The 254,865-nt window shown below is 38.1% G+C and overlaps 9 protein-coding genes across 18 annotated transcripts in view; 4 read left to right on the plus strand and 5 right to left on the minus strand.

The window, feature by feature from the left end:
• The window catches only part of TMEM156 (transmembrane protein 156), a 17,157-nt gene extending 4,434 nt beyond the window's left edge, over positions 1 to 12,723 (minus strand). Inside the window, exons 1-5 of the mRNA XM_062493789.1 lie at positions 12,624 to 12,723; positions 7,994 to 8,275; positions 6,467 to 6,715; positions 4,202 to 4,309; positions 969 to 1,073 (exon numbers count right to left, since the gene is read on the minus strand). Of these exons, the coding sequence (XP_062349773.1) occupies positions 969 to 1,073; positions 4,202 to 4,309; positions 6,467 to 6,715; positions 7,994 to 8,275; positions 12,624 to 12,723 (844 nt within the window). The remainder of the gene's footprint in view (positions 1 to 968; positions 1,074 to 4,201; positions 4,310 to 6,466; positions 6,716 to 7,993; positions 8,276 to 12,623) is intronic.
• A 19,009-nt stretch (positions 12,724 to 31,732) lies between these two features.
• KLHL5 (kelch like family member 5) lies at positions 31,733 to 66,053 on the plus strand. Of its 2 annotated transcripts, XM_062493456.1 has the most exons (11): positions 31,733 to 32,121; positions 37,491 to 37,673; positions 43,560 to 43,696; positions 44,474 to 44,670; positions 52,112 to 52,324; positions 57,041 to 57,227; positions 58,124 to 58,348; positions 58,646 to 58,808; positions 61,318 to 61,530; positions 63,765 to 63,936; positions 65,997 to 66,053. In XM_062493456.1, the coding sequence occupies exons 1-11, from the start codon at positions 31,748 to 31,750 to the stop codon at positions 66,051 to 66,053; spliced, it is 2,121 nt and encodes a 706-aa protein (XP_062349440.1). In that variant the 5' UTR covers positions 31,733 to 31,747. The 2 variants fall into 2 exon arrangements, with proteins under 2 accessions (XP_062349440.1, XP_062349441.1); XM_062493457.1 differs by lacking the exon at positions 37,491 to 37,673.
• Positions 66,054 to 67,819: 1,766 nt separating this feature from the next.
• Positions 67,820 to 107,281, plus strand: WDR19 (WD repeat domain 19). Of its 5 annotated transcripts, XM_062492709.1 has the most exons (37): positions 67,820 to 67,833; positions 69,339 to 69,430; positions 69,516 to 69,581; positions 71,079 to 71,204; positions 72,913 to 73,028; positions 73,591 to 73,706; positions 74,046 to 74,126; positions 74,479 to 74,591; positions 75,834 to 76,007; positions 77,180 to 77,250; positions 78,429 to 78,601; positions 78,699 to 78,813; positions 79,511 to 79,617; positions 80,023 to 80,145; positions 81,453 to 81,602; positions 82,175 to 82,322; positions 82,935 to 83,139; positions 83,694 to 83,853; positions 84,444 to 84,554; positions 86,167 to 86,276; positions 87,361 to 87,418; positions 87,648 to 87,788; positions 87,901 to 87,983; positions 89,203 to 89,286; positions 90,359 to 90,505; positions 90,926 to 91,050; positions 92,663 to 92,775; positions 93,628 to 93,696; positions 94,046 to 94,123; positions 98,499 to 98,595; positions 100,643 to 100,767; positions 101,424 to 101,505; positions 102,165 to 102,315; positions 103,616 to 103,739; positions 105,426 to 105,502; positions 106,181 to 106,298; positions 107,016 to 107,281. In XM_062492709.1, exons 1-36 carry the CDS (start codon positions 67,828 to 67,830, stop codon positions 106,290 to 106,292), a joined length of 4,029 nt encoding a protein of 1,342 aa, XP_062348693.1. In that variant the 5' UTR covers positions 67,820 to 67,827; the 3' UTR covers positions 106,293 to 106,298; positions 107,016 to 107,281. The 5 variants fall into 5 exon arrangements, 4 of the variants coding, with proteins under 4 accessions (XP_062348693.1, XP_062348694.1, XP_062348695.1 ...); XM_062492710.1 differs by lacking the exons at positions 67,820 to 67,833; positions 69,339 to 69,430; positions 69,516 to 69,581; ... (2 more) ...; positions 73,591 to 73,706; positions 74,046 to 74,126 and having other exon boundaries at positions 74,230 to 74,591; positions 87,642 to 87,788; XR_009933201.1 differs by lacking the exons at positions 67,820 to 67,833; positions 69,339 to 69,430; positions 69,516 to 69,581; ... (3 more) ...; positions 74,046 to 74,126; positions 105,426 to 105,502 and having other exon boundaries at positions 74,230 to 74,591; positions 87,642 to 87,788; positions 107,016 to 107,043.
• A 302-nt stretch (positions 107,282 to 107,583) lies between these two features.
• On the minus strand, positions 107,584 to 141,428 carry RFC1 (replication factor C subunit 1). Its single transcript, XM_062493458.1, has 25 exons — positions 141,371 to 141,428; positions 136,180 to 136,308; positions 135,151 to 135,226; positions 124,545 to 124,777; positions 123,746 to 123,820; positions 121,878 to 121,955; positions 121,470 to 121,554; positions 121,299 to 121,373; positions 121,141 to 121,256; positions 119,976 to 120,083; positions 119,280 to 119,459; positions 118,838 to 118,942; positions 117,450 to 117,846; positions 116,436 to 116,545; positions 114,923 to 115,037; positions 114,397 to 114,485; positions 113,247 to 113,384; positions 112,750 to 112,845; positions 112,495 to 112,593; positions 111,902 to 112,056; positions 111,669 to 111,786; positions 110,561 to 110,706; positions 109,873 to 110,086; positions 108,689 to 108,880; positions 107,584 to 108,133 (listed from the first exon to the last, which is right to left on the minus strand). The coding sequence occupies exons 1-25, from the start codon at positions 141,371 to 141,373 to the stop codon at positions 108,032 to 108,034; spliced, it is 3,234 nt and encodes a 1,077-aa protein (XP_062349442.1). The 5' UTR covers positions 141,374 to 141,428; the 3' UTR covers positions 107,584 to 108,031.
• A 4,504-nt stretch (positions 141,429 to 145,932) lies between these two features.
• KLB (klotho beta) lies at positions 145,933 to 160,036 on the plus strand. The gene is made up of 5 exons (XM_062493459.1): positions 145,933 to 146,670; positions 152,418 to 152,925; positions 155,211 to 155,479; positions 156,859 to 158,002; positions 159,675 to 160,036. Exons 1-5 carry the CDS (start codon positions 145,933 to 145,935, stop codon positions 160,034 to 160,036), a joined length of 3,021 nt encoding a protein of 1,006 aa, XP_062349443.1.
• A 1,469-nt stretch (positions 160,037 to 161,505) lies between these two features.
• Positions 161,506 to 166,584, minus strand: RPL9 (ribosomal protein L9). Its single transcript, XM_062493460.1, has 8 exons — positions 166,564 to 166,584; positions 166,204 to 166,250; positions 166,008 to 166,123; positions 165,110 to 165,205; positions 164,667 to 164,799; positions 163,180 to 163,260; positions 162,607 to 162,722; positions 161,506 to 161,613 (listed from the first exon to the last, which is right to left on the minus strand). The coding sequence occupies exons 2-7, from the start codon at positions 166,247 to 166,249 to the stop codon at positions 162,616 to 162,618; spliced, it is 579 nt and encodes a 192-aa protein (XP_062349444.1). The 5' UTR covers position 166,250; positions 166,564 to 166,584; the 3' UTR covers positions 161,506 to 161,613; positions 162,607 to 162,615.
• A 70-nt stretch (positions 166,585 to 166,654) lies between these two features.
• LIAS (lipoic acid synthetase) lies at positions 166,655 to 176,002 on the plus strand. Of its 3 annotated transcripts, none has more exons than XM_062492713.1 (11): positions 166,655 to 166,792; positions 167,853 to 168,025; positions 168,687 to 168,780; positions 169,537 to 169,617; positions 169,848 to 170,004; positions 170,827 to 170,884; positions 171,939 to 172,067; positions 172,416 to 172,561; positions 172,834 to 172,904; positions 173,658 to 173,769; positions 174,705 to 176,002. In XM_062492713.1, the coding sequence occupies exons 1-11, from the start codon at positions 166,715 to 166,717 to the stop codon at positions 174,755 to 174,757; spliced, it is 1,152 nt and encodes a 383-aa protein (XP_062348697.1). In that variant the 5' UTR covers positions 166,655 to 166,714; the 3' UTR covers positions 174,758 to 176,002. The 3 variants fall into 3 exon arrangements, with proteins under 3 accessions (XP_062348697.1, XP_062348698.1, XP_062348699.1); XM_062492714.1 differs by having other exon boundaries at positions 166,715 to 166,786; XM_062492715.1 differs by having other exon boundaries at positions 166,723 to 166,792; positions 167,893 to 168,025.
• Positions 176,003 to 180,879: 4,877 nt separating this feature from the next.
• Positions 180,880 to 193,958, minus strand: UGDH (UDP-glucose 6-dehydrogenase). Of its 3 annotated transcripts, none has more exons than XM_062493463.1 (11): positions 193,788 to 193,958; positions 191,414 to 191,515; positions 189,865 to 190,065; positions 189,581 to 189,778; positions 188,957 to 189,104; positions 187,598 to 187,692; positions 186,141 to 186,271; positions 185,337 to 185,470; positions 183,863 to 183,954; positions 183,667 to 183,777; positions 180,880 to 180,990 (listed from the first exon to the last, which is right to left on the minus strand). In XM_062493463.1, exons 1-11 carry the CDS (start codon positions 193,947 to 193,949, stop codon positions 180,880 to 180,882), a joined length of 1,485 nt encoding a protein of 494 aa, XP_062349447.1. In that variant the 5' UTR covers positions 193,950 to 193,958. The 3 variants fall into 3 exon arrangements, with proteins under 3 accessions (XP_062349447.1, XP_062349445.1, XP_062349446.1); XM_062493461.1 differs by having other exon boundaries at positions 188,963 to 189,104; positions 193,788 to 193,949; XM_062493462.1 differs by lacking the exon at positions 189,865 to 190,065 and having other exon boundaries at positions 193,788 to 193,949.
• A 9,878-nt stretch (positions 193,959 to 203,836) lies between these two features.
• On the minus strand, positions 203,837 to 225,242 carry SMIM14 (small integral membrane protein 14). The gene is made up of 4 exons (XM_062493465.1): positions 225,138 to 225,242; positions 213,041 to 213,089; positions 204,837 to 204,985; positions 203,837 to 204,269 (listed from the first exon to the last, which is right to left on the minus strand). The coding sequence occupies exons 1-4, from the start codon at positions 225,210 to 225,212 to the stop codon at positions 204,237 to 204,239; spliced, it is 306 nt and encodes a 101-aa protein (XP_062349449.1). The 5' UTR covers positions 225,213 to 225,242; the 3' UTR covers positions 203,837 to 204,236.
• Positions 225,243 to 254,865: the final 29,623 nt, after the last annotated feature.

A 254,865-nucleotide genomic window follows, 5' to 3' on the forward strand; every position in this document is an offset into this window, starting at 1 on the left:
CATGAAATACTGAGTTGTAGACATAAATTATTGAGTCTCCTCCTACTCCCGAAGAACTAACAAGACAAAAAGTGAAATACTTGAGCCTAGTCAAATTTAAAACCATTTTTTTTTCATTTGCTGGCTTTGTATTTTATTTCTTTTGAAGGGAGGTTGGTTTGCCATTCAGAACTATTATTCTATGTGTTCATGTTAATCTTTTTAAGATATAGCTCCCTTCGCAAAACTAGAATCCATGAAATTTATTAAAACATTTCATTCTTTGGGAAATGTCAGTAACACAGCAACAACTGGTAATTGGCACTCACACAGATATTTGTTGCCAAATCCAGTTTTCTAGAATCCACACTTTGAGTTTAGCCATTTAATTTATCAGCATTAAACAAACTACCCTCTCTGAAGACCACAATTGTTTACCTACATGAAACTCAAAATTGCATTTAGTGGGAATTTGACCCTAGAAATAGGCTATGAAGTGCTAGCAAAACCATTTTTTGAGTCCCGCTACAGCCATTCATACCACACTTTGGTAGTAAAATTCACTACCAAAGTGTGGAATGAATGGCTGTTGCCATTCTGAGTCACAAACACATAGAGCATACACACACGTGTGCATCTCTGTATACTTCTTGTACACACACAAAGCACTCAGCTGCCAAGCCTCAAAACTGGCACACAACACAACCAAAAATTTAAAAATTCAAAGTCATTAATGCAAAACACTGGGAAGCCTGGGAGATGCATTCCCACATGATATATGTCTCTTCTTATAGTTTTGTTGTCAGATTTATTTCTTTATAATAAAAAAAAGTGTTTCCTTAATATAAGCCAGATCAAATTGGTGTAGGACCAAGATAACTCTGAAACAAACCCGAAGCATCTCCTGACAGGAAATTCTTTAAAGGTCTTTCTTGACATCCTCATGTCTCAAGATTTGTTAACTTTTCTTTTGCTTTTATATTACTTACCAGGAAAAGGATGAATTTTAGTAGCAGATACAGTTCTTCTTGCATGCCTGGAACCCTTTCTTCTTTGAACAGTGGAAACTGTTGCTACTCTTTGTTTGTAATCTGCTTTAAACAGAATGTGTTAGCATCAGCCCTGATGAGAAGGAAAGCTTGTAAACCCCTTATTATTAAACTGTTGAACACCTTGGAAAATGTTCAAAAAATCAGGAAGGTGTTGGAATAAGGTGATGAGGAAAACCAAAGGCCAGCTGATTTGTATTTTCATGAATGAAATTTTCTAGAGATTTCATTCAGGTTTGTCCCTTTCAAATTATTCCTTGCTTTTCTCTACCCTGTGTACCTTGAACAAATTTTGGAAGGATATCAAGAAAAGTACATCTTTCAGTACAGGTTTGGACTCTCACTGCTGCCAGTGGAGCATCAAGGATGGACTGTACTGGCATCCAAGGAATCTGACAGATTCCTTGCTAGTGTCAGGTGTTTATCTTGGAAAGCAGAGTCTTAGAGCAAGCTCCACACCACTGACAAAGATAGAACTGGATCAGGCACCTCTGGCTGTTCCTCAGCACCCAGTTCATAAACTCTCAGTCTTTCCATCCTTCTGCTGCTCTCTAAATGCTGTGCTCTCAGTGGGTTTATTGCAGATGTTTGTTCAGTTGTTGTGGTTAGCCCTGTTCCGCACTGACTGCAGCTGAGGGCTCAGCCAGCTTCTGGTAACAGGCTCACTCCAATTCTGTGCAACAGAATTATTTTTTATCTTTTTCCTTTGAGAACACTAAAAATTCATTAAGTTAAAATTATTTAGGTCATGATTTTTTTTTTATGAATAGCCGGTGGAGACTGAACACTGAAGCCCCAAGCGTACATTGTAACAGTAAATGTCAAAGGAAGCTCTGGAATTTCCTAAGACAAGAGAGGAAGGAAAAAGACAAAATTATTAATTTAAAGTTTAGGGCCTTTGTCATGGATTGACTGTAACCTCCACCAAGTTTATTTGGATGTTTTATTTTATGCACTCATGAAAATAGCTTAATGATTCAGAGAGTCTCAGAGTCTACCTAGCAGAGTATCTTGCAAGTCTCAAGAGGAAATGAATAATTCCACATTTCTTAACAGCTTTCAGTGGTGCTCAAAAATGAAAAGAAAAACTACTAACTGAATTATGGCTAAAAAAATTCATAATAGCTGTTTTAGGAACATAATAGTGTTCTGCTCTGTTCTTTGAGCACCACTGAAAAGAATTACTGTACAAACCTGCAATGAAAGGTGACATCATAATATATACACATAAACCTTAAGTTTTATTTTTATGTGCTTATCTTTTTATCAGTAACATAATGATGTTGGCTATAATGTCACGTATTATAAATTTAACTGATAAACCCACTTTTCCTCAACTAGCAGAAAATGTATCCTTGAAGCTAGTAAGTAATTAGAAGCCTCAAAAGGGAATCTTTTCTTCCCTGTTTGTGTTCACGATGATTCTGAAAACTTAAATTTAATTAAAACGTAATGTTTAAGAATAAAGGTACTTAATCATTAATCATCACTACTTACAGTTCTACATTAAAAATAGAATGTTATGACTCAAAGCATTGAAAATCAGAGGCGTGACATTTATAAGTAGTTTTCAAATTACACATAAAAGTCCTTTAAATCAGAGCACTTAATAGTCTATTTATAAAGTCCTAATTTACCTTTGTGGGGTCTTATTTACATGAAATAAATCTCAGAAATTGGTTCTAGCAATAAGTAAAATATAATGTATTTTAAGCAACATAGTCTGGTAAGGAGTTGCTTTTATTGGGGTGGGGAGGGTACAAACTTGACATCTCAAGCTTATTCATTAGAATATATTTGACATTTTGCTTATTCATTAAAAATATATGCATAAAGTATTTACACGATGCAAAAAGTCACAGAAACATTTGGGGGGGGGGGGGCACTATTCTTCCTCCTGTTCAGTTATGATTAAAGTTAGACCTCTATTGCTCCTTCATTACAAAACTATCTGTGCACACAGTAAGGGTGATGGGGGGAATGGATATGGCTGATTATTTGCTTTACTACCCGTGTGACCAGAGTGTCCTTTCAGCACCTCTGAACTACAGGGGGAATGGACACCTCCCTGGGAGTAGCAATTAAATGCTGGTTGTTTGGAAGCATTCTGCCCACTCAGGGCTTACAAGAAAAATAGAAACTGCTAAGAGCACCTAAGAGTTATTTCCTCAGGTAACAGCTTAAGTAATAGTCTTTTCACAGTGATAGTAGGTATTGTGCTCCTAGTACCACCTCCCTCTGACTTGGAAAGAGAAACAATGACCAGCAGCTGACAAGTGGACAATTTTCTGCACTGCTTTTTTTGACTTTATCTTGCTTGCTCACAGGTCTCGAGCTCAGGGTACTCCCACAATTTTATTCTTTGTTTTATTCATTGTATATCGCTAGAGAAAATACTCTAAATCTGATTTCAGCCTGTATCCCAAGAGAAGAGCTGTCTTGGCTGAAGGAATATTGTAGAAACAATTGTTTCAGTCTCTGAACTAGTGGCAAATTCTCTCATAGCAAAATTCTAATCATTTATCACTTGGAACAGTCGATAGTGATGATTCAGAAATCACAGAAAGTTTTCTTTGCTGAAATAATAGCAAAGAGATGAAGTGTTACCTGGGCTTAATTCAGCTCTGGACTTAAGAAGGTGCACTTTGGTTGCCCTGCATGGGATTACACCACCAAAGAATTTGAATAGACAGTTTTTAGGACAGACAGATGAGTGTATATCTCCTCATATATGTCCTGTAATTTTTCCTGACTGTCACCTAAATAAATCATCCTCAGGAAGGAAAGGGTATTTCAATTCACTTATACTGGTCATTGGTATTTCTGCTTAAAACCTTCTACAAAGTTTGACGGTAATTGTTCCATCTACTGAAATCAGTGTGAAACCAGAAGTTTGTATCACTAAGCCACCAACCATCTACCAAAAACCCCACATTTAACTTGCAATCAACAAGCTTGGATTTGCATCCACAATTTTTGCATCCACTAAAGAGGTGAGAGGTGATACTATCATCTGAGTACTTTGGTCAGCCTCTAAGAAGCTTTTACCATTTGACAATCAAAATATCAGTGTCTGAGATACAGTAATAATCAACAGTTTTGTTACTATAAATTAATATATTTTTACTTGCATAGAAATTCAAATTCACGCAGATTAACTTTTCGTTACTTACAGTTCTGTTTATTTTCTTGGACTACTTTGTAGATGACAACTGAAACAGTAAATGCAAAAACTACTGGAATCATAGTGAGCCAAGTGATCTTCGTCATGCACATTGGATCTGTCCATAAAATGTACAAGAGGGAAAATAAATCAGCAAATTACTGGCAGCAGAGAAAAGCAGAACATTCAATTTTCATAGGTTTTTGGATTGCACCTATCCCCACAGATAAAAACAAAACAAAGCAAAGCAAAGCAAAGCAAAGCAAAGCAAAACAAAACAAGAGATTATGCCTTCTTCTTTCAGTCTTCTCTGTTTTCTGATGTTAGGTTTCCTGTCTAGAATTTAGCTTAATTTTTGCATGTATTTTTATCTATATCTATATCTATATCTGTATCTATATCTATACCTAATCTTATATCTATAATCTCCCCACAGCTGAAATAGATACAGATGACTAAGCGAATGAAAACTTTTCAACTCAGCCAATGAAAATGCTTCAAAGATTAACATTTATATTTAAGGTAGAACAAGGGTAATACATGTCCTCTCTGTCTGGATAGAGCATGGAAGGAATTGGTCCACTGTCCAACACTGGCCTGTACTGGCATTCTTAACCTCCTGGTCCACCTATATGCAAGAAGACAAGATTCTACATAAAGAAATTTTCTTATGAAAAGGTGTGGAAATGTCACCAAGAGGAGCCCTCTGGGGAATTCATTTAACTAAAGTTGTCTTGAGGAGAATCACATGGGACTGAATGCAGGAGGTAGGTTGCTCTTTTGGACAACAGCTGCTGCAGAAATGCACCCACATTCCACAGGGATTTAGTTCAATAACTAGTACAAGTCGGGACTACATACAACAAAGAAATGCTGTGGAGAACTTTCACTTCTGGTTGTTTAAATGGCCTTCCAAACTTCTTTGGCAGTTGCATGTTAATGCATACCTTAGAACTGTCAAATAACTGTTTTAAAAAACAGCTATGTTACCATAACTTCTGAAAAGAAAATAAATTACAGACTAGCCAAACACTGTTTCTCTTTCCCTGATTTAGAACAGCGTAAGTAGACTTACAGTATAAGTAGACTGACTTCCCTTGTGTCTTCTCCATCAAGAACTCATGAGGCAAATGCCAACAACCCCATGGGTCATTCCTCCTAATTTAGAACTAAAAATATCTTTTATACAAGAATCCAGGCTCCTTTTAAATAGAGCACTCTACCTCGTCTTGTAGTGGCTCATAATGATTTGACTATAAGCCTTGCTTAGTAAAAACCCTGAGAACTACTTTAGCTGTTTTGAAGTAAAGAGGAAAAAAACCCATATTTTTAATTTTTGTTGCTAATATGAAATTACTACTACCCAGGTAAATCAGTATTAGCAAAGGGTGATTAGCTCATAGTACTGACACAAGTTAGAAAGGCAAGTTACAAATTATGGTCCTCTCATGGCTAGACACACAATTAAAAAAATCCCAAACAAACAAAAACCCAAAACAATCCTAAGATGCCCTTTCTTCTCTAGGATTTTCACTGGATTTATTTAGCATATATTAATCTTACTCTAAAAAAAACATATTTTTTCCAGCAAAGGTACAGCATAAAATATATTTGCCATGCAAAACCAAATGAATGCAATAATTTCCAAATGGCAAGTATTGCATATAGACAGAATGGAAACCCTGACCATGGCCAGACAATCAGACAAAAAACTCTTGCAACACAAAGAGAAATATAAAAAGCTGAAGTTACTTCTCTGGGAAATCTGAGCTTCATTCAGCTGAAGATTTCTTTTAAGCCTACAACAGTGAGGCTATATAGTAGGCTGTTGCAGTACAGCATTAGAATGGTCAAACCTATCTCCTGGTTCTTTTACCACTGTAGTTAAAAAGGATTTTTAAATTTACCTCCAACACAATAGGGTTTTGCCATTATCAGGAAAGGGAAAATGATGTTTCCAGGTTTTGTCACATGCAGTGTGAGTCTGTTGCTGCTAAGCCAGAAACAATGTACAGATCTTTACTTTGATCTATTTCTTGTAGAAAAAAAGAAAAGGGCACAGCTAAACCTGCTTTAAATCAGTATAAAAATCATCAGTTGTCTACTATGGATTGTTTTCTCAATAAGGGATGTTCAAAACTGTATTCTCTTCTTGTGAAATATTTAAATGTTTTTGAACAGTTTCTGGAAGCAGAGAACTATCTAGTTGAGATTTTTTTGCAAGATTATGTTGTTTCTAGTTTGATTCCCATTCTGACTCTCCTTTGTAACTTACATTCCATATAAGACTTCAGTTGCAGTGAAATATTTATACAGTCATTTTGGTCTTCCATCATTGCCAAGAGACAAGAACGATTTAGTTGTTCGTCAGCTGCATTTCGTCTTCCAACCATAGAATGGTTGATGTGGATTTCCATCAGGTAGTTCGTATTATGCGCCACTTCTTTCTTAGAAACCGTTGTGAAATTAAAATATTTATAAAAATAAGTAACATTTTCTGTTTTCACTCCAAGCGAGCCTTTTGCTTTTGGAAATAAAAATTAAAACAAAGCTGTTATACAAGCAGTAGACCAAGAGACAACTCTCAAAAAGAACAGTGATTTCTCTGTCTCATTTGCAAAAAACATAAAGGTTTCTACCTCACAGATTATGAAAAGATGGATAAATGTATTCTGTGTAAAGTTACTTTCAAGAGATCTGAAGAGCAATGTTTATCTTATGTATCTTATATACATGTCCCCTACTAAGTATAACGCTTTTTTGCTTTACTATCACCTTTTTTGTTGTTGTTTATGTTGTTAGTTGCCAAAGGCAACAGGCAAAAATCAGGCTATGAGTAGGATAGAACCCAGGCAGAAGCCATGTGATGACAGAAATTTGAAGTGTGCACATTGTCTATCTGCTCTCAGTTGCAGGAAGTCCTTGCTTTGCTTCAAACCACACAAAATGTGAGACTTGTGCTATGTTTATAAGAAACAGGTGAGACATTGTCAAAAGTGTTAGTTGTACAGGTATAACTGAGAGCAGATGTTGTCTATATATAAATTTTTATTTTTCCTACTTGTTAAGAAAGCTATTTTGTAATGAGGAAAATATACAGTTGGAAAAGAACTGAATTTCTTATATTCAGGACTTGGCCTGTTGCCCCTCTTGCTGACAATGTTAGAAAGAGGTATCCTCTTCCCCAAAAAATTTCCAGATATTTGCAAGTGTATGTGGCACAGAGGGAATGTGCTGTTACTGCTCTGAAAAGATATGACTTGCTACCTCTCCTCTGTATTGCTGTGCCATTCCTTAGTCAGTGCTGCTTTCTATAAAACATGTAAGGCCATTTCTGATACTACACAGCTGTGGATGATGTAGACTACAAACACCAAAATGGTTCTTTCTTACACAGTTGCCATCATAATAGTTACCTACTGAATTAGTCCTTTAGATACTTGCTTACAACCTATCTGCATAATGCCAGCAATCTAAATGTAGAGGTCCACAGTGATATTTGAAAGCAAAATCAGCTTGAAAAAATTTCAGAAAGTACAACTCCTTAGACATAAATTAAGTACTTTAGAAAGTACTTGCTACCAACATGTTTCACTGACAGCCAGAATGAATGCCACTGAGAATTTGGCACAAAATCTGCATTTTCTAGCCATGCAAAGAAAAACTAGTACCCCGCATTGTACATAGATTTGCAAAGACCGTAGATAATCAGGAGCATATAATTTTCTTCTAAGTACCAAATAAAAACTTTTATTTTGCAATTAGCTACTTCAAAATTAAGCATTTCCCTTAAACTACTTACTGTTTTTAGATGTTGAACCTGATCCATGATGATCAACCTTCACATCCCTCTTGGATTCACATTCTTTCTCTTTAGGGTGGGTCTGTTGTTCCCTCCAGGACGACTGGCAAATAGATGGCTTATTTTGGGAATTGAAATTATTTACAATGACCTTCAGCAAAATAGTCTGGTTTTCTCTCCTTTGTTGCCCTGATCTTTTGTAAGAATTGTTAAAAGTACAAAGTGGAAAAGTGGTGTTACTTGATGAACAGGTATCCACACATGACACCATTACAGTATTAGCTGTAAAGAAAGAGTGCATATTAGCCAGACAATCATATAAGACACACGGGCACATATGCATAGAAGCATCATATAGTGGATATTCCAACCACCTTATGATGAAATGAACTTGCCTCTTTTTTTTTTTTTTTTTTTTCCCCTTGAGGGTTATGACAGGATGTTGAATGCATCCTATGTTAGAGAAAGCAAACACAGTCTTCCCACAACCTAGATACTGGATTTTATTTGCTGAATTGTATTAAAACTCTTGTAACACTAACTGGAATTTGTGATGACATCTAGTCACATTCCTGTTTCAAAGCTGCTCCAATATGACTGTTCTTCAAAAGAAGAGAAAGCTCATATATGCTTCTTCAAAAGAAGAGAAAACTTGTTTGGAGAGGGAACTCAGCCCTGAAACAGTGCAGCTGCAACAGTCCAATGCAATTATGTTGTAAAGTAGCTATAATCAAAATGAAAGCTTTCTTTCCAAATGACACTGAAACCACAGAGTGAAAATGCACAGAAATGCTGCTGAATCCTCCAGCCACACCCTTCACAATCCCTTATATTCAGTAAACAAACATGGATTTTACTTATGACCTTTGGGTTTGGCATTCATAGTCAAATTTCAGTATCAAAGTACTGTAGGTAGAGTACATTAATGTAGTTCTGGCAAGCAGCAAAAACCACACAGTTATAAATTAGTGTGATTTGTCTTCCACATTACAGTAGAGCTTTATCATGCAAATTTTTATTTGTGTTAACTTTGAACTACTTTTTCAGCATACAAAAAAATCAAGAATAAAAACAAATATTGTGACCCCCAACATGAAATATGTATTTATGAATAACCACTTCCCATAGCTGATGCAGCACTAACCTATAATTTTATAGCTGTGTTTCCAATCCTAGTAGTACCCTTGCATCTCTGTAAAGGGAAAATTTTGTATCTAACTCCCATTATGAGCAAGTGGAGCAATGTGATAATAAATCCTTACATATAGAGAGCAAAATACAGCCTTTAGGTGCTTCAGTGCTCAGCTGCACTCTAATGGCTTCAACAGGCCACCTGTGCTCACAGAGCAGCAGGATGACCTCAGAAAAGGTTCAGTAAGAGATTCCAGACAGGATAGAGAAATAAAATCCAAACTCCAATGTCAAAGTCAATTATCTTCCTTTTACTAACACTACATCAGAGCGTCATAAACTCCTTATAAAATATAATAAATCGAAATGTATAACACACAGGTAAGAAAAAGTTAATTTTTATATAAAAAGGAAAAATATCAGACAAAATTCAGGGCCCTATCTTTCCCTGAGGCAAGACAAAGAATTTTCCTGGAAATGCTTACAATCTGACCCACATAACAGGTCATGGAACAGGTTCTGAGATCAGATTCTTCCACCTGAAAGAGGCATTTTGTGTAGAACTTGTCTGTGGAGATGAGTAAGGAGCAAAAATTGAATGCTTACTCTGCTTTCATGGCACACCATGGCATCTGGGCAACCAGTCTAAAATCACTGCTACAGCTTTCAAGGGCAATTAATCATAATTCCCTAACATAATCCTTTTCACCAAAAAATCTGTATATGGACTTGAGAATCTGCTAACTGGACTGTGACAGACATCTATGTTCAGCACTGCAAAGTCCATTTTGCTTCACAAATGGCTAAAGAGATTCCAGAGCTGCCTGTGAGCCATGTTGTAGCTGCATAAAAGGTGTGTTATCTGAGTGGAAAAGGTGTGAATGTTGTTGAGTTAGGGAGGGTGCTTACCATCCTCTCGAAAGGTCTCTACTGAGAAAACTGATCAAATGACAATCTAGCATAAATAAACTTATTTTTTTCCATGTCACAGGACTGTGGCCTTTCTAAGGGATGATATAAATTGTTGAATGCTTGAAAAAGGGCCACAACAACACTACACTTTCCCAGTGGATTACATGGCAGACAGAGAGCCATACCATACTATTTTTTCCTTACTGCACGACTGGGAAGCACCCTAGCAAATGTAAATAGCATTCTCGAAATTTGGAAAGGCTTTTGTGAAATCTGAATACAGGCAGCCTGAATTGCAAAAAAGGATTGCTGAGATGAAACCATGCAAAGTAACTCTAGGAAACTGTTTTATATTCAAAGACCTGCAACCACATGCTTAATTTTAAGAAGTTCTGTGATTATTAAATTATGCCCCTATTTACAGGGTGTTTTTTCATATAAAATCCAAATCCATTAAAATGAAATTATTCTCAGGGAAGATCAGAATTTGTAAAAAACTTGCTTCCCATTAAGAAAATCACAAATATTTCACTTTGTATGGGCTTGACTCTTTTTCGTTTGATCTGCAGTATTCAGTTTTGAGTCAGAGCAGCAGCATATACGGTTGCATTTTTTATCACTTCTTTACAGAAGCCATAGTCACCACATAATATTGTAGAGATGCAAGACCTACAGTACAATCTGGAGAATACACAACTGATAGATTAAAGGAGATACACTCCATCAAGTAGCAGGACCCAGGGGATAGGGCTGGGATTGAAAGCATCAGACCCCGAAAAGATAACCTCCTACTCTAAATCAACGTAATTTAAAGGTTCAATGGCTTGTAACCGAGCAAGTTGGCTGCTTTACAAATCAAAAGGAAACATTGCACTTCTGGTAATGCTGAACTGCATTATTTTGGAAAAAAAAATAAAGGGGTTTTATTGTTGTTGTTTTTGGGTTTTGGAGGGTTTTTTTTCAAATTGATTTCCCCTTAAATTTTTGTTTAATGAGAAATTTCCATTTTTATTCCCTCTCCAGAATGAAAGTAAATGATGGAACTTCCCCTGGGATAAGATATCCAGGAATAAGAAGCTTTCTGCCATTCATTTAGGAACTCACAGAGGAAAAGCCAGTGATTATATTTCACATCTCAAAGATTTCCAACAACTTTGTCTGCTGAAGCCTCACGGTGCTACCAGCAATTTGAAACACTTACAAAAAATTCTGTACATTTTAGGTTTGTTACAAGATCTTAAATAAAAGTAGTTTTCAACAGAAGATTTTTGATCCAAAGACCCAAAATCCTTAGAAATTTTGAATAAATTGTTCAACATATTTACTTTCTAATGCAATTCAGACATCATTACACAGTTTGTTATACAGTAGTTTAGCTTTTGAAACATTTTGAAACTGCAGCAATAATTCTAATTTTCCAAATATAAATCTGTGCTGCTCCAGCTATAATTCTGTTCTGCACATATACTTCACAATCTTATTTTAGACATGCTGTGATTAAGACAGAATTGCAGTGATCACAGTATTGCAGCCTAAAGCATGGCAAACAAGGGCAATCTAGAAAAATTATCATGGAAAAATGTAATTATTCCTTGATGTCTGACACTAAGGTTAATGTTTCCTTCTGGTAATAGTCCTGTAATTTTTTTATTTGCATAATCTGTGCTACAAATACTTTGTTTACTTCTTCATGGAGGTAAAACATTAATTATTCCAACATCTTAAACTGAATTATAAATGTTATGATATTCAAACCTTATGACATCTTACCAGGTTTGTTCATTTATAAACTATAAAAAACATATGCATTTTGTTCTAATTACTGATATGTCCATTCTTTATAGTTAAAGAAAAAAATATACAAATATCCTAATGATGCCTGAGAATGCACTATTTGTCAAAGGGATGATTTTTATTACACTACTTATTTATTCAAAAGTTTTCTTAGGAATGGAAGTGATGAAACTATTTTAAAACTAATTTACTCATGGACTTTTAAAAAAGCACTGAATGAGTAACTTGCACGCATGCATAGTTTGCATTTATCCTAAATTCAGAATCAGCCTTTAGGACCACAAAGAAGTATTTGGCATTTATGCTACAAGATTTGCTTTACTCAGTTACATCTACTCTGCTCTACTTTTTGTCAGGTCATCCCTGTGTATCTCTTTCACATATAGCATCTCATTACCAGAGAGCAATTGTATGAAGTTTTACAGCATTTAAGTACAAAAACTTCTAAAAAGTTGGTTTTGGAGACATGAGCACCTGCTATAAAAAACATAAGCACTTACACTACTTTCTTCATGATGAAGGCAGTAAAACCCACAGTTTTTATTTCACAGTTGCATGGAAATAGTTATCAAAAATGTAGCAGCCTATGTAAATGAATTGCAAACTCATTTCAAATTACCACATGTAATTAACTTTGTTGGTTAAAAATCTAACAAAAAGAGTCTATATCCTTTGCAAATTCCACATGTGTGCATCATCCTAACCATTGCTTTTAGGAAAGCACGTGCCAACTTTTCAATTGCAGACTAAATTAAGATTAAATAAAATGTTATTTTAAAAGCTTATCACTCACCTTCATGGATTTTGAAAAAATCAGGTAAACACAAAATAAAGACGGTAATTATTCCTAGTGCTAATCTGAAGACTACTGGGTTTCTCAAAAGCAAGCACATGTCACTGAAGCACTCCCATCTAGCATAGTGATGGTAACTTCCTTCCTGGTTTAGCTTTTAACTTAGTGCAGACATTATGCAAAATAACATCTATTAATTTCCTTTTCTTATAATGACTTTCCTTTTTACTTCTCACTACATTAACTTGCAGAAAGCTACGTTCTGTTCTTACATGGGCATAGATGAGGATGATTCATTTAAATATGCTCAAGATAAAATTCACATACCACAATAAGAAGAAAAAAGCAACTATTTTATATGTTTGTAGTAGTTTTGTTTTAAGAATCCCTTAATAACCACCCTCATACACCTGCTAAACAGTAAATCAATTATCTTTCTGAAGGAATTTTGTTCTCATTTGGTCAAGCAGATTTTTAAAAATTGAGTCAGACTCTCATTATAAAAATGAGTCAGAACCACATGAGTCAGTTACAGGAATTTTATTGTTTTATTTATATACATTTGCATGGGGCTAGGTGGAAGATAATGTTATGTAATAGAGGATCTTTCAGGCTTTAATAGACTATCAATTTGATCATTACAATCTAAAGTTTTTGATATGTCAATCAGTGATATACTAAGTACAGTAAACTGAGGATGAGTTGTTCATATTATCATTGCTGCTGTGTTCATAAAAGATGACAGATGTGTTGCCAATCTGTCAAGTGTCTTCAGTTTGCATTTTACTGTATACCACAAGAAGACTGGATAGAGCCATTGCTATTTCTCTACATCATAGCCACATTTTTTCAGCTAAACTTTCCAGTTAAAAGTGAAGTATTTAATTTTGACAGCCACCATGATATTCTATAAATTTTTCTTATAGGTGAGACTGCAAAGAACATTTCTGAAATGTTCTGAATAAAAGTACTCTGAATAATGCATATATAAAAGCAAACATCTTGACTCAAATATAGAATAATGCAGCATAAAGAATTTCATTAATTCAGAAAGATGTCTTCTGAAGTATTTTTCCCAAAAGCCATTAAATATTGAGTACTACTCAAGTGAAGTAATACTGTTGAAATTAAAATAAGAAATGCCCTACAAACTCGAAATGTTCTTCTTGTCATTTTTTTATCTCATAAATACAGTAAAATAAATAAATACAGTAAAGAAAGTAAAGAAAAAGCAAATAAGTAAATAAATAAATAAATAAATAAAGTAAATAAGTAAATAAATACAGTATTCATTCTATAGAAAGAGTCCTAATGAATTTGTAGTGAATATAAATTTCTTAATGTGATATTTTAAATGTAGCACTTTCATGCAATGAAAGCAATGAATCCAAATAAAATGAACTCTGAATTTTTGACAGCATGTTATTATAGAAGCAATAGGATACAAAAAATCATAGGTATAAGTTGAAAAGGAAACCATTATACAATTTATATGTCATCCATTAGGAATTTAGATCTGCTTTGGTTTTGCTGATTTGCATTGTCCCTAAAGTATCTTCCATAGAAGTTAATTATATTTTCCTGTTTTCACTGTTGTATAGTGTTCACCCATCCTATCTCATCCTATTGAGAAAATACTGGAAAACAGCAAGAGGACTTTTTAAGTACTATGTGTATCTTCCTCTTTCTAATACAGACTATCACCACTGATGGTAGAATCTAAGGTTAGAATAGATATTGCACTATAGGATTCCACCCAAGCTCAGGCTGATATAGTATTAACCTGTGGAATATGCTGAGCATCAGATTCTACAGAAGGCAGCTTCCAAGAACTCTGCAGTAAGCCAATGGAGCATATCTATTTTAGGTGTATTGTGATGGCAGATTTTAGTTTTATTTCTGAGTTCAGAGTTCATACCCATGTATGATCTGCACATCCCTCAGGACCACAATAAGCTTTAGACACTGCTATCTTTGGGCAGTTGTGTGTGTGTTTGTGTGTTTCTGTGTGTGTGTTTGTGTGTTTCTGTGCTTCTGTATTTGTGTGTGTGTGTTTCTGTGTTTCTGTGCTTCTGTGTTTGTGTGTTTCTGTGTGTGTGTTTCTGTGCTTCTGTGTTTGTGTGTTTCTGTGTGTGTGTCTCTGTGCTTCTGTGTTTGTGTGTGTGTTTCTGTGTTTCTGTGCTTCTGTGTTTGTGTGTGTGTTTCTGTGTCTCTGTGCTTCTGTGTTTGTGTGTGTGTGTTTCTATGTTTCTGTGTGTGTGTTTCTGTGTTTCTGTGCTTCTGTGTTTGTGTGTGTGTGTTTCTGTGCTTCTGTGTTTGTGTGTTTCTGTGTGTGTGTTTCTGTGCTTCTGTGTTTGTGTGTGTGTGTTTCTGTGCTTCTGTGTTTGTGTGTTTCTGTGTGTGTGTTTCTGTGCTTCTGCATTTGTGTGTGTGTGTTTCTGTGTTTCTGTGCTTCTGTGTTTGTGTGTTTCTGTGTGTGTGTCTCTGCTTCTGTGTTTGTGTGTGTGTTTCTGTGTTTCTGTGTTTCTGTGCTTCTGTGTTTGTGTGTGTGTGTTTCTGTGTTTGTGTGTGTGTTTGTGTGTTTCTGTGTGTGTGTTTCTGTGCTTCTGTGTTTGTGTGTTTCTGTGTGTGTGTCTCTGTGCTTCTGTGTTTGTGTGTGTGTGTGTGTTTCTGTGTGTGTTTTTGTTTGTGTTTGTGTGTGTCCGTGTGTGTGTTTTTGTTTGTTTGTGTTTGTGTCTGTGTGTGTGTGTGCCTGTGTGTTTGTGTGTGTTTTTGTTTGTGTTTGTGTTTGTGTGTGTGTTTGTGTGTGAACTGGCTGAATCAGGTGCGTGTGTGGCCTGGCCACACAGCCACCTGGGAAACGTGAGCTTTCTTTCTTGGGGACAAGCTTCCCTCCACCTAGCTACTAATTTTTACACAGCTGGAACAACTGGCATCTTTGACACGCCCATCCTTCTTGTCAAGTTTAGTTAAAAGCGGCTCAGTCATTTAATGCCAGCCGGGATGAGAAGTGTCAGACATGCGAAGCACACAGCCATTCAGGCCATATTTCCGTGCAGAACGAGGCCCAGTCAGCGCTGTATATCTCATTACTACATCAAACCTGCACAGCCATGCCTCAGCAATGGCCTCCTGCACTCTTAAATCCGTTTGAGCAGTTGGAGGTGAATCTGACTGTCACACAGTCTATTAATTTGGAAAATTATTCAAGCTCTGGATGGCACCGCTCAGTGGTAAGGCATGGCGTGACGAGGGCAGGAAAGGCTGTGTGTGTTTGCACATAAAGTAGCTAGGACCGGCTTGGCCTCAGCATCGAGTACAGGGTCCTGAGAAGTGGTGAAAGGCTGTGGTGTGTATTACCACAAATTTATTTCTCTTAAACACGGCAGCAGGCAGCTACGGAAATGTTTGGCTTTATGCTTTTCGGAAGAAAGACAGACGCCCAGGGACAGGATGAAGCAGACACCGCCTCCTCTGCCGCTTCTCCTGCCCCGCCGGCAGGGGGCGCGCGGCGCGGGCGGCGCCACAGCCTGAGGGGAGCGGCCCCGCCCCGGCCCCGCCCCTCGCGGCCACGCGCCGCTCCCGCTCCGGGCAGGGGAGGGACCCGCGGGGAGAGGGCGTGTCCCCGCATGGCCCCGCCCCTCCCGGGCCGCCCGAGCGCAAGGAGGGGCCGGAGCGGGGCCGCGGGGACGCCACAGCAGCGGGCGGGAGCGCCCAGTGCCCGCGGCTCCCGGCGGAGCGGGAGCGCTGGCGGCCGCCGGGTGGGGCGGGAGGAGAGGGCACGGGAGGGGACGGGAGAGGGTGCGGGGGCCTTCCTTGCGATTTTTTTTCCTTTCTCCGCCCCCTCCCAGCCGCGCCCCCTTCCCGGACCGCGAGAGGTGAGAAGGGCGGTGGGGGCTCGGCAGCGAGGGGAGGGGGTCGCGGCTGCCGGGAGGGGGAGGAGAAAGCGAGAAGGAGGAGGGCGAGGGCCGGCGCCTACGAGGGGTGGGGGCGGGTTCTCCCTCACTGCCAGCGGCTCCCTCCTGCCGGCTGGCTGCGGAGACGGGCTGGGGCCCGGTGTTCGGTGCCCGGTGCCCAGGCTGAGCGGGGCCCGGCGGCAGCCGCGGCGCTCGGCGGAGCGGTGCCGGCGCTGGCCCGAGCGGGGCGGGGCGGGACACGGCGCGGGGTCCGGTGCCGCCGAGACGGGCAGCCGCCGTGGGCGGCTCGGTTCAAAGCCGTCAGAGCCGAGACCTGGTAGAAGTGCACTGACACAGCTCTTGAGTGTTTAACCCCCTGCCTCTCAACCTTCACCAGCACAGTATGAAATAGTGGAAAACAGATTTTAAAAAATATTTGAGACTGATCGAACAGATTAGAGCAGCGACTGACTGCCAGCTCACTACATGGGGAGCGGCGTTATTACGCAGGGAACCAAAAGAAGTGTAAGTGTTGAACATCAAAAAAGCTGCTGATTATATACATTACTGGTTTATGTTTTTCCTTAAAGCGTTTTTGTGGCTTAGAGCTTTGAGCTCTGACTGGTGAACTTCGTGAGCAGCGGGGCAGAGCATCGAAAGCCCAGCCGCCCGAGGCTCGTGGTCGGCTGTTTGGGCAGTAATGTCAGAGCAGTGAGGCGGGAAGGCTTAGCTTTGTTCCATTCTTCTACTTAAAAGTTGATTATGAAATTACATGAGCTAAACTCCAAATATAGTAATTTTTTGAAGAAAAAAATTTTTGCTCAGGTTTTCCACGAGCATGAACAGGAATAAAAATTTGAACTCATGGTAATATTGGTGTAGCTCTTCTGTCTAGACAAACTCTATGTACTGGATGAGTGGATCCTTTTTAGAAAACAGATCACATGATGTATTTTCGTGAGCAATTCATCAATTTCGCCAGAAATAATCTGTTCATTTCTTATCAAGGGCTTTTTGCCTGGGAATTTCCAGGGGCATATGTGGATTAATAATTAAATGATGATGATGATGATGATAATAATAATATTAATAAATAAACCACCTTGTTCCTGAACTTCATATGTGCATTCCTGAACTTCATAGGTGCATTCCTGATAGGGCAGATTGTATTCCCATTTTATCTCTCTCCCATTTTCTGCTGGCTGAACAATTCTAGGGAGCATAAAGCAGGATAAAACCAAGATAATAATAATAAATAATAACCCGAAACTGAATCAAATAGTGTTTCCTCTGCCACGTGTCAACTTAGTTGAACCATCCATCCCTCAGTCATCTCCTCTGCATGGGCAGGTCCACTACCAAAGGCAGCATGTTTACACCATGGCAGTAAACTAACACATTGTGTTTTACAGAAATGCAATAACTGCTAATTTAAAATAGAACAGAATTTGAGTGAAGATGAAGAAAATCTTCCGTTAGACCATTATGGTCAAACAGTAATTGCAAGCTGTTGCTAGCAATGACAATTTATATTGGTGGGCTTGTTCCAACTCTCTGGTCTTTTTTATCACGTGTGCTTTTAAAAAGATTATAGTTTGCTTATGCTTATATGTTGTAGTTTTATTGATATAATCCAATGTTTCATGATATGGTAAAGAAGATTACCTAATCAGACATAACATGACCCAATAATGGAAGTTCCTGCACCTCTTAAGAAATTATAGTATGATTTTACATTTCCCTTACAAAATTCTTATTGTTTCCTCTTTCCATAGCAATTAAATTGCTTTTCCTTACAGCAGTCTTACCAAGTAGAGAAGTGCAGAAGTTACAAACCTGACTATCCACTGCTTGCTTTTTGTCATAAGAACAGAGTCTTTAATTCAAAGTTACCAGCAAGGCAATGCTGATTGCCATAAATACGTGTATTATTTGTCTACATGGCCTTAAAAGACAGTCATGTGGGACAGATGAGGTTATGTGCTTCAGATGCAAGCATGAGGTGGTATTGCCCTTCAGAGACCTGCAAGGTTCTTGAAGCTAGCAAGAAAGATGAGACCATGAGAGGTTACATATTAGGTATCACATTTTGCATGCAACTATCATGGCTACTTTCTTTCACTTCGAAGTGCATGTAGTAATTTGTTTGGTGCCAAGCCAAAAGAGCGCACATACTCTTTCAGCAGGCTAGATTTTTTTGGGTAGAGTCTAACTTTGGTAAGAGAATTTTTAGTGGCCTGTAAATAGGTAAGGGTTGAGAACCACTGTAACAGGAAGTGTCAATTTTTATAGCGCTGCTCCATTTAGGGGAGTATGTTTAGTGGTGGTGCTTGGCTTTATTCACCAATGCCATCAGTGTTATTCTTTGGCACCAGTGTTCAGCTTAAGTGCTTCATGTGGCAGATCAGTTTTTCATTTCTTTTCTCTTCAAGGAAGAGAGTTGAAGATAAAGGTAACAGTGGACTAAGTTTAATTTTCTTTTTTTTTCTTTCAAGAGGTACTGTCTTTGTAAATCACTGTTTCTTGAGAGTTTACATATTCACCTTTCATATTAATTTCCCCTCTTTTTATGAGTCTTTGTTGATGGGTATGTAACTTGAAGTTGTGAAAGGACAGTTGTGGAGTGACACACTTTTAGAACTTCCTGTCAGTAAGTGTAAGAATCACAAAACTGAAAGAAGTTCTGTCTGAACAGAGTAGGGAATCTGCTTTTGAGATTATTCCTTTTTTATCTTCCTCTCCAGTGGGTTGTTCTTACTTGTTTGTACTGTTATTTTTCTGCCTCTAGATTTTTTTTCTCCTACCTCAGTTTTTTTTGGAAAGAGGAAGACAAATGTAACTGCATGATTCTTTGAACAACTAGAGATGATTCCAGTGTTATAGGTAAGTATTGTATTTACTCAGTTCTAACAGTAAGTTATGCTACTAGGAATGTGACTTTAGTCCACAAGGTTACATATGAAATGTCATAATTTTTTTTGTGTTATATAGCACATCTTGTAAAGGCTTCTTTCTGGCAAGTGTGCATAAGCAGTAATGACTTTGCTCTTGTGGGCTTCATATGCCAGTGTTTGGACCATTTTTATGTGATTTCAATACTTGTTCTCTTTATCAAAGCATGCTTTATAAAAGACTGTTATCATTACTGTAAAGTTCAATTTTGGTCTTTTCAAAATGCATGAGAAGCCTTCGAATCTTTTAATCATTATAGGAAAAACAGGAAAATGGATACTGAATCTGGTAAAGAAAATACTGCTGTATAGAAATTCTTATGAATAAAAGCCCACCAAATGCACAATCAAATCTCATCACTTAATACTGACTGGGTTTTGCTTTATTTCATTTTTTAGCAGGAAAGTATTAAGACTGTTCCAAGTGAAAGTAATTTTCAAAGGGAGTAGCTTTGACATTTGCACAAAGGAAAAGAATAAAAGAATGTCAAAAGCATGAATACATGCAAGAATCTAGCTTTATCCAAATTCGCTATAAAGTTAAATACTGCTGAAAAATAAGTGTAAAGGATGACAAAAGCAATCCAGTTAATTTAGAAATACTAGGTTTTACTAAAGTGAAAAAATTTGCTTTTTCAACTGTGAGATGGGAACATTGATCAATTCCTTTATAATTTACTCATGTGATACAAATACAGAAGCTAGGGGGTCTTTCTCCCTGTTTATGTCATGATCAGTCACATTGTTTGCTTCAGTCAATCCATATCCTTGTTGGTATCTTTCACTAAGTATGAGATCAACACTTTCTTGAGCTTTCAAAATTATTAGAACTGTGAAGATTCCTCAGAAATTACTTTGTGAACTGGCTTTGTTTTCACTATTTTGCAGTAGTTGAAAATGTGGTAGCTCCACCTACCAAAATAGCCAACCTCCTCTAGGCTGTCAGAATTTGTGCAGACTTGACCTACACCCTTTCTGCAGCAGTTGTGAAAGTTGAAAGGGATTTGAAACAAATGCCAAAATGTACTACAGAAGAAACTGAAAAGGTTGATCACTATGGGATATATCTTTAGTCCCATCTTACTGCAAGGTAGAATGACTAATTATCGAGCAGGGCTGCTGATTTTTTATCTTATGGACTTTGCCGGCATTTTTCCGGAGGACTAATTTCTGTAAAGTTGATTATTGATTTCAATCTGTTAAGAGGAATACTTTGCCAATTAATTACCTCTTCTGGCAGTTCTAAGTGCAACTGATGTTAAAAAAATCCTGATATCTTGCGTAACAATGGGATATACTTCAATGAAAAATTTTTGAGTGGTAGCTTGGATTCTTCCAAGACCATCCATCAGATTTTCAGAGTAAATGGAAGACTGTTCACAGAATCGTACAGGATATTTTTGTAAAACTGTGAAGTTTAAGGTGGAGTGAGTACTGGCTTAATTTCTTTGAAAATGCATGTGGATAGACTTGTCTCACTGCCTATGCTGATGCTTTTGTCAAATAGCAAATGCACATTGTATTGACTCTGTTGAAAAGAACTTAATAAAGGACAATGATGATATGATCTGTCTAGAGCAGATTTGAGTTGATTTGGGTGGAAGTAGTATCATTCATTACAAATAAAAAGGTTCACAGCATTTCTGGGACTTACTGTAGCTTTGATCTGAGAACCAATAGAACTTGTCAAAATGAGGCTAAAATATAGGCTTATAACAGATTAAATATTCACAGCACCTGGCTGTGTCATGTGATAATGTTCATGGTATAGAATAAGACAAGACTCAAGTCCATGGAGGTTTGCTAACCTGAACTGTAAAGAATACAAATAGTCATATGGCTGAATTAGAAAATTAGTTTAAAGTTTACAAGTAGTGTGTATGTGGTGAGGAGATGTAGGAGAAGATCATAGGAAGATGAGATTTTTATCAGTGGTTTTGGTGGTTGGATTGTTTGCAGGCAAGTTTTTACTTGGCAGAGTAATGTTTTATGCTGACTTTTGCACAAATAACCTATCAGCCTAACAGTTGCTGTGAAGCATTATATGTTGGTTGTTCATTAGATCCGTATGCATTTGTCCGGTAGATAGATAAAATGTGTTCTAATATGCTAAAAAGAAATACTTTTGAATATTAAATGATCACTTCATCATTGCCATAGATGAAATCAAAGCTTAAATCTTGCTCTTTTACATGCAGTGTGGGAAATTATATTTTTGAATGTAAATGTGATCACAAGCTTTTGCACTCAAACTATAGTGAGAGCATTAAGGAGGTAGGGCTTTTCATAATGTTATCATAACTTGATATGGCTTGGCAAGATCTTTAACAAGCACCATAGGATTTTAAATTTGAAAGTATTTTTCAAGGAAATAAAAGTAACTAACTAGAAATTGTGAGTTTATAGACATGTGGGTAGATCAAGTGATAAGTAATATAACTTCACTTTGTTCCTCCTCTCACTTCCTGATAGTTTTTGTAATTAAAAAATACAAACTTAAGTTGTACTACCTTTGCATAAGAAATTGTCTGATGGTTCAGCTCAAGAACAGTTGTACTTAAACCAAATTAAGTGATAGTTTCAGTGAATATTCGAACATTATTGCTGTTTGAAAACTTATAAGCTCAATGAATGAAAAATAATTATTACAAATACTGAAAGCTAAGTAAAAAATTTTTAGAACTTTGAACTAATGAAGAAGAGTGATGGACAAATGATTGCAGACCACCTAACTCTGAGGAGATCTACATGCAATAGTACAACACATATTGTATTTCTCTTAAGAAAGTGCTAGAGTTAATATAAGAGGATGGAAAAAACACATGCTAAGCAAACAATACTTTTTTTATCAATTATGCTTTCTCCTTCTGACAGTTTAGCAATCTGGATTCAAGATTTTTCTCTTTTTTTGAGCATATTACTTCAGTAATGGACCTCATGCCCCTGGGAGTGCCAATAGTATCCTGTGTTCTTCCTGGTGCTTTATTTATATTGTGGGTGTCTAGCTCTTGCTCTCTGTAAAACAGGAAGCATTTAGGGGTTTCTTTAAAACCAGGGAAAGGCAACTAAGATGGGATCAGTATGCTGTTTAGGATAGCTGAACAGTTAACTCTGCAAATACTTCAGTGATTTAAAGCTTTAATAAGTGGTCAGATTTCTGCCATTGTCACCTCTATCCTTAAGCTCATTTCAGTTTTAGACAACCATGGAAGGGTAAGAGCTCAGAGCTGTATTTGAACAACAAGTCAGCTTTTGTGTTGATTTCTGTTCTTTGTTTATAAATATTTGGCTTAGGGGATATGTAGCTACCCTGGCTAAAGCAGTTGTGCATACTCAAGCAAAAAAAAAGGCAGCTTTTGAGACTGTAAGTTCCCCAGGCAAGTTTGGTTTATGTCTTGTGGTTTAGTCAATTCTTCCCTAATAACTTTTCTGTCTACTTGCCAATTTTAGTTAAACTCTGACAGAATGGAGCCCTTGTTGGGTTTAAATTCCTGAAAGGTTTCGAAAATACGGGTAGTTAGGGAAGGCCAAATAAGTTATACTGTTTGACCTGCCAGCTGATGAGCCTGGTACTTGGTTGGGAGGGATATGAGTACATGTGGGATAAGGGAGACTACGTGAGGTGAAACATGTGGAAGAACTGTTGTTATTGTCAGAAGAGCTTGTAACATAAATCATAGTTGGGAATCTGAGGTTACTTTCACATGAAACTGTGGAGACAGAATAAAGAACCTAAGAAACCATCTTTCTGACTGTGGTTAGGAATACATGGTGACTTGATGTATCGCTTAACCTGAGATTTAATAGTATCCAAGTATAGAATTAAAAGATATTTTTCCTTATGTGCCTCAGATGAATACTATTTTAAGCAACATTGATCCAGGCAGTGGACTAGTTTTGTTTTAGAGTGAAGAGGGTAGTTAAATATACTGTGATTTGTTCTGCTATTTTTTTTTCCTGATAATATTTCCTTGTGTCAAATCGCTAGTAAAATCAATGGAAGCCGTTAGTTAGCATTTCCAATTTAATCATCTTACTTTTACAACTTTTTGAAGCTTATCCTAACATGGAAAATCTATCATCAAGTTACAGTGCTTGTAATAAAAGTATGTATTACAAGGCATTGTAATCTCTTCTCAAGTGGGGTCACCAAGAACAAGTTGCCCAGGACCAAGTCCAGACAGCTTTTGAATACCTCTAAGGATATAGACCTCACAACCTTTCTGGGCAACCTGTAGTCAGTCATCCTCACAGTGAAAAGACTTCCTCATGTTTAGATGTGTTTTAGTTGTTGCCTATTGATTCTTGTCCTTTCATTGGATACCCTGAAAGTGCCTTGGCTCCATTTTTTTTTTTAACCTTCCTTTCAGATATTTATGCAATGTTGATGAGACCCCCCCGTGAGTCTTCTCTTGGCTAAACAGTCCCAGCTCTCTCAGACTTCCATCAGACAGAAAAGGTCCACACCCTTCTTCATTTTAATGGACCTTCTCTTCACTCCCTCTCCAGTATGACCATATCTCATACTGCTGAATAGAGGGGCTGGGTCACTACCTTCACTTGCTGGCAGCATTCTGATGCAGGCCAGGGAGCCATTAGCCTTCTTTGCTGCAAGGGCACACTACTTTTCATGTGCCACTTGGTGACCAGCAACTCCTTTATGCAAGTTGCTTTCCTGCTATGGCCCACAGTTCCTGTGACCCACAGTGTGGGGCTGTTCCTTCCCAAGTGCAGGATTTTACACTTCCCTTTGTTGAATTCACCGAGTTCTGGAGGGTGATATTGCTGGTAAAGACAGAGGGCATTCAGTACTTCAGCCTTTTCCATATACCATGGATATGAATAATATGGTGATTTCCATATCACCAGGGCCCTGCCCCATTCAGCAGCAGGTCCATGTACAGAAGACATTCCCTAGACATTCTTTTGTTATCTGTGTACCTACACAAGTCTTTCATGTTACCTATGATACTTCTGAGATTCTACTCCAGGTGGGCAAATGGTATTGAAAGGACTTTTATTAGTTCTGTTCGACATCTACAATGTTATGCACAATTGGGTTCTAAAATTGTTGTAAGTCCAACATTGACTCTTAACATTGACTCTTAAACTAGAAGTTGTTTCTCATACTTATGAGACACTATGATTCTCATAAACATTAATCTTGATACTTACAAATTTTGATATGATTCTTATAAAGCATTCTGCCTTTTAGTGTGATGGTTGTTGGTATTATACTTTGATCATGTGTGTTGCCTTTCTCTGAACCCTGTTTTCTGCAACACTGCTTTTGAGCTGCAATGATCAATTGTGCACAAGGAATTCCAGATGAGATCACACCACTTGTTTTATAAATATGTTACCTCTTATGCAACTTCAAGTTTCAAATGGAGGGTGGACTTAACTGAAACCGCTTGTCCTGGTTTGAAAGACAGGTGTTTGCTAAGGAAAGCAGAAGCTTCCCTTTGGACTGAAAAAAAACCGTGATTCTTCCGATTATTATAATTTTGGAATTAAGAGAGCTCTCAGGCAAAGATATGGGGGTAGGAATAACAGTTCTTTACTAGTATATCTAACAAGACAAACAAGAACAACAACAGCTATGAAATTACCCACAAACAGAACAGTAACTCAGTCCCAGTGTTTTTTGGCTGCAGGCACCTTTTCCCTGAGCTGCAGTTCCCGGTGCTGGGGGCGGGCGGGTCCCGCAGAGCCGCAGGAGGGCTGGGGGTGATGGCAGCGCTGTCCCAGGGGGAGAGAGAGATGGAGAGAGAGCTCTCCGCTCACGGTGTCGGTCCCGGTGCTCAGTAGAGTGCTGGATGGTGGTAGTTCACAGCAAAGACAGCCGGGCAGGGTCCGATGGTGGTTTCCCGACGCTGGGATGGCGGAGATGGAGGAGAGGCAGTGATCGTCCTTCTCGTCCGAACTCCGCGGGGGAAATGGGCCGAGGCCCAGCCTTCCGCTTCCTCTTCTGGCTGTTTGAATCTCGCGGGGCTTACCTCTTCCCTCCCGTCCCCTCCCCCTTGTCACCAGGGCCCAGTCAACAGGTATCTTAGCATGACAATGGGGAAAATTCCACAGAGGGAAAAAAAAAAAAAAAAAAGGGAGAGAACTAACCCTCAACACCGCTAATTAAACAGAAGTCCTCACTGAGAGAGAAATTAGTCTCTTGAGGTGTTTTTTGGTGTTAAATAATTCATTTAGAATGCTCAAGTCTGTGTCTTGAAATGCTTTGCTTCAGTAGCTGTGGCATTGCATAGCTTGGCATTTAAATACAGTGTAAACTTTTTGCCCCTAGACCTCTATGATCAAGAACTTTCTCTTAGAAGTTTGTGTAGTCTGGCATGGAGTACTATGTTGCATTACCTAATCACTTGCAAATCTGCTTCTTCACTGGCTTTTTAATGTGTCATAACCTGGTGGGTTTTTATATGGTACTTAATGTAGAACTGTGGATACTTGTCATTTTTTACCAAATAAACATTCGCTCTGCTGTTGACAATGTTGGTAGGATTATCCTTTACCCATTTTTCTGTGAGTTTTTGAAGAAATCTGAATACTTCATAGTGAAATAACATTGCTGCTGTCTTGGAAAAATGTTAAAATATTGTCTCTATTTTGCCCAGCAGATCTGCCTACAAAAGGAAACTATCTCCTTGTTATTTTGTTTTGATTTGCCTCAACCTTTCAATCTGTCCTTTATGGTCTTTTTTAACTTTATTAGGCAATACCTTCCTAAACTGGTTCTAAAGAATGACATTACTTTCAGGAGGATACTTTTAAATATCTGCAGAACAGTGTTTTTTTTGCCACTCTTTCTTAACAGTGATATTTCTAAATGAGATGATTTGTGCTGTGTCATCTAAATTGATGACTACCTTGTTTCCATTAACACTGGCACTACCAGTATTCCTTGAGTGGTTGAACTGGAAATCTTTTGTTTGTTTTCACTTTGTGTGTTGCTACTTGACCCTTTTAATATAGAAAACTGGTTCTGTGTTTTAAGGGACTGACCCTTCACAGCATTGTCCATTTTGCATTATTACAAATGAGTTTTAACTTAAAAACAGCATCTGACCTGATGGATTGGAGTGCTTATTTTTTGAGAGCGAATAAGTTTACCGTGCTGTTTACTTTGGAATAACTCTATATTATCACTTTACTTGCAGATGGTGCAGTCCCTGATGATGGTTCAGTATTAATTGAATAAAGAAATGTTAGTTATTTAATCTTAAAGAAATACAAATGTCTTGAATCACAGCTTCTGTTCTGTGTGAACCAATATGATATTTAAGTTTGGATCTAATAGAGTAGTCTTGTATGACATGTAGAAATCTCTCTTGTTCCCCATCCCACCCTTAGTTGAATAAAATAAACAGTAAACCAGGCTGTTGTTTTGTACAGGTCTTTTCATGCTCTTATTAAGCTGACCGCTCCCTGGAGTTTCGAGGGAAACGTACAAAGCAAAGGGGCAGAGAGTTGTGATGAAGTACCAGTAATTTGGCTACAACTAATTTCTGCCAGTCAGAACAATTAATTTAAGTACATAAAGTCAGTAGCTGTAGGATGCTTTCCTCTCTTCCTCCTGAATGAACTGTGCCATAGCTGCTGATGTAAGGTGCTTTTCACATAACTGTGAACCAGAAGTGTTTGCATTTGTATAAAACTTTGGGATAGGAAGTTATTATTGTTTTATAGAATCATAAAGCATTAAAGTAGCAATCTTCCTGTAGTCTTTGTTGAGTTATAGAAATAACTTTGGGTCTGGAACACAGGAATAGGGAAGAAAAGAGAAAGTAAGTATTTAACACTTCTTCTAACATAAGCGCAGTTATAAGCAGAATTGCAGTCTGAAGTTTGTCTATAGCCTTTTTCTTTGAGCAGTTATTTTAATGCCTTAAATTAATATTTTCAAGTTTTGAAATCCCATTTTTAAAGGTATTAAATTTTGAATGCCTTTTAATACTCTAAGTCTGTATTTGATTAATTGATGAGCATATTATGGTAAGTGAACCTTTCTTATCTTTTCAAATACCCGTCTAGGATCACTAAACATTGACAGTATTACTTTTTCACATCTTAATGAGTCTACTTATGTCTAAAACTTATCTTTTTATATTTAAAGCTTTTGTTAAGCAGTGTTTTTTTAAAAAACAAAACTCTTGCAGTCACAACAAAGATTTTATGTAATTATTTTGACATTTACATTCTTAATTGGCACTTAAAAGGATCATTAATATCTAATCAGGGCTATCTGAGCTTTTATGGTCCCTTTTAAAGTTCATTTGACACACTAAATACCTTGAAAATATTATATCTGAATTGCCTTGAAGTTGAGTGGTGAAAGGTTTTGGAGACAAACTGTAGTAGTGACAGAAAAAATGTTACCATGAAAAGTAGTGTTGAAATTTAAATCTTAAAAGTGCCTCCAAAAAACTATTCCATATACATGTTTGTTTATTTGAAAACTTAACTGTTTTCTGTTGGCAAGAAAAAGGAAAAATCGCAATCAATGAAAGCACTAGGCCTTATTGTTTAAATAATAATATTTCCATTATTTCCCAGTGATACACTCTAAATATGAAGTGCACTTTCCCTCAAAATACACAGATAGAAATATCTTAAAACTAAAATTGTTTGAATTTATCTAGTTGTGCTGGATTGCAATCTTCCTTTAACACTTGGATGAGTAAATGTATAAAATATGAGAGAATATTAGTGTAGTAAAATTTTTGGTTAGTAGAAAGAAAAGGTTTTTATCTCTATGCAGATAAACCATCTGCAGATTTCGAAAAGGGCAGTTTCTAAAGCTGTCATACTATATTCTTGGTGTTACCTATTTACACAGTTGCAGATTTAACAGCATTTATTTAGATGTTTCTTTTTGTTCACAAGCCAGAATCTGGGAATCTGTCCTCCACTGCTAACTGCAGGGATTTATAGCTTTGTGAAGCTCTTCATATGAGAGAAATTATGTGCTTAAATGTTCAGGTGTTCCACTTGAGGAATATCAGTCTGTTAAATTAAAAATCAGAGTTTTCAAAATTGTTTTCAGAGTAAGCTTACACAACCTCATTAATATGAACAGAATTATATTCTCAATATACTGTATATATACTCAGAATTATATTCTCAATATACTGACAGTGTACTTATATTTGAAATGTTATTTTGATTCACCACAAAATAGAAACTGCATCAGTGCCCATGGTCAGAAAAAATATATATAAGCATTGTTGTCTTCTCAATAAACACAAACTTTTGCTTTAGTAGATGAAAAATATTTCAGAATCCTTACCATGTCTTTGTATACTGTGCTTGACTAAGATGGGTTTTAGCAGATTTCTCAGAAATGTGTTAGTGCTTTAGAAGGATTTGTGATGGGAGACCATAGAGGGTGGGCATTTGGATTTGTGAGCACCAATTACCAGATGAGGTGTCAACGATGAAGTCTGGGTGATCCTAGTCAGTGGCAGTCCTAACAGTCCATTGTTGGAGATCTCCTCAAAAGTCTGTTAACTCCTGGCTGGGGATCTGATAAAATATATGACATTATTCATAGTAACAAAGATTGTCCAGAACAAGAGACCCTCAGTTATTTCTGAGGAGTACTGTCAATTTAAACTGAAGAATTAACTGGCACTTGTCTTATCTTGTCATCTATAATGCAAACGTTCCTATGAAACAAAGAAATATTTTAGATATTAAGTCACTCTTAGAGCTGTAATTTTGAGACTGTGTAGAGGAGCAAGGGTTTCTTTAATCTAGTAAAATGAAAGAGAATAGAAAACAGTTTTGTGATTTGGTCTGTTAAAACTACAGCACATTTTGTTTCCTAGTCTCTGTTTGAGCCCATAGCTTCACAGCCAAAGAAAAGCAGCAATTGGGCTGGTTTTGCCAGTAAATCAATGAAAAGTGCTGAAAAAGCACTAGAATCACAAATCTGCCACTGTCTTAGTAGACTTGTACTGGGACAGCTTGAATTTTAAAAGAGTCTGTTATACAAGATTGAGAATCCAGGTCAGTCCTTATGTATAAGGACTTACCATACCAGCAGAAATAAAGGTATTTAAAGCTCACTTATTATAGTTCAATGGATAATTAAAATCTTACTGGTTTGATGATGATAACAAATACACCAGTTGCTTGTCCTATTTCTTCACCCTCAGTGAACACACAGCACCAATACAAAACAGAAGGAGATGATAAATAAAAAAAAGCCATTTTGGTTTTACTTCTTAAGCCTCATTCCAGTTTCACTCAACTTGCAGTTACACAAATGATGGTGTTTGAACACTACAGTTACGTATTTAATAATTAGCTATATATGTACAAGATGAGTGAGGTCTGCAAGTCATTTGGATTAAGTATCCATACAATTATCATGCTAATATATTAAAACATTCATCCTTTCTTAAATATTTCCCTGTCTTTCAGTGTTTAAATTAAATCCCCAGGAAAGAGCTTTATAGATTTACCTCCTTAATCATCTTGCATCCCACATATCTTCAGCTGTTTTCTGGATATGCTGTGAAGGTCTCACCATTTGGCTTCTGGTAGGCCAGATGCCAGCAAGGTACACAGTCTGAAATGCATCTCTGTGGAAACAGCTGGAATGCAGTTCCTGTAGAAATGGGCTTTTGCTAGTGTTTGTGATAAGCACTTAGGTAAATAACTGTGCTCTGAGCAGTGATGGGTGAGCTTTCCAGGTTACAGCTAGCCCTTTCAGCATTGTGTTTCCTTAGAAAATAACATTATATTCTCCTGGCCCTGAGTTTGAGACAGTGTTTGGGTTTGGGGTGGTAAAATTTGGCACTGTTTAACTTTTTGTGTGGACTGTGCATATAGCCTGTTTTAAAGAATACTGCAGGTATCCTAATTACAAGATTCCATATTTTGGAGTCCATCATGTTCATCTGAGAGAGAGTGGTTTTCACTTTTGATGAAAACTGTAGGGTAGTAAAGAAGCACTTCTTGTAAATTTGTTGCATATGTATCCTGGAGAGTTGAACAGACTGAGTTGTAAAGTTTAAAGACATGGACCTGTGTATCGAGGACTGATAAAGTCCAGTGCCTCTTTTTTGTTCTAAAATTGTTATTACAATTTGCATGAGACTGAAATTAATTTCAATGTTTTATACCTAACTAGCTTCATAGGTCAGAGAGAAAATAGGCTTGTTTTCATGGGAACTGTAAATTGGTTATCGTGTATTTTGTGCTTTAGGCTTTCTGTTTCTCATTTGAGTAAAAACTTTTGCTGAATATTTTAAGATATTAAGTAAAGTACCAATCCTAGAGGGAGTTCTGTCTCAAAAGTATGCATCTGTTTTTCACTGTTCCATCACAATACTTCTAGCATGATGTGGAACACCTAATAGTGTATGATTAGAAAGAAGCCTTTTGAGCAGGTATCTTATGTTGTTTATTTTGCAGGAGTTTGTCTGGTGTCTTGCAGTGACCGATTGGCTTTTTCTTACTTTTTGTTTTAGTGATGTATAAGTGAATGTAAACCATTAGTTCATTTCAGATAGAAATTCTCAGTTACTGCAGACCTAGATTTTAATCAAAGCACATAAAGGTGAAAGGCTTTATAGCCTCCACTACTAGTCCCTTGAGCCTTCTGAGGCTGTTCTTGTCCTTTTTATGTTAGTTCATGTCCTGTAATGGGAAAATAGAATTATTTACAGTTCAGTTTCTCCCCAGCATAATCAGTTATCTTTGGGTTGGTTTTAATTCTTCTCTTTAAATTAATTTTTTAACAGTGTAGAAGGAATTCAATTAGATTTTTGCAGTTTTTTCCCCTCTGTAGTAGAAAGAGTTAACAAAATAAGAAACATTGTAAGACACAGTATAGCAATTGCATTTGCTGTCATTTGTGGTTTAAGAAAAGGGGGTGGTATTTAGCTCTTGAAAGGGCTGTAATGAATATTGTTTCGTGTTTTTGAAACCTAATGGTCAGAGGCAGCAACAGAAACAGCTTCGGAGCTTTTAGGGTGAAGTGATTAGCATTTTTTCTGATGGAGGTGATTGTTTCACTTCCTCTTTTATGTCAGCGTTTTTCACTGTCCATTGCCTTTTGTTTATATTCAAATGGCATAACGTTAAAGAAGCCTTTCTCGTGTGATTGCTATGCTTTCCCCTCTCCTTCTGTAGAAAATCTGCTTGCCACAGACAGGCAGAACATGTGTTTCTCTTGTCTTGGTTGGGTGCACAAATCTTCTTTTATGTGTGCTGCTTCTTACCCTGTTGCCTAGACAATCACTGGCTTTCACCAAGAATGTCTGGTTCTGGTAAAGAGTTTGACGTGAAGCAGATTTTAAAAATCAGATGGAGGTGGTTTGGTCATCAGGCATCAGCCTCTAACTCTGCAACTGAAAACCATCAGGGAGACTTCTGGAATAGAGGACAAAATGTAACAACTGATGGCACAAAGTTTTTAGATTCGGGTAGCTTATCTTTAACATCAGTTGGTTGCAGAAGGTCCAGCCAACAGGATTTCCAGAATTCACCTCTTTGGCCAATGGCATCCACCTCAGAAATCCCTACATTTGAATTCTCAGAAGACTGTGGAGGTGCACGTTGCCTTGACAGACAAGAAACAGATGACAGAGCAAGTGAAGAAGAAAATGAATCGGACAGCTGCTCGCGCAGGTTAATTGTTACTTTCTTATTGTGAGAAACATGTTTTCATTTCATGTTTGTAGTTAGCATGCATATGTAGGCTAGCCTTTGTTCTGAACTAAAACGTTTCAGAAACCTAGCAGTTATTGTGCATCAGAAACAGAATATTAATTATAATCAGGTTCTGTGTGTTTACTAGGACCTTTTTAAAAGGCAGTCAGTGGGGATAAACAAAGCACAAGCATGGATGTGCTTGTGTTTTAAACAGCGTACTAGTACATGCTGCTATGAACAAGGTACTGCCTGTTACATGGTAATATTACAGAGTGCTTTCTACATTATTTTGAAGTGATACTGATTGTTTAGTTATGTCAGTTAGGAGAAGATTATGAAAATGTTAATTTCTTCTGATTCTGACCTCATGTTTCCATGTGCGTCTATAGAAGACGGAGAATGAACTGCAAAAAATACTTCCACTGTAAATCAAAGAAAAAAATTACATCTATTGAAAGTCAATCAATTTGTGCTTTAAAGTGATTGAAGCAACCCATTTGGTTGTATTAAACTGTGCATCTGGCATAAAAAGAAAGAATGTTTCTATTGTATCTGTAAAGATGTTTTGCTATTCTTTTCTTATGCATTGTTAACTAAAGATGAAACTGTAAAACTTGTTCTTGAATGAAAGTTGTTTACCAGTTGTTGTAAATTAGGCAAGTTAATAACCCATCTTGTAAAATATCAGTTAAATTATTCTATTTCATTTACTGCATAAGTCAGTCATTCTTCACTAAAAGTATTTTTCTTGTTTTGTAGTTCATGTAGTGCATAATAGCTTACCATTTCAGAAAATGTTGTGATGTTTGCTTTCTTGCTTTTAAGATAGCTTTGCACTGATGTGGCATTTCAGAAAGTGTGGCTACTTAAAAGGGTATACTGTTTAATAAGGGCTCTTAAGGACAGATCAATCTACTTATAGCAGTTCAGTGTTTTTCATTCCTCAGGAGAAGAATCAATGTAGCGGAAAGCCAAAGTAGTCCACAATATAAATACTGTTTATTGTATATATGACCTTTAAAGTTTCAAGGAAAGGAAGGAGAGTAAAATTGCTTAGAAGTGAACACAGTTTATTTGCTTTTATCACCACATGTGATAAGGTAAAATAAAATACTAGAATTATTGGGAAAGGAAATCTTTCATGCTGCTGCATCATAACAGCAGTCTCACCATGCTGCAACAACTATGTAGCTGTAAGTAACATACCTCTGAAGAGATCCCATTTTAAATGACATTCAGATATGAATTTTTAAATAGCTATATCATTGAATATGATACAGGTATAACATCACCTTCCATTTCAGCAACATATATTTGTGATGGGAAAGTTTTACTTGCAGCATTACCCCAGTTAGGATATTCTCTTCATAGCAAGGCAATCAGTAGGAAAAAAAACCATGTAATTTTAAAAGATAAATGTGTAGATTGAAAATATTACAAAATTTGGTCTTAATTACAAGAGAATTATGGCAAAACTAATTTGTTACTTTGTAAAATTTGAGAACTGTATATATTCATTTAGGAGTTATAAAAATCTTGTTTTGTTGGGGTTTTTTGTTTTTTTTTGCAGACAGTTGTATACTAGAGAAAATGAATGAAGGATTTGAACTTAGTTGGAAACATCTTTTAAATTATGTACTTAATAATGTATAGCATCTAGAGCTTTTTGTATTTCTGTTATGGTCTTCTAATTCATGCTAATGTTTACTTATATGCTTTAAAATAAATAATTTAGGTAAATTTTGAGTTGAATGTCAGTACAACTTAATATGTAACTAATGGCAATGTAGGAACTTGCTTTGTATTGTTATCTGTATCTCTGGCTTATGAAGAGACTACTAAAACCATGTTTTGTTCACTTTGTTTGTTAAGAATGTGAAAGCTCTTGGGCAGACTACATAATTCTGCCTAACACCTGGAGTTTTTCTGATATTAAGAACTTAATTAAATGCTTTTTCTTTGTAGCCTAAAATAGGCTTCTTGTTTGTTGACTCGAGGAAAACAACCCCATACCAACACTTTCATCTATGTAGTTTTCAAAAAGCTTTTTTTCCCATATGTGAACCCAGTTGCCTCCTTTAAAAATAAACTGTGTACATGAAAAAGTCCTTTTAAAAACCTTTTGTAGAAGCTACAAAGTTACCTTACTTCTATTCTCCTCTGTAATTTACTTCCCAGTTACAAGCCCTAATAACATGAGGTAACAGAATCAGCTCTACTGCTTTGTTTGTATCAAGTCCTTCCTCTTTGCCTTCTTACAGGCAGGAAAGCATTCAGATCAGGTCTTTGTCATTATGAAATAATTTAGATCATTATGTGATTCATTTAGAGGAGACCTGCTGTCAAATTAATTTGGTGTTAGTATAGAGCTCAAATCCAAGTTTGGTACCAGATCTTTGTCCAAGGTTGCATCTTGAGATGCAGACAGATCCTTCAGATTCAAGAATCAGAGCTAGTCAGATGTAATATTATTCACATCATACTGCTACTAGTCATTTGTAACCAGCATTAGCTCAAATAGCTGTTTACTGGGACAGCGAGTTTGAATTCTGCAGATTTTCATCTCCTAGATTTCCTCTTCTGCTGCTGTTTCTTAACTGTCCTGCATCCCTGAGGCAATGATCATCCTTTTGGATTTGTACACTTTTAAGAATTCACCAACAGCTGTGCAGACGCTTGTATAGAAAGTGTAAGCCTATTAGCATTAGATTTGTTTTTCTTAACTGTTTTTTTGTGGTGCCTTAGCAGCAATCTACAGACCTCAAAGGCATGGTGGAGAGATAAAGTTGAAAATACCTGAAGCATACCTGTGCAGAATGTTATATCTGGTTCATTTCATCTAGGCAGCATTAAAATACTGGAATTACTTTATTTTGTAGATTGAAGTAGGGAAATGTATTAAAATTTAATATAAAATATATATTTTTATTTGGACATTAAATACAAGCAGGATTCCAGAATTCATCAGCTGTGTGCTGACCTTGAACAGTTTAGTAAAATGTCTGTAATTGTTTAAAGACGAGGTCTGAATGTACTGGGTAGTAGTAGCTCTGTAGTATTGCTCTGCATGATCAGTCTTGGAGTTAGTGTGCTGCAACTTCCAATATAAGTCTGCCTCCCCATCCTGACTTTTTGTGCTACAGAATCCTTTGATATGCAGAGGCATCCACATTTTTTATATCTAGTCACAGGGTAACAGGCACAAATAGCTTTTGAAGTGTTATTGAATCTTTTTTTAATTCCTTTTTTTTTATTTTTTTTTTTTTTCCTTTTTTTTTTTTTCCCCAAATGCTGTTACTGTTAGACTGTCTCTTTCATGTTCTCTTTATGGACCACTGAACCTTAGTCTTTCTATTCTTCTCCTGCTCCTTCATTATGGAAAATGGTTTGTAAGTTACTAGCTAGAGAACAGGTATGGGATTGAACATCTTTAAATGCGGGGGAGAGCTAGGCTTGACTGTTGTGTCCTGAATACATGCCTTACTGTGGGTACTGAAAAATAGACACCACTGCCATTATTTTTCCTTACTGAATGAGAGTGATGACTGAGTTCTGCATGGGAAAAGTGTGCAGTTTTGAGGCTGGCAATAGGTCCAGTGAGGTTGTGATCCAGCAAGTACTGGTTTTGAAAGCTTTTTCCTTTGTTGTTTCTTCCATTAGATCTGCAAAACACTTTGTAAGGTTGTAATTTAAATAAAATCCTGATAGCATGTAATTTTTAAAAATTACTATTAATGAAGTTACTTTGAGGAGTATAGATTAAAATATAGTTCAAACAACCAACCAAACAAACCAGGAAAAAACACAACCTATTAACCCAATTGAGAATGTGCTAAATTGTGATACGGAGATACAGACTAATTTCCCAAGTATTTGTGTGTTGAGCAGCGACCTATTCTTTCCACTTCTGTTTTTGTCTTTCAGGGCTGCTGTTAAAGAATTGCTTTCACTGAGTACCTCTTGCTCATTCCCTTAAGAATGCCACCCAGCAGGCCAATGTAATGTTGTCGGTGGTTACATGGTTACATCTTTGTATGATCCCCTGATTTAGTTTCCAAAATGGCCACAAAGAATACTTGTTCCAGCCTGATTGAGGGCCGGTGGTGGAGCAGAACAAGTGACTGGTAGGGTACGGGGAGCAGGGATGAGCTTGACACATAAATGAATGGCTAACCACAGCTACAGAAAGAACATTTAATATAAATTCCCTCAAGGGAAATCAGTAGGAAGGTATCTCATTTCTACATCTATTATTAGATTTAGCTCTGAATGAAGTACCAAACTGCTTGGCTTTTTTAGCTACCTGGGTACATGCAAAAAAAAACCCCAAAACCAAAACATACAACAAAACCTAAGACCAAATCACAAAGTTCCCCTTTAAAGAAAATCTTCTGTTGGAAATTTAGACTTTGGTTTTGAGGAGCTCTGTCTTGAAATGAGCGTCCAACACCAAAGAGTGAGATAAATTTCATGGTGGATTTAGCCCCAAGCATGCTGCTCAGCTCGTGACATCTTTGTGGAAGCAGGGGTCGGGATGCAGATCTTGTGAAACCACATGCTTTTCAATGTTGTAGTAGATCCAGAGTACTTTAAAAGTTGCCTGCATTGTTGAAAACTAAGTAGTAGTCAGTTAACAGACTGTAAACAAGAGAAGGTGCTTTTCACAGTATACATAACTAAGATTAATTTCCTTTATCTCCTAGGCCCATGCATTCCTTTTACATTTTCTCTATTCCTATTTTTTCCCAATCTTTCGTGTTTGTGTTTGCAGATGGGAATATTTTTTTTTCCCCACCCACCCTTGCTTTTCACTTCAGTTGACTTCTGATGTGCTAGATCTCTTATCAGATACAAGGAGTGCAATAAGAGTGGTGGTGTATTAATGTGTTTCTTTGTGGTTTTTTCCCGTGCATACCCATGTATTTTACTAGCTGAGTTTTGTTCTAGTCTTTTTAGGCTAAGTGTGAAATGCAAGTGGCATAGAGGGGCTTAGTTCCTTATTGCCATCCTTCCCTTGCTTTTTTATTTCACAGGGTCTTGTTGGATGTTCTTCTTTAACCATCTGACATCACTACAGGTACAATTGCTGGGCCAATCTGTGTGTGTGTCGCAGTTGAAAAGTACAACATGAAATGATTGTGCTTTTTTCACAAGGGTCTAGCTTAAGATTTGGAAGAAGAAAGGAAATATGAATATAAAGAAAAATAAAACAGCAAGGGAATTTATATTTAAACAAATCATGCATATCAACTTTAAAATCACATGTGATTTTTATTTTATCTTTTGTAGATAAAATTTCACCTGAATATTGTGTGAACTAAAATTTCTGTTACTGTCTTCATCAGAACCTCTGACAGCAGTCACATCTTATCATCCTGTCAAACAATGGAGCCCTGTACCTCAGATGAATTTTTTCAAGCTCTCAGTCATGCTGAACAAACTTTTAAAAAGATGGAGAATTATCTGAGACACAATCAGCTATGTGATGTGGTGTTAGTTGCTGGTGATCGTAGGATTCCAGCTCACAGGTGAGTTTGTCATAATTTGAAATAGCTTCATGATTATTTACAAATGCACCTTCAAAGTGTGTCCCATGTTTTGTTAAAAAAGTGTCAGAATATTCTAAACAGTTTAGAATACTTTAAACTTGTGTTTGTTTTTTTAACGTTTATTTGGAAATGAGAACTTAATTTGTCTGTTGTATGCAATACAGAATAATAATTTAAAAATTATGTTCTTTATGTTTCCAAGTAAACTTATGATGTTTGCATAACAAAATTAAACCCCCAGAAGTCCCACACATATTATAAGATGTAGTGGTTTCTTTACCATAGAATGATGTACATTTCTTTTCCTTAGATTTAATTTTTCTTTGTACTGGTAATCACGTTACTGGAGTCGCAATTAACAATAAGGATGGTCTTCTGTCCACTTAAAGGTTTTTTGCTCCTGTAGTAAGAAGAGTCCTTTGATAGGAGACTTGTGAACACTGCCAGTATTAGATGTCTAAAGTAGTTCAAACTGTCATCTGTGTAATCAACCGATCCTATGTATGCCACTTAAAAGTAAGGGAAATACCAAAGATTGCAAAACACAGGCATGTGTCACTGAAGCACATTACTGTGTTTAATGCACAGAATTTGTAGTTTGAATAGGAACCTAGGTATAATTAAGCTGTGGCTTCCTATGTTGAGGTCTACAACAGAAATAGCATTCTGGTTTTCAATTGCTCATTCCTACTCCCACAGTGAAACTACAGCTCACTGCTGTAATAATAATAAAAAGATGGGAAGACATTGCTAGTTTGGAATTGGTACTTTCCTTAAAGAGCCAGATTTCTGCTTTTATTCGGATGTTATCCAGATTTGTGCTGACTCAGATGAGGGTATGACAGCATGGGGATGGGAACTGACTTGAGAATCAGGGAGGCTTTTAAACAATAGCTTGCTGTTGCTCTCAGACACTTTGTTTTATGAAATGTTCAAATTAGTTATTAAACTGCATTGTCCGTGTGAAGAGAATGAGCCAAATGAAAACAGGGGATACACACACCCCTAGTGGGCACATGCTCAAGTAATTTGGGGTCAAAAAACTTCAGAGTAGTGTAAACAGGAAAAAATAGTGATTATAAAAAGGAAATAATTTTACTTCCTTATGGAGCCAAGGTAACCCCTTTGCAATATATGTTTGGACTGTGGTTTATGTAATCGTTAAAAATGTGTAGAAAAAATGCAGAGGACAGCTGTGAATATCTTATAAGGACTGGAAGAGTCTCTTTGCCAGGAAATAAACAAATAAACAACATAAAACAGAATAAATAGTCCTTTAATGTGGTTCACACTTGTTTCTCATTTATTTAGGGAACTGACTTCACTTCTCCAGTTTCAGTTACTCTATCTGTTTCTGTAGTGCATGAGGCATATGCTACTACCTGTTTGCTCTGTACTTCTCTTCTGAGGAGAAACATCTTGCTGTCGTTGGTACATTGTGTGTTAAACATGCATGAAAGTTAAAGCCAAAGAAGCACACATTGTGCTTGTAGCAGGAGGTGGGAGGTTTATGATTGTTCTTTTTTCACTTTATAATGTTGGAGCAACTTACAAAGAAACTTTGCCTTTTGCATAGTAAGTTCTGTTTTGTTTTCACAGAGAAACATAGCAATAACTACAATCTTAATCTCAGTAGATCTGAAGTATCTCACTGAAAACATAATTTTTGCATAGCGGGAAAGATAAATATGTAAATCTTAAATTTCATTTGAAGTTTATAGAAATTCAAGAAGATGACTGCCTTTATGTACTTGTAGTAGCCAGTGTTATAAGAAAAAAAACTTCTGTAGTATTTTTTCCTGCCTCCATACAAATTCTGACTTCTTTAGTATTGACTGGATCAGTCAAGGCATTTCAGAACATCAGTGATTATTTTGTCTTTAGACTCAATAAGCAGCAGAATATTAAATATTAAATAGATCTTAGGTTAATGGCTTGGCACTCTAAGATGAGTAAGAAAATAGAAAGTTCTTACACTTACACTGGAAAGCTTTTTTTCCCATTGTTTTTTCATAAGAAAGATATGAGTTTTTCATAGTATGTGGTCACATAGAGCTGGTAAGAAAAAACATTTTTCATTATTAATAATAATCACACTCATATATAGAGAGAACTATTCAGATTTTCTGTTTTAAACCTGGTATTTTTAATAATTCCTGTACTTTTTAAATTATCAGTTTCTACTTTTATTGAGAGTTGTGAGGTGCATGATATATGTTTTTAGAGAAAAGAGACAAGAGTTTGGTGTCTGCCTTGGTAATAAGTACAGGTAATACTGTTAAATTCAGAGAGGTTTTGTATCTATTCAAAGAATTCAAGCTATGAGTCTACTACAAACAAAAGTATCACACATAGTCATGATTTTTCTGATTATGGCATTCTCTATTGTTCCGAAAGAGTTTACCTTCTTTTTCTGTGCTAAAATTATAGCTGAAAACCTATTTGCAAGGTCAAGAAGCAAGTAAGAAGAGGGAACCATTCTCCACTAGCAAAAAATTTATTATATTCCCACCCCTTCATCTTGCAGTTCCATTAAGAAATTTTGGATGCTTTGATTTAATTAATTTACTTATATTTTTTGTAGCAGGTGTTTGTGTCCACTGCAATTTCAGATGTCTGCCATTCATTATGTTCATATTTATTACATTCAGCTAACTGCTATATCCATAATAAAAGCTTATTTTGTTTGATAATAACCCACTGATTAGAACATTCTTGTAAGAAAGGGGAAATACGTGTAAATTCCTGTCCAGAGGGCATTTACAGCTGCTCCACATCCTTTAATCAGCAGACTGGGCAGAGCCATTGTCTGTCTTTCTGTGGACACTGAAAGATGGAAATGTGAAAGACATGGGGCTTAAGAAAAGAAGGAAATGGACCCTTGTGTACTCTGGGGTTTTGGAAGCTTGTTTGAAAGAGCTTGAACTCTTCTGTATCACCCTACAACTTCAGTGAATACTGATAGTGAGTTTCCAAGGATAGTTTTCAGCTGTTACACAGTCACAAACAAGGAGCTGTCTTGGAAGAGTCCCTTTTATCTTTCAGATCTTAAGCAGCTTCACTTCATTCTGTCAGGTGAGACAGGTTTGGAGATACTAAACCTGTAAATTGCCCCGTTTGGCAGCTGTCTACATTTTACATAGCAATTGCTTTGGTGACCTAGAAAACCATCTAGATGATGCAGCTTGTGGCAGTTCCAACAAGTATAGGTTTTAAAGTGTACCACATATTTTACTGGCTCCCAGTAGAAAACTCTTCAAAATAAGACAAGCTGTCATGGTAGATGCTTCTGATTTTGCATCAATACAAGCCACTGAAGTTAAAGACATCAGTAGCCTCGGAGCCTCCTGTAGAATAGCAAAATGTCTTGAAGCACCTAGATTTTGTCAGTATTTAGTGACATAATAGTTAATATCAAATCACATGTGTATAGCAGTAATGCATTTTTATTGTCTAGTGCGAAAAAGATAGGACGAGAAAAGGCCAGTTGGCTGAAAGTCTGCCTTTGTTTTTTTTAATTTTAGCTCAGTGTCACCTTGATGCATTGCCACTGTATATTTTAATCCCATTTCTTTCTTTGAAAGAACTTTTTTTTCCCTAAATTAGTTGAATTAAGAGAAAAGTGTAGATACCTCTTCTAAGGCTTTTCATTGTGAAATTATTACAAAACTGCTCACAGTATAATTTGTCCTTTTTCAAATTACCTATATTAAACTACTTCTGGACTTCACATCCTCTGTCAGCATATGCAAGTCACTGTCTGGAAAGTGAAGCATATATACCTCCTCATATATCTAAACACATTTGCAAAAATAGTAAATAGATTACATTTCTGTTAATTTCCTTTGGAGGACTCTTGAGTCTGGAAATTGCAGGGAGAAATTTTCTGATGGAAGACATTGGGACCCTCATGTTATTATTTGGCATTTCTTCAGGAGTTGTTGCTAAAATATGTACAGTCCAGTGTTCAAAATAATACTGCAGCTGTGTAGTCCAGTTGTGCTACTGCGGGAAGAAAAAAAAAGAAAAAAACAACCCTCAAATTGTGATATGACTAAGTATTAAGTTCTGTTTCCCATTGCGGAAGACCTATCTTTTTCAAGCTCTGTTCTGTGTAGAAGTTCTAAGTCAGAACTGCCAGATGTGAATACATTAAGTTGTTTGTTTTGCCTTTTTAAATTCTGAATTGGACCTGCAGAGATACTTGGGTTATTCCAACCACTTTCTCTTCCAGTAAGAACCCCCATTTTGTACACAGAAATCTGATTTTATCATCTCATTCTAGCATCAAAAGCAGTTGCAGAAATTCTGACTTGATACTTACATGAATGTACTCTTTAATTTACTCCATTTCTATAGATCTCTGGGAGGCATTATTTTCATTTAAATATAGATTTCATTAAACCTGAGGTTAAAATGCCTAGAAGTGATGCCTGGGTTCTACCTTGGCAGAAAGTTCTGTTTTTTCTTAGCCACAGAATAAATCTCATATTTCAATAACAGAATTTCATTTTTCTTTAAAAGAACAGAACTTCGCTTCTTTTGACAAAACTTCAATCATACAAAGTGTTAAAATACAATTAATCTTTTTCCCATGCACTCATAACTCTACTCTGTTGCCTCAGCAGCTAGAAAATAAGGATTACCCTTTTTTTCTGTAAGCCTATAATCCTGACCAAATGGTCAATGATCAGAATATTTGCAAGAAAAATGTATTATGAAATTAATTAGTCAAAATTTTATTACTTTGCAGTTAATTAACTAAGAGACAGCTCCTTGTATTTCATTACTTTGTATATGTACCTGTAAATCCTCCCCTAAGCACCGGTGCTCACCTTTTCAATTAGTTTTGTTCTGTTTTGTGGTTCCTGACCTCTGTCATTTTAACACACCAGTTATGATTCAGCACAGCATAAACTTCCTGAAGTATTAGATTAATTGAATGTATGTATATGGACTGTTTAATTATTTGCACTAAGCTGTGTTCTTGGGCTTGCTGTTTGTATAGATCACTACATATACTACGTGGTTTATATATAATTCCCTTTGGGCAAGGCTACAGCATAAAAATTGGTCCAAGCCATGAGGCCATTCCAGGAGGTCTCTTATTCCTCCTGAATAGTTATGGTAGGTTTCATATTCCTGCCTCATATAATTTTCTGTTTTATCCCAGTCTCTGAACACATACTGAGACATCAAAATTTTTCCACATTTTGCAGTGTGGCATTATTATTTGCATTGACTGTTTTATTCTCAGTAATCCAAAGAAATGCCCATTATGCACTAACATGTTTACTTGCACAGTAACATAAAATAGTCAGGATTGTTAAAAAAGGCTAAATACATACCCATGAAAGAGATTACTCTGTATCATCTCTACATTTACTGTGACAAGTTTTGTTACCAGTATTAGTAATTGGATGTATATTTTTGAACCAAGAGTAAAAGCATTTTAAAGCACTTTGAAAAGCACTGGTAAGACATTCTTTCACATTTAAAAACGTATCTAACATAATATAAATGAAAGTCAATTCAATTTTATTTTTATTTAATAATGTATATTTATATTCCATTTCAAATTTTTGTGGATTTGGGGGGCTTATGTCTGTGTTGGCCGTTGAAGGTCATTGAGCTTTGAAAGGGTACTTAGTTTAGATCAGTAGCAAATGTAGTTTTAGCATCTGTACTTCATTATTTATAGAGAGAAACTAGAACATGGAGCACTTTGTCAGTTTTTAAATGTTTTTCTCACTACAGTGTTTCTTCAAAGGGCAAAGTAATGAATCATAAATTAACAAAACATCAGGTTGACTAAGGGTTTTTTCTTCTCCGTTTCTCTCCTTTCCTCCTGCATGTCATACTCAGATTGGTTCTCTCCTCTGTTTCGGACTACTTTGCAGCAATGTTCACGAATGATGTAAGGGAAGCAAGACAGGAAGAAATCAAGATGGAAGGTGTGGAGCCAAAGGCATTGTGGGCTCTGGTTCAATATGCATATACAGGTAATTGAAGTGGAAATGGGAATTTAATCTAATGAATTGTCCTCATGTAAGCATTGTATTCCGTTACTAGATTTCAAATTATTCACATTATTTAACTACTTATAAATAAATAAAAATAAATCATAGAATATATCCTGAGCTGGAAGCAACCTACAAGGATTCTCAAAGTCTAACTCTCGACCCTGCTCAGAACACCCCAACAATCACACCATGTGTCCCGGAGTGTTTTCCAAGTGCTTCTTGAACTCTGTCAAGATTGGTGCTGTGACCCACTTTCCTGGGGAGCCTGTTCCAGTGCCCAGCCACCCTCTGAGGGAAGAATCTTTTCCTAATGTCCAACCTAACCCTCTGACACAGCTTCAGGCCATTCCCTCGGGTGCTGTCACCAGTCAGCAGAGAGAAGAGATCAGTGCCTGCCCCTCCCCTTCCCTGGTGAGAAAACTGTAGACAGCAATTAGGTCTCACTGTTGTTACCTGAGAGAACCTGATGGGATAAAGTTTCTCTGATAATGATACATTCAGTTAGTTAGCAAATTATGTGAATCTATTAAATGTATCATGACTGAGAAAAAAAAGGAATGTCATTAGGATTTCCTTTCTTTACATCATTAGAGATACTGATTTTGAAAACTGCTAGTTATCTAATGCTGAGGGTAATGTTTACTAAGACTTCTATTCTGTCATATAATCTGTAAATAATTCTGTTGCCTTGGAGTTTTAGGGAATTTGTAAGATTATAAGAGAAAATGAATGTGATTTTCTTTTTGATGTTCCTAGGTCGCCTTGAATTAAAAGAAGATAACATTGAGTGCCTGTTGTCTACAGCTTGCCTTCTTCAGCTCTCTCAGGTTGTAGAAGCATGCTGTAAATTCCTAATGAAGCAGCTTCACCCCTCCAATTGCCTTGGAATCCGATCTTTTGCTGATGCACAGGGTTGCACTGACTTGCACAAGGTGGCTCACAATTACACTATGGTATGTTGTTACATAAAGTATCATCTGCTTTAATTAGTGAGGGAAATACAGAATGTTTTCCTAAATATAGTACTAATGTTTTTCCCCCAGAAAGCCTTCAAAATACAGTATGTTTTCCTAAATATAGTACTAATGTTTTTCCCCCTAGAAAGCCTTGATCGTTTTCAAACAAGAATGCTCATATGGTCCCATGATAAAAAAGGACAAAATAACTGCAAAGCTGCTGGTTTAGAGTTGGAAGGACATACACAAGCATTAATGGTTCCCTGTAACAGAAATGGGATTGTGGGGTATGCATTTAATAAAATACTTCAAAAGCTTGTTCTTCTTTGTGGCAGTCAAAAGCTGCAGACTTCACAGTGGGCAAGCTGCCATCACCTATTCCAAAATTACACATTACTAAATGGAAGTGTAGAGTTCCTTTATTGTAATGAACTGGAGTAATCAGGTTCTAAATTATACTTGGAGTTTCTATATGGGCATTCAGCAGTATAGATTCTGCATTATCCTTAATAATTTATCAGTGGCATGTCAGGCATCAAAGAATTTAATCTTAGGCTTGGTAATATGTGGCTAAATACAAATTTGCTAATTATATTTTTTAACTAACTTACAGAAATTGAGACCTACCAACTTAAGTTAACTTCATCTGTTTAACAGTCATGCTTTTATTTTAATACAAAATATTCTTTTTTTTCTCCTCGCAAGTGTATTTTAATAACGTTATCAGAAGAAGGCAGGAGAACTATCTCTGAAGCAAGTCAATGTATCTGCTCTTTGTAATTTTGTGAGGCATTTTGCTCACTTGTTGATGAAATTTTGCCTAAGTAAGCTCTTGGGATCTGAATGAGGGCATGTAGATACTGCATAAGAGATGTTGGAATGAAGATAGTACTTAATTTGCTTGTGTGTCATGGCATTACCTTGCCATTAAGATACTGGCTTAGATCTAAGAGTTGTAATTTATGTCTTCTAATTAGTATTAGAAATCCGTGGCTCTTCCTCTTGCTGCCTTAGGTTTTGCTGGTTAAAACCGTAAAAAAAAATTAGTTCTTCTTGGTTTAAATTAATTTAGTTTAGTATGAATAGCAGCTTAAGAGAGTTGTTTTGGTTTTTGTTTTGTATACAAGACAATGTTCTTATATAGTGAATGGATCTCTCACATATTGAATATCATGAACACAAAATTTACTGAGGCAGATCAATAAATAACGTGCAGATTGTAGCTTACAGGTTTCTATCCTTGGTCTTCATTATTGCACAAAAAAAAATAAGGCAACTGCAGTTAGGTAGAATGGGCAATGAAACAGTAAAGTAAATGTGGCTTATCCCTTTGATGAGTATCAGAATTTATGTGGAGTGAGACCAGTGATAGGAAAAAATGTGTGAAAAGAGAAACTCCCTCTTTTGACCTACTTGTTCTTTTTCAGAATAAGCATGTAATTTGGTCTGGGCTATTGTCATGTCCTTTGTAAGTGAACTGCCAAGATCAGAGTAGTAAGAATTATTAGACTAATGCATCCTTAAAGGGGAATGTTTGCATTCCAGTCCTAGTATTCTGACTGGCAATTCATGACTTAGGGCAGATAGGGGCTGTGAACTTTCTAAAAGCTGTTCTTTTGTAGCACCTATCTTTCTTTTGTTCAGACCAGAGGAAAATAGTTCTGGCTGTTGTTTACTTCAGTGGCAAAATTGTTACTTTTAAGGCTTTGATGTGAATGAAATTCAAATGAGATGGATTTTAAAAAGCCATTTTCTAAGCTAATTAGTTGTGCTAGATGGATTTTTCTCAAGGCCTCTTTTAATGTTGTTTAGTTCCAACAGAGACATTAAATTTAATTTTAGTAATAATGAATAATAGAGAAGCAGCTTTGTTATTTTGAAATGAATGTTGCTATGGTAACCTCATAGAAATGTATAGTCCAATTGAATCTTCATTTAAAATAAATAAATCCCCAAGTAATTTCATTTGTTTAAAAGCTGTTTGAAAAAAGAAAATGTTCGACACTAGTACGTGCTAGGTACTTGATGCTCCTTCCATTAAGAAGTATTAGTGTAAGGGTTAAGTGCACCTGTAGTAGCTGGCAAAATTCTCTGTTAAAACAGGGAATGTTTTCTATGCTGCATTGGGCTGCATAGAACAGTGTAGGATTACACTGAATACAGTTTATGTTGTTGATTCTTTGAAAATACTTGTAGTAAAAGGTAGTAAATAGTATAAAATACTTAAATTTAAATTTACATGTTATTTTCTATGAGTCTTTCTTTGTCAGAAAAAAACCCTGATTGCCATTTAATATTTTTACAAGTAAAACAACTTCTCTGTTTTAAAGGTTTTTTTGACACGTAATAAGTTTGTAGTCATCTTTCCTGCTTCATTAAAATACCTTTTTACATTAATACTTGAAAATCAGGTGAACATTTGTTTAAATGGGAGGATGAATCAGTGAGTTATCCCATTAGGTCTGCCTCCGTTAATAGGGCTCTTCTGTCTGAGTAAAGTACATTAGTCATTGGAAAGCATCAACAATAGAAAAATTAATAAGAAGGATTTGAATTCTGCATTTCTTCATATTACAGATGTATATTATACTAAAAGGACTGAAGTATTGCATTACTTTATTGCTTACTGTGTTGACAATTGATAAGTTGCTTTGACAGAGGGGAACAGTTTATCAAAACTGGTTGATTATTTGTATTACAAACTTAAGCTTAAAAATTTCTCATAAATACATGAAGTGAAACATGAAATGAACTAATTAGTAGTGGATTTAATGCTGTATTAAGAGCAACTCTGATTTTTACACATCACAGTTCTAAAAGAGAGTTGTTAGAATCATGAAATGTGTCTGGGTAGAAGTGTCTTTTGAACAAAGGTTATCCTGTTTTGCTGTGGTTCATATATAGTATTTGGGGCATTCAATTATAAATTTAGGAATTTTGTTAGACAAACCAGTCTTGTATCTGTTTGCTTTAGTGAATTTGTAAATTCTTCTGCACATTTTTATTGCTGTCTTCAAAGTCAGAACAAACACTTTTACATCTTGTTTGTTTGAAACCGTTGATAGTGTACCTTGAATGAAAACCAATAGTTCCTTTTCCACAAAAAAGTAAACAGAAGGGAAGTTAATACTTTGAGATGAGGAAAAGCTAGCATGTGCTCTTTCCAGAATATTAAATACCTGGAGTGACTAGTGAGATGTTCTTGGGTGTCAGTAGCTCCTTCAGTAGACAGATTTTAACTTTCTGATTTGCAACTAAAAAAGAAAGAGCAGACATTTGAAACTTTGTGTGTGATAGTGCCTGAGTTACTCCCTGTGTAATCATTTTGTTACAGCTATGCATGCTTAAAGCTCATCAGAAGTCTTCAGAAAGCACATGAGCAATGATAGTACTACAAGATTCAGACAAAGTTAATTTTGGAATTCGTGTGATTTCTGAGCAAGCCAATGGATGTATAAAAAGAAAAACTTAAAAGAACGGAGTAATAGATTGGGCCCAAGCACAGAAACTAGGCAGTTTTGCAGAAGAGCTGTGGCACACTTTGACATGCTCTCTCCTGTAAGGCAATACTGGGCAACAAAAAATCATGGAGTTATGATTTGGAAGAAAGAATTAAAGAGGGAAAATTTGTCTTTTTTTTTTTTTTTCTTGCAACAGCCAGGACAGCTTTTTCTTTCGGTATTGGGGACCATGAAGAGAGAAGAAATTTAAATGCTTTTTGTCCACGAAGGGCCAGAAACAAAGATTGTGGTAGCGCCTAAAACAAGGATTTTACATTCTTGCACCTGAAATTGCAGTCCAAAATATCCTGCTCAGTAATCAACTGGCTTAGAAAATACTCATTCACTCTCTTTTCACCTGCGAAAACCCAAGATATTTTTGTCTTTCAAGTTCCCTCAGTCCTGCCTAGCACAATAGATCAGTACTGCCCTGTCAAGACTGAATTCCTGTTTTGGAATCCAGAAACGGTGCAATGAGGAGTCAAGCTATAATAGCTGTACTCCTAAACAAACCCTGCACGTAGTGCAAGTATTAGATTGGTTGATTTTTTTAACATATCTGTCAGATCTGACTAAAAGTAAAGTAGGTGGTATCTGACAGCTGTTTGACTATTAATAGTTTGCCAGGAAGCCAGATAGCTCAGTTCTTTATGAATTCATACTTTGTTGACCAGTGGACTGAAGAAGTCAGCAGACAGAATTACATTTCCTGTTTGCTCTCATTCAGATCCTGTGAGTCAAACACCTCTTGCTTTTTGATTGCCCAAGTTCAGAGTTGAAACAGAGCCCCAGGGTTACAGCAGCCTCAGTCCCTCTCTACCTGCAGGTGTGTGATGCTCTCCAGGATTTTCATCCTTCTGACACAGTGTGCAGGGAGACTAACCACCTCAGTGCATCCCACTGTAGGGATTAAGTATCATTTAGAAATACACATCCTAACATCTTATTTTTTAAGTGCTGCTAATAATTTTTTTGCACTATATTAAGTCCAAGGCAAGAGGTAGTGTGGTTAAGAGTATTAGTATTGCTGAAGATGCTGAAGAATGAATTTGGGGTTATGATGTGAATGAGCAGTACACAGAATTGAGCATGACGACTGCATATCCCTGTCTTAGTCAATACATAAGCCTCAGGCTACTTATTTGATAAAGTTTCCAAGCTCTTTGAGGAGCTAGTTTTGGGGTTGGGAAATTCTGTTTACTTTCAGGACCAGAAAGCAAGGGATTAAAACTGCAGATGGTTTGTTCTCTGAAATATCCTTTTCTTCCACAGAGAGTTTCCATAAGAAGAAGGAAAGAAAAGGCTAATGAGGAGGTTAAGAATGCTAGGAGATATACTGGCTCCTTCTTTTTTTTTTTTTCTTCAGAATCTCTGTCTGTAAAGGAAGAGGAATTTTCAGATTCTGATTATAAAAAAGCCCAGACATAGGACAGAGTGTCTGTATTCCCAGTGGAGTTCTTTGATACTCTGCTCAAAAGGAGTCTGCTTTAAAAAATAGAAAGGGAGCAAGAGGAAATTGAACTTGCTTCCATCAGAAAGCAATGGTCTGCAAGCAAAAAGAAGGAAAATCAGGCTTTTTACATTTAACAGCTGTTGAAGTGATGAAATCCAGCTGGAAAAAAGCTTTCCAAAGAGCATCCCTGACTGACTTAAGCAAGATCAGCTTGTTGTTGCCTCCAGAGACAAAAGAACTTTTCATGCAAGTGCTTTCCTCTTCCTGTTACCTGGATAGACAATTTGGAAAGTTTAAGGTAGCAAGTGTTGGTGTTTCTCTTTGTCAGAGCTCACTGCCTGTTTATTCAGCAAAACTAAAAGCACAGCTCCAGCTTGCATATTCTAGGAAAAAGAACCAACAAAAAAGCAGCCAGTAGAAAATAATGAACTCAGTGGAATATAAATTCCTGTGAACTGCATGTTTAAACTGTGGAAATAATTTTGATCACTTCTCAGATTCAATTTTACTGCCAGGCATTTAAAATTAGAGTGAAATAAATAGCAATGCATGTGTGGTGCTTCTGAATATTGGTATAGTCCTTTCACTGTTATTAATTCATATATTTATTCATTTTAACTTTTATTTTGTAATACAAATAGTTAAATGAAGTAAAGAGAAAAAGACAAGTATATCTCCCTTCTAATCTACTACAGCTTTCACTTGGAAGTACTTTTTATGTATAAACAATTGGATCTTGGTTGTAGGAAAGGATTAGAGATATTAAATATTTTCAGAAATCAAATGGAAAAGTTTTCTCTCTGAATTTTATCCACAAGTAGAATTATGTACTCTGGTAACATTTTCAGTTATTTTCCTGGTTTCTAGAGTTATCCATGGAGTGGAGTAACTTTGATTATTACCCTTATGTATCTTGTAGCCATCTTATATACATCTGGCTATCATGTAAGATGGACTGTTTACCTAATTATTTTTTTCCTCTTAGCTCAGCTTTTTTATTTTTTTAATACTCAGGGTCTTTGGAGTACTGAGGTATAGCTTTGAAAGCATTTGACCAAGCAATAAAAAAGAAGTATTAACTTTTTCGTTTTGTTGTCATGTTGTCCATTGTGTATATAAAGCCAAACTGTACTGTCATTTTTGTTACCATTTTAAATACAAAATTCAGACCTGTTTTGCAGTGCACCTCTTGCTTCTTCTTGTTTGTCCCCTTTTTGGACCTAAAAATCCTATTTTTTTCCATCATGTGCTTCTAATCTATAGGTTTTTTATTAGCATGCAATTCTTTCTTTCTAAATCATTAAACAAGGCACTAAGTAAAGCTAATGTTCATATTAGGCCCAGTTATACTTCAGTGTTTGTGGATCTAACACATTTTGTTCTCCAGGTGTTTTAGACGTGCACGTGGTGGCAGACCAAAACCAGCATCCCGTTAGCTGGCTATCTAGCAATCCACAGTGCATTTGATAAATTGACTGTAACATTGTTATCATCATGAAGTTACTCTCAGTTTTGAGTGTGAATTTAGCTGGAGTTCAAGCTACCAAATACAAGAATATGTTGTGATTTTACTTTTCTGCTTTTGTGTTGCTTTGCTTTGCTGCCTTGTAAAGATATATGGGGTGAGAGGATAGACATAACATCACCCACTTCTGTTACATTCAGGTTTTTCACAGTAAGTTCATGGTGCTGATTGTGTTTCTACATACTTCTGCTATTTCAGCCTAAACTGATCAGAATCCTTACAGAAGTCCTCATATTATGAAGTAATCAGATATCAGCGTAGGATGTGCTACATATTATGAATTTCTTATTTTGAAGTAAGGATTTGTTGCTGAAAACGACAGGATGAAAGAAGATTGAATCCTGTCAGAATAAATATTGTTAGTGTAGTAAGGCGTGTGTAATATTGTGGATTCTTTGTATGTTTTCCTCCCCAGTCAAATCAGATCAATTGTATAAAACCTACAAAATAGCAAAATAAATAAAAATAAATAAAATAATCAATTTTAAATCAACAATAAAATTGTTAGTGTTGTTTATTTCCTCTGAAAATTTACTGCCACATTTTCATCTAGCAGTAATGAAAACAGTTACATGTGCCCAGTTGTTGTAGTGTGTTATGCTCTTTACTTGACAATAGGAATAAACTGCATCTTTTTATCTGTACTTCAGAAAGTATTTCTTCAGTTTGCAGTGCCAAGATAGTAATACCCACAACCTATAGCTCATTTCTGTCTGTACACTTCCCTCAGTTGTTTTAGCACATCTGTCTGTGAGATTGAATGACTGAGTTGGGGAAATGATCAGGGATGAAAATAATTCAGTACATTAACTTCTTTGGTCTTCCTCCTGAGTCAGGACTCCAGTGGGACAGCTGAGAGATGATGTGAAGGGAGGGAAAAGAGGGGAGGATATGGCAAGTGTTCCACAAAATGTCTTTAAAGTATGATGTTGCCTCTATTAAAATACTTTTCTTTTTCAGGAAAACTTCATGGAAGTCATTAGAAATCAGGAATTTCTGTTATTGCCAGCCACTGAAATTGCTAAGCTTTTAGCAAGCGATGACATGAATATTCCTAATGAAGAAACGATACTGAATGCACTACTTACCTGGGTTCGACATGATTTGGAACAGAGAAGGAAAGATCTCAGTAAACTCCTGGCTTACATTAGACTGCCTCTGCTTGCTCCACAAGTAAATTGTTCAGTTCCTCTCTGGTTTATACCATGGTTACAGTGGGCATATTGTCTGCAGCATAAATATATTGATAGTGACTAATCATAAAATTTATAGTGGTCTGGGTTCTTAGCACTGCATGTAAGAACTTAGCATGTTGTATAAGCATTATAGTTTGTGTCTCTTTGTGAGCTACAGCACATTCTGATCCTAGGACACAAGAATGGGGGAAGCTTCTATAAAAAGATTATTTTCTTGCCTATAAAAATACTTATCAAGGATATCCTAGTCACTAGAAGCTGTGCCTTTTTAAAATTTCTTCTGTATGTAACTTGTGCAGTTTATTTGTCTCTTTATATTTTCCTCATGTCAAAATAGCTAGGAAATGCAATTTGAATTAATTGTTTGGAGTGATTTTTCTTCTATTAACTGTCAATAGGCCACCACTGGGTACTACTTGTTCTCCCCAGTCAATACTTTTTCTACTTATTGGACATCAACAGAAAATGTTGAGGAAGCTTTGGGCTCAGTTTGTTTAAATAGTTGTGAATTGCAGTTTTCCTAGTTCCATAGGAATGACTACTTTTGTTAGTCTCATACTAATTCCCTCGAAGGCAGGGAGGCCCTGCAGAGAGACCTCAACAGATGAGAGGACTGGGCAATCACCAACTGTACAGAGTTTAATAAGAAAAAGTGCCAGACTCTGCAAATAGCATGGAGTAACCCTGGATGTACAGACAGACTGGGGAATGAGATGCTGGAAAGCAGTGCCATGCAAAGGGACCTGGGGGTCCTGGTCCCTCACAAGTTGAACAAGAGCCAGCAGTGCCCTGGCAGCCAGGAGGGCCAACCCTGTCCTGGGGGACATTAGGGACAGCATGGCCAGCTGGGCAAGGGAGGAGATTGTCCTGCTCTGCTCTGCTCTGCACTGGGGCAGCCTCATCTTGAATTCTGTGTGCAGTTTTGTGCATCGCAGTGTCAGAAGGATCTAAAGCTGTTAGAGAGTGTCCAAAGGAGGGCAACAAAGATAGTGAAGGGCCTTGAGGGGAAGTCATATGAGGAGTGGCTGAGGGCACTTGGTGTGTTGAGCCTGGAGGAGACTTGAGGAGAGACCTCACTGCAGCTACAACTTCCTTGTGAGGGAAAGAGGAGGAGGGGCAGACACTGATCTCTTCATTGTGATGTCCATAGACAGGACCTGAAGGAATGGTGTGAAGTTGTTTCAGTGCAAATTTAGGTTGGGTATTAGAAAAACGTTCTTCACCCAGAGGGTGGCTGGGCACTGGAACAGCTCCCCAGGGAAGTGGTCACAGCACCAAGCCTGACAGAGTTCCAAAGTATTTGGACAACACTCTCTGGCACGTGGTGTGACCCTTGGGGATGTCCTGTGGGGTGCTGGGAGTTGGAGTCTATGATCCTTGTGGGTCCTTTCCAACTCTGCTTATTTTGAGATTTTGTCATTCACTACCTGAAAACAAGTTTGTAAACTAGGTATGATTGTTTTTATTTGTTTTTTCTGTTCTTCTCTTTCCTTGCTGGACCTTCTTCAGTAATATTTAATACTTACTATATAGTCAAAGGATTTTGCTTTATAATTTTCAGTTTGTTAAGTGAGAATTCTCTGTTCAATTAAGAAAATAGGATTTTTATGAAACCTGAATAATTTATTAACACAAGAAAAATGGAGTCCAGTTAATTCGTAGTGATAAATCACGCGCACTACATTCTATGTATTACTTCTAATCTGGTGTCCTCTTTCTGGATAGTAAGATTCTCTACCAAGCCTTTTAGTACTTATTTTCATACTGATTATTATATATTCAAAAGCAGGATTTTCTCAGCTGTGGCCTTGACTTTGTAATTTACTTTTTTTTAGAAACATAATTCAGTGTAAGGCAATTGACAAGGAGGAAATAATTCTTTTGTTGAACATTTAATTAATTGATAACTAAGTAACATGTGCTATATTCCTTGTACTTAATTGGCTGTAATTGAAACATCTGTAGAAACTGAAAGCACAAAATTTATCCCAGAAATATGTACTGAAATTAAATTATGCCCACTCAGTAACTGCCTAGGAAAATAGCAAGATTAAATAAAAAGCAAAATTATATTTTACTTATTATTTTATCTTTAATTTTTCATTTACTCTCCAAATATGTACTTATATTTATAAAACAAGATTCTTCTGTTACTTTTTTATTTATTACTTTCTTTAACAAATTAAATTGTTAGAGCTTTGATTTTAATATCAAAACATTTATTAGATGAGTAAATTTCTTTGAAGTGCCCAAAACAGTCTTAGTTTTCAGAATCATGTTTTTCTTCATGATCATGTGACATTAGGCTATCTGACAGCAAATATAATTAATAACTTTTTAGAAAATTGAACACCTTGCTGAAACAAAAACCATAGCAAGCAGAGATGCAGATATGCTTAAAAAAGTCTTCAGGAGATACTTTGAAACTAGCACTGGAAGCAAAACAGTTGTAAATAATTGTTAGTTTTATTGTTTGGTTTTATGCATCTCTTTGTAAACAGCATTCTGACATCTCTCTGGCTAATGCAAGCAGTGTTCCTAAATAGTTGTACATTTCTTTTTCCTAAAGATGTGTATTTGTCAGCCTCTTAAGCTGTAAGGTTGCAAATATTACCTCTCTGATAAATAATGAAAAAGATGATCTAGCAATTACTGAATTGCAAGATGTCTCAGATTCCTTTTAGACAGATATTCTTAGTACTGGAGTGTCTGCACTACCTTTGTCCTTGTCAAATTTGCAGTTACTATGATTTCACACAATCACATAATTTGTAAATGCTGTAAGAAATGCTTTTCATACAAGGACCTATGTAAATAAAAAACTTGTAAATAAAAAACTTTTAATAAGCCCATTCTAACTTCTTTGAGTGAGGAATAATTTCAGTATCATAACACACACTAATTATACATATATACACTAATTATAGTATAGTTTTAGTTTCAAGAGCTTGCAGACTAGGTTGCATTTCTTTTTAAATGAAATAGAGTTGCTTTCAGAGACTGTGATTCTGTGCTGTGATAAATTCTTTTCAGGTTGAGTGGGTTAGAAACTGTAGAAAATGTAGGTTGCATCTTGTTGCAGAACTCACATTCACACCTAGTGTTGCTTTAAATATTATATGCTGCTTGTCCATCAGAAAAATATATTCAGAGTCTGAATTGGTCATGTTGTATACCAGCCTTAGTATTCATGCATGCAGCTGTGACAGTGTCTGGTTTAGGAGAACAGCAATTAATTGATTACTTTTTAATGTATTTTTAAAATCTGTGCAATTCTATAGCATTGCACATTGGTAGTTAAAAGACAGCTTTTAGTTCATTATTTTATAATCATGAAGTGTCCCTGTGAAGTGATACAAATGGTCCTTTGGGTCAAAAGAAGAAACAATATAAGGTATGAAAGTCAAGAATGACATTAAGTTCCCTCTACTAATTTTGAAATTGCTATTTTAAATAGTGAGAACTTTAGCCACTTAGATAAATGCTGCAAAAGCCTCAGTTTTCTGGAAATCACTGATGAAGGGCTTTGAAATGGGTTTTTATTCTCTCCGTGATGTTTAATTATGTTTTCTGTCATATTTTGTGTTATTTTGCTTGATACTTAGGAGTTCAGGTTTAGCCATCTGTACTTACCTGTATCTCTTCTGGAGCCATGGTTATCACAGTTGCCACTTTGCAGCCCTAAGGCAGCTTTAAGCCGGGTATATTCACACCATATTGTGCACATCTATTTCACAGCAAGTTCCTTTAGTACTTCTGAGGACTGATGTCACAGCAGTTTTGTACCTGTTAGTGGTTAGCTGTCAACAGCTCAATAATGACATCTCATTCTGGTTTGTGAACTTGCATGTCTGATATTCACTGAGTGTTTGGATTTTGGCTTTTCAGAGGCCTTTTTTTCCCTCTCTTTTTCTGACAATGTCTAAATCCCAGTGGGGCTGTTAATTTCTTTTTTCTCTGTTATTCATGCCATGTTGTGCAGCTCAGAAAAATACCAGTTTCCAGACTTCTAATAATTCGAATGTGACTCTCAACCTAATAACTTTTTTTTCCTGCAGTTTGATAAATATGGAGTACAAACCACTCCAGAATCTTTGAACTTAAAAACTTCTGTTTGTAGTCTTCTGTTGAATTTTTTAAAATTCACATTTAGGATTTAAAAGCTGCCAAATTTGCTGCAAGCTTGATACAAAAATTTTAACAAAGGCTTTTATTAAGTGATACACTGTGATCTTAGTCACTGGCAGGGTGAGGAATAGAATATATATTAAAATATACAGTGTATGCTGAAAGGACTTTTATAGACGTCTGCATTGGGAATAAAAGCATGAGGCTGAACTGACACACCCAGAACCTGTTTCCATTTGCTTGAACATTCCTACACAGCACTGGAACTCAAGGAGATTTTATTTCCTTCCTTTGGACCATTAAGCTTGAATCATCCGTTAAGATCAGATGGCCTGCCTCTTAAAGTATTTATTTATTTATTTGATGGTTTCACTCAAAATGTGAATGTCCTGTTTGTTAGAAATTTATTTTTACCCCAGTCTTTTTTTACCTGACCTGTTTGAAAATACAGAGATTTTAAATCAGAGATTTTAAGTGTATGTATAAAATACTATCTTGGTAATCATGGTTTTATTCTTCATGTGGTTTATAGATACAGCTTGTTTGATTTTCTTTCTTTTCACAGTTTCTGGCAGATATGGAGAACAATGCACTCTTTAGGGATGACATTGAGTGTCAAAAACTCATTATGGAAGCAATGAAGTACCATCTGTTACCAGAGAGACGACCTATGTTGCAAAGCCCTCGCACCAAACCTAGAAAATCTACAGTGGGTGTTTTGTTTGCAGTTGGAGGAATGGATGCAACAAAAGGTATTGGCTTATGTAATGTTTAGCTGATGAACTAGTTTTGTTTCTTTTTTAAAGAAATGTTTGATAGATTTTTTTACAACCTGTTAAATCTAAAATTCAAGGATTCAGCAGTACAGAACATGAAACATCTATACTGTTTATTAGGTTTAAAAGGCCTATGTATCTTTGAGAATACTGTATGTATTCTGGAATCTAGAGTTCTGATTGGAAATTGCCATAGGAATACCTGATTTCTGAGTAGTGAATTGTGTTTAATTGAATACAAACTAATCTTTATTTACTTGAGGAGGCAGTAATTTGGAAAAGGAAGAAAAGGACTAAAGGTCACAAATGTGACCTGCACATGCTTTAAAAAAAAGCAAAAAAAAAATTTCTAATTGTTAAATAGTTCTGTCACAGCTACATGGCTTATTTGTTTCAGAAAAAGTTCCATACTTTTAAATGGTAATTGAAAGGGATCTGGTAAGTTAGGAAAGTTACAGCAGAGAAAGTGTTTTCTTTAAGTTGTTGTTTTAAAGCTGTTTCTCAGTAGTTCATGTCACATATCACCAGCTTTTTGGTCTAATACTACCAAAGAGTTGATTTCAATGTATGATTACATTCCACATGATTGTTTATATTCCTGATATTTCTATTTCTAAAGGCTTGATTCTGCAAAGCAGTTACAAAATGCTGTTTTTTATCTTGAAACGCACCAAGAAAGTTGTCCTTTGTAATGGTGCAGGTAATTGCTGAGGAAGTCAAAAAGGAGTATTTTTTTCCAACACAGACTTAAGAATATAGAGCAGGATATCATGGTGTCTTGTGGGATCAGCATATCGCTAAAATAAAAACTATCCTGATACTTCAGAACTTCTTTTTTTCTCTGTATATAACTTGCATGTATTGTCATTCAGGAGCTACAAGCATTGAAAAATATGAACTTCGTACCAACACATGGACTCCAGTTGCAAACATGAATGGACGAAGATTACAGTTCGGAGTTGCAGTCTTAGATGATAAACTGTTTGTTGTTGGTGGCAGAGATGGACTGAAAACATTGAATACTGTGGAGTGCTACAACCCGAGATCAAAAACTTGGAGTGTAATGCCACCGATGTCCACTCATCGTCATGGTCTTGGTATGTACAATTCTGTAAAGGCTGACTGCGTATTTTTTTAAAGGTTACCTGTTTTAGGATTGTTCCAAAAAAAATCAGAAATAAAGTTTGGGGGGTGGAAATTTTGTTTTAATGCTATCTGCTTATTCAATGTCCTTTCTCCTTCAGATTATATTGAAGATTGTATTTGATAGCATCAGCTACCAAAAGGAATTTGTTTATTTTCAAGTTTTGTGATGCACACTGAACTGTCACTAATAAATTCTGATCTTCAGTCCTCTTATCCAGAAGCAATTGTTTCTCATATCTGTATTTTAGGAGTAGCTGTATTGGAAGGTCCCATGTATGCTGTAGGAGGACATGATGGCTGGAGCTACCTGAATACAGTAGAAAGATGGGATCCACAGGCTCGTCAGTGGAACTTCGTAGCTAGTATGTCAACTCCCAGGAGCACCGTTGGTGTAGCAATATTAAATGGAAAGTATGTGAAGGAATTTCTGTTTTCAAATTTAAAATCTGATTATTTTAATGTAATTAAAGGACCATCCTGAATGGCTATTAATAATTTCTCTTGATAGATACCAGTTAGTAGCGTTAAAAGCCAAATTTTTTCAATCACAGAAAAGATACCGTGCTGAGTCAAGCAAGCCTTTCCACAGCATTACAGCTGTATGTCAAGTGTTCTAGTGCCCTCATCATCCTGGTGGCCATCAGCTGGACTTGTTCCAGTATGGCAAGATCTTTCTTATACCAAGAACCTGCTTCATTAGAGTGTGAAATTTGGCAGAAAATAATCCCCCATTGCATTCCAGCTGGTCCCCAGAGACCAGGGCTGGGTGCAGCTGGGCCTAATTTCTGTTTATAACCAGTTCAGCCCTGTAAGTCTGATTGCCTTCAATACTTTCACAATCACAGAACCACAAACAGTGTGGTTTTTTGATGCTAAGGAAATGAAGATTTGGAGCTACTGCTGATGAATGCACTTATGGTATCAGCACTAAATATACCAAGGTTAACCAATGATTAACCAAGCTAAGTTAGCAATTCAAGCTAAATTAACAAATTCAGTCTCTCTCTTCACTCTTAAATAGCTTAGTTTCACTGTGCCTACGCAGTTTGAGATGCAATTCTTACTAAAGAAATGCTCTTGCTTTGGGATTGGAGAGAGAAGCAAGCCATGTTTTGCCAGGATGACTACAGGAATAGCATAGCAGACAAAAGCTACTGATTTACTGAGCAGTACTGTGGTTGTGGCAGAATATTTATACTCTATATTGTCCACAAATTTTCACTTCCTGTTTATGTGCTATCTGATGCATGTCCCTTGAGCTACTTGAATTCTGTCAGGTAAAAAAAAGTTCTTCACACTAGTCACTGGTAAATTGGTACTGCTGAAAGGCACCTAGAAAGGATTCTGTAAAATCTAGAATAAGTCCAAGAATGAGTGGAAATGCTCACTGCCTCGAGGAAGGAGGGATGAATTTGACCAACAAGCAAGCAGAGTGCCTTGGCTGCCTTGGAACTGCAGTCTCAGATACCTAAGCTTGCTATATATTCAGCAGAGGGTCCCAGATGTGATGAAAAGCACGAGAATTAGAGCCTCACATTTCCCTATTATTATGGTACATTGCATAGACTCTTCATGTAGGCAACAACAAAGGATCACTACAGGGGACATTTTTAAAATGCATGCAGCATTTCAGATGCAGGAGCAGTAACTTCTGCACTTTCCTGTAACATAACTTGGTAAGTTCCAGTGATTGGATCAAAACCTTCATATAAAGAAATTATTATGTCTTTCTTCATGTCCAGAATGTGAAATCACTGCATAAATGATCAAAACTCTCTCATGGTTTGAGGGAAGGTAAAGTTGGGAGCTTCGTAAATGTTATCTTGCATAAAGGATTGATTTTAGTCATTAACTGTATGGAACTATGACAGAGTTTTACAGAAACCTTCAGTATATTACTTACCTTAAACAATCTGTATTGCTAAACAAAGAAACTTCCATGGAATTTTTTTTTAATGTATTAAAATTGTTACTGAGAAGGACTAGATCAACCATATTTGCAAGATGGTTTTATTTAAGTTCCTTGGTCAGTATATTTAAAAAATCAAACACTAGTATTACGCAAACTGAGGACTTCTTGAATAGTGCTTCATAGTGACTGCTGTAAATTGTTCACACTAGCATTATCTACAGTATCTAATGTTTGTTTGATTATTTAACCATTCTTAGGTTCTGAAATTATTTGAAGTGATTTCTCACTGGATTTTATTTCTGATGTGTTGCTTCCTTTTTAGAATGGCTTCTGTGTTCCTACTTTTCCAAATAATAGTGCTGGGTATGTCTGCTGCCATGCCTAGATTGCTCATAAATTCTGTTCATAAGCTCTTTATGAAGTCTGATTATTTGATTACTTTTAAAGGTTCATCAGTGAGTCCTCATAAACCCAAATATTTTCATTCATTTCAGTCAGCCCTTGTAAATAATTGAAATGCTTTGTACCGAATGCTAGAAACGTTTTTCTTGGGACTAAGCAAATTGGGCCACCTAGTGGGTGTGAGGGATTTAAGGTAGTGCAGTCAGTCATGAACTAAAACCCAGGTCCAGAAAAGTACTTGAATGCCTAAGATGAGGCAGGGTAGAAATGTTGGGTGCACAGATACGCTACTGAATTTGTCCTTCTGACCCTGCAAGTTACATATGTAATTTTGAAATTGTCAGCTATAGGCATAAGTTGGAGTATAAATGCTGTCTAAGATACTCAATTTTCTGTACATTGTTGTTTTTATGTGTTGATCATTACAGTAGGAAAATATTGGAGCAAAATCTTGCCTGAGTTTTCACAACTGAGCAGTCTACTGAAAGTTGAAAGTCTCCTTCTAAACTTCCCTTTTTAACAAACTTGGAATCCTTCCTGTTTCACTAGAAACTGTCTTATTCAGACAATATTTATTTTCTTCTATTTTTTTGTTTTGCTTTGTAGGCTTTATGCAGTTGGTGGTCGAGATGGAAGTTCTTGTCTTAAGTCAGTAGAATGTTTTGATCCTCATACAAACAAATGGACTCTCTGTGCTCAGATGTCAAAAAGAAGAGGTGGTGTAGGTGTAACCACCTGGAACGGGTTCTTGTATGCAATAGGTGGCCACGATGCTCCAGCATCCAACTTAACATCCAGGCTGTCAGACTGTGTAGAAAGGTAATATCCTGATGGAGGCATATCCTGCTATGGGATTCTAATAGTGCTAGTCTATTAAGTGGTTTATGGAAAGAGCTGTGAGTAGAATCCAAATAAAAGAGGTGTGTTATTTTTAGCATGAACAGAAGAAACTTACATCTAAAAATATGCTGTGTAGTCATACTGTGCTCATAATACTATGACTCAAAATGTTACCAGGAACAGATTATTTAATGAAAATTCTCCTTAATGCAATTCATCTAGATTATTTTAACAATCTCATTGAATGAACTATGATCGGTAACTGCAATAACTTGGAACTGAATGCTTTTAAAAATGGAGCAGTCTTCTTTCACACAAGAAGTCTGAATCTATTCATATAATAACTTTCAAAAGAGTTAACAGTAAGGTTTGTGGATCTTTATATATGAAATTCGTTCTTGTATCCCCTAATGACATTGGGAAACTGGCATGTAATTCAGTCATTCCTAGGTTGGTATATCTTTTTGTAAAGTGGTTGATGATTGTGACTGTATCACAAGTTGCAGAAGCACATGTGATCCAAAAAAATATTTTTAAAGATAGTAAATACTTCATAATTCACTGTATTCAAACTTCACAGGCACTTCAGGTATTTCTGAACTATGCTTTCCTTCTCTCCCTGCTCCCCTGCCGCCAGCTGTAAAACTTTTCTTTCTTTCCTGTTACTTCCCAACATTTACAGTAAGTTCTCATTGACCATATTCTTATTTTACTAGATTTATTAATGCCAGGACATATATTTTACCCCTAACCCCCCAAAAACCCCAAACAAACAACAAAACAACAACAAAAAACCACACCACAAAAATCCACCACAAGGGAGCTATAGTTTTCAAACTTTCTGAGTTCTAGTAGACCTGAAAATACAGTGTGGCTCATAGCCCTTAGCATGTGGAAGTTGCACTGAAAAGACCCCAGAAAGGTTTGCAGATAGGAAGCTACTTCTCAGCAAATACCAAATTTTTAGGGCAATACAGATCATCAGAAGCCCAAGAGAAGCAGTAAGTCTGTGTATTTTTCTACACCAGTATTCTCTGAAACAAAGTTACAGAACTCATGACTTCAATAAATAGGGATCATCTTGTAATGTGTTTTGTCCTTGCACTTTAAGTGACTTGAAGTTGAAGACCATCAAATAAATGGAACTAGTTTCTTTAAAAATTAAAGAATTAAGAAATATTAATTTTAAAAATTAGGCTTTTATAACCACACTAAGCTTCTGAATTGTATTTTGCAACAGAAATTGTTACTCTCAGATAAATACAATTGCTTATAAATGATAAAATAATTCTATATGTATCTTAGTAACCATCCTCTTCTATTTGCATATGTGCTTCAGGTAATGTTTTCATTTTACAGTTAGCTTGCATGCATTTGTGTAATTTGTTGACTAGAGGGCAGCAAATAAAATTGTTAGAACTCTTTGTATCTTCTTGCTCTTTATGCAAAAAAATTAAGACTAGTGTCTTTCAATTTGCTTTTAGCAAGTATGATCTTGGCCAAATAATTATTTTCTCTCTGCAGTTTTTAGAGCCCTTCAGAGCTCTGTAATTACATTAGTTCTGCTGTAAGCATCTGCAGTCTTTAAAAAGATTGTCTCTTTCAGTCAGATTAAAATACATTCCTTGCCATAAGCATAGCATGGAGTCTCCTATGTAGTTCTCAATTTGACTTTTAAAGAATGTTGATAATGTTCTAGAACCACACAATTTTTTCATTAAACCATCTGCTGTTCACTGTGATGATACTTCTGATTTCAGAAGTGTTGCGAATTGACTTAAGGGTTTTGCATTTCCCATATAATTTTCTCAAATGACTTTTGGGGGTCATATTTTTGAAATTGGTAATCTTAGTACTAAACCAAATTTTACAAGCCTGTGCTTTGATATACAGTACTTAAAGCAAGGACTTGCTCTGCTGTGGTGTAGCAGCAAAAGTTTGTGGCATGGTATATTTAGACATACAAAATGTGGTAAGAGCAGCTTTATATGTATGACACTTTGGAAAACATCAGGAAGTATGTATTTGGCTGGTAGTGACTGTGTTACCAGATGACTAAAGAAACAGTTTCAAAGGGAGCGGAATTGAGTGGGGGGAAGTCCTTTGATATTAACACCCAGATCTCTACTGCCTTGAGAGCATCAATTCCTGTAAATTTGTTTGTTGTTGAATTTTGGTAACACTTTTAGAGCATGTCACAAATTATCTTTTAGGTATGATCCCAAAACAGATATGTGGACTGCTGTGGCCTCTATGAGCATTAGCAGAGATGCAGTGGGAGTGTGTCTTCTTGGTGACAAGTTGTATGCTGTTGGAGGATATGATGGTCAAACATATCTTAATACCGTGGAGTCTTATGATCCCCAGACAAATGAATGGACACAGGTATAGTTTCTGATCAGACTATACACTACAATTAACATTGTTATTTCATATGTGCCTCCTTTTACAAGGAGAATTCAAATATTCCTTCTCTAAAAAGCACTTTCTTACTAGTCTGTTGTGAGTCCTTTTTCCCTTTGTGTACCATCTTGAGATGATTTATCTTGAATAGACAGTTGTTAATTTCCAATAAACTGCCCTCCTTTCTTTTGCAAGAGTATAGCTATTTTCTTTGACAATTTCAGCTACTTTTAATAAAATGTATTTCCATGTTCCCCAAACTGTCATAGAGAATTCTGTTTACATGACTGCCTGTTCTGAAGATAAATGATAAATACAGATTTGTTTTAGCTCTAATGTGTCTTTCAACATTAATTTTGTCAGGGTTGTCATTTTTTCATAAATAATCTCTTCCTGAGGTGAATGCAGTGTATGCAGGTTTCAGAAAGCCTTTATCCATTTCTCTTTTTGCAGCTTTAAAATAAAAATAATTCTTCAGTTCTTGCTCAGAAACCATTATTATTAGTTCAGAGCTTGGTGGCTTTTATATAGCTCCAGGAATGTGTCTCTGTGGGAAGAGCACACACAAGGACATACTGAGCTGACTGTCCTTTGGTATCTAATTGCATTTGAGATGCCCTAAAGCATCTACATCCACAAAAGGCTGGCAGATACAGCACAGAATCTATGGAACACCAAGGCCCTCCTGGAGTCCAGTTGCAGACCATGATGAATGTCCAAGTTTATGTGTAATAAAGTGAGACACCAGTTATCTAGGCAACTGAATTGCGAACCACCTGAATATTATTCTGGTAATAGCCCCAAATTCTTACTTAAAAAAGATAACTGAACTGCTGTTTATAAAAATCCCTGGAACACAAAGAACTCACCTCTCCATTTCCCTCAATTTCATACTGCTGCAAGCTCTTAAAACACAAGATATCAAAGAGGATCATCAGAGCTTGGGGCATTCACTAGTACTGGAAATAATAACCCATGGCATTGTTAGTCCTGCTAAAGAAAAAAAAAAAAGTGTACCAGAGGACAGAAACTGCTGTTCCCCAGAGGAGAGAAACTGCTTCTCACCATTGCATCTAAATTAATCTTGCATGTCTAGGTGGTGACCATCTGTATGTACCTTTGTATTCTTTGTATTCAGCCCTGACCCTCTATATCTCACTGAATGCCATGATCCCAGTATGTATGACAGTTTCAAAAGCTTCCCAGAGGGATTTGGAAATACTTTTGTACCTTCCTTCTGTTATGTCAGCAGTCTGCCACCTCTTCATCGTCACACAGCTCAGGAGAAGGCAGTGGAATGTTCTCAGGTGAAGGTTGTCAGAGCCACAGACAGCTCTGTAAAAGTCTATTGTTCCTGGGGAAAAAAAGAAATGGGAGAGTTGGCATAAACAGCCTGTTTTTTGTCTTCAGGCTAGTCTCTGTATCACTTAGTGTGCTATTCACATACACTGCAATACTATGAAAGTTAAAAGGGAAGCAAAGGGGAGTGTTAGAAACTATTGCCCTCTGTTCAAGTCGAGCAGAATCTCAGCAGAAAAGGGTCTTGCCAGAAGTAAATTCTGTTGGCAATTAAAGAATAAGGACTGGTAAATTTATTCTGATTTCAAGAACTTTTAACAGATTTTTATCAAATAATAAAATAAAAATGAGAGGTTGTCCCTATAATTTTAGGAATTTTCTGTTTCTGAGAAATGTATTATTTTACCACCCTTTACTCAGTTTTCTCACTGTCTAGCTTAGGTGTCCAGTTTGTACTATAACAAAGGTTTATTTTTTCCTGTAATACTGAATAATTGAAATTATCAATAAGAACTGCTTAATGTCCTTAGGGCTTGCTATTGTATTCAGAGTGCTTCACTGTGTTATATAAAATATCATTACCTTTTTTTTTGTATTTGTATCCAGTTTTAGACCAATTTGTTAGTCATGTTAACAGAGCATGGGTGATATTGTTCTGCTGCAGCCATATCATTAGGGGGAAAAATTACTTAAAGCTGACGGCATTTATGTCACTGATGGTTTGTTTGTTTGTTTGTTTACAGGTTGCACCACTGTGCTTAGGAAGAGCTGGAGCGTGTGTTGTGACTGTAAAACTCTGAACTATATTCTCTGGGGAGGTGACATTGTCCTGTGTAGACTCAGAGGATTACTTTTTCCTCAAGCTAGCTATGAGTGCACCAATAAACACCAGGTGCAGAATATCTACCACAGCAAGGTGTTTGGTCTGAAGCTGACATGATGCTCTTATGGACCAATATTAAGCACTTTTAAAACACTTATCTTTGTTATGCATATGTTACAAGAATTCTACTCGTATGAAAGTCAACTGCAACCTGCCAGTTGGCAGCAGAGGACTTCTGTTTAGGAAGCACTAAGAAAATGAGTGAACTCACTATAATAATCAAATGTTATGATTCCAGGGCCTTGATGTTCCCAAATGCAGAGCAATGATGCTATAAATGGATATGCTTTGATATAATTGGGTCTGTCTCTGGATGAAACAAGTTATAGGATTGGACCCCATAGGTTTAATTTGCCTGCAATAAACGCAAATGGATATCTGAATGACTACAAGGCAGGCTAACAAACCAATGCAAACTATTGTAAATGGCAGGTGTAATGCCTGCCTTGGAAATGAAGTTGTGAATTTGGTGAATCTTTTGCACTTTTTATCATCATTCCTAGTTTAGCAAACTTTTCATTTAACCAAAGCCTTATTTTAAATATTGTCTTATGCTAACAGAAACCTGCTGTTTAATAATTTCTGATATACATTTTTGACATCCAGAGTACTTTTTGGATTTTCGAAGTTGTTATGCAAGATGCAGAACATCATACCTTTTTCTCTGCTTTGGTTCTTGTATTTGCTTTGCTATTTGTATGAGTTATTGGAAGAATTCTAAAGTGTGATTAACGATTAACCAATTTAAGTTTAATATTTGCACTTTGGAAGTTTTGAAGCATTCCATTACATCTAGACTAATTACATTTTTTCAAACGAGGCTTTGCACTACTATGAGAAGTATAATTTTATAAGATGAAGAAATTGTCTGTCTTTCCTGTAGGGTTATTTAAAAACGTAAAGGGTCCAATCCTGCCAGATGCTCAGCTTGCCACCGTTTAAGCATGTTCAGCATCTTACAGGAGAGTGAGGTGTGCCTCGCAGGACTGTATCAAATTAGTTACCTTATTTAACAGTTACCTAATTTTTTCAGATACTTTATAATTTGCCTTTCTCGAGCCCTCTGCTGTTACACCGATTTGCTTTGAACGGTCTAAATGTTCTCGGGAGAAGCCTTTTTGTATTTGCTTTTACGTGCCTTGTCCCTTATGTTCTCCCATCAGCACCGCGCCTGGAAAACGGGAAGATGTGAACTCATTGAATGTTTTGGTTTTTTTTTTTCAAGAAAAGTTTGAAGTGCCCGATACCCAAAGTCCTTTGTACATTTGTAATTTTAAACGTGTGTTTTAACGCTCTCGGCGAGCTATTTATTGTTTTAAAAGAACTCGGTGACACTTTGTGATGAAGCTTTGCAGTTGGAATACAGCTGATCTCAAGAGGCTTTGCTGGTGGGTGTGTGCCTTTGTTTCGTCGGTTAGAGCCCGTTGAGCCTGCGGTCTAAAAAACCCTCCTTTTTCTCGGAGAATTGCCAGTGGCGCGCTCCGGAGGCCGCGGCCTCACGCAGAGCTCCTCCTGCCGGGGGCCGTGGGGCCGAGGGCTCGGGGCCGAGGGCTGGTCTCTGTGCCGGCCCGCCCCGCCCCGCCCCGCCCCGTTCCGCCCCGTTCCGGCCCGCTCCGTCTCCGCGGTAACCGCGGCGCCGTGGGCGGGCGGCGCATGCGCGGTGCCGGTGCTGGCAGCCCGCGGTGGCCGCGATGAAGGTGGGTCTGGGCGGCCGCGGGGTGCCGCGGCCCCGGGCGGGGGACGCGGGTCCCGGCTCCGGTCTCGGCCCGCGGAGCGGGCGGGCGGCGGCGCTTGCGGCCCGTGCAGGGGAGGGAGGCGCGACGGGAAGGGCCGGCAGCAAGCGGAGGGGGGCCTGGTGTGTTTGCCTGCGCTCCCGTGTTTGTTTACTTTGTCATGAGGAGACTTCTCGTAGACGGGAGCTTGAAGTTTATCTAGTTGCAGCGCCTCTGCGATGGGCAGGGACGTCTTCCACTAGGCCAGGTGGCTCAGGGCTCCATCCAGCCTGGCCTTGTACGCTTCCAAGGATGAGGTGTCCACAACTTCTACGGGAAATCTGTTCCGATGCCTCTCCACCGTCGCAGCAAATTCCTCTTAATAACTAATCTAAACCCGCTCTCTCAGTTTGAAGCCACTCCCCCTCGTTTTGTGGCTGCATGCCCTTATAATAGTCCCTATCTGTCTATCTTGTAGGTTTCCTTCAGGTACTGAGAGCTCACAGTTAGGTCACGCCAAAGCCTTTTTCATGCTGAGCAATCCCAGTTCTCTCAGCCTTCCCTCATAGATGGAGAGGTGCTTCATCCCTCAAATCATCTTGGTGGCCCTCCTCTGGTCTAAGATTTAATTAAATTATTTTTCAAAACCAAACAGCATCGTCCGATGCCATTTCTGTGGCATGTGGTGGTGGTATTTTTGCTGTTCTTGTGAGCAGAATGCAGATTCAGTGTGAAGAATGCCTCAGTTTACCTTGACCCAAAAGAAGGGATAAGAACCTGAGGCAGACTTGAGCAAGCCTGCCAGGCATTTGGTGGGCAGCAGATGTTGGTGTTTATCTTATGACATGTAGGGATATAAGTCACGATAGCAAGCTGTGAAGCAAATTTGTGGGCTTTATCTCACACTCAAGTTACAGAAAAATATCTGTGGGTGGTGTGAAACGAAAAGGATGTTCAGGAATTTTCTCTGTTGGAAGTCAGATTCTCTTTCTATAGTGTGTTGCTTTGAGATTTCAGCTTTTAAGGCACAGCAGTTCAGAGTTACAAAAAGGTTACTTGTCTCCAAAAGAGTGAAGAGCATTCTGTGTTTTACAAACTAAGGATGCTTACTGGACCCAGACTTTTCCATTAAATTTGGAGAACTATTAGCATTGTGGTCTTTGAACTAGAAGGGGAGAGTCTCGTGCAATTTTTTATTCAGGTAACTATATAAAAAATATTAGTTTTAATGGAGTTGCAGTTCTCTATGCAGACATCCAGAAGCAGAAACTTCAATTTTTTCCACTCAAACTGAAAGCACTTTTATATGGGATTTTAGTACTTTGGTGCATTGGAATCACACAGAAGCTGTGTTTGAATTGTTTGGGGGGGTGGGGGGGTGGGGCTTCTACCTCCACAGTACTTAGTTGCTAACATGCTAGGAAGTTGTAGTATAATTATATCTTATGATTTTAAGTTGTATAATTTCCTACCTTTTTTTTTCCCCCCAGCAAGTATTCAGTCTGTATGAAAAATCTTGGTCTGGTTCACCTGTGCAGTTTGCTTGGCAGAAAACTTTAGGAAATTTTCTTGCTGTAACAGGGTAAGACTGTAACTATTTATTGCATTTGTCCATCAAAATTATTGATAAAGAAGGGGAATTATTCTATATATTAATCTTTTTTTAGAGATGATCGTGCTGTGAAAATTTTTGATCGTCATGGTCAGAAGAGAAATGAAATCACCCTGCCAGGGTAGGTACTAAGATAGGTTTAAATTATATTCTTTAAATTATATTCTTTGTTGTTTTCTTTAAAAATGCTTCTCTTCTGGTGAGATACTTAGACAATGTGAGAAATTTGTAGTACAGTATATTGTCTCTGGTGAACATACCTGGCAGAGAAGACAAATTATGTAATTAAAATGCAAAAAAAAGACCTATTAAGAAGGATCATAATGAGGTTGTGTACTATATATCCTTGCATTCTTGTTACAGTTGATTTTCTAACAGTTTGTTATCCTGTCTTTGCTGAGGAAAGATACTCCTTTGGTACTTCTGTTTACATCAGTGGCATAAATGTACACATTGACATTGTTGTTTTATGTCAGAATGATACTTCTGAAGTGAGTCTTTTTGGTTCCAGCTTATCACACTTTAGTTCACATCAGAGAGTGATATGGGAGTTTACAAACTAGAATTTTTTTCAGATTAAATTTAAAAACTTGTGTACTTTGGAAGATAATATTAAACTTCTTAAGGGCAGCCAAGACCATAGGAGCAGGCTGGATATGAACCAGGGGAAACCTCCCTAGGGAAAATGGTGTGACATTGGGTCATCATATTGGTTTGCTCAATAAATACACTTATTGGGCACCATTAATACCTCATGTAGTTTCATTTGTGTACTGCTCATCTCTTCTCAGCATTGTAACTGTTCTTGGTCATCATGGAAAATTTTTATTTTATTTCTAACTACCAGATTAATTAAGATAAGCCCCTTAGTCAAGGCAGGACTCCCATGGCCTTTAAGGCTGAAACCTCTAGTCAAGAGTGTAACTTTAATTTCTAGATCATCACTTACATAGCTTTGTGTCATTGGTAGATATGAACCAGAATCACTTAGTTCCCCAAGAAGTCTAGAAATCCAGTTTTTGCAGTTCATGGTAGTTGCCACCTTGCATCAAACCAAGAAATGCAATTCTCATTGTCTTTACCAGACTCACTTGTATTCACTGACCATTACATCTTGCTGTTTGGGTTAGATGTCATTCAAAATATGGCCTGGCTGTGTCAATCTCTTTTGGATGGTATCCATGGCACAGCTCTTTCTGTGCAGTGTTTAGCACAATGTGTGATAAATGCACATTCTCTCTGGAAAAGTGTCCAAAGTGAGGAATGCTGTATGGAATCAGAAGTGTATTATCAGAAAAATAATCCCAACTCTGAATAGCCTCTTACAAACCAGAGCCTTACAGAGGACTTTCACTGTCTCTTGAAAAATCAAGGTGACAGTATTTCAAGTACTAGGACATAGGTAGCAGTGCTTTCTATGACCTTCTTCTCAGCCCCTGTCATCCATGAGATTAGAGTGGGGTTGCTATAAAACTAGTTTACAGATAAATCTGCAATCTGTCATAGGTTTGCAGGGAGGGGAAAGGAAGAATAGGGACTCAGTTGCATAGTTCTGGCTGTTTCTGTACACTTACGAACACATTTTAACGTTCTCAGTGATTTTATTTCTTTCCTGTAGTAACTGTGTTGCTATGGACTGGGATAAGGATGGAGATACTTTAGCAGTAATCACAGACAAATCTAGCACCATATTTCTGTGGGATGCAATCACAAACAAAACAAGCCAAGTAGACAGTGGAATGAGGTAAGAAATTTTTTTTAATGTGTGTTTAAAGACTTGGACCGCTGTGACTTGTTGATGTGGAGTCTATATTTCAAGATCATCTTTTTATTGGAGTCCTCATAATAGATATGCGAATTAAACTAATATGCTACAGTTCATTGCTTAATTATTTTTATATTATTGCTGGTTTTGAAGTGTTTGGTGTGGATGGGTATATCAGTGTGGATGGGATTACGGAATGTTTGTTTATTTTTTGAGTGTCAGCAGTGGCATAGTCTCTAGAGAGCTTCTCTTCAATGTTTTAACTTAGTGGTAGCAACATGGATGGGTGAATTTTTTGTGTATCTGCAGTTGCTACTCTTCTCCTAGGTCTTTCACACCAGCTAAAAGGAGCTTAAAAGTAAGGGAAGTGATATCAGTGGTGCTAAGATTTTTTTTCACCTTAGATTAATAAGGGGGTAAAATGCTATTCACAAAGTAGACTAGTTTAGGATGAAAGGAGATACCTAAGGTTCAAAGCCTTGCCTTTCTGAATTTGGCCACAGGCTTTAAACTCTTCTGGGGTCTGCAAAACCATCAAGCATTGGGTTAATAGGTAAGCTTGGTTTAATAGTTAAACTTTTGGCTTCTTTGAGTCTATTCCACTAAATTCTTGCATTCTACATAAACATTCTTCCTCTAGGAAAGAGGGTGGAAACAACTCTGTCCTATGTTTGTTAAGGTGTATGTTATACACATATTATATTGTGGGAATGAACAGACCATATTGTACCATTTTGATGTATGGACAAATACTATGGTGAGAAGAGTAACCTGCTCGTATGCAAGCAAAAAAGAACATAGAAGGTACTTAACAGAATGGGGTCTGCAGTTAATTGCAGTTCCTTCATGATTTTCTCTCTAATACTGGAGGTAAATTGCTTACTGGAGGCAGTCTTGCTAGAGCATTGTATATCAATGTATGTCCCTAATCCTTTTTTTGTCACAGTGTTATTGCTTAAGCAGAATAAGCACCAAGACATAAACAGTGTGATAATGAGGCTTTTCTGATATTCTTCCTTTTTTGAAATTAAGAAAGCACCCTTACATGCAAACCACATGTATTGGATGTCATTTCACATGTCAATATTTCAGATTTTTTTCAAATTTATATTGCATGTTTACAGTGAAATTTAAAAAGATGAGAGAGACTGCACTAATTAGAAAATCCTGGTTTAAATTTTTTTTTTGCTTGAGGGGCTCTTTGTTTTTTAACATGATGTATAGTATCTGTATAGCCTTAAATATACATCAAAATAGGCCTTGCTCTATCTGAAACTTCAAGTTAAAATAGATATTTCTAACTTTTTTTATTACATTGACTAGAACCAGACCTACTCACTTTTGAGTTGGCTAAATGCATGGGGTTATTTATTGAAGTACAAGAAAAATACAGTCACTACTGAATAGTTACCAGTGTTTCTGTCAAAGACTCTTGATGTTTGCAGACCCATTTTTGTTTGTAATTTCATGTTACATTATCTCATACCATTTTTTGTTAGTTTTACTATCTTCTGCATACTTAGATAATTCTGATATTGGTAGAGAACATTTGCTTAATTTAAAAGTTATCCTTGGTCTGTATGATTCATAGAAATAAAATACAAAAATTTATTATACAAAATGTTTTAATATGTGAACACATGAGAGGAATCTCTGCTATACAAAGTAAATTTTTTCTTTGTTTTAGGGATGCAATGTCTTTCTTGTTGTGGTCTCGAGTTGGAACTTTACTTGCTGTTGGAACAACAAAGGGAAACTTACTCATATATAACCGTCAGACTTCTCGCAAGATTTCTGTTCTTGGTATGGACTGGTTTGAAACTATTCTGGCACATGTGAAAGTGCAGTTTTGTTAATATACATAGTTTTCTTTCCAATTCTCTATATGAACATGCAGGTAAAAAATGTGCTCATACTCAACTTTCACCTTCTACTTTGGTGTACTCAGCAGAGTATTTTTAGAGTATATGAAGTTATATATATGCATACACAAATACCTAATACTGCCTTACTGACTCATGGGGCACTTGTGTTACCTTTCTTGCAAAGGATTTGTTTGGTTGTTCGTTTGCTAAGTTACTCTTCCTTACCTGCTTAGGGTACCTCTGGGCATAAAAGCTGAGGATGTAACACAATCCCCAGAAATGTGATGCAAAGAAATGGAAGAACAGGGGCTGTGCTATTTCATATAAAGTCAAAAGACTTCAATCTGAGAGCAGATTTTTTTATAAAAAGGCTCTTGCTCTGTCAGGTCATTTCACATTCTGACAATCTGTTTGAGTGGCTGAATGGTGTGTATTTCTATCACAGATTTTTTTTGTGGTTGTGTTTGATTTGTGTTGTATAGGCTTTTTTTCTTTTTCAGGTAAACACACTAAGAGAATTACTTGTGGCTGTTGGAGTATTGAAAACCTCCTTGCTTTAGGTGGTGAAGACAAAATGATTACTATAAGCAATCAGGAAGGGGATACTATAAGACAGGTAGTATTTATAATGCACATTTGATTTTAAGGTGTACATTAATTCTTCTGGTTCCCAGGAAAGTTGGGACCTATGGGAGCTTGTGCCTTTTGAATCTCAATGCTTTCAAGGACAGGGAGCTGTTTTTTTTTTTTGTATATTTTATGCTAATATGTCATTAAGACCCAAACTGAGGTAATGTTTTCTCCAATGATTTTCTTGATTTTGGTACTAAATGCAGTAGCAACTTTCCATGTGTGTCCTTATGCAAAATTATACATAGCAGGAATAATGCAATTATTTATCATCAATATGTGCTGCATTAACTGTTGGTTTCTCAATCTGCACTTTTCCTTGCAGACCTCAGTCAGCTCAGATCCCAGTGACATGCAGTTCTCAGTTATGAAGACAGATGAAAGAGTATCAACCAGGGAAAGCACAGTAAGGAATCACTACAAAATACTGTAGTTCAGGTGGGAATAATCTAAAGGATAACTCCATGTGACCTGCTGCCTATTCTTCTGAGGAAATGGGGCTGACTTCTGTAGGAGAAAGTCTTGAATTTGAGATGTGTGTTCTGCTGAGCTTGCATTTAGATATATGAATCACTGGCTTATGCAGGAGAATGTCCTGAAAATCTCTTCCACTGTTGATGATGATTCAGAATTCAGATCCATGGGATTCTTAAGGATTATTCAAATTCCTAAATCTCATATTTTAGTGAAGATATAGGGCCTTACTTTAAAGTTACGCCATTCTTGTCATGTTAATTTTCCTTTTCATTCATTGGCAGGTAAGTATAGTGGTTGGCAAGAAGACTCTCTTCCTTTTTAATTTGAACGATCCTGATAACCCAATTGATCTGAAATTTCAGAAGCCTTACGGCAGTATTGTAAGCTACAAATGGTGAGTAGAATTTCCTTAATTAATCTAGTATTGAGAAGCTGGGTATTTTCCAAGTAGTTCTGATAAATGCTGGAAACAAAATCATCTATCCCTTGCTCAGACTGGATTTTTCTTGCCTGTATTGTAGACTTTTCAGCAATTCTTTTCCGACCACAAGGCAGTCTGCATTTTTAAAATATTTTTCTTCTTGATGATTCAACAGCTGTAAAAACAGGACCTTCCAACAGAATCACTGTTGCTATGCTCAGCTTTAAACAAAAATACGTTACTGTTTTGACAAGGTTAAACTGAGGGATTTATGGATTGTTTCCTGTTTGGATGAGTAACTGATGAAAGAGCCAGGGATGGAGTTGCATCCTTCAGCTAGTTTGTTGATTTGCAAAGCTGTGCAGAGTTCTTGTAGCCTTCTTATTGTGCAATACCATTGGTAATTTTCCTATGAAGAAAGCCTAAGCTAGGAATTTCAGATCTGTACCAAAAAAGTAGCTGTACTATTTCTCTATCTTTGAGTCATTACAGCTTGTCTTTTAATGCCTGTTCAGTCAACATGGAATTAACATCCCTTTACACTACAGCACTAAGAAAACCTGAAGCTATATGCTTATCACCATGTGTAACAAGGTGTACTTGGGCTGTTTTCCCTTGCAGTGATTTTTTTCTTGCAGTTGAGTTAATGAGATAATATTTGACTTCATCTTTGCATGCTTTAGCTATTTGTGCCTTAGCCTCATTTTTTCTACTTGAAGGTATGAAAAGTAAACAGAATATTCACAAATTTGTTGCTTTGGTACTTCTACTGTGTTTGCAGTGCCCTTAAGGGCACAGTGACTGACATTTTGACGTGGCTTTGATGGGCCAGAACATACACCAGAACCTTGAAATGAAAGTTGCCATCTTCTGGTATATTTATTTCAATGAATATAACAAAAATCTTTCTCCTGGCATCGCTGCCATGTGTGCAGCTTGAAAATAAAGTGGCATTATAGAATACAGGAGAGAATAAAGATGATTTGCAAGGCATCTGGGCACAGACATGTTTCTGTCCTTTAAAGACCTTTGATAGTTTTCCCTTAACCTCTTTTATATTATATGGTTCAACATGATATATATGAATTCACATAATTTGTTTATTTTTTCTGTTACTGAGGGGCATTGACTGTACCCCCAGCAGTCTGGAAGAAAATGCTTTTTACGTATTGCATTAATAGGTCTCTTTTCTAACTCATTGCTTTTTTGTAACAGGTATGGTGATGGCTATATTATGATTGGCTTCTCACATGGGTGTTTTGTAGTAATTTCTACACACATTCGTGAAATAGGACAAGAAGTCTTTCAAGCTCATAATCATAAGGATAATCTAAGCAGCATTGCTATATCACAGTCATTAAACAAAGCTGCCTCATGTGGAGACAATTGGTAAGTGGTAGTTTTATATAGAGAGAATAGAATTCATCTCCCAGAGCTGGAGCTACTGGGCATTCACGCTACGCTTTCTAAGGCTTCAAGGCTCCCTAAGAAGTGAATTTAGAAAAGGTAAGATGAATTGTTCTGTGGAACTGCTGCTCTGCCTAGAGTTAGGAGAAGCTATTATTGACAAAAATCTCTGCAACTGTCATAATTAATTCTAAACAAAAAAGAAATAAACTTTGGTATATATTGTTGCTTTTTATTCGTTCTTTTTGTGTTATGTAACTTAGCTACAAAACAGTTCAAATTTCTTTATTGAGATTCATTGATTGAGCATAAACATCTGCTTAATCACAGGAGAAAAATTAATTTAAATATGTACTGAGAATGTTGATACCTGATGTTGATTTGTCTTGCCTGCACTCTAGACAAAAGATGACAAGTGTGAGCAATTAAGGAAATAAATAATTAAATACACTGGAATTTTTCCAAAATGTTTTGTGCATATGATAGAATAGCTCCTTTAGCTCCTCATGCTAATCCCTGATTCTGTGAGATCTGAATTCTTCAGCAAAAGAGGAATTGTGTCACAGTAGGATTCAAACTGTTCTCTCTGTCCTCAGTTCTGTGTAAGACCAACTACTGATTTATGACACTTGACATCAAGAGTGGTATGAGCAAAATATGGTGCAACTTCAATTACTTGAGCTGTTGTACAGTAAGGGTTATTTCTTTAAGGAGTAGTTTAACTTGCATTGAGTGACAGCATAAGTAAACTCTCAGTCTGTCCCTTTTATATGCAGTAGGATTGGAACTATTTTTTGCATCTGTGTTTCAAGCCCTGTGTGTCCATCAGTAATGTCTTTTAAAAGTGAAATGCTGTAACAGATCAAAAGGGAATAACAGTCTATGTTTCCCAGCCCTAAATTCTTTCAAATTGGGTTTGTGCCTTTTCCTCAAATTTTAGTTATCTGAGCAAGTATTTTTGTACTGTGATACAGTGATACACTGTTTACAGTGATAGATAATAATGTGTTGGTTTTTAGGAAACTGAAGATATTTTGTATTTGTGTTCTACTTTTTGCTCCATTAGGCTGTCTTGATTGGACTGGGTTTCTTCCAGTTGATGATGACTGATATTTAGATGGGTGGGAATGACTGACTCTTCATTTTTGTTTTAGCATCAAAATCCATGATCTGACAGATCTGAGAGAAATGTATGCCATAATAAACTTGGATGAAGAAAACAAAGGTATGTTAACTTTCTCTGTGGGGATAGAAATTTTTAAACATTAAATAAACTGGAGTTTTGACAGTATCTCTGTTGATGGAGTGAAAGTACTGCTGTTGGAAAAATTGTGTAAATATAGAATTTTCCAAAAATTCCTATTTTCCCAACTTGTATTTATTAGGTGACCTATAGCAAAATGGGAACATATTTTACCTATTCGAAGTATAGAGAAGTACAGCTCTCAGAATATTTAGTTAGTGTCATGTAATAGTGTTATATTCAGTTAGTGTTGTGTGGTTTTGAACCTGTATTACAGTATATTCAGATTATTACAGTAATACACTTAACTGGTTTCTGCTTCTTTCCATGAGGATTTTTTGGGGTTTTTTTTGTGCTTTTCAGCATGTCTTGCACTAACATTGATACTGGATCTGTTTTTGTCCTGATGTACAGGACTTCTGCCTGTGGCTTCCAGAATAGTGTTACAAAACCATTTTCTTGAGTAGTGAGTTTCCACCCTTATCTCCTTATGCAGTGCTTGTAATTGCTTCACTTACTGTCAAGTAGCTGGTTGCCTGCACCATTTTTATTTCTAAGAACCTTCCTTTTTTGATTTTTTTCTTTTTAAGAAACTTAAGATATTTTAACTTCCCTGTCTCCCTTGGAATATTGGTATTAGTTAGTCAGTTAGAGTATAGTTTTACTAATGGCATTTTCAGACACTGAGGAACAAACACCAGTTCTGTGCTTAGTGCTTACTGATTTGGCAGTAAGGGGAAAAAGATTGAATTCTGCTCAGCTGCTTCCAGTATTACTGATTACTGTGAATGTACTGTCTGAACTGTCAGTGTTGAAAACAGTAAGAGTGTTGATCAGTTTTGTAACGGATCTGTAATCTGGTCTAGTGGAAGGTGGGTTGCACCTAGATGGCCTTTAAGGTCTCTTCAGCTCAAACCATTCTGTGATTCTGTGAAGTCTTCACTCTCAGGAAAATGCTATATTATTAAATTATGTGTTTGATTTGAGTGATTCTAGTTGATCTTGGAATGGTATTATTTGGTTAGCTTTGAGTACATTAGTACATATATTCTGGATATGAATTCCTACCATTTTCACAGTTTAGAGCAAAATAATTGCCTGTTGGTTACAACAGTTAAAGAAAGAGCCATCATTTTTACAAAGACTTGTGAATATTTTAGGTGTAGATCAGATGGCTTGGACAGATGATGGACAGCTGTTGGCAGTATCTACACGAAAAGGATCCCTCCATGTTTTCTTGACAAAGCTTCCAATCCTTGGAGATGCTTGCAGTACACGGATTGCATACCTCACTTCTCTTCTTGAAGTCACCATAGCAAATCATGTGGAGAGCGTATGATAACCTCTTCCTTTAAAATTTCATGTAGGTGTAATTAAAGTAGCATTAAAAGGGGATGAAAATGGTATTATTTTGTTTTGTTTTCTTACAGGAGCTGCCAATCACAGTCTCTGTTGAAGTAGAGCCCAGTTTTGTCGCTATTGGTGTTTATCATTTGGCTGTAGGAATGAACAATCGGGCTTGGTTTTATGCACTTGGAGAGAATAGTAAGCATAAATTTAGTTCTCTTAAAACTAATGCAGCACTCAGTCTTATTTTATTAATTCAGTATTGTGTTTAGCAGTTCTGAACATTCCGTGTTGTACAATAAAAATAATTTTCACAGGCTGAAGCAGTTATGGCAAGGTGTTGTAAACAATAGAAATAAAACTTCTCATTTTGCGATATTGATCATGAAATGTAGATTATTGCTTGCTTGTTTTATCACATCATCTTGTTAATTAATGAAGGACTTCAGGCTTTTGAGACATTATATATCTGTGTCTTAAAGTACTCAGTTCAGCAAAGTACCTGGGAACTATGATCAGAGAGTTTAAATTTTCAGTTTGGTAGATCTTCATGTTGTTTTTATGGGGTAAGGAAAATTTGGTTATTCTCTGTCCAGATTTTATATGGTGGATTTCAAACTGTTGTGTTTTTCTAAGCATCCCCTTTTTTCCAGTGACGGTAAATTAAATAAAATTTAACAGTACTAGTCAGAGTTGCACAGGAAGAAGTTTATCTTGTAGTTTCTAACCAGTTCTCTGACTGCTAAGAAGAAAGCCTCTTTATGTGTGACTTGTCCTCTTTCTGCATAGTTGTGAGATTTTCATATCTGCTTACTCAGCTTCAAATTTAGATAAGTGAAGACCTGTACAAAATCAAAATATTTTTTACCTTGTCTTTTCTGTTTGAATCCTTTAGATGTAAAAAAGCTTAAAGATGTGGAGTACCTGGGGACAGTAGCAAGTATGCGCCTTAATTCCGATTATGCTGCTGCTCTTTTTGAGGGTAAAGTCCAATTGCATATGGTAAGAACTCTGACAGTTTGTATTGCTGAACTAATGAGTTGATGTAAGCTGAACAAGTTAATGTAATTTAAAAAATTAAATAAAATGCAATGATCTTCAGTTAATGGAGATAAAATTTCTTCGGAATAATTTTGCTGGCTAAGTAAAATGTAGAGCTGAGTTTCTGTAGACTTAGAAATACAACCTAGACTAGAACATGTAAAGAAAAAGGTTTTTGTGTCAGCTATTTAACAAATTTTATTTTAAATATCTCTGGTAATGTGACAGAAGCAGATGCTAGGATCTTAAGGGATGCACATGCAAGGGTTGTCTCACCTATTTTTCTGAGAGTTTGATACAAGCAACACTATGATACCCTGTTGTTAACAGTGGAGTTTTTCAGTTCATTCTGTTCTTTATATTTAGATAGAAAGTGAGGGTTTGGGTGCTCAGGAAGAACGAGAAACTCGACTTTTCCCAACTGATGACGACAAATACCAAATTTTATGCCATGCTTTAACTAGTGATTTCCTCATATATGGTACAGATGTAAGTATTATCTCTTTTTAAAGATCTTTTTAGATGGAATATATTTCTGTCTGCATTTTTTTGATTACTGCTCATGCTTTTAGCAAAACAAAAAGTGCATCTGTGAACTTTAGAGCAGATTATTTTCTATACAAGAACTTTGAGCAAATACAGTCAAAACTGTATCCAGCTTCCTTTACTGTTGCATTTATATGATGTGCATTGGCAGGAAGATTAAGTTTTGCTTTTACTAGTGTTTGTTGCAAAACTAGTTTGTTGCTTTAAATAGCAGTACTTAATTCTGTTGCAGTAGTGAGAAAGTTGGCAATCAAAATATCTTCCAGATATAAGAAAAAACAACACTTGCCTTGAAAATTTGTTGATTTAGGTGGTATGTGAAAAATGTGGACAAATGTATGCAAGTGTTGTAGCATAAATGAAAGCCTTGATTTGCTGCTGAAGCCTTTGTCCAAAAATAATTTTTTTTACATGTTTCAACAAGGGTAGGAATTAAGGAGGGCACTAAAGAAGGAAGTGGACATGCTTATGGATTTTTTCTGGTGATTTTTTTATGTATGAGGGTAGTTTTTTTCCTTTTAAAACAAACAGGACACTTTTTGGCACTGGGAATACAGGGCACGTTTTGCACTGTAATATCATACTGTTTGTGATATTGGCTGATGTATTGCCCTGCCAGAGGGAAGGCAGAACCACTATCTCTGATTTAAAATCTGGTTTAATAACTTGAGTGGTTTTGTAGCTGATGAGGCCTTTCCTACTTTGTCAGTACCTAAACTGATACTGGTAAATTTGAAGTACTAAATTTGCAACTGATGTATTTGATAGGTGCAAATTCTACTATCGATGTCAAAAGCCGCATTTTTTAAATATACCTTTAATCACAAATTAGTTTTATTGCTTTTTTTCCCTTAGGTACCTCTCTTCTTAAGAATGTATGGTTCTTCCTTGGAAACAAATTTTACAGCTTTATTTGAAGGTTGTGCTTCTCTCAGCAATGAGACAGGCATTTCATTTCTTTAAAGAACTGCACAGAAAACACTCATCTCCACAAAGCAGAGGAATATAAATATCAGATAAAAAATAAAACCTACCACCCAAAAAAGGAAGCCCTGAAACTTCCGAAATCCCTTTTTTGCCCCCCAAAATTTTTTCCTCTCTTACCCAATACATGATGTGAGAATGAAGCAAAAAAACCTACTTAGAAGTACTTCTTTTGAATACTCCATACTCTTAGATAGAAGACACTTTAATTACCTGCTGGCCACTTACTGATGTAATTATTAACATTTTCTATTATTTCTCTTTAGACTGGAGTTATTCATTATTTCTACATTGAAGACTGGCAATATGTGAATGAATATCGGCATCCTGTGAGTGTGAGAAAGGTTTTTCCAGATCCCAATGGAACCAGACTGGCTTTCATAGATGACAAAAGTGATGGCTTTGTCTATTGTCCAGTAAGTTAGTGTGGGATACCAGTACAATATATTTGCAAGCAGGCTCTTCAACTGTATAGTGTTTTCAATAGAAAATGAACATGTTGTCACACGAGCATGTATGCTGATAGAAGAAACTGGCAAGGAACCTTGAAGATAATTTAACGGTAATGTAAGGAAATAAAATCTGTCATACTAGATCAGGATAATTTCATTATCCTAAGTTCCTGATTGGTAATTTTCAAAAATGTATGTGTTTGTATATTTAAATATGGATAATTTAGCCAGTTTCACTGCCCCTCTCCATACCTTTTTTTTTTTTTAAGAATAGTAAATATCATTTATATAATGTGTATTTTCTCCATTTCAGATCTAAATTCTTGTCTTATTCAGAATCACTTCTTATAAAGAAATGTTTTCTTAAAACAATTTTCATATTTCTGCGCTACTTATTTTTAAAATTTTAATTTAAATTAAAATTTTAAGATGTTAATTTAAAATTTAAATTTAAATTTTTTAATCACAGCTGGGATTAATATTTTGTTTCTCACCTTAGTCACTTGGTAGTAATTTTACTTTTGCATTATATGTAGGTAAATGATAGAGTATATGAGATTCCAGACTTCTCACCAACCATTAAAGGAATCCTGTGGGAAAACTGGCCAATGGATAAAGGTGTTTTTGTTGCTTTTGATGATGATAAAGTATACACTTACGTTTTTCATAAGGACACCATTCAAGGTACCATATGCTCTTTAAAAAGGTTATTCTTAAAGATTGTACTGTTTTACTTAATAAGGTAAAGCATGTTCTGAATCTTAATTTGTCTTAGAAATAAATAGTACTACTGAAGATCTGAAGTGCAACTGATGAATAGAAAGCTAGTTACTTTGCAGGTTTCTCTGTAAGGCTTCAAGGCATTTTGGTCTCAACTCCATAAGCTTCTTGCTATTATAATATGTCATCTGAAAGTTACACATTGTGCTTCAATTGTATTTTGAAGCATTCATGAGAAGAATCTCACGGTCAGGGTGACAAAACTTGTCAGGGTCACAAAACTTGTATTCATTGAAAATGTTAAATTGCAAACATAGCCTTTTCTATATTTGCAAGACAGAAACATTGAGATTTACATACAAACATTTGGAAAAGGACCTTACTGGTTTAAAAGCATTATATTCTGTATATTCACTGAAAGATGTGTGCTTGTGTAGTTGCTGCTGACTGCCAGAATTACAGACCTTGAATTAATGCCCCGCAAATACACATGTTTTCAACTGCTTGCTATACTTTTTACCATGTAGGTATTTTTACAAGACGTCTTTTTTTTTTCTTCCTGATCTTTGAATCTAGGATCAAGGATTATTTTGGCAGGCAGCACGGAAGTCCCCTATTCCCATAAACCTTTGTTGTTATATAATGGAGAATTAACTTGTCAGACTCAGAGTGGGAAAACAAACAATGTCTATTTAAGTACTCACAGATTCCTTGGCAATTTGAAAGACTTTGGACCTGATATGCTGAGACAAATGCTTACTCAGCTTCTAATGTTGAAAAGGTACATCTGCATTTTAATTATATTGTGTAAATTGTTTTCTTCTGTGCTTACAGTTCAATGTAGCATATCCTGGTGATTTTAAAGTGTCCTGCTGAATACTGATAAATCAGATTGATGCATAAGTTCACATAGCTCTCCAGGCAGACCGAGCAAAGTAAATGACCCCAGTGGTGGCTTGCATTTTTTTCACTATTGAGTAAAAGCCTGAAGTAATTTTTTTCAAGACTTATTCAGAGTTTTATGACAGTGGCTTCTCCAAAACTGGCTGAAGGTGCTTCTGTCGTACTCTCCTCCTGCTGTTATGAAGCAATGCAAAATCAGTATAATGGAAAGAAAGCCAGAGTAGGGAAAGCAGATGGTTTAATGAAGAAGTGTGGTAGAAACAGAAGAGGGTACGCGTTTGTATTTTTCCTTTCTTCCTGATACATCTCTCTCTCTCCGTGGCTTAGAAGTAAATTTTTTTGTTTTCTCTTGATGGAGGGAAAAAATGTGAAGAGGGAATTTTGAGTATATTTAAAATTAGGATAGTAGTAAATCTGTTTTACCTTCTGTAGGTTTTCTGAAGCATGGGAGATTTGCACACATCTGAACGACCAGTCTTGTTGGAATGAGCTGGGCAAAGCTTGTTTACATCATATGGAGGTGGATTTTGCAATACGTGTTTATCGCACATCTGGTAATGCTGGGATGGTGATGTCACTAGAGCAAGTAAAGGTAAAATGTAAATAGGAAATATGGTCATTTAATTCCTCTTTAAGAATTGCAGAATTCTTGGGGTTTTTTTATATTGGGGAAGGAGTTGTTTTTGTTCAAACAGAAGTTGAGTTGCTTTCAAAGGATATAGAGGCTAAAGTGTCCAAACTACAGAATGTTTGCTTGGTTTTCTCTTGAAGTGGTTGCGGTGTCTGCTGGACTGCACAGTATTTCTTTCTGCATTTGCTTGAGAACAGTAGAATATATTCATGTCTTAGGTGTTGGGAGGCTCTTACTTCCATTTGTTATTTTTGAGAAAATATTGAAGACTGCTATTAAAAAAATCCAAAACAAAACCAGATTGCATTTATACATCTAAAAGTGAAATAGTACCTTAAAATTATACTTCTGCAGATTGCTAATTTTAGACACTGTCAGCTCTAGTGGCATGTGAGGGCTTTTTCTGGTTTGTAAAATCTGATACACATAATTGTAAAATGTAAGGATATTTTGGTTTACTATTTTTCTGTATTTTTCTTGCTAGCTTATGTTATTTATACAGTATTTATTTTCTTTTGGACTACTTCTGCACCTATTATGGCTTTCTGCAGGGAATAGAAGACCACAACCTTTTAGCAGGACATCTTGCAATGTTTACTAGTGATTTTAACCTGGCTCAGGATTTGTATTTGGCATCCTCCTGTCCTATTGCTGCTCTTGAGGTATTAATTTAAGATGTGTATATTTTCTGCTGGTTTTGTTTCCAGGTTAATGCTGGAATATTTTACCTTCTGATAATTTTGTCCTTTTGTGGTTTTGATCTTGCCATTTTGTGACTAGAATCATAGACTATCCTGAATTGGAAGGGAACCACAAGGACCATTGAGTCCAGCTCCAGGCCCTGCATAGGACAACCCCAAGAGTCACAGCATGTGCCTGAGAGCATTGTCCAAATGTTTCTGGAACTCTGTCAAGCTTGGTACTGTAACCACTTCCCTGGGGAGCTGTTCCAGTGCCCAGCCACCCTCTGGGTGAAGCACTTTTTCCTCAATGATGTAAAACTGCTCTGACACAGCTTCAGGACATTCCCTTGGGTCCTGTATCTGGGCACCACAGAGAAGAGATCAGTGTCTGCCCCTCCTCTTCCCCTCATGAGGAAGTAGCTGCTGTGAGGTCTCCCCTCAGTCTCTTCCAGGCTGAACAGACCAAGTGCTCTCAGCCACTCCTCATATGACTTCCCCTCAAGGCCCTTCACCATCTTTGTTGCCGTCCTTTGGACACTCTCTAACAGCTTTAGATCCCTTCTGACACTGCGATGCACAAAACTGCACACAGAATTCAAGATGAGGCTGCCCCAGTGCAGAGCAGAGCAGGACAATCTCCTCCCTTGCCCAGCTGGCCACGCTGTCCCTAATGTCCCCCAGGACAGGGTTGGCCCTCCTGGCTGCCAGGGCACTGCTGGCTCTTGTTCAACTTGTGATGGACCAGGACGCCCAGGTCCCTTTGCATGGCACTGCTTTCCAGCATCTCATTCCCTAGTCTCTCTGTACATCCAGGATTGTTCTGTCCCACATGGAGCCTGACACTTTTCCTTGTTAAACTTTGTACAGTTGGTGATTGCCCATCCCTCTGTTTTGGCAAGTTTTCTCTGTAGGGCCTCCCTGCCCTTGAGGGAATCAAGAGTTCCTTCCAATTTAGTAGTATCAGCAAACTTATTTATTATACCTTATTTGTGTCCAAGTAATTTATGAAGCTGTTGAAGAGCACAGGGCTGAGGATGGAGCCTTGTGGAACCCCACTAGTGACAGGTCACCTGTCTGATGTCACCCCATTCACTATAAAGCTTAGTGCCTGACTTGTGAACCAGTTGCTCACCCATGATGTGTTTATCCAGCTGTGGGCTGGACATTTTACACACTCTTAGAGACTGTATTCAAAGCTTTACTGAAATCCAAAATGATTATATCAGTTGACTATCCTTGATCAGCTAGGTAGGTTACCTTATAATAAAAGGAAATTAAGTCTGTCAAGCAGGACTTTGCTCTCATGAAGTTTTGTTGGCTGTGATCAATGACTGCATTGTCCTTCAAATGTTTTTTGATTACTCACAGAATAATCTTTTCCATAATTTTACCAGGCACTGAAGTCAGACTGACAGGCCTGTCATTTCCAGGGTCAACCTAACAGACCTTCCTTCAGGATGAACATCTCTCAAATTATCTGAATCTTTCTAGAATATTAAGTCAATATTTGTATTTAGAATAATTTAAAGTTCAGAATAGGAGTCCAGATTTGATACTCTCATCAGAAAATATTACTGTTCTTTGTTAATAGATGCGAAAAGACTTGCAGCACTGGGACAAAGCACTTCAGCTGGCTAAGCGTCTGGCCCCAGACCAAATCCCTTTCATATCAAAGGAATATGCAGTGCAGCTTGAATTCATGTAAGTTCTCCTGCAAGGCTCTTGCGTAAGAATATTAAACAAATGCTCATGCTCAATAGAAGAGCACAGATATTTCAGACAACTGCATTGCTGAGAGAGGATTCAGTGAGGTTTTGAAGCTATACTATGAGGGAGTTTTACAAGGAATCTTTCATGTGAGAGACATGTTAGTAAATCACAGTTCCTTTTGACTGATTGTGGTATATGTAAGTTCTTTGCCACTGGTAGGTCCGCTATACAATATCATCTACTAAATCCATACTTTGGTCCAGACAAGTGCTTGGAAAACAGAGAAAGTCCAAATCATTTAACACTTCTTATATTGGATGAAAGCAATTCCTTTTGACTCTTTAAATATCTATATGCCTTCATTTTCTTAAATCATTTAGGTAGAGGTGTGTCAAATTTCAAGGCTGCCAGTCACTGAAAGACAGAAGGTATTAACCGTTTGACATGATTTTAAAATCTATTTAATAGTTAATTCTTCCCAGATAAAACATGGCCTATTTAATATCTAAGTCAAGAAGAAAAACTTTCGTATTAGTTGTTTGTAAACAACTTGCTCCCCCTGGCAGTACATGTGGCACTGAGAGAAGAGGCAGTACACTGGTGGTCACAGAAAGAAGGGAATGGATGCAGTTGAAGCAATACAACCATCTGGAACTTGAGTTCTGAATATACTTCAGGAAAAAAAGTTGCCTTTGATTTTGTGTTGTAAAAATTCTAAATAATTTCAAAGGTTACCTTTATTTGTCTTCCAGAAAAATCTGGAATAGAGCTGAGACCACTGAGGTGTATTTTGCAGATAGATTCTTTGCCTTTTAAGGGCCATTTATTGGTCTCTGTCCAACAGAATTGAGAGATGGAATTGTGTCTTTGACTAAGAGCTTGATCAAGTCCATAGGAAGTGCCATGGCATTCCGTGTAACATTCTGTCTGCCTCTCACATACCTCACAACCTTCGATGCAGTTGTTTTGTCTAAATCAAGACAGATACATGCATATGCATGCATGAAGTGGTAGGAGGGCAAACATCTCTTCCTGTTAAAAATATTTGTCTGTATAACTTCCAGTTTTCTTTTAGGGGTGATTATGTTAATGCTCTGGCACATTATGAGAAGGGAATCACTGAAAACAGTAAGGTAATTCCTTTTTAATAATGATAGCATTATACTGTCACAATATACATTAAGTTGTCGTGTTTCTGACTCATTTGAATTCCAATTTTTTAATTCAGCTCTACATTAAATGGTATTAAGCCTGTAATATTTTGTTAGTTTGCTTCAATGCTTGATTACTGTCGCTTTTGTGACCTGGTGTTTCTAATGTGTAATCTATAGTTACTGCTTTTCATCTGATTGCCAGTACCAGGAACATGATGAAATTTGCCTTGCTGGCGTGGCTCAGATGTCCATTCGGATGGGAGATGTCCGTCGAGGGGTCAGCCAGGCCATTAAACATCCCAGTAGGTTACTAAAAAGAGACTGTGGAGCTATTCTGGAGAATATGAAGGTACTCAAGAGAGTTAATATAAGTTAAGGCTGAATATGTGATTTCACTAGGTTAGTAATTTATTTATGTTCCTAATTTAGAACTTATATTTTAATGGTTTCCAATACTGTAGCAATTTTCAGAAGCTGCTCAGCTGTATGAAAAGGGACAATATTATGACAAGGCAGCATCAGTGTACATCCGGTGCAAAAACTGGTAAGTACAGGTTTCAGGGAAATGTTATATTTCAGAGGATTTGCTGGGGTACTCTTTGGAAAAGATTGATTCTCTGAATAACACAAATGCCTTATTAACTGTGTTTTATTGGATTTATTGTTCCAAATTCAAGCTTCAAGATTTTCTTATAAATTTATGTTGTTTTAATATAGTCTTATTGTAAATGGGCAATATTTTTTTTTCTTTTTTTGTGTGTTAAGTTTCCTTCAGTTTCAAGTCCTTTGTGGGTGTGTGCACATGAATACATCCACACTGAATCTAGTGCACACTGAATATAGTAATTATATTTGTGTAGTTACTGTTTAATTAATTATATTTTTTAGTTTTATTACATGCATATCTGAGACTGAGTATTTGGACAATTGGAAATGATTCAAGATTAGCCAGTATTATAATTTTCTTTTTTTAAGTTAATTTGATTATTATGAGGTCTCCATTGGAAAAGTCCAGTTTTCTGAAGAGATTTAAGGGCTCAGTTCTGTCTTAATTATGTTTTATGGTGTCCTCACATTAGGAGCTGATAAGGCAGTTCAGTAAGACCTCTTCCATATGGGTGCTCTTAAGATTAGGTTGGAACATTGTGTGCATTTATTTGAAAACTTAATTTTGATTTCATCAAAGAATTATCAGAGGTATCAAAATGAGCCAGGAGAGCACTTGGTTAAGGGGACTAGCTTGCATCTAATGATAACTTGATTTGGGAAGTGGGAGGTACAAGTTTTGTTTACTCTTGCAGTGGGAGGTTCAGTTTTAAGAGTGCCCATCTTTTAGTCAGAGAGGTGAGATTTGAGGTCAACCTCTGTTGAATCTCTTATATCCTTTGTCTTGAAAGGCCCACTACTTAGTTTGTTGGTTTTATACATCTTCTAAGTTTACAGTTTTAATGCTGTGCTTCTTCTGTTGGTTAATACAAGAACACCTGAGGGAAAAATTGTTGGTCTGGCACTTCTTATGCTTGTACACCTGAGACTTACAAAAAGAGGAGACTGTCTTCAAGCCTGTATGCTTATAAAGCAGTCTGTAATTTCCAGTTCTTACAAAATGCAACTTTTTGAAAATACAGAAATTACTTCAAAGCTTATCCACTATGTTCAGTTTCTTCTATCAGGCTCCTTTTCAGTGTTGATATAAATATGAAAGTTTTACTGGAGAAAATCTGGAACCAGCTGTATTTATTAAATAGCTATTATCTTTCTAGGGCAAAGGTTGGTGAACTTCTTCCTCAGGTTTCATCTCCAAAGATTCACCTACAATATGCAAAGGCCAAGGAAGCAGATGGCAGGTACTTTTGAATGCTCTTTTTTAATCAATAAAACATGCTATTGCTGTTATTGTTATTATTATACATGAGTGTTTTTGTAAAATAAATTAAAACACATACTGAAACATTCATTCATGAGACTATAAAATAGTCTCATGAAAATGGATTCTAAAATATGTAAACTTGAGTTTACACTTAGTGTATTGAAGTTTTGAAGCATATTTTAAGGAGACATTAATCTGGTATCAAAGATGTGTTTCTAAGTAATTGTTTTCCTATCTAAACATTAATATCTTTCTAATAAAAGTCATCAAAAGTTTTAAAGTACTGAACGTCATTCCACTTAGCAGAGTATTCAAATTCCATTTGTTTCTAACAACTCCTTAGCTGTGATTTTAAAGGTCATTCAAAGGGAGAATAATCATGAAAGAATTTTTTTTCCTTCTCGAATCAAATTACTGGTACATCTCAATGGCTGCACTTACAGAATTTTGAATAATGCCAAGTTATTAGCTGAAGTGAAAGCCCCAGATAGATTATATTTAATCACAGAATGTAGTTCCTTCTAGTCCTTACCTGTGAGTAAATGTGCTTCAGAATAATGATACTTTAAAATGTGAACCAGCACCAGAGTTTAATGTTTGCATTGATGGTACTAGAAAATACTATGTCAGTTGCATAGTTAGAGAATAAGAAATTTCTTGTCTACAGAAGAGAAAAGTAGTCTTATTTTTTAAATTGTATGCCTAGCTATGATGTTTGGCTTTTATGGTTCTCTTGCTCCCAGGGGATTTCATATGGAAGAGATTAACTGTTTTTAATATATAGCAAAAGAGATGTTGGCAGAATAGGCAAAAAATAGTATTGTGGTAGACATTTTCTGTTGTCTCTGCTTTTCATTCTCCTAAGAGAAAATGAAATAGAAAAACCAAACAGAATGTAGTAAATGCAGAACCATGCAATTACATGCAACTGAAAGGAAGTTGCCACAAAGTAATATCACAGAAATAAAATACTTTGTTTCCTTCACACCATATTTATAAAGAGTTATTTGCAAAGTTAAAACACCTGATGTGGAACCATTATTTTGCAGATACACGGAAGCTGTGATAGCTTATGAACATGCAAAACAATGGGATAGTGTAATTCGACTATATTTGGATCACCTAAATAATCCTGAAAAGGCTGTTAATACTGTGAAAGAAACACAGTCTCTTGAAGGAGCAAAGATGGTGGCCAGGTAACAATCATGTTATGCACATTAAAAAGAAGTCTATATCTATTGGGAGTTTCTGAGGCTTGCTAACATATTGGGCGCTGGTTACTGGCTAGTGACTATAACTCAGTTAATTGATTTGAATTCTCTAAGATTTGGACAACTAAACAGGTACTGATTTTTGTTGGCGTTGTTACTGACTTCTGATTAAAATTATATTGACCCAAAGTAGTCAATTTAGACAGTAATAAAAAATTGCCATGCTGTATTATTTATACTAAGTTAATTTGAGGAACCTAGTTAAAACAGTCAAGATATAAAATGAATTAGAAGTGTGTTATATTTGTATGTATGTTATGTACTGTATTGCTAAAACATTTGGTGTATTCATTCATTGTATTCAAGCTAATTAGTACAAAGGTATTAATTTGTCATTCTGATTAGATTCTTTCTGCAGCTTGGTGACTATGGTTCTGCCATCCAGTTCCTGGTTATGTCCAAGTGTAATAATGAAGCTTTCACATTAGCTCAACAACACAATAAGATGGAGATTTATGCTGATATCATCAGTGAGTATTCCAGGCTCATAGTTTACTTGCATTATGTTTTTCTGTTCTTTTAGTTGATTTTAACTGATTTGAAATCATAAGACAATGGGTGTTAAGTTTTGTTTCCCATTTCCAGTCATCGTGGCCAGATTTGGCAATGTGTGTACTTCAGGCCTACAAACCAGACTTTGCTTTCAGCTTTTCTATCTGCTTGGTTTTCAAATCTTGCCTGTCCTACAGGTTTTTTGTTTATCCATAGAGATAAAACATTTGTCTAGACTATTTTCTTATGCCCATTGAGGAATCCCTTTCTTTGATCTTGATACGAAATGGAGTTTCACCATTACAGTTCTTGATTTTTGTTCCCTTTTCTCTTGTTTCCAGCCCTTTTCTGACATGTCACATTTTTCCCTTTTCTACTCTTTAAGACCCTTGGTGACCTCCTCTTGTCTCAGAGACGGAAAGGAAACCTTACTGAGAAGCTGTCTTTTATCTTAGGCAATCAAGCCAGTCAGAATCTACCTTGCCAATTTGCACTAAATTTTATAGTTTCCATTTGTATGAGGCAACTTTGGAGAGTGCCCTATCAGCTTCACATATTTATCTCCCAAATTCTCATATTTTCAATTAATCTCTTTGTTTAGACTTTGGTTTCTTATTATGAAGGTTTTAAAACTTGGCAGCCGTTAGCTTGGACATGTATGGTTGCAGATGGTTGTCAAGGTGGCCACAATTGTTCTACAGTTCCTTATGCTTTCTTACTTCTATCCAAAATAGGATGTCTCAAACTGAAATCTGAGTGGGTAGAAAAGAAATTTAAAACTAACTTTGGAGTAGTGGCTGTCTTTTTTTTACATGTGTTCAGCAGAATAGAGTCTTGGTTAGAAGACTTAAGTAGTTATCCCTGCTACCACATGGTTGCATTGGCTGTGATAGCCTTGCTTTGTACAAGTATGCTTCCATATTCTGAAACTGTCAAAGCAATTCAGGTGATAATCTCATAATCACTTGACCTGCTTTATTGTTGTAAAGACATGATGGAAAAAATCATTATCAGATCATAGCAATGCCTTTTCATTATGATCTTTTAGAAGAGAATGTAGTGACAGGGTGAGGGGGGATGGTTTTAAACTAAAGAAGTGTAGACTTAGGTAAGATATTAGGGAAAAAATTATTTATTGTGAGGGTGGTGAGGCAACTGGAAAAGGCTGCCCAGAGAAGTTTTGGATGTCCCATCCCGGAAGGATTCCAAGGCCAGGTTGGACGGAGCTCTGAGCAAGATGGTCTGTCTAGTGAAAGGTGTCCCTGCCCATGGCAGGGGGGTTGGAGCTAGATGATCTTTAAGATCCCTTCAAACCCAAATAATTCTATTATTCTATAATCCTGTGGAAAAGAGAAATCTCATTATGGTGCAAAACCTGTGGAAACAATTATTTCATTATGTTATTATGTCTGATATTTAGTCTGATTAAATAGGAAAAAAATGTCTAAGACATCATTTGGGTCTGTCTGGCTTTAGTTTTCTTTGAATGTCAGTAGGAAAGCAAAGTAGAATAGGAACATGTTCCTTCAGTAGGGTCTTTATCTTATTTCATAAGAATACTCTGCTGTCACTCAGATATGTCTGTTGCAGGTTCTGAAAGTACTACCAATGAAGATTATCAGAGCATTGCACTGTATTTTGAAGCAGAAAAGAAACATTTTCAGGCGGGGAAATTTTTCTTGCTGTGTGGTCAATATGGACGGGTCAGTACTTAAAGGATAAGCCAGTGAAAGTTAAATGTTTATAGAAATTGTTCAGAATACAGGAAAGTTCATGTTAGATTTTAAGGGCCTTAACTGGTGACATACTGATATTTTTTTAAAGAGTAAAAAATGAAAGCAAACTATTTATAATTACAGTTATCTAGACTGTGTTCTGTGAATGATACATTGCCATGCACATAGGTTTTTCATAGCAGTAGAAGCTTGAGGTGAATCAATGATATATATTGTCAGTGAATCTCTGAATGTCATGAACCACAGCCACAATTTTATATACATTTCTTTGTTTTGATCAGTGGAGACTTGGTTGCAGAGTAACTAATTAATTTATATGTTGTAGTGTGCCCTAACTGAAAGCTTTTTTTAAAAAAAGAAAATATGTTAATTGAAGTATGTTAATTGACACACTTTTGATCAGTTGCAAGTCTTTGAACTGATGCTTATTAAATGTTTGACTTTTGCATACTGAACACAAACAAAAAAAATATGACTGATTTTTGCAAATTATGGCCATTGCAGATGACAGCTCCTTCAACTGTGGCATGCAGGGCTTCATGACATTAAAAACATTGTGACATTAATTACATTAATCATTAATTTGTTCTCATCAATGTTGCTGTGGAGATCTTTCACAGTTAGTGAAGGTGTACACCAGAATTTGGCAGTCTCAATTGTTTCTTGAATGAGTATGTGTAAGAGCAGCTGCTACCTCGGTAGTTGAGATAAGCATTCAGTGTGCCATTTGTTAAAATGCAGAGAGAGAGAACTTGAAACTCATTTTTTCTAATTTTTATCAAGTGTCTCAATTTTAACTTCCCTTCTGTACCATTTTAGGCATTAAGGCACTTCTTGCAAAGTCCAAGCACAGAAGATGACTTGGCTATGGAAATGGCAATTGAAACAGTAAGCAACTTTGATTAAACAAAAAATGCTTCATCTTTTTAAGAAGTTTACCTTCAGTATTGTGACATTTTCCCAGCATCACTGAGTGGTTTTGGACAGATTGCAAATAGAAGGAAAACTGTATCAGTAAAGAGGATATCTAAACATGTCTAAAAATCCCTATTTAACACATTGGAAAATAAATATGAGCTGCTGCATCAGTCAAAGCTGTTGAACCAAAGAATAATCTGGATTGAACATACAGAACTAAATCTGTCTAGTTTCAGTGTATTATGGAAAGGCTCCTTATGAATAAGTTATTTTTCCCTTCTTTTTTCATATCGAAATTTCTTGTGTCTTTTTTTAATAGGTGGGACGGGCAAAAGATGAAGTCCTAACAAATCAGCTGATTGACTATCTTATGGGAGAGGGGGATGGCATGCCCCAGGTATTGTATTTTTATCACTGCTATTGTGTCGCATTTCTGTGCTACAAGATATTTTGAGCTTACTTTGTCCTAAAATTCTTAGTACGCACCGACTGTGCTTTAGCTTTTGTTAAGGAGCAAGACTTGTGTGTTCATTCCATTAGTCATTCACCCAGTGACTCCAGATTCAGAAATATAAGAAAGGAAGCAACTGTCTTTGATAAAATAATTTTTCTTCAGTTATCTTTATGAAAGCAGGTAGTGGGACAGAGGCAGTCCAAATTAATGCTCATAATGAGAGTAAGAGACAAAACTTAGCTGTTTGTTGTTGCCAGTTTGCCAGCTGGCTGTTGCCTTTCCCAAGTGGACAGTCAGCATGTGTATGTCTTGAAACAAGCTGCAGCACTGATCTCTTCCTGCGGGAGCAGAGTTGTTCTGACTTCTGCAGTGGAAGAAAGGAAGGTACAAAGTAGGAGATGCAGGTCAAAACCCCAAAATTGACCAGGCTACGAATAGTTCTTGTGTTCAACGTCAGTGTAAGGCATAAAATATTGTGGACAGATTTTCAAAATTAGCAGCTCCTTTTTGATTTCTGAATGGCTTTGATAATAATAGAGCTTGTTGTACATTCAGTTGTATTACAGCAGACCTGGAATGTGAGCTAATTGGTGAAAGCCAGACCTCAGGTGAGGGTCTTGCAGTCTGCAATCAATTACCTAGTCAAGGAATTTAGGGTCACATACAAAGTCATGGTAAATACAGTCAGGTGCAATCTGATATATATGGAAGAATAATTTATGCCTTTCTGAGGGCAGTAAAGTTTGGTAATTAGGGAGATGACAGGAGCTCGATGCACTAAGTTGATTTCACTCCAATATTACAGTTGTGGTTTGCAATTCTGTTAGGAAACTGGAAACTCTGCCTCTTTCATCTCTGTATCTGTTAAGGGCTTGATATTTTAGACTTTTAGAGACACTGAGCATTTGATGGACAAGCGAACTTTGCTTTTTTAAAAGGTAATAAAAAAAAGAACCAAACCCTTATCTCTTTATTATTTACCTCTTACTTTGATATAAAATGTGAACTTCAGTAAATTATGAGAGAAGCAAAACATAGCAAAACAAACAGAATTCAACTGCAAGAACCCAAAGGGAATTAAGCTGTTGGAGCCACTGGATGAAAAATCTATGCAGTATCAGTGTAAGCAAGATTTATTTCATATTTATGATGGAAGTTGGGTGGAGAGAAACTAGCATCCAGTCTCTTTTCTCAGAACAGCAGTCTAGCTGCCTGTTCAAAGAAGTCCATGGGACTGGGTAAGGGAAGTGAGCTACAGTATGATCTCCATAGTGAAGAGATTCTAAAGATTTTAGAAAAGACTTAGGAATTTTTAGATGCCATTGTTGCTGTATTTAACATTGTTTGGAACTTCAGTGTAGAGCTTTGTTTTCCATATTTAAAAGCTCTCTCTTGTTCTTCTGAATGCTTTAATCCAATCTACCATAGTCTCTCTCAGTGAGTAACAAAAATTTACTTTATCAAATCATATATATTTGCTTTAAAAACTACTTTAAAAAAAATTATTATCTTCATTATGCTATGGATACTGTTCTTGAACTTACCAAACAAAATATTATTGTTTTTTAGAAAATAGAAGCTTCTGTGTCGTGGCATGTTTGTAAAGCTGAAAGTAAAGTGAATTTAATAATAGCCATGCAGCAGAAACTTGCTCATCATTGATCTTCAAAGCAGATTATCACTGACAGCAGGCTGATTGCTTTACATCTTTCACAGTCAACAATTGTGTGGCATTTTAATGAAGTGCCATATTATCAAAATTATTATGCTCACCAAAATTTTGCTACACTATTGTCTGACTAATTACAAACTATTTCTTAGATTCATGATTATGTCAACTATTGTTTGTTAACTTCAGCATATAAAGATTGTTAATTTGTCATATGCACTCTTTCAGGGAACATTAACTAGCAAGGTTCTGCTGTTTTCTGTGTGCATATTTTCTGAGTATATATGTTTTAAAAAGAAAAAATAAACTAAAATTATGAATATCTAATATTAAACCAGACTGCAATAACAAATTTTCCAAAGACCTTAGGAAATGCATTGTATTAGAAAAACCTTTCCTTCTTTTTATGCTTTTTAACTTACCAACTTTAAAGGTAGGAGTATGAAAGGAAAACATGGACTAATTTTTCTTGAATTACTTTTACTTTTTTCTTTTTTTTTTCCTTTTTTGGGTTTATTTTGAGGGGTTTTTTGGTTTTGTTTTGGGTTTGTTTTTTTGTTTTTTTTTTTTTTTTTTGCAGGGGGAAGGGGGGTAAGTATTTAAAATGTATTATTTAAGTTCAGTATAATTAGGAACATGGCAAATACCATATATAACCACTGGTCTATGCTGAGACAAGATCCCTTCCTGCTACAGCAGGAGAAAGGGGAGAAGCAGCCTGGATGGGGAAGTAGTGATGCTTTCTGCTAATCATCAATAGAATGGCCATCTGTGGCCATTAGATGATGTCAGAAGTTGGGAAGAGTTATAATTATGTCATAACCCACCCACTATTTTCATTAATTTTTGGTTTACCCCACTAAGGGAATAGCAATTTTTTTACAGTGGATAAATAACATCTGTTAATATAAGTAGTTGGAGTCACTCTATTACCCAGATAACTGTTTCATTAGTCTTAAGTTACAATTCTTATTATGTTCAAACTTTTGATGATATGTTACTTAAAATTCTGCTCCATCATTACTTTAACAGTAATTACTTTTGGTCACTTAATATTTTTCCTTTTATTTCAAATTAAAAAGAAGTTTTTGTCTTCTCTCTTTCCGTATGTGATTCTTTCTCTCATTTATTTTTGTGATTTTTTTTGGGGGGATTTTTTTTTTGTAATTTTTTATTTGCTTCTCAAGTACAGGCTAATCTTTGCAGTCATCTTCTTTACAAGGAAATATCTTTACTATTTCTGTTCCTTGAATTTCTGCTTTTTTTGCTGTGTCTGAGGCTTACATACACAACCCACACAGTATTCCAGAGAGTAACACAACATTGATTAATGCAATTATTGCTGTAGTAATTTTTATATCATTTTAACATAGACCACACACTTTAAATGTTTGGATTTACTACTAATATTGCAGAATTGGTTGGTTTGGATTTTTTTGCTAAGCTCTCCATAAAGTTGCCAGTGACTTCTTTTTTTTTTTTTTTTATTTTATTACATTTAAGTTGGCACCATACCATTATATACAATATTTCTCTTAATTTAATCCAGATTTACTAGTTATAAGATTACCATGTACAGGCTGTATTTTTTATTGATCCCATTTTAGCAATCACTGCTAATGATATAAAATAGTGACACTCACCCAGGTTTCTTTCACTTAATATTTCCTTTTCACCATAAGCAAGGTCATTTTATTTTGCTTTTTATTTCTTCTACTTCTTTAATAGCAATAAATAGAACATGTTTAATATCTCCTTTTCCTATTATTTCTTTTCTGTTCCTTTATTTTCTGTTGTATTTTTAGGAATTACCTCTTGTGGATTTTCTCAAAACCAAACCAACTCTGATTTGTTATCAAAGACCAATTCTTCTTTCTCTCATTTTTTTTTTTTTTAACTGGTCTTCTAGACATTTGAGTGCACTTACAAAAATAGAGCTCATGTTTGTTTTCTACAATACTGCCATCTTTTTTTTTTAGTTTTGTTTTTAAATTACTTCACTAATTTGCCTGCTGTTAGATTGCCAGGTTTTGTTTGCTACATTTGCCATTTTTGAGTTATCTAACTATCAAAAGTACCTGGTGTAGCAAATTATAAATTTTATGCATCTTATTAGCTGGTTGTCCCCTATATTTCAATTTTTTATCTGTCTTGGATGTCCACCTTCTGGTCCTAGAGCAATACATTCATTAGGGGCCAGATTTTGTCATCTGCATCTACATTAAGCAATGTTTACATCTAGATCCATAACTCAATTTAAGCATTTCTGGCAGGACTTCTATTTCTAAAAGGAGTCCCTGGGTTCCTTTCTGACACCACAAATGCCCACACAGCTGGAGATGCTTGTTTTTCCCCTGTACTACTCTCCCTGTGCATAGTGGTCTGTGGCTTTCTGCATCCCTGCTGACAGGGCTTGGCCAGCACCTGCCAGGACTCCCTCGGGCCCTCGACGTGGGCGTTCTGTGCCTGGGCAGCAGCCAAACCCTGCAGGTGACTGTGGCATAGCTGAAGTGTGTTCACACAAAGAGCTCTTCACAAAGCAAGCTTGTCTGCTTTCTTTGGAGAATGTGGTGGTGGGATGAGCAAGTCAAGAAAGGGAATACAGCAGTATACATTTGGCCAGTATTACTTGCTCTTGTATTCATTCAGGATGCCAAGTACCTGTTCCGCTTGTACATGGCCCTAAAGCAGTACCGAGATGCTGCCAGAACTGCTGTAATAATTGCCAGGGAGGAGCAGTGTTCAGGTAAGTCTGTTTTCTCTGATGTAATGGCATCTCTCATGCTCCCTCCTTAGGTATCCTACTTAAGGTGTTGTTATTTGTGTAGGATTATACTTAGAGAAGACATTTATCGGTGCTTTTGATCATATTCAAGTTCAGTTTTGAATTTGAAAGTAGACTTGGGGAAAACCTCTGGACTCACACCTGTATATTAAATATTGGGAAAAAAAGAAACTTGTGGAAAGTATCTGTTCTTTATACAGCCAAGTAAATACAGTGACTAAGACAGCCTGTGACTTTACCTTCTATTACAGGTCATAGAATTGGCATTTCTACATATGGTTTCTGACTTGGTACTCAACCTTTAGTCTTAGCTCCTGACTTTCATCAGTGGAAAATGGGCAGAGGAGTTGATTTCTGTTGAAGGACCAGGCATTTGCTTACTTGAAGCTTGGTTTTCCTTTGTAATGGGTTGCTAAAGTTAGAAATAGAAAAAATAAGGAGAGGGCTAGAAGCAAAATAGTTGCCACCTCCATTATTCACTCTCCTCTGTAGCCACAGCAACAACCCTACCATAACAGTTTGCTTGTCATTTAAATTATGCAAAAGAAAAATCTATAAAGGAAAAGTAGCAGTCTTGGGAATAACCCAGGCAAATTAACATTTATGGGCTGCTCCTTGGCTGTTCCTCAGCTTTGGGCTAAGGAGTGGAAAAACCTCTGAAACCCTTGGCAAGCAAATCTCCCAATCCATCATAGTAGTGAATAATGTATTTGTGCTAATTATATAACCAGGAAATGCAACGGCTCAAGGGTTTAAATATTTACCAGCTTCTGTGAATCTGAAAACTTGTATCTAAAATGCAGTATCTCATCCTGAATTTCATATTACCTAGTAGTATAAATGTGTACTGCAGCAGTGTAATTAGAAACACAGTGTTTGTCTCATTAAAAGTACCAATCTTGTAGTAGTTTCTTTGGAGAGGCAGTTTTACATCAGCCCCCTCTTCCTTCAGCAGATTTCAGTGAGCTTGATTGTGAAATTTACACCAATATAGTTTCTTCTTTCCTTAAAAATCCATCTAATAATAATAATATTTAAGTTATACTGCTTAGTATTTTTCTTTGAGCATGCCGTCTTAAGTGCGGTTTTCCTTGAAGCTGTTTTTATGTAATCATGTAATTTTAAGTCTGTATTACTGAGAGTCAATAATACAATATAAAAGAAAAATGTTGTTTTCCAGCAACTAATTCTGAACTGATATTTAGCTGTCTCACACAAATTTCACAGTTTGATTCAATTGTAGTTTATAACATAACATTAGAAATTGCTCTGTAAAAACATCTGCTGATAGAAAAATATAGGGAGGCAAAGGAAAATGTTTGCTGGAATAACTAGAATTTCATTTAAATGCCTCCAGCTGCAAAGAGTATGACTTTCTCAGCTGCTAATAATGCAAAAAATCCCAAAACAACAAGCAAAACAAAACCAGAAAAAACAGCTAAGAATAGACTAATTGCAAAACACTACTTGATTTCAGCTTCATTGATAATTCAGTTAAATCCCGTGGTTTCAGGACAATCCTTGATAGCAACCTTGAAGCATATAACCTAGTGAAGTAACATTCAAGTTTTAACTATCCCTTAACAGGTTTTGGGTTTGTTTGGTTGCAGAGGCAAGGAGTTGCCAAAGCAAGTGATCAAATAAAAGTATGCTAAATTAACATTTTAAAAGTAGCTTTTGAATATCTGACTCTGAAGAACAAAAAAAACCCAAAACATTTTAAGTGTTCTAAAAACATCTTCCACTTTTAAAGTTCATTATATTAAATTGCCATCATATATTTTGCTACTGTTTAGATTATTTCTCCCAATGTAATTATTTTTTTTAACTTCCTGGCTGATATTGTTCAGGATACTGTGACAAGCAACTGCTTGTGGCTTTCCAAAGAAATTGGAATGGTTTCATTCAAAGGATCAACATAACTTCAGTTTTCCTGTATATCATTAGTAAAGATACTGTTATGAAAAATTAAATTTGCCTTTAATTGTTGTGGGTTTTTTTTCTTAAGGAAACTATCGAAATGCACGTGATGTTCTTTTCAGTATGTATGCAGAGTTAAAGACCCAGAAGATTAAAATTTCTTCTGAGATGTCTACAAACCTTATGATTCTACATAGCTATATTTTAGTGAAGGTAAGGAACTGAGAAATTGAATTTGTGTGTAAGTTGGACAGTGTCTGATTTATTGAACTGTATGGATGGATGCTCTGTGTACAAAAATTATATTGCCATATAGATTGTATCACAGAATCCAAGTGCATGCTATCATCAAGCTACAGGACAATCCATAGTTGTTTCTGCCTCTTTGAGTAGCATATTCTTTTTTAAATACTGACTAATTGAAGATGACATATGGCTTCCTGTTTTTCTTTTGCATTCATGCTTAAATACTCTGCTACTAGTACAACTGTTTTTTATTATTGTTGTATTTGAGGTTATTATCCATAAGTAGATAGTGCTTTCCTGTAAGTGAAATTAAACAGGGGCTCAAATGATTTCTGTTAGTTAACCCATGGATGCCCATCAGGATATCCATTCCTAAAGCCAGCTTCGACCTCCCTCTCTAGCAGCTGTGAGGCAAAAGCTGCAAGTGGTGGGCTGAAGGGCAGAAAGACTGGGGAAGAGCCATGCCTGAGGTCTCCTGGTGCCTTCTGTAGTCCAACATTGCTCAGTTTCATGAAGGAGCTGTTGGCATGCAGCTCCCAGCAGGATGACTGAATGCCAAGAGCAGGCTGCAGGAATTGCTTTCCAATGGCTGCAGTAAATGTGGTTTGCTTGCTGCATTCCAGATTCACGTGAAACGTGGTGATCACATGAAGGGAGCACGGATGCTTATACGTGTAGCCAACAACATCAGCAAGTTCCCATCACGTAAGTGCTGACAGCAGAGGAGCTGGGCTCTGCAGGGCCCAGCATTAATCAGCATTGCAAGGTTCATCCTCCCCCTGTCATCCTGTGGGCAGCAACCGAGTGCAACTACACAGTGTGCTCTGCACCCTCCTCCAGGCAGCTCTTCCATACACAGCCTCCAGGATGGGATCCTCACCAGCCCTTTGATCTGTCCTCACATTTTGCAGTACTGAGCAAACTCAACCACACACAGTCACAGGATAGTGTGCAAGGAACTTACTCGTTCTGGGATTTTATCACAAAATTTTAATTTATCGTTTTAAAAAAAATATTTTTGGGTACATGGAAATGTAGACTAAAAAGTAGGCTTTAAAGAGTACAGACAAGATTTGGGAGAAGTTGTTAAAATCAGAACATTCCTGCTGCCCTGCTGACCTTCAGAAGTGTTAGGTAATGAGAGGTGAAATCATGGTATTATGGTGAAATCATAATCATGGTGAGATCATAACCATTTCTTGTATATGGTTCCAGGAATGGCCCAAATTGTGCAACTGTGTACCATGACAAAGAAGAAAAACAGTCTTTTTTCATCAGTACTTTTTTAGCTGTATTAGTTCAAAGGTTTTAAACATTAATATTAGTAAATAAATATTTGGCATCATTGTTTCATTCTATTACAGATATTGTGCCAATCTTGACTTCAGCTGTGATTGAGTGTCACCGAGCAGGATTGAAAAACTCAGCCTTCAGTTTTGCTGCTATGTTGATGAGACCCGAGTATCGGAGTAAAATAGATCCAAAATACAAAAAGAAAATTGAAACAATGGTCAGGTGAGTGATGTTAATCAAATGCACACAATTTCAAGGCTTTATTTGCAATGCTGTTTTTGCTCATAAAGCCTGTAGACTGTTTTCATATTGTTTCGCTGTCTTATATTTGAAAGGCTAGTAACCATTTCCCACCCTTCTCTGAGAATTAAAGACTTCCTTTGAATGTAATAGATGCAATGTGCATCCATTTTAAATGCTTCCTAACCAGCAATAGCATTTTCCATCTTCTCCCTACAGACACAAGTGCAGCCACACAGGTTTAGTTGTTTTCTAGTTGAGAATCCACAGCCAAACTGTTGACTACTACAGAAGTAGCATTGTGCTCTTCTGTGATGTAGATGACTAAATGGCTAAGATAAAAAAGAATGGGAAGGCAAATAAAATATATTAATTCCTGACATTTTCTTGTTTATCTCAAGTTTTGTTTTGATCATAGTCAATACTTTCTGCCAGAGGAGGAAGCATAGGTAACTGTAGAAGAGCAGGGCATGCATATGTAACATTTCTGTCATTTATTCTGCTGATCTCTAACCAAGGCTTAGGGACTTGCTGAGCTCATTGGGGTGGTTTGGGTATTTATTTATTAAGTCTCTAAACTCTCCATGAGCTTACCCAATCTCTGCTTAAAGTCATTTAAGTATTTAATGATAGTTGACTCCTACAAGTTCTGTTGTGTCAAGACTGCTCTCTAGCTAGTTTAAGGTGATGCCTCGTAGTTTTCCTCTTGGGAGAGATCTACCCTTTTCTATATCATTAATAATTTTAAACATCTCCATGTTTTATTTATTTTCCCTTCTATCAATTACATCTTTTCAGGACCTGAAGAGTCTCAGCTTACATAGCTTTTTTATGGATACTGGTTTTTATGGTGTTTTTCTGAAACTCTTCTTACAGCCTTTTTGGAGGCAGTTAGAAGCTGGATAATCATACCAGAAAGCCAGTTTTTGTTACTCCCATTCTTTGTGATCCTGTGCCACAGAAAAACTCTGAAACAAAGAAACTATAGCTTTATAGTTAATACATATAGACCCTGAGTTTTAAAATCTTATCAAGTATCAGTATTTTAAAAAGTGGTGGTGTTTCAAATTAAATGGAAAATTACCTGTTTCTGAGTTGACATAGTTGTGATGAAGCTTGATAGTTAAAAGGAAGGTGCTAATTGAATGTAAAACAGCAGCTGGAAGCTATGCAAGTAACTCAAAGGAAAAACACTTGCTAAGTATCAAAGGCATTGTAAAACAGCTTTGTTAAATAAGTTCAAACAGCTTGAGGGGTTTATTCACAGCTGTATCTGTTTTAGACGTCGGGACACTACTGAGACAGAAGAGCCAACAACAGCCTGCCCCTACTGTGCTTTCCAGCTCCCAGAGTGTGAACTTCTGTGTCCCAGCTGTAAAAACAACCTTCCATACTGCATTGCAACTGTGAGTGTCTGCTGAGCTTTCTGCACTGTGACAGTAAAGGCAAAGCTGCTTTCTCTTCTAAAAATAAGTTCATTTGAACTTCTTCAGTTTGCTAGTGGATCCAAACTACGTATTTCTATGCATTTATGGGTTTTTCTAATCGGTTGCCGAATTTCGTCTTTCACTATCATAGTGTTCTCACTTGCCACCTACAAGTAGCAGGCACTTGAGAGTGCCAGTACATTCAGGAAGTCATTCTGGGAGACTTCAGCTTCCCAAGAATGCAGGTGCAGCACCAGGAATCCCCATCACACACATTAGGTGCATTTGGGAGAACAGACAGGCTAGTGCTGCTGCTGACTTCCTAGCTCAGCCATTTGCCCAGGGGCTCTAGTGCTCAGAGAACTAACAGATGTCCCCCTTTCCTTTTCCATGTACTGGAGCTTATGCAGGGCACAGCTCTCCTCCCCTAAAATGTCAAGGCTTCAGATTAAAAAAGAAAATTTTGTTCCATCTGAACAAAAAACACCAACAAAACTTCAAAAATCTGTTTTGAGGAATTTTTAAGTACATCCAATGCTAATGGTTCAGGCAGTGACCTCGGCATTTCTTACATTACTCATCCTTACAAAAGTGAGACGTTCTAATATTTTTTGGTTTTTTAGAGTGTTCTGAAAGGTAAGGATGGCATACATTCCTGGTGGAAGTTACTATACAGTTATTGTATAACTAACACGATTTTTTACTGGGTTCCTGTGAAATTTCATACTAAAATTGCAGGGAAAAACAAGAGAACTTACTTGAACAGGAAACAAATGTTGGAGTTAACATTCTTTATTAAAACTAAAGAATTAAGTCTCACAAAAAATTAATATCCATTATGTGGGGGTCTTTTTGCTCTATTGGTTTAGCAGAATGACATGTATACTTCAGAAGTAGTATTTTTGGAAAACAAAGGGTTTTAAATATAACTTTATGAGCCAAACACAATTTACATGTTATTGTATGTTACACAGTATTTATTTAGGCTCCATCTTGGCTACAGTTTGTTTTTTTTTATGTCACAGGTGTTTGTAGATATTGGGACTGTGGCATTGTATAATGAGAGTCAGTGTCAAAACAGTGTCTGCTGTCACATACCATATTAGAGCATAAATCTCTCAGTATAGTTCAAGGTGCTGCTGTGTTTTTATAGTATTGAAAAAATACATAAAAATTCCTTCTATCAAAACTAAGATAGTAATCTGTAACAAAAAAGAGATAATGTAAAGAGGCAAAGGCCAGGCAGGCTCACAAGCTTGAGTGTTGAACATGACCTACTGGGCTCAGGTACTGTGGCTTTGGGGGCATTTTTGGTACGTCATATACAACTCCAAAAATGGCAGCAGATTTAGGTACAGCTCTGGATACAGATCTACAGATAGCATTCTAGAATTGCCAAATCAAAAGAATTTTAGACACTATAATTCAGTATATTCCATTTTTAAAAGAGCAATGCAAATGATAACACGACATCTCTGAGAGCTCCTTTTCTAGTTACAGAATTTACACAGTAATCAAGCTACAGTAACACATAGATGAGGCTTCTAATTCAAGATTTTAGAACTCAGTTGCTGAGGCTTTTTCATAATAACAGGTCCAAAAGTAAATGCTCTCTTGTAGCCAGGCAGCACTTGCCCTGTAGTTACCTGCAGTTTTTGTGGGCAGGGTCGGCACATGGTACGCAATGACTGGACAGTTTGCCCACACTGTGACTTTCCTGCCCTCTACTCAGAATTCAAAACGTAAGTTGGGAATTTTTTTTATTGCAGTATTACAATGTTTATTCATATGGTAGCAGCTAATGGATCATTTGGCATTAAAAACATGTAACAGCTGGGCTGGGTGGAAAGAGGAATTCCCCTTACTTGGTAATTGCACCTAAGATACTCACAGAACGTTGCTTCAAAGTTGACCAAAATTATAGGATGTATTAAAGCACTGGGCCAGTGATGCAGGGCTCCAACAGGAACAGTGATGAAGATGGATGATGAGCTTGTCTGAGTTTGCAGTTCCGTCCAGGAAGAAGGCCCGATATGGGACAGGGCAGGGCAGGAACACAGAATACCAATAATCACCAAACCAAACAAAATGCCCATAGAATTGGGTACAGACAAGACAGCAGTAATGTCAAGTCCCTGATAATCACATATGACAACAGGATGGAATAGCTCTGGTTCCAATGTCAGGAACTGTGAAGCTGCTAAAACCTTTGTTATATGTTTAAATGCTACATACAGCAGCCTTCCTGGTATGGTATTAGTTCTCAGATGTTGAAAACGTAGACAGAAGCAGCCATTGCTCTGTCCTGCACTTGTAACAGAGCACTGGTCAGAACTGCTCTAGGCTTTTTGCCTCAGGCCTAACTTCCTTTGAAAAATGTTAGAATTAGCTTTTGACCAGTTACCCTTCCTTTAAAACAGCATGCTACAGACTGAAAATGTGTGTCCCATGTGTTCTGAAAGAATTAATATTGCTGATTTAAAGAAAATAAATGACTGCACAGAGTACCTCAAACTAGATGAGGACCAATAAATTCAGGTATGTCCAACAGTCTGCACTCTTTACTTAACAGGGTTCATTCCAGATGACTCTGGGAGCATTTCCCTGTAAGTAATCCTAACTTACAGCCTGAGTCAGTGCCTCAGATAGAACTGGGTCTCAGGTTATCACCCCTTTTCCCTCAGGCATGCAAACACCAGTTGGGTTCTAACTCAGTTTACCCCTATGACCACCTTACCATCCACTAGCTCTTTTGGAGTATGTTCTTGTACACCAGGTTTGCCTGAGTAGCACAGAGAAGGGTTTGAAGATCTCAGCATCATCCAAACTTCTCCAGATCAGCACACGTTTAAAGTGTGAGGAGAGAGAGCAAGATGGATACTAACTGGAAGGAGCAAATCTAAAATGCAGGTTACATGATCTTAACTTGCCTATTTAACAGAATCTACCCCAGGAAAACAACAAGTATTAGCCTGAAATACTCATACTTCAAAGAAAGAGAGCATGGCTCTGTCTTAGATCCAGGACTTTAGGTTTTGTTTTTTTAAATGGTAACTGAAAATGAGTTAACAATGTTCTTCAATAATGTTAATAATTTCAAGGCAGATTTACTATTGCAAATACATTAGGTGAAAACTCAGCTGTAGGTCAGAGCAATAATGCATTAAAGTTCTTCTGGGGAATTTTTATTTGATTTTTCCTGATTTGCTATCAGTGTATCTCAAAATATAATTAACCACTTCTGTTTATTTCCAGAACTGCTTGTGTTGGCTGGCAAGCAGCAAGGAAAATTCCTCGCTACGTCACACCTCTCTTCCCCTGAAAGACCTAGTAACAGCCATGTCACTTCTATTTTGTCATATCTGTAACTATTTAGCTTTTGATAAATTTTGTACTTTAGTTTATTGTAGTAATAAAACTGGTAATTATTATGAACAAAACCTGCATTTTATCTGCACCAAAGAAAAACCACAGGGCCATCTTTCTAATATGTAATCATAATATGAATGGCAGGAAGAAAAACCACCTCCCTACTTTTCTTTTTTGGTATCAGTTCTGAACTGTTATGAATATTTTCAATTTTTTTTTCAATTAAACTTTTTTATTCTTTACATATTCCTTTCTGGTTTATGATTGAATATATATCTTGTACAAGTACAGGCTACTCAAGATTTGGAAGTAAATCCCTCACTGCTTTTCTGTGTCTCTACCTGAACAAAAGGGGAAGTTGTAGGAAAAGAGAAATGCCACATCCTGTATGTGAAGGAAAGACAAAACTGTGGAATAAAGGAGGGAGACAGGACAGAACACTACATGAACTTAACCAAAGCTTTAAAAGAGTCCTGTGAAGCAATTTATTGTAATTTTATATACTGCTTAATTTCTATAATGTACAAATAGGCCATTCAGATATGGGGGTTTTGCATCATATACTATTTACAAGACTTCACCACATAATGTCAGGGGATTTGTATTTAAAAAAAAAAAAAAAGCAGTGAAGTCCTAGGAAGACTCAGCAGAAATGCCAGGTAGCTAAACATGACATTTTCAGCATGTTCACACACCTGTTGCATAAGGACAATTATAGCTTGTAACATGTACCATGTCAAGAGTAAGCACAGCAGGGCATCATGTGAGAGCACAAGAGCTACAGCACCTCTATAAGAGGAGCATTTTCAACACACTAGTTCTACTTTCCCAGCAGCAGCACTGCATCTGTTTCATGTTCCTGGCAGAAGTTAGGTAAGCAAAGCTGTGTCCAAAGCAAGATTTTACTCTAAATGTCTTGTCTTCTCTTTTCTTTTTCCTTCTTTTTTTGTTGTTTCTTCCTTTTTCTCTCTTTTTGGCAACTTGGAAGACTTCACCTTTTTTTGCTACAAACAGAAATATACAGACAGTTTAAAATCTAGCTGCAACCTGAAAGAAGTTTAAGTCAAAATGTAGTCAGGGTTAAGGAAAAAGCCACCTCTTTCCCTCCCCTTTCATGTGTGAAATATATAAATGGAGAGTACAGACTACAATATTTAGTCTTAAGGGCTGACCACAGTTCCCCATTTGGTGATACCTACAGAGGTACAAGGGGGCATTAATACAATTGTCATCTGCAGTAACCACAGGCACCATCCTCATCAACACCTGAAATAGCACTAAGTTTTGGAACTGGATGCAGAACTCATAGATTTAGAGTGATGTCTCACTTTGGTCCAACATAAGACAATGGACAGAAGTAACTTCAGACTTTTCCACACTATCACCAGTTAAAAATTTAAAAGCTAGGATATTATTTAATAGCTATTATGATTTTTTTTCTTAATTCAGATGAATTTCTAAATTAAGATTATGTTAAAAGTCACAGAAGGGTAACTAAAAACAAACCAAGAAACCCCAACACATTCAGTCAGTGTTTAATACTGAGGAGATTAAATCACCTTAATCATTGCATCACTGTCAACAGTATCCTGCTCATCCTCATCAGACTGGATCTCTTCCACATTCAAGTCTTCACTCAGATCTAAAGTTGCTGCAGACCCCGACTGCCTTTTAGATGCCTTGACAGAACTAAGTGAATATGGAGTCAGATGTGCCTCTTTGTTGTAGGCACGTGTAAAAGCTGCTTTGACCTGGCAGGGTGGAAGGAGGGAAACTGAGCATCAGTTTAGGAACCACAGACTGTTAGCTAACCAACTTGCTGAGAGATTCCACATCAACTTTCCTTTGGAAAGATGTGACCAAAGATACATAGAAGATGACAGTCTCTCAAAAGGACACAGAAAGCATTTAAGAGCTGTATGGTGAAAGATCATTTTAAACAAGTCCCACATAATCCTCAATAAAATGTGCGTCTTCAGATGCTTCTTGTTTAGGCCCACAATAACTTCAGCACAGTCACATCAGAGTCCCCTTCAGCAGCACTGTATAGCATATTCAGACACCAGGGGAAAACACCTGATAGTAGTATGTTTAGTTACCAGCAGGTTCTTCTCTTTCCATGAGCACGACCTGAATGAGGGAGATCATGGTTCACATCACATCTGCCTAGTTTGTAAAAGAAACTTGAGCTTAAGCTCACTTTGTACCAGGTGAGGGCCCCAGCCACTGGAGGAGCAGCACATGAAGCACTCCAGGTCTGGCAGTTCTGTCTAACAGGACTGGAAAAGGTGCAAGCTGCAAGGCAGCCTCTGAAAGCAGTGCCTGCTCTGTAACACAGGCAGCTGTGTGTCCCTCTTTGCAGGATGCTAAGAAAGGCAGGGCTGTGCCTGAAGGACACAGATCTTACAGCCAGAGCTTGCCTGTAGAAAGGTACAAGCTTCCCCTGTCCTTCCTGTGTTCTGCCTCTGTGGCCACAACACAACTAACTCCCAGTAATCCTTTACACCAGGAACAAAAACTGTACGACTCTGGAGTGAAGCACAGCCTGATTATCTTTTAGGACTTAGCCCTGAACTTTTAATGGTATGGTTGACAGCTGATTCAAAAAGCCTACTATCAATTGTGGTTAAGATGGTACACCAACTTCAGCCCTTTCCAAAGCACATCCATACCACAGCAATTATTCCAGGATTTCTTATTTAAGATATGGAAGAAAACAAAAAAATTCACTGGTAAATTTTACCTTGGGATCCAGCTTTGAAAAAGGACTGGGTTTGCCTCCCCACGTGCTTATTTCCATTATATTTTCAACATCTTCTTTCATCAAGCAGTAAGAGTCCATAAATGTTACAGCTTGTTGCACACCATCTGCTCCTAAGTCTTTCAAGGGCTGGACAAGTGCATCCCGCAAATATGACAAATATTCCATATTTACTGTCCTCTTGCACGTCTGAGTTCTTTGTCAAATTGAAAATAAAGTATTCAGTAAGTAAATCTGTCCAACCAGCACCACTGACTTCTAAAGACAAGAATAAATAGGTAAGGAGGCCCTCGGCAAATGAACACTCAGCCACTGTAAGAGGAAACTGCAAGCTGTACCGTGACATTCCTTTTGCCATACCTGCATTAGGGAGTAACCAATGCAAGGTATTTGAACACCAAACAGTCTGGGGAAATACATCTCTGAGATACATAACTGAGAAACAACTTAAGGGGAAGTAAGACAAATGCAAGGTACTTGTGATTATACTTAAAGTGTTTCCAGATCAACTTGCTCAAATTAAGCACTGAGAAAAGTGTCACCAGTAACACAGGAACACATTCACAGAACACATGAACATGTCACTTGTTTGCACCAAACACAGAAAGGAATTGATGGTAGGTAATGAACTGCACAAGGAAGAATTGTATCAGAGGAATGTCAGTACTACCTGAGACTCATGTGCATTGCCAGTTCTTGAATGATACGATCATGTTTGCCTGTGGATGAAAATTTCCCCAGCCAGCTGGGAAAGACAGGAAACTGGGACATGTGACCCCTCATCAGCTCCCCTGGGAGAACACTTGCATAAATAGCCTGAAAAAGTAATACACATGCCAAACTCAAATCACACTGAAAGTCTGATGGACATCATGACACACTGCCCTGCACTGCACTGGCCCCAGGGAAGAGGGCAGTTGACACAGGGCCACAGTGGAGACATCTTATTTTAAGAGAACTCTCTCAATTGCTTATTTCTGGTCAATCCCTGTTGGGTTACAGCTTCACCCCTTGTACCATCCTGTTTGTTACCCATGTTCTAAAATACCTATGAAATTATCTGGGTTTCAAAACTAAAAAAAAAAAACCTAAACAAAAAACCTAAAAAAAACCCAAAAAAACCACCACCCCCCCACACACAAAAAAAACAATAACAAAACAAAAACATGGCTTTTCTCATGTCCAGACAAATAACTGACTTCACACAAACAAGTGATCTCCAGCACAAAGACATAGTGAAGGAAACATTTCCAAGGAGTACTGCAATCTATATCAAGTCAGCTATGTTCCTAAGCAATTCAGCTCTTCGGAGCTGTACTGAGCAGGGGGGTGAACTCCAGAAGTGCCTTCCAATTTTACCTACAATGCATTCTCTGATGCCAGTCGTAATCCTTTAAGCACAAGTCTTGTCAGTGTTTCAGTGAGCATTAAAAGAAGTACAGTGACCAAGTTGCAGACTTCTATGCTTAGAGAGAAATCCTGCCTTGGTGAGAAGGAGGACAGAGTAGGCTTGTAACAGCACAAGTGATACACACCACGTGCTTTATGCTTTGTGACAGTCCAATGTTTTCATGTTTCAGAAGACTTCATTTCATGTTGCAGCATGGGCCCAACAATATGGATATGGGAAACTCTTCTGATCACCAGTGGAACAGAGACTACTACATGAAGTATGACCTATACAGATCATATAATTATACTGAAACACCGATTTCCACAGATCCACCTTTAGCACTGGACACCCCTTAAAGAACAAAAAATGAGTGTTAAGTGCTCACCTGTGTCGGAAGAAGATTCCAGTTCTGCTTGCTACGAATCTGCCTGTCCACTATATCACCATCACATATACTATCAGCTGCTCTACTCAAGAGCACCAAGTGCTTTTTTAAATTACCTCTGGAAAAAAATGAAGTTGACTTTATTACAAAGCAGAAATATCCAGATAGGTTTTAACCTACTTTGACTCCCTGATACAAAAGCCTATGTCAGTTTAGGGTTTGGAGTAACTCACCCAGCAGCAGCTGGTTTCACATGCACATAGTTCTCTTGGACGAAGAGAGGTGCTAGTGAATAATCATGGAAGAAAAGATCTGATTTGTCTATAAGAGACATACGAGCAGTCTCCTCTCCAGTAGCAAAAACCTTCCGGACAACGTCAAAAGGGCCCTAAATAAATGACATTTCAAGAAGTCAGCAGCTAGAAGGTCAACATAAAAAGTAAGACACAGCACAGTACCAACAGAATTAGTATCCAGGAGTATCTTGACTCATCAGTACAAGCTCCACGTCTAGTATTAGTATTTCCACCCTAGAACTTTACCAGTTTTAAGAACTGTATTTTATTTTTTATATTAAGATAATTATCTCCTAAACAGAAAAAAAAGGATGGGAAGAAAGAGCTTCATAATTGCATCTTATATAAAAGACCAGTATACCAAAATATATACTCAGTCCTTGATATACTACTCTTCAACTATTTGTGGCAAATGTCATAGCTCTTGGCACCTAGGCTTTATTCAGTGCTTCAGTTCAAAAGGCGTTTATAAAGCCTAGTGATTGTATCAGAATATGACAGTAAAAGCCAGTCCAGTATCTGACACTTACCAGTTTGATGTCCTTTTTGGCTCTGCTGGCATCTGTTTTAGCCTCATCGTAAGTCAGTGACTTGTCTTTTGCACACCACATATTAAGATTATGTAAAACCTAAAGAACAAAATTTACAATTTGGTAGCATGATAAGAGTTGAAATGGAAGCAATAATAGCCTGATCTTTATACATAAAAATACTGTTCAAATACTCTGAAGTCAAGGCATTTAATCTGCTATCTGAACAGTCACCGATGATGGATGGTTACTGACCTGTCTGATGTCCTGATTTGCTGCCAGGATTATCTCTTGCATAGCAGGTGGGGGAATTTTTAAACCTTCTTTAAATGCAATAGACATCATGGCACCCTGTAATCACAATTGATAAACTGTCACTAGAGAATTCCTATTAATTCTTTCCCCAGCAGAATATGTTGACACATCTATGAAAGAGCACTGTGTATTTTTTCTAAATTTTTCAAGTACACATAGCTCCGATTTTCTCTCATAAACATAAACCATCATTTACCACTGGTGTAAAAAAGAGAATGTTCATTTATAAAAACCCATTTTGGATATATTCTTAAGAAAGACATCTAAAATCCAAAAGGCTTTGGGAAGAAAAACTCAGGACAATTCATTCTGAAAAGCAGTTACTCACTGAGATGATCCATTAAGTGGTGTATCCCATTCTGAATAAATTCTGTCACATGAAAAATGAGGTTACTCATGGCAATTCAGTGCAGTCCATAAAGCCAGAGCCTACTTACTTTGATCTGTTCTAGACGAGGTTTCTGAAAACGAAGATCCAAACAGTAGTGGACCAAGGAGCGCATTTTAGGATGGTTGCGATCGTTGCACATACAAATGATGGGTATCTTCGTGTGTCGGATCAAACCAATCAACTCCTGCAATTTAAACATGTCACAATTACATCAGATAACCTGGATAAAAAGAACAACTAGAATGTCTTATCCAGCAGCATTAGTCCCTGTTAAATCAGATCCTTGACAGGTGCCAAGTCCATAACATTCCTTCTACTATAATCACATTTCTACACAGTGCAAACCTAGCCCCTTGCCTACATTTTTTCACTTGCTGCAAGAGATCTGCTGCCTACCCACTTCCACTGTCTACTTCCAGGAATTATGTTTGGAACTGTCTTCAAGAAGCAATGAAGACCGATAGCCCAGAGTACAGCTGTCCACCTGCAGAACTAGACCTCCAGAGGCCAGTCTGATCTGGCTTACGCCCAGAGGGAGAACACAGCTTTCTAGCTGCACCCTGCCACAAAGAATGAGAAAGCAGAAAGTAAAAAAGGTCAGCTCTCATCCCTGCTCCAAGAGTCTTTATCATTTTTAGGCTTGCCAGAACAAACTTTGCTAGCTGTAATGAAGGTGAAATTCAGCTCAGTTTCATTCCTGCAATGGAAATACCTGCATCTGAGCTAAAAATCCGTATGCCCTTTACCGTCAAAATACTGCATGTGACTATAGGAAATTCTCAAAAGCTAAAACTGGAGCTACCAAAGAGAACAAAGGATGCTGCTGCCTATGCCACACATCAGTTATTCAGTGTTACTGCCTATGCAAAAGACCAATAGTCCCAGGCAGATTATAAACCTCCTGCTGCAGGAAGATGACACCTCAGAGAGACCTTAGGATAAATGTACCTGTTCTAAAGTGTACATACTCCAGGTCACCACTCCAGGCTTCTACTCTACACAAGTATCCTCTCCCCCTCTCCACCAATCCACAGTTCTTACACAAAGACAGGCTTCTAAAACACATCAGACTGTACTCTGCATAGAGTTTGTTTATGGACCATGGGTTGACAACAGCAGAGTGGCTTGACTATTTTGTGCTATATACGGCACACACTCCTAGCAATGGCATTAGCTAGGAACTACAGTGGCTTCACCTGAATCCCTCCTCTGTCTTCATTGCCTGCCATACCATCCACTTCATCCATGATCAATACATGTTTCCCGCTAACTGATGAAGATGCACCTGAAAATGAATATGGATAAGAAAATGAGATGGGAATAAAGGAGTTTTGCTCAGAGTTCTACCCAATGCTAAGTATGATAACTCCACCCTAGGCAACTGAGGTGGTGGTTTTGCCACTTCATCACATGATTCTATCTGCACAGACCAGACTGTAACCTCATGTCATCTTCTTAGAAACAAGTCCCATGGAAGAGTAGCAACTGCAGAGTTCTTGAGTAGTTTGTGCAGATTAACAACTCATTCTACGAATAGCAGGATTTAATTCTAAATTGAAGAAGAAATACAATAGCTTACTACATGAACCCATCCGTATTAGAGCCGGGTCCCTCCACCTGACAAGCAAGGTAAATTCCTAACGCTGTGTAATAAGGAAGCTCTGTCCTTCCTCTAACCAGACTCTTAATAAAACAAAAATCTCCTTCAAACAACAGACGCACCAGAACAGAAGCCTTTGATGCTGGTGTTGTTAAGTGATTCAGCAACTACTTCCTTTAGACTGTTCTTGCTGCGAGTGTCGCTGGCATTCAGCTCCACGTAGCTATACCCCAGTTCCTGGTCCAAACACATAAACCACACAAAAAGTGAGAACACAGATCAGTGAAAAATTATACAGCTTTAATTAGTTTCTCCCCTTATACTCCTCCAGCAATTAAAAAAAAAATACATGTGTGGAACAGATAGGTCCAAAAGAGATTATTTTTGTTTTGGTTTTGTGGTGCATTTTTTGTTGTGTTCTTTAGATTTTTTTTGTCGGGTGTTTTTTTTTTTTTTTTTTTTTTTGTTTGCTTTGTTTTTTTTTTCTCGGTTGGTTTTCGGAGGGTTTTTTTTTGTTGTTGTTTGGTTGGTTTTTGTTTTGTTTTAATTGAGGAGGATGGGGAACCATTGGAGTCATATTAAATTTTGGAAGATTAACAGAACTGCCAGCAGGGATAGAAACAGAGCTGTGAGCCAAGGCTGGGTAAGCTCCATGGTATTTCCAGCTGCATAACAAAGAAACATACCACATGGTTCTGAAAGCTGCAGGAAAGAGAAGCTTTTAACTATTTTACCAATATGAAACACATGACTCCCCCAGCAACACTAACACTGCCTTCAGTCCCTGACACAACTTAACCTCGATGCTCATTTATCAGCAAACTCTCCTGCCAGAGGCAGCCAGAACACAGCACTGAGCACACACATCCTTGGTCTGTTTTGCTGGCATTTCCTGTGGAGCACAGAGAAATGCTCTGCAGAGTCCTGAGGCAGCAGAGAACAAGCCAGGTTGGAAACCAGAAACAGAAAAGACCATGCTTTGAGAAAAAAAAAATGAGCCCAAGATAGCACATTCACCTTTCCTAAAGGTCTGGTTCTAGGTGTGGCATCAACTTGTTGTCACAAAGCTCAGAGGCATGCAGTGGAGGAAGTGGAGGGGCGGTGGGGGAAGGATTCAGAATTACTCTATACAACAGATTTCTAAATTCAGATTTATAAATGGACACATAGCCCTGTCAATGTCTCTCATCCTAAAGTAGCATTTCAATTTAGAAGAAATCTGGGAAAGATCTCTTAAGATATATAAAAACCATGACCTTAGGCTTTCAAAAAGCTTGCCAGAATTTGACTCCTGCTAAATTAAGTGCAAATATTAAGTGCAAAATCCAACTTGCAGAACTAGTGCTGAATGCTCATAATTTTGGAAAACCATTTCCAGTTGCTCAACATACTGTGATATGCTTCTTCTCAATGTAACAGAAAGAAATGCAGACACCCATTGGTACGTTCTCACTTCAGACCTGATAAAGGTATTTAAACAGCCACACTTTCACCTGTAACCCTGTTCTGAGCAGATACAACCTGGCTGAGAGCAGACCCTGCTCATTCAGAGCATACCCACCCACACACTGTATCCAAAATCAGAATTAATACGTAACAAAGAAGTGCTGGGAACAATCATTGCTATGAACTCACCTTACAAACTAAAGAAGCTGTAGTAGTTTTACCAACTCCAGGTGGACCAGAGAGTAATGCTGCTTTAAAGCCTGTCCCATCATCTTTGCTTCCAGTTTTACTGGGTTTTGCTAAAAAACAACCAAACAAATTTAAAAAATAAATCAGGTTTTACCTATATATGTAATTATAAAACAAACTGCATGCTCCTGAAGATATCAAGTATCATTGGAATTTTTCCTCATTTAAGGCCCAATAAGAACATCCAAAGATGCATACACAGCTGCATCCCAGCCACTCGGGGAAAAGCAGCTTAAACCAGCTTACAGTGACTTTGAACTGAAAAATACCAAAAAAGTGCTATTAATGTAATACAACCATTTCAGCAATCTCCTTACAACCGTATCATATATGTAAAAAAACCACCCCCAAACCCACACACTACCACAAACAAATTAAGCCAAACCCCAAACACACCACACACAAAACCCCACTATGGCTGAACTAAAACTTACACCCTCTTTTAAACACAAAATAACCCTGTCTGTCTATAGGATGACAACTCTACTTGATATATGCACTTCTTGCCAGAGCCAGGACCTTGACAATTCATCCCTACACGTGACAGCAGCCCTTCAGACTTGCATGTATCCTATATCTTCACTGTTGGCAGTCTCTAACCTATTTCTTCTTACTGAGGAAGAAATCAATAGGCTCAACACAAGGCCATTTTTAGATACATCACAGCTAGGATATTTTGAGGTTTTTTGTAAAAATGAAACCAAAGACTTGGGGAAAAAAATCTTTTGAGACACATTTTTCTGCTCATTTTTGAGGCGGGTAGTAAATGAACAACTAGTTCACAAAAAAAACAAACTCTGACTCAAGTGCTGCTAAAAGCACACCTGACTGTAGCCTTATTCCCAATTTCTAGAGTTGCTCTGCTACCATCCAGGCCCTCACTGGTCTAAGGAACTAAGAAGCATGATTAGCATGAAAGAACACAGAGAAAATAAACCAAAATAAACCATTCACCTTGTCCATCTTCCAAGATATTCTTGTGCCAATTTCTGAGCCATCGGAGCAGTTTATTGGCACAGCTTTGCTCACCCTGCTGTCCAATAATTGCCTTAAGAGATACAGGTTTATATTTATCTACCCATAGCAATCTCTCTGTACCATCTTCATTAACCTCAGAAACCAAGTTCCCCTTAGGCTTTGGGTCTTCTTTATCCTCTACAGTCTGACGTTTAAAGTCCGTAAGTTTTCGAACAGTTGTGGTTTCTTTCCTGAGAGATCTGATGGCATCTCCCTTTTCAGGAGTAGACTTGTATTTTTTATTATTAGCTTCCCTTTTGTAGGGGCTAAAATTCCTTTTTCCAGATTCAGCTTTCTGTGGTGTCTTTCTGGGTTTTGACTCCACTTTCTTTGCCTTAGGAAAATGAAAAAAAAAAAAGAAATTTTAAAAATACAGTAAATAAAGAGCATATTTATTTAAAGACTTACAGGAGTGCTTAGAAAGTGACAAAGCTTATGTATTGATTAAAAAAACTTCATGAGCAGATACAGAAATACTCTCTGAGAAATAAAGCATGGCTACTAAACACAATTGTCACCAGGCTCTTGTAGTTCTACCCACAAAAAAGAGGTGGGAAGTGTTCTGGTCATTCCAAAAGCAGTCCCCTTATTCACAAAGCCTGAGGCATCCTACAATCACTGTCAGGTTGGAACAAATGGGTCAGACATCCTTGAAGCTCTTGCAAAACCACATTTGTAGAAGTTGTTCAACCCAAAACAATTCAAAGGGAGTGGAAGTGATCAGCTAATAAAGCTCGGAGTTGCTTTTCCCTGGGACACTAATGATATCTTTGAATAAATAAGGCATGTCTGTACTGAATGCACCACATGTTAGAGCTAGCAGAGATTTTAATAACATTCTATCAGCCACTACAACCTAGATTTAAATGTGCACAAAAAATTTGTTACCTCTTTTTTGGTATTGCCTGAAAAAATTCCCTTTAATATTCTTAGTTCAAGTACCACATAAAGACAAGATCTGTTATGTATACAGTAGTTTACATATTCCTGGGCCTATATGGGTACCACATGGGATCAGTCACAATTAAATCTAATTCCAAAGACTTAATGAATATTCCTTGTTTCAACCTGATACCATCTAACGAGATGCAATTACCTGCTCTGTCAGGTACCTAAAATGCAGAATGATGTCAGAGTAGGAAAATACCTTTAGGTCCCAAGTAGAGTCATTTGTCTTAAGCACAAACCAACATTTTTCACTTTTAACTTAAAAGGTAAAACTGATGATTGTTGTGTTACTATTACTGGAACAGAAAACAAATTCAATTAAAAATAAACCAAAGCAAAAAAAAAAACCTAATCCCCCAAGTTTATTATAGACATACCTCTGTTTCAGCTGCCAGTTCATATTTGGACTTTTTGCCTGGCATAGTTCGAATAAGATCAAACAGACCATCCTCATCAATAACTTTTGTGCCCAAAGTTGATGCCTGGAACAAAAGAAAGAATTAAATGTGAAGTCAGGTTACATTAAGATTCACATAATGCATTTCAAAGTGTTTTCCAGTAAAAAACTATGACTAGAAACACAAGAGTTTAGATATATAGATATAGATATACATACACACGTGTGTGTGTGTATGTGTTGTATGTATGCAGATGTAATAGCAAAGCAAAGCTGTAAACCACTTGGCAACTTTCCATTTTAAAAATGTACTTTATTGTTAGTACTGCTTCCTGTTGGCAGGGATACTGGAAATTACCAGTTAAGAGAGGAACAATTCAGCTTCACTTTGCCTTTGGCCAGGCACAGGAACACACACTCACCTTCTCACATTTGGACTGGCCACAGTCTCGCCCCATCACCAGGTAATTTGTCTTCTTGCTGACATTGCCAGTTACTTTTCCTCCATAACGTTCAATCAGAGACTTGGCCTCATCTCTCTCAATACACTCCAGAACACCCGTAATTACAAATGTCAGGCCTTCCAAGCAGTTTTCAGCTCCCTGAGAACCAGAGGATTGCATGAAATGCCATTATTGGTACAATTCTACCAAACAGCTCTTAAACATCAGCTATTTTAACCCTCTACCACATCAAGTACCCTATGAAACTTTACAAATAAGATTATCGTACCTAGCTAGGTAATAATTCTAAAAGTTCAAATAAGAATAGCTACCAATAAAATTTCACACACTGTTTACCTGACTATACTTGTAGCACTCTGTGCTTCAAGCACAGCATGTCAGTCAAATGAGTGACAGCAATCTTCACCTTTAAGACCAGTAACTATTTCTGATCATCCTGACTTCCTAAACCCAGTTCTGAATACAAATTCTTTAGTACACTTCCTTACATTTAGTCACTGCTTTGCATTACAATCTAGGTTTTTCTAATACATTCTTCCAGTGGGAAATAAATACCAGTCTTTAAACAGTTAAGTCGATACTTATTAAACCACTTACAGCAGTAGGTCTACCAAACACTCCACTTCATATGTAGAACCCTGTAGCCAAACTTACCTGAGGTATCTCTTTGGAGCCCAGTGCTTTTGGACCCTCACGATTAAGGAAGCTTCGGTAAGCTTGGTAATTGTTTCTCTTCTTTTCAGAGTCCTCAGGACTTATAGACTGGGTCAGGAGAGGGAAAAAAAATAACATATACATTACATATATAAAAACAGCAAAATAAACCCAAGCTTCACAGTTTAAGACATTTTCATGCATCAAAGGAAAAGCAAGTTCAAACACTTGTTTTTAATCTATTAACATGCAATACTGAAGCTTGCTTAGCTTTTGGTGCTTGTGTTGAGGTGCTTTTTCTTGTTCCTTTAGAAATATTTAAAAAATATATACCCATTGTTTATTGTCAGGTTTCTGTAGATTTGTGTATTGCACATGTACATACTCACTTAACTAATAAACTGTCGCTTTAAATTCACATCCTATTTAATTTGTGATCTACACTTACATAAAAGTAAAAATCCTATGAAGCAGACTTTAAGAGACACTTAAGCTTCTCAATCAATAAACAACCATTAAAAACTCAGCTCAAAAGGAGGTGCAGGCTATCCCTTCTAATTACAGCTGTTATTTAATTGTCAAAATGGGGTATTTTGTACTGTATGATTAAAAAGTACATTTTAACGTTGCCAGTAGCTGCCAGTGTTCAACAAATAGTTACTGAATCAGATAAAAAAATACTAAATTCTATTTATACATGGTGTATCAATAATAAGAAAAAATAAGAGACTAGGGAGAGAAATATAAATCTCTAAACAATGCCACCTATCATTCTAACCACAGAACAGATCCTCAAGGTCACCACACTCACATAAGTAAGTTTTCACTCACTAAGTAAGCATCAGAACTCTTGCATTCTATTTTCCACCAAAGTTAAACAAGAAAAAACACGGAACTTATTCTGTAGTGTACCCACACACCTTAATGGACATTAGAGAACCTCAGGTCCTTCATCTCTTTAATTTACACTTTACCAGATAATTTTTTCCACACAGTTTTACAGCTGCTGTAAGGAAGGAACTTACAGTCTAACCAGAATTCAAATCCTTAAAACCTGCCCAGGAGATTCAAAATACCAAGTTACAACAGTGACACCGATAATACATGAAACCTATTTTCCTGCAAATTCCACCAAGACACGTAAATTAATTTTGACAGCTCCTACCTCAGTCTTCTTGGGAGAAACCTTCTCCTTCTTTGGTGTTGCCTTCTCTTCTTTCCCTGAAGCCATTTTTTCTCTTGATAGTGAATTTTGAGCACCTCTTTCCTTTTCAGCAATCTCTTCTTTTTTCCCATCAGATGATTGTGGGGATACACAAGAACCTTTCAACTGTTCAGATTTAGTTTGTGGCTTTGCAGAGTAATTCTTGGCTGCACCAGCTGACTCTGTTGCTTTCACTTAGAAGGAGGCAGAGGGAGAAGAGCTCATATAGAAAAAATGTATCTCATTAATATTACAAATTAGTGCAATGCTTTTCAGTTACTGTGTCCTACCTCTTTCTGACTGCTTATATCCCGTTGTTGTATTAGGGCTGCTGTTGATGCTCAGTACTGTTTGCTCTCCTGTATCTCTCCGAGCCTAAGCAAACACACAATGCCAAAGTCAGGGATGTGTGTCCCAAGCTACCACTGAGATACAGCAACACACTTCACTTAATTTTGACTAGAACTTAAAATACCATCCCAACAGAGGTATCCAGCACACATTGTCTGACTAGGCAGGACACCCTCTACTGAGCAAGGAAAAGCCAAGAGGGAAGCATAAAAAGTATTTTCTTTACATGAACACACTCTCCTGTTGTTTTTAATGAATTTGTATGGAAGTCTCAAAACAAAGATGTCTAAATAAGAACACTCCCAGCGATGCAATTCCTAAAAGCTTAAGTTTAAAAAGAATTCCACCTTTTTCTTCTGTGGTGTTTCATCCAACATGGCCAGAGTTCTTGCAAATTCTTCATCTTCATGCAGCTGTCTCTCCAGCTGAAAGAAAAATTTTTAAAAAATTTCAGGCTAATACCGAACAAGTTCTAAATCTAGCATATTTTTTAAAAACTCTAAGCAAGTACATAGCTGGAAAAAGGGGGTCCTACCAGAGGCAAATAAATTTCTGGAAATGGCACTGAATTACTTGTTTCCCCCAGAAAGTAAGACTAGTTAAATCTAGTGAGAAAAATGGATTTGTTGTACTAGAAACATTATTATACCTATATTACCTGTTTTCAAATGAGTTTTTTGTTCATATTTCCTAATGTTGTGTATCCTTTTCTTTTAAGTAATCAACCTTTGAAGGCAGCACCTCCTAACAAACAGCCTGCAACAAGATGTAACCTGTTGGCTTTATCAGAAGCAGTCCCAAAAGACAAGTAGTAACAATGCCTGTTAAAAGTTATGATGTCTCCAGAATTAATGTTCTCTTCTAATACTACTAGTAATATATATATGTGTGTATATATATATATATATATATATATATATTCTGTCTGTTTTGGAGAGTTTAACTACTGCCCTTAGCCCTGCTCTTAGTGTCAGTTATATTTACTTTAGGGAAGGAAATATACTTTAGCTTTCTATTATTTATACAACTGATTTTCTCTGATAGAAAAACCAGTAAGAAAAAAAAAGTGCACAACATCTATAAAAGTTACTTATTAATTGTACAAAACCCCACCAAAGTCAATTTGGTTTCATTTTCATTCCACTTAACAACATAAACCTGACATCTCCAGTGATAACTGATGCTTCAGTTACCTTTCCTGTCCAATATGGTGCCTTGGGGAAAACCATTTCTATTCATGAATAGTGATTGCTATCAATAAATACTGACCATTGTTTCAACAAGAGAACAACAGAATTACTTTCATAACTGCAATCCAAGATGCCATGGTCTAAGATCCCAATAGAAGATGTTCTAAAACCAGTATGCCACAGCCATTGTTTGTATGTGTTCCTAACAGTGAAATCCACCCTCCCTTTGTACAGTGAGAAAGGGAAAGGGCAGTGACCACCAAATGCAAAGCAGAATGAGGCAGAGATACACCTGATATATAGTACTTCAATGCACAGAAACTCTTGACTGTTATACATAAGATCAGTTCAAATGAAAGACATCATCTTATTTTTCCTGACAGGTTAACCTTCTGCTAGGGTAAAGTTGGATCCATTTACTCTCATCCTTACCTTCAGAGGTGCAGATTTGTCTGTACCATCTACTTATTCCAAACAATACTCAATATCACAAATATATGTGGGAAATCAAATTTTCCCAAAAGCAAGGAAGTATGGGTAAGTGTACCTTCCTCTCATATTAGTACTGATTCAAATATGAAAGTTTAAGACATGTAAGGGTCATTCACATTTTTCTCAACTATAATAAAATTCAGAAGACAAGTAAAACAGATCACAGATGGCAATGACTTTTAATTTTTCACTCCAGAGAATGAAAAGAACAGAACACCATGCAAAACACCAACAAAACATGAGGAAGCAGAAAGTGAATTTTGTGTTAAAGGCAGGATTATTAGAAGCACATCAGCTGCACACATAGAGAAAGTCTGCATAAAGACAAAATAGATTAAGTGATACACTCTATTTACATAACTGAAATAATGCCTATAAAAATAACTGTGTGACCAGGCTTGCACACATCAATGAATTTTATTACATTTAGTTATAGCATACCTAGAAAACCCATCTTAATTTCTTAAGGACAAACAATTTTAAGTTAAACAAACTGCTCTTGATATAGAGCATTAAATTTGTAGAGCTTTTACCTCTGAATCTTCTTCAAGCTGCAGTTGCCTAGCAATGGCCTCATCATCTAGTGTGCTGTCTCTGCTCTGTGAAGGCTATATTAAAGAAAAAAAACCCAACCGTTTAGTTGCCCCATTACTGTGTCAATTATAATAATTTAGTATGTATAGATTCTATACATACAGACTCTGTATGCTTCTAGAAAAGAACTGTGAATGAGACATGCAGCATTAATTTCTAGCTCTCTAACCTAAACACTATTAAACAAGGGTATTTTCAAGAGATTTTATTATTCAAAACAAGACCATGCTATAATACAAATATCTCAACTCTTCAAACAATGCTGAACATCTCTGAAGTTATCACAGTTGGCCCACTTGAAAAATACATCAGTAACTACACTGGGAATTTTTACTTCACTTGTGCTTTGTTATTCCATGAATATGTGCACCATAAAGCTTGGGAAAACAATCTTATTCCTCCCTCTCCTGCCTGCCCTCCACCCTCAAATATAAGCTATCCCTTCTGCTCACTAACCTCAGAAAACTTAATGGAATTCAAGAAAAGTCACTTGAGAAGGGGCAATAAGAAAACACCCACTTTGTGCTATCTTATCCAACACAGAACTGCTATTCCAAACTTGTATTTGAGGACTTGCTGTCCACACATGTATCACCAGAGCTCAACTTCTATGTGAGTGATCATTACTAAGTAACACAAGACAGGAGCACCAGTTAAGTACTTCCTTGCAGTCAAACTGTTCACTTTGAGCTGCCATCAGACACACAGGCAGCCTTAAGGAACAGCATCACTACTCACCTCTTTCCTTTTACTTGCTACCAGTTTCTTTTCTGAGCGTTGGACACTCCTCGTCCCAAAGAAATCAAGTGCAGAGGTGGGAGTCTGTTTCACTGGAGAGAGGGGTTTGCTTTTAGCTTGTGGTTTTGCCGCTTCTTTTTTCACAGAATATGTTCCAGGACAACCAACCCCTGATGTCCCGTTCTCCCTGGGTTTCAGGGAAATTCTTTCACTGGCAAAATCATCATCTTCATCTAAACACAAAGAGAATTCCATTACCTCTGGGACACAGAACTCAAGTTCTAATAATGGAACTGCCAAGAGAACTATTTTGGCACATTACATCCTAAATGTAGATGATTTAGATCCTAAAAAAATGCTACAGGCATTCAAAAGTTTTTGGAAAAAAAGGCTGAGTTGCACAACATGTAGTATTTAACAACTTTAATAGCAGAACTCAAGTCTGAACAGATTCAGTACTGAAATGACATGACATTTGTTACTTGTGCTCATACATTACCTCTCAATTAGAGAAGTTCACAAGAAATGCCTTCCCTTCTTAAACAGGGCAAACAACAAACAAAATCTAGACAGAAATTTGAACTCTCTCCTTAATTAATGCATGTCAAATTTAACAGCACAACTCTTCTTTCATGTTTTATTTGAAGCACAAAGGCACATTTGTTTCATTACTTTATAGTATTCATCAACAAAGCAGCTAATATAGGCTTTGTAGACATGGATTTTTAAGAATCTCTCCATCTTACGTTACAAACCAAGGAAAAATACCAGAACATATTCTTCACCAAAAAAAAAAAAAAAAAAAAAAAAAAAAAACAAAAAAAACCAAAACTTGGATAAGCTTCCTAATTAAAGTCTTGCTTACAATTTAGGAATGTTTTAGCAAAAACATTTCAATGCCATTTCTCACTTTTTCCCTCTCAGAGATTCTACGAGCTCTCTACAACTCTCCTTACAGTACAGTCAAAACCAATTCAAAGAAATACAGCAGTTTCACAGAACACATAAATCAGACAAGATCAGCAAGACAAAATGGATTTTTCAGTTTGAAATGAGGAGGAAAAGTGGCATAGTCTTACTAAGAATTAGTCCCCAGACCTCCAAAGAAAATTTTAATCTCTCCTTTTTGGACTCTTCTCTAATAACCAGGACGTGGTCTGCCCAGCAATGAAAAAAGAAAGAGGGTTTGATGGCCATTTATTCATTCTGAACCCAAACTCTTCATCTAGTCAATCAATCAACAAAAAATTAATACCAAGGACTTCAAAGAGTTTTATGTCATGTTGTGAAGCCTTACTGAGAGTTACAGAAATGAAACCCTCTCACTGAGGCATTGCCACATCTTAATACAACAACACAGAAGACAAACATCACTGGACAATCTTCTGACTCATGATAAAAGCACCATCTCTGTGAATTCTTCTACAGACTCGAAGCGAGCAAATAAACAGAGAGAAAATCCCCAAAATTAACATCAGACACACTAAAAGAGCAGTGGAAAGACTAGAGAGGAACAGAAACAGAGGCAGTTTTATTTGCATGCCTCTAACTGAAGTCTAGTTTTATTTTTCTCAAAATAGAGATGTTTTAGACACTCTCCTCAACATATCATAAACACAGATTGTTCTGAACATGTTTTTTAACAGAATTTAAACTGACAGCATTATCACAAAAACATATTCATTTTCCAGCAACCCCTAATTTAAATCTCCATATTTCTTTTCATATAAAAATTTTTCTTACTGCTTCCCTTTGTTTAGATGATGTTATATGTCTGTCATCTCTTATCTTTGTTGTATTCTAGACAAAGATGGAGGGAAACAATTATTTTTTGTTTCACTTGTTCTCAACAGATGGCAGTGTTTTAGAGTGTTCTAGGCATTAGTCAGAACTTGCTGCTATTGAGCACTTACTATGCAGAATATAATGAGAACCAAGCAGGATTCCACCTATTGCTGGGAGAGAAAGTTCAGAGAGGGAAAAAACTAACACAAAGATGCATCTGTAAGGGGGTAGATTGGTTGAGCAGTTAATTTGAGTATGCCTGAAGATAAAAATTTATCCAAGAGAAAGTACCATTTCAGCCAACTCAATTCACAAAGCAATATACAGAAGAGAAAATTCAATCCCAGGCCCTCAGCTAACAGTGGCAAGTTTTACACTAGCTAAAAGCTTTACTGTTCTCAGCACAATTTATTTTCCCAATGCAGCAGTAAATGTCCTTCTGCCATTCAGCTCAATTTAACAAATTATGGCATGTCAGGGAGATTTGGACACTAGATGTTCCTAATTTACAACAGTTTCAAGTCTGAATAGGAGATTGCTAATCTCAAACAATTTCAAGAATATTTTTGGTTCGTTCAAATTTTTCAGTCTAACAAAAAAAAAACCAACTGTGGGAGTAAAATATACTGCTACTGTAAATCAGCAGCTAATGAAGATGTAATTACAATTATTTATCTAAAGATTATACAAATCATGTTCTGCCCCCCTGCTCCTAGCTTTTCTTAAAATAAGGACTGGTCAATGCTAAAAAGAATTTTTACTTATCATTACTGTGATCAAAAGATCTGTATGCAATATCGTTTTTTTTCATTATTCACTTATAACCATAAAGAGCAATAAAACCCAGCAGGATATTGCTTTCTCTTAAGCAGAAAGTAAATACAATAGGATTTTAATCATATGTGGACTCAAGTAATTTATTTAGCCGTACTACATATTATCAATAGTTAGAACTTGGCTTTAATTACGTTGCTCCAAGAAATGACAGGATTAGAAGCATTTATTGAGTGCAAGCAGTGACTGAAGACAGACAAGAGACTCACTTATGAACAGTCACTGATAAATGTAAATAAAGAAAAGGGAGAATGAGAACATGGAAGTTGTTATTAGGAAACAAAACCAGCCTGATTCTATTAAGTGGGTTTCAAAAGAGGCTTTAGGGGACTGACACTCAGGCTACAGTTCCATCCTAGGTACAGGAAATTATAAACACATCACAGATTCACCTGATCTCCAGGCACTCCCCTTATTTCAAGTACTGATAAGCACCAACTTTTCCAGCAAAACTTGACACTCTTCCTTGAAACAAACTGCTCCTTTGCACCTACTGCCACAGAAGTGAACAGCAAAGTTAATCAGCTGCACACCTCCAGTCTCCTTACAAGCATGAAGGCAACTTTATTTACAGCTCTGAAAATGCCAAGAGTCATACTATTGCTGCTGCACTAATCAGGTCAATGTTTGTCAACACGTGACCTGTAAAAGGAAAAAGATGTGTTCTTTTTCATACAAGCAAGTCAACAATTTGTGGAAAATACAAGTGAAAATTTGGGTTTTAACTTGTAAAAATTGTATATTAATTGCATTCTTACAGGAGTTGCTGGGCAAACCTTGAGACAGCCTTATACAGGAGCATGAACTTCACTGAGAACTAGGAATCAATTTCACCATCAACGAAATGACTTTTCTATTGCAAAACCTTTCTATAGCAGAACATGACTATTCCAAGAACAGTATTTCCTGTTTACAGTGATCCATTTTTGTGTGCTACACAATGAAAAAATATCCTGAACATACACTTTATTTTTTCCAGGATCACCTCAGAACTACAAACACAAGCAAAGACTATATATATATTTTAGTTGAGGCTTCTGGAAATCAAGTGCATGTGACAAAGGGAAATCTAATCATGTGATCAATGGAACACACAGGCAGCGACAATCAGGAGATTGCTTTTAATTATTTTGTATGTAAACACTTCACATGAGGCAGGGATCTATTGTGCCAGGCAATGTAGGAGGACAAACTTCCCTAGCAACAAACAACTGTCATCCTGGGGGTTTTAAGAGCTGCTCCATGACGTTAAAGCACAGCTGGCTTTCATTTAAACACCATTCCAGCAATAGCACAATTATGTTAATAAACCAATGCCAGCAGGTCACTTGTAACTCCTTGTTACTCCTCTTCCTCCTTCCTACCCTCACTCTTTCTCAGAAGAGTTTCACCTGTTGATTATTGAACAACATCTGTGGTTGTTCCCAAACTGAGGCTGATGAAAATTATCTAGGCTGTTTTAAACATAAATTCCTTTTAAAAGGCTTGGGTACAGGAATTACCTCAGCCACTCTAAAAAGGGACCAATCTATTGTAGGCAGGGACAATGGCAATAAGCAGCATAGGACAGCTCCTCAGAGGGCCTTCAGAACAATGTATTTTATTAATTTATTAAATTTCTGTACTGCTGAGTTGTTCCTCACTAGAGAATATAATTCCCTGGTTCCAATTCTATTTAGGATACAAAATATTTGAGGCAGTGGCAGACTCTTACTATGATGTCATAAAACCAACTCCAAATACAGGCAGGGCATCTACAGATTATAAATAACTTGTACTTATTATGATGTATGTTGAATGGCATTTATAGACTACTACATAAGGATTTCTGTGGGGAGCTAAAGGACTACATCCTGAACTCATTAAATCTACATTACTTGAAAAAAATGGTAACTCTGGACTGCATTTTCAGTTTCAATGTTGCCTCTTCTGCACAAGTACTTAAAAGAGTTCCTATCCTGAACAGAACATGCCATCTCCAGCAACAGGCATTGCTGTCTAAGCTAAACTTAGGATGCAGAAAGTAAGGCTTGTCTACAGTCCTAGTATTGACTTTATTTACATTACCTATGCATGGGTCAGTACTCAAAACTCCCAGCACTTGGCAGGACTGAGTTTTGTATTCATCTTTTGCCTAAACAACTCTTTAAGAAGATAACCTTTAAGAAAACCACTTCTCAAAGAAGTCAGCAAGTCTACTTCAACTCAACCCCTGTCGAGTCCTTCCAAAGAACAGATGGTACGTGTGATCAGCAAAATGTATTTTTTCTTTCTCCTCATTTAAAAAAGCTAATAGTTGGAACCTACATTTAAAAATTTAGGTATTATGTCATTATGTCATTTTAGATTTTACATGCTATTTCTCAAAAAGCTGATTTTAGAAGTACTACAAACATGTACTTTAAACCACAATTGTTAGCACCTGGCTTATATTGACATATCCATCTGCTGTTATAAAAATATAAAGTTTATCTAAATAATTTCATCTTTACACACCTGAAGCTAATTTACCTTTAGATTTTTCAGCTATAAAAGGTAAATCTTAGAAAGCTGCCTCTGCTTTATTTTTCATTTTGAGATAAAAAGGTTTAGGGATACAAGACTGAAATGCAGTTAACTACCATGAGTTAGACACTTGAATGTCAAATTACACATGAGTGCCTTTGATATCCTTCGTCCAACACATACCAAATAAAATTGTTAGTAAAGTCTGTATGCTTAGTTTTTGGACCATTAAAATACATAAGAAGAGTGAATATATTTAAACCAAAGTAAATTATCTTAATCTGCAAACCCACCAATTATAGCAACTCCTTCCAAATTAAATGCTTGCACATGGCATAGAAACAGCTGTGTGTATTACCTCGGCAAGCAATTAGAAGGGATCAGTCCATTAACTCGTTCCAATTTTATTCCAATTATTATTACTGAAATTTTATTCACTTGAGCAGGTTACTTTTCTACAACTGTAGTTCACAGAAGCAGATCAATGCAATGAAATTTCAAGTTCTGGTTTAATTGCCTGAAGTTACCTGCATGACAGGAATATTCAGTAATGCCATGTGAATAATTACAAAACAGGAAAAAAAATAATTTCAAGCAATCCAGGCAAGTATAGATGCGCTAATTTTTTCCAGCTACAGTTCAAGCAGCTCAGCTTACTGAGCCTCTCAGGACACAGTGCTCTGTTTTCAGAGTAAATCAAATTTGCTCAGTTTGTTTTTTGTTTTCAAACAAAATCAATCAGCGTAGAAAAAAAAATCCCAACACAAATCCTCCTTTTGCATTTTGAACTAATCCATCAGATTAACCACGTTAAAACCAGTTACTCTGGGAACTCAATAAGGAGACCTAAAAGGGAGAAAAAAGGTCTCCAGCATGGAGAATAGGAACAAGCAGAGGAAAGCAAGAACATCTTGAGCTAACACAGCTACATCTTGAAGAGATGCTACAGAGACTAAACTAATATTAATTTTATTTCATGTCCTGCCATGTTTGAAATACAGGCTGATAAGTAATTCTAATATCTTCTGATAAATTAATCCCTTTTTTTAAGTCAGAATTACATTTATTTCTCAATACTATTGTTATCTTCATTTCTGTAGAAAGAAAAAAGGACCACTTCTGTGTGAATAACATTCTATTTTACTCTATCCACACTTCTGGTTTACACTCACTCTCCTGTTCAGGGAGTTTACTATCATACATTCACTATGGTCATACAACTCAACTCTTAAGAGTTGGAGTACAAGAGCACGTTTACTATTATATGACCCTTATGTTATTCCCAAACTGGTATTCCCAAACTCAACCGAATAAATTCTAAACAGTTTCACTCTTCAGTAACTTTTACATTCTCCTCTACAACACCCATCCCTGCTTCTTCAAAGGATTTATGCCAGAACCCACTCTTCATTCCTCAAATGCATTTCAAAACTCCCTTAAGGTTCAACTACACCTTCTCAACAGACCTTTCATGAAACACTTCAGAGGAAAGTTGGTACACAGAATACTATTTATCTCCTCCTCACATTTTCACTTAAGTATAGCATTCTCCATAAGTAAGTAGAACATAAATATTGCCCAGGAAGTGCCAATGACAGTATTTTATTTTCCCATTAAATATTCCAGTGAAAGACATGCTTATTCACTGACAACCTGGACTATTTTTTTGCCCACTAATATTAGCACTTAATTAAATTTTTGTCTGAGGTTGTTTGGGTTTGTTTTGTTGTTTATTTGTTTCTCCACCCACAATATTCTTTACACTAAAGAGTCTATATTCAGCAAGGACCTTCACAAGCTGTTCTTTTTGTCCCATCTCCTAAGCTGTAAAGGAACAATTTTCCAGTAACCTGCAGACCTCCTCAGTTCCTACCATGTCAGGTTTTCTACCTTTATAAATAATTCAGCCTACCACTACAATAAGGCTTTTCTATATTTAAAAATATTCAAGCAATCAAGACAATTGCTACATATACATGACTACCTCTACACAATGTGTATGAAAGATTAAGTATTCACTTCAAGCAAGGTCAAAAATCTTGCTAAATAACCACCTGTTATGAAACCAGATGAGGTTCAACAAACTACACTAACAGGTCATCTACAAAGCTCAAGGTTCCATACTCATTAAACAGTGCAATTATTATTTTAATAAGTACAATGAACATTTGGATTTTTCCCAATTCCCCTAAGGCTGTACTACCAACAAAAGAAGGCTCGGTTTTTCTCCCCCTTGTTACTGTGCAGAATAACTGAGTTTTATCTTTGGCCACCATTAAACTAAATATTTACTTAGATTAAATGTATCAATAAAAACAAAGAGCAACTATTCTTGCTATGCTCTTTTGCCTTTTAAAAAACTAACTTGTTCACAAGCCAACAAGAAACAAAGCAACACAATAATCCAGATCAGTCTACTCTTATGCAAAGCAAAAGGTTCCTTTCCCCAGACACTTTTGGAGAAAACTGTATCCCACATAGATATATAGATCAGCTGAAAAGAAATTCAAACAACAAGAGGAAGAAAGTTTCAAATTAAATTGAAAAATAGATTGAGGCAATTAACTACCAAACTTCTGCCTTCTTGATGCCAAAAGGCTCTTTCAATCACTGCCATGGACAGAGGCCTTTAGAATGAGATTCTGATTTTTGAGTGAGTCCAAGCAGCATATTCATGATTGAAGTTTCCAGTTCCCTAACAGTAAAAACAAGAAAAGGACAAATGTCTATAAATTTTGTTAGAACCTTTTCTATCTGTATGTCTATATTCCCATTCTTGTAAAACATATTTATCTCAAGCCAACTGCTGTTATCAATACCACTTAAATGCACTCAGTCTGACAACTCCATCAAGCTGAAGAAACAATTTATAGAAATTAAATGTAAACAAAATTCAAGCATTATGTCTCAAGCTTATAATGGCATTGTTTTAAAAGACACTGTTAAACCTGTGTGTATTTAAGCCTCTTTTGATAAGAGTAACCTTGAGCCCATGGTCTTCAGGGAATTTCACTAATAACCTTGACTAGTGCTCCCACAGTATCCCTATGCAAAAAAACCTGATTACACCACTCGGAATTGCATAAGCCTAAATATATGCTGTTTATTCCCCAGGAATCTGATCATTTACCTACTCTGGGATAAATGCTTTTAAAGATCGTTTTAATTAGGAAAGAATCATGGGAAAAACTGCCAAAGGAAACAAAGCTTTAAGTAAAAGGATAAATAAGACAAATAAAATCTTCATGTTATTTTGGAAAATTGAGCTCATTTGAATACCTGATATGGTATAGCAGTATGCCAGGTCAACTACCTAGGACAAGCCAAGTAAGCACAACGTATCTTAGAGACAGAAAGGACTCCAAGGAAGAAGAAAGGTATAGAAAAAAAAAAACAGCTAAGCCACACTTCTAACACAATACTGCAGCAAACAACACCTTTTTGTTCGAAAAATGCATGGAATTATTAGAGAGGCAGTGTTTATGTTCAGCAATAAGCTTACCAAAAAAAAGCCCTACCATACCTAGGGACAGTGTCCACTCTTACAAAATAAATATAATAAAACTCAAAGAGGGATTAAAGAAGACCTACTGAAATTCTATTACTTAAAAACCATGTTTTACCAAAACAGATTTGGATTCAAGTCTGTTAATTCAATCACAGTTTCTTCACGAAGTACTGTGGCTAGTAAAGAACTCTACTCCAGAGACAAATACAGAAGGCAGAAGACAGAAGTTACAGCTTCAGCCCAGCTCAGACTGGCAGGAGAAGTACAGGCAACCACTGCAGCAAGTGACAGTCAGTGTTTGTGTTGAGAAGTAAAAGACAAAACCCAAGAACTTTTTAGTCACCAACATACCATGCAAAGATTAGAAATAGAAGGTTATGTACCAGGAAAATAAAAATCCCTGTTTTCAAACCTGCAGCCAGCAGTCATTTTGAAGTATGCTAGCGAGCAGCTAAACTATATTAAAGGTACTTCCTTAACTTTCGCCCCTAAATCTACAGAATTCTCTTAAGCAAGGAAGCATTACCTCATTAAACTATATGCCTATTTAAATCAACCTAAGCCACTACTCAACATCACCTCAGTTTTCACCCTGCTCCTGACTTTACAATACTTGAGGCTAAACTTCTGAAGCATTTTTGGTAAGCACGTTTAAGGAGAACATAATTTGTCTTTCTCAATATTAGACTTTATGGTCTAATTTGAGTCAAACAATCCATCCCACTGTATCAAAACCCTCCCCACTACAGGTGAACATATAATGATATATTTCTTCCATTACCTGTCTCTGAAATATAAACAACAGGATCCTGCTTTAGAACTTTACCAAGTTTTGAAGTAGCTGCTTTTTTCTCAGGTGACTTCTTGGATTTTTTCACTGACTGCAACTCCTCTTCTGAATCTGTGTTTTGACCACAACATAAATGTAGATTTCCTCCACATACACACAGGCTTTAAGTAATAGATCACGTAACAGTTAACATGCGTTCACATCTGTTCAGCTGAGTGAGAAAAAGACTCCATATTCCTATCACATGGAAGGAAGGTCAGAGCACAGCTTCCCTTTTCATCCACCATATAAATGACTAAATAAAAAGTTGCTCAGAATTCATTCTTGACAGTGTTTTTTTGTTTACATAACAATAAATACTTGGTTATTTTTTTTCAGTAAGCTGTATCTGTAAAGCAACCTTCAAAAATACCACAGCAATTTACTTAAAAAAAAAAAAATTCCCCAACAAAACAAACAAACAAAGATTCAAAAAGAACCACCCACAAAAATACTCAACACCAAACCCACAAAAAATATAATATCATGCTGATGTATTCCAATAGGTGGAAAACTATTCCAAAACTAAGGAAAGGCAAAAAAAGAAATCAAGAGGTGGTACTCTGATTTTTTTCAGGAGAACACTAGTGAATTACCACTCACATCACCAACCATTCTCCATATCCCAAAAGCTGTCGAGATGACAGATTTACACTACTGTGGATTATGGATCCCACAGGAATAAACAGGAGAAACTGAGGAAGCAGAGACAACTAGAAAGTGTTAGAGAGGGCTAATCTTCAGTCTATCTCTTTCCATGATACACAGAAACATATTGTAATTATATCTAAATAAAAGTGTGGCTATAGTCAATTGACTTAAGTACTGGCACCCTGCACAAAACAAAACCACTGTATCAACACCACCACCAACACAGTTCTCCTTCCTGAAGAGCTTAGAGTACTATTTATATTTTTCTCTCCTACTACTAAAGGATTAGAACTTGCCAAATCTCCAAACAGGATCAGTACTTAAGGGTAGCAGCAGTATATTAATTTTGTACTCCTATTATTCCTCACTGCTGAACAGGAACTGTTTACAAAACTCAACCCACAAAAACTTTCAGGCGTACAATTTACCTAATCAACCTTGCATACTGATGTAAAAAATACAAAGGAATATTCAGAAACAACTGTGAATACTACCTGAATCATAGATTATCCTTCTCTTCTTCTTTGTCCGCTTTTGTTTGGAATCATCTTCACTGGGTGAATTATTCACCTAAGTGTAACAGTCCATTAGTTCAACCATTAAACAAATCCTCTCAGCTTTTAGTTAGACATACATTCAAATTTATGAGTTTCAAACAAATTCTAACAGAAATTACTTATTTTCCAATATTACATTTACAAATGGTCTTGTGCTAACTTCTGTGTGGGTGGGGGAAAGATGCAGCAAGAGAAAACAAGGAAAAATCTTCACTTTGAAAATACATAGTCAGAATACTTATTTAAGCAGCATCTTGCTTCTGAACTGTTATGTTTCACATTAAACATTTCTTCCAATTAGAAATTCTTCCACTCTTTAAGTTATTTTAAAACTAGCTTTAGCCATTGCTTTCTTTTTTATACAGCTCAGATGATTAACACATAAAGTAGTCTGAAACCAGAACCCAATCTAATTTTAATCTGCCATTTTAAAGAATTTGGTCTTTGCAGCAGGTTTAGAGAAGTGATCCCAACAAACACAATGTTCATGGTTTCCTGCACAGGTGTTAAAAAAACTGATCAGCAGGCACTACACCACAGACTTTTACCTCATTTGTAAACATTACACTTTAGGGTATGTCTACATCTACTGGGCTCAAACCTTGGGTTTATTAGACTAAAAATTACATTAGCAAACCTACTTACAGAACTGTGGCCATTAGTCAGAATAACTTCAAATATATCAGACTGTTCTTACACTAGCACTTAACTCTAACAACTTCTACCTACCTTTGTCCTACAAACCAAAATTTTTAAATTAGCAATTTTTTTCACCACCTACGAAGTTTTACTACTAGAAGTTAATTTTAAGTGGCAATTTTCTCCCATGCCTATAAAAACAACTGACACATAGTCTGCGATTTTAGTATATGAAAAGAACCATGACTTTAAAAAAATGCTAGATTCATGAACAATCCAGCATCAGAGAAACCAAATACTTCATAAATACGAAAAGACAAAAATAACCTTAGTCTCCTTTTCCCTTTTCTTCCCACTTGAGGGTCCTTCACCATTTTTAATTTTTTCACTCTTTTTCACAGTCTCACATTCTTGTCGCTTTCCAGGAGGTACAACACCAAAGAATTTCCGGATATCCTAGTAAAAGGGAAAAGAGATTTATAAATTTTCTGAAATACAGACAGCTCTTCACACTACAAAATAGCAATGCACTGAAGTTATCTTCTCAGCAGCTCCATTACACTTATTGATTTTGAATTTTTTTTTACAGTACAGAAAATCAAGCACAAATAGTTAAAAGTAGCTCTCATACCACCTGACTCTAATCTTTGAATCGTTTAAAAAATTTATTTCTTCCTTAGTTGGGTATCTTCACCAATACATACCACAAGACAAATTTCCAGTAATAATTAAATACAATGACTTAATGTATAATCAGGAATTTTTTTTCTGATTAGTTATAGCAAACCTAAACTAAAGTATTTCTATAGTTAAAATCTTTAACACAGCTATGTAGTAGTGTCCCATGTAGAAAGAAAAAAAAGGAGCTTGAAACAGTGAAGTAATGGTACAGAGTGCATTCTCCACCATCTCATACATTTTTAAGACAGTAACTTACACCTCACTAAAAAACTTGCTAATAAGAAACTTATAAAATATAAATAAAGAAAAATAACACCAAGATCTATTTTGTTACCTTATTTTAGCACCTGACCACAATACAGCCATAACAAACTTTCAAAGCATGTAAAATCAGCAGCTGGAGCTTAAATCTTAGAAAATCACTACTGCACACACAAAATCACACCTGTTAAAAGCAATCCAGTTTTATTAAAAGAAATTGAGTAAAGTGGTACCTGGCTGGTATCACTACCTCCACGGTTAGCAGCCATTTCAGAGAAAGAAAGTACCACCTGTGGCCTACACCTAAATTTACAGCAGGTAAAGGATGGGGCTCAGGACTCCACTGAACACAGCTGAGAGCTAATCCCTGTCATGCAGTTCAGCTGGCACTTCTTCATTATTACAGGGAACCACAAGTAAAGCAGTACATTCTTAAAAAACTGACATCAAGTCTGATTGTTAACAAGGAGTCTTTGAGGCTCTTTTTCTAACAGTCAACTCCTATCAGTTTGGATTTAGGGCTTAAAACCAATGGAACATGTAATTTGAAAGCATAAACAAAAGATGGGACATGTACAGGTTCATTTAGTGCCCTTGAAACAATTTTCTAGAATGGGAAATGTTGTTTCCTGTAGCAATTTAGGCTCTTCGTGTTTTAACTGCATATATTAAGTTGGATTCAGCAAATGGTAGACTGAAAATCATTCTTCCCCAATGTGACTTCACACTTTCCCATCCATGGAATTTACGCCTTGAAGCACAGATTTTCAACACTATCTTACATATATTCCTACAATATAAATGCAGTACTATATAAACTCTGAAATTTTGACTGCCAACACCTATAAATCTGAAGAGACCATCTATTTAAAAAGTCTCCAAGTAGACATTTGGACTTAACTACTCAATTATACTCATTTTTAATGACTTCTTTTCAGGCTTAAGGTAACAGAGGCAAGAGAAAAACAAGCCTCAGTGGATCTTTTATGTAGTAAAATAATTTAAATACTTAATACAACACTGCAAAACAAAGTTATTTTAAAGTTCTCCTTTTTTTAGTAGTCGTTACTTTAAAACTAAAAAAATGAGGATTTAATTTTAGATCAATAGTAAGGAGTAAGGCTCTATTCATTCTACTGTTTTCAGTAAAATCCGTTAACTGAGGTGCTCTGCAAATCTATCTTGCTCTGCCAACCTCTATATGCTACCTGGAAATTGTTACATGAGGGAACATAAATATATTCCAAAATTACAGTCATCAAGCTTGTACACCTTAAAAGTGGTAGCAGGGAATATGTATTACATCGGTTAGCTCAGCTTTTAAAACCATATGTCTGCTTTAATTTATTTCTAAAGCTTTTCAGTAGGCTTCTCCAAAGGCTTTCTAGCAAGATTTATTAATCACTCTTTCCTCTAACTTAATCTTGAGTTTGGATTTCAGTTTTGGAATCAGTTTTAAAGTGCACATAATTCTGGCAGAAGCTTTGCAGAACCTTTTGGTGTTTTGAGAATAGGCAATAATACTAGAATTCTTTAAGATTTATACAAGGTTTATGAAATGCAAACTTAAGATACACAGCCTTAAGCTACAAAGGAAGATTGACATCTGTGCACAGCCTTCTTCAATATTTCCCTATAAATTCACCAGTCTTCTCTAGCTATCCTGCTCCTCAGAGGAAAAGGTAATGTTGCTGACATAACACATTGAACAGAGAATTGCTTGGGAGAAAAGGAGAAAACTATGCCTCAGGGCAACAATAAAGTTACTTTTCAGTGAAGCTTTTATCCAGTCATCATGAAACAGATTTTTCATGCTTTTTACAAAGGCATGCCAGATAAAGTATTAATTCACTGCATAACTAATTGCAGAAATCAAGCCACCTAAGTATATCATACAAGCTTAGATCCCAGACAGGACCACTTTCCTCCATCCTGGGCTTATCTATTTAACATACTCTGGCTGACTTTCCTGTTGGAATATTATGCCATCCATACATATACAGGACTAACAGGTGGAAAATCTGTATGTTCAGCTTCTATCTATGCTCATTCCAACAAAAAAAAAGGCTGGAACTGTCAAGTTTCCTTCCAGAACATGCCCCCAAAAACCACAGCAATGTGCCCTGTGTATCCTGGAGATACTCACCAGCATGGCTGTTCATTTGCCTATAAGGCTAAAATTAAAATAGGCCAGGCTATTTTGGTGTGGGTCCCGAGGGCTGCTTCAGCAGCAGCACCAGCAAGGAATAACTTTGAGCAGTTCCACCTAGGTAGGAGCTGTAACTAAGAATGTCTAATCACTCTCACTCAGTTAGGGAGGCAATTGATGCATAGCATCCGAAAGGCCTAAAAAGCTGGCTCTTGCTCAGCTATCTTGGAGTTTTATGGCTGTACCATCTAGTCCTTGCCTGTTCTGATGCTGCTTCAAATTCTCCATCTTACACTGTAACAGAAGACCACAGTAATTAATCATGCCAGGTTGCAAGTTTTCTCTTGAAAGATTTGTATATTTGTTTTATTGGGGAGAGTAACACAAACAGAAACTGAAACTCATTTCTTAGGTAGTACAAGTCTGGTAACTCAAAGAGTGTTTCTGCAAGACTAGCGTTGAGTAAGTCAGAATATTTTCCAAAGTAACATCATAGAATCCAGTCTGCACCTCAAAATACAAGATACAAAACTGAACTTCACCAGCCTAGCTCAATGACTGCAGTAGAAAGTAATGCACCTTACTTCAGGTACTCTGCAACTCAATGAGGACATTACATCAAAACAATTATGTTTCTTTCCAGTCTGCCTATTTCAGTGCAAGCTTTCCTTATGTATCAGTCTGACACTTGGCACTTCCAGAACAACTGCACTAACTAAAGTCAGATTTATGCTATCATTTCAGTGAAACCAGTAATACCTGCTTGGCTAACTACACTTAATGAAGAGTTACTGATAGTGGCAACTGCAGCAGTTTTGTCAAGCAGTTCTAAGGGTGTCACAGCTGATGCTCCAGCTCTAGCCATGAGTGTCCCTCTCAGTAAGAGGAGACTCAAGATATCCCTACCCCTGGGCATTCATTCCCTCAGGTGTACCACTGCAGCTCACCGCTTGGGAACCGGGTCATGGCCGCTAATCTGGGTGAAAAAATAAATCCTAATACAAATCAGTCTGTTGTGTAACTCTGAACACAACAGTTCAGCACAGCTGAGAATATGCTGCAGAATCAAGCTACCAGGAGCTACTTAAGACTTGGCACTACACGAGAAAAGTTTGGAAGGGTGTGATATTCACTTGCAATATGCTCATGCTGTCACTGCATAAGCAGCACAGGCTGCACCATTACCAACATCACTGTACTTCTGCCTCTATTGCCACAGCTGCAGCAGAGATGGTTGTGCAGCCACTTCAGCACTTAAAAGGGAATGGGATGAGGCAACTTCTACACTCCCCAAAACGACTGTTGCCTTTGTCCCTTCTAGGACAGGGCCAGACACTGTGAGATGGGTGACATTCAGAAGATCACCCAGGGGGAGAATGTCATTGTCCCAGGAAGGTGGGAAAAGAGGAAGCAAGCCTTCCAAGAAGATCCATTTTCTAAAAAGGTGATAGCAGGGACAGAGGAGAGGCAAATTTGTCCTCCTACATAAATCTGAAGTCATCAGCCAGCCCAAAACAAACCATGAAAATATCAGTTTAATAGCACTAGGAGTCTTAGTGCTGGTAGAACTCTGTCAGTACAGCAGAAGATTCAGATTGTATCACCCCCACTGCAGAGCATCAGGTGTAAGCTATAAACAAGCTTAAACTCTTTGGAGAGTCCAAAACTGGAGTTGCACCTTAATTTGCAAAATGACATCTGTAGTTAAAACCAGTAAAAGATGTGCACAGGGACTCCATCTGAATAAAAGCAAACCTAGATCTGGGGCAGAAATGAAAAGGGGATAGCATCTTACGATGACTGCACAGGTGAGCAGCACTTTGGAAAGCACAGGAACACGCATATGTTCATATCGAAAATCTCTTTTCATCCTACTGAGGGTTGTTGTATATCGTTATCTATAAACAACTGTCTAGTTCCAGACTTTCAAGTTGTTGGCTTTTTTCCCCCCATCGAATTGTTTCTCTGCAAATACTGCGCACCCTCCAGCTCGGCATCAGAAACGCCTCGTGTGTGCCCCTGCTGAAATTAATGGAAGAGATAACATTCCAGCACATCCCGTTTACAGAAGGTTTGCTCCTTCTGTAAATGCGCGTTCCTTCCCCGGAGGAGCTCACAGTCCGCGCCCTCCTCCCCACCCGCCTTCGGGAGGAAGGGAGACTGGAGAGGCTTAGTCGCACCCCCCTCCGGGCAAGGGCATTTCCTCGGGTACGGGTTCGCGTTCCTGGCACGCGTGGGAAGCCTGGGCCCCTGCGGGCGGGAGCGCGGCCTCACCGAGCGGGGCTGCGCGCCCGGGGCCGCCCGCGGGGCTCGCTCAGCCCGCGCCGGGGCCCGCCGGGCCCCGCAGCCGCCCCCGGCCCCCGGCCTGCGGGACCCTGCGCGCCGCCCCCGCCCCGCGCACCCCCGGCCCGGCGGGGAGGCCCTCACCATGGCGGCGGCGCGGTCCCTGTGCCTAGCGGGACGCTCCCGGCTCCATGCTCCCGCCTTCGCGCCAACTCCCGCGGCCCGGCGCGCGGCGCTGCCGTCACGGCCGCGACGGGCGGGGCTGTGGGGAGGCCGGGGCGTGCCCCGGGCCGGGGCCGAGGGTGCTGGCGGAGCCCGGCCGGCCCCGGCCCGCTGGCGGCCCCGTGGGAGCCGGCCCCGTGCCCGTTGGTGTACGGGCGGCAGCGGCCCCCTGCGTGCGGCGGGGGTTGAGCCGCTCCCGCGGCCTCGGGCGCTGCCCCGGCGGGAACGGGAGCGCCGCTCAAAATGGAGCCGCGCGGGCTCGGGCAGCTCAGGCAGAGCGGGACCGCTGGGTGGAAACAGACGGGAAAGCAGTGCCAGTCCTCCATGGCTTCTGTCCCTTTATAGGGCACTGAGGCAACTATAGCACCCGAGCTAGGCGGGCAGCCAGGCCCGGGTCAGCGCGGCACTGGAAGGCATTTCCCGGTGGTACACATGTGCTAGTCCCTCCTTCCAGCCTGTCGGAGCTCTCCTTCCTCTAATGGTGTTTCCTCCCGTGCGCTAAGGCTGCGGAGAGTTCGGAGTTTAGGAGTGCAAGAGAAACCGGGGCATTAATTAACGCTGTGTCTTCCGCTTAGTTTAATAACTAATTTCTAATGAAATCTGTATTTTCTTCCACTGAACACGCTTGCTGAATGCTGGAAGGGGATAAACTTGGTCAAGCCAAATAAAAACGGCTCCACTCAAATTTTAGATTGTCAGCCTACTGAATTGCTAATTATTGGCGGACTTGGAGAAGAATGGCGAAGACAAACTGAATTTGTGACATTACAAATACCGCCAGGGATTTAGGACATCCTTCATCTAACAAAAATAACCAGAGTACAAGCTCCATTTGTGCTTGTCTCATACTGCAATCCCTACTGCTGTCACTTGTGTTCCCTCTGTGCTCACTGTCTGCTTGGTCTCATCCCAGACAGTTACTAATGATACCTATTACCATTCCTGTTTTATTCCTGAAATTGGACTTTAAGTAACTGTAAGGTCCTGTTTGTACAGAAACTGCTACCATTCTTTTATGAGCACACATGATTATGTGGGCCTGTGTATTTTCAGCATTAGCATAGCTTTTGAATTTGGGTTTCTGCATAAGGAACACAGTGAGCAAATAAACACAGACCCGCAGCACAAGCTGTCCTTTTTGGCCTGTTTTGCCAAGTTATTCCATATGCACTCAACATAATGGCTATGCAAACAAAAGTGATACTGCTTTAGAAAAACATCTCCAGTGATAAGTTTGTATTTACATATTTAATTCTCATTATGTAACTTTGAAAGCTGTGTGCATTCTCGACACCAGAGCTAAACATCAGTTAAAATGGCTGACATTTTTAAGAGCCAAACTGTTCAAATAAAGCTAAAGGAGTTATTGCGGGTGGTTATCTCTGTTTGTAGTTGATAAAGCTACCCAGAGTAACATCCAGCAGAGAAGTACCTGTCTGTGGGTTTGTGACATCATGTTTCTTGGAAGGCAAGTGTTTAACCCTTTATGGAGACATCAGACTGAACACCTGGAATGAATTCACTCCTGGGTATGATGGGAGACGCAGGATACCTCTGTTCCTATGTACATACCCATGGAACCGGTGGAAGTGGGAAAAAAGTTGCTCCACCACAGGAAAGAAAACTGAATGCTCATTGTATTATGACGTGCTTTGCAAGATAAAATGAAGGCAGAATCCCGTCTGAGTCCATAATTGATCATGGGTCATCTTTTAAAGGCCTATTACCCAAATAAAATTGCAGCTTTTAAAAAAGTAGCTAAAATACACTTGATGTCACCACTCTGTTTACAATTGTGAAAAATAATTACTCAAAATTAGTATTGCTTTCTACGTTTCTGCAACTCACAGACTATTTGGCTTTTTATGTTGGGGTTTTTTCCCAAAATATATTTTAAAAAGTGAGGTATTAAATCTTGAACTTGAGGTTTTTTCCTGTATGTAATAAGTTAAATTGTACTGTTAATATTATTAGTGAAGGCTTTGTCTTGCTTACTGAGAGGAGGTTTTTATTAAGAAAATTACGTTTTCTTATCTTGAGAAATAAAAAATAGCCTGTTTTCTTTTTGTTAATGTCTTGCTTATTTTCTCATTTTTGTATATTGCTATGTTGATACTTTTTTGGAATTGAAACCAACTTTTGAAGTGAAATTTCAGGTTAAATTCTAATTTTTTTGCAGTAATAATGGGCATTAAAATACTAATTTACTAGATTGTAGTCTCTGTTTTGGAAGAATCCCATAAGAAATATTTTTCTTATTAGACTCTCTAGTAAAGAAAATAAAATTTTTCTGGCACTGTAGAAGCAGAAATTAGCATTTTGTCACAGATGAAAATTTACAAAAAGTCTCCATAAGGTTGTGGTGTAGTTTCTGTTTACATTAGGCTTTCTATAGTATCCATCACAATTATGTGTCTTTAGAAAAGACTTGATCCCATCTCAAACAGTTTCTGCTGTATAAGGTAAAGATAAGGGATTTGCATGACGCTGTTGGGGGCAGTTACCTAAGTTCCTTCTTTGAGCACCTAACACTAGTAGATCTGAGCAGCTGATGTTAATGTAAACATTCTTCTTCTCCTGAGTGAACTTTGTCTTTAGGTCTTTTTCTTCATTTACATATCTAGGCAGAATGAATATGACAACTTGGATACTCAGTCTAATATTCAAAGCTCTATTTTTTTCAACTAATACGCTCGGCATTTCTGTAGATCAAACCCTGGATTTTCAAGCCAAACCCCAAAACAAGGAGATACATCTTCAAGAGTCAAGGGAAAAATTGTTTTCTTCATTTGAATCACATGCCGTGGTAAAGGCAAAGAAGAAAAGGAAAACTGATAAGTAAGAATCATTAGATTTCCTCAGTACTGAATCTGTATCAGCAAGTGCCCTGCTTCTCCCAGTCTCGATTCATTTTGAAACCAGATTGATCAGGTGCGTGGACAGAGGCAGGAAATCCCACTGTGCAGCATCATACTGTATGATGTCCTCATACAGCATCAGGGTTGGAGCCCGTCCTGCCTCTGCCACTTGAGCCACTGGAATCATTAATTCTCTTCCCTTCCTTTCACACCCTCACTTCTCAATAGCCCCTGATCACATCTCACTCTTCTGTGCTGTTTGCTTTCCAAATTAACAACAGTCACAGTATTTCCCTTTTCTCAGGTAATGAAATCCTCCTTCCAAATTCAAGTCATTACATGATTCCCATCAGTTAAACTGCTTCCTCTTTAATTTCATTAAACAGTTTAATGAAACAAACAGTTATATATGACCAAGCAGTAAGAAACGGGATTCACAGAGGCTTGAAACATTGTAACACTTTCAAACCATGATTACAGCATGCTCCCAGTCATGTCAATGATAAGAAGTACAGTTCATAACCTTATACAGACCAAGCATCTGCGAGCCCCAGTCTCTGCTGCACCTTACACGTGTCTGTGTAATAACTAGCAAACACATTTTAAATGCAGTTCCACAGAACAAAAAAAGGAACATGTCACTGTGTACTGTAAACCAACTTTGTGCAATCCCTGTCTGCTCCTCTTGTTCCCAAGCTGCCTGTGTGTGGTAGGATCTCGGCTGAGAAATGTAGATCAGTCACTGCAAATTTGCTCTATAAATATTTGCTATACTGACGCTCCAGCTGTGTATATGAATTGTTAAATTAATCAATACAGAAACACCATCTTCCAGGGCTAATTATCTTTGCTAATTGTGTTTATTTGAAGAAATCTAGGAAAATTGTGTAAAGACTGGAACAGTCCCCTCTTGATTTTGTACTGCTGCTGTGTGTAGTGCTGTATAGAACACTTTTATATAGGATAGATAAATGGTTGCGTGTGTTTGAAAGAAATATTGACTTGCTTTGTGATTTTATGTAGTTAGCTGGATGTGTGTATATCTCTTGTTCACAACAAAATCAAGTCCAGAAGAGTTTTTCAGCACAAGTAGGTTGGTTGAGCAGGGTAGGACTGAGGAATCATCCACTGCCCTTCCAGCCATCCAATTACACAGATAGGATAAATCTCCTTTAAATTGGTGATTATGTAGTGTGAATTGAATTAATATTTCCTCGAAATACAGCTCCAGAAGAAATAAAGGATGTGATAGCTTCTAGACCCTCTGTCACCTATTTTATCTTGCCAGAATGACTGACCTTTAAATGATGATAAATCAGTTCCTAGAATTTCTGTTTTTCAGGCAGCCTGCAGTAAGAAGCCAGGTAGGTGTCTCAGTGGTCATACAGAGGCCACCTCCCTATAAATTACATCGTTCTCTGACCTGTTCTACATCTCACAGTTCAGGCTAATCATTGACAGGACTTTTACAATCACAAGCTTTTAGTGAAGCTTTGATAAGACACTCCAGCAGCTTGTGGCAAATGAAGACAGTCTGCACGGCGTGGACTCCAGCAAAAGAATGGAATCTTTTCAACATCAGTACAAGAAATCTATTTTTTAACACTGGCACTGTAAACTGGCAGAATGTGTGGCCAACAACTGGAGAAGATTGTTGCTTTTTGGACATTATTTTTCATAAGGATAGTTACTGGGCTTGCTGGAGAGGGAAGATCTGTGTGGAAAAAGGACTCTCACTTCAGCCCTGTGAGTGAAACACAGATGTTTTTATACGACACTTTCCCCAAAGAGTTTCTCTGGGGTGTAGGGACAGGAGCTTTCCAGGTGGAAGGCAGCTGGAGGAAGGATGGGAAAGGCTCCTCCATCTGGGACCACTTCACCCACTCGGAGTTCAGGGATGCTGACAGCACAGGCACCTCCAGTGACAGCTATATCTTGTTGGACAAAGATTTGTCTGCTCTGGATTTTTTGGGAGTTACTTTTTACCAGTTTTCAATTTCATGGCCAAGGCTTTTCCCCACTGGAGTGGTAGCAGCTCCCAATGAAAAAGGACTTCGGTATTATAACACCCTTATTGACTCTCTACTACACAGAAATATTGACCCCGTGGTTACACTGTACCACTGGGACCTGCCCTTGAAGCTGCAGGAAAAATACGGGGGATGGAAAAATGAATCAATGATTGACATCTTCAATGACTATGCCACGTTTTGCTTCCAGACCTTTGGGGATCGTGTTAAGTACTGGATTACAATACACAATCCATATTTAATTGCTTGGCATGGATATGGCACAGGTATTCATGCTCCAGGAGAGAGAGGGAAAATAAGAACTGTCTACTCAGTGGGACACAATTTAATTAAGGTACAGTATAATAAGGTTTTACAAATTGATCTTGCATTGCTGTGGGAAATAACAGGGGAATTGGTCCTGTGATCACTGTTCTTTTAAAAAAAGTCACCTACTGTGAAAGCACCAAGAAACAGCCTTTAGCTAAGGCAGTCTTTCTGTTAATCCTCATTTTGATCTTATTGCTTGTCAGAACAGCTGACTCAGTAATTATTTGTTTTAAAGTGCTTGTTAATTATTTTATTTAAATTAGCTTTTGCATACAAATTCTAACTATTAAAGAGCATTCTTAGTTTTTTACATTTAGTTGAACAGATTTGGCCATACTGAAATGACTATTCTATTAGTTTAAAAGGAAATTCATTTGTATTTGCATGTTGAATCAATTTTACTGGCATAGAGTATGTATATGTAAGTATAATTGGTTCTAGCTTAGTAAGATCACATTGCAAAATGTTTGCTTTTAAACCAGTAAGGTTGGCTCTTCTTGGGTTTAGAAGAAAACAAATGTCCTGTTCAGTACTTGAGAGTTTCAAATTAGTGCCATGATGTACAGTATTTTTTGCATCTGCCGTGTTCAAAGTACTTTACAGAGCAGGTCACTATCCCATCTCTGCAGCCAGTATAATTCCCTCTGCTGAGACTATTCTGAACTGTCACAAAGAGAATTTTTCTACAACTTGCCATACATTATACATGTAATTAACAGCTAAATCTGAATAAGTTTATCCTACAGAAAGAAGTATGCATGTGGGAAAAATTATTTGCCAGAGTAGTTAAAATATTCTGTAACTGATAAATTCTTGTATTTGCTTCTGCCTGGAACCTTCAGAACATCATTTTTCAAAAAGGTCACACTGCAGTCAATAGAAGTTTTACACACAGAAAAGTTGTCAAGCATCCTGAGTCACAAACTGTTTTGATTTCAGACTTAGCAGAATGATTTAACTGTAAATATTTGTGAAGACTCTCAGAGAAAACTGATGCCAAATAATTATTTTGTTTTCAAGTGCTGTTTTATATAATGCATGTAAAAGATACCGTGTAAGTCTGCAGTATGTCTTGCCTTCATTTCTGAGTGTCACAATCAAATGTGAAGTACCAACTAGGCAGTCTCTGCACTTTCTGGAAAATCCATGTAAGCAGCACACCACACACAGGGAGCAATACTCCTCTGCCAAAGAATCAATTGGGTTTTCCAGGAAGCCAAGCCCAGCTGAGTCTGACACACAAATTACTGACCTAATTCTCTTAGTCAATATTATTTGTCTCTCAGACTTGATTTGATAGTTGCTTCTTGTTCTAGAGTATAAAATAAATCACTTGGTTGAAAGAGTTAAGGAGACTTTGAGCAGCACACAATCCTTTAACTACTGTTTTATTATCCTTGGGCAGAAATTATTTTTCTGTAGTACCCTTCTTACAACCCCATCAACATTACTTAAAGTATTAGCAGTTCTCTCCTGTACCGCTGTAAAATTTCTGAATATTTTAGATTTGAGATCAGTGAAAAATCTCAGATTTGTAGAAAAGTATTTGAGAAGCTGGAGTTTTCTGGTTGGGGTTAGAAATGGCATGGAAACTCTTGAGGTACCAGTCAATATGGGTCAATTCTTCTTATCTTTAGATGTAATTATTTATTTCTCTTCATAAACTGTAATGCCAGCCAGCCATTCCACAGAAGTCACAGTTAGTACATATGTTCCAAGCCAACTAGCCAGAGTCTTTCTCAAAGATTTTTGTGTGAGTTTGTTTGGTTCATTTTGCATTGTTAACAATACATTATTAATAGAATGTACTGATGCACAATCAAGATTCATATGTTGTGAAATATCTCTCCTTTGAGAGTCAAGAAAAGTTACAAGATTCTCTCTTTAAAGAGATTTCACATGGGTGTTTATTTAATGACTGGTATATACTGTTCTGTTTCTCAGACCTTGCATTATGCCTGCCTTCTGATTTCCCACTGCAAACCAAAAATGTCTTCATCACATACATGGAAAAAGTAATAAATTCACTTTCAAGCCTGGTGTGTCCTTATAGGTCCATTGCAGATCAGCTTCTTTTCTGTGCCCAGCTGCATTACTCCTGGCTTTTTGATAGATCTCACTGTGCCAGGATCTCTGCATGGACACTGCTGGCTTTCGGATCTGTGGATGAGTGTGCCCTAGGAAAGCGCTATAATTCATTCTCCTTATAAACAAATTTCTACTTCATGAACGGGAAATAATTATTACCTCTATGTCCTACCAGACACTTCCTTCCTTTCCCTAAAGGGGACTCCTTTCCTCAGGATGCAGAAAGATTAAACCACATCAGCACCTGGTATTTCTTACAGGAGAAGGGAAACCTGTCTCCCTCAAGTATAGTTCTAGGGTGGACATCAGAATCATCTATGCTTGTAAATGTTTTTGCTAAAAGATTTTTCAAATAGTAATAGCTATCAGTGATTGTGTAAAATTCAGCACTGACTGAGAGTTTTTTGAGGACTTGTTATTTTCAGGTTAGCTTTCTTAGATTTCTTGGTAATTGTTAGGGAAAACACAACCGAAATGCAGAACAGTTAACATACAACAAATTTGATAGTAAAGCCTCAGTCCTTCATAACACCCTCTCAAGATGTAGGCAATCCCTCAGAAGGATTGAGATTCAGTTTGCAAAAGAAAGGGTTTAGTTCTGCTTTAGTTCTACTGACTATGGGGCATCTTTACCAGAAATCAAAAAGGCCTTAAACAGAAATACACTCTCCAAATAAGCCACACACCCCTGCCCTTCTTCTGAAGTGTAACATCATCATCAGACTCTATATTCTAGTTCTTCATGGTTTAAACACCAAACAAGTAAACAAAAAGCCCAAATAATTTTATTAGCATTTTTTTCAATTTTAGTTTTCCTAAGTGTTCTTGATTTCCAGTACACTAAAATAACTCCAAATACCCCTAACATTGTTTTCTATACTCTTGCTGTTCAAAGAAAAATTGCTTGACTAAAGTATCTTAAGAATTTTGAAGTATTGCCCTTTCTATTGAAAGCTCTTTGCATACACATATGTTAAATTACAGGATCAGAATTTGAAGGAGTATGAGAATCTTTCAAAAAGATAATAGAACAATAGTCTTCAGTTTATTAAGCTGACTTTTCTAGCCTTTTCACAGGGTTAGTACTAACTGACATAGCACTCTCTGTGACTTTTAAGACTAAGGAAAATTCTCTACATTAACAACAGGAAAATATGCTGAAATTAATGAGTCATACATATCTACAATAAATACCCAGTATTGATCCTACTTTAACTGTGTATTTAGCCTTGACATTTGTCCTTGCTCTAACAAGGAGAATGAAAGATTAGGGATTAAATTCTAACTGAAAAAAGATTAGTCAAGACTTACTGAAAAATACCCAATTTGATGTATGATACAGCTTTGAAATTGATGCTTGTTTCATATCTGGTCTTAAAAAAACAAATTATATAAATCAGCTAATTCCATCAACCATAGTTTGTATTTAGCAAACACCTTCTATCTGAGAATGTTAAGTTTTTTTACAGAAAATTAACAACCCAAAACAGAATTATAAGCAAGCAAATTAAACCCTTACTACAGACAATGGCAATCTTTTTACAGTAAGATTTAATCCTCAGAATTAAGTCATCAGTGACACATACAAATTTGTATATGAGGATTCTATCTTAACTCATATTAAATGTACTTATTTATATTTGAGGTCTACTCCTCTAGAATTATACCTGTGGCTGTACTCTCTACTGTACACATTATTTTTAATAGTAACTTTATTTTCTTCTAATCATCTCCTGACGATGTGGATGATTATGAGTTATCCCTGACTGGCTTCTACATGTCAGTATCATATTCTAATTAGTTATTTTTTCTGGCAAAGCCATCTTTCTCCACTTCACCTAGAAAAGTGTGATTGCTATGATTTACCTGGTGCTATTGTCATGGTACTTGGCACTGGCAATTTTACAGCTGAGTGCAGTGGGGGCTTTCTTGTTAAGCCAATGCTACCATATGCCTCTTGTTCAACAGTGGTGTTTGTGGGCTGTGTCTGGAGAAAAAGCGTACAAACCAGGTGAGAAAACACTAGAGGCAGAGCACAGAGGTAGCCTGGCCCCAGCAGCCACCCCAGGCTGGAAGGACTTTCAGGAGAGGACAGTGAGGGCAACTGAGGAGATGGCACTGGCCACTTAAATTTTCTGATGAGGCTGCTGAGAAATCCATTTTATAGTACTTTAAATCTATCTTACAATTTGCCTCATGAATCCATTTTTGCTGGCTTCCCTCTTCAGCTGCAGAACATGCATTTCAAAGGTTAGTGCCACTTTTATCAGTATTTTCAAAGACAAACCTTGAACAAATGTTACGAGCATGACCTTAGAAACCATAAACAACTGATACACAAAATTTCACAAACTGTAATTCTTTGGTACTCCCCAGCTTAAACAAATACCTACCTGACATAAGGCCTTTTGGAGATCTTTTAAACTGTCAAGGCTGTGTGTCTCTAGGTAAATTAACTGAAATTATCGTCAAAGGTAAGCAATGCTGTTTGACTTAGTAATGATGGCAATCTTACTCAGCACTGAGTGTTTCACAATGCTCCTAATGTTTTTTTCTGGGTGCAAACTGTTATTTTCTTTCCAGCTTAAGAGTATAAAGCCACACTACAGGCATAAGGTAAACTCTGAGTTACTTGACAACTCTTCAGCTGGGAGAGGTCAGCTTCCCTCCCATGTCAGGTGTCAGATCACCCAATGTGATTCACACTGCAGTCCGGAGTCACTCTTCTCTGACCTACCTGTCCTGTTTCCTTAGAGGACTTTGACAATGCTAGTGGTTCCTCAGTCTCCCATGTATTTCTGGTTTTGTATTTCTGTTTTTTCTGCTGTATGCCCTTATTTAAGTAATTAATAATGTGATGTGTGATAATGCTACATTTTCTAAAACATTATGATAATCGAAAAGCGGTATTAAGATGTGAAACAGTGCAGTGGCCACTTCAAAGAAGAAATTAACTAAAATCCTGAACAAAATTCTCACTCAGAACTGCCGAAGTTGCCATTTGGCTTCAAACTTTCACAGCTGGGTCCTTTACCCAAGTTTTTACATTTAGGGATTGTTCAAATCTCAAAACTTGGAATACTTGCTCTTATGACTAGGCGAAAATAAAACCACTAAATCCCAAGAAGAGGGATGGGGTGGATGTGGTGGTTTGATCAGAGTAAGCCCAGGTAACCCCCGGAGCACAGAGCAGTTAGTAGCAGAGTCACCACTGACAAATGAAATAACATATGAGATGCATAATTGATGGAATAATTGTAAAGATGGTTTGAAATGTTACCTGTATCAGGAATCACTGTTTGACAGAGAAAGACTCAGGTGGAACTGGCTAGATCACAGAGTTCAAATCCCACTGTTAGAGCAGTTCCAAAGTGTCTGCGTAACAGCTATTCTCATCCCTGCTGAGATCTCTCCTGAAATTTAGACGTATGTTAAAAGGAAAAAAGCCACAGCCCTAACGTGTCATAGGAACAGCACACGAGTTACTGAGTATTGCCCTCATCCCAAGGAACCTTGCAGGGTAACAGTGATTGCCCATTCAGCTGTGCAGGGTAATTCATGTGCCTTAACTGATACGTCTGTATAAGCCTGCAGTGACTCAGATGGAGCTACCTGCCTCTCGAGCTGCCAAGGCACAAAGGGACTTACTAGAGTTACAATTTAATACTATTTTTCTCTCATCAGGCTCATGCAAAAGTTTGGCATACCTACAAAGAACACTTTGAACCCTTTCAGAAGGGGATGATATCCATAGTCTTGGGATCCCACTGGATCGAACCTAACAAATTGGAAGATGAGTCGGACATTTCTAAATGTCAGAAGTCTCTGGAGAGAGTACTCGGGTGGTTTGCTAAACCTATCCATGGGGATGGGGATTATCCAGAAGAACTGAAAAATGAATTCTTGTTTTTGCCACACTTTACTGAAGATGAAAAAAACTACGTAAAGGGAACGGCTGACTTCTTTGCATTTTCCTTTGGTCCTAGTAACTTTAAACCTCCAAACACTCTACCAAAAATGGGACAAAATTTGTCACTCAATTTGAGGGAAGTACTGAACTGGATTAAATTGGAATACAACAGTCCTCGAATCTTGATTGCAGAGAATGGCTGGTTCACTGACAGCCATGTGAAAACAGATGACACAACAGCCATCTACATGATGAAAAACTTCATTAATAAGGTTTTACAAGGTTTGTACAGAAATTACTTGTTGGATTTTTTCAGAGAGCACTTTTGATAATTTGATATTTAGCTCTGTAATAATTTAATCTTCTTTAAAAAGATAATGGCAACAAAGTTAATCATTAATTATTTATATTGCATGAGTATAGTCATGGATCAGGATCTCCTGGTGCTAGGTGTTATACAAACAGAAAAAACCCTGTCCCAGAAAGCTAAAGTCCAACATCTGCATTAGGTTAGGGTTTCCATACTGAAACTATTATTCCTGCAGGACTGCAAGACTCCATCTACAGTAGGGACAAAAAAGCCTTGAGATCTTCTTCTGTGAACATCACCTCTGATGACACAGGGAGCTTAGTTAACTCCTGACCTTTCCTACCTTCAGCCCCTGGTTTCTGCCCCAAACCTTCCCCTTGTTTTTCAGGAGGCTTTTCTCATCCTCACTCTAGATCCTGACCTGTTTCTGCCCTGTCCTTTCACTGCCCCTGCAGACAATGCTAAAAGTATATTCTTACTCTGATCCACCAGATCTCTACCTATCACCAAACATTTTTTCTTTACCATAAAGTATATGTAAAACAGTACTTTTTTCCTCAACCCATTTAAATGGCCACAAAATCTCAGTATGCACCATCTCAAGTACCACAGCATCTTTTGCTCTGACAATTAAACTTACCTCAACTATTCAGTATGTTTCTACAAACTAAAAACTAAAAGTTTTCACTTCTTTCAGTTCTAAAAACAGTTGTCACTTACTCTGTCCCTAGATGTCTGCTCCCATTTGTTCAACCTTCCTCTTTGCGGACATCAAGTACTCATCTTTACTTGCAAGGCCATTCTAGCTTATCTCTTTATCCTCTACATCATTCTCTGCCTCTGCATGTTGCAGTGGTTATTTTCAGACATTTTTGTACTTTCTCCCACGGTTTTCCTAATTTAGAAGTTGCTTTCTCTGAAAATACATGCCATTGTATTGCTTTGTTACATTTCCTTGCCTCCTTTCCAGTATTCTGGCCTTGTCTATCAGCTTCTCATATACTCACATTGCAAGCTCTTGGGGTTTCTGATTTCATCTGGCAACAAGGAAAACATCCACAGACTATGCCCATGCTGCTGGGTACCTTGGAACTCTGCTGCATCAATACATGCACTATGCAAAACTGCTTTCTGCTTAAGTTGCAGCCTGGTGTGACTAGGGTAATGAAGTTCAGTGGAAATACAAAATGATGCAAAATGAAATGTCCTGAGAAAATTAAGGCTAAACAATACTGGGAAAGAATAGACCAGAAAACTTCATTTTTATTCCTTGGCTTACTGCTGTGGTGGACTACAGGTAAAATATGGCTTATGCACCTGTCTGCATCAAAATCCTCAGCAACCCTACTTGGTCACTGCTCTGTCTTGGGTATTCCAGCTCTTATAAGGTTAATGTGAAGAGTTATCTTGTGTTATTTCCAGCTTAAAGCTGGCAACAGGCACTGAACATGACTGACCGTGGAGTTTGGACTTTTTCTTCCAGTCTGCCAGCTGGCACAAGCCTGCACGGGTAAAAAACATTGTGGTTAGCTGGTGTCTGCTGAGAAGCTTATTTGCAGGCTCTGCTGCCCTCCCTGAAAAATCAGGTTCCATGTCTGAGAAAGCAGTTGTGCTTCTCATGTATTATATGTAAAAGATCATTTCCAGACTCCTTCATAAGAGGGACATTGTGATTGCCTGAAGAAATCAGCATGCACCCATTATGTAACTAAACCAGTCTCTAGGTTGGCTAACCCAACTTCTCTAAAGTCATTAACAGTCCCATGCCAACAAAATAAATTTTTCCATTTACAAGCTGAGTAGACATTCACAAATGTTTGAGCTTGCAGACATCTGTCAAAGACAGAAAGAGAGTTTTAGTTTCATGACAAAGTTACAAACCAGATCAACTGTTGCTCCCTTTATTTTTACTCATGATTCTCTAATTTTACTGGTATTATTTTGCTAGCAAATTGTCAAGTGCAACTTCAAACCTGGATGTGATATAATATTTCTTGTTTGCTCAGAGCAGAAATAAAGCATCCTACAGAAATTTAATTTCTTAAGGAATTAGTGACACCTTTTTTTTAAGTAAATAAAGATTTAAGATAGATATGTATATGTCAGTTTTGCAATGAATTACAGTGGGTCAATAACCCTACAAATGTTGAGAAGACACTCAAGATTTTCAAAGTAAATAGCCCCTTCTCATAAATATCCCTTATGTATATTAGAGTACTAAACACAAGACTCATGGATGTTACCTTTTTTTATGCAGCTATTAAATACGACAACATAGATGTGTTTGGTTACACAGCCTGGTCCCTCCTTGATGGCTTTGAATGGCAACATGCCTACAATATCAGGCGTGGATTATTTTATGTAGATGTCAAAAGCAAAAAAAAGGAAAGGATTCCCAAGTCATCTGCTCTTTATTATAAACAAATCATACAAGAAAATGGCTTCCTCCTGAAGGATTCTACCCCAGACTTGCAAGCGCAGTTCTCCTGTGACTTCTCCTGGGGTATCACCGAGTCTGTTCTCAAGGTAAGCACAAAATATTAAAAGGATCACTGGAAACATATCAGCAACTTCAGCTTTGTGAACAAATGGCTGTATAGGGTGCCTTGCATTCAAGAATTCCAATGCACATTGCCAATAGACCCTGCTGCAGGAGCCCTTCAGGTGCAGCCCTCCCTCTGCTCCCGTCTCCATGTGGCAGATCAGGTGAGGAAATCTCAGACCAAGAAGTTGATCCAACCAATTGTTACTGGGTTATTTTTCAACTAGGGGTTTCCAAATCCAGTATGCAGTGTGGCCATGGGGATGCTTGTGATGGCCTTATGGAGAGAATGACAAAGGGCAGGGACAAGGTGATTATGCTGGCGACAGGAGAGCAACCTGCAGGCTCCAGGTCTTGTCTACAGCAGAAACACATTCCTGGGTTAGGCCTGGCTCTGGCCTGGCTCTAAGCACCATTTAGACAAGTGGATAAGAAGTCATTCTTTAAAAAGACACAAAGCACAGGTGAAGATAACCAACCTTGAGGTTTTACCATCTGAGCTCACACTAGAAAACAGATCGTACGACCTTTTATCCAAATTGGTTCCTACAAGACCTATTTATACTTCATTTTGCTTCTGCTTTAAACTTAGTAAAGCTAACTGTATGTATGGCCAGTGTTGGGATACCCTTCTTGTCATTGCACACAGACCGTGCCATGACAAATATCAGCCTGAAAAAGTAACAACAAAATCCCCTAATTTAACCTATTCATTGACAACCACAGGGGGAAAAAAAGTTATGCTTCTATGTATCTTGTTAATACGCAGCACAAAAAATACATTTTGTTTTAAAAAAACAATCTAAATATTTTAAACTCCACTATATTGTACTTTGAAACCTACAAAAAGCATTTTAAAATTGGAATATAAAAAAATATGTGCTATTCAGAACCTTTTCAACTAGTAGGAGATAGAAAATATGTAACTAAATGCTACAAGCTGTTTGTGCCAGATTACTATGCCTCAGTTTCATGAAGTTGCTCACAGCAGCAGTGCTAAAATTATCTGTGCCCACCTTGTACAACCCCTGGTGCTTGTTCTCACCACTTGGTTTCAGGGCAGCTGCCTGGGAACTGCTGCATGCATGACCAGAGTGAGCTCCATCAAAGAGAGCTGGTGGCAGGGCAAATGCCCATGTGTAATTGCATAGAAAAAAGTGCAATTTTGATGTTTTTCAAACTGAAAGGAACAGAATGATAAGCTAGTGGTGAGTTGGTTATCCTCTTCCCGCCTGGAGCATCTAAGCAGGACGTTCTGACATCCAGCACTCATCAACATCTAAACACAGGCAGAAAACCAGACTACAAGCAGGTATTATGTTCATTTAATTAAAACCCATTTAACATATTTTTATTTTCACAGGCAGAATCAGCAGCTTCCTCACCACAGTTCTGTGATTCCAGCTTGTACCTCTGGAATGTCACAGGGGATGGGCTTCTGCACAAAGTTGAAGGGGTAAAGCTAAAAACCCGACCAGCACAGTGCACAGATTTTGTCAGTATTAAAAAGCAACTGGATCTCCTGGAAAAAATGAAGGTCACCCATTACAGATTTGCACTTGACTGGTCACTAATTTTACCAAATGGAGATTTGTCAGTGGTCAACAGGCAAGTTCTTAGGTATTACAGGTGTGTGGTTAGTGAAGTCCTGAAACTCAACGTTCAATCCATGGTCACCTTGTATTATCCAACTCACACCTACCTGGGCCTGCCGGGTCCTTTGTTGCAGACAGGAGGATGGTTGAACCAAACCACTGCCTATGCTTTTCAAGACTATGCAGCTTTATGTTTTAGGGAACTCGGTGATTTGGTTAAACTTTGGATTACAATAAATGAGCCTAACCAGCTAAGCAGTGTCTACAACAGGAGCAGCAATGACACCTATCGGGCAGCACATAATTTATTAATAGCACACGCCATGGCCTGGAGAATATACGACAAGCAGTACCGGCCCTCTCAGTATGGCAAAGTGTCCCTGTCCCTGCATTCAGACTGGGCTGAGCCTGCCAACCCCTTCTTTGAATCTCATTCAAAAGCTGCCAACAGGTTTCTTCAGTTTGAAATAGGTTGGTTTGCCAATCCCATATTTAAGACGGGGGACTACCCAGCTACTATGAGGGACTACATCACATTTAAAAATAGAAAAGGCCTCTCACGCACTTTGTTGCCATCTTTCACAAGTGAGGAAAAACAGCTTGTCAAAGGTGCAGCTGACTTTTATGCACTGAATCATTTCACCACCAGATTTGTGATTCATGAACCTCAGAATGGAAGCCAGTATGACTTTGATCGTGACATTCAATTTCTGCAGGATATCACCTGCCTGAGCTCCCCTTCTCGTTTGATGGTGGTGCCTTGGGGAATGCGCAAAGTTCTCAGGTGGATCAAGAACACTTACGGTGACATTGACATTTACATCACAGCAAATGGAATAGATGACCCATCCTTAGACAAAGATGAACTTCGAAATTATTACTTGGGCAAATACATACAAGAGGTTTTAAAAGGTAAGTATGTGACAGATTCATGTTCCCCGGAGCTATTTGCATGGCTCAGACCCAGGCACAGCTAAGTCTTGCCCTGGACAGAGTGACCAGTCCTGGTTCAGATGCAGGAACCTGCAGCACTGAGGGGCCCAACTCTGCAGTCACACTCAGGGCAGCTAAGACACAAAGGAACGGTATCAAGTGCCTTGCACAAAATGCAGCTACAGCTGCCTCCAGCTTAAAGAAGCTTCTCCATGTGAGAAACTCTCTGGGCATGCACATACAGCAGAGTTATTAGGAGATGGCACTTCAGCCCCACAACTCTCAAGAGACAATTAAAATTTCTACTCTCCAAAGAAAGGCAAGAGCCTCCTTGCTTGCTGAACTAGTCATTGGACACAGAAGTGCAATCAAGTCCACAGAGATCTGGAAGGACATACAGAAGAAATACAGCAGGGTACCAGCAGCACCAGCTGCTGTTGAAGGGAGAGTCCAACTCTAGTTCTTGTGTTTTCTCCTGGGTGCATATGGAAATCTAGTACTTCACTTTAGAGAAAAACTAGTAAGACTTATGGAGGTAGAGGACAAAAACATTAAAGGCAATGATCTTCAGCAAAAGTTCATTGTATTAGAAATGCTACAGGGACCTCACCCTTCCCCTCCCTCTTCCATCCAATCATTAAATAAAAGCAGTGAGATACAGGCTACCAGCAAGGCTTTGGTACCTGAACCATACAGGCAAAATGAGATGTGCAATACATCCCTGCCCTCACTGCTCCCTGCTGGTGAGCATTAGAGATCCTGATCAGGACATGGGGTTCAAAAGCTTTTCTGAGGCAACTGACATCAAACACAGTCTAGGTATCCTGCTTTCTCCTCTCCAGGAATTAATAAAAAACGACACAAATCTTACTCATGGCTAAGCATGGCCTTGTACACACCAAGAAACAAAGTGTTCTCTTTCCAGTGCTTAGCTTTCTCAGTTACTACAGGACTAATGAGCATCTGCTGATTTATTTTCCACACTAATTTCATACCGCAAATGAAAAAACAATACATTAGTAGAGGAAGTAAGTTATTAAATTAAAGAGCTGTTGAAAGGGCATTTCATTATAATATTATTTTAATTTTCAGAGAGTATGACACTTCACAGCACTCACAAAAAGACCCACCAGTTCACATTTTCTTAATCTGGGTCACACACCCAACTATGCTCACTGCTTGCACAGGACTTCAAGGCCTATTTGTTAAGGATTTTCACCCAGCACTTGGGTGCAGCAGTGTAACAGAGCCATGCATACTGCAGGGATGAGCAGATGAGTTTGGAGCAGGGCAGAAATTCTTGGAAAGCTGCTCTCATGGCACCAACGGGCAGCTGCTCCAGAGTCATTGCAGCTGGCTTCAGTTAAGAGGAGTATCTGGCTTTTCCCAGGAAAACAAACTCCCAACTCCAACCCTGTTCAAATCCAGTTTTCATGAGGTAGGTCCAAAAATTCCCAAATCATAATAAGGATTTTTTAAAAACAGTAAGACACTGAGTAAGACAACTGAGTATTAGAAGCAGTAAATATTTTATAAGTACACTTTTTTAATTGATAACAATTTGAAATCTGAACTCCTTACCAGAAAGTCTGAAGGTTTTACTCGAAATACAAGTTTTATTAACACTGTTTTGGTTTCTTTTCTTTCTCAGCTTACTACATTGACAAAGTCAAGATTAAAGGCTACTATGCATTTAAGCTGACTGAAGAAAAATCTAAGCCCAGATTTGGATTTTTCACTTCAGATTCCAAAGGAAAGCCTTCAATAAAATTTTACAATAGCCTGATAAGCAACAATGGCTTTCCTGCTGACTACTCAATCTGTGGCTCCTCTAACCACAAAAAGCAGTGTAGCTTTTGCTTGTTTATTTCTCAGAAGAAGCCATTAATATTCTTTGCCTGCTGCCTTTCCTCCACCCTCATTTTGCTTTTAGCTTTAATTTTTTTTCACAAAAGAAAAAGAAGGAAACGTTTTAAGGCAAAAAGCATCAAGTGCATCTGTCTCTCATTTTAAAAGGGGGCACAAGCCCACTTTCAGTGAGATCCTTCGCTGCATTCTGCAAGTGGACAATGCTACTCGGACAACTGTGGAAAAGCACTGAGTCACTCCAGTCACACACACCAAGCATTTCATTCAAAAACAAAGTAATCACATTCACAGGAAGAAGAGCCATGGCACTTTTTTTCTGGTGAAAGGACTTTTATCCACCTACTGTATATAGAAGACAACTTCATCTACTTAAAAAAAATAAAGAATTATGACTCTCCTGTGCCTCGGAATAACATTTAAAACAGCTTTACTTGCAAAGAGCAACTTTTGAGAACTGATATGCACTTTTGTATTAATAAAGTTGTCTTGTGATGTGTATTCATGTTATGTTGTTGAGCACGAAACTGTAGCTGTTAGGATTTACAAGGTTTTATTAAACCCCACAAACCTTCAACTAAGTATAAGAGCAGGATTGAAATGTGCCAGGCCAGCTTCTGAAGATACCCCTAAAAGAACAAAACCAAATTAACTCCATTATTGACCAAGAGATATCCCTTACAGATTGGGTAGTTTTAAGCAAATATAACTGGAGACAAAACCATATACAGTCACTTTTTTCATCTCCAAAATGGGGCAGCCATAACAATTTTTACTAGCAGGGAACATCTAAATAGTAACTATTAACCCACTCATCATAGAGTGATGAATGTAAACTGCACTTGTCATTACACAAGTGGATCTTCTGGAGATTTCTGGAATTTCTTAACATGTGTGGGATACTTAACCAACCTATTGCCAAGTATGTTTCTGCACTATTCCCAGTATTTTATGTATTTCTTCCAAACTGAATGGAGCAAGTGACAGTGTGGCTTTTACTACTGCATAGAAATAGTATAACCTCCCAGTTAGATGTTGCTACATGGTAAGGTTAGTAGTGAGGAAACAAAGCTGTACCCCAGATAACAGGAATCACTTCTTGTGAAACTCAGCAATACTCTTGAGATCTGAGGTCAAGTCCTTTGTTTTCTTAATTGAGGAATAAAAATAAAGCATAGTATTTCCAGACTTCTGCTTCTATGTATTTAGTTTGAATGGCTTTACAAATCTAGTTCTACTGATTTCAGTTTTGTTCCTCATCTACATCAGATTCTGTCATCACAAGTCTGAGGCTTGAGAAAAGATGTGAAAGAACACTGGTCTCCCCCCTGTGAGAACAATGCTTTTACTATTTCCTAATGCTGACTCAAAAATGCCTCTTCATGACTTTGTCACAGAAAAATCATGGTAGCATGCCCTACCAGTCTCTGAGCACATTCATACAGTCTGAATGAAGTCTGATAGTTTGAAAACACATTGGTATAATGTGGACCCAGTGTGCAATATGCTTCTCCAAAAGCCATCAGGTTCACACAATCACCATTTAATTCTTTAATAAAAATTTTAAAAAAGCCAACCCAAACAAAAAAAGCCAAAAAACCAGCAAAACAAAGATATGAAATATGGTTTATTTTATTAAACCTGTTGTGGTGTTTAGATTTTGTACCAGCTGGCGGCATTGCTGCTATAATGTCTCATGGTAGTTTCTATCAGGATCCAGACAACTGTAAATAAAACATTAAGAGCTTTTAGCAGTACAAATGTGAAACTGAAAGTTTGTAACAATTTGATGTTAATTTATCTGATTTTAATGCAAGACAGACACTTAATAGCTCAAAGAATTAGCTTGATTTTACACAGACAAGATTAAAGATGCCTTCAAACACAACAGCTCAATCGTTCAACAAATGTATTAAGTTGTTCCATCTCTCTAAGTCACTTAGAACAGCCCCAAAAGCTGAGGGTTTTTTTGAGGCCTGCAAATGTTTGGTATCTGGAGGATGATTTTAAAAAATAGTTTATGAAACTCACTTCATCTACATCCTGCCTCAAGCTTAGGTTCTGAAGGCACACAGCATACAATTTATTTGTAAGTTAGACTGTCTCATTCTGCACAGGTGTTTTGTACTATGTATGGAACCACACACAGCTGAAATGCATTGAATTCCTTTAGCAGTCAAAATTCCCACATTATCCCCAAATCCTTGTACTCAACTTCAGTTAAAAATGCCCACAGACAATGTAAACAATTGTCCTTGTTAAACTGACCTATTTACCAGCATTTACATACTAACTGCTCACAAGACCTTCATATATAAACTGGGAACTGTGCACTATTTTAGTGAGGGCAGTGTCCAACCAGAAGGAACATTAGTCTGAAGGCCTTTTCAGTAAATAGCTGTAAACCAGTCTGTCAGGCCAGGTCAGCCGATTTTAAGTTCTCAGCCAGCACTGCAGCTTGCACTCACAGTGCAAAGAACAGCACTGGAGAGATAGGTTTTCTCCATACAGTAGCAAAATGCCAAGTTCTGAAAGATGGAAAACTACTGTTGAAAGACAAGAATTCAAGTCTTATGATGCACCTTATGACACCTTTTACAAAGACAATTTCATCCATTGGGAACCTGTTTAACCATGGCCATGTTGAAGCAGATAAACCTTGTCAAGTCCCCATCTCTACAGAGAAGATGTACATTGTGTACTAAGATGATACCTACCTATGAGTTTTACTCATCTGCCTGCTGCACTGTTCCTTTCTCTGAGACATAGATACCATCCAAGAATTTCCTGATATCCTTGTTCTTGACTGTGGTGGCTTGCTGGATCAAGGCAGCTGCAGACAAAGTGAGACCATTAGCACAAAACCAAAAGGTCCAAGCCAACTTGTAGCCTTTTTTATACTCTAGTATTTCAACTAACAAACAGGACTGTCATCTAGAGACAGGAATACCAACTTTAAATCCTGTAAGGTCTAATGAAAATAGGATGCACTTCACTGAGCTCATTTTGGCAACTCAGGACAGTGGCACTTCATTAATACACACATGTGCAACTGAAAAGCTTGGCACCAAAAAGACTGTAGGTACTACTCAAAGAAGGTTCTGCAGACTTGTAAAACATCTTTAAGCTTAAGAACAGAGTAAAGAATTATGAAAAGCAATTACAGTAACTACAGGAAAAAAAAAATCTGGGCTGTTGTTTACCTCAGGGTTTGAGGTAAAGAGTTTGCTAAGCTGGCATCTTCAGATAAAAGTTGCCATATAATTTTCCACACATCTACTTTCACAAACCTGAATTGGAGACCAACTCAATATCATTCCCTTCAAGGATCAGCTCATCCTTCTGGGCTTGAGATACTGCGCAGGTAACACCTATAGAAAAGCAAACACTGTTGAAGGTGTTAAGTGTATTAAAGAAACACATATTAATGTCTTATCCCAATTTACATATCTAGACACTAGTATTAAAGACAATAATTTGCCTGTATGACTTCGTTAAATAGTCCCTCAAATCCATTCCAGGGTTGTTCCTCCCTCACACAGTTTCAAAATTTAAAGATTAGTGCAAGCCATGGTGTGGAGTAAAAGCTACTGAAGTGATACTCCTGCATACCCATTGTAACATTAGAGCATCAACCAACACTGTGTAGAAGCCAGTGCTTTTGCCAGCACAACTATGTCAGCCAGGTGGTGCCATTGCCCACAGGCTTGTGCTCATTAAGACAAAAACCAGAGTCACCCCAATCAAAAGCCTTTAAAAACCACCTGCCCCATGTCATGTCATGTCTTTATACTAGCAATGCTGCAAATACTCACAAGGAGTACACATGATGGCATTTGAGAATCTAATAGGAAACTTGAATTTGTAAGGAGAGTAAGACAAGTTTTTACAGTTTGATCTATTTAATCAGCAGGTATCAGATTTTCAGCCAGCCCTTTACAAACAGTAAATGCTGAGTTTAAAAAAAAAATCAAATGCAATAATCAAACCCACCCTTAATATCCCACAATAAATCAAAAACCCTGTAAATCTGAAATGTTATCTACAAGTGTTTTGGGACAAGTCTAACACATTCCTCTAAAGTCATCCCAAAACATCATCAGTCACATTAAATGTCCTTGCCCATACCCTCACCAGGTAGAATTAGAAAAAAATAAATGGATAAGGGAGGTCTTTCCTACTGGATCTATGTAACTCTTTATGACAGACTATGAACTCTGTTTTGTTGCCTCCTTTCAGAAGTTTAACAACCTCCATCAAGTACCTACTTTTCTGTTAGACATTTTACTGAAACTCCAAGTGTGCAAGATGTAAAAACAGCTAACATTATGGTAATTTTAGTTTATTGTGCATGCTCCTATATAATCAGCAAATTCAAACCAGAACACCTTAAAGACCAAAACTATGATGTGGGATGAAAATAAATCATATATGATGTTTTAAAACAGAAACACAAATCTAACACTAAGCACCTGCAGGTTACTACCTATAAACACTGTTAAGGTATCTCAGTGATTACAGTAAATCCTGGACTCCTTGTATTACAGTAGCTAACTCCAAACTGGTTATTAGCTAGCTCTTGGTAGTAAAGATAAATTACAGAGGCATTATTAATAATAAATCTAAACAGTGGGAATGTTTACATAAATTCAGACAAGCACAAGACGTGTTGCTCCAACAATTATTCATCTTCTCCCGTTCTCAGTGGCAGAGCATAAAGCCAACAACCTGGAAAGCCTAGTTAAAACCAGCAGAATACACCTCCAGAAATGCTCACCTGGCCTCATCCGCACTCTGCGAATGTACTTCTCTCCTAAGAAGTTCCGGATCTCCACAAGTGAGCCATTGTCCTGTATGACTACATTGATTGGGAAGTGAGCGTACACCGACCTCATCTTGTAGCGAAAGCCCTGGGATACAGGATTGAAAGAGATACTGAAAGCAGAACACACCCAAAAGGCAGAACACATACATAAAGCTTACAGGAGAAACTAAAGCCAAGGTGTATCAACAGCTTCTGAAAAAGGCCAGGACAGCCCAAAAGACATTCATGCTTTTCTCTACCTGCAGAACTTGCTTGACAGCAAAGGCAAGACAAAAACAAAAAGGAGCAAGAAGCTGCATCTTGGATGCTTAAACGCTCTCCCTCCATGAAGTGAAAGGCTCTCACTGCAAGTAACAAAAAGGGAAGCAGTTATCCTGGTTCCAAACACAACTTACCAGAGTGACCCCCTTGATCATATTCTGTACATGGCTGCAGATTGTGCGAACTGTTGCCAGCTCCTTTCTGTTACCCCACCACTTGTCAACACGCAGCTGCATTAAAAAAACACATTAACAAAGCTTTCAGCTACACTTCAAAACCAGCAACAAAATAATTTTGTGACAAATGAGGAGCAAAGTTTTCTAAAGTCCACCAAACAAAACCACTGAACTGTTTTGTTTCTTTGACAGACTACTAAAGGCCCACCTGTCTCCTGTCTTTTAAAACCTAACCCTCGGACATGCGACGAATGTTGGTTTTCTTCAGGTGTTGCCACTAACAAGTCTTCAAAAGAGCTGGGGTAGATAAATAAAGAACCTCGAGCTAAAGGAGGTATTAGCAACTGCTAAGCATATTGTTTTAAAGTCTGCCTCCTATGCATGATCAAATTAAATGAAACACTGTGTGTATATCCACTGTTTCAATGAAGCATTCGATCTCTGTAAAACGGGCTGAAATCAATCACTCTTGATATTTTCTTATACATGCATTTATTTATAGAGTATCTGCTCTCCTAATGTAGCTTCCAGCTTCTGAAAATCCAATAAACTGGTTTTTAGCCTCTAAAAGAAACAGCTTGTAGAACAGCATACCATGATCAACCCTTTTCCCTGTAACTGACTGTCACAACGAAAGAATGCAATCAACAAATTCACTCCCACAGTGCCTGAGAAGGTCCCACGCCTCCATCAGACCAAACTCTCTGAGGAACCACAGTAATAAACAAAACCTAGCAAACGACACGCCCGCAGCTGAACGTTTTTGGCCACTCTCCTACACCACCGAAAACTTTTTACGCCAACGGAAAAGCTCGCCTCTATCTCTGGGCATCGAAGCGGCCTGACCAGCACTCACCTTCTTGTGCTTCTTTCCCAGGAGGGACAGCTCCACATTGATGTGGTTAAAATCCCTCCGCAAGGTTCCTCGGGGCCCCTTCACAATGACCGTCCGGCCCTTCAGCGAAACTCCCACTGCGAACCAAAGGCGGACACGCGTTACGGGCTGCGCGGGCGGCACCGCCTGGCGCCTCCCGAACGCGGCGCGGACTGACCTTGCTCGGGGATGTCTACGGTCTGGTTGCTGAGGATGGTCTTCATCCTGCGGGAGACAACGAGAAACGCTGGAGGCTCCCTCGGCCTTATGCTCGCAGGGCCCCCGCCCGCGCTCCGCTCCCCGCACCGGCACTCCCCGCCCGGGCCCAGAGCGCAGCGGCCTCAATGGGGCCTTGCCGGTAAGGCACCGTCCCGGGGCCCTCTCGCGCGAGGTGCGGAACAGGAGGCGCCGGCGGGGCCCGGCGCCGCCATGGGGGGCTGTCCCCGCGCGGACGGGGCGCTAGAGGGCCGTGCGCCGTGGATGATCGCGGATTATCCCGGTATTCCCGGGCGCACCCGCCACCGCCACCCGACCTCACCTCGCAGCGCGCAGTGCCAAAAGAGACAGCGCATGACGTCATCGCGTACTTGTAGCCGCTCCTGGCCCCGTGACGTCATCGCGCCGCGGAGCCGACCGATAGGCAAGAGTAGCCGAGCCGGCCGAGCGCGTTGATCGGGTTAGGTGCCGCCATGTCGCTGCTGCTGCCGCGGAGCCGGTGCGGGGCCGCCGCCGCCCGGGGGCTACTGGTGCCGCGGGGCCGGGCCCGGGTGAGTCGCGCTGTGTGCCTCGGAGCCGCCGGCAGCAGGACGGGCCGGGCGGGCGGGGAGCACGGCAGGGCAGGAGGAGAACTCTGCGGGGTGCACCGCGATACCGGTGCCGAGCTGGTCTGTGGGGGTGGTCGCGGGCAGAGTCCGGGAAGGAGCGTCCCAGCCCCGTACGGGCACACGCATCCCCAGACTTCATTTAAAACGAGCCCTGGTCCTGCTCCCGCGGGACAGCGCCCGGCAGCCACCCGGAGCTATGGCAACACCGCTTCCTGCGGCCCCGAAACTCCGGAATAACCCACACAGTGTTATTGCACAGAGTCTGTTGGGTTGACGAGACCTCTGAGATCAGCGAGTCCAACCTGTGACCGAACACCACCCCGTCAGCCGCACCTGGCACTGAGCGACACATCCAGCCTTTCCTTAAACACCTCTAGGGACGGTGATGCTGCCACCTCTCTGGACAGCCCATTCCCCTGTCTAATCATCCTTTCGGGGAATAAATTCCTCCTGATATCCATCTAAGCCTCCCTCGGTGCAGCTTAAGACCACGGCTTCTCATCCTGTTGCTGGTTACCTGGGAGAAGAAGCTCATCCCCACCTGGCTACAGCTTCCTCTCAGGCAATCCTAGAGACCAGTCAGTTCCCCACTGAACCTCCTTTTCAACAGGATAAACACCCCCAGCTCCCTCAGCTGCCCCTCATAGGCTTTGTGCTCCAGACCCTTCTCCAGCTCCAATGCCCTTCTCTTGACACACTCCAGCATCTCAACATCTTTGTTGTAGTGAGGGCCCCAGAACTGGACACAGGATTTGAGGTGTGGCCTCACCTGTGCTGCGTACAAGGCAAATTTATGTTACACTGTATAAATTAGTGTGGTGTTATGATAGATAAGTCTGTTTCATGTGGTTTAAAATTAAAAGATAATGATACATTTAACTTAAAAGCCACTGGGAAAATGCTTATACAAAGCATGAGTTAATCAGTAAAAGGGCAAATTGTTGTTTAGTATATAATGCCAGCATATTTGTTACTAAATAAATTATAATTTTGCTTGTTTTAGGTGTCAGAGAGCAATTTGTGTAACCAGTATGGAACATCAGGTTCTTTGCCAGGGGAAAAGAAAGAGTTCCTGCAAAATGGACCAGATTTACAGGACTTTGTCTCTGGAGATCTGTCAGACAAGAGCACGTGGGCTGAGTATAAAGGCAATTTAAAGCGTGAGAAAGGAGAAAGGTAACAGTGATTTTAAACAACTTTAGTTGCTTCCCAGCACAATCTTGCATGTTTAACAATAACTACAAAATGTATGCTATGTATCTTTATTGCATTATGTCGTACTGTGTTGCAAATTTAATGATTATTCAAGAAAGGACAAGTGTCATTAATGTCAAATCCATAAAAAAATGTGGAGATGTGGTGGTATTTTCTTGAGTACCAGTAATTAAATTACAAATATGCATCAATAGGTGACTGTATTGAAAAAGTACTACTGCTAGAGAAAACAAAAAATGGAGACTTAAGTTTAAAAAATGTTTAAACTTGCATATTTTCAGTTATAGATTGATCAGACTTTGTGATAGCTGCACAGCATCTGCTGCCATTAATTGTTGCAGTCTCCAGTGTGGCATTGTTCAATCCCTCTGGAACAGTGAACGGTTTTAAACATTTTCAAACATTTCAATGATAACAATTCCCATGATTGAGTCTTGGAATAATGATGAACAGGGAAGAGAAGTCTGATCTGGCCATGAATGATGTTAACATTAATTGCTGAGTTGCATCAGTTTTCAAGGGACCTTTCCTTGCTGGGATCTGTAACAAATTAAAACAAATCTATTAATGAAACTTACCATGTAAGTAGTTTATTAATCTTTGTTTGCTTGGTGTTATTTAGGCTGCGTCTTCCTCCATGGCTGAAAACAAAGATTCCCATGGGAAAGAACTACAATAAACTAAAGAATACCTTGAGAAGTTTAAATCTTCATACGGTAAGTCTGGCACCACCCAAGTGTTCCTGTAAAATAAGGCAGATTTTACATTTCTCTCTGTGGAGGACAGGTAGAAAGCATGTCTTGCATGATCTTCAGTGGTGAAACCAAGGCCAGTGCTGATCCTTTTTGCTAACAGTGAATTTTACTACTAAAGAATAAAGGTAAATTCAATAGATTTAGTGTTTTTCCTGCTGTGATTTTAAATACTGGGATTTACTACTTGCATCACCATAGATTAGAAGATGCTATATGCAACTACTTTTAATGGAAGCACACACAATTTCAGAATTACATACTTGATTTGCATGAAAAGAAACTGTACAGATTGCATTAATTGTGCTTTCTAGATAGTAAAAAGTGGTGGGAATGCATGGATGGGATATTTTTTCTTTTTTTTTTCAGAATAAGTTCAAGCTTTCATGAATCACAAATGTTTGTGAACATTTTATCAGATCTTAAATTTAAAATATTAATGTTAATGATAGTCTGTGCTAATTAATAAGATAGTTATGTGGCTGAGCAGTTTTTAGAGTTTTGAAGTAGAGAAAGTAATGGTAATGGATATCAGGAAGCAGTTATCCTCCTATCTGTTTTACTGACTTATTAAAAACAGCAGGGAACTGTTAACCTAATTTATCACAGAAGGAATAATGTTTTGTTTGTAGGCTACTATTAAAATCCATCAATAACATAATAATTATTTTCAAAAATAATGTAGAAAAATCCAGGTACAGTACAGCCTTTCATCTTCAGGTATGTGAAGAAGCACGTTGTCCCAACATTGGAGAATGCTGGGGAGGTGGGGAATATGCCACAGCGACAGCTACTATTATGGTAAGTCATTAACCATTTCTGAAGTGTTCTGTTAATGTCTGAACTGTTTGTACTCTATTGTTGCAGCTCTACTGTAGTGGAGTGGGTTTATTACAATAAATTTAGAGTAAAGCAACTAGGGTTTTTTTGCTTACCATTAGGATTTATCTGATGCAGCTTATGCAGCTGTTTCCCAGCTGAGCAATAGTGATACGTACTGTGTAAAGGTAGGAATGTCTTTCATATTCCAGCTGATGGGTGACACGTGCACCAGAGGCTGCAGATTTTGTTCAGTAAAGACTGCAAGAAACCCCCCTCCGCTGGATCCGCAGGAGCCTTACAACACAGCCAAGGCTATCGCGGAGTGGGGCTTGGACTACGTGGTGCTGACGTCCGTGGACAGAGACGGTGCGTACCTCGGCTCTGCTCACACCACTCAGAGCTCTCATAGGTGTTCCCTGCCTACACGCAGGCCCCAGAAACATTTATCCACACAGCTGCCCAGCAGGACTCTTTTAAAGGAGGCAGCAGTGCTGAAACTTTGCACAGCCCTGACATATTCTTTGTACTTCTCCATGTCTGGTGAAATACAACAGAAATTACGCTGTTAATAAGCGTCAATAAATACTACAACACTAAATATTTTATAACTAATTTTTAGCAGAATGCATGCATATACACAGTGTTCTATTACTGGGATAGCAAAAAGGCAGATGTTCATATACAATACCATTACAGAACTTCCTTCCAAATACTAAACCTAGGATATACTGTATGTAACAAAACTGAAAGCTATGTTTTCCTTAGGAAGTAGCTCCCTTGCAGTGACACCATATAGATGAGGAAAGCCATTGTAAAAACTGTTCAGTATGATGCAAAGTCCAGTGGCTTCAAAGGGCCTTCAAAGACCAATAATACATACTTCTCAATGCTTGTACAACTGTTTTTCAGACCAGAACCATGAATAGGTAAAGCCATTCTGTGCTCAGGGAGACAGGGAACCTAGAGACAGGTAAATCTGAACTGTGCACTAGGCAATCACAGGCTTTTTGCAGAGGCTTGGTAGGATATTTTTTGTAAGCCCTTGCATAAACGGTGAGATAAGACTGGGGTTTGACTGCTTTATTATTTTGCATTTAAGGCCTGAGTCTGATGGGTTTTTTGGCTTTGCTAATAAGTAAATACATTTATTGAACAGAAAGATTAACTGAATAATTGAAATGCTTCCAGATATGCCTGATGGAGGAGCGGAACACTTTGCAAAGACAGTCTTGCATCTGAAAGAAAGGTGTGTCATTGACTTATTACTGTTATTGTTAAAACTTTAGAATGTGGTAGGTCAAAGCTCCTTTTGCTGGGTTATTCCAGGTGCCACACAAATACAAAAGTCTGCCTCCAGTCTGTCTATGCCCCCTTTTTTTCCTCTTTCTTCATATTTCTCATAGAATGGCCCCAAACTGTTTTGAATTTGGATGCATTCCTAATTCATCCCAGGCCTATTTAAAGCAAAGCACTGGATTATTTCTTTGAGCAGACAGCTGGTTTACCAGGAAATGAGCACATTCTTCTGAGGTATGTTCATTCCTGAAGCTTGGGGCTCAGACACAGCACAGTTAGGTAACACTGTCAGCATGTGACTGAAGGAGTCTGCTTTCTTATTCAGCAGTGATCAAATTGCTTTTCCTTTTGCCTCAGTGGCCATTTCCAAGCCTGTGATTGTAGCTTCCTTGCTTTCCTTGGCTGTGCTGTCCTTACCTTACGTCAGTGCCCTGTATGCCATTTGACAGCACATTTCTCTGCCTGCAGAATTCATTTGTATAACCTCATTTAAGTCTTTATCCGGTGTATCTTGGAGCTTGAAGGGTTCCTGCAGCTTTCCCCACCTGCTTTTTTGAGCTGAAATCAGGCTCCTGGACACCAAGACTAGATTCTAGACTCAGAGTCTTCTTATTCCAGTAGTGGAATTATAGCTCCTATGTATTTTGGAGCTATGATCTTTAACAAAACATGATGTGTTAAATTCCTGGTTTTACTGATGGAAGATGATATATAACAAAAGCCAAATAATAAATATAAAAGCAATTCCAACAGTGTCTCAAACATTCACATGCACTGTTTATATATTATTTTTTAGCATGTCTTTGCTTCAGGTTAATTTAACAGGAGTTTGTTATAAAGTGTTTGCAGAAACCTATTGGTTTAGAATTATCCTGAATGTTTTGCTTATTCAAGTACCATATCTTCACTTATGGGGATTTTGGGGTTTTTTTGCTGTCTTGAGTTATTTTAGCAACAGAGACACAAAATGCCACAGGTGTGTTCCTTTTGTCCCTCGTTTTCAGGAATCCAAAAATCCTGGTGGAATGCCTAACTCCCGATTTCCGAGGGGACCTTAAAGCAGTGGAGAAAGTCGCCTTGTCGGGGCTGGACGTGTATGCCCACAACGTGGAGACGGTGCCGGCACTGCAGAGGTGATTAATGGCTCTGAGTGTGCCGGACAAGGGGCCGGGTGAGGAGCGGGGCCGTTCCCGTTCCGCTTCCCGTTCCAGTTCTGGTTCCGGTTCCGGTTCCCGGCCTGCCCCGCGCGCGCCGCCGCCGAGCTCGCGGCCGCCGGCAGGGGGCGCGCGCGGCGCGGCCGTGGGTCGGTGCCGCCTCAGGGCTGAGCCGCGCCCGTCCCGTCGCCGCTGTCCAAGCGGGCGGCCAAAAAAACCTCTGCACTGCCACTTGGCAGAAATTGACTGAACGCTCCTGCCCTGGCGTCTCTAACTTCTTTGTGCTCTTCCGCGTGTTTTTCCCCCTTGTGATGGAAATGTGTAAAGGAAGGTCCGCGACCCCCGAGCCAACTTCGAGCAGTCAGTCCGTGTGCTGAAGCATGCCAAAGAGGTCCAGCCCGGAGTCATTTCCAAAACCTCCATTATGCTGGGGCTAGGCGAGACGGACGAACAAATATATTCCACAATGAAATGTAAGTTGGTGTTGAAAGAGGTGCCAGAATTCAGAGGTGTGAATTTTACTGTGCTGGAAAACAACTGTAAGCATCTTTGCCTCTACATGCAAATCCCTTTGCTGGTGCAGGAAATGTTTTCCAAGTTCCATTGAAAAATGAAAGTTTAGTTAAAAATTACTGAATTTCTGAAATATTTTGTCCTCTTATAGCTCACAGATTCAATTTGACAGGTAAATCCACGATTTCCCTTGTGATCCTTCTGCCACTAACAAGGAATTTTGTTTTTACAGTATTGCGGGAAGCAGATGTAGATTGTTTGACCCTAGGACAGTATATGCAACCAACAAAACGTCACCTAAAGGTAAAAGTGCCTTTAATTCACAGGTGGAGTTATGGTCTATACCTTGCACAGTCATCCTTACTCTAACTGCAGATGTTGGGAAAAATTTCCTTCCTTGTTTAGCCTGACAGTGATTATCTGTTAGGGGCTCCTCACTGAAAATGACCTCAGCCATCTGACCCCTTCCATGTTCTGCAGACTTCCCAGTGCTAGTTTCTACTGTTAGCCAGGGAGGCAGCTGGAGCTGAGGCATGATTCTGGAAAACAAGAGCTTCAGTGTATGTCTCAAACATAATTGCTCAAGCCAGCACCCCTTCACTGTCTTACAAGCTCTCCTTTAATGGTGCCACTTCAGCTGGGAAATCTACAGTTTTCTGCTTCTTCAATCTGTCCAGAAATTTTCTTTCTGTTCTGTTCCTGTGTATCACTGAATGAACTGTTAGTGAAGAGATTTGTAGGACTATTGTGGTTTTTCACTAACTTGGACAGAAAAAAAGGTTTGCTTGAAAAGACCATTCAAAAGCAGAATAAATAAAATGATAAAGCAACAACTAGAAATTAAATTCTGAACTTTTCAGCTAAATATGTAAAGCAAATAAAATAGATTTGTTTGGGAGAAAGCAGAGCAAAAATGCAGTTTGTGGCTTCAGTGATGAAGGCTTTGGAGTGAAAAATTTTGAACTTGTAATATAACTGTATTTCATTTCACTGTATGCTAGCTATAGCAATTTCTTTTGCATTAATACCTGAGCAAAATTAATTCTTTTCCCCCAGGTCGAGGAGTACATAACTCCTGAGAAGTTTAAGTACTGGGAAAAAGTAGGAAATGATCTTGGATTCCATTACACTGCTAGCGGGCCTTTAGTGCGTTCTTCCTATAAAGCAGGTAAATTATTGAAAGGCATTGGATTATTTTAGCATGTAACATTTTATTACACAAAACTAAACCAGTGAAGTAATGTGCACCAAAATTCACCTTATCTCAAGGACACTTTCATATAGTTATCTGTATTTCAAAAAATATTTACACTATTTCCTATAGGTCATCCAAATGCATCAGTATGACAGTAATTAGTATTTGTACAATTGCAGTGCTGCTTAACCTAATTTTTTTTCCCAAACCTATTCTGTACTATACATAATGTGTGAGGCAGGATAAAGGGTACCAAATTTTCAAGTTTTCCTTCACATTCTGTCTCTTCTGGGATCAACTAGGTCCTTGGTTGTTTGTGATGCAATTTTATTGCTTTATGCAGAATTTATTTACAGTGCTTTAAAAACAATTAGAGACACTTAAGGCAGTGCTTTTTCTGACAAAGTACGGGGTATGAAAGAGCAGCTGATATTAATGGAACTCGTGTGTAGGTACAACATCCTGCTCTTTCCTAAGGAAAGAGCAGAAAAGACTCACCGGGGTACTGTGCTGCTCAGTCTGCTTTAATGCCAGCTCAAACAAGATTTAGAGAAGGTTTCACTATAACTTGCTGATACTTTATGAAACAGGAATTAAATTTTAATTAAATCAATTCACTTTTGCCTATTGTAATGCACAAAGCAACAGAATTATTTCATAAAACTGGACAGGAGGAAAATCAGGATTTTGGGAGTGGAGGGGTTGTGTGTTGGGTTATAGTTTTGAGGGATTTTTTAGATCCCTACTTTTATGTATTGGAGTGCTGTTAAATAGAATTGAATTCCTATAAAATAACTGGTGCAAACAATTGTAGAATAGAATTGTTAAATAAGAACGTATTTGTTTGCTGTATTTTATTGAAATACCTGCAAATAATTTTGGTGTTTATTTCTTTTTCTTTTAATAAGGTGAATTCTTCTTGAAGAACTTAGTAGAAAAAAGAAAGACAAAAGCCATCTGAAAATGAGAGTGAATCTATTTAAAGCAGCCAGTTTTAAGAATTCTTTTTTCAGTGTATAATTATACTCAGTTCCAGAAATGTGGAAGAACAGATGGTGGCTATATGAATAAACTATCTTTCCAGAACAATTTTTCCTCATCAAAACAGATTATTTTACCTCATTTCTCCTGGAAAGGCCACAACAAAACAGTACTTCTAGTGTTCAGCAAAAAGACAGAACCAATTTTGAAAGAGTGATGGAACTGAGGTGGAAGAAATAAATACAAGCTGGGAACAAAGACTGGGCAGATTTATAGGTCTGCTACAACAGTCAGCATTGCTGCAGTTAATACCTGTGAAGGTGCTGATAGTAATTGGAAAGGTACTGATACTCTGGTGGATCTTACTGTTATGCAACATAAGCCTGCAGAGGCTCTGGGAACTATAGGAGTTCTAAAGAAAGACTCTTTATATGATAGTGCACCAGATTAGGGCTTTCTTGAACAGTGACAGAGCAAGTGTAATGATACTCCTTCAAAAGCTGGTATCTCTTGCCTGCACCAGAGAAAATGAGCTGTACCCTTCTGATGGCTAAAGCTTTTCCAGAGCTTGCATATATCCAAGTGTGAGCCTTGGTATATACAAGGTATCAAGCTAAAGAAAACAAAATGTCCTTTCTGGCAAGACAATTAACCTTGTGTAGAGACCATTAATTGAAACCATTTGGCAAATCAGAGTTGGTCTAGGAGCATAAATGGAACTACCCTTAATTTATGTACACGACTGTTACAAACCCCACCAAGCTGCACAGATGCTTCTTTAGTATTGAGTATGCAGAACTGCTGCTATTCTGTACTGTGCTGCTATTGCATGGCAATTGTGTTGTCATTAAAGGAAAGTTAAAACCCCAGTGGTTTTGTTTGGTGGGTCTGGTTACCTGCCCCTTGAGGCTTGGTCTGGCTGCTAAATCTGAATGCAGAGAAGTGAACCACATTGTGGGTGAAACATGAAATCCACTGCTTATCACATGAAGCTCAAGCCGAAATAAAAACATGGCATATGGTGCATTAACAGCTCTACTTGCCTCTCTTTACATCAGTAATACCAATGGTTATTTCTCCCTAGTGCTCAGCTATGGACATTAAATACCATTTCTGAACTAACATCACCTGTGTCTTTGTGAAGTTTTTTGGGAAACATCCCAAGACTTTGCTATCTGGTCCTAAACTCTCATCATGCAGCTAATTCTGTGACTGGCTCTAATAGTCTAAACTACTGGAGTCTGTAGGAGAGAGGACCCTGCACACCCACCAATTCAGCAAGATGACAGAAGGAAGACAGCTATCTAGCAAGATAATACAGAGGAGGAACTTGTATGAACATAATATTATACCACTGAGGAACAGCTTACACTTCACAAAATGAAGAACATCAATATTAAAGCAATATGAAGACAAAACTTTAATCAAGAAGGAATGTACTAATTCACCAGTGTAAGGGGAAGGGAAATGTGAGCCATGAGGAACAAAGGGGAAAAAGGGGTAAACAAAAGAACAACTGTACTTTGTAAGGACAGACAGGCAAGGCTGCCTTTTTTTTTTTAATAATATTATCAATGAATTTTAAAAATTAAAAGGCCTGATTGGTAGTCATGGAAAGTTTAGGTGTATTTTCAGCCAAAAATGCCCTGCTTCAGTTAAAGTATGCTTGAGTACTAGAGCAGGGGAAGGTTATCGGCCATTGCAAGGAAATTCAAAACTCCCTCCATGCAGCAGACAGAGAAGGTTGCAACATCAACTCCAGGATACCCAAACATTTAACAGCTGCCAGCCTTTATTAGAGGTTCTACTGTAAAGAATGGTTTTGACTTGCCTGCAGAGCAGATTTAACAGAATATGACTAGCTTCTGCCAAGTTACTGCTCTTTCAGCATATCAACAACAGAAATACAGAAACAGGAGCTCTGAGCCATACAGCCATTATCAAACTGAAACAAGAGAACAGTGCACAGCGACTTCTTTACAGTGAGAAAAATAAAGCTTCTTGAAACACAGAAGAAATACTGCATCATGTTAAAATGATCTTGTGAGTTGCTGCTGGGTGGTTCAGAAGATGATCTCATACTGTTACCCAACTGTCTGCCAGATGTCTAGTACCCAGTGTCAGAAGCTACACAAGCTTTTCTAGCTTCATGTTTTGCTGTGGATTCTAGTGAAAGTCATACTTCAACCTCATAGATTGGAGAGGATCTTTGCCTGCTTTTTTTTTTTAAACAGTGTTTAGGGATAAGCCCTGAAAGTATTTTCCTATTTACAAATTCCTGCTCATACAGATATCCCTTACTGCCCATTCAGTTTATCCATAACTATGTATTGAAGCAGCAAACTCGCACAAACATGGTTTTTGTAATATAGCACAGGTTTCATTACTCTGTTTAGTTTAAGTTTCATGTTTGGTGATATTTTTGTTTTGTATGTCAATCACATGATTGTCAGTTTGTTTCACAAAGCAGCTATAAAATATTTTAAGAAACTAATCCTTACAAACAAGGAAAACATTAAACTGAGTTTTGGGAATAAGACTTGACACAGACACTATAAAAGAATTAATAGTCTTTTTGGCATCATCACATCAATCTACTACATCGTGTGAGACGTAATGAAATGTTTCATAGAGAATTGTTGCATCTTCCAGTAACTTCAAGTCCTTAGGTGAACTGAACACTGGCTTTATCAATTTAAAAACAGTTTTAAATTTTTTCCTACATGATGAATAATACTGATGTCACCTCCATTTAAAAAGTGTCAAGCATTTATGCTTCTTTACTACAACATTTGGAACTTATTGCAGGTGTTCAACTTGGAGCAGAAATTTTAGCTTGATTCCAACATACCTAAATCAGATCTCCATTATGCCTTCCTGCATTGCTCAGTAATTAAATTTCAAGTTTAGCTGTTGAACAAGAATATAGCATTACAAGAACCTCAGATAAGAAGTGTAAACTTTTTGGCCAGTACAAAATCTCACCCCTAACTGCTCCTATATAAGAACTAGTTCTGGTCAAAAATGTGTGTTCTATTCATTTGGAATATTCTTGGCTGTTGTATTTCTGGAACCACACTAGTTTTAGCTTCACAAGAACATGAACATACTCAGAACAAAAACATTACCTCTTGCCTGGCACTTAACAATTTGTCTGTGTACATCTTGGGCAAGACCAAATTTATGTATTCTGCATCATAATACTTCTAGACTTGTATTAAATCCTGATTTTCTTCAGCTGGTTTTTTTTTTTTTTTCACATTTTTGAAGTGTAAAGCAGTGTTACCATAGGATTGCATTTTAAGAACCCCATAAAAAAATTTCAGAGGAATCTGTTGGTCACATTACACAGTTCTCATCCTGAATGACATGCTGTAACATCCATACACAAAGACTCAATTAAACAAAGACCCATCTCTTACTTGCACTATTCAAGCCTTCATAGCAGGAACACAGATGATCTCCAGCTCTTATTTCCCAGATAACTGTACTCTGAAGATGATGGCTTATGATTCATGGTACTGCACAATCTTCCGAAACTCTTCCTTTTGGCCTTTGGTAAGGTTCTCTGGCATATATACGAGGTATGTATTGCTGTATCCTGAAGGAATGCCCCACTGGATTCATCCCCCAATCCCAGTTCTCCCACTGAAAGAATGCAGCCACCAAGAAATGAAGTTGGCTCTAAGAAAGCACGGGAAATGCCAGTACTAGTTTTACGTCTTATTGCTTTTGAGAAAGGATCTGCTGCTCCCACTTTGCTAAGAGCGGGAAGTGAGAGTACTCCCACTGTAATGAACTTGGCCATTCTTTAATATCTTTATGACTAACCAACAAGTGGCAATTCAGGCTTTGACTGAGAATTCTGCAGGAGAAACAGGGTAGCAGTAGGGGTAACACTGTTTTTCCATTTCTTTGGGATGCCTTGTGAAAAGCCACTGGAATCTCAGGAACACTTGCACATTCCTAAAAGAAGCAATACTTTACACAAGAGTAACAGTTCATCTGCTTCAAACTGATGAAGACAGGTTCCATAGAGAGGTACTACTATTAGACGTGTGTGCAAGTTTCAGAAAGGCATCCTGATTTTTTGACCCCTCTACTCATCCTCCTGGTTTAGATGGGTCCTGAAGCAGTGTTGTGCCTGCACAGTGCAGTACTCTGTTCTCCAAGAGATCCTTGGAGTACAACTTGTCAGCACCATCTTCTTAACCCCAAAGGAGCAGTGACCAGCCTGCCCTGTCAGGTGCTACAGGGCCAGAGGTAGCCAAGAGGACACACCTGCAAAAACAGGGTGATCTGCCTCTTGGATAATGCTTACAAGGGCTGCATTGCAACCTCAGCTGCATCCCAGGGCTGTTACATAAAAGCAGCACTAGTCAATAGAGAGGAGGAAATGGCATGATGAAAGATGTCAGTTTGATTTTAAGCCCCTATAATTCCCACTCACTTTGTCTTTTGATGTGCAAAAAATCTTGCAGTAGGACAAAACACCTCAGGCATATTTGCCCAAAATGCCAGCTGATTCCTGCAGAATATGTAATATACAGGATCTGGAAGCATCAGGTTCAAGTACACAGCTATTTCAGTCAGATAACAGTATCTTGTATTGTTTATCCAAATTGTTACAAATGCCTTCAGTCTTCAAATAACTGTCCTTAAGCTTAAACTGTATCTACATTTCTGTGGGTAAGCAGTTACAGTAATAGCATTCACTACCAGACACTGATCTTACCTCCTGTTTAACTACTGATATACCATGCTTGAAGGCACACCAGCTAAATAATTCAGAAGACATTATTTGACCAAGTGTAGGATAATTCTCTAGTGTCCCAACACTCTATTATTCAACTAAGATGTCTATACCTTCTAGTCTGAAACCTGTTCATGGTCATCCTTCTGTGTCTTCCCTCCATTTCACAACCACATGCAACAAGCCAAACACTGACAAACACAGTCATCTCAAGGATTTTAATAGCACTGGCCAATTGAGAATAAAAACAAGTAGAAACAAAGTAACAGTAAAGGCAAAAATATCAAGAGAACATTGGAAATATTCATTCCTGCTAGTCAAATGAGGTAGGAAGCTGATTTATGGGGCTGAATTTAGTTTTAATAATTTATTCCCAGCAGAGATTAGTTTTTTGCAGATTCATGAAAAAGACTGCTTTCAGATGGAGTATGTAATGAAGGAAAAAGACAACTATCAGGTAACACTGAAGCCAGTATTTGTTTTCTACTTGGGCTGATACCAAATTAAGATAACTCTCCTTAAATTCAATGTTCAAACAAGCAAAATTGCTCCTCTGCTGAAGACAGGTTGTGTTGCTGTAACTTAGAGAATACTTGCCCCAGGAATCTGACTAAATCAAAAATGTGTGGCTGCACATGGAATGTAGGCAAGACAACCAAAGAATGAAAACTGAAGATCTTCCAGTGGATCAGTTTGTAACTGCTGTCCACTGGCACTAATTACACAACTGATGCCTGCAGAACTATCTGGTCTCCCAGTAAATGCAATTTAGACTGCATCAGCCAATGGATCCCAACCAGGACTGGGACGTTGTTGTTGAAGTCAGTTCTACCTTAAGGCTGGACCTAAACCCTACCAATTTACTTAGAAATCATCTTTTGACTTCAATGCCAGCTAGAGCATGCATTTAACTGGGCAAGAATCACCCCAAAACAAAAGAAAAAATTGGTGAGACCAAGGTTCCAGTCTATAGATCACAGTTTATACAGACTGATTACAGTCTATAACTGGACTAAGGTAAAAAGATATACTATTTCCTTTGTTTTCATATAATTTGAAATATCTAAAGTGCTGTTTAGGAACGTTTCTGGAAACAGAAATCTGCAGTTTGAATGTAACTTTTTCACTTAAAAGATGATCATTAAAAACAGGTTTGTACCGTCTTCAGTAATCAAAAAAAATTGCTATAAAAATAGAGATTTGAAAATAGACTGAATTCATATGTACCAGGTACCATTTCTAGTGTAAAACTGGTTTAGTTTATGAAAAATATATTTCCTTAAAAAAGCACAGGATTACAGTATTATCACTAAGAAGATCCACAGAATTCCTTCAGTATCTACTGAACATTATACTCTAGGCTTTTTGACAGGCGGATCCTGGAGGCTGAATTTAGGAATTTCACATGAAGAAGCAAAAGGAATTCTTTTGGCTGACACCTTCTTCCCAATTGTTTCAATCTAAAAAACAAACAAAAAACCCCCACATTTAATAAGTGAGTGTGGCAAGCTAATAATCATGTCAACCTATGAGGAATCTACAAAGAACACACTTTATGAACATTAGAATAAAACAAGCCACAAAGCACAAGCAACAAGCCCAAGGACAGTTTCTGTGACTGGAGCTGCAAATAGTTTGTTTAAAAATCAAAATAACCAACCAGCCTTTTACAGGTGCCCCCTTCACCTACTCAAAGCTGCATCTTGACAATTTGAACATTCATCTGCCTCACCTTCCATAGGACTATGAATACAAACACAATGAAATGTTTCTGGGTGTTCATAAAATGGGGGTTCTGATTACTTTTCCCAAGAAATATACTAAATTAGCACAGAAAAGGCTTTTTCCCTCCATAATGCAGTAGGCGGTTTTTGAAGAAACACCTCTGAAAGGCTAAAGGCAGCCAACATGACAAATGAAATCCTGTAACAAAACCAACACACACAAGCCAGCTATGGCAAAATTCAAAGAGCAAGGCAAATTCCCCTAATTTCTAGGTCAGACTAACGTGAATCACTAAGGACACAGCTTGTAGAAGACAAAACACCAACTAGGTAAGACAGTTCTGACACTCAGTAAATAAGCAGAACTGTAACTTTCCTCTTAAGTAATGCAGGTCACATGCAAAGCTCCAAAAGACAAAATACTTCAACTATTCTATTTTAACAGAATTTTGATGAATATATTCTAGGCAGACATCTAGGCAACGCTGAAGAGCATTGTTTAAACAGTCAAGAGGGCTGCAGGTACCATACTTGTCCTTTAACTGCCTCAACTGCCTGGTTAAATGGATTTATTCAAGCTGGTTCACAGTGTACATACCTGTATCTTAAACAGGGAAAACCTATCAAGACAGAAATCCTATAGCCATTATGGGAGTAAGCACAGTATTCAGGTGTATAGCAAATGAAGAATGCCTGAAACATGCATCTGGCGTGCAGATTTTGTTTCTATGGTGTCTGGATGAGATGCCTCTGTCAGATTATTCTGGGATTTGGTGATTTTAGTATTAGTCAAATTCCATCTTTGCTAAAAGTGCTTCAAGCCCTTCAATCAAGCCTTACTCTGCTTTCCCTGCTTGAGACCTGAGTAGACTTGTTCCTCACATCAGAAATTACTCTGCCTAGAATCACAAAGCTTTCCATTCGTATTTCCTGAATTAAGCTTTTAACTGTGGAAACAGGTTATAATTTAAATGGTAGGTGTGTTTAAAGTAATTTAAACTCCAGTTAGAGAAAAAAAAATTAAAACTACTCAAATTCATAGGTTTGGATTGTATACAATGGAATTGCTATTAGCATCAGGCTAATGCAACAGCTTTTAAGAAGGAAAGTTAAAATACTAGGGCCCTAAAAATCTTAAATTTTGCGATTGTCCATGTAAGACAAAATCCTTTTTATTATTTAATATGGAAAATATATGTCAATTGTTAAATGCCTTTGCAATGATATTCTGAATAGAAAATCTGGATAATAAACCTGGATGACTAATTGCATTCTGGATGGCAAACTCACAGATTGGTTAAAAATTCAACTAGAATTTCATAGAAGAAACACAAAAGTACAGTCTCTGATCTATAAAGTCTCTAAGCCACAGAAGACTTCAGAAGAGAATTTCCTAGGACAAATATCTCACAGATTAGAATTTGATACAGAATTTGCTATTATCTTAGCACACACTTAGCTAAAGTTAAGCTTCTGGGTCCTCTCTCTGGTAAAAATAAACACCATTGTTTGGGTCTTCTGGCTGATCTTAAACACAAAGGATTAAAAGGACTAATCAGTCATCTCCTTCAGCCTCTCATGTAATATTTGAGCATTTCACTGACTACCTTCAGCTACATCTTTGTATTCACTGCTTTCACCCCCAGTATCAACCAGCTTTATTATGCAAACCTCAGGGGGAAGAGTCCAAAACTTCCTTTAATCGTTTGTCCAAGTGAAGATCTCACTGGATGATAAACATTTATTACCTGCATTACATCTTGTCCAGTATTGAAGTCTCAGGTCTCCAGTAAACCTGCTTATGTCTTTTGTGACGAGCAAAAATGATACTTACAGCTTATATTTCATTTACTTCTGCAAGAACTCTTTCGCTATGCTTTTCTTTTCTGATATTAAAGTAAGATTCCAAGTAGGGGCTATGGCACAGATTGTAACATGCAAACCCAGTCCTTCTGCTGGATAGTAGCAGCAAAGACTGCGGGTCTAGGAGAAACAGTGAAGGGGCTGCAGTCAAATATCATGCCTAGAATAAATTTAGGCGTGAGATTTCACATTATCTCCTAATTGTCTATTATTTCCCTGCTGCAAGAAGGTCAGAACAGCATTCAATTGTTAGATTTATGGCTGCACTCTATGACCTCAGATGTCTTTTTCAACCTGAATGATTCCAGGGCAGGTTTATACTGTGGAATGCTGGTGGCATAGCCTCAACTTTAAAAGCTCATCAGTCTGTGAAAATAGTAAGATAGTGAAGGAAGACAGTATTAATCAACAGTTAAGAACAGACAGGTTTACATTTAAATCCTCACCTCCAGAGTTTTTTTTCCCTTGCTACTCAGTCACTGAAGAGGGAAAGCAATAGAGAAGAGAGCAGAAGGAAAGAAACATAAGAAGCATCACACAGATGATTACCTGGAAGCCAATGACTTGTAGCTCATTGTGAAGATCATCTAGAACTCTCCTACCATCAAAGATAAATGCAGGCTTGAGCATTTTCTTATGAATACGTTCATAATCCAACTCCTGCAATAAGTAATTAAAGCAGACAGAATAAATAAGTAGCATAACACTCTTTTTTTCTTTAGTTTAAGTTAAAGATAACATTTACCTTAAACATGTCCCATTCAGTGCAAATTACAAGGGCATGAGCTCCATCACAGGCTTCATAGGGATCTTTACTGATAGTGACCAACCGAGACACTGTAACAGAAGGAAAAGTTTTATTCTGCATGTCTTTAGCATCAATCAGGCACCTTTCTGGCAAATGAGTCTCCTTCCTTGGCCTACACAAACAAGTGGTATCAAGTCACTCACCTAGAGATATTTTCTACCAATATACTTAATATTTTGATTTTACTTATTTAAATGAAAGCAGGTCATACGTGGCATCTGAGTAGTCAGAGCACTTAAATGTTTGAAGTCAAGCATCAAGCACATCTCTAGAATTTGAAGGTACTATGGAGTGCTCAAATGCACTCAACAAAGGTCATCATCTGTACAACAGTAGCACATCAGTTTCTATTTAACAATCAGTTCACACCAGAGCAGAGACACACACGGCTCCTCAGGTGCTGCCCAAGCAGCTGCCTAGAGGAAAGCCTTCCCTTTTCCTCAAATTCAAGGGCATGTCTAATAATGTACACCCTTCATTCTTCATCACAGCTTAATTTAATCCGTTTTTTTCACCTCTAGAAGCCTCAACTATTCTCCCCATCCATCAGCTCTATTCCCCCTCTCCCCAGTAAGAAAACAGCAGTCCCAAATACCCCTTACCTCTGTAATCATATGTGATTATTTTAATGTTTTCTTGAATGTAAGGGAACAAATTTGGAAGTGATATGAGGGAAGGAAGAATGCTTGATAGTGCATTCCAGAACCACTTCTTTATTTCTATTTTAGATAAGTAAGAAAGAACTAAGACAGAACTCTGGGCACAAAGTAACTATCAGAACTAGTCTGTCCTCCTGGACATCCTTCCTTCTCTTCCTTTTAATTATTCAGAGATAAAACACTAGGCATCTACTCAAGTGAGTGTTTATTGAAAGAAAAATATACAATAGTTGAGAATTAGCATTTATCTACAAAAGCTACAGGGAAAGAAAGAAGAATGAGAGTAATCCTCTGAGCTATAACAACTTTCTAGTAAGTGCAACCAATAGCACAATGATGCCTAAAATGAATTTATAATATTTAAACAGACCCATGTACATTGAGAACTGTTGGATTTCCCCTGGTCTCTCTGACCTGCCTTGGCTAGCTGGGGGTCAGAAAGATAGGGGATTTTTATCCAGCATGGACATAGGCAAAAGATTAGAGAAGGCTCTCCTTCCTGGAATGGTCCAAGTTTATTGTCCTGAAGAGTTCCATGGAGAAGAGAGAGAGAGCATGGGAAACCCGGGGTATTTTCAACCCCAACTCAGGGGCGGAGGAACCCCGGTTCACAGCCACTCAGGGCTGGACAAGGGGAAAAGGGAGGGGAAACAGAACAAACCATCCTCAGTGCAACACAAAATCATAAAACGTGCATTACAACAGAGAACAGGGTGGGAAGAGGGGAATAAACTTTATATGAGAATTTTTACCTTGGTTATCTTCTGAGACACCCAAATGAGAGAGATCAAAGATGATTTGCTCCTTAGGTACTTTAGGGTCATAGATATGCAGCTTTGCTCCTTCATCCATTAAATACTTGCTAATGTAGATACTGGATGACTCTCTACAGAAGAGAATCAATCAGTTAAAGAACCAGGTGGCATGTTCCAGACAAGGAAAGTTTTCAGGTATAATATGCCAGAGTTTTTATATCATTTTTACATAAATATCGTAGTGGCAACCATGCCAGCAGGAAACCTGTAACCCTGATGGATACCAAGGAGAATAGTATCAAAAAGTTTGTCTCTCATTTGCTGAATCATCCAAGGAAGATAGTAAGTCTGAAAACTCCTAGTGACCAAAATTATAAAGGCCTAGGAGTTTATAAGCTTTCCCTACAAACTACAGCTGGAAGAGCTGTATCAAGTTTGACCCTTACAGGAGAACAGAATTAAAACATTTCAGGAAATCAAGCTGAAACTTTGATTTCACAAAGCAACTTAGAACCAGCTGCAAAACGTTTGCTTTTTTTCCTATGGAGAATAGAAGGAGTCTGTCAAAATCTGTCTTAGCTCATGCAAGTAAATAAGGACTAGAACGATCTAGAACTTCTGCATTATTCAGGTTGTAGAGGTCAAGAATCAGTTCTCACCCATTTAAGAAAGACTAATCCTTGTTACAAACCAATTCAGTCACAGGAAAAAAACGGGTCCCAATTCAATGGTGAGCATTAGCTGGGTGGCTGGTGACAGCTGTAGGGAATCCATGCTGGTGAACTGAACTTGCTTGCTTACCTTGTGTCTCCAGTATCCTTTTTGAAAGCAAACCCTAAAATAGCAATCTTCTTGTCAGTGACAGTGTTAAACAAACTGTCAATAATGCGGGAGGCAAATCTTCTTCTCTGATAATCATTCATGTCTATTACCTGAAATTACACAAGCAATGAGAGTACAGAAGGGAGCCATTTCAAACTATAAACAGATTCCATTAACAATCAAGTTGAACTACCCACACATAAATTTAACAGAGGCTTAGAAGAGCAAGCTAAGCATTTTTACTCAGTATCATAAGCAATCCAAAGATAAATTTAGCTAGTTTATCTAATTCTGAGAAAAATCCTATTTAATGAGTGAATACCAATGCACATACACACACCTTAACATGTGTTATTTAGTTTAAAGGCTAGGATTTTTTTCACTTTTTTTTTTTTTTAACTGCTTTCCATGTCTCTGCCTAGAACACAATTTCAGTGTTAGGATACTTGCAGTCACATGGACATCCCACTGCCAGACCTACACTTTTTTACATGCTATGTGTAACAACTGTGAGAATATTTTTAGCCTTTTTAATCCACACTAACAGATGCCAATACACAAAACCTGTATAATTAAACCCTGTTTTTGCTGTTTTGTTATTGCATGCAAGTGTTCCAATTGTTCCTTGGGATGGAGAAGAGTGAAGGGAGAAAAGGCTAACCAAAATGAAGACAAAAAAAAAAGGCAAAGCTGCTAATAATGTAGGCAAATCATGTACTTGGTATTCTGGGGGGCATCTGCTAGGCAGCCTTATACTTGACCACCACAGACAAATCAGGAAAATAAACCAAAGGGGTTTTTTGACTATACCACACACCTCAAAGCTTCTCCGTCAGGGCTAGGAAGAAAAGTGAGGTGCTTTCACTGGTTAATGAAATGGGAAATGCTTGGGGGAAATGCTAGGGAAATGTTAGGGAAATGCTTGCTAGTACGACTGGGTATCATTGTTGCATTGGAGCCTGAGAGCATCTGTATCTTCCCAACTATTCCTAACATTAAATCCAACAGCAACATGCAACCCAACAGCAATCAAGTTTATTTTAAAAAAACAGCAAGATCTACTGAGTTCTTTCAGAACTGTAAAAGCAGACCATGAGGAAAAGATCACAAGTTCTGACTTCAAAGTGAACAGATACCCAACTGCAGAAGACAGGAAACACAGTGCTTGTTCTTCACATTTTCTACTGCTGCTAGACAACTTTGCAATCCATTTGAGCCAAGTAACTTAATTCACCCCAAAAAAGCCTAAGCACCCACAAGTCTCAAATGCCAGTGTTAGGCTGAGGGCCTTGAAACATAAAGGTGATCAGCACTAAGGTATCTGCTCCTTGGAGGTGAAACAATGTTTGTGTGGACAAGGCTTAAAAGCTTAATGCCTGAAAGCTGAGTGCTGAAGAAAACACCATCCTCTGAAAAACTTGGTGAAGAACTCGTACCTGTTGCCAGTAGCGAGCTACCTCAGGTAAGTTCAGTGCCTCACAGAGGTACACTAAATTCAAGACATCCTTCTGAAAACAGCTACCTCCAAACCCTGAAAGAGAAAGCAGTTATTTTACAGGTGACTAAGGTACCAATCCAAGCCAATCTGTGGAACCAAGTAAGTTTTGGAAATCACTGACATGGTCAGCATCATAATTTTTCTCAATATTTGACTGCTAGCAAGTGAAAAAACTAAACTATTAAAATCCAACTCCTGGACCTACTTACTTTGTCAATTACAGAAGGCTTAATTATGCTTCAGGTTCCACTGAAATCAATGGAAGTTTTAACACAGAAACCTGAACCTGTATGAGAAAAAGCAACTAAGGGCTATTATTAAAAGTAGTTAGACAAGCTCCTGGGCCTGTTCGCCCCCCACTGCAAGATTTAGACTAATTCTCAAAACAAGTCTGTTAGGATTAATTTCCTTTCTCTTGCACCCCCAAATGGATATCTAATCATTGCCAAGAACCAAAGATCACCACAGCTGAACAAGGGAGGACTGAGACAGAGTGATCCTTGAACCTAGAACTTTCCTTAGCAAGCAGAGTCCCAGGAACAATACACCAGAACGAATTATAACAACCTAGTAGCATTTGCTATTTTTCACTCTTGTATAAACTCTAGGACAGGTTAGATACAATAAGGTTATTTTAAAGTCACATGTTCTAGCATGAAACCATACAGAGAGGCTTTAGTCTTGTTCTGAAGTTTGAAAGTTTGATACACCAATCACCACTTCATCACATTTTACTCTCTCATAAATCTAATCCACAAATGACTGTACATGGCATTTAGTGCCATGGCATAGTTGACAAGGTGGTGATTGGTCAAAGATCGGACTCAATCTTTCAGGTCTTTTCCAACCTTATGATCCTATTAATTCATCCTACAAACTAGAAGCTGTCATCACACATGCTGAGGCTAGAGGTATTCTCTCCCTCAGGCCACTGGCAGCAACTCCCAAACAAAACTGCACTAGTTGCAGTTGGGAAAACATCTTAGAGAGCACTGTCATTGATGATACTTCAAAAAAATTAAGTCACAGCTTTTCTTTCCAGTGTCACTGGCAGGGTAAACCGTGCACTCTGAACTCTCCAGTTTCTGGAGAGTTGCTGGGTCTGGAGCAACCTCAGTTCTACATATTTTACCAAAAAATGGTTTTATACTAGTATTACAGCAATATTTTCATACATTAAACACTTCTAATGCTGTAGAAAATTATAGAGAATCAGATTGCTTATTTCAAAGCACTACTATTACACTATTAAACAGAAGCCAAATGGGAAAAAAGGAGAGAGGTATTTTTCATTTACCAACACTGGCTTTGAGAAATTTATTTCCAATTCTTTGGTCTGTTCCAATAGCTCTTGCCACTTCTTCAACATCTGCTCCTGTAGCCTCACACAGAGCACTGATCGAGTTAATGCTGCTGATTCTTTGGGCAAGGAAAGCATTAGCTGCCTGCAAATAAAAAACATAGTAAAGAACTTCCATTTTCCAGAAACCAGCATGTCCACAGACCAAAGGTAGTTGCTACTGAAAGGATTACTTTAGTATCTATGCATCTTCAGTATCATACAAAAGGGTAACATAAGTTTAATGTATAGATGCCAATTAATTTGATTTAAGCAAAACAAGATAATGCTTAACTTGCAGAGTTTGAACCGTTTTGACTGTAATCAATTTCTGCAGCACTGGAGGTTTGCTCTGAGTAATAACTAATAGCAATAAAAGTGAGAAAACTTCATAAAGTCAAAATCATCTATTAACTAGGCCAGCTGAGAACTGGAACAGATCAATATCCTTGGACACACGCATTGGGACCTCCCAACCTCACCTATCTTTCCTAGCTGCATCACTCAGTGTCAAAATCCTGCTTCTGAGCTTTGTCTCACACCCCTTGCTCATTACAGACCACAGCAGGGAGCAACACTAACCAGTTTAGAAAGTTCTGATGACCAGGTATTGGTTGTGAGGATTTTTTCTTTGGGCACCCAGTGCTCATAAACAGCACACAGAGCACGGACAGCTTTCTGTCCCTCTGGAGAGTCATCTCCACCAATAAGCACTCTGTCCGGGTTCTTCAGGTCCTTGATGGCTGTTCCTTCAGCAAGGAACTCTGGGTTCGACAGCACCTACACGCACAGGAAAGAAAGAACAACATGTAAAAGCCAAAAGCAACAGCCAGCCTTTAAATACACAACTCAAAGATTATGTTTACCTGCAAATCCAAGTTAGGCTTAGTATTAGCATCAAATATTCGACGAATGCTTTCTGCAGCACGTACTGGAACTGTGCTTTTCTCAGTGACAATTTTATAGCCATTTGAATTTTGTACAATTCTTCTAGCACAAGCTTCAATGTATTTCAGATCAGCTGCTCGGCCTTTTCCCATTCCATAGGTCTTTGTTGGTGTATTAACCTAATTGCAAATGCATAAAAGGGGAAGAAATGTTACAGGCCAGTACCTCTTGTGCTAAGAGGCAAGGTGAAATTGTTAAGACTGATGGACGTTTCCCTTCTCATGGAAGGGAAAATGCTTCTACTCCAGAATTATTCTGCCTACAGCATCAGATGAAAAGGTATTATCTGTCTCAATCACCCCCCCCTTTTTTTTTTTTTTTTTTTTTTTTTACAGAAACCTCACTGGTCTCTATTCAAATAGGACTTGAACAAGAGCAATTCATAGCAGCTCTGAAGGCTTGGGTAAAACAATCCTTATTCAGGAAACACCAGTAATTTATTCATGATTATTGCTAGCGACTTTTTGTTACCTGTCCTGCACCAGGAGTGCAAAGACTCATGCAAGAATCTTGTGGCCAGTGAGGCAGCTATAGTTTAAACTCACTTTGCAATGAAACCTAAGTGTAGGGCTGATGAAAATTAGTATACTGATGTACACAGAAAAGGCAACATGAGAGAAAACACGTAGTTTAGATTAAGACAGAGGGTCCTTTTCATTACAAATGGAAAGAAGAAACAGCAACAACATGTAAAACACAACAGCTTGTTTTGAACCAAGGACAGGTGGCAATAGATGTGCTGTATTAGTGGCTGTCATCCAGCCACATAGCATTCATTTAAGTCTAAAATGAATAAAAAAAAATACTGTCAGAAAGGGAGCTCCATACTACAGTGCCCTGACAAAGAGGAGTCCTCAAGAAAAAAGGACTTTAACAAAAAGCTTAACTCCGGCCTACCAAGGCAAATAGCATTCAGTTCCTTTGGATTCTGCATTAGTAACAACCTTTAAATTACAAAAGGTTCATCTTTGAATCCTCCTTCTAGTGGTGTCAATAGCTACGAAATATTAAAGCCACCCCTGCTTCCATTAATACACCATTTTGAAAAGCCTCTAGAAATAAGTCATCTTTGTAACCAAATAAGCAGCATATGATTTTGCTTATCTATCATTTTATCATTATTATCAAGGTCCCATTGATTTGACCAGTAGACTGCAATGACAGAGTTGCACTACATTCTGCTCTGACTCCATACACCTAACCAAGTTAAACATCGACATTACCATTCTGACTTAGAATCTGTTCATTTGTCAAAGGCCCTGGTGGCTATAAGAAAAACAAATAAATAGCTTACTTAACACTTTCCCCACAGTACACAGAAAGATAAGGAGACATCTGTGACACAATGACTTGACATTGCTAACTGAACCTACATGACAAAACAAAGGCAACTTCCTAAAAGAAAAGCAACATAATGATTTGATAAGAAAGAAAAAAATAAACACAACCACATTCTTCTCAACTTACAGAAATAAATACCAGATCTGCTTCTCTAATGGCATCATCAATACTGGTGGAAAAGAAGAGGTTTTTTCCTCGACAGGATTCTACTACTTCTTGTAACCCTGGCTGAAAAAGAACCAGAAAAAAAACCAGTTAAGATTAATGCAGTTAGAAGAACAGCATACTCTATGCCCAAACAGAATATAATTTCAGATACAGAAAGATTTTATCTTTTCCCCCTGTCAGTGCAGCATGTTTTCAGCCTGGCAGAAGTAAAGCTTCTGAATATTTACATAGTAAAAAAAAAATTATGCTCTTATTCAAAAGGACTCACAATGCTGTCCTGAAACTTGCAGGCACACTGAATTGCTTATTTCCACAGCCAGATTTTAGCTTTCAGTTATTCCCATGCTAAGTTCTATTACCACAAGAAGCAATCAAAGAAATACCTGTAGATGATGTTAAGTAGATTCAAGAACAAGTCTTACAATATTCCCTAGACTGCAAACTAAAGAGGTGATCCCAATTCTCCTTTTCTCTCTTTCCATGATCCCCTCAGTACCTGATCTAAAACTGCTTCAGCACAAAAAAAAAAAACACCCCACAAAGTCTTCCACCAAGTAAGCAAGCCCAGACCCAGTGATAAATGGCAGCAGAGACACACAGGAAATCAAGACCACTCTTTTCAGCAACCACCTATCTTTGGACCAGATTAAACTTATCATGGCACCACTCCTACAGCGTTGAAGAACCACAACAGCCATAATATAATGCAATTCTTTCCAGAGATACATATGGTGCTGTAATACTTTCCCTTAACACTTCCACTCAGAAAAGAGAGGCAGGAGGTCACATAAATGAGCAATCCTCTGTACTAGAATGGTCTCTTCAAAAATTTTAACCAAGATATAGTTGTCACAGATAAAACTATCACAGATTAAAAAAAACCTTTCACTTTTTGTTTGAATAGTCAGTCACACACTTTCACGTGGCAATCATATCTCCAACTTGAGACACCTATCATGACATTAAATATTTAAGTAAATGCCAGAAAGGCAAGGGTTCACTGGATGGAGAGAAGAAAATAAGCAGAACCTTTCCTATGCAAGACATTTTTACTGTCTCATTTTATATTAAATACGACCCACTTAGAAGAAAAACAAAGGTCAGAACAGACAAAATAACATGTCTTACAACCCATCGAATATTCCAACTACGGTCTTACAATGGAATGTAAATAGGAAGGCAGCCCACTAGACAATTTCTGACACTAAAAAGAAAAAATCCAACCCAAAAACCCACTAAAAGCTCACTGTGCAATGACTCAATTTTACAGCTGTCTGAACTAACTCTTGGCAGTTTTTGTACATTCTTTGCAAGCAAAGGACACCATTCCAGGAAACAGATGTTACAAGTTTGGTGTTTTTCTTTTCAAAAAACATGCCAAGGCCAGCTCTATTTAGCTCATTCAGTCTAAGTATTAAGAGAGAACAAAGTACTTGCTTTCAACTTTATTCATGTCTCACCTGCTAATCTGAACATTATATACAGTTTCTTTTGAATTTATATAACAAAGGTCTATTCATCTTAACTTAGTCACAAGTATAGCTCTGGTTTTAAGAGGGAAAAGACTTCTTATAGCAAGAGCAACTGTTAGTATCAGTCAGATGCCTTGTCTTTGGGAGCTGAGTGAAGATGAAGTTTTCACTCATGTTAAAGAACTCAGATCTATAAAAACTGACATTCATGAAAGAATGAAGGAAAGAGTGACCTATTCTTTTATCATGAAAAATAATGGAAAACAACAAACACTAAGAGAAGCAAAATAGAAAATGCTTTATGGATTTTCAAATTAAAGCAATTCTGTAATAAAGGAATGACTTCCCAGGCCAGATTAAAGATTTATGGTACAACTGATCAGAAACATGACATCTTTCCACATAGTTCAAGTTGGGCAGCACAGATTGGATTTTGGCAAATAAATGTAAGCAAACTGTAAGCAAATAAAGCTTACAGTTCAGTATGACACATTTACAGTGTAGTACAACACAGCAGGTAGTATCTGTAATTGAGCAAGAGGACAAGGTCATGACCAAATCAGGTCCCAAAGAAAATCAGCATGATTTAGCACAATTCACTATATACAGAATTACATTTTACTTACTTGGCCCTTCATGCAATCATTAATACACATCTGCACCAGCTGCATTAAGCTATTTCCAAAATCTGATTTAATGAACAGTAGTGATAAGCAGCTGTTCCAGAATATCCCATGTGAAGGACATCACTGACGTGCTAAGCTTGACAAGCTTTAGAAATGGGCTAAGGAGAAATGCCATGCAGCGGGTGGCAAGCAAAGGCAACACTGGCTGAAAGAAGAGACAACAGTGATGTTTACCTCGTAGATTGGGAGCGTGTCTGAATTCCAGGCATTGATTCTGGCCTCGTTGACATCCACAACAGTAACTTTGATACTGGGGCACATTTGTGCAATAACACTACAGGTTGGCCCACCGACATAACCAGCACCAATGCAGCAAATCTTCTTAATTTCAAACATGACTGCTCTAGTAAGAGGAGGGTGAAATGGAAAATCGGGAGTTACGTATTAAAATACCGGCCAACAATTCAAGGAAAACAAAGACCATTAGTAATTTCAGATTTTATTATGCTGCGGCCCACAGAAGCGTTTTCTTCCGGCTGATCTCTTGAAATGAACTGCTACTCCTCCCTCCAACCCGCGAAGGTTTTGGAGCCGGCTCCTCGCCGCAGCGCCAGCATCCACAGACCACCAGAGAAGCGTTTCTGCGGTCGCTCTGAGCCATGACACCCCGAACACCACCTCGGGGGGAGGGATCGCTGCAGACAGCGCTCGGCGGGGACGGGCGAGGCCCCAGGCTGCGGCCATAGCCGCGCCCTGCCCCTGGAGCCCCTCGGCCGGGAAAGGGAGGCCGCAGCTCCCGCCTCCTCCCCGAAGAAGGGCGCGGGCCGCGCCGACCCCGAGAGCTCCATCCCCGGGAGCGCAGCGGGAAGGGAGCGGCCCCCCGGCCGCGGCCACAGCACGGACACTTACCGCGGGCAGGCAGGCGCGGGCCGAGCGGGAGCGCTGCGGCGAGGACGCGCGGCGGGGATGCCGGGGGAGGATGCGCGCCCAGCTCAACGCGACGCTCTGCTGCGAAGGGAGCGGCAGTAGCGGCGGCCGCTATTTAAAGGGCCGCGGCGGGCCCGAGGCGGCCGCTTCATGGCGAGGGCGCCGAGCGGGGCCGTCCCGCCTCCTCCTTCCCCCGGGGGCGGAGAACGGCGGTGGCCGGCCCGGCCCTGCCCTGCCCTGCCCCGCCCCGCGCTCCCCGCCCGCTGCCGTGCCGGCGAATGGCCGCGGGACAGCTCGGCCCGGCCCGGCCCGGCCCGGCCCCGCCAGGGCGAGGACGGCGGAGGGGCCGCAGGGCCCCCGGGCACGGCTGGGAGCTGCGGGGCTGCGCCTTGGAGCTGCTCCTGCCTTCTGCCTCAGGCTGTTTTTGTGAGAGAACTTAATTGAGGTGGTTAAATAATTTTCTGTCCTTCGGCTATGGTTGCTGTGAGGTAAAAAAGGCGGTGTTCATTCTCTCTCCTGTACCATAGCACGGTCTCAACAAAGAGAAGTGAAGGGAAGCATGGATAGGTGTTGAGGGTTAGTTCTTTCCAATAGGTTACAGTAAAATTCAGTGTTTAAAGTCGAGGTGGTGAACATTGTCCAGAAGAAGGAAATAACGAGATTGCGCTCTTGCCCATGGGACCTGGGCCCTGCTCAGGGACTTCTTGCCTAGCACTAGTAAAGATCTTAGATACTGCTCTTGCCTTTTAAGTGAACATGGTGGGGTATTAGTACATCACATCTGATTTCAGGAGCGAAAGATTGTGAGAAATCTGCTGTCTTTTCTTCTCCAGTACATTTAAGTTCACTTACACTATCTCTTGTAGAAGCTGGGTGTGGGATTTTGCTCCATCTGCATTATTGCAGTGATTTAGAATCTTTAAACAGATGACAATTTCTATGTTAAATGTTGACAGACTAGGTGGATAATACATGCACGTTCTTACCAAAGTGACTAAAGAAGTGCCTTGTTCTCACGTGGCATTTTCATCCATAGTTCTTAAAATAGATTTTAAAAAAATGAATCATTATTTCTCTTTTATATTTTATCCTGTTACTACTTTGGAGGATCTGGTCTTTCCCTAGAAGAATCTCTACTTATTTGAGTGAGTACATACTGTAATCACAGGTCCTTTAGAAATGCAATGTAAACTACGTGTGTTTCTACTGAAAGAGCCTACTGAGGTTTGCAGTCAGTGCAGGATCCTGGCAGATTCAGCGTGGTTAGCCTGGCAAAGGCACAGGGTTCACTGTGTTTATTCTGAAGTAAAAACAAGTCATACCTTTTCTCACTGCTTACTGGCACAGACGTCTGTTTTAAACACATATAGGTTGTTGTTTTTTCTTTTTTTTTTCCCCCAGGGAAACCTAAGCAAAGCAGCTAGAAGCTCAATGAGTGACTCAGAAGTCAGTCTCATCTATACCATCCTCTTCAAATCCCCATCTATCTCCTTAGGTCTCGAATAGCCGTGAATGCATACATTTGTACTGCTAGAATGTTATCTGGTTCCTCTGTACCAGCCAGAGCCAAAACTGATCCAGGTCCTTTAAGTGGTCTCCTGAGGACGTTGGTAAGTGTGCTCAGCGTGTGCTTGGCACACAAGGAGTGGATTTTCTAGGAACAGGAAGGGTACAGTGGTTGTGTGCAAGGCCAGATGTGTGTGAGAAGGACTTCCCTCTGCCTGCTGGTGTACATGTGGGTCAGCTAATACCTCCCAATTACTGAGGGCAAGAACTTCAGAGCCTTCTTCTGCTGGGGGGGGGGTTCAGGCATATTTACTTCAGGGGAGTGCTGTGTCCTAAAGATTATAAAGAAACACGTGGATCTAACTCTCCACCTGCATCTATGCTACTTGCCAAGGAGCTTCAAAAGGGATATTTTTTGTATCTGGTAATCATGGCCCTTTGCTGGAAGGAGGCAGGTCTGGGTTGTTGTCTGTGATTTGAGAGCTGTTTAAAATGTCTAAAGAGCCCTTGGAACAGGCAATGGACCCCAGTCCCTTTTTTCATTGCAAAGGACCTTCACTGATAAGACAGTCACACCCCTGCCAAGGATGTCGATCTCACATTCTCTCTTGCAAACAGCACAGCTTAACCAGAAAGGTTGGACTGAATGATCTTGGAGGTCTTTTCCAGCCTAAATGATTCTGTAAAAGGATGATGAGGGCTGCTTTTGTTTCCTTATAGCCTACACTCTGGTGGTGAGGGCACTGCAGGCAGATTAAAAAATGCAGGGCTCGAAGGCATTGCAATGAAAACAGTGTGAAGTTTGGGTTTCCCCTCTTGCAGAATAAATTCTGAATTATTGGATGGGATCTTCTTGGTTTTTCCATTCAGGCAGACCCATCATTTACTGGGACATAGATTATTTTACAACAACATGCAGAGACAAGAAAGCTTATGTAAGGCTGCTGCAAAGCAGATGAGGCTGATCGACTGTTGGCCATTTTTGAAAATAAAAGTTGTGATTTCTGCTGTGTTTTTTTTGAAGGCTCAGTGTAGACTGTGAATACTTTTGCAGTGCAGGATAAGTAAACTAATTAACAGGAGGAATGGGATTTCAGGTGTATATTTATTTTTTTTAGCACTGGCTAGGCTAGGTTGACTAGGTTAGGCGAATCCCTCTTCCAGCATACTGGGGAGTGGGTTTGAGGCCACACGTCTGCCTTTCCAGAAACCATGGAGCAAAGAGCGATCCGAACGCCAAAGGTGGCTGGAGGGGCCACTTTGCAGCTCCTGTGTACAAGCTGTTCCATTATGCAAGGGAGAAATCATGATTTATGAAGGATTTGGGGGATGAGGGGAAGGAGAGGGAAGAAAAAGAGCAAATGAGTGCATAATTGCATAATCTCCTGGCTGGCATCCTGATGTTGGAGGTGGGAGGAGAAGCCAGCGAAGAGCCCTGGATATTAAAGAAGTTTTGAACCCTATCTGCTTAGTGTTTAATGTCAGACTGATCACCAACAAGATTTAGCTGATCATTAACTAAAGGCAACTGAGTTTGTGTGATCAGTTTCTGACACTAACAACTGACACAGATTCAACAACCACCGTTGTGTCAAGCCTTTCTTTAATTTTTGACAAAGCACAACTAGGAGGTAACCCCAACCTGTAACCAGGAAATCTGAAGTACTTGGCAACAGTCCCAGGCTGAGGCACAAAAGTGCCCAGAAGACCAGTTGGATCAGTATTTGAATCCATGCTTTGTATTTTACAATGTTAAGAGGAAGGAAGGAAGGAGGAGATGCAGCTAAAGAAATTATTCAGGACTGTGGGACTGAGCATGCGTGTTGAAAAGGCTCCAACAGCTGCATAAAGCAGCCGCGCACCATTTTTGAACACAGGCAGACAAGGGCCTGAGCTCTACATGTGCTCAGAGCCAACACTGTCTTGCTACAAGAGACATTTTCTGCCTGGCACATCCGTACTTACACCCCTTCTGGTTCACCAGAACTTTGACATTGCTGAACAGTCTGACAGTTTGCCCAAAATCAAATACAGTATTTTCTTTGCTGGTGACAATCAGCCTCTCAAACTGCAATTATTGATAAAATTTGTTGCAAAATGCAGTGAATTTCTGGTCAGATTCAGCATGCCTGTTTATGTCGGGTATAGAACATCTGGATAATAACTTCATCAGATCTCCTGTACAATATTGCCAAGTAAATAAAACCCTCAAAGCCATGCAGGATTAAAACTTTTGAAAGTTGGAAGAAGGGCACCCTGAGAACTCTGATAAAAATATCCCATTCCTTAAGTTACTGCACAACATTTTGTTTCCCACTACAGGAACTTCCTCTAATTACATTATTTAAAGCTCCCAGTATACACAGAAGTTATTCACACTTCCTTCCAGGCATGGTTACGTTTGGTGGCCTATCTGTTGTTTTTTGAGTGCCTCTTTCTTTTTCATTCTCTTCTGATGTTTTTCTGGAAACCATACACTTCCTACCAGACATCAAAGTTGTTCTTCCAGAAGCAGTGCTGTGGGCAGCAGCATTGCTTTTCTGAACATAGGGTACACTGCAGCTCCCACCAGGAGAGCCATCTCAGGCTAACAGCCCTCTCAACGAAACTGTAAGGAAATATTAAATGCTAAAACTAATGCAATGGAAGTAAAAGCAGACACATAAGGCACTGCTTTTTATCACTACCCCATTGGAGAGAAATAGACTTGTAGCATCCCTTCTCTAAAGGGTTTTACTCAGCTGAGCTGTTCCATTGCCGTAACAGTTGTTTGCATAAAATAAGGTGAAGATTTGATCTACCCTCACAGTTTGGCTAAAAGCTAATTTGGCTTAATCTCTTCCCCTTACATACTGAAGCCCAACACAAGCATACAGCAGGAGAGGGTGTCAGAGACAAGGTGCATTTGTGATTTAAACAGCAGGCTAGTATTTGATGAAGGGGGGAATGATTATTTGGATTTTCTATTTCAAACAAGACTGCATGAAATCACTAAGGCAGTTGAAGAAACACAATTGTTGCTCATCAGCACAAGAACGCAGATTTTGATGCATTACCTGCAGTGTTCGGTGTAGCGCCTGTCCTGTGGAGGTTCCTTTGGGTTGTTTTCTTGCTAATAATTTTCATCTCATCATTCACCATTTCAAGTCCTGCCCTAAACTGAGCACCTTTTTTAAGATTTGCTTTTCATATCCAAACAATGGCTTTGACTTTCAGAATGTTGTATAATGGTGGTGTTTTTCACTCATCTGCTAAAGGAAACATATTTTCTCATCTCTAGCATCTTCTACATTTTAAGGATAGTTTTTTAGCAGAAAAAAGTAATTTTAAACCAGTTTTAAGTCTGGAAACTACATAGTCACAAAAATTATTGTTTCCTCTGTTTCATCATTTATAGCTTGGAAGATGTAACAACAAAACCTATAAATAAGAAGGACTTTTTTCTTAAACCTTGCTACATGTGACCTTTGACTACAAATTACTGCTTTATTTTCAGTAAGTAAAAGTAAAGTACAGTGAAGTATTACTGTAAAATACTTTCAATAAAAGCAAAAAGAGTGAAACCTTTAAAAATATATATATATGTATATATAAATGGTGAATTAATATATACTGACAAATATTGAAGCACATTTGTTTCAGATACCCCCTCTGGCCAGTGCTTTGACCTGCAGATGTTGAAAAGATAGTGTGGAAGCCAGATTCTTCTAGCTATTACATTCCACTACCAAGTGTCTGCTATGGGAGTTGGCAATTTTGATACAAGTGTTCAGTTGTCTCTCTTATATTAAAAGAAAAATCTTCAGCTGATGTTGCCTGGAAGTTGGTAAGAGTTGTGTTGTTTTATAAGTGAGTATATGGTTCAGCATGGAATATTCTGCTTCTTTCCCCCACCCCAAGGTCCAGATCATTGCAGTGAATGGCACTGTAGGACACTGGCTGGTACTGAACCAATAAGGAGAAGGACAAAAGGAGAGAAGTAGTCCATTTTTGCAAGGAATCCACTTAATGGAATATTTTGCTGCAATGATTTGGTGTATTTTTCCCAAACATCCTAATTTTTTTTTTCAGGCTTTGGGGCAGAGTAATTTCAAATTACCTTGAAATGGTGGTGGTCTTGAATAGCTAGGCCTTGTACAGATCCATTCAACAGTGTGAATTTAGAGTTGTGGTGATTTCCTTTCTGCATCACTTTTCTCAGCAGGCATCTACATCCTTGGCAAACATTTTAACCAGTGTACTTAAAAGTTCATCTTTAGTTTTAGGGGCTGTTTATAATCTCATGTTTGAGTAAAAGGGTAAATTTTGATGAGCAGACATTAATGATATTTGAGTAAGATCTTGTACTTTCTAGATCAACTCAAATGCCTAAAACATTTCTTATTGTTGTTGTTATTATATTCTGATTTTGTTTCTGATTCTCTGGTATTTATTGTCATTCTCTCTGGATAGCTGTGTATTATTTTAAACCCTAATGCTCCCCTGGTTCTCCTTTTCTTCCTCAGATTACCACAGGAATCCCTAATGAGGGATCCGAGTTGCAGTTGAGGCAGTGCTCAGAATTTTGTGCTCTGCTTCCAGAGAAGAGTGCTGCACTTCATGGGAACAGAGAGGAAGGAGCATGTCTCTACTACTCCTACACATTGTCTTAGAGCCATTGCAGCGTCTTCCTTCCTCACAGCAGCTCTGGGTCCAACACTGCCAAGATCTAGAAGCAGAAAATAGATTGCAAATCCCAAAGCAGTAGGATTTGATCTAAAATAAAGTAACACAATCAGCATATTTGTCATTACTTTTCTTCCTGTATTATTTATAACTTCCTAGGTTGCATAACTGCTTCAAAGAGCAAAAGGCAGATGTATCCATCTTGGTCATCAAAGTATCTTAAACCCTTAAAGCTGCTTTTTATTTGTTCTTGTTTGCTTGAGATACGTACAGTAAACAAGTGTCCATTAGAGAAGTTAGAATTTACATTTTAAAAGTTACACGGGTGACACACTAGTTTTACTAATTCTTATTTTTAGATGATTTCAAATTACCTTAGAAATTGATAGGTTGGTGCAGTCCTATATCTTATATGAAAACTAAAGGACAAAGACAAAAGTTTACTAATGATTGCTATTTATTTTGTTAAGTCAATAAAAAGTGCATAGTACAAGCCCTTTATCCCAATCCAAGTACTCAGTAAAAGATTACTAGGAAACTGCAAATGGCACAGATGATTTTTTGTTTGGCATAATTCAGATATTTTAAACCACCGATTTACATTAAGTACATTACATCATCACTCTTCCTTTTTCAATCATAAATATTACAAGGCTAAGTGATCTGCAGACAGTGCATGAATATATATGACTTCTCATTTCAGAGTATAGTAATTGTGTTAAGCAGACTCTAAAAATACTATTGTTTTAACAAAGTTAAGGTATAATTGTAAATTTCCCTCTGTATTTCCCAAGTTGCTACAACTTGCATCTCTTACTAACCAAGCTTAAAACCATCATTACAGTACTGATCATATCCTGGAGCTTTGCACACCACTAATCTCTTCTACACTTTCCAAAATTTGCCATTTACCATATCTGTAATCATGATAAAATTATTTAATCACAAATTACATCACTAAAGGCCAGATTTCTGCCACCCTTACTAAAGCTGCTACTAGTACATTATCTCAGAGTAGTTCCACAAACTTCAGTGCAACTACTTGATGAGTAAGGCACTATTTAACACAAATAAGAGTGGCAAAATACAGTCCTATGGTTACTTACTTTTATTTTAATTAAGAGTGCTGATCTGAAGTTTATATCTTGGAGAGAGTATCTGAATTTAAAAGGCATATATTTTGATGTGGGATAGTGGCCTGGCTCTTTAGTAAAACATGGCCTGGCTCTTTAGTAAAACATTTTACAATAAAATATTTCCAATGGTTTTTTTTCTTTTACATAGAAAATTTAAAATAGCAATTTACATGAGGAAAGCATACATGTATAAAATCACTGGGACAATTAGAGGAATTTCAAGCAAAGACATTTCATTTAAAAGTAAACCACAACATTCCTCTGAACAAAAAGTTCATTTGCCAAGACTTAGAGCTGGGTGCGCATGGTAAGTTTTATAAATACATAAACAGACATATAAGGGAGACTTATCCTCATGAGTGGGGAGTATCTCCTGTAAATCTCACCAACTCCCAACAGGATGAGGAGTAGTGCTCTGTCTGAATAGAAGCCTTTTTCAGTTGGCTTTTTAATCAATTGGAAGCTTGTTTTATGTCTCCAACAGTGAAGAATTCTGGCCAAAAATCCTTGGAGAAAAAAGGTCAGTGTGGGAGATTATATATGTTTCCTTGTGGGTTCAACAAAATGATGCTGTATTACTAGTTCTGAACAGTATCCCAAACATAAATATCCATGGAAGGCAAAAAGCAAAAGCAAGCACTGGCAGAGTGCTTGTCCCAGTGACATCTTTACACAGTGTTTGTGGCCTGTACATTATTAGACATAATGGGACAAATTCTCTCCTGCAGTTTCATTGCTTTACATGCACTGATGTCACTGAGAGCACCTGGCCCAATCTTCTTTTTTTTTTTAACATGCTCCTATGCTTGGGAGCACACTATTCCATAGAAATTCAAAGGTCAATTACATCAAATTACAGAAGCCCTTCTTCAGGTCTACACTGTACATTTACAAGGAGGCTTAGCCTGGCTCACCATTCACCCTGAAGAGCAAAACCCTGCATCTGTCAACCATGGGATCTGATGTGAGATTTTGTTAGAGCCCATTAATACATACCTTTCTGAACTTTAAGAGTTAGCTCCTTCAGTGCCATAACTAAAGTCCTCATGAAATAAAGGTTTGTAGAGTAAGACTTAGAATTCCCATATGTCTGTTCTACTGACCTTTAAGGAAATAAGTATCATGTTGGTAACATAAAAATTCTTGTAAATGTTCTTTACATTATTCTGATCAATTTTTCAAATTGAACAAGAAAAATATACAGTGTTGTTTTTCTGTACATCTTTTAAAATGTTCTTAATGTACATAAAAAAGTAATTCCCATTTGCCATAATGGGAGAGGTGCACAGGTGTGTGCACAGCCACACACACACACACACACACACACACACTTAAACATACCACACATACACACAAATATTAGAGGGAAGAGACATGCCATATGAAATCACCTGCAAGTTTGTTATTCTGTAATTACAACTAGTAGATAAGGATGAAATGTTAAGAATTGCTATTAACATACAGGTGAAAAAACCTGAATAATCCAGTACATGTTGTATACTAAAAGTTGGTAACTGTGGTAACTTCTTGGTATGATTTCATCTTGTCCAATAAGCATTACATCATGGCTAAAAGCTTATTAAGGTACCAATTACGAAGAGACTATGCCAGGACAGAAAATTCTACCAAGTTCTTACTAAATTTCTCGTTTGATAAAATCTGTAAGTAAACACACTTGGGTTTAGAGTATGTTTTTTTGACAACATATTGAGTAAGACATACAATTTATTAATGAAAATGGCTAAATTAACTTTTTTGGTGGTATAATCTTTTGTGTAAAATTCCCAAGATAAACATCGAAGCTTTTTCAGTGGCAATTGTCACATTCACGTACGTGTGCACACACACACACAGAGTATAATTCTAGTGGACAATCCATGCTTTTGCCAGCAACCCTGAAAACTGTGTTAGTGGTCCAAAGACCAGAATAAAAGCTTCTCTGAAACCAGGGCAAATATAAAACAATTTCTATTTTTCAACACATAACTAAGTACACCCTACCATACTGTAACTCTCAAAAAGCATACTGAAGAAGAAATATGAGTTAATCTGAAGAAAGGTCAGTAACCTTCCATTCTTCTAGATGGACTGGGATTTTCTTTTTCTTTCAATGCATATCAGAAATCACAGCAAAGAAATTAGGATCACTGTAACAGAAAGAGACTGAGCGGAATGTCCACAGTAAGAGCAACAACCAAAAAACCCCTGCAATGCCTTACCATTATTCAAATTACAATCTTATAGGAATTACAGTATCATACAAAGCAAAAATTAACTTAAAATTGAAGTTGCTAAAAGCAGTTCATGAAGATTATGGGTGAATGATAACTCTGCTTTATATAAATGAGAAAAGAAAATCATATTGAGTGGGGTTTAGGAGTAATCTGGTCACTTCGTTCATTTGGTCGTGCAAGGTTTTAGCTGCTGAACTTTTCCAATTCTGAATGCTCTAGTCCACTGGTGGGGCTGGTGGTTCTTGTCCCTTGGGAGAAGAAAGGAGGAAAGGAAAAAAAACAAAAAAACAACAGGTACAGAATTACAAAGAGTATTCACGTAAGAGGACAGAGCAAAAGAAGAACTCAAGCGTTACATCGTGTTTTCTTTCATGGTTTTTCAATATCACTTAAAATAATGAGAGTAAATGAGCATCAAAAAACTATACTCTTTCCTGTACTAACTGAAATTTTTTCATGATCGCACATCTAGGATAAGGATCACCCTTCTCGAAGTATCAGGCTGTAATTTTGTTTACTGACTTCTCTTAAAGCTGTGCTTGTCCCCTTTCAACTAAGAAGGCAAGAGGCAGTTTCAACTAGGGACAGACAGTGTCCAGAGGACACTGCACCTGCTCCATCCCACAGGAGGCCTCACACTTAGTCTTCATGATTCCTTTCACTTTGGTTTAATTCATTTTAATTTTTGATGGAGTTCCAAGAAAATACAGGGGAAAAAAAGGAGAAAAAAATTACTTTGAGACAGTGTGTATTACACCAAAATAGATGTAAGCTATTACAAAATCTTGCTGCAGGGCACTTGAAGATGCACTTACATTGTGTGGGCTGGTTGGCTTTCCGGCTGTGTTTGAACCTCTCAGATTACTAGGTCTCAGTAAGAACAGGACAAGAGCAATCACCACCCAGGCCATCATTATCATGGCAAAGCTGATGCCATTGTCACTGGAGGAGTTTGGTCCTGGCACTACAGACAAGGAAAACTTAAGTTATAACAGAGTAAGAGCAGAGTTCTTTTCCCCAAGTGAAAACAAAAATGCAATCTCAGAAAAAACTCCCTGAAATATTTTTCAATTGAATGTTCTGATTAGTTCATTTTGGCTTTGAGATAGTAATATTGTTTTTTAAATCACATTTCTTATCCATTTGAAAAGAGAATTGTCTATTTCATAATATTTCACTGGCATTCCCAGAATTATCATGAATATTTCGTAGTTCACATTAACTCCTTGTGAACTGGAGATGATAAACACACTCTTCACTTTTAAGAAATCAAACTCAATTTTTAAGAAACCAAACTTGATGCAAAATATATTTATGAAGGAAAACCCTCAATCTGTATGTTGGTCTTTGTTTTTTTGCCTCAAACAAATAAAACAATAAGACTAAACTGATGAAAGCTTAGGCTCCATTGTTAGGCCCTACACAGACAACATGCTAATTCTAGCAAGAAGGGAGCAAACTAATGGTAATCAATTTCTCAAAGTTATTTCTTGAGAGTTTGTTTGAAGATGTTTCAATGTCAATATGCCAGATCTCCATGACTGATCATCCCAGTCATGTGGTATTTCTGCTAGCAATCTCTCTGTCAGGATGTGAAAAAATTCTGCAGAGATGCATTCCAATGTGAAGCCCAAGAACACAATACAAAAATTTTACACCAAATTTCCATACAGAATACCTGAAACATCAACATGTAGAAGTAAGTTTAAGAAAATATCTTCAGGCTGGGAATGGCTGGTTGATCTGTTTGGATCAAGAAAACTTTTGCAAATATCTGTACATTTTAAAACAACTTTTCTCCTCTGAAGCATAACTTCAAATAATCAAGCACTAACTAATCTTGTCAGCTGAAGTGTAAACCCATGTATAGATAATTACCTATGGTACTTACATGAATCCATTTATCATAGTATCAAAAGGCCTAACATCTTCATTAATGATCTACATGATCCGTTGATACAGAGCAGTTAATTCAAAGCTATAATGAAGAACCTTCAAAAAGGTAAGAGCTATTCTATTTTATTACTCAAGATGAAAATTTTAACATCAAGAAAACTTCACAGAGATACTAGTAGTATCTGTCATATTTTCAAGTTGTCTTTTGTGGATCACATGATCATGGAGTCAAGTCTGGGTTCAGTATTGGTTGGATTGTTCTTATTTAACATTTACTTGATAACCTATACCCTCCTGGAATCATTCCTTGAAGGATAATGCTGATACCACAGAAACACCCTCATCACCATCATCCTGGGTAGCACTGCTAACAGAAGCTCTTCCATGGAAAGGGTTTGTTCATAACACAGCAGAGGGGCCCTGCAGGGAAGCTTACAGCTGTCTCATTCTCCCACTACTGCTTTGGGAATAAGACTTCATGAGTTGCGGCTGTTGGACTGATGTCTTTTACTGACATCCCATGCACTCAAAAATGTCAAAGAAGAAAAAACCCCATGCATTATAGAAGTTCATGCTTCTCACAGCACAAACGCCATCATTAACATGTATGTGCAAATGAAACAGCTTTTGCCTTTTAAATGTCCAAAATATAGACATTTCAAAGCTCAAGAAGTTACTAATGTAGATTAATTTTATGGTTAGAATTATATGCAATTATAGGTGAGAATTCTTTTGAAAATCTGAGTGAATAAAGGGCTTTGTATATGAGGAGATGGCATAGTACATAGAAAACAAATAAGAATGCTACAGCCTTTAATTCACCAGACTCTTGCACATTGATTTTGAAAGCATACAGAATTGCGAACGTAAGAGTTTAGACCTTCAATTTTGTTGACCAAAATACTATTATCAGCAGCATATATCAGTATTTTAAGTCTTTGAAAATCTTTATATATGCAGTCCAGGAGACTAGGATATAATTTGGCATGAAAAGAACAACTTTTTTTTTTTTTTTTTTTTTTTTTTTTTTTTTTTTTTTTTTTTTTTTTTTTTTAAATTTCTATTTCGAGGTTTCCAGACAACATTAACAGCCACTCTGAGATTACCTTCAGCAACAAGCAAGGAGGCCTTAGGTACCTGCTTTGGCAAATACTTCTCATAGAAGACTGAAAATTGAGACTTGTTAGTCAGGATTCCCCTTACAATGCAGAGAAATGGACTAGTCTGACTCCCTTCTGGAATTTTTGCTGAACATTAGTGCACTTAGGGTCTGTGGTGGTCAAACAAAAGTTGGGGTAAGCAAATGATGCCAGATCAGGTCATGCTACAGGTCAGGGAAGGGAGCAGTAGGGACCACAGAGGGAAACTACAGGTCTTCATTGCAAGACACAATTCTTTCCAGCCTGTGTTGTAATACAATTCAGATAGAACCAAACATGCTGAATCATGTCCTGAACTAATTGGCCCTTCACTGCCTACTCAAGGCATGCCAGACACTAAAACAGACACAACAATGTTAACACTTTCCAAGAACCCTTGAACCCACATCTCTCACTAATGACCACGTGCAAGGATGTGAGATTATTTCAGAATCTGTTACTTTAATCTCTTATGGGGAAAAGGATAAGCAGAATTCAAACCAAGAGAAAACCAAGGGAACCAAGAGAACAGACAGGAATCTATTTCAGCTACTGGAAGCAGTTATATGGAAGAGATAACAATCTTGCTACAAAGTCATCCATCTCTGAGATCACAAGATAATCAGAGAAAACCAGCTTATGGATAAAGAACAGTTGAGTGAAAAAGGTGAAAACCAAGCAGAATGGAATTCATAGTGATGGGCAGAAGAAAAAAAAATAATCTTGTTTTTAAGGGTTTCCACTTTATCTGTAAGAGGTGTATTTTTTCAAGTAATTTTGAAGTGATGTTTTGCTTCCTTGAAGAATAAAGGTTATCCTCTAAGAGCACCTGTGAATGGTATTTTCTACTATTTTCAGATAGACAGAAGATTGTCCTGGTCTGAGATGAATGTTCCTCCCAGTGCTCCAGAGACACCAACTAGTACAGAATTTAACAGTACCTACTCCCATGTCACTGAGAGATATGACACACTGTCTCTGACCTACCTTTCCATGCAACGCTGAATCCAGCCCAAGGTCATTATTTTCAGACTATGTGGTCCTCTGGGTTAGGCATACATATATCCACACACTTCAGAATGATGCCTATGAGCAGTTCTGGCCCTGTGGTTACCTAGAATTTATGGTTTTTTACAGCATGGCTGAATTATATCTCTCTGCAGGACAAAGGTTTATGAGGAGCTGGTCTGAGATTGCGGGATTAACAGCCATGGGAGTTAGTGACTTGTGAATCCTATCTGTTGCTCCATGTAGGAGATACAGTTTTTGGACTTGCTTTTTCTTACAGAAGCAGAGACTAGGCCATGCAAACTAGTCTTCTCTCAGAAAGGAATGGGAAGAAGAAAAAAAAAATCCTTTCTGACAGATGTTTGTAGATTGATTTGAGGTTCTAGAAGGCAGTCAAAGCTACTAAAATTATGAGTTTGATAAGGGTAGTTTTTAAAGATTAAAGGTCAACCAATTCCTGATTGTGCAACTGTAATCTCAGGAATACAATATTAAAACTACTAAGTGCCTGTGTGAAATACCCTTACATGAACTTAGTTATCCTCTTAAACTGCAGTTTTTTCTTCAGAGTGAGACTCTAAAGAAAGAGGAGAAATTTAATTTCTTTTACTGTACAAGTGTATTCCATGTGCTGCTTTTTGTCTGCCCTCTCATGGTAGAAATATCTTCTGGAGTACGAACAGATTGGCCCTGGTAAAAACTGTTAAACATCTGCATTTAGGAAGGCAAAAGCATGACTTGTGTGTTCTTTTCATGGTGTTTTAAGCCTTGCTTGTTCTTTGAAGGAAAGGCATAAAACTGTATGAAGAGAGGTAATTTAGAAGTGAATCATCAGGGAGGACAAAGAGCCCATGGGACCTTCAGCAGATAATGCCTGCAAGCTGACACTTGCAAAGGCAGGGGATAAGGAACCCAAAGAAAGCCAAAACTGACTTGAGCAGAGGAAGGGAGAAGGAAATTCCCAGAAAAGGGAGGGAAGAGTTGGCAGACATTTCAAGCTGTTAGGTTAGGCTGCTGTGACTGCCCTAGGTGAATACAAATCAATATGAATCACAGATATGTATTCATTTTAAATTGCATAAAAAATTTGGACTACACAACATTTGAGACAGTCATCTCTGACCACGTTACAACCTAGCAGAGCACTGAGAATAATGCTCAAAATATAAATGTGGTAAATTGAGGTCACAACATCTGGGAATTGCTAGAACACAGAAAAAACTCAGGCAGTAGCTCCTCATTTCCTCTGACACAGAAGGCTGACTGTGAAGGAACATGAGCCATCAGAGCAGATCAGTACCAGCTGGGATCCTCCCTAGGCTGGATGAACCGCTGATGTTGCAATTGCCACTCATCAGAGAACTTCCATACTCCACTTGCATTAGACAGAATTCAGAAAAGAATTCTTATTCCTCATTTCAAGGGAAACTCTAAGATCTTCTGATTTGCTGAGCATTAACAATCCCAACAGAATATTAAATGTGTCGCCTATTCAAAACTTACAGCCTTTTCTTTTCTGCAAAGCACCCGCTGAAATTGAGGGAACAGTAATCAGACTCTGACACATGCTTTAATGTCACAGCAGATATTCTGATGCAGAACCAGCAGATGAACAGCCATCAAGCAGAGTGCCCAAATGCTTGTTGAAGTAGTGCTCCTATCTTCCTATACCTAAATCCAAAAGCACTGGTCCTGACCCTGGCAGGAAACTGCAGGGAAGTCACTATGACATAATGGTGCCAACCATTAAGTTGTAAGAAGTAAGTAAGAACTTATAGATAATAACACAAAAAAGGGAATGAGGGAGACCTGGTACTACTGCCTTTATATGGCTCCAAAAAAAAAAAAAAAAACAAACAAGGAACCCAAAAAAATAAAGGGTTTTTCTAAAACAAAGCATGCTCAGGAAGAATCAACAGAGGGTTTTTCTAAAAAATTCCAGCTGATAGCAGCAGCACAGACACATGATGCTGCTGTGACATTGGCTGAACCCCAGCCCTGACGTCTCCCAAAACAAAACCACATACATCTCATCAGTTATTCCACAACCTTGCAGCTTAAGAATCTGTGTATGACAACATTCCCAGCTGTGCTTCCAGAAGGAAAACCAAATTCTGGGAATGAGCAAATTGCTGAGAATGAAACAAACTTGTTCGTACTGAGATTTTGAAATGAAGAATCAAAGTCAACAAGTAACAGGAAATGGAGCTGTGGGACCTATGGAAGAGGAGACCCACCTCAAATGTAAGCTCATCACTATACAGCTCATAAAAACAGGATGAAGCAATGGACAGAAGACTGGCCCAGAATAATTATGTTTCTGAAAAACATCTCTAGAAGCTTCTTCAGGCTCAATCTGTTTATTTTTGCTTTTGACTCCCAGGGTTTTACAGACTAGCATAAGCACAGCATCACAGAAGCACCACAAAATAATATGATAAATACGCATGCCATGTCACTGCATCAGCAGAAAAATACCTTTGCTAGAACTCAATTTAAGGCAATATAATAACATAGGAAAATATCTACTCTGTAATTTTTGCTCTGGTTTTTGAAACAAACCACTGGTTTGGAACAATGGTTGCCAAATTGCTTGCATCTGCACAGACAGTTATTGCAAGAATCTCAGAATGGAAAGCCATTTGTTTCAAACCATTCAAATCCCCATTGTACCATAGCTTGGTAACAGTAAAGCTATCCCACAAGCTTTGTGCCCACATGTATCAGAACTTACTCATTTATATAGTCTTTAGTCTAAAAGCTTTATAAATACTGATGACCCAAGACTCCCAAGGCATGACTGAAAATGACTTACCATTGCTTGGTTTTGACCAAAGCTCAGAAAGCTCCACACCCTGTCTGTGCCTCCTTCTAATATAGAAAGTATTCTGTCTTCCATCATCTACCTCCTTCCCTCTCCCTACATGCTTGCGATTAAAAAAACTACATATAAGTCTAAGGTGTGGGAGACTAAAAAGTCTGCCCTTGGACAGGTGTATTTGGAAGAGGAGGATGAAACTCATAGATAGTGTAACTTGCAAAGTCCATAAAGAAGAGTAAACCAGCAGCACTATACAGCACATGTGCACCACACCATCTTTTCCTCAGGGTTATGTGGGACAGCTCAGTTTTCCCCCTTCAGCTCAACATGGCATTGAATCTGAGACTGTTTCACATTGGCAGAGCTCAGTGCAAGTCTGAGCCAGATGCCCATCTCTAAACAGGTCTTACAGGGGAGTGAAGAGGGAGGAACATGAGGATGAACAAATGCACACACTCTCTCCAAGATGCTAGAAACCTTGCCTGCACTACTCCTAGACCTGTAAAAGATACAAGCACCAGCAGCTCTTGCTTACAAGAACACTGCTCAGGTGCTTGTTGGTCTCTCAAAGCATTACAGCAGTCCTGATGCAAGCTGATTGAATTCACACGCTCAATTGGTAAAGTGATACAGGAGAAACAGATCTACTTCACTTTTATTTATAAACATTTGACAACATTCCCTCTAGCTCAGAGAAAATGTCTCAGGGAGTGTCTCAATGCCTCAGGGCATGCTTACATTACTACATAGCCTCCACACAGTTATGCTTCACTGCGATTCTGGTAATGTTTGACTGACCTCGTACTGTTGACTGGGAGAGGTTTTTTGATGCACTTCATGGCAAATTCCAAGGAAGTGTACACATCAGTCATCTGCTTCGGTAACTACACAGGCACCAAACCAACAGAGATGCAGTCATGGTGTAAGTCAGCTTATGAGTCAGAGCCTCCTCTTCCTCACAGTGGAGCAGAGGGGTCACAGTTCTGACAGTACATCACCCAGCCCCAACCGTAAACACGTGTGTGTGTGTGTGTGTGTGTGTGTGTGTGTGTGTGTCTGTGTGTGTCTATGCTCAGTATCTAGTCTTCATTGGTTAAGCTGCTCTGAATCTGAGGAGGACAAATAAAGCACCTTCCAAATTTTCCCCTCTCATTCCCCAAATCATCCTGTTTGGAGGCTAACAATAAGATTCAGTAATGCTTGGGGCCTGACTAATGGTTATGCTAGTTTACTGATACCTCATCAATGCTGCTTCTAACGTACACAGGACAAAATGTTTATCCCAGATTCTGAGAAATTACCTCCCCATCATATCAATTTTATTTGTATTATTTATGTTAGATGCTCCTGTAACCTAAACCAACTGCTGCAATTTAAAGAACAGTCTGACTGTGTTTTAATTACTGCTATTCATTTTACTTCCATTGTTGAGGGTTAGTTCTTTCTTTTTTTTTTTCCCTCTGTGGAATTTTCCCCATTGTCATGCTAAGATACCTGTTGACTGGGCCCTGGTGACAAGGGGGAGGGGACGGGAGGGAAGAGGTAAGCCCCGCGAGATTCAAACAGCCAGAAGAGGAAGCGGAAGGCTGGGTCTCGGCCCATTTCCCCCGCGGAGTTCGGACGAGAAGGACGATCGCTGCCTCTCCTCCATCTCCGCCATCCCAGCGTCGGGAAACCACCATCGGACCCTGCCCGGCTGTCTTCTCGCTGTGAACTACCACCATCCAGCATTCTACTGAGCACCGGGACCGACACCGTGAGCGGAGAGCTCTCTCTCCATCTCTCTCTCCCCCTGGGACAGCGCTGCCACCACCCCCAGCCCTCCTGCAGCTCTGCGGGACCTGCCCGTCCCCAGCACCGGGAACTGCAGCTCAGGGAAAAGGTGCCTGCAGCCAAAAAACACTGGGACTGAGTTACTGTTCTGTTTGTGGGTAATTTCATAGCTCTTGTTGTTCTTGTTTGTCTTGCTAAATATACTAGTAAAGAACTGTTATTCCTACCCCCATATCTTTGCCTGAGAGCTCTCTTAATTCCAAAATTATAATAATCGGAAGAATCACATTTTCTTTCAGTCCAAGGGGAAGCTTCTGCTTTCCTTGGCAAACACCTGTCCTTCAAACCAGGACATCCATGAACCTGATATAAAGTTACTCACATTCCTGAAGGCATTCTGTGTCTGTGCAGTACGACTGGGATTGTCTCAGCTGAAACAGAGAAAAAGAAAAGCATGACACTTAACATTAAGTCTTGACTGGCTTTTACTGGAACAGGATTTAATATATTGTCAGAGTAAAGTTCAAACATAACTGATGCTTCACTGGATCACACTTGGCTTATGGTACGTGAAGAATCCCAGGTATGGAGATAGTTTCTGAACACTATTTACATAATACCTTTAAATCACCTGACTACAGTGTTATTGCTTCCAATTCAGCCATTTAATACCTTTCAAAATCAAAGTACATAAAATCTGTACTGATATAGGAGGCATTATATACAGATATACTCTCTACAGATACCTTGGGATTTATAATGGATAAGTGTTCTTACTATTATCTAGATAAACTAGCATTAAAATACCCTGTGATTACCTCACAATAAATGATCAGACTGTGATTATGGTTATTCATAGAGAAGCTGAATTAGTATTTCAAATTTAAACTTAGTACTTACTATTTTTGCCCCCAAGACCTTTGTTTTTAAATCAGGTTTTAATACGTATTTTACTGTTTTTTTCTCTTTAGTGATAGGTAAAATTTAAAACATTTTCAATGATTGTAATAACTATTTGATTTACAGACTAGGTAAGCTTGCCAACTGCAAGAAAAGTCAACATTGGGTAACCTGCAAATCAGTACAGCTATTTTACAGATGACAGAACCAATAAAGGAAGACATACCACATTCTTTATTAGGATCACAGATGCTAAATGGATGAGATTTAATGGAAATAGATTCTATCCTCTGCTTAGGTAAACTACAGGGATTATTAGTAAAAGTTTTTAAAAGCACAGGATTGTTACACCACCTGGGTTAGAAATGACATTTGCTTTTGCACAAGTTTTATGACACAGTTGTGTCACAAATACCAAACTTTTTGTCACAACCACCTAATCTGTTTACTACCAGTGTAAATATATAAATATTAAAGAGAAGAAAAGCTGGTGTTCTTTATGTAAGAAATACATGAATAATTTCCACAAAACCCATCTCCCCTTGTATTGGCAAAACTGATTTAATGTATGTAGTCATATTATGCAAAACACATCAAAGAAACAGATGAAGTACTGAAGAAGGAAGACATCTGGGAAAGTAAAAGTTCCTCCTTTTATCATAAAGATTGTCAATGACTGACACATTTAGAAGAGGAAAAAATGTAACTGGAGATTGATCATATTAATTCTTTCATTAATATATTAAGATCTACTAGCAAATTTGCTGAGACTCTTAGGAAGAAGTCTCTTAGGAAGGAATTTGGAAGGCTGGATTTAACCTTTCAGCTATTTCTATAGCTAAAAACAGTACTGAGGGAAATTCAGGCAGGACACCTGTCTTTCTTACTAAAGGAAAAAAAAAATCGATCAAACTATGCATATTTCCTGCCCTTCTTATATAAAAGCTTATTTTATTTTAAAACTTTGGAAGTAATTTACAAAGAGGAGGTTTTATCTTAGCAACAGTACCCATTTTAAATATTCAAAAGATTTCCAAACTGGGAAAACTGGATATTCCTATACCCATATTTTAAAGAGTTCAGCCATGTAATTATCTTCTATTTGTGTAAAAGTTTAGTTCTGAGAGGGGCTTAATTTATAATCTCAATTTAAAACACCATTTACAGATACTCAACACAGAAGGATGACCAGAATTAAAATGGGCAACAGATATATGATCAGAAACACTGTACAAGTATCTCGTTATCCCCCTCTGTCCCAACGATAGCAAGTCCTCATACAGCTTATCTAGTTTGCCTAGATACAGCACACTGTCTGGGACTGTTCTAGCCACAGTATCAGTTATCTCCCATTCTAAGTGTCACACTCTGTCCAGTTACAACTTTTTCTAAGCATTAGGATGGCTCTCTCAGCCAGGTTACAAATCTGTTTTTAACAGCTTGGCGAGAGGTGGCATATTGTCATCGTGGGAGAAACTCAGCAGATCATGAAAAACGAGAATCAGTAAAAAGAGGTTTTCCTTAATTCACTCGGATCAACAAGTCCCTTACTGTGCAACCCAATATGAATCTGATTCCTTGTGGCCACTCGTTTAGTCAAAAGACAAGAAACAATTCTGGCACGTGTATGAAACGCTTACGTAAACTGAATGACTGGGAAAGGTAATGCCTTTCGCTGAAACAAGAATGTTCCTTCTACCAATGGGCTCTCTTTTGACAATGACACCCTTTAAGGAACATAGCAACTGTTGGGAGAAACTGAACGTGCAACATTTCAGTAGTAAGGCCATTGAAAAAAGAACCATTATCAGGGACTGGAAATAAACAGTCCTTCATATCAGGATTTTTCTAATCCAATGTGGAGGGGAAGTTTCAATGAAAGTTTGTGGAATCATGGCAAAAAGCTGAACCAGACTTCACCTGTTCTCAACAAAACCCTCAAAAAGACTTCAAATACACTCAATGTTTTTCAGACTGGGAACACTACAGAGTTGATGAGAAAAATTTGAACAGAGAAGTAAGTCTTCAAACACGTTAACTCCGAGATACTTAAATATAATATTATTAACAATTACTTTGATTTTATGAATACTTTAGAGATCCTTGTGTTGCCAAAAGTGTGAATTTAGTGGAAGATTAATAGCTGACTGTCTAACATCTACTAGAGTCAGCAACAGCCTTTTCATCTTTATCCATTCTAAAACAGACCCTTAAAAAGAACAGAAAAATTAGGCAAGTGAAACATCAGGGTGTATTCAACAAAAGAAGAGAGTGAAAAATGTTACAAAACTAAATATTTATACTATTTTATTCCATTTAAATAGAAAGGATTATATCTGAATTTTAACATTCTCTGTGCAGTTTGTCATTCAAATATAATAAATGGCTTAGTGCATGTGAGCCAAACAATGAACTACTTTATTTTTTAGTGTCTGAAATGAAGTAAACACAAATTGTAAATAGCATGAAAGCTAGAAGACAGCAAAAAAGAATCAAAAAATTAGTTTTAATACAGTACAAACTTGAAAAAATAAAAGTAAAAATACTAATTATAAATGTATATCATTTAAAATATAACTGTGAATTTAATTTCCTCCAAGTACATTTAAAGTCTTGAATATCCTAAGTACAGTAATTTAAATTAGTAATCCCCAAACCACAAGACCTCTTGGTCAATAGGAATATTTGGTTTCTATGAAACCTCTGATAAGTCCCTGGAAGAGGCAGCAGTGGCTGAATCACAGCAAATCAGTGCCCACTTACTGACATATCGTGAATGCAAACACAACACAATACCAAGAAAAAAGAAGAAACCAAGTAACTTCCAGTGGTAAGAGAAAAGGGCTCTTCCTCACTCTTTCCCCATGACACTCAAATTTTGCATTGCAAAAATAAAAAGGGCAGATTTCAAATGGTTCCTAGTTCCAGTTTGAAACTGTTCTTCCAAAATACGCAGTTTTTAGCCCCAGTTCACACAAACACAAGTGTTTAGATCCTGCTCCTTTGAGATAGGGACAGTTTTAACATGCCATCTTGTGGATGAACAGCATCCACCCATCAAGCACACCTGAAACCTGTGTCCTGCTGCTCCTCTTTCAACAGATGCCATGTTATGGTAGGAGTCTGCACAGTTTTTAGCCATGAGAGCCTCCACTTTTTACAATCCCCAGCTGTGAACAAAATGTCAACAGCCACAGTAAAGGGACACTGCTATTGGCCTCTGAAAACTTTTGTTGAAGTCACAATATTAAGTAAAGTTTAGTTTTTTTTCATGTGCACATGAACATGCCACTGTGTGGTGAAAAAAGGGTGTGAACTTTTACTGTGTTTTAGCTGGTCACAAAATCACTGAATTCCAAGTGAAATAGTAAGCCCAGTGAAAATAGCTTCATCTATCTAAACAGACAACTTGTTTTTCCAACACAGGGACCTCAGCCACCAGGACAATTTCAGGCTTCCTTGAAAGAAGTTAAGTTACTTTGCACTGCTCATCACAGATACCTGCTGTGGAGAAGGAAATGCACACTTTGTCTACCTCTACAGTAACTCATTCTTGCTTCAATTCCTCTGCTTCCTCTTTAGAGGAGTTTAGTGAAATTCTTCAGGTGAGTTTTCAGAGTTTGCTATGCCAGGGTTCAAGAGTCTCATAATCACTGGGACTGATCCTGCAATCTCTGCCCAGACAATTTTTTTTAAATTAAAATCAACAGCATATTACCTGAAAAAAGATTTAGGGTTTCTAGCTATTGTGAACACTTTTTCTTGAGAGCTAAATGTATTATTTAAGGGTTAAAAAAATAAAAAAAAAGAGCATACAAATATCAGGAAGATAGCGGTGATCAGACAGATCACCAGTTTGCCATTTTTCAGGAGAAATAGCAGCACAATCCCTGTCCAAAAGCACTTTCCAACTCCAGAAATGGTGCAGTAAAGAGGTAACGAAACAAGAACAGGACTAATGTCAAGAACAAAGTGCAACCATCAATGCAGTCTAGTGTGAATGGCAGATGAGGTGAAAGTATATTAGTATATTATTTATCTAGGGATAAATAAAGTAACTACATTTTAGAATAACTTTTGAGTTTGCTCAAGGCAGAAATAAGTCCTCAGAAAAGACAATAGTGAAAAATTAGTAAGTTCATGAAACAGGTCAGATAAAGACCTCCATACAAGAAAATGTGATGGATGAAAGCCCAGAGAGATGTGTGGAAGAAATTGATGAAGCTGGTACAAGGATAAGACAGCAAAAATGGATAATGGCGGGAATGAAAAGAATAGTTAAGTAGGAAAGCAAGGACAAGTAAATAAATTTATATGGTCACTTATTCCATGAATACAAATAAATTTAAAATGGAATCATATTGACTGCTGACAGAAAATTTTATGCGATAATAAGGGCAAAGTATAATCCCTTGTGAAAATACTTTTTTGCTATTTAGACCAGCTGGAAGCTCTGCTTTTGCTCTCCAGCAATGCCAGAAGATGACAACACAATGGCATACTCCTGATTGCATTCTCATGCTTCTGGGTAATGAAATCATTTTTTAAGCTTTGTTGGCAGTCACGTCTGCTCTCTCCAAACTATATAAACGATCTAGTAAACAACATGATAAATAAATTGCTATGGTAGGATATGCCAGTCCTGAACACAAGCCAGGCTGCAAATTGAATTGCAGCATTATCTGTAAGAGTTCAGAGTTAAAGATGCAAAAAATGACACCTACATGCATTATTTCTGCTACAAGCTGGCAAAGAGAAATAAGAAGAAAAGAATGGCATATGGATGGAATTTAATTGTCTCTTAAACTACACTAGCTTCTCATAGAGGAACAAACAAGGAAAAAGTGAACACTGCCTTCCCCACTCCTTCATCTTCTATGTGTACATGCAAAATTAGAATAACTGATTGTTCATACAAGGACAGAATCACAGTCTGCAATAAAAATATACAGCCTGGTCCCATGAGGTGGCAAATAATTTTCTCTCCAATTCCAAGTGAGAGAGAAAGATGGTTGCTACATTTCAAAAAAATATTCCTAGATTACAAACGAACATTTAAGACCCAGAATCATCAGCCAGTTATGCGGTTATGACAGAAGGAGAACATTAACTTTCATATTGAAAGATGCAACATTTTATGGAGGAAGATTCATCAGAAGTCCCAGGGACCACTGCAATCTGGAGCCCTGATCTGGTCACATTCTTCTCTTATTTTTTTCTTTTTTTTTCTGGGATTGCTGTTCCACCTTGGTGTCATACAGATCCTCCTTTTTCAAACTTCCCTTACTTTCGTACAATTGCCTGACTTACTGGTAACTTCATTTTATAATTTTGCTGACCTATGATATCAGTGACATCCTCCTTTTACTGAATGCAAAGCTGAATGAATTAGCAGTGAAAAGAAGATGAAACAGTGATGATCAGGATCATTACAAGGAGCTCACAGCATCTCTGACCATGTGAAATACCAGACAACAAATACAAGAGGCAGGATATTAAACAGAGGTATCTGAAAATGTGTACAAACAACATACATATCTCCCCAGAGGGCATTTGCAAACTTTTATCTAAAATGTTAAACCAAAATATGTATAGGCTTTCTGACCAAACAGTTGAGTATCTTCTGCAAAATTATGCATATTAGCAAAAGAAAAGTGCACTCCTGCATAGACAGCCTTGAGGAAAAGGCTTAGAACTCAGAGTTCCAAAAGATAGCTACAGTTTGCTCTAAGTGTTGATTGCATGAGGCATGAAAGAAAAAGCACAATTTTCTCCTTTTTCCTCAAAAGACATGGCCGTAACACATCTCTGATAATCAGAGTTCTGCCATTCACAGTACAGATTATACCTACTAATTATTTCTGGAATATCAAGATGAAAGAATTTTCAGTGTATCATTTTTTACACTGCTTGCGATACACTATGTATGCCTTGAGATGATCATAAGGTGTGACTGAGATTTTAGGGGTTTTTTTCCTAAATACATATTGGTTAAAAAGGAGCAGTTTCAAGCATACTACAAAGCTCAGGAATGGGAAATGTAAAGAATGACATACATGTTCAAAAGCCCTGATTCCTAGCCCCTTATAGACCCAAGTAGACACCACTTTTCACAGCTTTTTTCTTTTTTAACACATCTAGAAAATAGTCTCCATTTGCACTGTTTGGTGTGGAATGAGATTCTAGGTTATGACATGCATTGGCAGTACATGAATTCTGTAATACAGTTTTGTAGCCTTAGCAACACCAGTACCTTGAGGACTCAGTGAAAGGCAGGAAAATGGAAGTTAGTGGAGCAAGAGCACTCAGGTACAGTCTTACCCTCTGCTGCTCCAACCTTGTGTGTTATTCTTTTGGGCTGGTGTCTAAGCAGGTGCATCAAGTCTTTTCCCCTGCAGCTCTGAAGAATGACAGCTTCTCTGTCCTAATGAACAACCTAAAGTTCAGCTGTTGGGGAAGACCTTTGAATCAGCGAATTCAAATCAGTGAATGAAGAGGACAAAAGGGGCAAAAGAGAGCAAAATGCAGCTTCCTGCTCTTGGGATGTTTGGCTAAAACTACAGACTAGAAGAAGTCACACCTGCTATATAAAAAAATAGAAGGCAAACACCATGAAAGAAATCTCCAGAGCAACCTTCATATTTAAACGACATTTTAAATTAGAAAAAATGTATTTAGTATAGCTGTGGTATGCTTTCAGTAAAAGCCTGCATCAGTAGGGAAAGCCACTTTTGCTGACTATTTCAGTTGGGCTTAGCTGTGCTAACATCTTGAGACCTTTTCAACCATTTGGAGCACCTATCTATTTTAGTCATCTGTGTTTATTTTGTGCTGTTTACACAAAGTCTCCTTCAGCCAAGACTTGTGGCTATGCTGGATACTATTTCAGACTATGCCAGCTTGAAACAGTAAGACTCTGAAATGACCCGGTCCAGAGAATTATGCGGAAACTTGATTGACAAAAGAGTGTTTGGACCAATATGTTGAAATAGTTTGAGAATTTGCAACTTTTGCTATAAGAATCTAGTGACAAATCAAAATACAAGAGAGATTAAAATAAAGAACTATTTGCTCTGTATCCCCCAAAGTTTCGATATAGCAACCTAACTAAGCATGGAACATTCCTTTGCAGCTAGCAAATAAGGACAAAGACAAGGTTGTAATTCCCACAGTGGTTTGTAAGTAGAACTGTTGGCAGTTTATCAAAATGGGTCCTTTTACATTACAGAATTAGAAATCTTTTGGGTTAAAAAACATATTGGTCATTTTTGGAAAAACTAGTATGAGAGAATTCTGAAGTCAGTGTTTGTAAAGCAAATAATACTGTACCTGAAGGAGACAGAAAAAGGATGCTCACTTGGCACAAAGACATCTGTGTTACTGGCTTGCTTGGACATTTCTGCCCACTCTAAGCAGTCATAAGCAGGTTTTAGTCTTCATGGAAGATGCTCTATGTATGATTATTCCTCACTACCACATAAACTGTGTTTTCAGTCTAGTTTTCAAACTTGAACTGACCCTTGGGCATAGATCAGCCATGCCTTCTCAGAGAGCATTGATACCCAGAGGAGTAACATAAGGGAATCAGATTTCTGTATTACAAAATAAGTGAAAAAAGCTGAAATAAAAAGTTTTAAATACAACATAATTCTTACCTAGGGATTTTCTGTGTTTTGTCAAAACTAACTCAGGAACCACTTCCTCTGTGTACATAGCATGCCCTTCATCGTGATTCTTTCAATCAGCTATCCCCTAGTCTGAGAAATTCCCTCCAGTAAAACCACTAGCTGTTATTAGTTGTTCCTCATTCTTGAACTTTGGTTCTTCTTGTCAAAATAAGTTTTGCAGATGGAGGCGACTGAACAGGAGATAAAGTCATGCAAGCTAACAAACCTGTCATTGTCTTTTGACGACTCTTGTGCATTTGCAGAGGATAGAAAGTCTTGTGATATTTTCCTTCTATGCTTATTTCCTCTTATGGAAGTTCCCAATTAACTGCTATATCCATAGAGTAAATAGTGAACCCAACATACAATAGCCAAATTGTTATTACACAACACCACCAAAGCATAACAGATGGTGCTGTGGGTATTACATACTGGAAATTATATTTATGAAGTCACAGTCAAAAAATTTAGATTTCTAGTGTTTCCTAGGAATATTTAGAGATCATAAAGTCCGCTTATTATTTACAGTGGCCATACTTAAGAAATTTACACATGTGAAATGTTTGTATTTTGACACCAAGGAGAACCCCGAAAAATCCACTTTAGGAAAATGATAGAACATTCAACATAAAGTAATTCCATGCCACTTAAGCATGTATATATCCATTCTAAGAACTCTGTGTATGAACAAATCTCCAAGTTAATCTAATAAGCAACAAAATATCTTTTGAAATATTATGGATAGAGATACACAGCTCACTGACCATAAAAACTTCATGGTATTATGAATTAAAAAGGAAAAAGCCCAACAAAACAAAGCTCTGCTTAGTCAAGGAAAACGAAAGACAGATAAATAACCAATTCACATAACTAAGTAAGAAGTGTACTTTTTTGTCCACCAGCTTTCCTGTTTGCAATTTTCTGTGGTTTTGCTAACAATATTGTGGAAGAAGAGTTTAAATGACAATAGCTTTTCTTTTTTCATTGCATAAGCTTTAATTGTACTATAAGATGAACTGAAGTCTGCATTTCAAATAGATATTTAAACTATACGCTATACAAAACCCCCGAAGTAATGTATTCAACCACAAATTAAACCACATACAATTTCTAAGAGTTTTGAAGTAAATATACCAATTAAGCTAGAAGTTAAAATCATCATATTGGAAATGAAAACAAGAACTTCAGGCTCTAGAGGCAGACTTTTTGACCTCCTCCTGATTTTGGAATAGCAGTGTCATTCAAATCTCCTGTACAGTTAATTCCAACAGAAATCCTGTGTATTTGAATATGCTAACTCTACACATAACAGTAATGACTGAATATATCATAACTTCTTTATTAGCAGAAGCCTTAATTCTTATCTGTGTTGGAATTCTTATCAGTGTTGGTTTAGATAGATATAAACAAATTAGTCTGTAAAAATTAGTTCACTTTAACTCAAATGCAAGTTTAAAAAATCTACAATCAATTATGGGGGTTTTACACAATGTCATTACTGTACTGAAAGAACCTAAAAGTAACATTTTCACAGTTGGTTATCTCCTATAATTACATTATAATTCTGTTAAATTTGATCCTGTTAAATCTTATCACTTAACTTCTGTGTTTACGATGCTCAGACTGGAGACAACTGCAAACACCATGTTATACTATGTGCACCAAAATCCTGTTGAGTACTGCCCGCTATAACACCATTCAAATGTACTCTGGTGTGCTTTATACCTACCTAGGTTAAAAATAATCAAAAATTAAATACATATAGGGAATCATTCTGGGTACATAGCATGTTTGGGTATCTTTTTCTCACCCAGAGTCTGAAGAGATCACTTAACTTTGTTTATCACAATGATTTTTAAGTTAGCATTTTGAGGATCCAACTTTTAGAGGTACTGTGAACCCAGTCTCCATTGAGACTTGTGGGGTTCAGCAATTCTGAGAACCAATGTCCACATGCTCTTTTTAGCACAAATAGTAAATACTTCTGTTTGCTTATGTTGTGTAAGACTGCGTGACAAAACAGCAACTTAGAAGGCAAACTCTTACTGAAGCATAAAATTACAGATGCAAAAATGGCTTAGCAAGTCTCCTGCTAAGATCATACAACAGGTTACTTGAGGATAGTCCGGCTGCTGACTGAGACTTCTGAGACTTTTCTTTTCTAGATTCTGCTAAATTATCCTAGCTAGTGATTCGGTCTTAGAAATACTTAGGAGCATCTGCTTTGCTTATTAGGAGAGATGAAACCTGGAATTTCCCTTCACTCCTCACAGTTTCAAGCACTAATTGGTATGATCTTTTTGGAAGGTGGATACTGAGCAATAGACTCTTGCAACTGCGCAGAACATTGTTAGACTGCTCTGAATGACTGCCCAAGGGCATGCACCTATTATGTGCTCACCCACATCCACAACACAGGAACTAGTGCTCCTCCAGACGATCCATTTTTACCCACCTCACACTGCATGGAGCATCTCAGGAACAAAATCTCACAGACGTTTGTGGCATTTCTTCTAACTTTGGACACAACTCGCCTACATTGTTCATAACAAGAATCCTCCAGCCACAACAAAGAGAACTGGCTGACCAGTGCCATTGCCTGTCAGTATCTTCCAGCAAAAAATAAAAAAGATTAAAAAATGCTGAATGGGGGTTAAAATTCTGAATCATGCTAGTTTAGATTTGCATCCGACAAGCCTGGAGAAAAAGGGCAGCAAATATGTACTCTCATTTTCTTCCTCCCAACTTTTGAACTTGGTCCTGGAGGTTCCTTTCCCACCATTTTAGCATGTGTTCAGAAGCTTCAAGGTTCAGAATCAACACAGTTCAGAAGCTTCAAGGTTCAGAATCAACACAGCTGTGGGATATGGCACAAACATCAAAAAGGACAAAAAGGAAAATCTTTCTTGGGAAAGAACATAGTAGATTTTGAAATTGGGCCTCTAATTGGGAAACATGAGCTAGGATGGCCAGGCCTGATGTCAATTCTCCACAGAAAGCACAACCATTCTCTACAGAAGCTTCAATTTTCTGCACTTTTGTGTCAGCAGCACCTTTCCAAAATACTGTTAAGAAGCCTCTTAAAGAGTAACTGCCCTGAACAGCTGATGTACTCAGTAACCTAAAATGTAATTAATTTAGGCCCTAAGAAAGAATATGTCTCAAAAACAAATATATGAAAATCAACAAGGGGAAGTACATCAAATGAAGTTGATGTATGCTGTAATCTTAGAAAGAATTTAACCAAATTAGAGTTGTAATCAAGTTCACCTAATTGTTCACAGTTCATAATTATTAATGTTATTTTAAAAATATATACTTTTACTGAGGAAAAAAAGAAGCACTTTCTATCTTATTTTTAAATAGACGTTGAACTAAGTTCAATAGAGAAACAAAGAAACATAGCTATTTTACAGGTTACAGTTAGAGCAATGTACATAACTTGCTAGAAGTTGCTCAAACTATCAATGACATGGCAAGAAACAGAACTCAAAACCCAGAATCATTGGATTCTCAACTTCAAAACTTTTCAGAGAGTAGTTTAATAAATTTAGACATCATTATCTTGCCATATGAGTAAGTGCCACTTCATGTGTGTGGAATTACCTTGACCACAAAGACTTTTCTGGGTGGTTTCTTTGGTTTTATGTAGACTGAAAAAAAGGCATATAAAAGAAACATTTGAACAGAAACAGTGTCAACAGTGTGAAAATGCAGCTCTGAGAAATAAACGACAAGCTGTAATTTGTATTGACTATTCAAAAGCTCATCAGAAAGTTGGATATACTTAGAGATTCTAACTGTACATGCTACTGAATAATCAGAATCAAAAGCACCAGGAACTGCAAATCTGCAAGAGCTGAAGTAATGTCTGAACAATCACCCTTCTGAATATCCTCATGTTATCCTTACCAGATTAATTAGTCTTCTCATTGCATGTTCATGCGAGCAAATGCATTCACAAGGATCAAATCCACCTTCTGCCATGGCTCTCTGGATAAACCTGAATTTATCTGTGAACACCTAAGAAGAATAAGAATAAAAGGAAAATGAACTCTTTTTTCAACTGACCTTATTTTCCAGAGACTCACACATCAAGTTTCAGTTCATTTAATGCCAGGGTGAAAAAGCAAAACAAAGCAGGGTAATCCTATTATTCCTTTGGCAGTATGAATGAAGAAGTCTGGTATGTGCAGTTTCATTTTGATGTTGCTGAAAACACTGTCTCACACAATTTTTTTTCAAGACTGTGTGTCTCCCCTGGGTTTTCTCACATACCAAAATGAAATGCATCCTAACAAACACAAAGCACAAAAATTAAATTCTCGTCTCTCATCTGCACAGTGGGACTCTTAAGTGTACATATACAAATTGAAAGGTCAGGGCAACTTGTACTCCCAAACCCTAATAAACTGCTGGCATGCTCACTCCAGATCAATGTACAGGAAAATAATTTAAAACTCAGTAAGTTTTTTGCTAAAGGAAACAATAATCTTTGTTGTATAATGAAAGCAAGCAGCAGGGATACAAAAGTGAATGTACTTGGAAACACTTTAAAAATGGAGCTATGCACACTAATTTTAGATCAAAGAAGTATGTTCATCGCTCAGCAATACAGAATGTTCAAAGAAACTGTACTGGACATGGTAGGACATCAAATCTAAATTATTCACCTGCTAAAGCCACTTATTCATCTGCTAAAACCACTTATACCAGACATGTCAGGCATGTTCAAATGTATGTTTACTATTTACCAATAACTTTTCAGTAATTTAATTGAGGGTCAGACCGTGCAGCAGACTGCAAGGCATTTCTACCCTTGTGGTCAAATCTGGGATTGATCTCTCTCAAAAGAGGACTCAGGACATATTAGGTAGTTCTGCAAAACCATACTTAAGAAATACTTTTCACTTGACATCAGTAAAGCTGTAATCAGAATGTGTTAGTGTTGCATGCACTCAGGCTCTAATGTGACACAATTATCAAGCTTAAACACAGCAGTGCAGAGAAGATACAACCTCTCAATTCCTAAAACAAGTACTTTATGAAGGTACCAGCTATTTGAGAAGGTTATGCTGAATCAACAGATGCGCACTGCAGTCGTTGACTATAAAAACTTAGAGCCTTGATCACACATAAGCATGTTAATGTTTCAGTGTCACTAGAAGAAAGAGGAATAACACATACGTCTGTAAGACATCTTCATTCAACATAATATAACACTGCTACAGTACTACCCTCTTGGGGGGAGAGAAAAGAAAATGCACTTCAGAAGTCCTTACTTTGTTAATGCCTGCCATTCTTCTGAATAAACTTTTACCATGGTGGAGAGAACCAGAGGGTAAAAGAAACCTGTCTTAATTATGGGCATCAATGCCCTTAACCTGCTAGGGTTTCCACTTTTTAAAAAGAAAACTGAAAAAAGGAAAAAAAAAGTTGAAGTGATAGAGGAAATTCTTTTTGCCTAGATACTAAGAAAGCATAATCTACGTAGTGAGAAGATGACTGAGAGATTACTTGATTATGTAGCACACAAGTACCTTTGAAAAGAAAAACAGGCCCAAATATTGAATTCTTCAATGAAGATATAATGAAGAACCAGTAATTGGAAGCTGTTATTAACCAGATTGAAAAGAAAAGCAAGGCATACATTTTTACCATCAGAGTAACTGATCAGTGCAACAAACTGCCCAAGAAGCAGCTGGAAGTGGATTTCCCACAACCCACTGCATTCAGATATGCTTCAGTAGATTACAGGTTACTGAGTGAAGTACAGAAGCACCCAAGTTCAGACATCATGTCCTGCAATATATAGGAGATCAGAGCAGATTATAAATAGCTATTCTTGAGAATTGTTGTAAGGCTACCACACTAATTTTTATGAAATTATTTCAGAACCACATGATAGCAATAGAAGAAATTTTTTAACTCCACAGTCTCCTTGAGTAATATACCACACCAAGCAGAGGAGCCTTTCTAAATTATCTTAGGATAAGGAACAGATAAAAGCACTGATTACTAAACACTCAAAATAGCTTCTCTGGATATAATGCTGACATCCACAAGAAGGTATCTGAACAAGTGAAGTTGCAAAAAAGTATTTTATTGTAACTTGAAATAATTTACGGGTCACTAACACATAATAATGTCACAGCAATTCACAGACAACTGTTTTTATATTACAGAGGACTGAACAAAAACCAAACACCAAGTAAGAGCCACCACTGATAAAACCAGGCTAACATTCTTTATAGAGCATACAACTGAAAACAAAACAACAAAACAACAAAAAAAAAACAAAAAAAACCAAAAAACCCCCCAAACCAACCAACCAACCAACCAAACAAAAAAAAACAATAAAAGGGAAAACTTAATCTATCATACAACGTCATAAATTTAAGCGGAGGTGAACTAGAAAGAATTTACCCCAAGGCACCTGTACAGGACAAATTACCTCAGTGAGCTAAAGAAAGTACAAGACACATCACCAAGTAAAATGCCATCCAAGCTTTGAACAAAAGACCTCTCACAAACTTTGCCACCTTCACATGATGCTGAAACTAATAATCCTTTCTTCCCTCCAAGCCTATAACAAACTGTTTAATTGGCAAAGAACCAAAGATTGACCATGTATTTTGGGAACAGCACCAGATTTTCCCCTAAAAAAATGCTAAAATAGAGTTTTTAAAATATGCTTAAAATCCAGTAAATAATTACCCTTTATGCAATTATTTTCGATGGAACTGAAGGAAACAGATTTTATACATGTCTGCCCAATTACAAAGAAAAAACACGCCATCCTATATGATGATTTTCACTTGCAAAATGACACTCTCATGTCTTTATTTCTCTTTAAAATATTCTTGACTTAACTGTGTTCTTTGTAACACACTCCAAATGCATGAAGTACTAAGCTCTGTAATCAGATCTTAAGGTCTATCAGCGTTTTGTGATCCTGTCTAAGAATAAGAGACTAGTATTTTTATAAACCACAAAGCAGTATTTCTTGGCTCCTTAGGCAGCCTGTTTGTATCAGAATCCTGTTCCAGAATTGCAGTGTGCTTCCTGCCTGCCTCCTGGTATTTGCAATTGTCTGATGTCACGTCAGCAGCTAACTTGTTCTACTCAGCTCTGACCTCTTTGCTGTGAGTCACACAAGCCCTCCACCTTTGGCAAATACAGTCGTTCTACATACAATCTATCACAGAAAATGGGAGTATGTGCTCTATTCTTTTCCTCCTGACTTGGAGAAAGAAATAAAATACTTGTAGTTTTCCTTTACTTGTTTTTTCCTGTATGTTTTTATGTTTATTGTCACCTCGTTTTCCTTGGAGTTGATAGAGCTGGTTCGTATCAGTTGATAGGACCACAGCAATCAGTAAGGCTATGATGTCAAATACCTGCAAGTCCTCTGACTGGCAGTGTCTTTTACTCAACTCAAAATGAGTTTTGGGTATTTTGGGTAGGCCAAATTATTGTTAGAACAGTATTTAAATCACAGGGTTTACAAACAGCTGGAAGATGTGGTCAGTAAATATGCCAAAACTCTCTATGATAACAGCTGAGAAGATATCTATTATGGCCTCCAGACTAGCAAACTGATAGAGAGCATAATGAAGGAGAGAATTAGTAAACATGGACAAATATGATGCACCATCAGAGAGTCAATATGACCATTCCAGGGAAAAGAGGCCCACAGAGGTAATCGGACATAGAACTGCTGAAATTAAAATACTGTGGTCAGAGTTTGAATTACTATAATTCAGGAGTGAAGTGGAGGATGGTCTCTGATGATTTAAGTAAGAAATAAATGCCCCTCATTACTTTTTGACTTGAGTATCTTTTGAAATTGTAGCCAGCGAAACCATATGGAAAATATTTCTAGTCTCTCATGATTTCAAAAGTAGCACTCTCAATTATAGTAACTATTGTAAATTGTTTCTTTTATTATCTTCCCCACTCCCAGCCCTACAGAGTGTGTTATATTTTATACATCCTACTGTCAAACCCACAATCTTTATGGCTACAGTCTGGCTGGGGGAGGGGGGGGCATTGTCCCTGGATACTGTTCTGTATTTTGAATTACTGCAATGACTATACATTATTTCCCTATTCTGCAACACCGCTCCTGAGTAAATAGCATGCAGCTGGTGAGCTCTGGGAGACAGAAATTATACGCTGCCTTGCTCTGCTGTAATAATTACAAAACTGAATTCCTTTCTATCATGAAGGAAAACAAGAATTTTTGCCCATTTTCCATGTGCCAGATGCTCTCCAATGTGATTCTAATATGATGCTGATTAGCAAGATGGTCTAACTGTACACACTGGTCATCCCTACTCCTTAGAGAGTAGAGTCACCTCTACTCCTTATACACAGTATAAAAAGACTGTGTAAAAATATTTGTCACTTCAGTATTTGAAGAAACACTTACTTTAAATGATATATAAATCAGAGTTACTACAGATTTATTACAGACTAAACCAGACATCTTCAGTACAAAAACATTACGTTCATTAACTCTTCTTTCCCAGATCCAGGAACTTAAAATGTTGACTATCATAAACATGACAAAATACAATGGCTGAAGATTCCCCTGCTAAGAACTATTTTCACAGTGTTGCTATTTTCCTGAAGACTGAAGGTAAGAAATCCTTGGGACCAAAATTTTCTCATAGTACAGCAGGCAAGTAACAGAACCTTGCCACATTACTTTAAAGAGAAGCAAAATCCTATCCAGATCCTTGCCACTGTTTTTCAGTCAACTGCAATAACTTGGAACACAATTGTCAAACACCTCTAAGAAGCCATCAAGTTAATTTTGCTTCTGAGTTCAGATTGGGAGAAGTGTGGCAGAACAAATGAAAACATGTATCAAACTTAAAATAAAATTACAGGGAAAAAAAAGCAAATTAATTGCTCTGCCTCTTGCAGGCATTCTGAAAAATTGTAAAGGACTAAAATAGCAAAAGCCATACACAAAGCATGAATAATTCACTGCCCCAAAGACAAAATGCTCATTTTTATCATACTGTCAGAAGCCCAAAACCCTCTCTCTTGTATCCATCCATAATCTACTAAAGTATACAGGTTTCCTTAAAAATTGTTTTCTTGCCTTTTTACCTGCATCTAAGCCATACCAGTATCTATGTCTTCTTAAAATAACTGACCCTTTTTGTTATTATTCTATTTGCAGCATGCTCCAAGTTTAGTTCTTTTGTATAATCTTTCCCATCCCCAAATAATCTCCAAATATTTGCTCCTAGAATCTAAAACATTGGTCTCATACAGCATAACATAAAACTCTTGCAATCCTGCACATCAAGTCCTATGCCAGAGAAACTACCAGGCACTGGGACTGTGTGCCCATAGTACCCATGAACTCAGAGAGTGAAAATCTGCTTCAAGCAGGAAGAGACTGGTGTGATAAGTTCCTCCTAAAATTCCTGGCCACTGCTTCTATAGGAATCACTTCTCCTCCTTGGCCACTCTGCCCCCTAGGTACTTTGAGCACTCCAGGGGTTACTGGGCCCAATTTGACTCATTACTGGGCATTTCAAAATGCCTCTGGGTACAACTGGTTACTCCAAAATTTGTGTCTAATCCTGCCACTTCTAGGGAGTGGACCCACTGAACCCCGCCTAGTTCTACAGAGTCCAATTCAACATCTGTTAGTTGTACAGTAAAATAACAGATAAAGGCAAATGCAGTACAGCAACACTGTTTACTAGTGACCAACCAACCGAGTGAAGCCAAAATATTCCAAAACAGTGAATCCTAGAAAAACTCAGACTTTTCTGTATTTGTTACATAATACATTTTCCTGTTGATTTCCATCTTTTATAGTATTTCTACTTCATATACATCTCACCCTCCCACAGAATCCTGAGTGTTTTATTACTCTTCTGATGAACTATCTACATCCAAATCACTAGCCTATTACTTAACTTCTCATTATTTCAGTTGTACAGCTGAACTTTGTGAGTAAGACAGGGTAGGGAATTTTATCCACTGATTTCTGCATCATATGTTTCTTCAGGCTGGATTGCAGCATACAGGGGGATAATTATATGCATGAATTTTGGGGGTTTCTCTTTAAAAAGCCAATCAGATGTATGTGCACGTAGGACTGGTTGATTTTTGATTTTACCAGCACATAGTTTTGTGAAATTTCTAGTTTGTTACTACCAGAAACGCAACACATTTCCTATCACCAGAGCAGCATAAAGGAGGAACAAGGCAAAAATGGTAGCAGAGCCAGTAAAAAAAAGCAAAAGAAGGCAAACTAAACACTGAACTAAAACCACAGGACAGTGTAAGGAAACAAAAGCATCGGTAGGTGAATAGGAAAGAAACGTCACAAAAGGAACTGTAAGAATAGGGAGAAAACTAAAGAGAAAAATAAACAGTACTTTAAAATAAATAAATGCTATTCTGTCTGAAGTTAACAGGGGCATGATTCTAAGGCAAAAGAACCCGCACTAAAGACAAAGACACTGCACTAAAGACAAAGACACCACACTAAATCAAAATTAATCCAGAAGCCAAGGGCCTGGCATAAGGAACCAGTGGGAGTGGTCTTTTTTTTTATGAAAAAGTTTTAAATTGTTGGGGTTATAAAACTAGCAAAAATAAGCTTGAAGTTTTCTAGGAAAACTTCCTCTACAAAGCAACTTCCTCTGTTCAAACAAGGCTAAAAATAACTTCTGTAAAGAACCTTGTATACAAATGGACACTAATTAAAACATTCCAAGGATCCATTCTCCTCTACTACTGTAATTCAGAGAGTTCAAGTAAATATTCTCTTAGACAAATAAAGTCTGAAACACGGCAACATTATATTTGGCTTTTTTATAATGTTGATTCCTAATCCCTTTTACTAATAACCCAAGAGAAGCCCTCTCTCATAATTTCTTTCACACTTACAGCTGCACCCTATTTTACTGGAACAAATAGTATCACTCATCAGATTTAGTGCACCAGGATCTAGTAGTTCTCCATGACCACATGCAGTAGTAGATCTGCATGATCTCCAGAGAACTATTGATGATCTTTTTCTACCAGGCCTCCTCCTGGGCATAACACTGAATTTTCAAGACAAAAGGAAACCAACTGACTAACTGGGCAGCAAAAGCAAAACAGCAGGATATGAATGTGGGTTCTGCCAGAAGGAGAGCCACCACAGTCAAACGTGGCTCCAATTACAGCTTTCTTCAACTAATTGTCCCTGCTCAGATCACCCATTTAGCTTTTCTAGGAAAAGGAGCTGCAACAATTTCAATGGCTGATTTCAAAGTGGGTTTCTAGGAATAGCAACAGTATTGCTTTATACATTCACAGTACAGAGCAATTGTCTCCATTCTCCTGATAATTCCAGGGGGTGAGCAGCTGGTTTTGTACTTGAAAGCATCAGCATGTCTCCCTGGACTTCCAGCTGCAGCCTAATGAGTTGTGCAAGTATTTTTTTGCACTACAACTTTTCTCAGGATAATTAACAAGATCTAAGATGAACTCTTCAATGCAGATTGAGCTAAGCCAGTTCACTTCCTCATGGAAAAGTCAGTGCTTACCCACACACACAGATGGAGGCAACTGGTGGAGTTCTTGTTGGATTCAACCAAGTTGACTGACACTGATCAAGCAGGAGCTAGAGACCCCAGCAGAAACTCCACAAGAGAAATGCTCACCCAGCCACATCCTGCTGAAGGCATACTAGCTGGGTAATTTTGCTACTGTCCCACAAATCACCTCATAAGTAAACAATGAATTAATTTCCCATGTCATTCATCTGGTGTTTCCTAAAGATGCAAACATAATACAAAACAACTCCTTAAAAATAGGACAAAGCCAAAGAAACTAAGAAACACTGAGCCAGCCACTGAAAGATACTACAATGACATCTGAAATCAGGGAAGGAATTTTTGAGGAGGGACAGACTTGAAGCTGAGAAATAAGTGGTAAAGGTCTCTCTGAGGTTTTTGTTTTTTTCTGGTGGTCTTACAGGACTACTAGAGCACTGATACATCCCTTGTCTCCATAGCACAGCTCCACTACTGTGTGACCAACACAACATTCTGAGCATTGCTGGGTTGCTAACATTTTCACCCAGAAGCAGACATTTGGAGTTGCTCTGAGTGGGGCACAATATTCTTCTGAGCCAATCTGCCAACAACCGTGCTAGCACCTAGAGCAGTGAAGCAGGAATCACAGCATAAAACTTCAACTACTTCAACTACTTATAATTATGGTCAAAGCCCTTTCACAGCCAAGCATCACAACCCATCTCAAACTGAAGTATGTTAAAAAGTTCACACCCCTTCAGAGAGTGGCAGGATCTAACAAGAAGCTGGCAGGAAACTTACTATTTTTGGGCTGCGCTAACCAAGGTTACAGGTACGCTGAGGCACATCAGTTCAACACAGAATGGTATATTAGAGAAATACAAAAGATTATACAGAGGCTTCTTTCAGCTTAGTTAAGTCTTGTCAGTGTCAAGTACAACTCTCAGAGAACAAGAACCCACACACTGAAACTCCTCCTTGCTACACTGCTGTTTCCCCCTTCTCTTCCATGGTCAGACCTCAGCTTGCCAGGACACAGAAAGATTTCAGGCTTTAAAGGCAATAAGGCTGATATCAGTGACCAAAACTGAAATCCCTAGATCCATCAAGATCACAAAAAGCTATTTACTTATTCCCATGCAGGTGGCTCAACATTTCCTCTGGGCGACACTTGAAAAGGAGCTGATTATGCACATATAGTCATGGACCAAAAAAGCAGTCCAGCTATTTTAGAATTCATTTACTGATATTTGATACAGAATGTTATTACCAAACTCCAGCTGTCAGCTTTGGTCATTCTTTTGTTAAAATGATGACATTTTTCAGAAAGAAAGCACTTGGAATATGAAAACTAATTAAGAGAAGATGTCAATGACACAGAACATTGTCCAAGAAAAATACCTTCTTTTTGCTAAGTAAATGCTTCAGTTTCTTCTAGTGTAGGAGACTGACAGTGGTCTAGGACAACAAAGTTATTCCTATTGCACTGAGTAACTAATGGCTATTAATAATTTCATTTCACATATGTTAATGCAAAAAGGTGAGCTACCCTCTGCAAAATTACTAACACATAGTATGTCAAGCAGTTTACAGAGCAAACTGGGAGCCCTCTCCTGTGGTCTTCAGTAAGGCAAGAACTCTCACTGACTTTCATGTGGTTCTTCCACTCCAATACTAAGTAGAAAACCTGGGCATATTAGCTCACTCTCCTGCTTTTGGTGTCTCCAGCATTACAGACTCCCTCACTGCTTGCTCACATTCCTCTTCCTATTCCCAAACAACTGCTAATCTCCCAAATTCAGCAGTCCTGCAGCTGTATGAGTGATGCACTGCTGCAGCAAGCAACACATATTAAACCCACAAACCCTGCTGGAAGCATTTCTGCACCAGCCCTGCGAGGATGCCCATGCTGTGCCATGCCAACCAGGGCCAAAGGCTTGTGCTGCTTTGGGAGGCCAGATTCTGAGCCAGTGGCTACACACAGAAGAGGAACAGACCTTACAGGGGGCAGTCCTGCTTTTGCAGGGGGCAGGCCTGCTTTTGCAGGGAAGCAAGAATAAAGAGTACCCTTATAGATGGAAAATGGTAGATGTGAGGATCTCATACTAGACCCCCATGGAAGGACAGGGAACCTGACTTTGCTGTTTATTACCCCACCCAAGAGGTATTTTGGGCTTAACGTTTGGGCTTCATAATACAAAACTAATAATTTCCTTTTAAAAGTATTAAAAAAGTATGCTCCTATAAGAAACTATAAGTAACCTACTGTACTGGTTTGGGCCATTGAAACAAGACTGCCCAGTCTGTAAAAGAAAAAGGTTACACTGAGACATGCCAGAGTGGCCCTGAGCTAACCATGAGCAGCCAAACAGTTCAGGTGGCCTGCAGTAACTCATTATTTAAAATCTGGTTTTTTTAAGTGTTAATAATTCAGAAATTTTTAGACATTTTGACTCTTTTCAAAATTAGTTGTGAAAAAAGTATTTTATTCACTCCTTTACAAAAAACATACAGTTTAGAAACAAATAAAAATGAAACTTTTTCCACCATATTGAGGCAGCAAATGCAGCCCTAAACCATGAGCTATGAAGCTTTTTTACACTATTATATTAAGGGTACAATTGTTTACATTACAAAATACCTTACTAAATCCTTAAAACTGTAAAAATACACTATTCCTTAATGTTACTCTGATCACATACAAACACAAAATTATACTGAAATTCTTTGGAATACTTTCATTATTTTTTTCTCCAGGGATGACATATGTTTCTAATAACTTGCCACTGAGCAAACAGATTTAACAGGGTAGCAGCATGCTGAGAAAGATAGCAGGATTTTCAATTTTCAGATGAAAGCAGCTCTATTCCCTGGCAGCCCTACTCCTAACCCCTTTAGGCCAGATGAAATTTTATCTGAAGCTAGCTGGTGCCTGTCTTCAACTTCAATTGAAGTTAAATCAGGTTTTTTACATACCTGCAGTAAACAATTTGAAGCTTATCAATTAATTTTTTAAATCAGTACTTATACCACAGGGAATCTGTAGCAATTAACAGGATTTCTGGACTTGGTTATTTACATATGTTTAGCTAACAGATGACCCAGTTTTTACCAGAGAATATCATCCATCTAATTCAGCAGACTCACAGACTAGTTTAGATTATCAAAAGGAAAGTGTTATGCAAATTACACAACTCTCCCTTGCACCTACTAGCAACAGATTTTTAAATCCATTCTATTAATTCGCACAACAAAAACCTACGGTACTGTTTCACAAGATCAGGATTGGTTTGCAACACACATTTTACCTTTGGTTTTCACACAGAAAATAATGTATCTTTCATCTTTAGACACCTTTGTTATACATACTAATTTGAAGCTAAATCATCTGACAATCTCCATGGCTCAAAAACATGTCTCTCATGTCTCTTCTATATAAGAAATATAATAAGATAATAAGAATAGTTCTACATTTCACAGAGCTCTCTAAACATAAAATGTTTACCTAGTATTTTCAAATAAGAGTTCTTAATTATGGGTCACATCTGATCAGTCTCATCTAGATACCAGGGTGAGAAACCCCTTACAACACTGTAATCACTTGCACCAGAATTCTTAACTAAGGCTGCTCACACCAGGAAGCTTTCTTTCACACTTGATTTAGTTCAACTGTTTGAAGAGTTCAACCCCAACCTTTCTTCACACCTTCATGTAATTTCCTTTAGACAGCTGTTCTTTTCCCCTAAATAACTTTTTAATGTGTGGAAAAAAGACAAATTATTTTATCACGTTGTCTAAAAATATTGCCCAGCTAAAAATAAAGATTTTATTATTAACTAATGGGAAATATATGAACATACACAAGTGAACATACGAACAAAAAAGATCAAAGCTCTAATACTAGAGGTCTGTATTTGACAAAGATTCAACAAATAAAGAAAATGAGCATTGCAACTGCTTATATAATGTAAATGGTTTCTGCTACATTTTTGACCAGCTTTCCTGATTTTTTTTCTGATAATTTTTTTTCTTTCTGAGGAGTGCTCAGTGGTTTGGATCTGACATTTGTCTAGAAGCTCTTTAAAGTAAGAATGAAACTATATTTAGCTCCAGAAAGCCATGCTTTTTAATGCATGCAATGCTGCAGAAGAATCAGAACTAATCTTAATGAGGAAAACTTTTATCAAGTGTAATTCTATGTGTTCCCACCCAAATGGGATTAATTTGTTCAATTATCTGTAAAAATACCAGTTAGACACTTAAACAAAAGCTTCTGAAGCATATCTGTTCAATTAACAACAATGCAAATGCACGACCACTCAATCATGCTAGGGGCTGCTCCCCCAGGCATCCTCAAATCTTTCATGAAAAGCCCTATCAATCATCACTAAGTGACCTTTTTCTTGCCCCAGCCTCAGCTAATAGTGTGGAATAGGTGGTGGGAAGAGGATAGAACCATATTTCTCCACTATACTGCTAGCAGTATACTACTGTCCTGTCAGTAGAAGTAAGACTAACACAGCTAACACACTGATCTTTCTGATATCCCTGACTGTATTCCTCCATAATAAGGAGCTAAGGAGAGTCTTACTTCAAATTAGGCTCATTGGGAACTAGGGAAGCTAGCTGTTGATGAGTCAAAGCACACAAGCTGAAGGAGCTCTTCTGGGAAAATAATTCCTTTTTCTTTCTACCTGAGCAAGGACTGTAAGATTTAGCTCTGTGATACAGCCTTTCTCAGCTTCCACTGTACTTACAGAGGGTTTGGGAGTACTCGGATTTTCCAAGAAGTATTAGCATTTTGCAGAATCAGGTGCCTCATTAACAACCAGATGGATCTGTTTGTGAACTGAACCTCTAACCCAGGAAATTAAGATGCGTTTAACACCAAGTGCAATATCAGGTATATATATAAATGCAAATATGCAGAGTTTATAACAGCATGTATGCAAAGTAGGCTCACAGGCTCTCCAAGCTGTGTCCCAAGCAGAATATGGCCAGATGACAATAAGATTTATATACATCAGTGCATCTGCCAAAACATTTTCCTATTTGTTGTGATGAGGAATCTGATAAGTGTTCAAAACACAGAGGGTAAGAATTTGATACTTGGTATTGTCGTGGCACTCTACATCTTTGCCATTCGTACACATTTGTAAGAAGAGAAGATCTCGCTACTTTCATTGTACTGACCCTGTGAAGTCTCATGAGGATGTTAGGTCAAATTCTGGTATGACAAACTTCAGCAGAGACAAAACTTGGTCTTTAAGAAGGTATGTCAAGTACCCATAATATCTAGGAGGGGAGATTCTAAACTTACAAACCTAGTTTTATTACACATCTGTTATGCAAATAATATTCACACATCACTTATTCTGAAGTTTAAATATATGAAAGTAGGAACAGAAAAGTTAGTAACAAAACCAGAAGTCAGAAACTAACTTTCTCCAAAACCAAATACCAACTTTTTGAAAGCAGGTAAAAGAGTTTAAAAATTATTGAAACATAATTAATTGTTTTAAATGCAAAATATTTCTTAAATAACAACTGTATTATTCTCATTTTTCCCTTAGAATAAAATAACTTGGACTGCAGAATATTGCTCATGTAACTGGGCCATGCAGTTTGGAACTTAAGGGTCTTGACTGTGGTTTATATAAGATGTTGCAAAACGGTCACAATGTGCACAATATTAAGAATTTAACAGAATCTAGTCTATTATATTTGTTTCTGTAGTCAGCAAAATAATATCCAACTACACTAAAAAAAGATCCACCCAGAGCTACAAAACTGCTGCTATCATCATCTTGGTTCAGACCTTGGGGCGTATGGTCCTGAGTGGGTCAGGGACGTCCCTGCTGGTCTGAGAAACACGTGCAACAACACAATGCAGAATTCCCAATAACACATCCAGTATAGCTTTGCTGTTATTTAGCTCCTTCTACAAAATGATCTTTAATTACTTAAAATACAGAACTCTGTACAAGAGTTAGGCAAACACTGTAAATCTTGTCTTTTACAAAGGGCAAAAAGAATCACAGATGTTGGACTCACCCACCACCAGGGAAAGGAACTGGTTAGAAGTGAACCAATTGACTGCTAACATTATAATTAATTTCATTTTGCAAACTGCTTCTACCATTTCAAGCCTCACTCTCAGCAACAGGGTCACTTTTTGAAATCAAAGACTGATTTCTTTCATCTCATTGAGTCATAGGAATTGGATGAAATTATCAAGGTTATAGGAAGAAATAAAAAAGTAAAACTGATCTCCCACACTTCTGATTTTTTTGAGCTTATGTCTGCTTTTGGAATATAACATAAAAGAGTAAAGGTGGATAGTACTTTAATAGCACAGCATTTAAAGACTTCTAATACATAACCCACTAATACTCACTAAAGACACACACCTTCCCCAGTAGGCACACTAACAACATCAACGTAAAACGCTATTAAGACCCAAACGTTAGATGTCCTTGCATCTGAAAACTGGAGTTGGATTTCGTGACTTATCTATCTGCATAGATCTGGGTGTTCAGACAGTATTAAAACACAAACCGTCTGCAATCTAAAAGGCAAGCCTGAAGACACTTGACTAGGCAAACAGGTGTTTGTCAGGAAACCAAAGTTTTTGATGTAGGTCTTGCACCACATTCACGTAGAAGTGCTGGTTAGTCAAGGCCTCAGAACTGCCATGGAAGGCAGCGGCCGTGCTGCAGGGCAGGACAGCTAGGGGAACCCAGCACAGTGACAGCAGCAGAGAAATAACTGTATCCTGTGGTCTCCAAAGCAAATATATCCCTTCTCCACCGACTCCCTAGGAATCACATATTTGAGCATACATGAAGAGCTCCTGGCAGGAATCCGATCTTTAATAAATTAACGGCAGTGTGATGCCGTCCTTTTCCCGAGATTATCTTTCACATGACATTGTTTTATCTCTCCCACTCCAGCTGCTCACTGTTCGTAAAGCGGGGAGCAGCCTGGGAGCACATACCCTGGTGTCTGCACGCCACTGCCAGCTTCTTTAAAGAGAGAAAACTAAATCTCTTTGGCTCCAAGTATCAGACCGAGATCCTTTAAGAAAAAAAACCGACAGGAGAGTGCCACTTCGCACGAAAACCCCCCATAACCAGAAAAAAAAACCATCAGACCAGCTGATAAAAAGAGCAGCCGACGTTTCTCTTGTTTGGAAAACAACGAGAGCTGCCCGATACCGAGCGGAGAGGCTCCGGCTCTCCTGGTGTTTACCTTCCCCGGCACTCGGCGAAGCGCCCGGCGGCGGGGACGTTTCCGTACTTCAACAGGCTTGAAGTTACCCCGCAGCCCTCACCGGGGCTTCGCCGCCAGTGCCCGGCCCGCGCCGCGCCCGACGGACGGACGGACGGACGGACGGAGGGTCGGGGGGTGTCCCCGCAAGCCCTCGGCCGCCGCCGGCCCCCGCCCTCCCCGGCCCCACCGCGGCGGCCCCGCTCACCGTTCTCTGGCCGCCGTCGCGGAGGGCTGCGGGGGCGGGAGCAGGGCGGCCGGGCGGGCAGGGGCGGCCCCGCGGCTCGGCCCCGCGGCTCGGGCCGGCTCACACGTCAGCCCGCGCCACGAGACCCGGATCTGCCGGCTCCCGGCGGCGGTGGCGGGGCCTGGGCGGCGCCGCGCGCTCCCGCCCCGCGCTCCCGCCCCTCCGCCAGGCACGGCAGCCTGAGCCCTGCCGCGGGCAGCGGCATCCGCGTCCCGGGCCGCGCTGTCCGGCAAGGCCGGGCTCGGGGGCCGCGGGAGCGCGGCGTGCCGGCCGGCCGCAGTGCCGAGCAAAGCGGCGGCCATAAAATAAGGCTCCAGTAGTGCAGCGCGGAGAGGACGCGGGGGCAGGACTGCTGTGGGGCCAGGTGTGCCTGTGGGTCCGCCGCACCCCGCGGCCAGCGCTCCGCGCCCCGTCACGAACACGGAGGCTTCGGCCGCTTGGCCCCAGCCATGCCCACCGAAGCACGAGGGAATTTACAGTGTAGTTTCTCATCTTGAAATCTAAAGCCTGTTCAGGTGACTCACGGGCTTCTAAGCAATTAAAGCATCCATCAAAATAGGCATTTAGATGCTGTAAATGAAGTTAGAAAGGAAAATCAGATTGCGTTTTCGCATTCAGACAAGGAGAGGGAGTGTCATGCTCCAAGCACGGAAAGATGGATCACATCCTCACTTGGGGACACTGATAGCATGGAATAATGCAGTAGGGACTATACAGAGAAGAAAATCTTGTCCTCCAATATTTCCAAGGCTGTATTAACTCCTCCAACCCAGGAAACAAGGACAGTACTGCAATTACTGTGAGAGAGGAGGGTTGGATAGAAATTGCAAGTACTCTCAGGTTGGCACCTCTGACCAGTGCTGCATAATCTCATATGACCCACATATGGTGTTCTCATTACTATTTGCAGTTGTCATGGGATTTTCAAGCCTCCTTTCATGGCTACAGCTTTTTTTCTGAAAGTTTTTTCCTAACTTTGGGTGTCTAACCTATGTTACTTTGCCAAGTGTTGGATGCACTGCCAGTTGGCAGCCTTGCATGTCCAACCATCACTGGTGCACAGTCACCTCTCTCTCAAAGATGCAGGTAGACTGACTGCCCAGTTAGGGCTGGCCCTGGACATATCCATTACATTTCTGAGAGGAAGCATATAGGCTGCCTTTGTCTAGCAATGCCACACAGTCCTGACTTGCTGTGGATCTTGCCTATCCCATATTTTAGTTCTTGTCTTAGCACCCAAATAAGCAGTGGCAATACTGAAAAGGGAGGCGAGGCACTGACATAAAGCCAGGACATCACACAAAGAAGCTGAACTGTGCAGAACTTGTATAATCTTGTTTACCTCGACCCAGGGAACTAAGCCTCTGGTAAGGCACTAAGGATGCTAAACCTTATCTTTAATTTGGAAGTATGAAACTGTATCCCCACAATGTTTCCTGGAGAACAGGTTTCTTGACAGACTGTTCAGGCACTTGGACTGCAACAGGAGCCATGAACATCAGCAATATCAAAGTACACTTGGCTTGAAATATTCCTTGGCTGTCCTGGCTAAACACTTAGCTAACTAGACAATGGTGTCAGAGGTTAGTCACAGGAAGAATGATCAACTGTTAGCTGCATCCTTCCTTCCAGCTCTCCCTCAGCCATTCTCCTAACCCTTCACCAGGAACAAGCCACTCTTGAAACAAGCAAAGACAGCTTCTCAACACCATTAAGCAGTCTTGCCTGTCTGTCTCCCACACCTCATACACATTGTTCTAGAAAATGGATCTGAGATCCTGAAATCCCCTAAACAGACACAGCTTACAATTAGTTGTGAACAAGAGAGGAGAGAATTGCCAACTGCACAATAGCAGAGAGGAGGGTTCCTCCTGCCAAGCTGAGGCAGGAATGCCGAGCACTTCTATTTTCTTGCCAAACAGCTCTTGGACAAAGTTAAACAGCAGTTGTTAAAATGATAGCAGGCATATTTGGAGGAACCATTGAAATTGATAAGAGAATCTCAGTGATTTATTCCTAGAGAACTGAATGTGAACAATCCTAGAACTGGAAAGGCAAGACTAAGTGAGCTGGACCAGAAGCATGAGATGCCTTGTCAGAAATAATATGAGCCTACAAAGAGTCTATATAGCAGAGGCAGGAGTTGAGAGTGGTGACAACTGAGTGATCTACAAGAAAGCAGTATGCAATGGTGGCACAGCTAGAGCTTGGATGTTTTCCTCACTTTGAATCAAATGCAGCCTCCTCAGACCTCAGTGCATCATATCTTTCTGGCTCATTTCTCACATCGCCCCATCCAGGTACTTGCATTATGTCTGGTAATGTCTTGAAATCGTGTCTTGAAGAGGTGTGCAAGCAGCACTACTTAGCTGGCCAGCCAACCCTGCTGGGTGAGATAAAAGCTACCCCTCCCTACTCTCATTTCTTCACCCCATGTTGTTACTGCAAAACTCAGCATATCTGAAAATAGTTTTATGTAACTGGTCTCAGTAAAAAGCTGAAAGTTTTTTCCAGTATCCTGCATTATTTGCACTGCCTTTTGATAGCAAAATAGCAACTGTTTTCCTGATTATTTTTCTTTGTTCAACATGTACATTTCCATTGGTAAACTTGGAAATATGGGAAGCCAATGGGCCTAATGAAGGATGGATTTGTGAAAGGGTTATCCTCATGTATGAAACTTCAGAAGATGAACTGTCAAGGAAGAGGGGCAGGCAACAGGAACCACGGAAAGTAGAAACCAGGAGCAAGAGAAACAATGCATAAGCTTATTGCTTTCAAATCAGCAAGAACATACACGTAAGCAGAAAGTAGCTGGGTATTTTACATAAAACATTCTGCCAGAGCATCCCTCAGAATTTGGCCCTCCTGGTTCCCACAGGCAAATGAACAAGCCATAGCAGGCACTGATTCTATTTCAGCTTCCTACTCCCAGGCTTCAGCCATCTGCTCCCCCTTACACTCACAAATTTAGTGCACAATACAGCAGTAAAACAAGATCCTGATATGGAGGCTATTTTCAGACTCATTCTATGAAGTCTCCATTCTGGCAGTCAAACTATGATGAAAACAGTGATGACTTAGACTACTTTATGAACAAAGCCATGAGATGCATTCAAAATCAGCTAGTAACAAGGACAGAATAGTGAATCCACTGATTTTGGCACACTAAAAGAATTGTGCTGCCCACTGCAAAGCTTAAACTATGAAGACAACTCTGATTAAAGAGCAGAGGATGGTAATAGCCCTTCTATCAAAACCCTGTACAATGAAGGAGGGTGAAAGTTGAGCAAAACTTACTATGACATTCTTTACATCCATCATCTGAATGTAGTGTGGGTTGGGTATTTTGTAAAGCCAACAGGCAGGTATCACATTCCACATCACAGTGCTAGCTTTCAACTTTTCTACCCCCATAGGCAATGGTAAATTAGGACTCATGTTGGTGATCTAACTTGCCAAATAATGAATGAGCTTGTTTACAGACACCCAATAACATTACTTTTCCCATTCTCAAGTTATTTTTCTGCTGATGTTCTTCTCATCTTTGCTGCATAAGTCATGTCACTAGGCATTGTATTGCTGACATCCAGGTACTCTGTGGAGTGGAAATTGTTCATCTGCAATTCATGCAGTTTCATCAGATCTGAAAAATTACATAGAAATGGGCCAAATCCTCCTAATGTAACTAATTTTCTGTCTGCTCTCTCTTTTCTTGTATGCAGTTTATGATAAGTAGATAATGCTATTCCTAGAAGGAATCTGCAGGAAACTCTGCTGCAATTTTGATACCAAAGAGTCATTTGGAAGGGGTCTGCAAAATGGTCTGAAAATGACACCTAGGAAGCAGAAAGGAAAAGATTATTAAATACCCTTGTAATGTCAAGATAAGAGAGGCCTTTTGGCAGCAACACTGGGATTTTTGGAAAAGGAAGCCAAATCCTTAGAAAAGTTGCCTGCAAGCATTCCTAGAATCCAGCTGGGCTGGCATTTCACAAAGCTCTGGAGAATTGAGAAGCACTTTGGGACACTAGGTAGCCAGCCTGTGAATTGGCTGGCACAAAGATTATATTGTATACTTAAGTTAATATAACTGATATTTACTCAAGTAATCACCACTGAAGCAAATTTATACTGCCAGATTTTCAGTGTGCAGATCTAAACTTAACCAACACTCAACCACAATCATCAGAACTCACAGAAAAAATATGGCTCAGTGGAAACAAGAAACTCCACTGAAATTGTCAGAGGACCTATGGAGCATCATTTGTACTCCTGAAGAATCAACATGCCAACACAGACTTTTGTGATCAATTAGCCACAGTCTAGGGAAAATGACCACAAAGGATTGCTGCAATGCTGCCAGACCACACCTGCCCAGTGAAGTTTTCCAAACTACGAAACGGATGAAGGAAATCTGAAGTTGAGGAGATGACGAGGATTATTTTACACTTAACTAGACTAATGACAAGTAATTTAGAGTAACTGTGAAATGCAAGCAGGCCAATTGGGATGCTTACAAGGTCAGGCTTGCAAAAAGCGATTTAAAAATAGAGGATTAAGTCCTGAGTCACCAAATTGTTAATGATAACACTCACTGGTAAAGATACACCATCTGAATTAGGCTGAAATGGTTCTGTAGTATTAGAATAGTATGTTCTAAGTAATGTTGTAAGTTAATAGTCCACTACATTTTATTGATAATTATCCTATCAGTGTTGGGAACATTATTTTGCAATTGTTTTGGGCAATCCCCTCTAAAAATGTGGTCTAAGTGAACCAACACTGCTATAACCTTAAAAAATTGTTTTTCCTCTGGAGCAGAAATCATAATAGCAGCTGCACAATTGTGGTGGCTTTCTTGCAAAAAAAAAGATGAAAGAGTGAACTGCTTCATAAGTAACTGTAGTTCACATAAGCTATCTGCAGCCATAAATTTACTAGCAGCTAATGTTGTTATATTCATCTGAAAACTGCTGCCTTTCGGAAAAAAACACATCTCATGTCACCCTCTGTGTTCAGAGCCATTTCAGCATTTAGTCTCAAAATGCCTCTGAACATGAGTCAGAGCCATCAACTGTTACAGTTCTCACAGACTTGAAATAAAAATGAATCCCTGTTCATTTCCAAGTGAATGCCTAATAGAAGAAGCCATATCTGATATACAAGCCACAAGCTAAAATGCAAGCAAGCAGATTTGATATTAGGTGCAGAAGTGAAAAGAGAAAATGAAAACGAGATCCCAATGGATTTTTTAAAATGCTTTAGTACATATAACTAAGAAGCAGCAATGAGTTAAATTTTTCTGGTCATGAACTGAGAATTACTCTGATCTGAAATGGATATATGCAGTTTGCAGTTAGTATTAAGCACTCAGTATATGACCTAAATGTAAGAGTACCATCCATTAAAAACCCAAGGCATTATTTACTGAGAAAAAAGACATGACAAAAAGAAGACATTTCATGTGTCACTGAGGAGATGTATCAAAAGGCTCACCTAAAATGTGGAAGCATCTCTGTATGGATTGCAGAGAACTAAATCACAACGTTGGAAAAAATCTGATCTGTTATCATTGTAAGCGATACTCTAGTTTCTGTAGCGCATTCAACCATACGTTTTACTTTGCATATTAGAACACTGACAAGTGTACAAGAAATGACTGCTCTCTCAGCTGGGCAAGATCTCTCTAGACATAATGCATCATGCACATTTGCTTTTGAGCAAATTTGTTTGAGAATGTTTTGTGATACAGCTGGTATGATGTTTGCTGTAGTATGTCACACCTTTTGAAGGGGAGCTGTAAACCCTACAAGTAGTTCAGCATAAGAAAGAAAATTCAGCTTTATAGAACTTGACAACATTGTCTGATCAGGAAAAAAGGATTCTTCTGTAATATACCCTCAGCAAGTTTGCTGACAACACCAAGCTGAGTAGTGTGAACAATGCACTGGAGGGAAGGGATGTCATTCTGAGGCACCTTGAGAGGTGGGTCTGTGTGAATCTCGTAAAGTTCAACAAGGCCAAGTACAAGGTCCTGCACCTGGGTTAAGGCAGTCCCAATGATAAATATAGGCTGGGAGGAGAATGGATTGAGAGCAGCCCTGCTGAGAAGGACTTGGAAGGGTTTGTAGGCTGGACATAATCTGGCAACGTGCACTTGCAGTCCAGAAAGCCAGATGTGTCCTGGGCTGCATCAAAAACGTGGTCTGTAGGTCAAGGGACATGACGAATCCCCTCTACTGTGCTCTTGTGAGACTCCACCTGGAGTACTGTATCCAGCTTGGGATCCTGTCCATAAGAAGGACATGGACCTCTTGGAATGAGTCCACAGGAGAGCCACAAAAAGGATGGAGCACCTCTCCTATGAGGAACAGCTGAGAGCTGTTCAGTTTGGAGAAGAGAAGGCTCTGGGGAGACTTTATTGTGTTCTTTCAGTACCTAAAAGGGACCTAAAAGAAGGCTGGAGAGACTTTTTACAGTGGGTTTATTGGGATGAAGATTTTTACTGTGACGGTGGTAAGGCACTGGAACAGGTTGCCAGAGAAGCTGTGGCTGCCACATTCCTGGAAGTTCTCAAGGCCAGCTTGAATAGGGCCCTGAGTAACCTGGTCTAATGGAAGGTGTCACCCATGGCAGGAGGTTGGAAGTAGGTGATCTTTAGGGTACTGTCCAAACCAAATCATTCTATAATTCAATTCAACTCACACTTCACAGTTCATAAATTTTGCAAAAACACCACACAGATTGAGGGAAACCATTCTGGTGTTTGAAAGTATGAGTTACACTTTTGGTGTTTAAACAGGTTCTTGTGTTACCTTTTGTTAGGTATAGACAATATCTCTTAAAATGGAAGGAAATTACTGAAAAAAAGGATGGAAAGATTGGTAGCCGAAACTGTATTATAGCAGAAGTTCAATTCCTTTGTAGAGAAAATACTGAAGGAGACAGTCCCTTCACAATGGTACCCAGTGACAGGACAAGAGTTAAACATAAGAAAACACTTATTTATTCTGATGCTCACTGAACATTGGTAGAGGTTGCCCAGAAGGGCTGTGGTGTCTCATATCCATAGAGATATTAAAATGGACATGATCCTGGCTAGGCACCCTGCTCTGGCTGACCCCACTTTGACAGGAAGGGTGGTCTAGATGATCTCGAGAGGTCCCTTCCAACCTTGACCCTGCTGTGATACAGTGCCACTCAAGAGTGGGGCCAGGAGTAGATACACCTGCAAAACACTTTCACTGCAATTTCTGTGGGAGTAAAATGATTTGGACTGAGTGATATTAAGATACAGGGATAGTATGGTACCTATAAATATGTCTGCTGGGAATGTTAGTATTTTTTATGGCTGTTCTGTTGTTTGGGAAGGGACCAACAGTGTAATATCACAACATTCTCAGGACTAAGAGTTAGAATCTGCAAAATCAAGAGACAATCATACAGCATGATTGAATACTTCCCAGTATAACTAATCTCTTTTTGGGGAAAGAAAGGTACAGTATAGAATACTGCCTTTAAAAGCTGGTTCTAATTCACCATGTGATCTTTTTGCACTGCCAGAAAGATGGGAAAGCTGTAACAGGGAATTTTATGAGATGGATTATACTTCAATGAAACTGCTATAATTGCTACCGTTTGAGAAGAATGTTCAAGACAAGAAACTCCTTACATCTAAACTAGATCTTCCACCTTAACAAAGGCATATGCTATTACTGAAAATACAGACACATAGAATAGTAGGGGTTTTCTAGATACTGCTCTGTGAAACATTGCATGCCTGGCAGAAATCCACAGACCAGAGAAATGGCTTGTATCTGCTGTGTTCAGGGAAACTGTACATTACTCAGTACAGGACACTATCTGAGCCTTGTTTGTTTAACCTGACTTTATCCTTACTGTTCTCTAATAAATTTCCAGATGCAGTGTTCTTGCTAGCCACATGGACAAACTGAAGACAATCAGGTTAGGAAAATAACAAATCAGATTGTCCTGACTTCTATTCTTGAATTGATCCTTACTGGTTTCTATGATTTGAAATCCTGTTAATTAACTTTTTCACAGAACTGTGGTGCAAACACTGACTAGGGATTTAGTCTTAAGGACTTAACTCTAAATTATTATTCTACTGTAGTAAGATCAATAGAAAAACTTGGGATTTTTTTCCTAATACACAATTGTTCTAGTCTCCAAAATGCAGCTATTTTAGGATGTTATCAACATATCTAAATTACCCATCTGTCACAGCTGAGCTTTTTCTGGATGATCTCTGACAAACTTCACTATTTTGTAAATTTCTGTTGTAGACAGTTCCAAAAGATTTCCATCAGTTGTGCATTTGGTGCCCACCATGACAGATTATACTGTAGTTTAGCAAAATGGCCACCATTAGAAGTAATTTCAAATTCTAGATACAATTTTCTAAAAGCCTCAGAATCAAAAATTGCTGGATCAAGCAATAGTAACTGAATTCAAGAGCTCTAGATTGATTTTTTATTAATAATCCTACCTTTCAGGATCCCTAAAAAGTCCTGTGCTTTACAAAACAGAGAGACCATTGAAGGAATACTTAACAATTGATATGCAAAGTATACTGGAGTATGTTGTCTCTGTGGCTTGGCTTGTAGTAGTACATAGTCTTGTATTACACTGTGGTTATTCATACATCTTTAATGCATTTTCTCTTATAGCTGGAAATCTTTTTTGAGGTGGGACCACCTCATAAGACTATTCATAAGACTATTGCCTGCAGGAGCTTAATCTATCTCTGCAGCCTGTGTTGATGGCTCTATGTCTCAGGTTATGTACTTTAAGAGGAAAGGTGTCGTTCTCATCCTTTTCTCCCAAGAAAACACAGCAGTGATGCAGTTCAGTTTGCAACATAAACTCCATGAATTGTTGCCTATCTGCTTGAAGGAAAATACAGAAAGCCAGGTGGAACCATCCCTGATACACAAATTTGATATATATGCTGGCAGTTGGACCACTTTATACAGTGAACTTCCCAGCAGTCAGCTTGCCTACACTGTTAAGAATATGAAAATATTTTAGCAATAAAGACCACTATCAAAGAAAGTGGGTTTATTTTTCATTTATTCTGGATTCCTGTATTTATTCAATTACTGCTTCACAATTTTTTTGCTGCTGCAGTTCTAATTCCAAACTCAAATCTCCTAACGAGAGTCTCTAACTCCACCCCCCAAGCAATCACTTCAAAATATTAATGCCATTTTATCTTCTCACTTATTTACTTGCTGCATTTATGCACTTTCCTGGCTACCACTGCACTGAACAACAGATTTCTGGCTAAATGGTGTGCTATACTTCAGTCCTGATGACTTTTATGAAATGGAGGTTTACTGAGTATCAGTCTGGATCTGATTTTAGCCCCTACAGTAATTAAAATAGCAGCAATTGTTAGTCAGTCACAAATCCAAAGGTCATAAGGAGAAGATCATGTCCAGTTGGCCAGGGAAAGCTGTCCAGCTGGCCTTCTAAGGCAGCTCTAACTCCCTTTTGTATCTATGAAAGAAAGATCACAATATTTAATTAAGTAAAGTTACGTAGATTTGATAATGTACTAAAAGTTATTACATCAATAGATGATAATACAAAATACTTTAAATGGTACAAATTCTTCACTCAAAGTAGAAAATCTTTTTTGAGTGGACAACAATATTCCAGCAACATAGCATGGTGACTAAGTTATTTATACCATTGGTCGGATCCTCTCTTCCCTTATAACTCTAAGATTCATAAAACTACTAATAAAGCCATGTTAGGTTGTGAAGTCTATTTTTGTATTCACAGATTACTTTCATTTTGAAAGGATCCTCAGAAAGACTGTTATCTTCTTTTTGTAATAGGAAGAAAGGAGCAGAGTTTTACACCTTTTTCTTTATAAGAAGTGCTTCTTGTTCCCTGTAATCAAGTTGAGAGTCTGTGATTGCTAAACTTTCAAGGTAGATGCCTGATCATTAAGAATATAAATCAACTTTGGTGCTCCTGCAAAATTACAAGAACTATTTCATAGCTGAACCTCATTTCCACTCCTCCCCCCCCTTTTTTTTCTTTCATGAAGCCACAATAATTGGCCCATGGACCCCAAGGTGTATGTACCATCAGTTAAAAATCACTCCTTCACAAAAAAACTGTAAGTTTAAAACCCCAGTAATTTTGCTAAACAGACTCAAAAGCATTAGGTGTCTTTGTATCTAGGTTTTTCTACTAGAAACACCAGGTTCAGATATAATGTTAATTTAGAAAATATTGGCAGACCAATATTAAATTAATGAAAAGTCCAGTCAATTTCTAATAATAGCCTTTAACAAGTGAAGGACAATAGAGTGTTACTAAACTACAAAAAAATTCTGCACATTCATTATTTAATGAAAACTTTGCTATGCCAAGATTGATTCCTGATGTAACTCCACTAATTCAGACGAATTGCATCCTATGAATTCAACCTGAATGACTTCACATCACTCTAATATTTAGTTAGAACCCTTTCTGCCTTTTAATGCATATAAATTTAATCTGCTAACAACATGAAAAGTATAATCTGGTAAGCACAGGCATGATGAGTGAATACCTCCTCTCTCTTCCTGAACACTGAACAATTTCTGTCCTACTGGTTTGGGCATTTCTGCCTACAGAACTCGTACAGGTTCTTCATCAACACCTCTACAGGTAAGGCTGGACAAAGCAGTGACAGTACCTTGAGCTGTTTGTAAGGCAAGGAAAGCTTGCCGACAGAGGGATCGGTCCCAGCCGAGCAAGGCAAACTGCCCTGTTCCACCCAGGAGAGGGCACTCTTACACCTGGCCACGCAACCGGACATGGACACCTATAGGAGGAACAGGAAAGTTAAGATGACATCTTAAAACTCGGTCAACTTGCACGACCAGTTAGTTATTTTGATAATAACGCTAATCCCATGTAAATTGAATCATCCAGACGCTGCCACAACAGGAACACAATATGACAGACAATAAACGTGCAGGCTAAATTTATTCTTAATCTCTGAAATGTGCTGAGTGATATGCAGATAAAGACAATTTCTGCATTTCTTTGTTAAAAGCTGGGATCATAGAAAGAGAGATGTAACTTCTGCAGAAAACGAAGGTTAAATTTAAAAACTACCTAGTATATGAATATTAATTGTTGCCTTTTTTTTTAAATAAAGCACTATTATAAATGAGCATACAAACATTCAAATGCAGAGTGCTTATAATCTAATACACAGCCTGTGAAGTTAATCCTTATATGGATACCTCATTAAATAAATAAAATAAGAATTAAAAATGCTACAGGTTCAACCCCTGTTTCTAAAGGGATAGAAGTGAATATACCTATCTCTTGAGACAGCTTTCCTCTTCAATAAGTAATCCTCCAGCAACAAAGAGAGAAGATCAAGTCTGATGTTTTTGATTTTTCTAAATTAAAGAAGCCAAGATGAGGAGGTGGTAGGTTTGTTATACAAGACATAAAACAGTAAAAGAGGAATAGAATGCTGCATACTGGAGAATTAATGTTTCAAAAAATCTCATTTTCCTCTAATCACAGGGGGCAATCTCAATAATTCCAAATTTTCTCTGAGTAATTCCACTAGAAACATGTCCTATTGATATGAAAAAAAATAAAATTAGGAAAATATGGAAATGAGAAAAAGATCAACAAGAATCTTGAAGAACGGAAAGTAAATCATACTTATTGCTGCAATAAGCATTTTGGAATCCCCAGGCAGTATAGTGGGGCTGGGGGTATCCATAGTCTGAGAAAGAGCCGTGCACACGGGGCTATATTGGATGTACAGCAAGTGAGTCCAAGGCGCAAAAACTTTGCATGAGCCATAGCAACTTTTCCATGAAAATGTGGGGAACTGTTTCCTATATATAGCTTGCATGTTAGACAGTACTTCCCACATTACGTGGGAAATGACATGGTGTTTAGAATATTCAGTTATCCTAGCACTGGCTATTGAATATTATTAGCCTTTCCATATTGAGAGCTTGGACTGAGGCCATACAACCACTGACCCTATCAACTTTCCTCCTGCAATAACCTTACCTAGTTTGAATTTTAACCATATCACATGCTCCCACTTCCAGAAGTCTTTCAAAACAATATGCCAAGCATAATAAACAATGCACATATACTCAGAATTGTATCTCACACTCTATTAGTTGTGATCAATACCAATGGGCAAAAGAATAAACCAATCCGCAGTCAGTTTGTAAAAGCTGCTATTGAAAGAGTTGTTCAGTATGAGACTAAAATCATCATAGGATCAATGAAAGAATGTTCTCCTGATCATATATACTACATTTTTTTTTAATTAAAAAAAGAAAAACAAATACAAAACAAACCCCAAAACACCTATTCAAAATCTATGGTCCTCTTCTGCCCTACAACCCCATTGAATTTTCTGTAAGATAGTAAACTATAAAAAACTATTAAACCATACAGGAGGTATAAAATGATACTCCTCGCATGCTGATTATGTAAGGTACTGATTTTTATGTAGATTTTGATCCTGGCAAAACTCATCACTATGTTCTACCGGCCAAAAAGCATTTCTATATCTGTCCTTCAGCAAAGAGAAAATTAACACAGTATATGGTGAATATGAAACAGTTGTGAGGTAAGTGAAGAATGTCTGTTTAAGGACAAGGGAAAGGAGTGGGGTATACCAAGGAAAAGAGATACAGTAATTCACATTAATCTCATTTTGTGAGGTAACAGACTCTGACATTTGTAATCCAAAAGAGCACATGAAAATGAACCTAGGTACAAACCAAAATCATTGCCCTTTACCATGGCTGCTACTGGATGTCTACCACCTATAACATAAAAGCATACTCACAGGAACATAAAAGATTTTAACACTTGATAAAGGTCATGTTTTCCACTCCATTCAGCGCAAAACCTGAATATTGGAAGCTTAGCTTCTTTCTGTAAGCTGTCGGAAAAGACAAGAAAGATTTAACCAGGAGATTTTATGTACTACCTTTAATAATTTTGTCTATAATAGTCATAGTTGCTCAGCACACTCTAAACTTAGCTTTCATCTAAGAGGTAAAATAAAGTTTTCTTTATTGGTGAGAGCCAAGGGCAAAGAAAAGCCATGGCCTACCTCCTCAAAAGGAATTTAAGACATATCAGTGGAACTCGGATGTCTAAATTATTCTGAAAATGAAGGTCTAAGATCACACTATTAAGTCATTAAAAAGAAACCAGGCCTACTGATAAACAGTCCTTTTCATAAAGGTATCGAAAAGCTCAGCTGAAAAAATGGATTGTATAATACATTTAAAAGTTTTCATCTGAAAAAATATTTATGTACAGAATCACATCTACAACATTTTTGCCAAAGAAAAAACTTTCCCCAGTCAAACTGTAGGGGAAGAGTAAATACATTAAAAGGACTATATATGCATCTGTATATAGCTGACAGATTTTAACAATTTATTGGGGTTTTTTTGTTGCTTGGGCCTATACTTACTTTGTAGTGTATATAATAGTCAAAATATACTGTGTATACTAATGGAGATAAATGAACAGTGATGGCAGATAACAGCCCTACCAGAAGTCAACATTTGTTGAGATAAATGTCTATGTTGTACGTTGTCCTGCACTGCACTGTTAAAAGGGGGCCCTATAAAATGTTTCTGTAAACCTTAATAACTTGAAAACCTCTAGTTCTTGAATAAACAACAGCTCAAAATCCAGTCTCATGTTCTCCTCCAAAAATCTATGGTCTTGGATAAGATGCATTGTTTTATACACCTCAGGTTAGAAGTTATGGTTACTGTTACCCTATTACAGATTTCAGAACAGAAGTAGCATCCGTGGGCACTCAAGTTTGCTTCTGCAATAAAATGCCCTTTTAGGGCTGACCGGAGCCTTTTACTCTACTTTTAAAACATTGTAACAGAATCTGTGAAAACAAGCAGTTCCGTTCTGTCCCTATTAAGTAACCTGTTTCTGGGCCTGCAAGTTCTCCTGATCCCTTGTGAGGAGGTACCAGAGTCCCCAGGGGAAGGGGGAAAGAAGAAGAGGAGCAGGTCTGGGAGAGAGACGTGTAAGGAATAACATTCTTCTCTGCCGAGCATAAATAGCGAAGAATTAGATGAGAACCGCTGTTACGGGCCCGGGTGAGCAGATTCTCCAGTTGCGTGAGAGCCCCCTGGTTCTTTTTGCTCGGGGGCTTCGCCAGCAGACATACCAGCTGCTGCTGGAGCCAGCTGTTTCCTCAGCGACACCTCAGACATTTCTCCTGCTACCGCGGGCCCGGCCCAGCCCTCCCAAGGGTGTTCCTTCACCCGTTCGCCGTCCCTGTGCCTCAGGGCTCACCCCCTGCCGGTACAGGGCCGGGCGGAGGCCATGACGATGCAACGGCCTCAGCTGTGCCCCTGGGCTCGCCCGCAACGGGGCTCTGCCTTAGGGGGTGCCTCCTCACGCTCTCGTCACGGACTCGCCCGGCCCGTGACAGGGCGAGCGGCTCGGGCAGGTGTCTCCCGGGACGGGCAGGTGTCTCCCGGGACGGGCGGGTGGGCGA

This window comes from Cinclus cinclus, chromosome 5, assembly GCF_963662255.1.
Source record: "Cinclus cinclus chromosome 5, bCinCin1.1, whole genome shotgun sequence".
Taxonomy (NCBI): domain Eukaryota; kingdom Metazoa; phylum Chordata; class Aves; order Passeriformes; family Cinclidae; genus Cinclus; species Cinclus cinclus.

What these genes read in the sequence shown, in the direction of transcription:
- KLHL5 (XM_062493456.1), top strand. Translation starts at nt 31,748, where the DNA reads ATGTCTGGTTCTGGTAAAGAGTTTGACGTGAAGCAGATTTTAAAAATC. An exon ending in CTGTCAGACTGTGTAGAAAG is followed by an intron (nt 61,531 to 63,764) that starts GTAATATCCTGA and finishes ATTATCTTTTAG; the next exon opens with GTATGATCCCAAAACAGATA. An exon ending in AGACAAATGAATGGACACAG is followed by an intron (nt 63,937 to 65,996) that starts GTATAGTTTCTG and finishes GTTTGTTTACAG; the next exon opens with GTTGCACCACTGTGCTTAGG.
- WDR19 (XM_062492709.1), top strand. An exon ending in GCAGTGCAGCTTGAATTCAT is followed by an intron (nt 86,277 to 87,360) that starts GTAAGTTCTCCT and finishes GTTTTCTTTTAG; the next exon opens with GGGTGATTATGTTAATGCTC. An exon ending in TGTGTGGTCAATATGGACGG is followed by an intron (nt 92,776 to 93,627) that starts GTCAGTACTTAA and finishes GTACCATTTTAG; the next exon opens with GCATTAAGGCACTTCTTGCA.
- RFC1 (XM_062493458.1), bottom strand. An exon ending in TATCTTGGAAGATGGACAAG is followed by an intron (nt 116,546 to 117,449) that starts GTGAATGGTTTA and finishes GTTGTTTTTTAG; the next exon opens with CAAAACCCAGTAAAACTGGA. An exon ending in ACAGTGATGCAATGATTAAG is followed by an intron (nt 108,134 to 108,688) that starts GTGATTTAATCT and finishes TTCTGTTTGTAG; the next exon opens with CAAAAAAAGGTGAAGTCTTC.
- KLB (XM_062493459.1), top strand. Translation starts at nt 145,933, where the DNA reads ATGTGTGGCCAACAACTGGAGAAGATTGTTGCTTTTTGGACATTATTT. An exon ending in TGGGACACAATTTAATTAAG is followed by an intron (nt 146,671 to 152,417) that starts GTACAGTATAAT and finishes TTCTCTCATCAG; the next exon opens with GCTCATGCAAAAGTTTGGCA. An exon ending in TCACCGAGTCTGTTCTCAAG is followed by an intron (nt 155,480 to 156,858) that starts GTAAGCACAAAA and finishes TTATTTTCACAG; the next exon opens with GCAGAATCAGCAGCTTCCTC.
- RPL9 (XM_062493460.1), bottom strand. Translation starts at nt 166,249, where the DNA reads ATGAAGACCATCCTCAGCAACCAGACCGTAGACATCCCCGAGCAAG. An exon ending in CGTAGACATCCCCGAGCAAG is followed by an intron (nt 166,124 to 166,203) that starts GTCAGTCCGCGC and finishes TTTGGTTCGCAG; the next exon opens with TGGGAGTTTCGCTGAAGGGC. An exon ending in TGAGTTGGTCTCCAATTCAG is followed by an intron (nt 162,723 to 163,179) that starts GTTTGTGAAAGT and finishes CTTTGTCTGCAG; the next exon opens with CTGCCTTGATCCAGCAAGCC.
- LIAS (XM_062492713.1), top strand. Translation starts at nt 166,715, where the DNA reads ATGTCGCTGCTGCTGCCGCGGAGCCGGTGCGGGGCCGCCGCCGCCCGG. An exon ending in AAGCGTGAGAAAGGAGAAAG is followed by an intron (nt 168,026 to 168,686) that starts GTAACAGTGATT and finishes GGTGTTATTTAG; the next exon opens with GCTGCGTCTTCCTCCATGGC. An exon ending in CAGCGACAGCTACTATTATG is followed by an intron (nt 169,618 to 169,847) that starts GTAAGTCATTAA and finishes TTCATATTCCAG; the next exon opens with CTGATGGGTGACACGTGCAC.
- UGDH (XM_062493463.1), bottom strand. Translation starts at nt 193,949, where the DNA reads ATGTTTGAAATTAAGAAGATTTGCTGCATTGGTGCTGGTTATGTCGGT. An exon ending in CATCAGAACTTTCTAAACTG is followed by an intron (nt 189,105 to 189,580) that starts GTTAGTGTTGCT and finishes TTTTATTTGCAG; the next exon opens with GCAGCTAATGCTTTCCTTGC. An exon ending in TACAAGTCATTGGCTTCCAG is followed by an intron (nt 180,991 to 183,666) that starts GTAATCATCTGT and finishes TTTGTTTTTTAG; the next exon opens with ATTGAAACAATTGGGAAGAA.
- SMIM14 (XM_062493465.1), bottom strand. Translation starts at nt 225,212, where the DNA reads ATGGCAGAAGGTGGATTTGATCCTTGTGAATGCATTTGCTCGCATGAA. An exon ending in CACAGAATGCCTTCAGGAAT is followed by an intron (nt 204,986 to 213,040) that starts GTGAGTAACTTT and finishes CCTTGTCTGTAG; the next exon opens with TGCCAGGACCAAACTCCTCC. An exon ending in AGCCAACCAGCCCACACAAT is followed by an intron (nt 204,270 to 204,836) that starts GTAAGTGCATCT and finishes TCTTCTCCCAAG; the next exon opens with GGACAAGAACCACCAGCCCC.